We start from the raw sequence: 288,358 nt of genomic DNA, 5'->3' as shown, positions 1-288,358 counted from the left end.
TTAGGAAACGACACTGTGCTCTGTGTTTAGGTAGAACATGGACACAAGTCCCATAAACTTAGATCTGAAACTTGACGCTTTAACATACTAGTCCAATCAATGACCTTACTTAGATTCTCTGAACTTCAGTTATACCATAGGTGACATGGGAATAACAAAATATACCATTGGGAGAATAAAATATGATAGCTAACAATGACAAAAATAATTCCTACATATAACAAAATAATACAAATAAAAATTGTGCCTCATCTCTCAGATGTGCCTATTATGTGCTAGACAGTTTTCCTCTAAGCTCCTATGAACTGTTTTGTTTTGTTCATTCCTATATCTCCTGCACCTAGGACAGTGTTGAACACACAGTAACTACTTGATAAACATTTGTCAAATAAATGAACCCATTATTATGGGTTCAATCTTACCTAACCTTCAAAGCAGCTCTCTGAGCTAAATGTTACCAGTAACCCTATTTTGTGCTTTCCTGGTGGCTCAGTAGTAAAGAATCCACCTCCAGTGCAGAAGACATAAGAGACGTGGGTTTGATACCTGGATCAGGAAGATCCCCTGGAGAAGGCAATAGCAACCCACTCCAGTATTCTTGCCTGGAGAATCCTATGGACAGAAGAGCCTAGCGGGCTATAGTCCATGGGGTTGGAAACGACTTAGCGCCTGAGCACACAGGCAACCACCATATTTTACACATGAGAAAACTGAGGCTTAATAAGATTAAGTTACTTGCTCAACCAGGAGGTGAAGGAACAGTGGTCCAACCCCAGACACGTTCCTTGTGCCACCTACCAACTAGCTGTTTCAAGTTTTTGCCATTTATTGATTGTTAATAAATATAGCTCTAGATTGGTATCCTTATGTGTCATGATATTTGCTGGAAAGAGACTGTGTTCACCTGGCTGTGATATCTGATCTCAGTCCTGTCGTGACTCCATCCTGTGGATGCATGTGCATGGGAGGCTAGGAGCACTGGGTCAGGGTAGCATTCCTTTTGTCCAGCATCTGGTTGCCTCGCTGCCTGCTTTGTGAAAGACCATGCTTTATCCAGAGTCTTTGGTTGTCTTTTCCTCCCACTGAATAGTCACTGGAAAAAGCGAGAACTCTAAAACTGCTGGACTGAAAATGAAATATGCAATGGCTTCAGGCTACATTTTCCCTTTGCTGGGAAGCACCACCATGATAATTGTTTCTACAAAAGGAAACTATAACTCTGGCAAAAAAAAAAAAAAAAAAAAATTCAAACCCTCTGTTTGCTTGAACCTATCATAAACCATTCCTGGTAATTATAGAAGCTGATTGTGAGACAGTTTAGTTTAACTTAATTGGCAATTTTTTTAAGCTGCAACACAATAAAAATAGTGAAGAACAAGTCAGGTTCTAGAGACGGAACATTTAGCTTTGGTGAAATGTCAAAGATCTGCACAGGCTGCCAAAGGTGTGGGAATATAACTCTCTGCTGTCAGCTCTGTTATTTAAATCTTTGTTCCTCGGGTTTTACATTCCATTTGCTGAGTGCAGAGACTAATGTGGGCTTTTATCCTGTTGTGGCTAAACAGGTCTTCAAATGGCTATGGGAAGAAGTGTGCCCTGTAAACCAATTTAGAAACTTGAGACTCCTGTGTCTGGAAGAGATGGCTTCAGTTCAGTTCAGTTCAGTCGCTCAGTTGGCGTCCGACTCTTTGCGACCCCACGAATCGCAGCACGCCAGGCCTCGCTGTCCATCACCAACTCCCAAAGTTCACTCAGACTCATGTCCATTGAGTCCGTGATGCCATCCAGCCATCTCATCCTCTGTTGTCCCCTTTTCCTCTTGCCCCCAATCCCTCCCAGCATCAGAGTCTTTTCCAATGAGTCAACTCTTCGCATGAGATGGGCAAAGTACTGGAGTTTCAGCTTTAGCATCATTCCTTCCAAAGAAATTCCAGGGTTGATCTCCTTCAGAATGGACTGGTTGGATCTCCTTGCAGTCCAAGGGACTCTCAAGAGTCTTCTCCAACACCACAGTTCAAAAACATCAATTCTTCGGCACTCAGCTTTCTTCCCAGTCCAACTCTCACATCCATACATGACCACGGGAAAAACCATAACCTTGACTAGATGGACCTTTGTTGGCAAAGTAATGTCTCTGCTTTTCAACATGCTATCTAGGTTGGTCATAACTTTTCTTCCAAGGAGTAAGCTTATGCAACACCAACTAGAAATGTCCCATTAAAATTTAAGTATAGTGGCCTTTTCTGAGGGTTCATTTTGCTTGAATAAAAGAATGGTTAAGTCTTTACCTCTTTTTCCATCACTAGGGATAGTCTCATCTTTGTCTCCCTTCCCTTGGTCTTCTCCTCCAGCATCATGTTCACCATATCATCTCATTTTGTTGTCATCACCATCATCACCATCATCAGGCTCTTAATATAATAGTGATAACAGCTACCCACTAGCTATGATCACTTCCACAGGCCGAATGCAAGGCCAAGTCCTTTCTCTAGATCCTCTTGTTTAGTCTTCACAACAACAATTTAAAAAGCCATCCATTAGAAAGTGATAGAGCTTAGATTCACACTCATGCCTGTCTGGTACTCTGGTATGTGGTTTTTATCCAAAATGTTATTCTGTTGATTTTAGAATTTTGTGTAAAACTAGGCTCCCATCCCTGGAAGCTCAGCCCAGTTCTATAAGAAAGGCAGGAAATAGAGCAAAACCCCAGGGCCACCATCCAGGGAGGCTTGAAATTGGTTTTATTACCAAAAGAGCTGTTGCACTTGATTTGTCAGCAGATTGGGAAAGCTCAGCAATGGCCACAGGACTGGAAAAAGTCAGTTTTTTTTCCAATCCCAAAGAAGGGAAGTGCCAAAGAGTGTACAAGCTATCATACAATTGTGCTCATTTCACATGCAGGTAAGGTTCTGTTCAAAATCCTTCAAGTCAGGCTTCAGCAGGACCTGAACCGAGAACTTGCAGATATAAAAGCTGGATACAGAAAAGGCAGAGGAACCAGAGATCAAATTGTCAACATTCACTGGATCATTGAGAAAGCAAGGGAATTCCAGTAAAACACCTACTTTTGCTTCATTGAAAGGCTATACGAAAGCCTTTGTGTAGATCACAACAAACCATGGATAATTCTTAAAGAGATGGGAATAATAAACTGCCTTTCCTGTCTCCTGAGAAACCTGTATGTCACTTAAGAAGCAACAGTTTGAGTCTTTTATGGAATAACTGACTGACTCAAAATTGGAAAAGGAATACAACAAGGCTGTATATTGTCACCCTATTTATTTAACTTCTGTACAGAGTACATCATGTGAAATGCCAGTCTGGATGAATCAAAAACTGGACTCAAGATTTCCAGGAGAAATAGCAACTTCAGATATGCAAATGATACCATGCTAATGGCAGAAAGTGAAGAGGAGCTAAAGAGCCTTTTGATGAAGGGGAAAGAAAAGAATGAAAAAGCTGTCTTAAAACCCAACATTCAAAAAACTAAGATCGTGGCATCTGGTTCCATCACTTCTTGGCAAATAGAAGGGGAAAAAGTGGAAACAGTGATAGATTTTATTTTCTTGGGCTCAAATATCACTGAGAACAGTGACTGCAGCCATGAAATTAAGAGACATTTGCTCCTTGGAAGGAAAGCTATGACAAACTTAGACAATGTATTAAAAAGCAGAGATATCACTTTGCTGACTAAGTTCCATATAGTCAAAGTTACGTTTTTTCCAGTAGTCATGTACAGATGTGAGAACTGGACCATAAAGATGGTTGAGCACCGAAGAATTGACGCTTTTGAACTGTGGTTCTGGAGAAGACTCTTGAGAGTCCCTTGGACTGCAGGGAGATCAATGCAATCAATCCTAAAGGAAATCAATCCTGAATAGTCATTGGAAGGACTGATGCTGAAGCTGAAGCTCCAATATTTTGGCCACCTGATGCAAAGAGCTGGCTCATTAGAAATTAACCTGATGCTGGGAAATATTGAGGGCAGGAGAAGAAGGGGGCAACAGATGAGATGATTGGACGGTATCATCAACTCAATGGACTTGAGTCTGAGCAAACTGGGAGATAGTGAAGGACAGGGAAGCCTGGTGTGCAGTCCATGAGGTTGCAAAGAGTTGAACAGGACTTAATGACTGAATGGCAAAAACCAACAGAACTGGATCTATCATGTCAGAGATGAACCCTGGGGGCCTGTGTCCCTTCCAGGTGGCAGTCTTCCCTGAGAAATAACCTGCCCCAACAGCTCTTCCTCCAGGGTTTGGGGAGTTCATCTCTTTTCCTGACCCAGCCTGCAAAGTCCCCACTAGGCTTGGAGCTCTTCTCTGAATGTCACCTTCTATGTGTGGCTAAAGAAACTCCTCTCTCCTCTTATCAGTCCCCTTCCTCTAGGGACTGAATGACTGATCCTTGACCGTGGAGTGCACAGTGAGGCTAGGTCCTAAGATGCTTTTGTAACTTTCTTTTAAATGAAAATCTTAGTGATGGTGATGATTGTAGTGATTTACTTAGTACTATTTGCCAGTACTATTCTAAGTGCTTTTACATGTACTAACGGTCCTCACAGTACCCTAGGAGGTAAGTTTATTGTTTTCCCCATTTTCCAGATGAAGAAATAAGGTAGAGAACAGTTTATGGCTTACCTAAGCCAGGACACCAAAAGTCTATAAGATTAGTTGCGCTGCTATGCTGTGATGTCAAAATAGTGCTATAAATGATTTACGGAACCAAACTTTTAAATTGCTTCAGAGAAACACAGCAGCTTCCAGGGAAACTGATTTATGAAAAAATATTTTGGCTTCCAACTTTTTAACCTATAGATTAAAAACAAAAAGAATTACTTATACAGCTAAAGTCCAGTTTGATTCCGTCTGTATTACCTTCCCTTCCTCTCTCTTTTCTCCTTCTTGCTCTTCATAGATTCATTGGTAGTGTGTATCTTCTCATTCATGTTTACACGTTTACCACACAGTGTGTGAGCCCATGGGCTTCCCAGGTAAAGTGAAAATCACTCAGTCATGTCCGACTCTTTGCGACCCCATGGACTATACAGTCCATGGAATTCTCCAGGCCAGAATACTGGAGTGGGTAGCTTTTCCCTTTTCCAGGGGATCGTCCCAACTCAGGGATCGAAGCCAGGTCTCCCGCATTGCAGGCGGATTCTTTACCAGCTGAAGCACAAGGGAAGCCCAAGAATACTGGAGAGGGTAGCCTATCCCTTCTCCAGCGGTTCTTCCTGACCTAGGAATCAAACTGGGGTCTCCTGCATTGCAGGTGAATTCTTTACCAACTGAGATATCAGGGAAGCCCTGATATGTTTATCACATTTAAAAGAATTCAGTGCTTTTTTGACTTAGAAAATGCCACTTTAAATGCAGATACAGGCTTAGATTCACTATTTTAGACATAAATCTATTCTCATTCCATTAGACTATTATGTACGAGTAAAATTTCTTTTCTGTGTAAGAGTAAGTAGAGTCACATTTCTTATATCCTCAGAATTGAAAGTACAAGTAAATTTGGATGTGTAGTTGTGGAGCGATGAAACATTACCTGCTCTAGAAAGCCTGGGTTCTGAGAATAACAGGGATAATCCTGAGTAATACTGTTTGATTTCATGACTCCCTAACCTTGTTTTTACCCATCCTCTGAAAATGTGTTGAATAGTGTATTTTTTATTTAAGTTAATGAAATGTTTCTTTTGAGGAAAGTTATGTCTTCCTTTGTAATAATCAGAGACAGTGCTGAAAATCAGTGTCTTACAATACAGGGGTTTCAAATTCAAATGGACACTGAGGTAATTAAAAAACAAGTGAAGTGGAGTTTCATTTTCTTTAAAACACATTGGGATAGCTTTTAGTTTTACAAAGAAAGATAATTTTTCATTAAATATGTGGCCCATTGCTTATTATTTTTGATGAGGACCCTCTTCTTTTAGCAGAGAAATAGTATAATGATAAATGGCATATATTGTGTGGCCTTAGGTCATGGAGACAGTAGGGGACGATGAGGACTACGGTGGGGTTCAATTTTCACCATGTGGGAATCGAACCGAAGGTTCCCGGATCTTGTGAATTTGCAAGAGAAACCATGAGCCTGTTTTGTTTTTTTTTTAATGTTGAAATATCTTACATTTTATTTATTTAAACAATTTTTAAAATTAGTTTTTATTGGAGTGCAGTTGCTTTATAATATTGTGTTAGTTTCTACTGTACAATAAAGTGAATCAGCTGTACATTTATAACCCCTCCCTTTTGGATTTCCTTCCCATTTAGGTCACCACAGAGCACTGAGTAGAGTTCCCTGTGCTAAACAGTAGGTTCCCATTAGCTGTCTGTTTTATGCATAGCATCAGCATATGTATGGCAATCCCAATCTCCTAATTCATCCCACCCCCCTTTCCCCCTTAGTGTTCTTACATTTGTTCTCTACATCGTGTCTCTATTTCTGCCTTGCAAATAAGGTCATCTATATCATTTTTCTAGATTCTACCATATGCATTAAGATGTGATACTTGTTTTTCTGACTTACTTCACTCTGTATGACAGTACCCAAGTCCATCCGCATCTCTGCCAGTGACCCGGTTTTGTCTCTTTTTGTGGCTGAGTAATATTCCATTGTAAATATGTACCACATCTTGTTAATCCATTCCTCTGTTGATGGACGGAAAGCCCTACCTTTTAAAATAGGTCTTGTAAGAAATAATTTACAGAACAAAACAAGTGAGACATGAATGCCAACCGGATCCAGGAGGATCACAAGTAGTTTGCAAATTGCTGCTTAGAAAAAAAAAAACAACACAGAAAGTTAAGGGAAAGCAGTTTCAGTGAGATGTCTGATATGAAGACTAGCTCTTTCCTGGAATGAATTGTTATCCCTAAAGGTAATGTGAGTTGCTCAGTGAGTGTGTAGACAGTAGGGTATCAGAAATCTATTTGGTTGAATGAGACATAATAAAAAAGTACATAACATTTTTGTGATGGAATGTTGAGAGTTGAAGGCCTGTGCTTGGAACAAGTGGGGAAGAAAGCAGCCTGGAAGCCACCATACCAGGTGGCAAAGGGCACCTTGGTTCCATCACTGCGGACTGAATGGGGCTCCCAGATAAAACATCAGGGCACAAGATGGGACGATATAGTCTAGCTGAAGCGTACCAAGTCTCTGTGAGGCAGAGACCAGTCAAGATTAACTCCTTTTAAAGGTGATTTTTCTAATATCAGCAAGTGTTAAACAAGGCATTTTTGTTTAGGATAGTTCATGTAAAGGTTGGCTTTAAAAAAATCAGTGTTTCCGAAGGCTTTTTTGCCTTCCACCATCTCCCTAGCAATTGCTATTCTCACCTTCCCTGTTGGTGATGCATCCCACTTTTCCATTCTCCCTAAAGAAGTATATGAGAAGACTCCTTAAACTCGTGATGGTCTCATCTTTCTGGGTCCTGGCCCACAAAGCTCGTTTTGGCCAATCACCTTTATGTACTTGTCGACTGAAAAGGCGCAAACACCCTGTACTCATAGTTAGTCAGTTCATAGTACTACATGAATTTATTTGAGTTTTTCTTTTAGCAAGGACTTTCCCCCTGTGAGAAAAAGAAAAAGAAATTTGTATTCACACTGCTTTGTCGAGTTTTAAAATGTGTTTTAGGGGGATACAATTCAAACACTAAAATAATCCATTTCATGCATATTAATTGATTTTTACATGAAAACAATTCCCATTTGCATGAGAGCTTTGGCAAGTTTTGAGTCTGGGGAAGATATTATAAACAGTAGTAGGGAAAAATAAAACCAAACATTGCACTAAGCTGGCAAGAGCTTAGGGAAACAAGTGCACTTATACTAGTCTTCCTTGGTGTCAGTGGCAATAAGTCCGTGGGTCCTCCTGGCTCCTGGCTGGCTCCTATCACTCTCTATCCAGAGTCTCAAGTTTGTGGTTCCTTGGATTTGAATCCTGAGCATTTTCTGCTCTCCAGTGACTGTCTTCCTTTAAATGAATTCATTCTATCCTGTGGATTTAAAAACTTTGTGTTACTGTCTCTCAAATTTGCTTCTTCAGGCCAGATCATTCCCTTGGTTTCCACCTCATTGACATTCCCCTTTGATATCCCAGTGACACAGAACACTCATCTCCAAATGATTTAGATAAAAAAAACATTTATTGGCTCACATATCACATTGAAACAAAAGTAGGTGGCCACAGTCGGATTAATCCAGAAGCTGCGGATTTTGTCTGCACTTCTCTTGTCTCGCCTCTCCCCAACCAGGCTGGTTTTGTCTTTCAGCTGGCAGTGAGCTAGCTCCAGCAGTTTTAGACCTTGGGTCCTAACTTTGCAATGCCCAAAAGAAGAGTGAAGGATGCTTCCTGGATCCACTCATAAGAATGAGAAAGCTTCTCTCTCCAAAATTCCCAGAAAGGCCTTTTTTGAGTTTTCTTGTTTCAAACTGGGATATGCCCATTCCTATACCTGTCCTTCCAGGACAGTTCCTATGGAAAGATTGGTTTAGCCAACAGGGTTCACAAAGGGCCTGATTTGTGAATCCTTGACGTTTCTAGGGATTTCATACAGAGGACAAGCCCAGAGAGTAAATCTTATGGGCACCCATTTGCAGGTATAAATAGGTAGAACATTCAGATGCTGTCTGTTAGTTATATTACTTGTTAAGTGGAGTGTGTGCAGACATGTCTCCAGACTGTGAGTCTGGAGACCTTGCCATTTTTTTCACTACTATACCCCCATTGTTTAGCCCAGTGGTTCTCCAATTTAGCAGACATCAGAATGACCAAGATGATTTATTGAAACAAAGACTGCTGAGCCACTTCCAGAGTCTTTGACTCAGTAGGCCTGCCATGAACCTGAGAATTTGTAGTTCTAGCAAGTTTCCAGATGATCCTTCTTAAATTAGCCAAGATCTGAAGATCACACTAAAAAAAACACTGACCCAGTATATGTGAAGAAAGGAATTTATGCAATCAATTAGTCGACAAATACTTAGAGGGTGTGCTGGGGTCAAGTGCAGTACCCAAGTCAGATACCATCCTGGCCCTCAGGAAGGAACATTCAAGTGAGGGAGAAAAAAAGTAGAAAACAGTCAGTGTACTCAAAGTGGGAAACTAAAGAAAGAGGAAGAGAGACTACACAGGTGTGAATAGGGATCTTAAAACCACAAGGATGTGAGGCACCCAGGAAACAGCAAAAGCTGGAAGCCCTTGTACCGCTGGGACTGACAGGTCAGGGAGGGGAGCTGTCACAGAAACAGCGGCCGCTCTAGACCTGGGAGAAGGGCAGCCTGACAGGAGCTGTAGTCTCAGGTAGAGGACCCCAGAGATGGCTACACTGGAGCCCTGCAGGAATGGATTGATGGGGCAGAGAGTCTCCCCCTTTTTCCTCCCTATCCTTCAGTCTCCTCAGTAACTCCCATGTAAGATTTCCAGATGAAATATAGGACACCTAGCTAAATTTGAATTACAGATAAAAGATGAATTTCTTTTTAGTATAAATGCAATGGTGGGAGGTGTTTCTATTATTATTCTTTGTTATCTGAAATTCTAATTGGGTGTGCTGTGTTGTTATTTTTGTTATTAAATCCGGCTACCCTATCTCCATGGGAAAACTTAACTAGAAGTCAGAAAGCAGGGGTAGTGAGAGTTTCAGTCCATAACATTTTCAGGGCATGGAGTCAGGAATTGACAGGGGATCTGGAGTTAAAGGAGAGATTCTGAAAAATCGGAAAATGCTCACATGTTTGCATGATCTTGCAGAGAGAGAGAGAACTGATAATGTCGGAGAGATGGAACACATCTGTGAGAAGGCTTAGAGAGGACCATGGACTTGTTATCCATAGTGACAAGACTAAAGGCAGTATATGTGGGCACAGAATCTTGACCATGGCGTACAAGCTCTACAGGATCACCCCCATCCCTCCTATCATTTCCTCCTCATCTTATACTACTTTCCCCCTACCATTCCTGCTCCAAAACCATTGGCCTCCTTACCATTTTTTGATATAGTTTGATAAGCAGGAATGTTTAAAAAAAATTACTCTGGATGCTCACTTGGAGTTACCTGGACAACAAATTAATTGGAACTCTCCTGGACTTCCCTGATGGCTCAGCTGTTAAAGAACTGGCCTGCAACAGAGGAGATGCAGGAGACATGGGTTCAATCCCTGGCTGGAGAAGAGCCCCTGGAGAAGGAAACAGCAACCCACACCAGTATTCTTGCCTGAAAAAGCCCATGGACAGAGGAGCCTGGCAGGCTACAGTCCAACAGGTTACAAAGAGTCAGACACAGCTGAGCACGCAAGTTCCTGGGCAGGAGATTCTGTCTCAACACTTGTTTCCCATGGACTAATGGCTTCCTTCCCCTGGCAGGAGGGGGTAAACTTTCTCCTGGAATCCAAGATGCCCAGATATTTTCAATAAACACCAGGCACTTCAAATTCCAACTGTCTCACTCCAAGCACTATTTCTTATCGCACTAAGAAGGTCACTCTCAAAGGTTAGAGAAATGGGATCAGAGGGAATCATATGAGGATAGGTTTTGGAGAATGGGTTGATAGGGCTTACTGATGGATTAGATTTGGTAGTTAAAGGAGAGAGGAGCCCAGGGTAACACTCACTGTGAATGGTGGGGATGGACTTGCCAGTTACTGGACTGGGAAAGGCTTCTGGAAAAGCAGGTTGGGATGGGTTAGGAGGAAAATCAAGAGTTTGGGCATGTGTTTGAATATCTGTTATACATCTAAGTGCAATTGTCACCTGAGCACTTAAGTATACTAGGTTCAATTTTTAGGGAAAGGTCATGGTGGAGATATAAATTTGGGGGTTTTATGTTGTTTTCAAAACCAAGAGGCTGTTTTAATTCATATAGGGAAATACATATTAGTAGTGAAAACAAGGAAGAGTCAGAAAGAGGTCCTATGACTCTCCAGCATTTGGAGGTCAATCAGAAGAGAAAAAGAAACAAATGGATTGAGAAGGAATAGTCAGTGAAGAAGGAAAATACAAACAGAGCATGTAAAATCTTGAATATATAGAGAAAAAAGTGAGAATGCAGCATTAGTTATTATTAATTTCAGAGGGAAAATGGCAATATGTGCATCTTAAAGATAATCACACTTTTTATTAAGTAATTCAACTTATAAAAATAGTCTATAAAATTCTAAAAACTATGAAACAAGATTTATACACTAGAGATTTTCACTGAAGCATTATTTTATAATAGCCAAAAATTATGTAGAACATAACTGTCCAAAAATAAGACATTAGTTAAATAGATTGTGATACAGCCATACAATTGAAACGTATGCATTCATTAAATTATGTCTATGAAGAGATTTTAATGAGCTGAAAAAATGCTTATAAGATGATACAATGTTGAATGAAAAAATAGCATACAAAATTTTATGTATAATATCATCTCTATTATTTAATCATACATGTTGCTGTTCGTTCACTAAGTCGTGTCCGACTCTTGTGACCGCATAGACTGCAGCACGCCCGGCTTCCCTGTCCTTCACTATCTCCTGGAATTTGCTCACACTCCTGTCCATTGAGTCAAGGATGCCATCCAACCATCTTATCTCCTGTTGCCCCCTTCTCGTCCTGCCCTTAATCTCTCCTAGCATAAGGGTCTTTTCCAATGAGTCAGCTTTTTGCATCAGCTGGCCAAAGTATTGGAGTTTCACCTTCAGCACCAGTCCCTCCCATGAATATTCAGGACTGATTTCCTTTAGGATTCAGTGATTTGATTTCCTTGCTGTCCAAGGGATGCTCAAGAGTCTCCTCCAGTACCATAGTTCAAAAGCATCAGTTCTTCAGCACTCAGCCTTCTTTATGGTCCAACTCTCAAATCCATATATGACTACTGGAAAAACCATAACTTTGATTATATTCACCTTTGTCAGCAAAATGATGTCCCTGCTTTTGTTTGTCATAGATTTTCTTCCAAGGGGCAAGCATCTTTTAATTTCATGGCTGCAGTCATCATCTGCAGTGATTTTGGAGCCCAAGAAAGTAAAATCTGTCACTGTTTCCACTTTTCCCCATCTATTTGCCGTGAAGTAACCATTCATAGAAGACTCTTAAGAGTCCCTTGGGCTGCAAGGAGATCGAACCAGTCCATTCTAAAGGAGATCAATCCTGGGTGTTCATTGGAAGGAATGATGCTAAAGCTGAAACTCCAATACTTTGGCCACCTCATGCAAAGAGTTGACTAATTAGAAAAGACCCTAATGTTGGGAGGGATTGGGGGCAGGAGGAGAAGGGGATGACAGAGGATGAGATGGCTGGATGGCATCACCAACTTGACAGACATGAGTTTGAGTAAACTCCGGGAGTTGGTGATGGACAGGGAGGCCTGGTGTACTGTGATTCATGGGGTCTCAAAGAGTCGGACACAACTGAGCGACTGAACTGAACTGAACTGAACCATTCATGCTCATTGAAAAGTGCAGGAAAGAAATGTTAACATGTTAATATAACCTGTAGATTATAGTATTATGAATAGTCATATTTTTCTTGGTTTTTAAAATTTTCCCCTTATCATTATGTATTTCCTCTATAAGCAGAAAACACTGGAAAAAAATCTTTTTTCAATTGAATTGAAATCTGTCTCAGTCTTATGAAATAAACTAGTTCTTATTGTTCAAGGTGAGCAAATCTAACTTCTTTTATCTGTGACAGCCTTCAAGTATTTGAAGAGAGATGCCAGCTAAGAGTTTCAGCTTTACCTGTGATTCCACATCCCTCTGCCTTTCAGATTCCCAAGGAAAAAAATCACCTGTATCTCTTTCATAGTTCTTAATAGACAGGCTTCTGCACTATGCATCATTTGTTCTGTGATTAGCCTTTCTAAACTTCAGTTTTCTCACGTGCAAAATGGGAATAAATTGTTGGGAGGGCTGCATTTAGTGGAATACTGTACATAAATGACTTTTATAATCTAAATACCATACAATTTTGAAAGAGTAGTTGCTCATGAGAGGATTACCAGTGAGAATTGAAAAACGAGGGAAAAGAGGTGACCTGAACATGCCCAGCTCTGTCTCTAATTACACCAATAGTCCTGGTCAGCCACAAAGACTCTCCTTCATCAAAGGAATTATGACAGCTTCCTGTACTATCTACCAGAGTAGTTAGGAAGAAGTGAGGTGAGAAATATAAGCACCACTGACATGTGAAAAAGCACAGTGTATATTCAGAAATGTATTATTTCTACACTGGGATATTCTTCCTCGCCCCGAATCCCCCATGCCCTCACGTGATGGCACCCACTGGGGACCTGTGATGCTGTCAGGGTTTGATGTCATATCAAAGCAGACTTGATCCTTCTCCAATGAGCCCTAACTCCCTAACCCAGTCTCCAAATCAACATATTACCAACATCAAGATCTTAGTGTGTGTTAGTCACTCAGTCATGTTTGACTCTTTGCAACCCCATAGACTGTAGCCTACCAGGCTCCACTGTCCATGGAATTCTCCAGGCAAGAATGTTGGAGTGGGTAGCCATTTCCTTCTCCAGGGGATCTTCCCGACCCAGGGATCGAACCCAGGTCTCCAGCATTGCAGGCAGAATCTTTACCATTCAAGCCAGCAGGGAAGCCCTAAGATCTTAGTCATGAGGCTAATTCCTGGGTGCTCTTTAAGATTCTAGTTAGCTTCCAACTCATCCTTGAAGTTAGACAGACATGAGTTCATATAATTACTTTCACATTTACTTGCCAAATGACTCTAAACATATTATTAAATTTTCTGAGACTTAATTTCTTCATATACAAAGTAAGCCTCAAAATTGACACTTGCTATGGTTCTGTGGATTAAGTGATTAACACATTTAAAGTTCCTAACATAGAATCTTTTACACAGGAGGAAATTAATAAATCGTAGTTTTCTTCTTTCTTCTTCCTCCCTTTTCCTTCTTCTTCCTATTTTCCACAGGAATCTCTCTATTTCTGATAATTGCTCTTGCTATTATCTTCTGCCTGAAATGCTTTCCCCTAATTCTCTGAAAGTTCAAGTTCTATTCATTCTAAATGACACTCAGGCCATGAAATTTCACTTGAAACACCTCCCTGAAGTGTTTCTTCTTCAATTGAACACTTTTAGTACTTATTTATTCCTCCCTTTTGGAACTCATTAATTTCTAATTTACCATTTGGATTTGGATTTATTATTTTTTTTTACTGCCTAAAATTCTATTTCTTGAGAGCAGAAGTGACCTATAGTACAGTGAATCTGTAAGGGCTTGTAATCTACCATTGTATCTTCACTTTAAGTATGAAGAAACTAAGGCTCAGTGATGTCAACTAGTACTCCAGTGTCTTATGTTGTAGTTGGAGGCAGAGCCAGGACTGGGATTGGATTTTCTGATTACTTTTACTACTGGTTCATGCTGCTGGAAGTGAATGAATTGCTGCCGGCCTTTTTCCTTTGAACTCTGCCCAAGGCTCTCCTTATAACAGAAACCATTAGGGCAGCAATTTGGGACTTGAAATAAGAGCTCCAAGAGTGTTGAATACATATTGGTGCTGAGTTGTGAAGTCTTCCTTAGGTCATGTCATTACTGTAGATCACTAAACTATTGGTTGTATCCCTACCCCTACCCTCTCCTTTGTCAGTTTCTTACTTTCACCTTAAGTGATGATTCAGCCATTTGGGAAGAAGGAATAATAGAGATAAAAATTGTCCCCCACTCCCATTTCAAGACTTAAGGACAAAACAGTTATCCAATTTGGTTAAGTGAATGGTAAGCTGACTACTTTTGGTAGGAAGCTAGGTTTTTGATCAAATGTCTTTTCCTGAGTTTTCTATTAAATATTTTCCTCTTGGTTCCATTTTCCTCAACTGATGACTTGCAGTGTTTTCTCTATTTCCATAAAAGGGATTTTCCCCAAATCTGAAGCCAAAAATCTCTTCTGCGTAATGTTGGTCTATCAGACATCTTATTGATTGTTTGCAGGTTAGGGCCCAAGTACCATAGCAATTTTATTTTCAATCTGAGTTTTCTGTCTTCCTTAGAAGGGTTCTCTAATTAATTGGCATGTAAATGAGGCATCAGAGCTATGGGTTCATCAAGGACTTCACATAGTTCTCAAAGACTTTCTCATCTCATTTTTGAGGCAATTTGCATACTTTCACTCATAGTTCTCCCTACATTTTTCTTTGAAGAAAGCTCTTATGCCTGTGGTTGCTTTGTGTATACAACTCCCTTGACCTAACACTTGTGCTTTACTTTCCCCTGAGCAATGACATTGCCTTAGGCAAAAATGACACATTTCCATCACTGATGAGCTTCCTAAAAGACTCAGAGTGTCTCGGGTACTGGCTTAAATGTATCTAGATCTGGGCTTGTACATCCTGTTATCTTTAGAGATTCCATGCACAAATTAAAGGAAAAATGCATTCCTCCATGCGAAAAGAAATAGTAACCCTTCATAAATAAAGTTTCTTTCTTTTTGCTTTGCTAATTAAATTTAGGTGAGTTTGGTGAATGAGGGGTGTTTTTTTCTTCTTCACCCTTACTACTCCAATGGCCTGAAACAATGATGTCTTCATGAACGGTAAGCTGCTCTGCCTCTTGATCTGCATTCTGAAATCATTCCATTGTTTCAGAAGAAGGGAAATGCTAGCCTGTTTCTGAAACTGAGTTTGGTACTTACTGGTCATCACATCTCATAAAGCAAAAAGCAGGTCTCTTTGAATGCTCAAATGTCCATCATGTCCTTCATTCATTTTTATTAAAAAAGAAAATATACATTGAATGACATTACATGTCAGACATTCTGCTGGATTCTAATAAAAGACAGACTGCCTCTAAGAGCCTGGTGGCTTAGCATCAGCACTCCGGTATACAGAAGAGGATGAAGTAAGCTAAGAATTAGGAAAGGTGGATTATGGTTCTGGGTTAGTCATTTGTGACCCTGGACATGTCACAAATGAGGAAATGGGGTTCAAATTGTAATTCCCTGTTTCATCAATTTAAGATGCCATTGGATGTAAGATGAACCTTGTATTATGTACCACTAAGATAAAATAAAAATTGTTCTTAATAAGCTGATTAAATACTCTTATCCAACTGGACTTTTTATTTGATATACTAAAGTAGCTCATATATTTTTTTCTTTTTGGTATACTATGCAGAAAAATTCAAGCAAAATAAAACTTCAGAGTTGGAGTCTTCTGAGTCCGTTTTCACTCTGTTGTTGGTGTTCATGCTTTTCCATCTGCATCATCAAGAACATTGGTGATGTGCATTTCTTTGAAAGAGCGTGCCACTTTTGGTTGTGGTCTTTTCTTCATAATTTACTGATATCCATTCTGCAAGTTTTGACATTGAAAGGTTTTTGGCCTTACCAGGATGTGTCAGCTGGTGTTTTTCAGGCAACTACTAGAACTTGCAGTCTTCCATCAAATGGTTTTGTTCTCTACCCCTTCAAGTCAGGCTGCTTCCCCTCTCCTGCCCCCCCCCCCCACCCCGGGATCTGGTGTCATTCAAGCCAATAGAACAACTTAATTCAGTCCAAAAGCAAAGGAAAGCCTGTTCTTTTATTTTTTAATTTAATTATTTTTGACTGTGCTGGGTCTTCATTGCTGTGTGCACTTTTCTCTAGTTTCAGCGAGCGGGGGCTACTCTCTAGCTGTGATGTGCAGGCTTCTCGTTGCCGTGGCTTCTCTTGTTGCAGAGCACGGGCTGTTAGAGCCATCAGGCTTCACTAATCGCAGCGCCCAGGCTCTAGAGCACAGGCTCATTAGTTGTGGCCCACAGACTTAGTTCCCCTGCATGGCATGCGGGGTCCTTCCAGACCAGGGATCTAATCCACGCTTCCCGCATTGGCGGATGTCTTTTTCACCACTGAGCCACCAGGGAAGCCTGGAAAGCTATTCTGTGATCAGAGGATGGAGAGGATGTGCTCAGGCTCTAGAGCACAACGCTCCCACACTCCTGACAGGCTATGGGAGGGGTGCATTAAGGGTCTTTGTCAGCAGAGGAGATGGTGGAGGTCTCACAGTGGGGAGGCGGGGCGGGGCAAGGCGCAGCTGTGATGCTCAGGCTCAGATTGCAGTGCCAGGAGTATCTTTGCACATGGCCTTGCCACCACCATCTTGAGTTGAGTGTCCTGCTCAGTGCTTATGCACAGGGTCCCAGAGCTGAAGTATCGGTGCGGCAGTTCTATGCTGAGAATTCTAATCTGACATTGCAAGGCCTCTGCACATGGCACCCTATGAGCAAGTGGAACTACACCAAGCACAAAGGAAAGGAGGAAAATTGTCAGACTTTATTGCCCAGATTCTGGTTTTATTTCTTGGGAACTATTATGAGCTTTGCTGGTCACACCAGGCTTCCCTGGTGGCTCAGACAGTTAAGAATCTGCCTGCAGTGCTGGAGACCCAGGTTCGATCCCTGGGTCAGGAAGATCCCCTGGATAAGGGAATGACTACCCACTCCAGTACCCTTGCCTGGAGAATCCCATGGACAGAGGAGCCTGGCCGGCTACAGTCCATGTGGTCACAAAGAGTCAGACACGACTAAGTGACTAACATTTGCCAGTCACAAATCCTTCTCTCATGTCCTGCTCCTCATTCAAGAGAGGTGCTGAGGGGTGATGGTCCATCTGTAATTACTTCCTGCTGAGTTTTGGGCATCATCATAACCTCAGCTGGCAAGGAGCAGAGCTTCTCCTCAGCTGCCTTTAGATGTATATGGTTCAGGCCTCAGCCCTAACTGTTTGCATCCCTGAGTAACCACAATCAGCCTAACCTTTAGGAGACAAAGGATGCCAGACAGTTTAAGGTACATAGCCCAAATATTAGCAAGAGAACAATGGTCACGTGTCAAATTTTCCTAACAATGAAGGTATCTAGGTCTTTTGTCTATAGGCAAAAGCATGCTCTTATGTCAAGGCTCAACACCAACACTGTGACCTGAATATCCCTGGTCATACATCGGTTTTTCAGAAGAGAAGCTTCAGATCAGATAGATGTTCACATGAGTAGTCAAGTCGGGTGTTGCCCCAGGTTGTCTCTCCAGAGTTTGAGGCTTGGGGCCCTTATCACTAGAGTGTTTTGTGTCCATGGAGTGATTCTTCGCAACTTCAGGACAGGATGGATGGTTAGGATCACCAAGTGGGGTCCATTCCACTTCAAAAGGAGCCATTTTTCAGGCTGCTGGTTTTCCAGGTTTTTAGGTTCACCCAGTCTCTTGGTTGGAAGTGGCAAAGGGCCAGGTGGGTGAGTGTGGGCAGCACCTGGTTACCATATTCCATGAGAGCATTCACGGTTTCTCCTATCTGAAAGGCATACTCAAGTAATTCTAGTCCAAGGGAGATAAACTGTATCTTCTCTCAGGCCTGGAGAATGGGTCTATCATACCTGAGTTCAAATGCACATAACTTTACCTTATCCCTTGAGGCTGATCATATAGGGAGCAGGGCAATCAGAAGCAACTTAATCCAATGTTCTTCAGTTTCCTGACACAGCTTGACTAAGGCCCGTTTCAAGGTCTGATGGGATCTCTCTACTTTTCCCCAAAAGCTTTGGGAAAAGCCACAGCCTGCGTGGCTTATAAACGATGGAAATTTATTTGTGACAGTTTTGGAAGCTAGAAGTCCTAGGCACACAAGAGCCAGAGCAGTATCATGGCCAATTCCCTTCCCTAGTCTACTCTGCAGAGTTGGTACCAATCTTTGAACTGTCAAATAAGACATTACTAAAATAGTGGCTTTCAAACTTCCAAACATTTTTTTACTTATTCACAGTAAGAAATATGTTTTGCATTAGTTTTAACTGAATATTTCATAAAACTCTACTCACCCTTCCTGTCAGTCTCATTATATTTTACTCTTTTCTACCATATTTCATTAGAAAAAAGCAGTGTGACCTACCAACATGATTTCATTATCCACAATGAGTCATGACTCACAGTGGGAAATTCACTAGTGTATTCTGCTTTCACTCAGAGGAAAGAGAGTGGGTGATATTAGGAATAAAGTTGAAAAAGGGTATCTCTGGTCTTCAGTGAGGTTGGGATTACCTATCCTCAGTGTAGACACTTGACTGACCTATAGACAAGAGCCCACGGATAGTAGAGCGACGCTACTCTCCTCTCTCTTAAGGACATGGAAGAGTCATTCTGCGGGGAAAAAGAAATGAGGAGAAGGAGCAGCGGCAACAGCCACAACTTACACACAGATTACATCAGTGATTTGGCATAAAAACAAACTATTTGTTTGCACAACAATCGTGACAAAGTATTTTTACAACAGAACAAAAAATTAAAGTAAAAATATTTACCACATTTTCTTTCACATGGGCTTTATATGAAGAAGATTTTGAGAGGATTTAAGAAAGGACCAGATTGCTTGCCTTAACAAAAAAGATGGTCACTGTCTAAGTCCATTTGGGCTGCTATAACAAAATACCACAGCCTGCGTGGCTTATAAACAATGGAAATTTGTTTTTGACAGTTTTGGAAGCTAGAAGTCCAAGATCAAGGTGCCAGCGTGGTTGGGTGAGGGTCTCTGCAAGGTTGCAGACTTCCTGTTGTGTACTCACCACTGAAAGGAATAAGGGAGTTCTGTGGGGTCTCTTTTATATGGTTACTAATCCCATTCACGAGGACTCCACGCTCATGACCTAATATCCTCCCAAAGGCCCCACCCCCTAATACCATTATATTAGGCAGTAGGATTCCAACATGTGCATATGGGGGATGCTAACATTCAGACCACAGCAGACAGAGAAGAAAATAAACAGAAAGGAGACCAAAGGACTGACGAGAGGAAGGAGAGGAGAAAGAGTTGACAGTGGAAGTTTAAGAAAGCAAGCAGGCTGGGAAACTTGCCATGCAGTTAAGAAGGATTTTTCATAAAATTTGGATGTATCAAATATAAGCCCTCCCTTCACATACTACCCAATTCTAAGAATACCTTTAGAAGGATTGGTTTAGTCGCTCAGTCGTGTCCGACTCTTGGACTCATGGACTGTAGCCTGCCAGGCTCCTCTGTCTGTGGGATTTTCCAGGCAAGAATACTGGAATGGACTGCCATTTCCTTCTTGAGGTGATCTTCACGACCCAGGAATTGAACCCGGGTCTCCCACATTGCAGGCAGATTCTTCACCTACTGAGCAATGAGGGAAGCCCTTAGAGCAGGGTTATATTACCCTTTCAAGCTTTTGTGGACATCATGTATGTGTGTGTGTGTCAGAGTATGTATATTTTGTGTGTGATGAGATGAGCCTGAAGGCCACAGGGGGCCAGTTTAATTTGGATTATAGCAGTAAACTGAAACAACAGTGAAAACTGATAAATTGAATCTTTACTGACTGAGCAGTTGAGGAAGAATGAGCTTTATTTGCACTTGTAAGTATTTGCTTGCAAGACAGTAGATGTTTCCCTATGAACATTTTCTCAGCAAGATCCCAGTGGGCCTGGTGAACCAGGTGGTCCTTGTATGTTTAAAATTTTCCCATGGCTTTGGAACTTTCTGAAGTCAGTTGGCTTCTGAGATCTATCAGTGGTCTACAGAGTCTGATCTTACCTAGTTCAAAGTCTTAAAGAGAAACATGACTTTTTTCATTTTCATGAAATTGAAAGAAACCTGTAGAATATTTCCACATAGCAGGATACTCCCCACTCTATAAAAGTAAGTTCTCACAAGACCTCAATTGACTAAGAAAACTTAGCATTAGAAGGGAGGCTGAAGCAGCATTTCAATGACTTGTGGGGGAAAATTCCACAACACACCATGAAGTTGAACCAACCTATGTTTCCTAACACAGAAAAACTGGGTATAGTCAAATGTTAAGATTGTTGAGAACTCTCACATCATGGAAGTTCAAGTTATCAAAAGAAAAATATTTACTGAACTTCCCTTGAACTTGAGGGTCTGATAAAACTTATAACCCTTGCATTCTAAGGAGCCCCTTAACTTTCCTTGGCAGAAAAACTATACCAAATGAAGTGGCATAATAACAGTGTAATTATAGTGTTCCTATAACAGTGTAATAACAGTGTTCCTAGAGCAGTCTCCTTAGAAGTAAGGTTTTATGAGTCATGAAGAAGAACTGAGAAGATGATGACCCACCTCCACCTCCCCAGAGACAATAGATGAATTCCCACCATGCTCTTGGATGTTCCAGTGCTCTCAATGGAATCTGAGTAGTGGGTTCATAGCCTTCTCTTTAAGATGCCCCGGTAAACACCTACGAAAATAATTTCCTTCTTTCGCTATATTATACGAATTAGTGAAATTGAATGTGTGTGCAAAATTAGAGCCTTAGCACCTGAAGTAATATATGCTGGTAGTTAAAGAAAACGGACAATAGGCAAATCAGAGCTTAGAGCAGAAACTAGAGCATTATTCTTCTCCTGTCCACTGGTAATCATTGGGAATTATATTTCTTTTATTGTAGATGTCATAACTTTCTTAATCTTTCAATGGGATGTTTCTATAACCTCGTTCTCTATGTAAAGACTACACTCATTATACGTTGCTCTTCTATCTCTAAAACCACTCTGCCACTACTTTCAAGAGTTCAGATCTCGCCTGTGTCCTATTTCTAGTCTCAGTTTCATCTTTGTAAAATGAAGGACTCAGCCAGCTCCAGTTCTACCCCCCCTGATTTTCAAGTCCCCACCGCTGCCATGCTCCTGTGGCGTGCTGGGATCAGCTCCCACTTGTCCCCACTGGCAGCTCTTTCCAGCTCTGCATTTGGTAACATTAGATTGGTAGCTTGGAATCAGTCATAGCAGGAGCATTTACATCATAGAAATTGACAAATACAATGTCAGAGTGCTTTTATTCCTGGAAAGCCAATTGTTAAACATTTATCAGTATACCACTACATGTCTCTCGAACTCAGTCCTAATGTTCAGCCTGATGGATACAGCTATTTGAATTTATCATGGTCATCTCAAACTCTGCTGGCCAAAACTAAAACATGAGTCCCAGATGTGTTTCCCCTCCCCTTCTCTTTCCCTTGTCTCTTTTGAGAAAGGAACTACATATTTTTCAGTCAGCTATGTATAAAATCTTAGTATTATCTTTATTTTATCTCTTTACACACACTGAGGGTACGCAGTCTTAATGGTTGTTCCTTTGAAGTTGCTCGTAAAACCACCATTTTTCCCCATTTCCTTTGCCAAACTTCGTCATGTCATACCTGAATTTATGCAAGAAACTCCCAGCTTTCTTTTTTTACTTCTGTCTCTCCCAAGCTTGTAAATAGCATAAAAAAAAATTCTTAAATCCTATCTTCACCCCCAACAAAATTGTCATGGCTCTAAATTTCTGATCATATTTCATGTCTAACACCCTCTGCCTGGTTTATAAAACTCCTGTCAGTCTGGCACTATGTCAGCCTCTCACTTATTTTTTTTCCTACTCTATCCCATCCCTCTGTTACAATGACTCTTCCTGTCATGTCACATAAGCCTCATTTCCCAAGCTGTTCTCTCAAGGACTCAGGACACCCTTGCCTGCAGCTGTAGGAGAGAAGTCAAGGCTGTAACAGCTGCTGGTGCAGCAGCAGATGAACCTCCCTGACTTCACCTTACATTGGACTGCTCTGAGTCTGCTCATGTTCCACTCCCATGGGCTTCTCTCTTTCTCCATCCAGCTTAACTCCACAGGCTGTCATTGCCTTGTTATTCTGACTTCTTTGGGAATGTTAACATGACTCGGAACTGCTTTCAGTGATTTTGTTGGCCCTGCTGAGACGAGAACCCTAGAAGATGCTGGCTAGGCTCTGCATATGCTCTGTTCATATTCTAAGAATCCCACAGCTGAAAGTCCTGGGCCCTAAACCATGTGCATGGAGAGAACAGGCAAGATTATTTATTCCTACTGCCCTCTCTCTTCATTCATATTTGATAAAGTTTAATGAGCATATAGGAGAAGGCAACGGCACCCCACTCCAGCACTCTTGCCTGGAAAACCCCATGGATGGAGGAGCCTGGTAGGCTACAGTCCATGGGGTCGCTAAGAGTCAGACACGACTGAGTGACTTCACTTTCACTTTTCACTTTCATGCATTGGAGAAGGAAATGGCAACCCACTCCAGTGTTCTTGCCTGGAGAATCCCAGGGACGGGGGAGCCTGGTGGGCTGCCATCTGTGGGGTCGCACAGAGTCGGACACAACTAAAGCGACTTAGCAGCAGCAGCAGCAATGAGCATATACGTGTTAGGCACCATGATGGATAAGAGAGATACAAAGCTGAAAAGGTATAATCACAGTTGTCCAGGACAGGAGTTGGCAAATTATGACCTGTGGAGCAAATCCAGTTCACTGTCTGCTTTTGTACAACCTGTGAGCTGAGGATTGTTTTCATGTATTTCAAGAGTTGGAAAAAAAATCAAAAGAAGAATATATAAAATTTAGATTTCAGTGTTGATAAGTAAAGTTTTATTGGAACACAGCCATTCCCATTTTTAAGGTACTGTCTATGGCTGCTTTTCCACTACAACAGCAGAGCTGAGTGGTTATGGCAGAGACTTAATGGCCCACAAAGCTTGAAATATTTACTATCTTGCCCTTAAAGAAAAGTTTGCTGACTTCTGTTCCAAGATTTCTACAGTGAGTGAGACACATATGCAGACAGCTAATTACAATATACTTAGGTGACTAATTTGGTGGCAGTAAAGACAAGAGGCATTAGTTGGAGGGGATAAAGTTCACTAGAAAATGTGTCTAATAGGTATGCAATAGCATGGTAGGTAAAGAGGTGTTCAACATCCAGGAAATATGGGGGATGAAATGATTATATGTGTTTTAAAAAACTAATTTCAGAGTAAGTGATGGATAATGGAGGTGTGAGAATGAAATCTTCAGAAAGATGAATGATGCATTATAGGGATGCCTTATGGGAATAAAACAATTCTCAATTAATGTAGAAGTTGATTTAACCTTTCCAACATCCTAAACCACAGGTCATGTCAGAAAATAAGAACACTCTTCTTAGTTCACTTTAGCCTTCCATTTTCAAAAGTTTATCAGGTTAAAATAAAAGGGCATTAATTCATTTTAGATAAGTTATCAAAACCAGTAGATGTGCTCATTTCTCAGAATTCTAACCTATCACCATCCTTCATGCTCTTAATTTCTGACCTTGCTTCCTATTTCAGAGAAAATAGAAACAATCAAAAGAGAATCTTCACCTCTCCTCTCCTACTCACCTATCTCCATCAGGGCCTGTCTTATCTACCTCTCCCGCTGCTTCTGCTCATGCTTTCCACTCAAGCTAACCACTCTGTTTGTGGCCTGACTCCATGCCTCTATCCCTGCTCCAGTGGTCATCCCACTACCCTCTGTAATATCTTTATCCTCACCTCCCACTCGCTCCTGGATCATCGTCTTTGGCGTATAAATGTGCTCCGAGTTCTACCACATCCAAAAGGAGTCTCTCTTGAACTCACATCCCTTTTGAGCTACCCTATGGGCATCGATCTGCTGACTTTTTCAACAAAACATCTTCAAAGAGTTGTCTCTACTCACTCTCTCCAATTTCTCACCTCTTGTTGTTTTTTTTTTTCTTGAATTTATATAAATCAGACTTCTGCCAACATCACTCCACCACACTGCTCATGTCAACCTCACCAGTAATTTCCTCACTGCTAAATCCAATGGTCTGCTCTCCATTCTTACTGTACTTGTTCTAGTAATAGCTTTTGACACGACTACTCTCTCTTCCTGGAGATGCTTTCTTCACTGTACCTCTAGGACATACCACTCTCTTGCCTTTCCTCCTACCTCATTGGCCAGTTCTAATTTCCTTGCTGGTTCTTTCACATCCCCTCATTCTTTTCATAATGCAGCACTTAATCTTGGAACTTCTTTTTTCTCTGTCTACACTCTGGCTCTAACTGATGTATTCTGGCATGGTGCCTATAAATACCAATCATATGTTTATGAATCTCAAATGTACATATCAATTATAGATCTCTTCTCTTTTAGACTTTATAAAACCAATTTTCCGTTTAACTTCTCTACTTAGATGTCTAAGTGTCCAAAACCAAACCTTTAACCCCAAACCCTTAAACTGCAATTGGCTCTCCTGAGAGCTTTACACATCCTAGTAAGTTATGACTCCCTCCTTCCATTTACTCAAGACATAAACCTGGGCATCTGTAACTGTCTCTTTTTATATTCTATATTCCTCATTCAACAAGCCTGTAACCCAACACTGAAAAAATACTTCTGGAGGATATGAAATATATTTAACAAAATAGATTTATACCATGTTCATGAGTGGTAGGACTCAATATCCACTTTTAAACAATTATCCTAGGGAAAGTTTCAGTGGGTCTATGAGAAGATGTATGTAAGAATGTCCATTGAAGCATTGACTATAACAGTAAAATATCTAAGAAATACCCAAATGATTGACAGAACAAACAAATTATGATTTAACCATGCAATGAAATCATTGTATATCTATATGGATAACTTTCAAAGCCATATTGAAGTAGCAGAATTACATCTTTTTATAAATTAAAGCATATTTATATACATACATATAAATATCATATATATGTGATACTTATATGTGTATATATATATTTATGTATATATGTATGTGTACATGCTAAGTCACTTCAGTTCAGTTCAGTCGCTCAGTCGTGTCCGACTCCCTTCGACCCCATGAACCGCAGCACGCCAGGCCTCCCTGTCCATCACCATCTCCCGGAGTTCACTCAGACTCACGTCTATCGAGTCAGTGATGCCATCCAGCCATCTCATCCTCGGTCGTCCCCTTCTCCTCCTGCCCCCAATCCCTCCCAGCATCAGAGTCTTTTCCATTGAGTCAACTCTTCGCATGAGGTGGCCAAAGTACTGGAGCTTCAGCTTTAGCATCAGTCCTTCCAAAGAAATCCCAGGGCTGATCTCCTTCAGAATGGACTGGTTGGATCTCCTTGCAGTCCAAGGGACTCTCAAGAGTCTTCTCCAACACTACACTTCAAAAGCATCGATTCTTCGGTGCTCAGCCTTCTTCACAGTCCAACTCTCACATCCATACATGACTACTCGTGTCCAAATCTTTGCGATCCTGTGGACTGAATCCTGCCAAGCTCCTCTGTCCATGGGATTCTCCAGGCAAGAATACTGGAGTGGGTTGCCATTTCCTTCTCCAGTATATATGTATACATGTATACATATGCATATATGTATACATATGCATATATGTGTACACACATATATATATCATATGTGAATGATAAATACCAAATTCAAGATAGTGGCTATTTTTGAGAAGGATAGAAAATAGATTTGAGGATGAGTATCCAAGAGGTTTCACCTGTACTGAAATATTTTCTCTCTTTTAAAAAGTTATGAGGCAAGCACGGCAATTATTACAATTATTAAAACTCATTCTATGTTCACAAATTCACATTATTTCTAATTTTTAATATATTTGAAATATTTTTAAGTAAAAAAAATGATTTAGCTCTTTACTTAAAGTTGTTCATAGTCAACAGTTTAGAGGTGGAGGGTGACATACCTGCAACAAATTTGTATTTGGAAACTTCCGGATGACTAGAACAGAGAATCTGTGAATGTAGCTTTAAAATGCAGACATTTATCATAAAGTCACACAAAGGAAACATTTTTTGGAATCAAAGTGCAGAAAATCAAAATACAGCTGGAACTCCTGGAAACTGGAACTGAGGACTGGAAAGTGGACAGGAGCCTGGGCTACTTTCTATAGAGGCAGCAGGATTGCACTCGTGTGCGCGCTCTGATTTTCTCTGGGCGTGTGCTTTAGTCTCTGCTCTCTACTTCCTCTTGATTCCTGTGATTCATCTGTAAGACGTGACACAAAATTGCCCTTCTATCACTGCCAGTCTCATTTGTAATTCTGTTCAGATTTAAAAAGAGCATAAAAATTCATACAGATCATCATTTCAAAACAGGCAACACAGGTCTTCCCTCCTTGGCTGATATCATCAACTCCATGGACATGAGTCTGAACAAACTCTGGGAGATAGTGAAGGACAGGGAAGCCTGGTGTGCTGCAGTCCATGGTGTTGCAAAGAGTCGGACGCGACTGAACAACAGCAAGTCCGTGTAGAGGTCACTTCCCATGCTTAATCTCTTGCTCAATCTTAGTGTCCATTCCAATGCAAACAGCAGCCCAGGACTGTCTTCTTGCTGAGCCCTTACCTGTGAGATCTGATACTGCTGCTGCTACTACTGCTCAGTCCCTTCTTGAGTAAAGGCTTTGGGAAGTATCCCTTAGTACTCTTAACACGACTACTACCTCCACCACTAATCCCATTTGCTTCACAGAGCAACCCTAATGAGATAATACTGTCATCCCCATCTTACAGATGAGGAAGAAGCTAAGTAATTTACTCAGGGTCATACTGTAAATGGTAAAGCTAGGATTCAAAGGCAGTCTGAGCATAGCTGGCAAAGTGAGTGACATTTCTTGCTCTTATTTCAGCCAGAGGAAAGCCCTGGGTTTCTCAACCACATATTTCAACTCCCAGGGTGGGAATGGGGGCTCCCCATCAGTCCAGAGTTGTTGGGGTGGGAAGTTGTGTGGGGGAGCTGTTCAGTGTGGGGGGGTAGTTGTCAATACCAAGAGTTAAAATGTTGAATATATATACATGCTATTTAGTCCCTTCACTTTATCTGATCTTTTAAACTTGATGTCATGTATATCTTCTACAATTACATCTCTAATAATAAAACTTTTGAAATATTTTTTCTAATTTTTCTTTAAATAGTACTGCCTACACAGAGCAGGAAAAAGATTCAAGTGAATAAAAAAGACATAGATTTCTCCTGACTTCTATCCTTAGTCCCCTGGTTTTCTTCCTATTAGGCAACCACTTTGCCATTTGCTTATATATCCTTCTAGAGAACAAAGAAACTATTGTAAATTGGTTGCGCACGCCCCAGCCATTATGTCTTTTATCTTCGTCCCATGGGGGTGGGGTGCTCAAGGCATTAGAATCTGCCAGGGTATAGAATAAAGATGCTTTCCGAACTCACACCTTACTCTTGCTCCCGCTGTTCTGTCCTCTCTCTGCTTTTCCACAGTCATGAGTTCCTTCATGGATGACCAGATTACATGTACCCTGCTCTGGGACCACCTCCCTTCCCACCTGCCTGCTGCTCTGACACTCCAGGAAGAACCCATTGCCTCCCTGGAGAGCAGTCTGAGCACACTGCATGCACCAGTACTCTAGCCTGCTTCCAACAGAGCCATTGTTGGAATGCTCGCCCTCCTCCGTCCCTGCTCCTTGTAAATCTCTTGATGGCAGAAACCCTTCATTACAACCCTCTGTGACTTTACATAGAAGAGTGCTTATCACATAGTAGGGGCTCTGAGCATTTCTGATAAATAGAAGAAGACACAGGCAAGACCTTCCCACTGGTGAGTTGAATCTAATTGAGACGTGATTGAATCCCAGGAGCAAATCCTGGTTGGGCTCCTTCTCAAGAAACTGAATTCCTCACTGCCGCTCTCCAGAGGGGTCTGCTCATCGGGGCTCAGTGTGTGGTCTAGAGTCATGTGCACTGACATATTGCAACGCCGTATTTTAATGATGCCTTAGGTAGGAGGCAGCACTGTCACATATGAAATGGCTAGAGAAAGAGACGGCTCTTCCTATTCCCATTTTGAAAGTTATCAGATATGTTGGAGGAAGATGCAAATATCAAATTCCTTTCAGACACACAGACATGGGCAGAGACACATACGCACACGGAAACGCTCTGTCTTAGCTAAATATAACCCTTTGTAGCGACAGTATCTCAATAATTTTCAAGTGAAAAGATAAGGAAGGGGAGCCAAGTCTTTCATAATGAATGCAAGCCTATAGCTTTTAAGCAGGGCTAACATATGGGCCACTGATGTGAATGTGAATGCAAATTAGATATTTTTGATTGCTTGAAATAAAGTCAGCAGAATCAAAGCCTCACACAGCAAATGGTGCAGCTTTAACTGCGTCGGTGCCAGGTTGAACACAAGAGCTCTTAACACATCCTCAGGAAAAAGGATTTTCAGACTGACATTTTGGATTGAGGCCTATCTAGGTAGGACAAAGATAGGGCCTGCCCCTTCCCTTTATTGCCATTCTGGTTCTTTTCTAACAGAGTCTTTCATTTTTATTGCACAGAAATAAAGATCTACTTTGACCTCTGACCTTTACAGTTTATTATTAGTTATCCAAAATCTTGAGATAGTAAGGAGCCTTTAGAGAAATTTTTTTTTTTTTTTGGCCGCACTATGCAGCATGTAGGATCTTAAGTTACCCAGCCAGACGTTGAACCGACACCCCCCTGCAGTGGAAGCACAGAGTCTTAACCACTGAACTGCCAGGGAGGTCCCAGAGATCATTTTCACTTTGGACAGATAAAGTCACAGTCACCACGGAAGGCCCTGTCCTAGGTACTGGAGATTCAGAAGAAGAATATAGTCACTCAGCTCAAGAAGACTGCTGAATTTTGGAGACATGAGATCCAAAACCTCCCTCTGGGGTAGTATGTTATGCTTGCTTTGTCAAGGTGAGCCTAGAATGCTATAGGAGCACAGGTGTGGGACATCTCCTCTAGCTGTGTGTGTGAGAGAGAGAGAGAGAGAGAGAGTGGTTCATGGAAGGCTTGCTGGAGGAGTGATCCATGATCTAAGCCTTAAAGGGTAGAGCAGCCAGGCAGGCAGAGGAAAAGGGACAAGCCTACACAGAAGTACAGAGGTAAGAGTGAGGCTAATGCAGTGAGGCGCAGAGCTCTTTTGAGGCAGAGCAGGAGAGGGCAGTGGGTGAGCACACAGTGTAAGCAGAGACACCCCTGCTCCCAGCATACCCAGACACCTGATGTGGTTCCAAGAGATGAAAGTACAAGAACAAAGCCAAGAGAAAGCCTTTAATAATGAGAGGCTTTGCCCCCTCAAAAGAATGAAGTGCCTGCCAACTAGGCTGGGCCATTCAGAGGATTCTTGCCCAGACTCAGGCAAGTTAAACATGAGAATCAGAGCTTGTCAAGTGGCCCCTGGACCCCTGTCATTTATTCTCAGGCTTGAATCCCAGCCTCCTTAGCTTACCATTTGTAGGGATTTCCACTGTCAAGTCAGCTCAATGTTTCTGTCTCTTCTAATAATACAGGATTTCCCCCACCATTCCCCTACTCTTTAGCACAGAGTTCCTCCACCTCACTGCTATTGACATTTTGGACTGATACTTCCTTGCTGTGGAGGCCCCTCCTTCATGTTGTAGAATGCTTATCAGCACACTGACCTTGACAGACGAGATGCCAGTGGCACCCTCCACATACACCAGGTGTCAAAAATCTATTCAGAATTGTCAGATGTCCCCTGGAGGTTGGGGTAGGGGCAAAATCATTCCTATTGGAGAACCCTTGTGGGAGAAAATATAAAATATGTTTTATATATAAAATGTGTCAGTTCCTGACACACAGCTGCTAAAACCTTATGATTTCCCAAGTGATAAGAACATGAAGTGAAGTGAAGTAAATTGAAGTCGCTCAGCTGTGTCCGACTCTTTGTGACCCCATGGACTATAGCCTACCAGGCTCCTCCCTCCATGAGATTCTCCAGGCAAGAGTACTGGAGTGGGTTGCCATTTCCTTCTCCAGGGGATCCTCCCGACCCAGGAATTGAACCTGGGTCTCCAGCATTCCAGGCAGATGCGTAACCTCTGAGCCACCAGGGAAGCCCGATAAGAACATGAGGAGTCTTCTAATGTCTCTTGTTATAATGTTTGCCTTTGACCTCAGCCCTGACATGAACTCTTAAAAACATTTGTAAGTTCCTAAATGATAAGAGTCCTAGGAGTGTCTTTTTATTCTACTGAGGCTCTGGATGGGCTCCTGGATGGGGACTGGTCACCAGGAAGACCAAGCCATGGTTAGATTACAATTCTCAGGCCCACTCCTCAACCTCCAGAGAGGTATGAGGGGCTGGAATTGGAATTAGTCATTTATCATGCCTCATAAGGCATACAAATCCTCAAATAAAGGAATTCTGAGAATTTCCAGGTGGGTTGAACACATCCACATCAGTGGGTGATACACCCAAACTCAACAGGACAGAGCTCCTGTGCTTGGGACCATCCCAGACCTCATATCATATCTTTAATAAACTCGTAAAAGTAAGTAAGTACTTTCCTGAATTCCATGAGCCACTCTAGTTAATTGAATTCGAGGAGGCAGTTGATAGAAGCTCTGATGTATAGCCAGTCAATCAAAGGTTTAGATAACCTGAGCTGTGACTGGCATCTGAAGTGAAGTAGGGTAAGGCAGTCTTGTGGGGCTGAGCCCTTTCCTGTGAGATCTGATACTGCTGCTGCTACTACTGCTAAGTCACTTCAGTCGTGTCCGACTCTATGCGACCCCATAGACGGCAGCCCACCAGGCTCCTCCGTCCCTGGGATTCTCTAGTTGCCTGTATATAGTGTGCACATGTGCTAAGTCACTTTAGTCATGTCCAATACTCTGCGACCCTGTGGACAGTGGCCCACCAGGCTTCTCTGTCCATGGGGATTCTCCAGGCAAGAATATTGGAGTGGGTTGCCATGCCCTCCTCCAGGGGATCTTCCTGACCCAGGGATTGAAACTGTACCTCTTATGTCTTCCACTTGGCAGGTGAGTTCTTTGCCATCAACACCACCTGGGAAGCCCTGTATGTAGTATAAATTGAGTTAAATTGTAGGACACCCAGCTGGTGTCTGAGACCTGCTTGTTGTTATCCTGTTGAAACTGTCCATGTAGTGGGTACCAGAGAGTCAGAAGTGGAGTGTTCCGTGTGATGGTGAAGAAGACTCAGGGAGGAAATCACAGTAGGGAAAAACTTTCCCTACATAGAAAGGAAAAGACTCTGTTGCCCCTGCTCTAACCCAAACACACCAATACACTTCTGATAAATACTCATTTCCCTGCTCCAAGGTTGCAGCGTGACCTTGATGGGTACTACTAAGTCTCACATGACCCCTCTTCCTGCCCAAAGTGTGACCTGACTGAGGACAAGGCCAGGCAAAGAAACACCCCAGTGCAAGCTGGGATTTGTGTTGGGTATTAACCATATTGTTTAGAGACTTGTTAGGGACTGAATCTCAATATATTCCTCTGGGGAATTAGACTATGGCCTTGAATAAAGAGACCCATGCCTCCTGAGGCACAGGAAGCTAAGGCAGTCTTGTGGGACTGAGACCTTACCTGTGAGATCTGATAGTAGTTGCCTGTATATAGTGTGCGCATGTGTTAAGTCACTGTAGTCGTGTCCAATACTCTGTGACCCTATGGACTGTGGCCCACCAGGCTCCTCTATCCATGGGGATTCTCCAGGCAAGAATATTGGAGTGGGTTGCCATGCTCTCCTCCAGGGGATCTTCCCAACCCAGGGAAGCTCTTGAATCCCAAGTCCTGACAGATTCAGGACTTGAATCTCCTGAATCTCAAGTCCTGAGCTCCTGAATCTCCTAAGCTCCTGAATCTCAAGTCCTGTGTATCTTTTTCCTTCCAATGTCTAGGAAAGCCTAGTCTTCAGATGAGCCTAGTCTCTAGACAACCATGGATGATAAGAACAAGGCTTTGTCTTGATGTCTGTGCTGTGCTGTGCTTAGTCAGTCGTGTCTGACTCTTCGCGACCCCCTGGACTGTAGCCTTCCAGGCTCCTCTGTCTATGGAAGTCTCCAGGCAAGAATACTGGAGTGAGTTGCCATTTCCTTCTCCAGGGGATCTTCCCAACCTGCAGACTGAACCCAGGTCTCTCGCATTGCAGGTGGATTTTTTTACCAGCTGAGCCACCAGCCAAGGTAATTATGATGATCTGCTCTAGACCTCTATCAAGCCTATCTTAGTTCATGAACTGTGAATAAGCACAACAAAGTATCCATAAATCAGCCTTTCACTATCATTGATGTCATCATCATCATTACCATCAATATTTTTAATTTTATTATAATGATCAGTTTTTTCATAATATCCCTTTCTTGCTTCAAGGCAATTATTATTAATATAAGTTTAGTGAGGTCTTTGCCTTGAGATTGTAGGAGAAGTTGTAGCTTTCTATCTCGTTAACCTGAATATTCTAAGTCCATATTCCCTCAAGTGATGGTGGCAATGACATGACATTGTTGCTGCTATTTCTCTGCCAACTTATTGTATCACATGCTGTAGGTATGTTAAAAGCCCAGGCTCCTCACATATGGATCACTTCATAACCTTTCAGTTCAGTTCAGTCACTCAGTCATGTCCGACTCTTTGTGACCCCACGACTGCAGCACGCCAGGCCTCCCTGTCCATCACCAACTCCGAGTTTACCCAAACTTATGTCCATTGAGTTGGTGATGCCATCCCACCATTTCATCCTCTGTTGTCCCCTTCTCCTCCCACCTTCAATCTTTCCCAGCATCAGGGTCTTTTCCAGTGAGTCAATTCTTTGCATCAGGTGGCCGAAGTATTGGAGTTTCAGCTTCAACATCAGTCCTTCCAATGAATATTCAGGACTGATTTCCTTTAGGATGGACTGGTTGGATCTCCTTGCAGTCCAAAGGTCTCTCAAACAAAACAAAAAAAGTCTCTCCAATACCACAGTTCAAAAGCATCAATTCTTCAGCACTCAGCTTTCTTTATAGTCCAACTCTCACATCCATACATGACTATTGGAAAAACCATAGCTTTGACTAGACAAACATTTGTTGACAAAGTAATGTCTCTGCTTTTTAATATGCTGTCTAGGTTGGTCATAACTTTCCAAGGAGTAAGCGTCTTTTAATTTCATGGCTGCAATCCCCATCTGCAGTGATTTTGGAGCCCCTAAAAATAAAGTCAGACACTGTTTCCACAACTATTTGCCATGAAGCGATGGGACAAGATGCCATGATCTTCGTTTTCTGAATGTTGAGCTTTAAGCCAACTTTTTCACTCTCCTCTTTCACTTTCATCAAGAGGCTCTTTAGTTCTTCGCATTCTGCCATAAGGGTGGTGTCATCTGCATATCTGAGATTATTGATATTTCTGCCGGCAATCTTGATTCCAGCTTGCGCTTCATCCAGCCCAGCGTTTTTCATGAGGTACTCTGTTTATAAGTTATGACCTTTGGTGAATTCCTGTTCCTTGTGCTCACTGAGCACCATTTGTTGTCCTTGATTGTACTTCTGTGCTCTGTTCCTTCCCCAATTTTTTTTCCTTGTGGGAAAAGAATCCATTTGCAGGGAAGAGTGACCTCCTATTTGGAATCTGAGTTAGAAAATGATTCCCTGTTATTTGGCACTATGAAAATTTCAAGTAACATCTCCTTGGAAACAGTGGCAACTGACAACCCAGTTAATCACTTATTGCTAAGTATCAAGTAATGGAATTATTTTGGTTTATTTATTCTTGATTTTGAACTCAGTACTGTGTTCTAGAGAGTTGAAGAAACTTGCTAGAAATCTGACATCTGAAAAAGCAGAATGATATCCTACTTTTCTACAAGGTTGCTCTTTGAATTGTAGAACATTCTAAGCAATAGGATGAAAAGTGCCTAAGTTAAGGGTTTATTATATGTACTAAGTGGCTGTTAGTATCATGGTAGCTCCAGTGGAAACTGATATGGAAGGTTTAAATGATGTGTTAGAAGAGCACTCAGCTAAGACTCAGAAAACAGATTTTGTGATACAGGTGTTTCTATTTATTCGTTGAGTCATTTTAACTCCTCTCCTCCTCTCATTCATATTGACTTGAACCTTGACTATTCAAGTGAGATTATTTATATAAGAATTCCCGAAATGTATAGGGTATGATCCATATACAGTGTAAAATATTTATGTATTTATCTAAAAGGAAGGCAGCACACGTGCAGTTCTCAACTTACTTTCTTAGCTTCCTGGATAATACAGAAAATTAGAAGTTAACTTTAACTCATGTGGACAGGTAGGTGAAGTAGAAAACAAGCTCATGGGGAGATGGAAAGGAATCATTCTTGAGCAGATGAATAATGATAGAGGAAGGCAGTTGGCAGTGGGCTGTGTTATGTTCCCAGGCCTTACTGATTCTGGCATAGTCACCTTGAGGATTTCTAAAAATTTTAGAGCAAACACTTAAATATATGACAAAAATGCAAAGGTATTTGAGGAATGGGATAGTATAACTTCAAAGTTAACTTAGCAGATTTTTAAAAAGTGGAGTCTATTCACTTACAATTAACATGCTAAAGTTTTGAAATATCCACAGAGTCAGACATGACTGAGGTGACTTAGCAGCAGCAGCAGCAGCAGCAGTAGAAATATAAAACTTATATATGAGGAAACCAACCCAGAATTTGCTCAAGGATTAGAGTGAAGTTGCTGAGATGCTCTTTAATGCTGGGGTTTGGGGTCATTTTGAATTGCTAAGTGATAGAACCAACGCCAAGTGACATATGGAATAAACTAGTCCAATCAGTTCATGACCAACATGGTAAATCTGACTTCCAAGATGATAACCAACTGCTCCAAGGTCACACCCTTAAATCTGTGCTGTCCTATCTGGTCAACATTAGCCATACACTGATATTGGAAACTTGAAATGTGACTAGAGAAACTTAAAAAAAATGAGTATTACATTTTATTTTATTTGCATTTCCCCTCACTTCATGGCAAATAAATGGGGAAATAATGGAACCGGTGACAGACTTGATTTCCCTGGGCTCCAAAATCACTGCAAATGGTGACTGCAGCCATGAAATTAAAAGATGCTTGCTCCTTTGAAGAAAAGCTATGACCAAACTAGACAACATATTAAAAAGCAGAGACATTACTTTGCCAACAAAGGTCTGTCTAGTCAAAGCTATGGTTTTCCTAGTAGTGCTGTGTGGATGTGAGAGTTGGACCGTAAAGAAAGCTGAGTGCTGAAGAATTGATGCTTTTGAACTGTGGTGTTGGAGAAGACTCTTGAGTCCCTTGGACTGCAAGAAGATCAGTCAGTCCTAAAGGAGATCAACCCTGAATAATCATTGGAATGACTGATGCTAAAGCTGAAGCTCCAATACTTTGGTCACCTGATATGAAGATCCTACTCATTTAGAAAAGATCCTGATGCTAGGAAAGATTGAAGGCATGAGGAGAAGGGGATGACAGAGGATGAGATGGTTGGATGGCATCACCATCTCAATGTACATGAGTTTGAGCAAACTCCAGTAGATGGTAAAGGACAGGGAAGCCTGGCATGCTGCAGTCCATGGAGTTGTGAAGAGTCAGACACAACTGAGCAACTGAACAACAATAATATTTGGTTCAGTTATTGGAAAAGTTTAATTTAATTAGGATGCTGACAGAATGCTCAATTAATTAGGATGCTGACAGAATGCTCAAAATAGTCCTGCAAGCACGTGTATACCTGTGGCAGATTCATGTTGATGTATGGCAAAACCAATACAATATTGTAAAGTAATTAACCTCCAATTAAAATAAATAAATTTATATTAAAAAATAAATAAATGAGTAACTTTAGACAATATCTCAAAGCTGTATGAAGAAATGGAGATAGCAATAAAACATGGGCAAATTATAGAATCTAGTATTATTTTAACAATGGTTTGAAACTCCACTTTTTGTTTCTTATGTGATATAAGAAATCAGTGCATTTAAAATAATTATTAGTTTATGTTTTAGGACACACAATCTATAAAGTTGTAATTTTGGATCAAAAAACACTGTAAAGAAGCAGTGTTTTATATGTTATCAAAGTTAAGTTGACATAAATTCAAATTAGAGAGTTATAACTTTAGGATATTAAATGTAGTACTCATGGTAACAACAAAGAAAATAGATATAAAATATACAAAAAAGGAGATGAAAAAGAAATGTTTATTTTACTCCGAAGAAATGTTTATTTTACTTCAACCATACACAAAAAAGATGATATGAAGGGATTGAGGGACAGAAAAGCTATGAGGCATATAGAAAACAAACAGCAAAATGACAGAAATCTCTCATCAGTAATTATTTCAAATGTAAGTGGATTAAACTGTCCAATCAAAAAATAATGATCCAACTAAATTCTATCTAGAAGAGTACAAGAAACAAAAATAGATTGAATGTGAGCACATGGAAAAAAATTTTATAAGCAAATAGTAATTAAAAGAGAGCAACGTGGCTATACTGATATCAGATAAAGTAGATGTTAAATAAAAAAGGTTGCAAGAGGCAAAGAAGAGATTGTATATTAATAAGAGGGTCAATACAGTTAAAAGATATGCCAATTCCAACAATTTGTGTACCTAATAAAAGACCATCAAAATACAGAAAGCAAAAATTTACAGAATTAAAGGGAAAAATACAGGCCTACAGTAATAGTTGTAGACTTTAATATTCATTCTCAAAAATGCTAGAATAACCAGATAGAAGATAAGTAAGGAAATGGTGGATATATATAATAAACCAACTAGATCTACTAATAGATATATATGGAACATTCTGCCCAGTGCCATAATACACTTAACTCCTCTTGGTCTTATCTGGTTCATGCCTGTGGCTTTTGATGCTAAATGTTATCATGTGGGGTTCTTACAATCTAACTTCATGGCCACATAGAGTTTTAACTCTGACCATGGTAAGCCTATTCTCCCTCTCATTCCTGTTGGGATGGGACAGATTCCTATATTTTGTCTATGGATGTTGTTGGGTCACCTGCCTTGGGGCAAAGCATGAAGTTGCAGTCATCTTCCCACTCCCCTTGCTTGAGAAATTCAGTGTGATAGGGAGAAAAGACAGCCAGTATCATCATCCAAAACAGAGATGAGCTGAGCAGAACTGACACTGAATTTACGTTAGCCACTGCATGCAGTATCACCACCACTGTGCCAGATTTCTTCTCTTGCACTAATTCTGAAGTATTTTTGGTTAATTTTAGGCTCCAAGCCAAAGAGGTAAGGGTGGAGAGGATGAGCAGTTTTGCTATGGGACTGCTCTGTTAGAACGAGGCAAATTCAACAGCCCCTCTGTGATGGTATTCTATTGATAGCCTGATTCTCTGCCTCCCAGAGATATAGGTTGGTAAGCTAATTCATCTCTGAATTCTGCCAGACTAGCAGCAGGACAAATTGTCAAAGTCTTCAGAGTATCCCTTCAGAGGTTTTGTTGGTCCATCTTATCCACTGGTGGTGTGAGTAAAGCGGGCTGTGTGCATGCTCAGTTGCTTCAGCTGCGCTTGATTCTTTGCAACCCAGTGGACTGTAGTCTGCCATGCTCCTCCTACCACGTGGTTCTGCAGGCAAGAATACGGGAGTGGCTTGTCATGCCCTCCTCCACGGGATCTTCCCAACCGTAGTGTCAAACGCTCATTTCCTGCATTGCAGGTAGATTCTTTACCCACTGAGCTACCTGGGAAGCCCCAAAGTGGGCTACTTTTCCATTAAGCAGTAAGAACTGCAAGCTGTATCTATATCCTTTGTCCCAGATATTCCTGTTTCAGAATTTGTGCTTTAAGAAATAACTGGACAAGAGTATGAAAGGGCAACTGGGTAACTATAAGGATGCTGATGGCAGAACTGGTCATAAGAGTAAAGGGTCACAAAAGCGAGGGAGGAAGGGAAGGATGAAAGAAGGAAAGAGAGAGAGAAAAAAAAAAAAACTTTAATTCTGTCTCATAGTACAGAATTGGTTAAATAAACCATGATCCATCTATAAATAAAACACTCTAATACTTTTAAAAAACATTCAATGTAGTTACTAGCCTGGAAAATGTTCTCCTTATATTATTAAGTTAGAAAAAGCAGGTTACCAAACAGTTTCCTTTTAAGGATATGCACTAAATGTTAACAGTGGTTATTTGTGGGTAGTGTAATTTCAGGTGACTTTTAAAATTTATTTTTGTTTATATGCTTTTTTTGAAGTCATCTACAAAAACATGCGTTACTTCTGTAGTTAAAAATTACAGTGAAGGATAAAAGTACCTAGTGGAGTAACTGAAGCCCCCAGCCATTCTGAGCTCATTGCCTTTTGTGAGAAGTAACAAGCACCCCTGGGACCTAAACAGTGGTCTCTCCTGGAGTCAGTATAAGCAGAGAAATCTGGATGAGAACCTCATACTTGCCAGACATCACCTCATGTAAATTCTTGGCTTTGGCGATCCTGAAACCACAGCAGAAGCCCCACTTGGGGGCCAGCTCCGCGCAATGAGTTTTCAAGAGCCCAGAGGTGAGCCACCTTCCATTTCACTGAAGCTTCAGAGGACAATTAAGGAAATTCAGTGGTTCCTCAGCTCTTCAGATCTGTTTCTGATCTCAGGAAGAGAGGCTGCAATTATCTCTCAGTCCGCTAACGTCCAGTCCCCAGCCACCCTGACAGACGATGCCTCGCAGGAGCAGCTGGGTGCACTTTCTGGTGCCTCATCCCAAATGGGATCAGGATCTTTGTGGGTGGTGCCTAGGAATCTGTGTTTTAAACAAGCCACTCAAATGCTGCTTTGCACACTGAAAGCTGGAAGGCAGTTACGTTGCCCACAAGCCCGCCCTTTTTGTTACCTTAGAAACTCATGCCAATAGAGCTCATTTCTCCTTTCTCTCTACGCAAGGTGGTGGAGTGCGTGGGAATTCAGAGAAGCTGAATCTCACAACAACTTTCTGAATTTCTTCATTCATTGTCTGACACTGGTGGTAAATGAAAAAGTCAGGGCTACCACTCAGGATGATGCAAACAGGGGGGATGCTGGCATCTAAGTAGGTAGTTATTGGACACTGTGATGGGAGAGTGCTTAGAGGTCAGAAGCACAGAAAACAAGATGTGACAAGATGTAGAATATTCAGAACTGGTAGGAAATCTGTGCTTAGAGCAGCAGAGGCAGGGAAACAAGAGGCTGTAGAGTTAGTCAATGACAGATACATTGAGCCCATTGAACAGCTGAGACGACAGAGGAATTTGGGGAAAAAGTTATTTGCTTTGGTAATATAGGGAATTTGGGTTAGAAATAACTCTTTTCTCCCCAGGTTAAAATGCTAGCTGGGGTTCCTACCACCTTTTTAGATTGCTATGTGTGGTCCTGTAACTCTAGAAAAAAAGAGAAATTGTACCGCATTAGATCCTAATTATTTTGATATCATGGGAATCTAATGGTATATACATATATGTATACACACACACACACTTGAAAAATTGCAAGTGGTTTACTGACCCCTTTCTGAAGCACTTCTGCAGTTTATAAGATAAAAACTCCTAACCTCCAGTAAAAGACAGAAAGAGGCGGGAAGGGTTAGAGTGCACTGAGCTGAAATCTAAGAAAACATTGTCAAGAACGTTTTCCTCATCACTGGGAGAAAATGCCTTGCTGAAGGGCAGGAGGAAAACAGCAAGATGAGTAGGCCGTGTGACGCACTGCCAGCAAAACATCCCAAGTGATGACAGCTGACGTGCTCACAGTATTTTAGGATCTCTCCACCACTTGCACATTTGTTCCTTAGATACACTGACAAAGGCCCACAGAACAGATTATTGACTCTCTTCCCATCGAGGCTTTGCTCCTGAGGCATAACAGTGTCAAAGTCGTGGTCCTGGGAAACACAAGCTATTGGTGCAATGAACACTACACAGTGTATACTAATAAAATTATTCAGTGCCTTTCCCGCAGGATTCTGGAACCTTCTTCTTTGCTTCTTGGTAGCACAGCTTCTCTGCAGTGCCTCTCTCTTAGACATTGCCTCGATGCCACCATCAGTGTTTGCCCATCCAGGCCTCTGCGGTTAGGGCCTTGTTCTGTTAAATATGATAAACTTACTCTCAATAATTAGATGGCTGTTCATAGTGTCATGAGTGCCCCTGCTGAAATGACAGCTGAATTGAAGCTTCACTTTCAACGCCTCAACGAGGAATGCAAGAATACAAAGGATGAAGATAATTTGGCTCCATGGCCCTAAAATCACTGAGCTTATTTCTGATAGTGCCTTTCTTGACATCTAATCTGAAGTCAAGTTTAAAAGTACTTCAGTTCAGTTCAGTTGCTCAGTCATGTCCAACTCTGCAACCTCATAGACTGCAGCCTGCCGGGCCTCCCTGTCCATCACCAACTCCTGGAGCCTACTCAAACTCATGTCTGTTGAGTTGGTGATGCCATCCAACCATCTCATCCTCTGTTGTCCCCTTCTCCTCCTGTCTTCAATCTTTCCCAGCATCAGAGTCTTTTCCAGTGAGTCAGTTCTTCGTATCAGGTGGCCAAATTATTGGAGTTTCAGCTTCAACATCAGTCCTTCCAATGAATATTCAGAACTATTCCCTTTAGGATGGACTGGTTGGATCTCCTTGCAGTCCAAGGGCCTCTTATGAGCCTTCTCCAAAACCACAGATCAAATGCATCAATTCTTCAGCACGCAACTTTCTTTATGAGAGAAAAGCTCTCACATCCATACATGACTACTGGAAAAACCAAAGCTTTGACTAGACAGACTTTTGTTGGCAAAGTAATGCCTCTGCTTTTCAATATGCTGTCTAGGGTGGCATAGCTTTTCTTCCAAGGAGCAAGTGTCTTTTAATTTCATGGCTGCAGTCACCATCTGCAGGGATTTTGGACCCCCAAAAATAAAGTCTATCACTGTTTCCCCGTCTATTTGCCATGAAGTAATAGCCCTAGCTGCCATGATCTTAGTTTTCTGAATGTTGAGCTTTAAGCCAACTTTTTCACTCTCCTCTTTCACTTTCATCAAGAGGCTCTTGAGTTCTTCTTCGCTTTCTGTCATAAGTGTGGTGTCATCTGCGTATCTGAGTTTATTGATATTTCTCCCAGAAATCTTGACTCCAGCTTGTGCTTCATCCAGACAAACATTTTACATGATGTACTCTGCATATAAGTTAAATAAGCAGGGTGACAATATACAGCCTTGACATACTCATTCCCAATTTGGCACCAGTTGGTTGTTCCATATCCAGTTCTGACTGATGCTTCTTAACCTGCATACAGATTTCTCAGGAGACATGTCAGGTGGTCTGGTACTCCCATCTCTTGAAGAATTTTCCACAGTTTGCTGTAATCCACACAATCAAAGGCTTTGGCATAGTCAATAAAACAGAAATGGATGTTTTTCTGGAACTCCCTTTTTTTTTTTTGATGATCCAACGGATGTTGGCAATTTGATCTCTGGTTCCTCTGCCTTTTCTAAATCCAGCTTGAACATCTGGAAGTTCACAGTTCACGTACTGTTGAAGCCTGGCTTGGAGAATTTTGATTATTACTTTACTAGCATGTGAGATGAAGGCAATTGTGTGGTAGTTTGAGCATTCTTTGGCATCGCCTTTCTTTGGGATTGGAATGAAAACTGACCCTTTCCAGTCCTGTGGCCACTGCTGAGTTTTCCAAATTTGCTGGCATATTGAGTGCAGCACTTTCACAGCATCAACTTTGAGGATTTGAATTAGCTCGACTGGAATTCCATCACCTCTACTAGCTTTGTAAGTGGTGGAGGGCATTCCTAAGGACCACTTAGGAATGGTCATGGTGGAGGGCATTCCTAAGGACCACTTGACTTTGCATTCCAGGATGTCTGGCTCTAGGTGAGTAATCACACCATTGTAATTATCTGGGTCATGAAGATCTTTTCTATATTGTTCTTCTGTGTGTTCTTGCCAACTCTTCTTCATATCTTCTGCTTCTGTTAGGTCCATACCATTTCTGTCCTTTATTGTGCCCTTCTTTGCACGAAATGTTCCCTTGGTGTCTCTAATTTTCTTGAGGAGATGTCTAGTCTTTCCCATTCTATTGTTTTCCTCTATTTCTTTGCATTGATCACTGAGGAAAGTTTCTTATCTCTCCTTGCTATTCTTTGGAACTCTGCATTCAGATGGGAATATCTTTTCTTTTCTCCTTTGCCTTTTACTTCTCTTCTTTTATCAGCTGTTTGTAAGGCCTCATCAGACAACCATTTTGCTTTTTTGCATTTCTTTTTCTTGGAAATGGTCTTGATCACTGCCCCCTGTACAATGTCATGAACCTCCGTCCATAGTTCTTCAGGCACTCTGTCTGTTAGATCTAATCCCTTGAATCTATTTGTCACTTCCACTGTATAGTCCTAAGGGATTTGATTTAGGTCATACCTAAATGGTCTAGTGATTTTCCCTACTTTCTTCCATCTAAGCCTGAATTTGGCAATAAGGAGTTCATGATCTGAGCCACAGTCAGCTCCAAGTCTTGTTCTTGCTGACTGTATAGAGTTTCTCCATCTTTGGCTGCAAAGAATATAATCAGTCTGATTTCTGTATTGACCATCTGGTGATGTCCATGTGTAGGGTCTTCTCTTGCGTTGTTCAAGAGATTGTTTGCTATGACCAGTGACAAAATGCTTAGCCCAGCTCTAAGAATGTTTGCACTGTAGAACTTGTCCTTTTAAAATGTTCCACAGATGGGATCTCAGTTGGCAAGTTTCCTCATCTCGGTGATAGGAGTCCTGGAAGAGACCTTTAGAGAATCTATTTATAACCTTCCATTTCATATCTTACAAGGTATAGATCATTATTATTTCTGCTTAACAGATGAAGCAAGAGAGTCATCTATAGTGGAAAGAGTAGGGTTTGGTACCATAGGCTTCTGGATTCAGTGGATCTGAACCTCAACATCCTTAACTGTAAAATGGGGATACAAATCTATGCTAGCCTACATTATCATAAAAATTAATCAACTACTTTACTGAGAGTGCCTAACATCAAGTGAGGCAGAGAGTAGGTGCTCAAAAAACTGTTTTTCCTTTTAACCAACTGGACCAAAGTCACTCTTGTGGAAAATGGCAGAGCCAGGTGTTCTGATGGCAAATCCAGTTATCAGTCCATGCATGCTTTCTTGCCCTGCCTACTTCTTCTGTCTCTCAAAGCCATTGTGGAAAGGGCTTCACATTCCCATCTGGAGACTTGGAGATTCACCTTCATGACAAAGATTTCTGCAGAATTAATTCACAGCATTGCTAAGGTGGGGTGGCGGAGGATGTGAGTGGTTTTTTTTTATAGTGTTACAATAATTTATCATCTTCTCTCCAGCAGCCGTACTCTGGCTGGCAGCTCTAAAAACCCTACAGTCCACGAGAGAGCAGTGAACAGAAATATTTTCAAGAGCAGATGGGACGTACCTTCAAAACGCAGGATTGTCCCACTGAAACTGGGACATCTGGCAACCCTAAAAAAGCCCAAACTAGATGAAATAAAAATTATGAGATGGAGAAGCAGAAAAATATGTCTTTGCATTGATTAGCAGGGAATGTAATTAATCTCCTTCAACTCCCTTTTCAGTCCTGTGGTGTAAAACAAGAAGAAATCGCAGTCTTACTGTGTTCCCCTGTGACAATTCTTACGTGATATTTCAAAGTAGTACGAGTTTTAAAACTTCATAGTAATGCCTCCCCTTCTATTGTTCAGAACTGTTCAGGGGGTGATAAAATTCATGCCCGAACTTCCTCAATACTTTTCTTATTAGCCTGGCCAACATGGGATGAGGGGGAGGGTGGAGAATTGGCTGACTAGTATCAGGCCAACTTTTAGTTTATTAGGAAATTACACAAACAAATCTTTCTCTGTTAGGAGGCTTTATTCTGGGTTTTTCTCTTTGTGGGATAGAGGCAAGAAGGAGAGAGCTGACCAGCCCCATGGAAAGCGGGAAGATTTGCAGCTGTCCTTCTCAACTGTACCTCCTTCCTCATTATTAGTTTTGGCTTTTAGCATCTACGCTATTTTGGCCACATACTTCTTACCAAGCCTGTTTTCCGTTTAAACTCAGCAGCACTGGGCTGGACACCAGTGTTACTGTGTGACTACGCACCTTTGTCTCCTTTTCTTGCCCTGCTTTGTTGTTGTTCAGTCGTGTCTGACTTTGTGATCCCATGAACTGCAGCATGCCAGGCTTCCCTGTCCTTCACTATCTCCTGGAGCTTGCCGAAACTCTTGTCCACTGACTTGGTGATGCTATCCAGTCGTCTCATCCTCTGTCAACCCCTTCTCCTCCTGCCTTCAATCTTTCTCAGCATCAGGCTTGGGTCCGGCCCAATGCCTGAAACACTATAGGTACTGAAAAATAAAATCATAGCCCATGGTCTCTTACTTTTAAACATTCTTATCATCTTCACCACCTTTTGCCTTGTGATTTAGTTTACCCAGTCAATTATCCAGTCATATCTAGATATTGCAGAATGCCCTGTGAAAGTCAGTAAAGCTTAGTGGTAAAGACCAAGGACTCTGGTCCCAAGTTAAAACTTAGTTTTGCCACATGCTTACTGTATGATATTTGCCTAGTCAGTTAATATCATTGCCTCAGTCTCTACATCTATAAATAGAACTAATGATAGCATTTATCTCACAGGTTATTTGAATATACATACATGTGTGTGCACATGTTCACATGCACAAATTTACTGCTGGTAACACAGTAAGCACTGTGTAATGACAGGCATTATCAGTATTTATTGCTATTTTATTAATACAGTTTCTGGAGAAGGAAATGGCAATCCACTTCAGTATTCTTGCCTGGAGAATCCCATGGACAGAGAAGCCTGGCAGGCTACAGTTCATGGGGTCACAAAGAGTGGACCCAACTGAGCAGCTAACACTTATTAATATAATTATTATAACATTATTATGTATCAATTTCTAGGCACTAGGGACACAGAGAGGAACTAAAAAGCCTCTTGATGAAAGTGAAAGAGGAAACTGAAAAAGTTGGCTTAAAGCTCAACATTCAGAAAACAAAGATCATGGCATCTGGCCCCATCACTTCATGGGAAATAGATGGGGAAACAGTGGAAACAGTGTCAGACTTTATCTTTTTGGGCTCCAAAATCACTGCAGATGGTGACTGCAGCCATGAAATTAAAAGACGCTTACTCTTTGGAAGAAAAGTTATGACCAACCTAGATAGCATATTGAAAAGCAGAGACATTACTTTGCCAACAAAGGTCTATTTAGTCAAGGCTATGGTTTTTCCAGTGGTCATGTGTGGATACGAGCGTTGGACTGTGAAGAAAGCTGAGTGCCAAAAAATTGATGCTTTTGAAGTGTGGTGTTGGAGAAGACTCTTGAGAGTCCCTTGGACTGCAAGGAGATCCAACCTGTCCATTCTGAAGGAGATCAGCCCTGGGATTTCTTTGGAAGGACTGATGCTAAAGCTGAAACTCCAGTACTGTGGCCACCTCATGCGAAGAGTTGACTCATTGGAAAAGACTCTGATGCTGGGAGGGATTGGGGGCAGGAGGAGAAGGGGACGACAGAGGATGAGATGGCTGGATGGCATCACCAACTCAATGGATGTGAGTTTGAGTGAACTCTGGGAGATGGTGATGGACAGGGAGGCTTGGCGTGCTGTGATTCATGGGGTCTCAAAGAGTCAGACACGACTGAGAGACTGAAGTGAACTGAACTGAGGGACACAAAGAGCTCCTTAAGGAGTTCACAGTCTAGAGAGAAAATAGGGATGTAAAGATAAGTCTTTCTAAGTGTTTTGAGAGCCCAGCTTTCTCTAGCCAGGAGAAGCTGAAAAGGCATTTTACATGTATGATTCTTGCTGCTCGGTCTTGATAGAGGGATGGGGTTCTGTAGGTTGATGAGAGGGAAGGGCATTTGAGGGACGGTTTTCAGATTTAAATAGTCTCAACATGGCAAGAAATGTTTGGAAACTGGGGAGGTATAGTGTACCCAGAGTGCAGGCCACTTCCAGGGAAGGAGTGTTAGGGAAGGTGGGAAAAGGGGAAAGAAAGAGCTGAGTCATGCTTGGAAGTTCAGTCCTTTTCTTACAAGCTTTTGGAAATTGGAGAGTAATCCACTTAAATGTCTACTCTAAGAAGATCACAGTGGTGCAAGGTGCAGAGAGTTCCAGAGCGAGGGGTAATAATTGTGGGGGAGAATCAGTCAACAGTCCATTGTGAGTGTGAACTCAGATCTTTGTAAGGAATCTAAGACAGAGAGGGTGTGGGGAGAGAGATTAAGAGGCCAGAAATGCAAGACTTGACAGGACATGGGGACAGATTTGTTGTAGGAAGAAAAGGTGAGGGAAAGATTGAGGATGATTGATTCTTGGTTCTTAGCCTGAGCGTCAGGATCAATGGTGACTATAGGAGTTAGACTGAAAGTAGAGGAGGAATTTGCAGTGCCTCTGGCGTAAGTGTAGAGACAACAGGGAAGGAGCTGAAGGGACAAGTCTGGGGCTCAGAAGAGAGACCTAAACTGGGGTAAGGGTCTAGGGGATTCCCTAAGACTGTAGATAATGCTTGAATCTGTAAGAGTAGCTGAGAATACCCAGGGAAGGGTGTCTGCCATAGTTGGATGAGAGTCAGAGATCTCCTGCAGGGATTCAAACCTGAGCAATTATGGTAAAGTTGGGAGGTATCCGTGACGAGGTGTATTTTACTTGTTTGCTATCTGCCTTGTCCACAAGAATGTCAGTTTCTTGAGAGTAACGTCTTTGTGTTCTGCAACAGAGGCATTGGCATACATGCCACTAGTATTGTGTGGTGTAAATATAAACTGGGGTGTTTGGGGGGAATATTACCAGCAAAAAGGGGATGAGTGTACATGATCCTCCATGGTTTTATTATTCCAGAGAAGGTACCCAGGTAAGGAACACCATTAAAATAGTTCTGGTAGAGAGAAAGCTTCCTCTGCCCTGACGTTATACATATTTATAACGGTGGAGAGAGGGCGACCAGATGACAGCAGAAAATGCCTGGTAAAGTGTCCTTATTAGAAAAGTGGAGCCTCAGAGCCCCATGACTGTCTGCTTTGGCCCCTGTCCCAGTGAATTAACCCTCCTTGCTGGACCACTGAAGGAGCAGAGGTGAGCCTCCAGGGCCAAGCTACGCTCTCTCCTCTCTCGGGCATCCCAACACCTACAGCAGTGCTGAGCACCTAGAAAGTGGTCAGAAACAGTCACGAAATAAATGATGCACTCGAGGAATTTGAGCAAACTCCTGTAGATGATGAAGGCAGGGAAGCCTGGTGTGCCACAGTCCGTGGGGTTGCAGAGAGTCAGACATGACTTATAGCAACTGAACAACAGAAGTGTCTAACAGTGCTAGGTACACAGCAGGTGCTCAAGGAATGAGTGTTCTTCTATCCTCCAGATGTTTACAGGTGCATGCGTGCACGCTCAGTCACTCAGTCGAGTCTGACTCTTTGCAACCTCGTGGACTGTAGCCTGCTAAGCTCTTCTGTCCATGGGATTTTCCAGGCAAGAATACTGGAGTGGGTTACCATTTCCTCCTCCAGGAGATGTTCCCCACCCAGAGATTGAACCTGTGTGTCTTCTGCATCTCCTGCATTGCAGGCAGATGCTTACAGGACTGTGCGAATTTCTAACTTACTTCTGCATGCCCTCTTCTCTGTTCATACATTCCTTGTGGGGCTTGCTTCTCCTTAGAAGCCTCAAATATCCTGGGGTATTTCCTCTTTTTTTCTTCTGTCTCATTTACTGGACCTGTACCCCCATTCTTTTATCATTTTCATTTTTTCTGGATGTAACACTTTAAAATGATCTATTAATAATAAAATAGGGACCGTGGCTGCTATTTTTCTGTAAGGAAACTGAGGTTCTCAGGTTAATGCCTTGCCCAGGGTTAGAGAGATGACAAGTTTGTAGTGTGGAAATGTCCAAAGTTTTTGCCCAAAGCTCTGCAGTTGCCTTGTAAAAGAAATATGTGATACTCCTCACAGCTGTTCTTCAGCAGATCTTTGGGAGAAGATGATGAAATGATCATCACATTGCTCCTCCAGAAAAGCCAATCAATATAAGCTACCTAGAGTGGATGATGGAAATGAGAGGAAAGAGTTCTCTTAGTCAAGAGAGCTGGGTCTCAGGGTCAGCTCTAATGCTTGGCATATGTGTGAGCTTAGGCAAATCTCTGTACCCCTCTGGGCCTCAGTTTTCACTTCTGCAAAATGGGAGTAATAATTCCTGCCATTTATACTTTATAGAATTGTTGAAAGAATCACCAATTGCATAATGAATATGCAAAGCAAATGCAAATGCAAACATAGAGTCATAATGTGAGTGAAAAAGTGTGGAGGATTTTAAAGTCGTCCACAGTATCAGGGGGTCTCTCTTTTTCATTATAAAAATGGCCAGTAATGAAGAGAATACTCTTTAGGGTCCCTAGAGACTGAATCACAGTATCAATTATATATTAATTTAGATGCTAAATTATTTTCTCCTAAAAAGCATTGTGCATGTTTGAACTGTGCTTTATAAACTTTCTTTTAATCAGCCAGACTAAATTTCTTATAGTTCATTCTGGCAGAAATAATTCATTGTCACTGCCATCACTTCAATAAACAGTGTTCTAAGGGTTTAAAGCACCCCCAAGGGTAGAACTGATATTTGCCAAGGGATCTTTTGGTCCATGAATCTCACCACTTTGCTCCTCATGTAGTTATATGAATGGGGAGAAGGCCCTGGCTCTTGGATCTGGGACATCTGAACTGACTCCTGCCAAGTGGCAGGGACAATTTTAGTGCTGCTAAGAATCTGACTGCTGTTTCCGCCTACTCCCGCCTTCCTCCTTCCTCCTGTCCTTGAGACGCAGATGCTGCCTGCCTTCTGCTCTCTCCTTTACCAGTTTTCTTGTATTTCCATTTCTCCTTGCACCCGTTTTCCTCTCTCCAGATTCTCACTTATCACCCTGTTTTCCTCCTTATCCCTCCCCATCCCCCATGTGCATGCGTGCTAAGTCGCTTCAGTCATATCCAACTCTTTGTGACCCCAGGGACTGTAGCCCCCCAGGCTCCTCTCTCCATGGGATTCTCCAGGCAAGAATACTGGAGTGAGTTGCCATGTCCTCCTCCAGGGGATCTTCCCAACCCAGGGATCAAACCCATGTCTCCTATGTCTCCTGCAATAGTAGGCAGGTTCTTTACCACTATTGCCACCTGGGAAGCCCCCCTGCCATCCCCCATGCATAGTTCTATATTGCTTGGTTTTTCTAACAGATCTTTATTGTGTCTTTCCTTATTCCAGTGAGCATGTTCGGACACAGCCTGGAGGTGACAGGGGTGATTTTGTTCTTCCGCTGAAGCCTCAAAATGCCAATGATGACATTCTCTCCAAATGTGACCAGCATCTTTACTTTCTTTTTCTTATTTTCCCTGGATTGCTGTACTCTTCCATTAACTGGATACCTGTCTCCAGTTCTGTCCACTCCTATCTACCAAATCACCCCACTGCATTCAGAGTGAACCTTTCAAATATTAAATCTGACTGTGTCACTTCTAGAATCCCCTATAACTCCAGATAAAATCTACATACCAAGGTCATGTATCATTTATCATCTTCATTCAAGGTCATGCATCCCCTGTCTCCTCCTTACTGCTGGGAACTTACTCATTTCCAGCTACACAAGTGGCACATACTTAATGTTAATCTCTGTTGGCATTGTTAGTGAATGAATGAATGAGTGAATGAATGAATGGTAGAAGCTCAGCATAGGAGGTAGTATACTGCAGTAGAAAGCCTAGACCTGTGTTCAGGTCTCAGTCATTTGTTCATATAGATTAATCACTATAAATTAATCTATGATAGTAAATAATAGCAAACATTATGCCTTCCTCAGGGTCTTGGCTAGGGGGAGGTGAATAAGGAATTCCCTTTGGATGCAAAATTTAAGGGGCCACCAAAAAATTCAAGAATCAAGAAAATATTATTTTCATATAATATTTAAAAAAATCAAAATTAATGCAAGAAATCCATGATGGATGCAATTTCAAAGTTTAATAAAAACGGTGTCTCGTCTGCACTTACACTACTCACCTCACTCTCTTCATCTTCCCCTTCTTACAGGATTTCCGTGAGGACTCAGTGCAGGGTGTTAACAACCACCTCGTCTAGTGGCTGGCTGGTCTTTCAGTCTGACTTCAGTTTTCTCTAAAACAGTGATGCCCTGAGTGTGGTTCGCAGACCACTGTTGATCAATAAACAGTTATTAGTCTATAAGGAGATAAGTGCAGAATTGAAAGTGTTTATTTACTTGGATAGTAATTGGACAAAGTGATTTTATGTTCAATCTACTTACAAATTTGGGCATTTATTTCACATATCTTCTGGGTTTTTAGTTTTCTTTGTTAGCAATTCATTTTTATTGTAGTTAACAAAAGTTTTGGTGAACAATGTTTTAGAAATAATTTTACAAAACTGGTCCTAGTTAATTTAAAAAACACTGACCTTAAGTCTGAGGCAGCTCAAAAAGTCTGTGTTTTTCCAGAAGTGGCTTATTTGTTTCTAACAAGACATACCACACTGGATGGATGTGGTCTAGGAAATGCTAACTCCAGGGGCCCCAGTATCATTGTAGTCTGTGCAAATGGCGCCCCCTGGTGTTCTGAGTATTGCAGCTTTGTGTGGGTCCCACTCCTACCAGAATTACTCCTTGTATCCCTTTCCTACCTTTCAAATTGTATTGCATTTCCCCTTCTTATTCCTTGCTTACTGCTGCACTCATCTGGACAGTGTATCCATCCATCTATTCATTCATTCAATAAATACTTATGAGCCCTTACTATGAACGTGAAAATGTTAGTCACTCAGCTGTGTCCAGCTCTTTGTGACCCTATGGATTGTAGCCTGCCAGGCTCCTCTGTTCATGGGAATCTCCAGGCAAGAATGCTGGAGTGGGGTGGGTCACATTTACAGATGCTGCGAATATAGTGATGAAAGAACCAGATGTGTTACTGCTTTACTAGCTTACCGCCTAGAACACAGACCAGATGAACAATGACACAAATGAATGTATCAGTTAAAGCTGGTGATGTACCATAGAGACCAGATGAACAATGACACAAATGAATGTATCAGTTAAAGCTGGTGATGTACCATAGAGACTAAACAAAGTCCTTTGATGAATTAAAGAGCAAGGCTTAGTTAAACAAGGTGTTGAGTGAAGCCCTTTCTGAGGATGGGACCTTGAATTAGGACAAGGTCTTAACCATGCAAATGGCAAGGAAGAAACATTTATAGGAAGAAGGAATGCAGTGCATTAAACACAGAGGAGGGAAAGAGCCCACTGTGCTCCAGGACCTGAAAGAAAAGCAGTGTGATTAGAGAAAGGGACAGGAGGTGGGGTTGGGAGTGGCACGCCACATCGCGTAGCCTCTGCGGGCCACGTGAGCGGTTCGCTCTCCACTCTGAGTGCAGTGGAAGTCTGTCCCCAGGATTACAGCTTGTGCCCATGTATTGTGATTAACACAAATTGATTCAACCTGGTTTGTTTTTTGTTGTTTAGTCACTCACTCATGTCTGACTGTGACCCCGGGGACTATAGCCTGCCAGGCTCTTCTGTCACTGGGATTTCCCAGGCAGGAATACTGGAGTGGGTTGCCATTTCCTCCTCCAGGGGATCTTCCTGACCCAGGAATGGAACCCACACTGCCTGCACTGCGGGCAGATTCTTTTACTGTTGAGCCACTGGGGAACCCTCGATAAGCCTCCATTAGCTGCTGTAGGGAACATTCTTTTTCACTGGTGCAGGGCCCTTCCACCACCACCCTCTGTGACTGCTCCTTCCTATACTGTTGCTTATTCTTGTGCAGATTCTGACCTTGGGGAAGCAGGCATAATCTGCTTGGACTCAGGGACTGGTCAAGGGAAGAACGCGTGGCAAAAGCCAACCTCATCAGGTTACCTCTCTGAGGTTTATTCTTTATAGAAAGTGAAGTCGCTCAGTCATGTCCAACTCTGCGACCCCATGGACTGTAGCCTACCAGGCTTCTCAGTCCATGGGATTTTCCAGGTAAGAATACTGGAGTGGGTTGCCATTTCCTTCTCCAGGGGATCTTCCCGACCCAGGGATCGAACCCAGGTCTCCCGCATTGTAGGCAGACACTTTACCGTCTGAGCTACCAGGGAAGCCACCTAGCTATATAGAACCAACAGGAAAGAGTGTGTGTCTCTTTTGTTGAACTCCAACTGCCTGTGACTACATTCTTCACCTCAAGGTGAAAACTTGTGTGCATTGAAGTGAATGGGGTCAAAAAAGGAAGAGTGGTGAACTTCCCCGGTGGTCCAGTGCAATGGGTATGAGTTCCATCCTTGGTTGGAGAACTGAAATCCCATGATGCAGTCAAAAACAAAAACAACAGGCAGGCCGATATAAAGGATGGAAGAACAGAAACTTCAGTATCTGCCACAGGTCCCAGTCTCTGACCTTTTATGCTGCCCAGGTTCCTCAATACCCTAGAAACCTCCTAATAAATCCTTTTTACTTATTGTTTTGCCTAAGCTTGTTTGAGTACAGTTTCTATGACCTTTAACTAAAAAGATATTACAACTGCAGCCTCCTCGACTCTTCACAACCTCCAGGGTGCATCCGTTGCCACACTCCCACCTTGCCTAGGACTTCATCTCCCTTCACGCAGTTTAAACACAGTGAGGGAAAGTCCGCGTTTCCCAAGGTGGGTTTGTCAGGAAATTTCTACCATTGGAAAATGGAATTTGACCTTTTCTCAGTTTCTGGAGATGTCATTTATCATAGCAGCAGTTAGAGAATAGCACGATCGCAAATGAATATTCTCCATAGCTTCTCTGAGTCTCCAGTTTGGACATATACGTACTGTATCCTCTTGGATATGCATGCATGCACACACAGATGCACACGCAGACACACAAAGGCATACATGCTGGAGTGCATTCTTATGGATGTTCAGGGTATTTTCAGTTGTTGCTTTTATGATCAAATAAAAGGAATATAATTTTCCTCAACATTCTATAAATGAAAGGCCTTTTCTTGGGCTCTGGGTCAGTTTTGAGTTCTTCAGAACCATCTGGAGCACGATTTTCTCTCTTCTTAACAATTTCTTTGTGCTGTTTTTCTTTAAGCTCAACTGTAGTAAGGGGAAAAAAAAAAAACCTCTAAAACCAAGCCAAAAATCGGTGTGAATTCTGACAGCAGGCTCCAAAATGCCAAGTGGGAGAGAAAGAAATGGAAACACTGACTTTTTCCAAAGCCATATAACAATTCATCCTTCAGCAGATATCCATGTGGTCCTAATGTGTCTAAGCTTTCAAAGGCTGGCCTGGGCCAGCAGGCGCAGTTTGTCTTGGTGGCTGCTTGTTGTCACATGCCCATCGATCCATCTCCTTGTCCCGCACTGAATCTGGTGACCTTTAGGATATGCTGCAAATCCAGATGTTCAATCTGGCTTAGAAACCCCCAGAGGACTAACTACTGGTATGTCACAGAGGTGCAGGTAGATATTTTAAACTGCAGAGGATAAGTTAACGAGGAAGGTGGGCATGTAGAAGTCTTACAATGAATGATCTGCTGCTGGAAATTGGATTTTTCTGTGGCTTGCTCCACTTTTAAGAAGAAATTCTACTGTTAATCTTAGGTTCATACTATATTGCTCACACAGGTGGTGTCATGACTATGAATGTACCCATTTTGAGAAAATTCTCAACTCCAAGACACATTAAGTGTACATTTGTTCTTTGAATTTAAAAATAATTCTATTAATATATTTTTCTGTAGAATGATTCTGATAAACATCCATCTCTCTCACTTCCTTTAAGATATTTGTGACTACTTATACACATTTAGGTAAAAGTCATATTTTGAGTAACATGGAAGATGTATGCTCTCTGAAACAAAAGTATTAACTAGTAAGGCTTAATCACATGGCATTCCCCTTAAAAAGATTTGATGATTATCTTCACCATTTTATGTCTTGGGAGGGTTTTGCACTTCATGGGACTCTTTGGCTGAATTAAAGATTCTAGTTGGCTATTTGTTGAATGTGATGGATTTTGTGAAGGGCTTTTGAAACTGGTCCCTGGGAAATATCCTTGAATTCTCTTTTCCATCTGCCTGCTAGGTGACAATGATGGGATTGGAGAACCCTAGACTTGGAGCCAGAAACATCATTTGAGATTAGCCTCTGGTGATGACCATTCACATTGCCCTTTGGCAAGTCATTTACTTCTTGGAGCTTCCCGTTCTTGATTTGTAAAATGGGAGTAATACCTGCCCAGACTCTCTATGTTGTCATGGGATTTAGATGAAATTACACATGTGAGAGCAGTTCCTTATCACACAAGCATTAATTATTGTATCATTTTCATCTATAAAATAATGATGTTCCCTCTGCTTGGAATGCTCTGCCCCTGCATCTTCACAAGATGTATTGTATCAGATTCCAGCCAAAAGCAGAATTCATCCCAAATGTTTTGGCTGAGAGACTATTCTGTGGGTTGGACTGAAGGGATAGATAGGAAAGGTGGGAAACTTAGACAGGATCCTTAGACTGTAAACAGTAAACAGTTTACAGCAAACAGACTGTAAATAGTATCCTTAGACAGTAAACTTAGACTGAGGATTCAGAGGAACTGGGGCTGGGGTGGAAGGACCTGTGTTACTGGAGCCCAGCTGGAGTTTGAACCAGGGAGGGGCTACTCCATAAAGCTGCCTTGTAGAGGACCAGCCTCCACCTGTCTGATAAGGCTCAGGCTCTGAGCAAGGCAAGATTCACTTACTTGCCCTCCTTCTGCCCTCCAGTGTCTCACTCTCAAAGAGTCTTGGAGGTAATGTCACTCATGAACACTCCCTTGTTGGTTTTGTTCACTGCTCTACCGCTAGAGCCTGGAGCATAATAAATCTTTGTTTAACCTGTTGAATGAATAACGATGGTAGAGTAATTGAGGAGGAGGTAATATGATTAAAGACGCCATCAAAAGAATACCCGGGCTGTAACTCTATCGGCAGAAATATCTTTACTCCTGACCTCTGGCTGAATTTCTAGTCAAACTTTCTCCTTATAAAGAATTCAGGATGCCCACTCCTGCCAGAGGCTGGGGAATGTTCATGAGTGACATTACCTCAAAGACTCTTCGTTCCCTCATTGCTCTTTACACATTGCAACAGAAATAGGTTTCACAGGACAAAGTGGCGGGAAGAACCAAGGGCACTCACTTTCACTCACACCTGGAAGTGGTGACTGTACCATTTCCTCTGCACGTTCCTTATCATTAGAGCAAAAAGGGATTCACATTAATGCACAGAAACCCCTGCCAGAGTCCTGGATGCTTCATGGCAATGAGAACAATGCTAGAAATCCCTTACACTTACATAAACTGCTTTGGAGATGAAGAAGTACTTTCAGAGTCCTCATCTTTTAATCCTGACACTAATGCCTAAGAGAGGTGCTACTTTCTTCTTTTTTTTTTTTTTTAATAGTTCTACTGTTACTTTTATTTATTTTTTTACTAATTTTTTTTTTTAAATAAATTTATAGCAAAAGAGTCACAGATGTGTAGAACAGTCTTTTGGACTCTGTGGGAGAGGGAGAGGGTGGGATGATTTGGGAGATGGCATTGAAACATGTATAATATCATATACTTTCTTGTTTCTTAAATAAGAAAGTTGAAGCTCAAAGACTTTAGCTGAGTTGAGGCCATCTGGAGCTTGGTCTCAATCTCAGTCCCCTTGGAAACTGTTTCCCCTGTCAATATCACTGAAAAGGAAAAAGAGCTCTACAGGCAATACCCGTCACTGACAAGGGAAATCCATGAGTGGCAAACCTGCAGTAGTCTGTAGCAGTTTGTATGGGTTCATTCCGATTGCTACCTGGTGGCTCAGAGATTAAAGCGTCTGCCTGCAATGCAGGAGACCCGGGTTCGATCCCTGGGTCGGGAAGATCCCCTGGAGAAGGAAATGGCAACCCACTCCAGTACTCTTGCTTGGAGAATCCCATGGAGTGAGGAGCCTGATAGGCTACAGTCCATGGGGTCGCAAAGAGTCGGACACCACTGAGCGACTTCACTTCACTTATTGCAGATTAGTAGCAGTAGAAGTAGTATGGGTTCATTCATCACAGGATTTCTATCTCCCCCTTAGTGAGCACACTGGAAAGTGAAGGTAAGGGAGAGGATCCTATGCTAAAGATCTTGGGTTATTCTTTCTTTTGTATTTGGAAGGGACAGACTCAAGTCCTGGATTACTCAAGTAATTGATTAGGGAGCTCAAGCAAGTAACAAAGCAAGTAATGTGGGTTTTGGACTCAGACTTAAGTGTAAGACCTTACCCTGGAACACATTTGTCTTTTGATTTTAGATTAAGTCACTTCACTCTGAGTCACAGTTTTCTAGTTTCCTAAATGATGGCTTATTTAACATGTCTTCTAGAGTCATTTGAGAATTAACTTGCCCCAAACCACACTGTTAGCAAAGGGTGAAACCAGAATTTGAGCCCAGTCATTAATGCTAGAGTTTTCTCTGTGAGATAATAACACTGAAAATGAGACTGGAAATTCTTCAGTCCTCCTAAATTTCATTTGCCCACTGAGCCGACCCCCACTCATTGCTAGAAAAAATGAGTGACGGGGCCAAAAGGCCTTGATATAGTGAGTTTTTGACGTCCCGTAGGTGCTGAGTCTGAGTAGAGAAAGCAGAAGATAGATGCTGAAACAGAGCATCGACCCACATTTGTCTTGATACAAAATTTATCTTGAGTAATCCAGGATTTGAGTCTGTCCCTTCCAAATACAAAAGAAAGAATAATCCAAGATCTTTAGCATAGGATCCTTTCCCTTACCTTCACTTTCCAGTGTGCTCACTCAGGGGGAAAAAGAAATCCTGTGGCTCCTTTTGATACAGGCCATGGGGATCCAGATGAAGCCAAGGATGAACAGCTGTCCTTCTGCTCAACAGCAATAAACAGCCACCCACTTCCCAAGGGAAGTGGCCCTCACCGCTGATGTGAGCATAAACTGCCCAGTCTACCAGGGCTGCAACCCATATGCCAACAGGGAGTCCTTGCTGCTCAGGAGGGCAAGTGGACTTTGCAGTTAATCAAGCAGCCGAGGGGACATTGTAGTTAATCATGTCAGATATTGTGGCATCAGCTCTATTTGAAACAGAAGGAGGGCAGGGGTCACTAGCAGCACCAGGCAAGAGGAATGGCAGGTAGTGGAATATTTCAGCTATGAGTTACTGTTTCAAAAACAAAGGGGGAAAATGCTGGCTATGATTTTAATGTGGGTCAAGGTTAATGGAAATATTCATGGAAGTTATTCTTGTGAAGTAAAATCAGCAGAATTGGAGACCTGGATTCACTCTCAGAGAGGGGATTTACTGCCGGAGACACTGAAATCGAAATCGGCTTCCTTGGAAAATAGAGAGCTCCCCACTTCCGTTTACATGCCTAGCAGAATCCAGGTGACTATTAGGTGAAGATTTGGAGTGGTTTTAATCACTGAATGGAAAGGAGTGGATTAAAGTGGCTTGGATGATTTAATGTTATTTAAACTGTGTATGGGCTTCCCAGGTCATGCTAGTGGGAAACAGCCCACTTGCCAATGCTCCTAGACATAGAAGACATGGGTCTGACCCCTGGGTCAGGAAGATCCCCTGGAGGAGGGCATGGCAACCCACTCCAGTATTCTTGCCTAGAGAATCTCAATGACAGAGGAGCCTGGTGGGCTATGCTCCATAGGGTTGCACAGAGACAGACATGACTGAAGCGACTTAGCATGCATGCACACAAATTGTGCATGGGCTTCTCAGTGAACATAACCATATAATGATAGCAAAAATTGTATCCCCAGTGCCCGGTGCAGAGAAATTGCTCAAGTAATGAGTGCTTAATAATAATTATTATTATATATATTCATACTTTTTTCAATCAAGTGCCTGCAACGTACTAGGTGTTATGCTAAGAGATTCACACGTCATTCAGTTCTGTCCCCAACCAGTGAGTTGTAGATCAAAAGATTCAAAACCTGTCCCCTTAATGTTGATGCTTGCACACAGTATCTCTCAGTAACTGTTCTCTTTAGGGGCCTAGTTGGTTAGTAAATGTTAATCCAACAAGCTGACTCACACGGTATTACTAAGTGCTATTGTTGTCTTCCTAAGGGCCTCCATGGGCTTCCCACGTAGCGCTAGTGGTAAAGAACCTGCCTGCCAATGCAGGAGACATTGGTTCAATCCCTAGGTTAGGAAGATCCCTTGGAGAAGGGCATGGCAACCCACTGCAGTATTCTTGCCTGGAGAATCCAATGGACAGAGAAGCCTGGTGGGCTACAGTCCATAAGGTTGCAAAGAGCTGGACATGACTGAGCAACTTAACATGCAGGCACAAACAAGAGCAGTGCCTTCAATGCTTTAACACAGATGTTCATATATGAAGTGTTTGAACACCTTGGAAACCTCACAGAGGTATGAGGGAGCATGAGAGGGTCGCTAGCTACTCACATGGCTAGCTGCTTGGAGATCTGTCCATTTTGAGTAGGGTCTAACCAGGTTCATTGCGTGTGTGAAAGTCACTTAGTCATGTCTGACTCTTTGCAATCCCATGGACTGTAGCCCACCAGGCTCCTCTGTCCATGGAATTCTCCAGGAAAGAATACTGGAGTGGGTAGTCATTCCCTTCTCGAGGAGATTTTCCTGACCCAGGGATCAAACCGAGATAACCTGCGTTGCAGGCAGATTCTTTACCACATGAGCCACCAGGTTCATTATCATACTTGAAAATGTTTTATAAGCAGCGGATCTTCAGGAAAAAGGAGACAGGCACTCTGCTATGCATTTGAGTAGAATTATTATTAAATACTCTAATGCCATGAAACACATATTATTATTTAAATTCCTGTGGAAAATGAAACCAAAGCTCAGAATGATTAGCCCACTTAACAGAGGCCACATAGCAAGTAGTAGAATCTGGTTTTAAATACAGGTCTTTATATTTCCAGAGCCCCCAAAACTGAAAGGTCTGGGACTAAGTAATTTAGTCCATTACTTCTAAAACTTGCTCTGGGTAAAAAATCTGATTCCCATGAGATATTCCTGAGGGTATCGTGAGATATTCAATAAGGTGGGAAATACTGCTTATTTCACCCTGAATTTGGAGATTCTTGGTGCACACTAGCTCAGTAGAGATCCTGAGAATTGTTACGATAAGGATTCTGTGTTTAATCTATGTTTCCAGAAGGTATTTGACCACCAAGTCTCTTCCCACCACCATTAGTCATTGTTGTTGCTATTCAGGAGATTGTTCTTTGTTCCCATGTAATATATGTTAACATACCACCGACCTTGGATTGTTAGCTCGTAAAACCACGGTTTACTCTGCTTTGATAGGAAATCAAAGTAGTAGCAACTGTTGATACTCAATGTGTGTGTGTGTGCACGTGCGTGCACATAAGCACCTGAGAGAGAGAGAAGTATGCGAGCCTGAGTCCTATCACCATGTCTAACTGGGAAGAAGGGAATAGGTAATATAGACAAATTCTGATACTGCGGTTCAGTTCAGTTCAGTTCATTTCAGTGGCTCAGTCGTGTCTGACTCTTTGCGACCCCGTGAATCACAGCACGCCAGGCCTCCCTGTCCATCACCAACTCCCAGAGTTCACTCAAAAGATACTTCACTTGCTTTTTATTACAAGTAGGCTCAATCATGGCCCCAACTTTCCTTCTTAACCATTATCATATTAATATTGCAGACGGGAATTTAATGGAAAATAATTTTGGGATTAGCATGTTTTCCTGGGAGTGGTAGGAATTGGAAGGTGTTGTGGGGTGGAGTGGCTTCCCAGGTGGTGCTAGTGGTAAAGAACCCTGGGTTGGGAAGATCCCCTGGAGGAAGGCATGGCAAGCCACTCCAATATTCTTGCCTCCAAAATCCCATGGACAGAGGAGCCTGGGGGGCTACAGTCCATGGGGATGCAAAGAGGAGGACAGAGTGAAGCAACTTAGCATGCATGCACACATGTTGGGTGGAGTAGGAAAGCAAAGCAAAGGTGAATTCACTTCCTGGTGTGGACAGATGATGCTATAGTCTTGGATATGCCAGAATGTACCAGCTTCTCTTAGGAAAGCTGGCAAGTAGAATGCTTATATAAGTAGCTGGAATTACCAAGGCCAGGAAAGAAGAACCACAATTCCCCTTCTAGTGGGCCATGACCATCTGTGCCCTCTAGAATGCCCTCACATTTTAGATTGAGAAGTGAAGTCAACAAATGGGATCTGAACAAAAAAAGGGGGGAGCTATCCCTTCACCTTGTCTGAAAATAAACATGAGAATGACTAGATCTCACCTTTCTTTAAGGATGGACATTACTAGTAAAACAGAATGGTTTTTAAAAAAAAAAAAAGCTCAGAATGGTGACTATGAGAAAAAATAACCTCCAAACAGGGCACTTGGAACATCACTGGAGAGAACAAGAAAAGGATTTCTACAAATCATCCACTCATGATCCCAAATATGTTTGGCACAGAACAAAAAGGCATGGTCTCTTGTGAAACATGAACAGACACAGTCATAAAGAGAGAGCAGATTGAGATTAAAAGGTAGGTATGTGGAATTAAAATGGACTTAAGTGAGATAATAAAGGATTTCAAGGAATCTTAACATATAATAGCAGCATTAAAGTTTGCATTGAAAGAAAGTAGAACTGATATGTGAAAAAATTATCAGTGATGTGAATGACACATTTGTAATTTTTTTCAAGAATACAGAGGCAATGTGCAAAAAAGAGAATAATAATGATTATAAACCCTAAGGACAAACATGGATGGCCAATTTGCAAATAAGTATCATTTCTGAATGAAAGCCTAGAAAAAGTAGAAAAGACATAAAATTATAATAATAGAACATTTTCTGCAGACTCTACATGAATTCAAAGAAATAATTCATATATCTAGACATTTGGATAAAGACAAACAACTAGGATAAAGATAAAAATCAATTATGATCCATAAGGAAAACAAATTTCCTGCAAAGAAATGAACATTAGTTTAGCTCAGTTTCTCATTTATAACCTAAAATGTCAGTACACAATAAAGCATTGTTTTTTTCTCTCTCAATGAACAGTTTTTAGCCCTAAGAATTTCAGACTCGGACAACTGTGAGAAGGCAAATAGGAGCATATTTTCTGATAAACAGAAACTCAATGACATACCTACTTTACCTGATAAAAGGATTTATAGATCCATTCCAATTAGCCAGGAAGTAAAGCAAAATGCAGAGCTCAAGAAAAAGGTCACAATATAAAAGGAGTGACTGAATGCTGCTGGCCTATTTACACTGTTCTTTGTCAGAACAAATGCATAAATGCTATACATATTATACACATTTAAATGAGATACTATAGAAACTCCAAGCAATCTAAAAAGACTAAAGTACCACTAAAGTTTACATTGGAAAAAAGTAGAACTGACATATAAAAAAATTATCTACTGTAGATATACAATTTAATATTTTATATATACATAAAAATAAGCAAGGTTATAGATGATGTGAATAATATCATTAATAAGATGACTTTATATGTATATATATAGCCTCACATTTACATTCATAAAAAACAGCGAATCTAAAATTTCAGTGCCCATAAAACATGTATGCAAATCAATATCTATGAGCTAATTCATATGAACAGTATCAAAAATTCCAAACAAGCAATAGTACAGACCTCAAAGTCCTGATCTCTGGCCTAATGCAATAATACTAGAATTTAATAACAAAATATGGATTTATGAAAGCATCAGCAAATTAACAACATTTCCAAATAAACCAGGTTGAATTTTTGGATTCTGGCTTCCATCTAAAGTGCTAAATTTGGAAAACTGAGCAGTGGCCGCAGAACTGGAAAAGGTCAGTTTTCATTCCAATCACAAAGGGCAATGCCAAAGAATGCTCAAACTACTTCACAATTGCACTATCTCACACACAAGCAAAGTAATGCTGAAAATTCTTCAAGCCAGGCTTCAACAGTACATGAACTGAACTTCCAGATGTTCAAGCTGGATTTTGAAAAGGCAGAGGAACCAGAGATCAAATTGCCAACATCCATTGGATCATTGAAAAAGTGAGAGTTCCAGAAAAACATCTACTTCTGCTTAATTGACTATGCCAAAGCCTTTGATTGTGTGGATCACAACAAACTGTAGAAAATTCTTCAAGAGATGAGAATACCAGACCACCTCACATGCTTCCTGAGAAATATGTATGCAGGTCAAGAAGCAACAGTCAGAACTGGACATGGAACAACAGACTGGTTCCAAATTGGGAATGAGTATGTCAAGGCTGTATATTGTCACCCTGCTTATTTAACTTATATGCAGAGTACATCACGTGAAATGCCGGGCTGGATGAAGCACAAGCTGGAATCAAAATTGCTGGGAGAATAATCAATAACCTTGGATATGCAGATGACACCACACTATGTCAGAAAGCGAAAGAGAACTAAAGAACCTCTTGATGAAAGTGAAAGAGGAGAGTGAGAAAGATGGCTTAAAACTCAACATTCAGAAAACTAAGGTCATGGCAGCTAGTCCCATCACTTCATGGCAAATCAGTGAGGAAACTGTGAGAAACTTTATTCTGGGGGGCTCCAAAATCACTGCAGATGGTGACTGCAGCCATGTAATTAAAAGATGCTTGCTCCTTGGAAGAAAAGCTATGACCAACCTTGACAGCATATTAAAAAGCAGACACATTACTTTGCCAACAGAGGTCTGTCTAGTCAAAGCTATGGTTTTTCCTGTAGTCATGTACGGATGTAAAATTTGGACTATAAAGAAAGCTGAGCGCTGAAGAATTGATGCTTTTGAACTGTGGTTTTGGAGAAGACTCTTGAGAGTCCCTTGGACTGCAAGATCAAACCAGTCAATCCTAAGGAAAATCAGTCCTTAATATTCATTGGAAGGACTGATGTTGAAGCTGAAACTCCAATACTTTGGCCACCCGATGCGAAGAACTGACTCATTGGAAAAGACCCTGATGCTGGGAAAGATTGAAGGCAGCAGAAGGGGCCAACAGAGGATGAGATGGTTGGATGGCATCACCAACTCAATGGATATGAGTCTGAGCAAGCTCCGGGAGTTGTTGATGGACAGGGAGGCCTGTTGTGCTGCAGTCCATGGGGTCACAAAGAGTCGGACATGACTAAGTGACTCAACTGAACTGAACTGAACTGAAAGTGCTATATGTTGGAAATCTTTGGAAGATATATGTTGTTGTTTGTTTCAGTCTGAGATTTGGATAGGTGTTAAATAAGATGTCACATTAACAGCTTAAAGAAAGGTCAGTTATTTAAAGTAGATTGGACTTTTTTCTTAATAGCTTTTATTACCAAGTGGTACCTCACCCTTAAGATCAAATTGCTTTTGTAGGAAATGTAAACTATTTTACAAAGCGGAGAGGGAATTTGACTCCAAACAAGCCTAAGTTGTCCTATAAAGGCTGAGATGTGCTCAGTCACCTGCCCCCACCTCTTACGAACACTCCTTTCCTGCCCTTTGAGGGTGAGCCATCAAAAATAAAAGAAATACATACCATCAAGCTCTTTTGTTCCTCTTCCTTGGCCTGCCTTTAGCAAGCTTATCTGAATTATCTCTTCTTTGTTGAAGTTGAAAAACCAGTCCCATGAAGACTGTAGAATCTTCCCAGAAGTTCAGGCCTTGATTCCTGGCTCTTCTCCAAGCCCTGCACAGTGGAGATGCCTGTCATGTGGGTCACTGACAGTACCACTGAGGACCCTTTGGCTGTGCTCAGACCCAGTGGGTTGGGGTTGATTTTGCTTTCTTTCATAGCTCAGATGTTCATCAGCTTTGTGCTGTGGTCTTAGTGTGTTGCTCCATAGCTCAGAAGCCTAAAGGGAAAAATTCCACGGAGTTTTTCAAAACAGAAAGATGTATTTGACTTTTTTTTTTTTTTGCTATAGCTTTAAACATTTTTTTTATTTATTTTAATTGTAGGCTAATTACTTTACAATATTGTAGTGGTTTTTGCCATACATTGACATGAATCAGCCACGGTGTACATGTGTTCCCCATCCTGGACGCCCCCTCCCACCTCCCTCCCCATCCCATCCCCCTGGGTCATCCCAGTGCACCAGCCCTGAGCACCCTGTCTCATGCATTGAACCTGGACTGGCGGTCTGTTTCACGTATGATAATATACATGTTTCAGTGCTATTCTCTCAGATCATCCCACCTCGCCTTCTCCCAGAGTCCAATAGACTGTTCTACGCATCTATGTCTCTTTTGCTGTCTCGCATATAGGGTTACTGTTACCATCTAATAAAGATGTATTTGACTCTTAAGCTGCACTCGAGCACAATGCTACATCCCTACTCTAGAAAGTTTTAGAGATTTGGCTTTGTTGAACCATAGTGCTCAGTGATTCATATAGTGAAAAAGAATATCTTAAATTGGGTTTGAGTTATAGTGTAGGTCCTATTTCTGGGCCCCTATGCTGGGACTTGGTTAGGTAGGTGCTGGGCCTCCTAAAACAGGAAGTGGAAACCACAATTTTTGCCCATGACTGGCTCTAGTTGCTCATATTTTGAACTTATCTTCTAACAGAGACTAAGGAAGATAGCAGACATCTAGTAGATATTTACTGAAAATGTTGGATCCCGAGAACAAGGTGAATTGTGACAATGCTTACTAGATTTTTCTAGAATCTTCTTTGTTTTAAATATTCCGTATCATTATGCATAAAGGTATAATTTTGTTTTAATTATTGATTGAAGAAATGTGGCTCCTTTGGTCTGGGCTTCAGATAGTTAAAGGAAGATAATCTGTAGACCTGTGTGAAGCAACACATTTTAAACACTTAGCATATCAAGGTGCGTTTCAGCTCTGGAGTGATACAGATCTAGGTTTGCACTCCACCTTCACCATGTACAATTTGTTTGGTCATGGGAAACAATGATATAAAACTAAGTTATGTATTGTGGTAGGGAGAGTTAATGTTCCTACGGCCACAGTCATAGAAAAAATATGGAGCGTGGAGAGGGAGAGTAATATGAGGTCATAGCTCCTGGGACTGAAGGTCAGAAAACTTCATTTCCTAATATTGCACACATTCATAGTGCCTCCAACTCTGCCTCCAGCTCTATTCCCTGAAAAGGGTCAGGTTGCCAACAGCTGTGTTCCTAAAACAACCAGAAGGGAGAAGAAAATCCAGAAATCCCTGTATACCTTTTAGCAAGGAGGTTTACTGCCACTCCTGCTCTGTCAATAGACCCAGGAGGATATTTGCAGAGTAGTTTGCATTTCTTAAGTCATAAAGAAATATTTTACTCAGCTCCGCCGTTCTGTGCAAAGGTTGTGAATTCATTCCAGTTTGGTAGGAGCAGGAAAGAAGAGAAAGAAAGCCTGTTGCATATGGGAAAACCTTTCACAAGTAAAATTCTATGATAATGAAAGCCTTAGAACAACCTCTTTATTTAATTGGGTTAACATTTTTTCCTTTCTCTGGTAGAAGCACAATACATTCTATCACAGGCAGAGCTTTTCCATATCTCACTGTGATAGAATAACAGCTTCATAGCTGAATTCCACCTGTACCATTCTCTCACCACAACGTTTGGCCAGTGGCCTAAAATACTTGGCTGCAGAAGTGGGAAATTAGACTGTGAGTAACTGGTGTGATTAACTCACCTCTAAACTCAGGGTAAATGAAAATCCCTTTGGTGAGAGTAAGGGGTAGAGGTTGTAATAGTTACAGCACTTGTTTTCAGCCCTGTGGAAGAAATTAGCAAATTGACTTAAGTCCAGTGATAAGGGATTCATCAGTAATTGAAAAATAAAGGACCAGATCCACTTATGCAGTCAGATCATGTTCAGAATTTAGAGAAACCCTAAGCTGGTCAGATGGCAAAGAATCTGTGTGCAAGGCAGGAGACCTGGGTTCAGTCCCTGAGTTGGGAAGATCCCCTGGAGAAGGGAATGGCTACCCACTCTAGTATTCTTCCATGGTGAATCCCATGGACAGAGGAGCCTAGCCAGTTACAGTCCATGCAGTGGCAAAGAGCTGGACACGATTGAGAGAGTAACACATGCTGGGAACAACAGGAGTCTGATATGGCTGGAGAATGAAGTGGCATCTCTGTTTGAATGACTTACTTACTTATATCTATATGCCTTATAAGCTGGTCTGTAGCACACCATAGGTCTTTTTTCCACAGTAAACTCCTTCTTAGACAAGTGCTAAGCTATCAATACAACACATTTGGATTATTTTAAAGCAAATAAATATTTATTAACTATTTTGTATGTCAAAGCCATTCTAGAGTCAAGTAGGTATAATATTAATATCCACAGGTAAGAATGTAGCTTCAGAGGCTCTCCTGTCTGATGGGGATTCCCTTATCCTCTCCTACCATTTAAACTCCTAAGGACATAAGGAAGGATATAGGCTTCAGCTCCTTCCTACAGGTTCATATCACCAACTGAGATGCCCACTACATCCAAGGGAATGTGGACTCAGAGGGAAAAAACAGAAAGATAGCTAAGGAGCAAACCACATTGAAAGGGAGAGAACAACTTGAAGAGCCTATACTGGATAAAGGAAGAGTAATCAACCAGAGAAAAACTTTAAATGACTTCATATGGCAAGGCACCACCTTCATCAAATTATTAAAGTTAACATTACCAGTAGTGGGACTAATTGACTTCATAGGACTTGATTTAATGCACTGAGTAGAACATAGAATCACTTTAGTGTTATTTTTGCAAAATGCATAGCCTGAGTCTAATCATGGGGAAACATTAGACAAACCCAGATTGAGGAATATTCTGCAAGATAATGCTTCAAAATGTTGCTGACATTATATTCAAAATATTTAGGAGTGTTCCAGAATAAAAGAGAATTAAAAAAACAATATAACTGAATGCAGCTCATGATCCTTCTTTTGTTACCTCTGTCTTTTTTTATAGAAGACACTATGAGGAACAAAATGGGTGTGTTCTGAATAAGGTCTATGAAAGACACTATGGGGAACAAAATGGGTGAGTTCTGAATAAGGTCTATAAATTCAATAATAATATCTTATCAATGTTAATTTCCTGATTTTGTACCCTGCGTATTAGTATCTAGGAGCTTCCTAGACACTAGTGGCACAGTGGTAAAGAGCCCACCTGCCAGCATAGGAGATGTGAGAGATGCAGGTTCGATCCATGGGCAGGGAAGATCCTCTGGAGTAGGAAATGGAAACCTGCTCCAGTATTCTTGTCTGGAAAACCCCATGGACAGAGGAGCCTAGCAAGCTATAGTCCATGGGTTTGCAAGGAGTTGACTGAGTGACTGAGCACACACACACACATAGTAGTATTTAGTAGACTGCTCTTGCTTTTAGACATTAGACACTGAAATCTTTAGGGATAAAGAGGTATCATTTCTATAATTCACTCTTGAATGATTCAGACCTATATATCTGTATCTGCAGATAGATCATCTCTACCTGTAGATAGACAGAAATACACACACACACACACACACACACACACACATACAGGGGCTTCCCAAGTAGATCAGCTGGTAAAGAATCCACCTGTGATGCAGGAGACCCTGGTTCGATTCCTGGGTTGGGAAGACCCCCTAGAGAAGGGATAAGCTACCCACTCCAGTATTTTTGCCTGGAGAATCCCCATGGACAGAGGAGCCTGGCGGGCTATAGTCCATGAGGTCTCCAAGAGTTGGACACGACTGAGCAATGAACCACAGCACAGCATACACACACACACACGCACACACACACACACAGACACACACATAGGGAGAGAGACAGAGGGAGAGCACAGCAAGTATGGTAAAATGTTAAGAATAAGGAATTGGAGAGTGAATGACATGTATACATCGTTTGTGCTATTTTTGTAAGTTTTCTCTAAGAATGAAATTATATCAAAATTAAAAGTTTAAAAATATGACTCCTACACAAATTTCCTGTCCCTTTCCTTGCTTATATTTCTCTTCTAAACTTATTGTCCTCTGACATTTGTTTGACCATTTGCTTGTCTATCTCCCTCCACTGTAATATAAATTCAATGAGACATGTTTTATCCAAGCTGTATTACCAGCATGGAGAATAATACCTAATTATTATTTACACTTATAATAATAATGTGTCAATGCAACAAGTAAATGGATAATAACTACTCAATGAATAGTCTCAAGAGAGGATATTTACTTTCAGCCTTTTTGTATAATATCTACAACCTGGAACAAGAATTCATAAAGAACTTTTGAAGGTACAATTGTTAAATATATTTCAGTTACTTTATAGTGATATCTAAGAACCTGAAAGAAAAAAAGAAAGTCCTGAAAGCCTCTGAGCAGAAAAAGATCACCTATAGAAGAATGATAATCAGAGAGACATCAGATTTCTCAATAGCAATCCTGGATGCAAGTATATAATGGGATACAATTTCAGAAGATTGAAGGGAAAAAACATTGAATCTAAAATTTTATATCCAGCTAAATTTTCACTTAAATTTGAACATTAAAAAAGATAGTCTCAGAAATATAAGGGATATCAGAACTAATAGCTATACAGAGAACCCATAAAAGAGAAATTTACATTATTTATAATCGTATAAGGAGAAATCATAAAAATGGAAGTACTAGCCATCAATCAGTTTCAAACCATCAACCAACTTCATACAAACTAAAAAGAAATCTGCAATGACTTAAAAGAAATATTATGATTTTAAATATATAACCAATAAATAAGATAAAACAAATTTTCTAATATAGAAGGTGGATATAAAGCAAAGAAGTTAACACTTAAAAATGAGGAAGGAGGAAATAATAAAGATTTGAGCAGAAATAATGGAATAGAGAACAAAAGAGCAATACAGAAGATAATAAAATCAAAACCTGTATCTTTGCAAAGATTTATAAACTTAAGCCATGACTAATCAAGAAAATTTAAAATGTTTATAAAATATCTTGAAAAGTTAAGATATAACTATGGACAAAATAGAAAGCTTGTAAAGTTTAAAATAATATCATGAACAGCTACAGGCAACAATTTGAAAAACTTGAGCCAAATGTATGAATTTCTATAAATATACTAAATATCAAAATTGGCACAAGAAGAAATAAAAAACATGAATAAATCATATCATCAAAATAACAATCTAAAGTCTTCTGTTTACTTTCACCAACAGAAAGCCCCAGGCCCAGATGGCTCTAAACGAGAGTTCTATTCATTTAAAAAAAAAAATTTAAAAGAGGGAAAGTTGGGTAACTTTTTTCTTGAGGCTAGTATATTTGTAATTTTAAATCTAGATAGAATAAGAAATGGAAATTGTACAGACATCTCACTTAAAAACATATTAAAGAAGTCAAATTAGATATTAGCTGATGCTTCTCAGGTGGCTTAGTGGTAAAGAGTCCTCCTGCCAATGGAGGAGGCGTGGGTTTGAACCCTGGGTGGGGAGGATCCCCAGAAGAAGGAAATGGTAACCCACTCTAGTATTCTTGCCTGGAAAATTCTATGGACAAAGGAGCTTGGTGGGCTATGATCCTTAGGATTGCAAAAATGTCTGAAAAAACTTAGTGATTAAAAACAACAATGGAATACTTAGTGTCTTTAAAAGATGACACATTACTTCAATGAGGATTTATCTCAGGAAAGTGGTACATAAAAGGAACACCTAAAAATGAGTAGAAGACTAAGACTAGAAGAGAGTCTCCTTACCTTGATGAAGTGTGCATATTAAAGATATCCAGAAAACATCACTTGAATCAGAAACATATAAAATTGATCCTTTTAACGGCACCCCACTCCAGTACTCTTGCCTGGAAAATCCCATGGATGGAGGACACTGGTGGGCTGCAGTCCATGGGGTCGCAAGGAGTCGGACACGACTGAGCGACATTGCTTTCACCTTTCACTTTCATGCATTGGAGAAGGAAATGGCAACCCACTCCAGTGTTCTTGCCTGGAGAATCCCAGGGATGGGGGAGCCTGGTGGGCTGCTGTCTACTGGGGTCGCACAGAGTTGGACACGACTGAAGCGACTTAGCAGCAGCAGCAGCAATGAAGGGAATAAGACAAGGGTATGCCCTCTTTTACTACTTCTGTATTGTTTAAAATACTGTTAGATATTCTATCCAATATAATAATAATAATAATAATAATAATAAAGTACAAGAGAGAGAAGAAAGAAAAGGTATGAAGATAGAAATTAAGGGGGCAACATAGGTATTGCTGTGAATTATGTGATCATCTGCATAGAAGGCTTAACAGAATTTTAAAAATGCAGTAACAAATAAGAGAGTTCAGCAAAACTGTCAAACACAAACTTATCATTCTTCTATCCTTGTATTAGTCAGAGTTTTTCAGAGAAATAGAACCCACAGGGTGTGTACATGTGTATATGTGACTGTACCTGCGATATCTCTCAACAGATAGATATATACAAAGACATACACATGATACAGAGACAGAGATAGACATACACACATACAGAGATGAAGACAGAGACAGAAAAGGATTTGATATATGGAATAAATGGCACCACAAACAGGAGTAAGGAGAAGTGAATTGACTGAGGATTGTTTACTGGATAGTATTCAAAAAACTGATTCATAATACACATAAAACAAGTTTAGGTCCACACTTTATACCATATCTAAAGTGAACTCCAAAGATATAAATGACCTATATGTAAAAGGTAAAGCTATAGAATGAATGGGAGAAAACATGCTAATTTTAAAAGTCATTAGGTTGGAAGTACTTCTTAAAAAATAACCCCAAATCACAAACCATAGGGCAGATGTTGGATTTGACAACATCAAAATTAAAGACCTCTGTTTAGTGAACTGCTCTATAGATTATGTTAACATATGGGTGGCAGATTAGGGGAACATATTTGCAACTTCAAAAACCAACAAGGGATTAATCTAGAAAATACAAGGGACTCTAATGAATCAACCAGAAAAAAAGTGAACATGATAGAAAATAGGCAATGGTTATGACTATACAATTCAAGGAAAAAACATGAAAGGATAATAATTATATGAAGAGATTCTCAACGCTGTTAGTGGAAGTGTGGTAAGAGAAGCAAAAATTTAAAAATTCAGACACACTGCTTTATACTCATCTTGGTGAAAATCAGATAACATCCAGAGTTAGCAAGTGCTTGGGTAATGAGCTCTCTCCTGAACCACTGGTGAAAATACAGACAATAAAGCACCCTTCTCGAGGGCAATGTGTCAGAACTAGGTGAAATTAGGAATGCATAAACTCACTATGGTAGGCAATGGCCTGACTGATCTGTGGAAATGAATAGGTACAGCAATGCCATAAGGAAAAAGCAAACAAAAAAGCAACTAGATTATTCAGTTCTTCTGTGGCATAAAATTCCCTTTGTCATTCTAAGGTGGGCCATTGATGTTACTGTTTCCCACCAAGCCTACATTGCCACCCAAAACATTGAAGAAGGTAGCCCAAGATTCTGCTCTGGCGTGACCTTCACTCTTTGAAGCTAAGATCTCTAAACTCTGGAGGTGTCCCCTTGAGTCAAAAAGAGACCCCTGGGAGCTATGATCATTGAAAACACCATAAATCCTTGATCTTAAATATATCATTTACATAAAAGCAAAGTAAAATATAAGCTTAGCTATGTCTGAGTCATCATTCTCACCAATCCTGACTCTGGACCAACCTTGGGGACTTTGACTAGATGACCTTGATCTTACAATCTCACTGCTAGGTATGTAGCCCTGATAAACTCATATACAGCGTTATGCAATACTAGTCATGGAAGTGGAGAAGGAAATGGCAATCCACTCCAGTGTTCTTGCTTGCAGTATCCCAGGGACAGAGGAGCCTGGTGGGCTGCCGTCTATGGGGTCGCACAGAGTCAGACACGACTGAAGCAACTTAGCAGCAGCAGCAGCAGCAGCAGTCATGAAAGACGTGAACAAGAATGCACATTATTTAATCGTAGGTGATTGGGGAGCACTAGAGCTCAGTTGAGGTTTTATCAATGGTAGAATGAATAAGCAAAATAAGTTGAATTGAGTCTTGTATGATGAGTAAGAACTATATAGGCAAAGAAGTAGGGGAAATTTATGACAAAAGAGGAAGTAGGATCTGCACAGGCATGATGTATGGAAAAAACTTTTGAGCACTTCAAACAAGGTGGCTGCGAAAATTCAGAAAAGAAATGTTCAAGCACAAACAGTTAGTATTGGTGGAGACAGAGAAGAAAGGAAAAATCTGAAAGCAAATTAGGAAGAATTGAAAAGGCTTGATTGTGCTTGAGAATGAAGATGACGATATATGCCTATATGCCTTAAATAACTCCCATGTTTCTGACTTGGACTCTGAGTAAATGGTTATATCATTTATTGAGATCAGAAATACAAAGGATTATTTTCTGGGGTTGGAGAAGGCAATGGCACCCCACTCCAGTACTCTTGCCTGGAAAATCCCATGGATGGAGGAGCCTGGAAGGCTGCAGTCCATGGGGTCACTGAGGGTCGGACACGACTGAGCGACTTCACTTTCGCTCTTCACTTTTATGCACTGGAGAAGGAAATGACAACCTACTCCAGTGTTCTTGCCTGGAGAATCCCAGGGACAGGGGAGCCTGGTGGGCTGCCATCTGTGGGATCACACAGTGTTGGACACGACTGAAGTGACTTAGCAGCAGCAGCATTTTCTGGGGTTAACAAGTGCAAGGCTATGAACAAAGATAAGTTATTGGCTCAATTGCACAGCATCTTCATGTTCACTGGATAAGAAAGTCACGTAGACAAATGATATTATAATCATGTACACAAGATGCATTAAATGCATTCAAAAGAGATATGAAACTCTAAGATGCTAGAGAGAGAGGGAGTCCAAGTAGAGGCAGGAGACAGAACCTAGGAAAGCCAGGTGAGTACAAGAGAGGTCAAAGCCAAGGTGGAAGGAAACAAGCCAGTTTTATGAGGTCATGTCCTGGTCAGGACATTGGAGGTGGCTAAGGGAACATGGACATTCTGCCATCCAAAATCACTTGAGAACTTTGGAAAATGGTCAGGAGTTCCTGGAGACCATGCAAACAGTACACATTATTAACTGTGGACAGCTCCCTTCTAAGGAAATGTCCTCAATCAATGATACTGCAAAAGGGTACTCAGACTTGGAGACAGAAGCCAGCATTGTGGTTCAGGTCATGTGACGTTAGACAAAGCAAGTCACTTTTCTGAGTGTTAGCTTCTTATATATTAAACGTCAGTCAATCAGTTCAGTTCAGTTGCTCAGTTGTGTCCAACTCTTTGCGATCCCATGGACTGCAGCACGCCAGGCCTCCCTGTCCATCACCAACTCCCAGAGTTTACTCAAACTCATGTCCATTGAGTTGGTGATACCATCCAGCCATCTCATTCTCTGTCATCCCCTTTTCCTCCCGCCTTCAATCTTTCCCATCATCAGGGTCTTTTTCAATGAGTCAGTTCTTTGCATCAGATTGCCAAAGTATGGCATTTCAGCTTCAGCATCAGTCCTTCCAATGAATATTAAGGACTGATTTCCTTTAGGATGGACTGGTTGGATCTCCTTGCAGTCCAAGGGACTAAACGTAGAAAGAGAAAAAAAAAAAAGGCAATAAAAAACAATAACTTTCCTGCCCTGGGTAAGGGCAAGTCTACAGAAACAAAGTAAAAATAATGTATGTGAAAACACTTAATGAATCTGTAAGGCTAACACTAATGGAGCATATTATAATCATTAATGTGAATTCACCAAGGAAGAAATGTTGACAATAGAATGTGCTTGCTAGTTCAAGGGTTTGCCAGTCTGTGGGAACAGGGAAATATCAAGGACTGAGGTCTGACCTAGGGGTAAGATTACCAATTCATTCCACCTTTCTTTCAGGGTTCTTATGACAATTAACTTGCCAAGTTTCAACCACAAGACCATATGTTTGTTAGATCACGTGGGGAAATGCGGTTTATCCTGATTGTTTGTTTGTGTTAACATTATTAGTACAATGCTTCATTTATTATGCTGATCCAAATTCAATCTGTCAGGAGGTTTCTCAGGACACAAAAGTATAAAAATACGTAAGTGCAAGTGATTTTTAGGCTAGGAGAACTAAACACCTCTTCCCCAGCAGATCCTGTGGGTAATCACCTTGTACCTTACACAGAGCTGTACTCATGCTGATCATAGTCCCAACCCTTTCTAAAGCCTTGAAGATCCTTCCAAAGTGTCAGAGGAATATTCCCATGTGCTAATGACAGCTTTAATATTTAACAAACTTTAATAATTCTAATTATTTGAAAGTTGGTATTTCAGTGCTCTAATTCAAGCTAAGTCATTTACCCAACCAAACCACTCATTTTCTGAGAATACAGAGTAACTAAATATATGTTGAACTCTTCCCTTCAATGTTCCCCTCTCACAATTACAAATGATAAGCTGAGTTCAGACACTAAAGTGTAGAATCGTTATAAGTAGCCAGATTCACAACTGTTTTCTAAGTCATAAGTCAGCCCACCAGGTGAAAATTCCTTTTTCTTCAGCCTTATCTTGCCCCTTCGCTACCCCACACTCTGCATTTCAGCCATATAGACAACTTGCAGTTCCCCAAATGTAGCACCCAATTCAATAATTTTGTGCCTTTGTTTATGCATTCTCCAAGCCTAGCTCAATCTTTATTCATCAGGAAAGCTCCTAATCCTGCTTCAAAACTCATGGCAGGTGTTATGTCCTCGGTAAAATGAAGCCTTCTCAAGTCCCCGTTAGATGGTACATCTCCTCTACCCCTCTGCCCTCAGGATTCCTCCATGGGAACCACTGGCTGTGGCCCTCCAAAGGTAGCAAGCGCCACTGGAGAGGGAAGAGAGATTTATCTTCACATTTCCTTTTCCCAGCCCATGGTCTGGCACAAAAGTAGGTCTCCAAAAATCTTGTGCGGCCAAGGAATGCAGGAAGTCTCCTCTAGTCTGGTTCATTTGTCTGAAGGAGTTTCACTGTCTAAGTTCCCTGTTTCAAATTCTTCCTGATATAAAAGATCAGGAAAACAAGTCCCCCCCGCCCCACCCGCACTTAGGACAAATGGGCATGGATTATGAAAATGTTATGCAAGATGAGGCAAATGCTACTGACTTTCCTGCAGGAACTATCCACCTATTCAACTTTCAGACAGTTCCGCAGTCAAGCTTTTGTTACTGGTAGATGGGGCTGGTGGACAGGACTGTGACAATCGGTTTCTTTAGGGGATAAACTTTTCTTGTTCCCTCAGCTCTACTCCAACTGGAAGAGGTAAGAGTGTTTATCAGAATATTTCCTTTGTGCCATAGCAACCTGAATGCTCTCCCTGGTCTCTGAGATGAGAGACACAGGAATCAGCTTGCTTTCTCTCTCTTCCTATTTGTAAGAATCTTTTGACTGAAACTAAGCTAACAGGCTTGAGTTGAATGAAGGTGAAATTGAGGGGACTGCAGTTGTTAGAAACAAATAGAATGACTTTAAATGTCATTGTTGGTGAGGAGGTTGAAGAGTTCACTGAGGAACAGACAGAAAAAGGAGAATTAATTCTCTATGAAAAAAGTGAAAGTGAAAGTTGTTCAGTCGTGTCTGACTTTGTATGTATGTATAGTCCATGGAATGCTCCAGGCCAGAATATTGGAGTGGGTAGCCTTGCCCTTCCCCAGGGAATCTTCCCAACCCAGGGATCAAACCCAGGACTCCCACATTGCAGGCAGATTCCTTACAAGCTGAGCCACCAGTTAAGCCCAAGAATACTGGAGTGGGTAGCCTATCCCTTCTCCAGTGGATCGTCCCAACCCAGGAATCAAACCGGGGTCTCCTGCATTGCAGGTGGATTCTTTACCAAGCCATGGATGGAAGCAAATAAAAATGAGAATCTGGAGTTGCAGCTGAGAACTGACCAAAAAAAAAATGTGGTCATGAGCACTAGCTAATTCCAGAAAAGGAAAGGTGTGTGGGGGGCGGGGGCGGGGCAGGGTGGCTGGGGAGAGAGAGTGAGAGAAAGAGAGAGAAACTCCAGGAGGTAAGAACTGCTTATAAGTACGATGCTCCATTTCTGATTTCCAGATGGTGATATTTTTGTATAAGGATGTCATTCAGAAGGATATTCAGAATGCTATAATCAGAATGATATTTTAGTACCTCAACTTTAAGTTGCTAATTAATGAGACATACTAAATATTAATGAAATTATTTTAATAAGACAATAGAACATATTTACATGTCAGTTCAGTTCAGTCACTCAGTCGTGTACGACTCTGAGACCCCATGAATGGCAGCATGCCAGGCCTCCCTGTCCATCACCATCTCCCGGAGTTCACTCAGACTCATGTCCATTGAGTCAGTGATGCCATCTCATCACTGAGATGAGTCCATCTCATCCTCTGTCGTCCCCTTCTCCTCCTGCCCCCAATCCCTCCCAGCATCAGAGTCTTTTCCAATGAGTCAACTCTTCGCATGAGGTGGCCAAAGTACTGGAGCTTCAGCTTTAGCATCAGTCCTTCCAAAGAAATCCCAGGGCTGGTCTCTTTCAGAATGGACTGGTTGGATCTCCTTGCAGTCCAAGGGACTCTCAAGAGTCTTCTCCAACACCACAGTTCAAAAGCATCAATTCTTCGGCTCTCAGCCTTCTTCACAGTCCAACTCTCACATCCAGACATGACCAATGGAAAAACCATAGCCTTGACTACAAGGACCTTAGTCGGCAAAGTAATGTCTCTGCTTTTGAATATGCTATCTAGGTTGGTCATAACTTTCCTTCCAAGGAGTAAGCGTCTTTTAATTTCATGGCTGCAGTCACCATCTGCAGTGATTTTGGAGCCCCCAAAAATAAAGTCTGACACTGTTTCCACTGTTTCCCCATCTATTTCCCATGAAGTGATGGGTCCAGATGCCATGATCTTTGTTTTCTGAATGTTGAGCTTTAAGCCAACTTTTTCACTCTCCTCTTTCACTTTCATCAAGAGGCTTTTGATTTCCTCTTCACTTTCTGCCATAAGGGTGGTGTCATCTGCATATCTGAGGTTATTGATATTTCTCCCGGCAATCTTGATTCCAGCTTGTGCTTCTTCCAGCCCAGAGTTTCTCATGATGTACTCTGCATAGAAGTTAAATAAGCAGGGTGACAATATACAGCCTTGACATACTCCTTTTCCTGTTTGAAACCAGTCTGTTGTTCCATGTCCAGTTCTAACTGTTGCTTCCTGACCTGCATACAGATTTCTCAAGAGGCAGGTCAGGTGGTCTGGTATTCCCATCTCTTTCAGAATTTTCCACAGTTTATTGTGATCCACACAGTCAAAGGCTTTGGCGTGGTCAATAAAGCAGAAATAGATGTTTTTCTGGAACTCTCTTGCTTTTTCCATGATCCAGCGGATGTTGGCAATTTCATCTCTGGTTCCTCTGCCTTTTCTAAAACCAGCTTGAACATCTGGGAGTTCACGGTTCACGTATTGCTGAAGCCTGGCTTGGAGAATTTTGAGCATTATTTTACTAGCGTGTGAGATGATCGCAATTGTGCAGTAGTTTGAGCATTCTTTGGCATTGCCTTTCTTTGGGATTGGAATGAAAACTGCCCTTTTCCAGTCCTGTGGCCACTGCTGAGTTTTCCAAATTTGCTGGCATATTGAGTGCAGCACTTTGAGAGCATCATCTTTCAGGATTTGAAACAGCTCAACTGGAATTCCATCACCTCCACTAGCTGTGGTCATAATGATGCTTTCTAAGGCCCACTTGACTTCACATTCCAGGATGTCTGGCTCTAGATGAGTGATCACACCATCATGATTATCTGGGTCATGAAGCTCTTTTTTGTACAGTTCTTCTGTGTATTCTTGCCACCTCTTCTTAATATCTTCCGCTTCTGTTAGGTCCATACCATTTCTGTCCTTTATTGAGCCCATCTTTGCATGAAATGTTCCCTTGGTATCTCTAATTTTCTTGAAGAGATCTCTAGTCTTTCCCATTCTGTTGTTTTCCTCTATTTCTCTGCAGTGATCACTGAGGAAGGCTTTCTTATTTCTCCTTCCTATTCTTTGGAACTCTGCATTCAGATGCTTATATCTTTCTTTTTCTCCTTTGCTTTTTGCTTCTCTTCTTTTCACAGCTATTTGTAAGGCCTCCCCAGACAGCCATTTTGCTTTTTTGCATTTCTTTTCCATGGGGATGGTCTTGATCCCTGTCTCCTGTACAATGTCATGAATCTCATTCCATAGTTCATCAGGCACTCTATCTATCAGATCTAGGCCCTTAAATCTATTTCTCACTTCCACTGTATAATCGTAAGGGATTTGATTTAGGTCATACCTGAATGGTCTAGCGGTTTTCCCTACTTTCTTCAATTTCAGTCTGAATTTGGCAATAAGGAATTCATGATCCAAGCCATAGTCAGCTCCTGGTCCTGTTTTTGTTAACTGTATAGAGCTTCTCCATTTTTGGCTGCAAAGAATATAATCAATCTGATTTCGGTGTTGACCATCTGGTGATGTCCATGTGTAGAGTCTTCTCTCGTGTTGTTGGAAGAGGGTGTTTGCTATGACCAGTGCATTGTCTTGGCAAAACTCTATTAGTCTTTGCCTTGCTTCATTCCGCATTCCAAGGCCAAATTGTATATATATTTATATATCAGCATATGCATACAATTACTTTAAATATATATATACATATATATATATACACACACACACACATACACATGTACATGTGCCTTCTGTTTGCCCCCCTCTCCGATTGTTGGATAGAGGTGTCCACTCTGTTGGATAATGAGAAAAGCATATACATGGCAGACAGAAAAATGGTCCTCATCCCAAAGTTGTCAATGTGTTATCTTACAGATCAAGAGACTTTGTAGATATGAATAAATTAGGGATCTTGAGGTGGGGAGATTATCTGGGATTATCTGGGTGGGCCCAACATGTAAACTCCCTTATCCGAGAAAGGGCAGAGTGTCAGAGTCAGGATAGGAGAGGTGATGACATGAATAGAATGTCAGTATCAGGGAGAGATTGGAAAATGCTGTGCTGAAGCCGGAGGAAGGAGCCAGGACAGGAAGAATGTGGGTAACCTTTACAAACTGGAAAAGGCAGGAAATGGATTCTTCTCAAGAGCCCTCAGAAAGGAACACAGACTTGTTAATCCTTTAATTTAGCCCAACGAGGCCCGTTTTGGATTTCTGACCTCTAGAATTTTAAGATATTATAATTTGCACTGTCTTAAGCGACTAAACTTGTAGTGATTTGTTGCAGCTCGATAGAAAACTAAAACAAAAGGTAACAGGCTCTTCCCGATGAACCTGATGTTTCACGGGATCTGTGTCAGTGGGAAACAGGAGTAGGAAAACCGGAGAATGATGCTGAGTAAGAGATGGCAGAACCACTGATGCTGGAAGGGTCTCAGGGTTTGACTTCAAGATGTGCAAGTGACTTGTCCTTTTTCATCATTCTTCCTTAATCTCAGGTCCAAGGAAGCAACAATTTAATCAGAATGACACACATATAGCAATATCCTTGCTTCATCACATAGAGTATTTTCTGCATATTACAGAAATTTTTTAAAGAATAATTTCAGTATGGCCTTAATGAAATAATTATCCTTGTATTTAATCCTTCCATAGTTTAACCACTCTAATTTGTTCAAACCTTTGTCAATTTTCAAGGACAAATTTAACTACAAATAGTAAATTATTTAAAGCCTACAGTGAAAAGGCTTTCTGAACCAATTCCCACTGAGCAGACATTTCCTGAATCTCAATCTTCCATCATCTTCGAGAAGATGCAAAAGAAGTGTTGGGCAAGTAACATAATTTCCCTGGAGTTCTTATTTTGTGAAATTATGCCTAATTCATTGAGATGGGTAGAGGATGTTGAATCTTAGATCTGGAAGGAACCCCAGAGATGGAAGTAGCCCAGATTCCTCATTTTGCATATGAGAAAACTGAATCAGTTACTTCAGTTACTTCCCCAAGATTTCCCATTGCATTGCCCTCTGCCTGTGCCCCTAAATGAACAATATACCAGGCTTTGTACTAGACAGTAGCAATACAGAAGTGACAAAATTTTTTGTCCTTAAGAATTGTATAATCTAGGCAGGAAGACAGACAAATAAAATAAATACATACTATTTTATAAATACAATGATAGAAATAAGCATCAAGAATTGGCTAGGTTGAAGGAAGGGCACATAGACCAGATAGGCATCATTCGTCATGGATATTCATTGATTTTTAAAATAAAAGCTTTTATTGGCTTGCTTTTATTTTACAAAAACAATTGGTCCTTGGTCGGTTGTTTTTAAAATACTATCAATAAAATGAAGAAAGTAAAAATTGTCCATAATCATATCATCCAGAGAGAACTACTTTTTTTTTTTTAATTGGAGAATAATTGCTTTAAAATGCTATAGAGGTCTCTGCTGTACCTCAACACGAATCAGTCATAATTATATATATGTCCCCTTCCTCTTGAGTCTCCCTTTCCCTGCCATTCCACCTCTCTGTGTTGTCACAGAGTACCAAGCTGGGCTTCCTATGTTATACAGCAGCTCCCCGCTAGCAGAGATAACTACTCTTAGCATTGTCTTATACATCCTAAAATATATAGTAATGTTAGATCTACATAGATATATCCACACAACTATGCAATATGTACGTATTTCTGGTTTGTCTCTCTCAATATATGTATAATTTTAATGGATATATATGCATCCTTCTGCCATTTGTCACTTATTTCAAAATCACTGAATATGAGGGTTAAAATAAATATACTGAGTACCATCTTGTCCAACTGCCAAATAAATAATTTTTATAAATTTTTAAATAATTTAAGATACACAGAAAAATGCAAAGGTAGTACTAAGAATTCATCATATCCTCTTTGCTCTATTATTAATATCTTACATTAATAAAGTAATTTATTACAATTAATAAATCAATATAAATTCATCATTATTAATTACAGTCCCTACCTTTGTTTCCTTAGTTTTACCTGATATTCTTTCTCTGTGCCATTATCCAATCCAAAATACCACATTACATTTAGTTTTCATATCTTCTGTGTCTCCTCTTAACTGTTAGGATTTCTGACTTTCTTGTTTTTGACGACGTTGACATTTTTGAAGAATATTATCAAATATTTTGTAGAATGTCAACTCCGTTGAAATTTGTCTCGTGTTTTTCTTATAACCAGGCTGGAGTTATGGGTGTGAGGGAGGAAGGTCACAGAGTTAAAGTAGCCTTCTCATCACATCGCATCAAGGGTGCAAGCAGTTAATATCAACATGCTGCTGCTACTGCTAAGTCGCTTCAGTCATGTCCTACTCTGTGCGACCCCATAGACAGCAGCCCACCAGGCTCCCCCGTCCCTGGGATTCTCCAGGCAAGAACACTGGAGTGGGTTGCCATTTCCTTCTCCAATGTATAAAAGTGAAAATTGAAAGTGAAGTCACTCAGTTGTGTCTCTTAGTGACCCCATGGACTGCAGCCCAACAGGCTCCTCTGTCCATGGGATTTTCAGGCAAGAGTACTGGAGTGGGGTGCCATTGCCTTCTCCAAATATCAACATGATACGACTGCTAATGTCCTTTTGATGACATGACTTGATCACCTGGTTCATGTATTGCTTTTCAGGTTTCTTTTCTGTAAAGTTACTCCCTCTCACCTTACTATACTTTATTATTTGGAAGAAAGTCACTATTAACCCCATATCCAAGTAGTAAAATTTAGATAGTGCAGTAGCTAAATAAATTATTTGGAGTTCTGCTTGGGAGATTTGTCTACTCTCCAAGAATTATTTATTTAAGTAATCACTCTTTTGTATCAGTATGGATTCATGGACATTTATTTTAGATTTGGGATTATTATTCAATATTATGTGCTTTTATTGATTAATAAGAGCTTTTCCAGCTGGCTTTTGTATCTCTTTGACATATTACATCATTGTGTGTGTGTGTGTGTGTGTGTGTGTTTAGCACTCCCTTACTTGAAGATGTTACGAGTTTATCATTTATAGTCCAGCCATCTCAAGCTGCATTGGTTCCTTTCACAGAAGAATATTAGAAACCAAGTTCTGGGTACTATGCGTATGCAAGTTTATTACTATTGGGTGTTTTGTTTCTAGACCCTCTCATCTGACAGAGAGAGGAAATATATATATATATATGTATGCTAACTCATCCATATAAACATAGCTGTAAATATTTCCATATGTAACCATCTGTATGTATGTTAAGCTAATCGTGAGTTAATACTGATGTCCTCAACTCTAATCCATTACCACCTGGATTGTTCTAGCCTCTTCCCCTTGTTTATTTGTAAATTTCCACTCCAACTGTGAGAAACCTGGCTCCCACATTGTTTGTTTCTTTTCCCTTTTATTTTCACTTAGCCAAGCTAAGGAGTCATTCCTTTTATTGATCTTTTCAAATAACCAGTTTTTTGGTTTCATGGATTTTTTTCTACTGTTTTCTTATTTTTAAGTTTCATTGATTTTTTGCTCTTATTTTTATTATTGTACTTTCTTCTGCTTGCTTTAAGCTTATATTGCATAGGTTATAGGTTTTAGAACTTTATTATTTTCTAAAATATGCATTAATACTATAAATTTCCTTTTAAGCACTCCTTTTGATACATCTTACAAATTTTGATAATTGTGATAGGTTTTATTTTCATTTAGTTTAAAATATTTTTAAACTTATCTTAAGATTTCTCATTTAACTCAAGTGTTATTTAATCTCCAAATATTTTGAGATTTGATAGTTATTTTTCTGTTACTGATGTCTAGTTTGATTCTACTGCAACATGAAAACATAGCTTTGTGATTTTTAGTTTTATAAACTTATTAAGGTACATTTTATGGCCCAGAATGCAATCAACTTTGTTGAATGTTCTTTGTGAGCTTGAGAAGAATGTTTATTCTCCTATAGTTGAATGAAATTTTTTATGCATTTCAACAGGATCAAGTTGGCTAATAGTTGGTTAATAGTATAAGTATCTTCACTGATTCTCTACCTGTTTTGTATCAGTTACTGAAAGAAGGGTGGTGAAGTGTCTAGTTACAATAGTGGGTATGCCTGTTTCTCCTTTCAGTTATATTAGTGTTCATCTCAAGTGTGTCTACACTCTTGTGTTAAGTGTATAAGCTGCCCAGTCCAAGAACATACTCCTCACTGCTTAACAGGCCAATAAATTAAGAGATAAGTTGTTGGGGCAAAGGATTAATGATTTTATTAGAGAAAGCAGCAGGCAGAGAAGGTGGTAGACTATTGAACCATCCCACCTGGGTTAGAAGTCAGGCTTCTTTTATACTAAAGGTGTGGCTGGTTATCTCAGACCTCTTGGTGCCCGCCAGACTCTGGAGGAGATGTGATAATTGTTCTTGCAGTTGTCGGCATACATCTGATCATAACATTCCTGTAAACCTTCAAAAAGACGAGTGTTATTTTCTGGTTTGCAGCTTATCGTCTTTATATGTTTATGAAAAGAGTTACGCAATGCAGTAGACCTGGGTTCGATTCCTGGTTGAGAAGATCCGCTGGAGGAGGGCATGGCAACCCACTCCAGTATTCTTGCCTGGAGAATCCCCATGGACAGAGGAGCCTGGCAGGCTACAGTCCATGGGGTCGCAAAGATTCTTACATGACTGAGCGACTAAGCATATGCTGCTGCTGCTAAGTCGCTTCAGTCGTGTCCGACTCTGTGCGACCCCAGAGACGGCAGCCCACCAGGCTCCCTGTCCCTGGGATTCTCCAGGCAAAACACTGGAGTGGGTTGCCATTGCCTTCTCCAATGCATGAAAGTGAAAAGTGAAAGTGAAGTCGCTCAGTCATGTCCCACCCTCAGCGACCCCATGGACTGCAGCCTTCCAGGCTCCTCCGTCTATAGGATTTTCCAGACAAGAGTACTGGAGTGGGCTGCCATTGCCTTCTCTGGACTAAGCACATACATGCCTTTAAATGTCAAGGCTGGAAGGCAGAGTTTTGAGAAAGTGTTGCTATAGGCAACATTAGTTTACTGTTTGATGAAATAAAGGTGCAGAGCCAGTATGACTAAGCACAGGCAACAGAGCACAAAGGTTAGAACTAAAGGAATAGATCAATATGGAGTCAGATTTGTTTTCTGTTACACATACACATTTAGAATTGCTGTGTCTTCTGGAGAATTTGGCTTCCCCAGTGGCTCAGTGGTAAAGCATCCACCTGCAATGCAGGAGATGCAGGTTCAATCCCTGGGTCGGGAAGATCCCCTGGAAGAAGGCAACCCACTCCAGTATTATTGCCTGGAAAATCCCATGGACAGAGGAGTCCGGTGGGCTACAGTCTATGGGGGTCACAAAGAGTCGGACACAACTGAGAACACACACGACCGACAACAACGAACTGGAGAATTTATACCTTTGTCATCACATAATGCCAAATTTAATCCCTGCTAATCTTCCTTTTCTAAAGTCAGCTTTGTTTGTAATGAATGTAACTAATCCAGTTTTCTTTTGATTATTGTGGTGTATGTTTCTCCATCCCCTTTACTTTTAATCTATTTGAGTGTTTGTATTTAAAAAGGATTTTTAATAAACATCAAATTTGGAGATTTTTTAACCTTTTTTTTGAACCCACTCTGACTGCTGGAGACGGAATGAAACACCAACACTGCAGAGTGGTTTCAATCTTTATATTTTAACACTTGCTTCTTACAGCTACTTTATTTTATATCCCTTGCACAACAAGCTACAGGGCAAGCTGCCAAGCACTATGATTCAGAGACTATACAGTGCGCAGGCGCAGGGCGAGATAACCTTTACCTTGACTTCTTTACTGCAGCTAAGACTTTGTTTTGGGGAACTTCCTTATCAACTTAGAATCTGTTTTGTCCTAGGGTCTGTTCCTTTTGAGGAATCAGAGAAACATCCTTGTGTGCAAGAAATGTTCTTTTCCCACGGGAACAAACAGGATTCTTAGCTGAACATCTCGTTTGCAAGAATGTTCAGCTCAGGTTGAGAGTCTCGTTTGCAAGCACTTCTCAACCTTCCTTAAACCTAGTTCCCTACACTGGGCAGAACATCTCGTTTGCAAGAATGTTCAGCCCTGGTTGAGAGTCTCGTTTGCAAGCATTTCTCAACCTTCTTTATACCTTGTTCCCTACATCTCCCCCTTTCTTTTCTTGTAGATGCTGAATAAGTGCTTGAATACGCAAAGCTTTTTTTTTCAATTGTTTTTCTTTTTGTTAGCGCCGGTAGACTATAAAAGCAATAAAACATAAAGCAAGAATTAACAAAGTATATACAAAGGATGTTGTTAACAATGTAGATACATGCCCTAAAGGATTAAGGTTATCTAATCCTTTTTGAAGACTCTTCAGTATATCAGAACCAAGAATATCAGGCAGCGTCTTACTAAAAGTTGACAATATAGTTTGTTTTGATTTTATAATTTCAGCAGTTAAATTTTGGTGTCCCACTAAAGACCTTTTCACCTTTTCCCAACCTTCACTCATATTAAAAAGAACAGGGGTTACACATAGGTGAGATGAGTTTCAATCACATTTTAACACACTCTTTGTAGCTAACACAGTCACTTGATCTCCTAACCAGGAAACAGTGTGTTGTAAATTCAATACATCAGTAGCCAATTGAGAGTCCAAATCATGCTGTTGTTGCCACAATAAATGAGCATCTTTATGCCATTTTCTGACAAAATCAGCAGTCTGTATGCCTTGATGCAAAGCAAGACCTGTTACAGTTGCTGTTGCTGTTACTGAAGCCACGGCGAGAATTGATGCGATGACAATGCCAAGCATTTTTCGAGATCGCTGGAGAAGAGTTTGTACAGCATTCACAAGATGAGTGACAGCAAAAGAGTCCGACCAAGGTCGAGTAAGATTAGCAGGCAACCAAAGTTCAGTCCGTGCTTTCACAATGACCAAAGAGTAATTACTGGAATGGACCATCTTGTTTTTAACATTTTTCCACCAGGAATGATTTATACATTGAGTCAAGTTACAATCAGAACATGATATAACTCCCAAAATTTTATTCCAAATCCTGGAATTATTCACAGAAATAAAAGCATACCCTCGCCCCAAGAAGTGAAGTACTGCTGGAATCCATTCCTTTATCTCATCCTTATACCATACCTGGGAATGTTCAAAGCTTTTTGTCTGCTTTTCTGAATTGCCAAAATGCTGTTCTGCTGGAGTAATCTTACTTTTTCCCCAGACATTCAAGAAGTTAAGAGTTAATAGTGTTTTATTTAATACATCCCTTGGTGATATCACACCTTTTTCCCCCTTTCTTATATTTTTAATGTATTCTCGAAGAGTCTGATTAGCTCTTTTATTTATAGCTTGTCTTTGACTATTATAAGGAATACCAAAAGTGTGCTTAATATGATATTGTTCTAAAAATTGAGATAATTTAGAGGATTGATATGCGGGAGCATTATCAGTTTTTAATTTTATAGGTATGCCCATAATAGCAAAACAAAATAGTAAATGAGTAATAACAGAATCTGCCTTTTTTGAACTTAAAGCTGTAGCCCATTGAAAATGAGAATAAGTATCTATAGTATGATGAACATATTTCTGTTTACCGAATGAAGAAATAAAAACAACATCCATTTGCCAGATTTGGTTAGATTGCAGTCTTTTGGGATTTACTCCAGGAGGGGCAAAGGGCAAAATAAATGGTGCACATATGGAACAAGAACGAACAATGCGTTGAGCTTGTTTTCGTGTTAACGAAGAAGTTTTTTGTACCCCTTTAGAATTAGTATGATGTAAGCAATGTTTTTGTGTTGCAGAGTGTAAAGGATAAAGTAAGGCATCTATATTTGCATTTCCTTGAGATAATGGTCCGGGGAGAGAAGAATGAGCTCGAATATGAGTAAAAAAGACAGGGTTAGTTCACCTAATTAATAATTGTTGAACCTAAAAAAATAATTTATCAATATTAGTTTTTAAAGTTACCGGTAGAGTGGCTTTAGGAAGATAAATACATGAAAAGACTGCATATTTAGAATCAGAAACAATATTAATAGGAATATCAAAAAAATCCTGTAATGCCAAACAAATGGCCCAAAGTTTAGCAGGCTGCACAGAAGAAGAGGAATGTGGAACAACTTTAGAAGTAGTATCAGTCCAATAGCCAGCAGTATTTTTATTGGCATCTGTAAAAATAGTTTTTTTTTCAACTGGAATATTAGATATAGGAGATTTACAAACCATTGATGTATGTCGAAGAAAATCTATCATTTTAGATTGAGGATATTGATTAGAAAAAGTCCCTGAATAAGATGCAAGAGCTATCTGCCAATTTTCATTAAACTGTAAGCAATTAGAAATTTGGGTGGAAGTAAGTTGAGTAATAATTGTTTGAGGGTCACTTCCAATTAACTGAGTAATACGGCCTCGACCTTTCAAAATAAGGAAAGCAATTTTATCCATATAAGCAGTAAGCTTTTTTGTATAGTTATTGGGTAAAAATACCCAGTCAACCCTGCAGATTGAGCAATAACTCTAGTAGGAGAATAGGGAGTATGGAACACTATGAAATATATAGGTTGATCTTGTTGTAGATAAGTAAGAAACCCTTTATTTAACCGTTGTTCTACAAAGTGTAATTCCTCTTTTGCTTGAGAAGTAAGAGATTGAGGACTGTTAAGAGCAGTATCACCCTCCAAAGTAGAAAATAAATGACGCAATTGATGTGTAGGAATCTCTAACATGGGACCTAACCAGTTAATATCACCCAAAAGCTTTTGAAAATCATTAAGAGTTTTCAAATTATCTCGTCTAATTTGGACTTTTTGAGGTTTTATTTTTTGTTGTTCCAAAATAGCACCTAAATATGAAATAGGAAATTTAGTTTGAATTTTTTTAGGAGCAATTTGAAGATTAAAATCACTTAAAGCTTTTTTTACATGAATAAAAAATTTATCTCGTTCCTCTTTACTAGGAGCTGCCAATAGAAGATCATCCATATAATGATAGAGAAGACAATTAGGAAATTGTTGTCTCACAGTAATAAGAGCACGATCAACAAACTTCTGACAAAGTGTAGGGCTATTAATCATTCCTTGAGGCAACGTTGTCTATTGATAACGTTTTACGGGCTGCCCATGATTATACACTGGAATAGTAAAAGCAAATTTATTTCTATCTTTTATTTGCAAATGAATATTAAAAAAAACAATCTTTCAAATCTAAAACCATCAAAGACCAATCCTGTGGAATCAAAGCAGGAGAAGGGAGACCTAATTGCAAAGCTCCCATAGGTTTTATACATTTGTTAACTTTTCTCAAATCAGTCAACATTTTCCATTTACCAGATTTTTTCTTAATGACAAAAACAGGAGAATTCCAAGGAGACGTAGAAGGTTCAGTATGGCCAGATTGAAGCTGTTCTTTTACTAATTGTTTTAAAGCCTCGAGCTTTACTTTTGGAAGCAGCCATTGCTCAACCCATTTAGGGATATCAGTTAACCATTTCAATGGGAGAGCTCCAGGAATTTGAGCAGTGGCTACAAGTTTTCCGAGGAGATGGTAAGCAGTTGTTTCTAAAGAAAATAAAAGATCTCTTCCCCAGATATTAATAGGTATATTAACAATGTAAAAAGAAATAAATACTTTCTTTCCATTAGACAATTGGCATGACAAAGGTTGAGCGCTTCTCCACACATCTGCTATTGATCCTAAGCCTGTTAAAACAAGAGGAATTTTTTTTTTTTCCAGTCATTAGGCCACTGCTGGAGAGAAAAAACTGAAACATCTGCTCCTGTATCTACTAATCCTTCAAACTGTTTACCTTTAATAATCAGTGACATTAAAGGACGAGAGTCATTAATAAGCATTTTCCAAAATATATTTTTTTCGGTACTTTTAAAACCATTGACTCTCTCTCCCTACCTCAGCCTTGTCGGCAGCTACCAGAAATAGGGATGCATAAGGTGGTGCAGAAGGGTTAACAGCCTTAGAAGTTTGTTTTTTATTTAATAAAACCTTTTAAAAGGCAGTAGTCATTGCTTTTATAGAATCTGAATCGTCTCCAGAACTCACATCTCTATTTGACTCAGTGGATGAATTTTTACTATCATCCGGAGGTTTGGGCGGAGGCCGAGGTGAAGCCCCCTCCTCAAGATAACATGAGGCTGCCTCACTATTAGTAGCCATTAATTTTAAAGCCTGTGTTATAGTGCTACATAGAGTCCACAGCCTTAAAGGAATCACATTTCCTTTTTGATGTTGCCTTCTTAACTCTTTTTGCACCACTTTTCATTTCTTTAAATTTAGCTGTACTTCTGTTTGATATTGAAACCAATAGCAATGCTGCTCTATAAGACAGAATAACTCACTCAAGCGGCGAGTAGACGTTTTAATTTCTATAGAATGCAGGAGCCCCTTAACCAGCTCCATATATTGTGACTTTAAAGACGGGGAATTTCCCATAGTTTTTTTTTTTTTTTTTCTCGAAAGTCCCCCTTTTAGCCTTTTGCTCTGGGGTGTTCACCCTTTCAGATTTTTATTCCTTTCTCTTTTTTTTTATTTCCCGAAAGTCCCCCTTTGAGCCTTTTGCCCCGGGGTGCTTACCCTTTCGGTTCCGTCGAGCCCCACGTTGGGCGCCAGATGCTGGCGACGGAATGAAACACCAACACTGCAGAGTGGTTTAAATCTTTATATTTTAACACTTGCTTCTTACAGAAGCACAACAACCTACAGGGCACATCCCTTGCACAACAACCTACAGGGCAAGCTGCCAAGCACTATGATTCAGAGACTATACAGTGCGCAGGCGCAGGGCGAGATAACCTTTACCTTGACTTCTTTACTGCAGCTAAGACTTTGTTTTGGGGAACTTCCTTATCAACTTAGAATCCGTTTTGTCCTAGGGTCTGTTCCTTTTGAGGAATCAGAGAAACATCCTTGTGTGCAAGAAATGTTCTTTTCCCACGGGAACAAACAGGATTCTTAGCTGAACATCTCGTTTGCAAGAATGTTCAGCTCAGGTTGAGAGTCTCGTTTGCAAGCACTTCTCAACCTTCCTTAAATCTAGTTCCCTACACTGGGCAGAACATCTCGTTTGCAAGAATGTTCAGCCCTGGTTGAGAGTCTCATCTGCAAGCATTTCTCAACCTTCTTTATACCTTGTTCCCTACACTGACAATCTCTGTCTTTTAATTACTGTATTTCAAGCAATTACATTTAAAGTGGTTATTGATATAATTGGAATAATGTCTCCATGTTATGCCTACTGTGTTTGCAATTGTTTTCTATTGTATTTGTGATTTGTTTCTTTTTTCCCCCTCTGTTTTTTTTTTGTTGTTGTTGTTCTGGTATTACTGTCAACTTCTATGACTCTGTTCTCTTTTCTCTCTTAGCACGCCCTGCATACTTATTTGATAACATACTGTGTGGTTTCCATAGTGTTTCTACTACTCATTTTTAACTAATCTAAGTTAAATGTATTCTTCATTTTTGTTATAACATTTGTTATTTCTAGACTTTCTTTATATTTTTCTTAGTTTCCCTTTCTCTGCTTATATTACCCATCTTTTCTTGCATGGTGTATACTTTTTCCATTAAACCTTTAACATTAATCTTAGTTATGTTACATTTTTCATCTGATAATGCCAACATCTGTGTCATAGTTGAGTTTGGATCTGATAATTGTTTCACCTCTTTATACAGTATTTTCTCTTGCTTTGTAAATTTTTGTTGTTGAAAGTCACACATGTTGAATAAGGTAATAAGAACCAAAGCAAATGGCCTTTATTATAAGAATTTATGCTAATCTGACCAGAGATTGGTTTATATTAAATGTCAGCCATGGCTATGGATGCCAGAGGCTTTCAAATTCCTCTAGTGTCCTGGTTTTTATCTCCCATCTTCATCTTAACTTTGGTTTTCCCCAAGTACTCCTCAGAAAGAGAGAGAAAGAGAAGAGAGGGAAAAAGAGATTATAGATCTTTCAGCTGTAATCCACTACTATTATATCAGAACTCTGCTGGTGTGTGAGTAGAATGTGGGAAAGAGAATGCATTCTGCATGCAATCTTTTGATTAGATCTCAGTGTTTTAGTGGGCCTCTAAAACACTGAGGCTGAGACTCAGTGGTTGGGGTTGAGACTTTCACAAATGTTTCTCCAGTCATATAGCTTCTTCCCTCCTGCCCTATTGTCATGCCTGGAAGAAGCATTCCCAATCTATTTCCTTGAAGTACTGACCCCAATTGACCATGCTTTTTCTTAAATGAGACAAGAAATCTAAAGTGGTCTGTAATAGGAGGAATGTTCTTCCACAACTGGGGTAAGGTTCTGGCAAAACATTTTCTCTTGGAGAACAGCTCTTTGTTATGGAGAAGTATCTGGTCATATTAATATTTCACAATGATTACTTTTGCCCTATGTCTCCTTCTCTTTCTTACATCTTCATTATGAGGACCTATTGGGTTTCCTGAAAGTAAAGCTCTCAAAAATGGGAGAGATTCTCCTGGACTTCATTCTTGAAAGATCTTAGATGCTGCCCAAGTGTGCCATATTCACTCTGTTCATAGTGTGGAATAGTAGAGCTTTTTACTTACTAACTCTATGAGGTTTTCTGACATAAATGGTAGCTGTAATTGTGTTGGTTCTTCTTGAACCACTGAGGAGCCCTTTGGATTAAAATGGCTTGGAGCCATTAGCATAGGCAATACTGAGTAGTTTCTGGGTTAACAGATCCATGAAAGGGAAATTACAATGGACAGTCTAGGAAGTACATGTTAGTAATATAGTAACTATTCAGTAATGCCAAAATTGTTAAGTACCCACAACAGTGTATAGACAAGATGAGTACACTCACTGTTTTCAGTGAGATGTTGCGGGATATTAGATATTCTGTTTCCTAATCAAAGGGCTTCCCATGTGGTGCTAATAGTAAAGAGCCCACCTGCCAATGCAAGAGACGTAAGAGATGCAGGTTTGATCCCTGGGTCAGGAAGATCCCCTGGAGGAGGGGAAGGCAGCCCACTCCAGTATTCTTGCCTGGAGAATCCTACAGACAGAGAAGCCTGGTGGACCCCAATACATAGGATCGCCTAGAGTTGGACACGACTGAAGCAACTTTGCATGAACACACTTCCAGTCCAAAGTGTGGTAGTGAAAGGGGAAAAGTCAGTGCCCACTACTACTGTCAAGGAATCCTGTTCAGTTCATCAGACATTTACTGAGCAGTTATTTCCTATGAACAAAGTAACTGGGAATACTGTCCAGCTACCTAAACTGTCCTAGATAACTTACCCCGAATATCATTCATTTGCATTCTGAGAACATTTTATACCTCAGTTACAGCAATGAGCAGTTCACAATCTATGCTACTGTTTTGAGTCATGGCTAGTGGTGTCATTTCAGGATTAAAGATTAGAGAACTGCCTCCTTTTTGTTACTTTTCTATATAGTCAGATTTAACATAATCATTGTTAAAAAGCAATTTCAGTTCCTTATTGACTTTTAGCTACTCTGTAAAGTGTGTAATCTAAGTTGTAAGAATGTATATTTTCCCCCATGGGGATCAGTAAAGAGAGGTAGTAAAGAAAGTTTTTTGTTGCCAGTACTAATGCAGCCCATAAACTTTTAAAATATATCTTGAATTGCTCTGCTTCTAAAAAACTTTATTCACCTATCCTCTGTTATCTTAGGTTATTTTACATGGTATTATAATTTTTGTTTATGACTCTATTTCCATCCTAAAATAGAGTCCCTTAATTCAAGGAGAATATCTCATTTTTATATCTATAGTACCTAGAAGAATGCCAGCCCAGAGATCCTGTGCAATAAATACTCATTGAGATGAAATTAAAATGAGTAAGATTCTAGTTCAATTTGAAATTCAGCCTAGATTTCATGATTGAGCTCTAGACCTATGTATCCAAATTGCCTGCACAGTTATTACTATTACAATCATCATTATAAATACAAGCTCAGTGCATCTAATGACAATCGTATTCAGTTTATAGGCCATTTTTAAGGCATTATTGCTGTGAACCCTACTACATTTCTGTAAGGGGAGCATCTGTAAAATACGTATCTATATTTTACTGATGAGAATATTCAGATTCAGAAATTAAGACCTGCCCAGTGTCTCATAGGTAGTAAATACCGGAGCCAGAGCTGAACTAAGCACCTGTGACTCTAAGTCCTAAGCAATTTATGTCTTTCCTTTGTCCTACAGAGTCTTTTCAGTCTCAATGCTCTTGAAGTTTGGGACTGAACAGTTCTTTGTAATGGAGGGAGTGCTCTGTGTATTACAACACGCACAACACTATCCTTGGCCTCTGCCCATGAGACAATAGTAGCATCCTTCATCCCACTGTGACAACTACAGATGTCTTCAGACATTGTCAAAGGTCCCATTGGGGGCAAAGTCAGTTCCATTCGAGAATCAGAAGTCTAATAGCAGGCACATGATGATAGGTGCTCCGTGACAAGCATAAGCAAAATGAAAATAATATCGGGGAGTCCCATTTCTGGTGGAGACAGCATTTGATTTGGATCTTTACTAGAAAGACTGAATTGACCAGGGTTTGTTGTGATAAGAATGAATACCAATATTTGTGCACATGCAAGGTGTGACAAACCTAACTCAAAGGGTTAAATTACAGTATAAGCATAATTAGAGATCTCAGTAAGTAAAGTGCCATCTTAACGTCCATCTACTGGAAATTGAGAGTTATTTGGAACATGGAGCTATTTGGGGTCAGTTAATCTCATGATATGCATTTAGCATCTCAATTTATCATATTATCTACTAAAGATTATAGGAAAGAATTACCTCTCATTTATTTTTGTAGCTTATTAACCTATAAATCATCCTAATCATCATTTAATTGAAGGGTACATGGAGCTTGTATTTTCTAGTACGTTTCTGTCTCACTGGGAATATTCAGAAAACATTGAGCCTGAGTGTCTTTGCATCAGTGTAAATGGAAGGGAAGCCTACCTTTAGCTCTCATCTGTGTTTAGCTAGGGTTCTTGGACCTGCTGAGAAACTCTTGCAACACACATGATAACCAGTTCTCTGACTTAAATTGCTGGACACAGAATAACTGGGCTAAATCTACTTCCTTTTTATTTAAAATAATTGGAAAACCAAGAAAGATTCTGACAGCTCTGGAAAAAAAAAATGCTCTCTTTTTCTGAACTAACCATTTGGAAAGTATATAGGAGCAATTTTTTTTGAGTGCTTAGAATATATTGTTAATCATATGGATTTGGAAGTCAGATAGGTCTAACTTTGCCTGACTCCTGGCTCTATTCATTATGACTTGTGTGACTGGGGACAAGTTGTTTAATATCTGTGAACATCAGTTTACTCATCTATGAAGTATAAATAATAATAACTTACACCAAGTAAGAAAATGTACAACTTTTAGTGTGGGATTTGGCACAAGTCAATGATAAAGGAGAGCTATCATTATCATCATCTTATTTTTGTCACCATGGTTATGTACAGAATTCCTATATGGGAAGGACTCAGCTGAAATGAGAATGGGTATACCTTTGAATTCGTGCTGACATAATCCTTTTTAGAGGATCAGAAACACTCAATTAGTCCTAGTAAAGAATGTGGGTCTGATGAGATTCTAGGGAGGCTGAAGCTCTATCTCCCTCTCCCAGGGTGTGTCTCTGATCATTAAAAACCATCACCACCATCATCACTAACATGTTCTCTGTAAGAGACATTTTCACAGGATATAAGTGGAAAAAGTAAAAGTGGGAACATTCCCAAAGAGCTGAAAACATACTAGAAAACACAAGCTCCACGTACAGTTCAACAATCAATATATCTTTTAATGTTTAGTAATAGAGGGTGAGTATTTGTGAGTAGAAGAGCAGTGTCAAGAAGCACCAATCAGGAGAAAAGATGCCCTAAACAGGAACGATGATTCTGAAATGCTGCCCTTTCGGACTCACTACATCAGAGTTGCTTTGGAGAATTTAAAAGGGCAGATTTTCTCATCCCATCCCAGACCTACTGACTAAAATCTCTGGCACTAGAGACTTCCATGCACATTCAGGTTTGAGAACCCTTGAATCAAAAGTCTCAAATCTCTGTACTGTCTCCCTTTAATATTCAATAGTTCAAACCCATTAGACATTTCAGCAATACAACTGACTCTAAGCTAGACTTATCAAGCAGCCTGATGATTATAGTTTGGCTTCTCACGTAGATCAAAGGTTTCAGTTCTCCAGCGCTTACAAGCCCACTTCCGATTTTTACACTCTTCTCGGTTTGGACCTCCTCTCACTCTGCACTCCTTCCTGTAGTGAACTAACCTGTCACTTTGGCTTCAGTTAGAAGCTTTTTTGTGACTGAAGACGCACGTGAACGCAGACTGCATTACTGAACACTAGACTCATGTAGTTCAAACTGCATACTGATACTTTTCTTTGGTGTTTCCACAGGAACCCCAAACTCTACATTTGCAAAACAAAACACACTAGATCCGTTTATAAACGTAAACGTCCTTCTGTAATCCCTGCTCACTACGTGAAATGATACTGACCAGCTGACCAAGTTGGAAATCTGAGAAAAATCTTTGACCACTGTCTTTCCTCACTTTGTAGAACAGTTAATAAGACCTGCTGATTTTTTTTGTTTTTGTTTTTGTTTTTTTCCTCCCACATGGTTCTAAAGTAACTCATGTCTTTATCTCTAACTCTGGGCCATGGCTGTGGTCATTAATATTTCTCACCTGGTCCCCAGCGTCATGTCTTCATTCATGTTCCTTCCATTCATTCCATTCTCCATATTAAAACAAGAGGAACTTTTTATAATATAAATCTGATCGTGTCACTTCTCCACTACTCTCAGAATTAAGTGCAAACCTCTTAATAGAGTGCAAAATCCTTTATGATTTGGTTACTCCTTTTCTCATCTGTAATCACTTGACATTGACTCTATATGTTATTCAGTTGTTGTTGTCGTTCAGTCGCTAAGTTATGTCCAATTCTTTATGACCCCATGGACTGCAATAGCCATACTTAGACTCTTGCAACTCTTCAATGATACTATTTTCTCTCTTGCCCCCAGACCATTGCATATGCTGTTCCCTTTCGCTGGGGATCACCCTCCATCTCCCCTTCCCGTGCAGAGTATAGGGGCTTGCATTTGTTTACTGACACCCTTAAGAGGACTACTCCAGACAAATGGGACTATAAATGAATTCATTTAATTGGAGAGACATTAAACCTGTATCTCTTCTTTTAGCCTATTTTCCTAGGATGACATATCAATGGTAGGAGAATTTAGGTAAGAAATTCCTGACACCTTCATTCTAATGTCTAATATATCAAAAAATCATTTTGTGATATTGTCAAATGACATAGTTTTCTGGGTCTCACTTCCCCTGTCCCTGCCATTGTGTTACAGGATTTCCAAAGAGATCAAAGTTATGAGAACGTTATATTTATTGAAAATACAGAAAATTCATGACATTAACTTTGTCAATCTCATTTTTTCCCCTACCCTCATCTCCCTACTAATTGGAACACCCCCTTTTGCTTCACTTCTTGTGAATACTGACTTGTATTCTCCCCTAGAATCAAGCTTAGACTCTACATTTTCCAGGATGGTTTTTTCCAAACCCTCAATGATAAGCTGAGGGTTCTAACTATGAGATCCCATAAAACCCTATGCTTTTACCCCTCTAAACTTAGTAACTCAATTGTCATTTTGATTTACTTTATTGCCTACTTCCTTAGACAGTGAGCTAATTCAGCTTTAACTATTTCTTTTTTCTAAGGAAGATATTATTCGCATGCTGGGAAACAGAACTGGAAGGAAAGTGTTTATTTGGAAAACTGTTCTTAGAGTAGCAGTGCACTGGCTATCAATTTCCCACTGTTTCACATATTTTGATATAGTCTATGATATCTTCTCTTGTGTTGTTGGAAGAGGGTGTTTGCTATGACCAGTGCATTCTCTTGGCAAAACTCTATTAGCCTTTGCCCTGCTTCATTCCGTACTCCAAGACCAAATTTGCCTGTTACTCCAGGTGTTTCTTGACTTCCTAGTTTTGCATTCCAGTCCCCTATAATGAAAAGGACATCTTTTTGGGGTGTGAGTTCTAAAAGGTCTTGTAGGTCTTCATAGAACTGTTCAATTTCAGCTTCTTCAGCATTCCTTGTTGGGGCATAGGCTTGGATTACCATAATATTGGATGGTTTGCCTTGGAAACGAACAGAGATCATTCTGTTGTTTTTGAGATTGCATCCAAGTACTGCATTTCAGACTCTTTTGTTGACCATGATGGCTATTCCATTTCTTCTAAGGGATTCCTGCCCACAGTAGTAGATATAATGGTCATCTGAGTTAAATTCACCCATTCCAGTCCATTTTAGTTTGCTGATTCCTAGAATGTTGACGTTCACTCTTGCCATCTCCCGTTGACCACTTCCAAATTGCAAAGAAATAGAGGAAAACAACAGAATGGGAAAGACTAGAGATCTTTTCAAGAAAATTAGAGATCCCATGGGAAAATGTGGGCTCAAAAAAGGACAGAACTGGTATGGACCTAACAGAAGCAGAAGATGTTAAGAAGAGAAGAATACACAGAAGAACTGTACAAAAAAGATCTTCATGACCCAGATAATCATGATGGTGTGATCACTCACCTAGAGCCAGATATCCTGGAATGTGAAGTCAAAAGGACCTTAGAAAGCATCACTACAAACAAAGCTAGTGGAGGTGATGGAATTCCAGTTGAGCTATTTCAAATCCTGAAAGATGATGCTGTCAAAGTGCTGCACTCAATATGCCAGCAAATTTGGAAAACTCAGCAGTGGTCACAGGACTGGAAAAAGTCAGTTTTCATTCCAATCCCAAAGAAAGGCAATGCCAAAGAATGCTCAAACCACCACACAATTGCACTCATCTCACACGCTAGTAAAGTAATGCTCAAAATTCTCCAAGCCAGGCTTCAGCAATACATGAACCGTGAACTCCCAGATGTTCAAGCTGGTTTTAGAAAAGGCAGAGGAACCAGAGATCAAATTGCCAACATCTGCTGGATCATTGAAAAGGCAAGAGAGTTCCAGAGAAACATCTATTTCTGCTTTATTGACTATGTCAAAGCCTTTGACTGTGTGGATCACAACAAACTGTGGAAAATTCTGAAAGAGATGGGAATACCAGACCACCTGACCTGCTTCTTGAGAAACCTATATGCAGATCAGGAAGCAACAGTTAGAACTGGACATGGAACAACAGACTGGTTCCAAATAGGAAAAGGAGTACATCAAGGCTGTATGTTGTCACCCTGCTTATTTAACTTGTATGCAGAGTACATCATGAGAAGCACTGGGTGGAAGAAGCACAAGCTGGAATCAAGATTGCCAGGAGAAATATCAATAACCTTAGATATGCAGATGACACCACCCTTATGGCAGAAAGTGAAGAGGAACTCAAAAGCCTCTTGATAAAAGTGAAAGTGGAGAGTGAAAAAGTTGGCTTAAAGCTCAACATTTAGAAAATGAAGATCATGGCATCTGGTTCCATCACTTCATGGGAAATAGGTGAGGAAACAGTGGAAACAGTGTCAGACTTTATTTTGGGGAGTTCCAAAATCACTGCAGATTGTGTTTGTAGCCATGAAATTAAAAGACGCTTACTCCTTAGAAGGAAAGTTATGAGCAAACTAGATAGTATATTCAAAAGCAGAGACATTACTTTGCCAACAAAGGTCCGTCTAGTCAAGGCTATGCTTTTTCCATTGGTCATGTCTGGATGTGAGAGTTGGACTGTGAAGAAAGCTGAGTGCCGAAGAATCAATGCTTTTGAACTGTGGTGTTGGAGAAGACTGTTGTGCGTCCCTTGGACTGCAAGGAGATCCAACCAGTCCATTCTAAAGGAGATCAGTCCTGGGTGTTCATTGGAAGAACTGATGTTAAAGCTGAAACTCCAATACTTTGGTCACCTCATGCGAAGAGTTGACTCATTGGAAAAGACCCTGATGCTGGAAGGGACTTGGGGCAGGAGGAGAAGGGGACGACAGAGGATGAGATGGCTGGATGGCATCACCGACTCGATGGACATGAGTTTGAATGAACTCTGGGAGTTGGTGATGTGTCAACAGGGAGGTCTGACGTGCTGCGATCGTGGGGTCACAAAGAGTCAGACATGACTGAGCGAGTGAACTGAACTGATGATATCTTATTTAAATATCAGTAACCTCCGATATGCAGATGACACCACCCTTATGGCAGAAAGAGAAGGGTTACTAAAGAGCCCCTTGATGAAAGTGAAAGAGGAGAGTGAAAAAGCTGGCTTAAAACTCAACATTCAAAAAACTATGATCATGGCATCCGGTCCCATCACTTCATGACAAATAGCTGGGGAAATAATTGGAAACAGTGACAGACTTCATTTTCTTGGGCTCCAAAATTCATGCAAAAGATGCTTTAAAAAATTCAGTGATGCACACATAATTTTTCTGAATTAACTGTGCCTCTGAAAAGGAACTGATTTTCCCAGGACCATTTTAGTAGCAGCTTGGTTAAGATACAGTCCTAGCCTCCTAATTTCTAATGCAGATTTCAACGCATTGTGTACTTCAACCTCCCAATAAGTTATCTACATAAACAATCCATATCTAACTAATGGCTAACTAAAATATGAGTAATTGACTATTTCTTTGTGGATGCAATTACATGTCTACTTTTATTTAAAAATCACTTATATTAAAATGAGAACTTAAAATATGGACTTCATTTTCCAAGTGTAGTTCTGGATATGATAGTTCAGTTACAGTATGCCTTGCAAGTTAGCCTTTGTCAAAGACTATGTTTCTGGTCTTCTTAGGGTTAAACGGGTTGTGGATGCCCACAGGAGAAAAAGGAGGCTGTGGTATTATCTCAGGTCTCTAGAGACTCCTGAGCTTCTGAGAGTAAATATCTCAGATGCTGGTGGTAGAGAGGTGAGAGAATCTGAAGAGACAAGGGTTTCTCCTAGGGTAGGTTTCAGACCAGTTTATAGGGGTGTTCAGATTCTACTCACTGATACTAGGAGCTCTGCAGAGGACCCTCACTAGCTGTCATAGAGGGACAGGGAAGACTCGATGAGGCCCTGTCACCTTATTCTGTAACCTCAGCACTTTCCTTACCATATTGGGGCTCCTGTTTGTTTGAAATTAAATGTAATTAGAAATGCACATGGTCTTTTCCATCACTTAAAACTCTGCTAATGCAGCTTTTCAAAATGAAGAATATTTGCTAGCAGGCATGACTCAAGGATAGAATCATTTTTAGGGAATGCTTTTAGCATTATGTCCTTCACAAGAATGCATGTTGAATGTGACTGTGAAATTTAATTTTTTAAAATGAGGCTGGTCATGTGCTTATTTACCTTTCAATAATGAAATTGTCTGATCTTTCAACTAAAGTACTTCATAGATACTGAAATACCATGGAGGATAAGACAGACTGTTAGCCCTTAGAATTTGGTCCTCTTTATGGGTTTGGGAGGATGTGTGTATATTTATGTTCTGTTTGCTCTGAAAATTTCCAGTAGAAGTTCTTGAGAATTGAACCTCTCCACCCAGAATATCAAGTTCCACTGTCCTCATTTCCAATGATGGTTTGCAATGCAAATCATCAGGTTGTTAACACTCAGTACCATAACCATGGTAACCAAATGAAGACAAGTTTGCTTTACTTCCTCAGTGAAGTGCTTTCCAGTCCTATATTCAGACTTGATGTCACTGCCAGCAGGTCAGAGGACATTAAAGGGACAGCAAGAGGAGTCATAGAAATAAAAACGCAGCAGGAACCATTGTATCTATTCCCCACACACTCTTTTGAGTCCAGGACATCTTACTAATAACTTCTTTTACTCACTAGTACTTCCTTGCTGCTCTCTTTCCTTAGAGGGGAGAGTAAAGAGAATCACTATGTATCTTTATCCCCACCTTGATCATGGATCTTGGCAAGCAGACTGTCCTGGCTTTCTATGACTATTTTTAAATAGGCACAAATAGAAACCTAGCTCACAGTCCTGTGGTCACAAAGACTAGTTAGTGTTAGAAGCTATGATGCTCAAGGAGCCAGGAAAGCATCCAAAACCTCTCCAAACACTTTTTGAGAATGACTACAGCAAGTTAACTCCAAGGACCACTTCTCTGCTGAGACTCCTTTCTTCTGGTATAGTAACTTTCATAATTTATTTGTTTCCAGCCTGTGGGGGAGGGGATATTAGTTCTCTGTTCTCATTTTCTCTGAGTAGGAATTAAAGGGCAGCTGTGGCATGTTCTGAAACTTTTTTTTTTTTTTTTTTTACCTGCAGCTGTGTGACTGGGTAATTCCTGGGAAGAAAGACTATTAGCAATAAGGTAAGCAATCTAATTGTCATGGTTTCTGGCCTGGATGATTTCTGCATCCCAGTGACTTCCTGGGTGGCTGCCATTAACACACAAAAGTCTAAAACACAGGGGATGGGAATGCTCTAGGCTCAAAATGGTTACCTTATTCTCCTGTGTCATGAATATTGTTTCAAGCAATGTTCATAAGATGAGATACAGAAATTATATTTCCTTCCTTTTGTATCTGTAGTCTGCATCTTGGATCTTTTGTCATTTTTACTGATTCTTTTCTGCCCTACTATGGTGAAGGAAATTTAATACATTAGGATAAAGCCAAAACCCTTTGGCTTTTATCTAATCAGTGAATTCAGTGAACAGGAAAACTGAGCCTAATGTGCTCGGGCCATGCAACCTTTTTTTGGTATGGGTGGAAACTGCTATAGAAGTGAAAACTTCTTTTGCAAGAGTAGAGAAAGTTGATTCAGGGATAGGCTTGCCAAACACCCTGTTACGCTTGAATTTTAAATAAATAGCAATTTGTTTTGGTATGAATATGTCGTAAATAATGCAGGATCCATTCTTAGGCTAAACATTATTTATTTTTAATCTGAAACTTAATTGTGACAAAACACCTTGTATATTTAGTTGCTAAGCCAGACTATTTGATTTAGGGATGAAAACTGAAGACTTATAAGGACAAGAAAAGAGTATTCATTTTTCTTACTACAAACCTTTTGCTCTAAAGTTTCATTGAAAGATCACCTAATTATCATTTTCTTGCTATGTATACTATATTAGGAAATGATTTACTATTGGGATTCAAACCTTAATAGGAAGAAGGAATAGTCAAAAACAGTCATAATGAAGCAGGTCTTCTCACTATAATGAATTCTATCTGAGAATCTAATATGGTAACTCATTCTCCTTTTAGTTTTCATTTTTCTTGAATATTAGTAAGATTTATTCCCTTTATATTTTTAGTCATTCATAGAGTTTCTGTTTCTGAACTGCCTGATTATTATACTGCTTCTACTTCCATGTATATATCTTTTGATTTCTAATTGCATGCCATACGTTAATGTTATGAAAACTCTTTATGTCACATATACTGCAAGTATTTTTGCATTTTGTAAACATTTTGACATGTCTACTATGTTTGATAGAGTAAACTTTAGATTTTTATCTGGTCAAACCCATCATGATTTCCCTTCATTGCCTTTGGTTTCATTTCTCTCTAGACTTTTACCACCTTAAGATTAGGAAAATGTTCACCAATAGTTTATTCTAGGACTCTTATTATTTCAGTTTTCACATTAAATCCTTAATGCTATTGAGATTTATTTTGATGACTTGTTTAGGACTGTATTTTTCTTTTGTTCATTGCTTTTTAATTAATATTTAATTTAGAAACAATTGGATATTGACATACAATTGTAGAAAATAATACAAAGGCTTCCTGCATTAATGCAGAATCTTTTTAACAATGAATACATAACTTATTTCTGCATGTGCACATTTTATCCAGGAAGATTTTGTCTTCCAAACATAGTCAATGGGTACAAAGTTGTAATATCACGATCATTTCTTAAGTCCATTTATAATGAATAGGATCTGCTCCCTTTGCTCCATTCCCTGAGATTCTATGGTTATGATCATGGTAGGGGAGGAAGAATGATGATGATCTCTATGATATCAGAAGAGTAAAGAATACTGCTAGAATTTGCCTCGGTAAATAGTCTAGAAGGAAAGGGAATTTAGACACAGGAGCTGGCTTAAATCTTGATGTTTTCACTACCAGCTCATTTATGTAATTAAGATCTTTACCATCATGATACTTTTCTAATGAAATATGAAATATGCAATAGGATGCAACTTTTATTGTATAACAATGTATTTTTAAATTTGAGATGTATGCACCTGAGGATCTTAAAGCAAACTGTGGGACTTGTCATTTTGCAAAGGTATTAAGAAAGGCAGGGCTTCCCTGATGGCTCATGGTTAAGTATCTGCCCGCCAATGCAGGAGACATGGGTTTAATCCCTGGTCCAGGAAGATCCCACATACCGTGGAGCAACTAAGCCCATGTGCCACAACTATTGAGCCTGTGTCAATAGCCCACAACTACAGAGCTCATGTGCTGCAACTGCTGAAGCCCACATGCCCAAGAGCCCATACTCCACAAGAAAAGCCACCACAATAAGTCTGTGCACAGCCACTAGAGAGTAGCCTCCACTCACCACAACTAGAGAAAGCCCACGCAGCATTGAAGACACATCACAGCCAGAAATAGATAAAATTGTATACATATAAAAACAAGGTAGATGGAAGGAAAGTGTGATAGAGCCCAACTAAAACTACTCTTCAGAGAAATAAACATCTGCATTGGTCAGAGATCTCCAGAGAAATGAAATAGAAGAGAGACAGAGAGATGGACAGACAGACAGATAGACAGATACAGACGCAGATACCTGTAGAGACAGAAATATCTGTGTCTGCATCTATCCATCTATCTACCAAGACATTTGTTATAAGGAATTGGCTCACACAATAATGGAACCTAAGAAGTGCCATGATCTGTTGTCTGCCAGTTGGAGAGCCAGGAAAACCGTGGTGAGATTCCAACCAGAGTCAGAAGCTTGTGATGCAAGAGTGCCAATGGTGTCAATCCCAGCTCCCGAGCAGGAGTAGACTCATGTCCCAACTCAATCAATCGGGCAGAGAGAAAGAATTTTTTCTTTGCCTTTTCTATTCAGGCCCTCCACAGATTGACTGATACTCATCCACAGTGGGGAGAACAATCTGCGTTTCTCAATCTCCTGAATCCAATGCTAATAGTCTCTTTTGGAAACACCCTCACAGACACACCTAGAAATAATAATTAGCCGAATATTTGGGCATCTTGTGTCCCAGTGAAGACAACACATAAACTTAATCATCACAGCATCGGATAAGACAACACAAAATTTCAGTAAGTTAACACTGAAGAACATCTGTTTAATTGTTGCAAAGGCACAAGGTAATTGCCCTTTGGTAAAATTTATGTTATTATTGTTTACATGTATTTTAAACCACTTGTCTGCAATGCTTGCCTACCCATTATCCCATCTTCAAGAGCCAGAAGTAATATTTTCGCTTCAAAAAAGCCTTTTCTTATGCCCCTAAATGAACATTTTCCTCTTTTAATTTTTGTGAACAGCTGTATTGTACTTCTTTTAAAGTGCATTTTCTGCTTCATGATATTTAGTTAATAAATACTATATTTCTTATAGTATAAGTTCCTCAAAATCTCTTTGTACACAGTAGATAGCAAAATATTAAATTGAATTAGTAGATGTCATTATTGAATTTAACTTACAGTTCATTTATATCATGTGCCTTTATGAGCAACTGCTAGTGTATAGCACCTTGCCTGAAATGATGGAGGCTACAAAGATGAGTAAGTCACAATTCCCATGATTTTGAGCAAAGACAGAGTCCAGGGTCAGAAGTAGTAATTCATTCAGTAAGTTGTTATTGCTCATTACCTATTATCCATGCTCTAGACTAAATATCATGGATACAAAAATGAGTAAGTCATGGTCTTTATTTCCCAGAAGTCCATTTATCTGAGTGGGAAAGGCAGCAATGTAAATAAACTGCTTAAAAGAAGTATGAAGAGTGCTACAGTAAGGAGTTACACAGGTTGGTGTGAGTTTCAGAAGCAGGCTGGGTTGGGAGTGGAGAGTAATATGAGAAAAAGTTCTGCACAATAAGTTCTGTTTGAACTCAATGAGATGGTACCCATTAAAGAGAAGGGGCAGAACTGTAGAAGGATGTGCACCCAGTGGGACCAGAGACAAGGGCACCTTTGAGAACAGCAAGTAATTCTGTGCAACCAGAATATAATGCACATGAAGGAACCTAGATTGCAATGGTGTTGTAATGGAAGCCCTGAGGCAGAGCATAGGTGCCCTAGCTGCTTTCATTCTCCCTCCCTAGGATGAGGCAAAGCAAATGTTGAGAAGACAAGAATAGAAGTGATGAAAAAAGAGGGAATCACTGAGAAATGAAGACCCCTTTGAAGCTGAAAAGGGATTGGCACAGACAGAGCTAGCTGTAGGTGAATGATTTGATCCAACTTTACCAGCCTCAAAGTCATTTCAGGTTTCTGGGAAGCTGTGTATATGATTCTTGATATGATAATCTTTTTATTATTTTCCCCAACAAAAGAGGAAAACTCCAAGTCCAAGAGAACTGACTTTGGGTTCCAACTTGGGCACAACTGCCTTGTCTTTGAATCCAGCTTGCTCCTAAATGGCAGGAGTGAACACCCTTCGCATATTTCATGGTGGGAGGAAACCACCCACAGAACAAGTCATCCACAGACTGCTTGTTCCTCCCAACAGAGTGTTGACAGAACACTCTATTCCCCAGGCTCTGCCTCTACTTCACTGAATCATTTGAAATCTTTACAAGTGTTTGTGGGACTTTAATACTTGGATAGGGAGGAAGAGCAGAAGGGCATTCCTGGCTTGGGTTTGTTGTTTGAGTTTTTGAGTGGTCTTCCAAACTTATGAGTAATAGGAACAATGTTGTATTCTTCTCACTTTTATAGTTTTGATGAATATAGCTTTAAAATATTTTTAAAATGTGAGCTCCATTGGTCAAATATCAGTCTATGCAGAGGCTAGAAACTGAGTAATCAACTTAGGAAATTATCTCATCTCATCCAATTCTCTCATATTATGCAAGAAGAAGTTACATTCCAAGAAAACTTGAAACTGCATGTCCAATAGCATACACAAATTAACTATCTGCTGATTAATTATAATTTTTATTTTCCTGGTGACGAATTAATATCTTTCATCTGCTTATTAGCTGTTGGAAGGCTCATAAGAGAACATTAAAAAAGGGATCTACTCAGATAATTTTGGTCAAAATGGCAGAAAGGGGCATCAAGTGATGACAGAAAACTCTGCTTCAAAATGGTGATGTTATATGTATGTATGTGTGTATATGTGTATTTTGAAGTAGGAAATGGCAATTCACTCCAGTATTCTTGCCTGGACAACCCATGGACAGAGGAGCCTGGTGGGCTACAGTCCATAGGGTCACAAAAGAGTCAGACAAGACTGATCATGCATGCATGTGCACATATATATGTGCATGAATATACATATAAAACTTTATCACTTTTAAAATTCAGATCCATAATGCACTATTATCTGATTATGTATGCCTATTTCTGATAAGTTAACTGCTAAACCATTCTTAATGATTTCATAACCAGATTTTCTTTGATATTGTCAGTGCCTTGTTGGCAGTCATTCATTCATTCATTCAACAAACATACACTGAGTATCTTTTTCACATAATTTTGATTTGAGAGATAAGATCTCTGTCCTGAAGAAAAACTCAAGGTGGTTAAACTGATGTGTAAGCAGACTTATAAAACAATGTAAAAACTTTAACAGTATTTACACTATGGAATTAACAAGTAGCTATTAAGGCCACACTCTTATAGGGAGAGCATATAGATGGAGAGGATAAGAGGAAGATGAGGATTGAGGTAAAGCCCACTCAAAATTTAGAGGCTGGAAAGGAGAAAACCAGCGAAAGAGTTTGAGAAAAGCTTTGAGTGAGATAGGTAATTTGGGAAATTGTGGTTCTAAAAAACAAATGAAAAGATTGCTTCCGTTAAGAGGAAGGGGTCAACTGTACCAAGTGCTGCTGAAAATTCCAAAAGGATAAGAACCGATAGTTGACCATTCTCAAGCTGATTTGAGTGCATTATAAAGAGAATGGGAGATGTGGATGGGGATCATTACCTGCGCTCCAAGCAAAACTACAAGTTTTGTTTCACATCAGGTTGATAGCTGTGAAGGTCTGAGATATAAGGACTCCTTTGCCTGTCTGTCTGACTTTCTTAATTTTAGTGGCTTGATGTGGGATGTGAAAGGAACAGAGAAATCAAGGAAGACTCACAAGGTCTTGGCCTGAGCAACTACTTGAATAGTGGTACTATTTACTGAGATGAGCGCTGTAATAGAGGCAGATTATGTGGGAGGGTCGTGTAGGAGTCAAAGAAAGAATGAAGAATTCGGTGTGGTACATAGTAAGTTAAAGACGCCTATAAGTTTGAGTGGCAGTTTGAGTGGCGATGTCAAGTAACTGGGATACCCCATTCTGAGTCTCAAGAGTCTTATTCTGAACCTATGGACCTGAAATCTGCATTTGGGAATCACCACCAGTTTTCCCTCACAGCTCAGTGGTAAAGAATATGCCTGCCAATGCAGAAGACTCAGTTTCGATCCCTGAGTCGGGAAGATCTCATGAAGTAAAAAATGGCAACCCACTCCAGTATGCTTGCCTGGGAAATCCCATGCACAGAGGAGCCTGGCAGTCTGCAGCCCATGGGGTCACAAAAGAGTCGGACACCTCTTAGCAACTAAACAACAAAGCTGATTGAGCAGCAAACTAGAGTAAAGAGAGAAAGGGTCAATGGAGAGTTATTTTAAGATGGGAGCATTATAGCATGTTGTAGGAGTTGAATAAAGGTGAGCGGGGATGCTTGAAATTGGAATTTTGATGTTTTTTTACAGTGATGAAGTACGAGAATCAAGTAGAGGAAAGTATTTTTGAAAATGGGTATATTTTTTTAAAATTGAAGTATAGTTTATAATGTTGTGTTAGTTTCAGCTGTACAGAAAAGTAATTCAGTTACACATGCATATACATCTATTTTTTTCAGATTTCTTTCCATTATAAATTATTACAAAACAGTGAGTATAGTTCCCTATGCTATACAGTAGGTTTTTGTTGGTTATGTATCTTATATATAGTAGAGTATATATTTAATCCCAAACTCCTAATTTACCCCTCCCCTTCTTTCCTCTTTGGTAACCATCAGTTCAGTTCAGTTCAGTTCAGTCGCTCAGTCATGTCCGACTCTCTGCGACCCCATGAATCGCAGCACGCCAGGCCTCCCTGTCCATCACCAACTCCCAGAGTTCACTCAGACTTACGTCTATCGAGTCAGTGATGCCATCCAGCCATCTCATCCTCTGTTGTCCCCCTCTCCTCCTGCCCTCAATCCCTCCCAGCATCAGAGTCTTTTCCAATGAGTCAACTCTTCGCATGAGGTGGCCAAATTACTGGAGTTTCAGCTTTAGCATCATTCCTTCCAAAGAAATCCCAGGGCTGATCTCCTTCAGAATGGACTGGTTGGATCTCCTTGCAGTCCAAGGGACTCTCAAGAGTCTTCTCCAACACCACAGTTCAAAAGCATCAATTCTTTGGCGCTCAGCCTTCTTCACAGTCCAACTCTTACATCCATACATGACTACTGGAAAAACCATAGCCTTGACTAGATGGACCTTAGTCGGAAAAGTAATAGTTTGTTTTATATATCTATGGGTCTGTTTCTGTTTTGTATAGCAACTCATTTGTGTCTTTTTTTAGATTTTACATATAAGCATTATCATATCATATTATTTGTCTTTGTCTGCCTTCCTTCACCTAGTATGATAATCTCTAGGTCCATCCAGGTTGCTGCAAATGACATGATTTCATTTTTATGGCTGAGCAGTATTCCATTGTATGTATACACCACATCTTCTTTATCCATTCATCTGTTGAGAAACATTTAGGTTGCTTCCATGTCTTGGCTATTGTACCTAGAGCTGCAGTGAACATTGGGGTGCATGTATCTTTTTGAATTATGGTTTTCTCCAGACATAAAAAGTGGGCTGATTATTGAACTGAGTGTTCAGATATTGATGAGTCATCTAGATTGAAATGAAATCTTCCAGGAAGATGACTGAAACACCATCTTAAAATCTCAGTAAATGAGGGCAAATGTCCTAGATGTTCTCTTGTATTGTCTGAGAGCATGCTCTTCAAAGGACAGAGGAATGATGATTACCTTTTTGAGAGCATAAGGAGCTCTGGGGGCTTCCTTTTCAAACTTCTTATGAATGGCATTACAGCTGGAGAAGGGGCAAGTCTTCCTGGAGCCCATGGCTCTATGTAGATTTCTCTTAAATCCTGCTACTAGGGAAAGCATTACATATGGAGAATGGAGGCGAGCAAGGCAAGCTTGAGATCCTATGAATGCTTGAACAGAGGCTGTGGTAACAAGTATCCATAGAGAGACAGAGATCATGAGATCCCTTGTGGAACCAGAGTACCTTGTGGCTGTTCTCTCATTATGAAGTCTTCTTCTTGACCTCAGGGCTTATTCAGAAGTGGTGGCCAAGGCTAGAGCAACAGCCTGTAATTATAACCTTGAAATTAAATTCATAGTTAAAGGAATTTCTGAACTCTGATATGAGCCTCTAACTAATCTCAGGGAAGTCTTCATACTCATGGTCATATAATTATGTTATCCTCATACTCGTCAAATACATCTTCTTCTCAACTATACAAACTAAGTAGTCTCAAGATGACATGCCTTATCTACAAACTAAGGGTGTCAAATTTATATCCTATGAGAAAAACTATTGCATTGATTGGTGATTCATCTTCTTGACACTTCTTGCCAAAACAATGAGAGGCAACTTAGAAAAGAGAAGAAAAAAGAAAAAAAAAAAAAACTGACCAATATGGAAAATGATTATTCTGTATACATTCTTCATTAAATTTTCCCAACAACCCTATAAAGTTATTATTTCACACTCATTACAAAGATGAGGAAATAGATTATTGGAGGAATTTGAAAATTTCCCCAAGGAAATGTCAGAAAAGTAGCAGAGCTGATTAAAATCTGGAGTTATCTGACCTGAAGCACTTGCTCTTTTAACTGCATAGAACGTGAACTGAGAATGCTGGCGACACCAAGTGCATGTTCCTTTCCCAAATAACCAAGCAACAGGTAATACTTAAAAGATTATTTACTCTGGGTAAAGTGCTGTGCTGGGATCTCTGAGGAATAGAGAGATTATAAAACAAAAAGAAAGTGCAGTCCTTATTCCCCAGTATGAACAACCAGTTTGACAAGGCAAGATATTTCCATAGAGGTGCACAAGTTAAGTAACTTCAGAGAATAAGAATGTAATCATTACTGCTGCTCTGAGGATCAGATTATCTTATTTCACTGTGTGCTGAAGGCTTCACAGTGAAAACAGCCTGTATGGTTACATTTGCTCAAGTGAAAGAAAATGTGATGTAAAACTACTGTATTAGTAACAAAGCCAATTTTTTCTCATTTTAACCATTAAAAAGTTTTTGAAACCCTGACAACATTTCAGCACTTTTTTTTGTCTCTTCAATTTTGTTTTTTGTTTTGTTTTATTTTGTTTTATTTTGCTTTGTTCTTGCAAAATAGACTTCTTGATACATATATAGCATCCTCTTGTTTGCATGTTGTTTTGTTGTTGTTGTTGTTAAATTTGATAATATTAGGAATTTCCTGTGTTATATACATACAGATTAATGACATAGTAATCAGAATATAAAGCTTCCCTGTGGTTCAGCAGTAAAGAATCTTCCTGCCAATGCAGGAGACACAGGTTTGATCATTGGGTCAGGAAGACGACCTGGAGAAGGAAATAATAGCCCACTCCAGTATTCTTGGGGCTTCCCATGTAGCTCAGTTGGTGAAGAATCTGCCTGCAATGCAGGAGACCCGGATTCAATCCCTGTGTTGGAAAGAACCCCTAGAGAAGGAAATGGCAACCCACCCCAGTATTCTTGCCTGGAGAATCCCACGGACAGAGGAGCCTGGCAGGCTACAGTCCATAGGGTCACAAGAGTCGGACATGTCTTAATGACTAAACCAATATTCTTACCTGGGAAATCCCATGGAGAGAGGAGCCTGGCAAGTTGCCCACCAAGGGGTCACAGAAGAGTGAGAGGACCTAGAAACTAAACAACAACAGTGTTCAGAACACAAGGGATCTGAAAAGAGAGAGGGATCTCTCAAGCACAAAAGACAAAACAATTTGGAATGAGAATTCACTTTGGGTAAGTCAGAATTGGAAAGACCTAGGTTCCAAGTGGTCCTGGGGACACAGGCTTAACTAGGGGAGTCAGCAGAGGCCAATGCCATAACTTCTACCCTGTCAGTCCACTGGACTATTTGAGCCTGTAACTTAATCTGTGGGGCTTCCTGGGTGGCTCAGCAGTAAAGAATTTGCCTGCAATGCAGAATGCACAGATTCCATCCTTGGGTAGGGAAGACCCCCTGGAAGAGGAAGTGGCAACCTATTCCAGTATTCTTGCCTGGGAAATCCCATGGACAGAGGAGCCTGGCAGGTTACAGTCCATAGGGTGGCAAAGGGCTGGACACAACTGAAGCAAATAAGCACATCGTGCCTGATCTGTGTCCTTTTGCAAGAGACTGTCCTGGGGGTCAAGCCAGCGGATGATGCCAAAGGAAGGTCATTCAAGCATCAGAGAATACATTTCCAGAAGCAGATTTGTTTACTAACTGGGAAGGCATCCACTAAAACAGAGGGAACAAAAGAATTTTTCTTTACAAACCGGTCCCTGACCCTCGCTTTTAGCAAGAGTTCCCACTTTCCTTGGCAAGCTTTTTCCTACTCTAAGGCCAAGTACAATTGAGCTGGCAGGGAACATATCCTCACTGGCTGTGCAAGGCTGGTGGCTGAGGTCACACATGTCATTGTAGAAAGGAAATTGGGGGACGTATGTATAAAGCAGCACCTTGATCTAAAGTTTTGATGATTTTTACAGTATTAGGTTTGAAAGAGTAGTCGATAGGTGAAAATTCTACCTTATAGGACAGAAGCAGCAATTTGAGGTCAGAGCTGCTAACCACCTCCTGTTCCCACTACAAAGCAAAATCTTTTTGCTACACAGAAACTGACTTTCTGCTAGGTCAATGAAGGAGCAAAATTACTTGGGGAATCTTACTGTTTTGTCATACATTATTCTTTTCTTCAAACCCTGATCATTTACTGAGTCTATTTCATGAATGTTGTTGACCATAATTTGGGGGGTTTCCTCCTTGTGGGATTTTGCAGTGTCGAAGTTGATGCTTTTATTATAATTGACACATACAAAATGCAATTGCCAGAGAGAACTCTTTTACTCAAAAGTTAAATAACTAAAATTAAATGTAGTTTCTAAACTTTATTTTGTCATATTGTGAGTTCTAGTGTATGAAATAATTCTATAAAGTTTAGAAATATAATCACCTCTGTATAACTTCTGTCTTATGTTATCATTGAAATTTTTATAAACATTTATTTGCTCCCAGAAGACATTTCTAAAGTTAACCTTCCAAAATTAGCTGGCTAAAAGGCCCACCATTAATATAGATATTAACTGTCCAACCTTTGCCTTTATTTTTAATTAATTGAGATTTCTTAATAATTGCCTTTTAAACATAAAGTTAGCAGTCATCCCAAATAATAATTTGCAACAATTTATTATTGCAACAGTTCAGCTCAGTCGCTCAGTCGTGTCTGACTCTTTGCGACCCCATGAATCGCAGCACGCCAGGCCTCCCTGTCTATAACCAACTCCCGCAGTTTACTCAGACTCATGTCCATTGAGTCAGTGATGCCATCCAGCCATCTCATCCTCTGTCGTCCCCTTCTCCTCCTGCCCCCAATCCCTCCCAGCATCAGAGTCTTTTCCAAGGAGTCAACTCTTTGCACGAGGTGGCCAAAGTACTGGAGTTTCAGCTTTAGCATCATTCCTTCCAAAGAAATCCCAGGGCTGATCTCCTTCAGAATGGACTGGTTGGATCTCCTTGCAGTCCAAGGGACTCTCAGGAGTCTTCTCCAACACCACAGTTCAAAAGCATCAATTCTTTGGCACTCAATTTTCTTCACAGTCCAACTCTCACATCCACACATGACCACTGGAAAAACCACAGGCTTGACTAAATAGACCTTTGTTGGCAAAGTAATGTCTCTGCTTTTGAATATGCTATCTAGGTTGCTCATAACTTTTCTTCCAAGGAGTAAGCGTCTTTTAATTTCATGGCTGCAGTCACCATCTGCAGTGATTTTGGAGCCCCCAAAAATAAAGTCTGACACTGTTTCCACTGTTTCCCCATCTATTTCCCATGAAGTGATGGGACCGGATGCCATGATCTTCATTTTCTGAATGTTGAGCTTTAAACCAACTTCTTCACTCTCCACTTTCACTTTCATCAAGAGGCTTTTTTGTTCCTCTTCACTTTCTGTCATAAGGGTAGTGTCATCTGCATATCTGAGGTTCTTGATATTTCTCCCGGCAATCTTGATTCCAGCTTGTGTTTCTTCCAGCCCAGAGTTTCTCATGATGTACTCTGCATATAAGTTAAATAATTGTATATTTATACAACTGAACAACATAATTTTAGTATATAAAGCATGTAAGAAGACTCTTCTTGCCAATTGCTCATAGAATGCTAACCTGTAATTAAATAAAAATATTCAAATGTTTATAATAATCTGAACAACTTGATTTGTTAAAACACTGGTTAGGAATGATTGTCTCCATGTCATAGTATCAGTAATTGTGCAGAAGTTTAGGGATTTAAGACACGATGCTGAAGTAGGTATTTGACTATTCAGTCATTTCTTTAAACTTGAAGAATAAACTAACACAATTTCAGGTAGATGCCTGGAAAGAATGTAGTCAAGTTTAATGGTTTTGTACTCTAGCTTTGTTACTTTAACTTTTTTAACGTTTTGTTTTGTCTTAGGGCATAGCCAATTAGTAATGTTGTGAACATTTCAGGTGGACAGTGCAGGGGTTCAGCCATACATGTACATGTATCCATTCTCCCCTAAATTCCCCTCCTTTCAGGCTGCCACATAACGTTGAGCAGAGGTCCATATGCTATACAGGAGATCTCTGTTGGTTATCCATTTTAAATAGCGCAGTGTGTACATGTCCATCTCAAACTCCCTAACTATCCCTTTCCCCATCCTTCCTCATCCCCAGCAACCATAAGTTCATCCTCTAAGTCTATGCATCCTTTTCTGTTTTGTAAGGAATTTCATTTGTATCATTTATTTTTTGATTCCACATATAAGGGATGTCATGCTATGTTTCTCCTTCTCTGTCTGACTTTCTTCACTCAGTATGAAACGGAGTGAAGGTCCATTCATGTTGCTGCTAATGGCATTGTTTCATTCTTTTTAAGGGCTGAGTAATAGTCCACTGTATACACATACCATATCTTCTTTATCCATTCCTCTGTCAATGGACATTTTGGCTGCTTTTATGCCTTGACTATTGTAAACAGTGCTGCAATGAATATTAGGGTGCAAATATACTTTTGGATTATGTTTTTTTGCAGAAATATGCCCAGGAGTGGGATTACAGGGTCATGCTGCTGCTGCTAAGTCACTTCAGTAGTGTCCAACTCTGTGCGACCCCATAGATGGCAGCCTACCAGGCTCCCCTGTCCCTGGGATTCTCCAGACAAGAACACTGGAGTGGGGTGCCATTGCCTTCTCCAACAGCATCATATGGTAGTTCTATTTTTAGTTTTTTAAGGAACTTCCATACTGTTCTCCATAGTGGCTGTACCAATTTACATTCCAATCAAAAAGTATAAAAGGATTCCCTTCTCTTCACACCCTCTCTAGCATTTATTTTTTGTGGAATTTTTTTTTTTATGATAGCCATTCTGGCTGGTGTGAGGCTATATCTCAATTGTAGTTTTGATTTGCATTCCTCTAATAATTGACAATGCCAAACGTCTTTTCATGTGCCCATTTACCATCTGTATGTCTTATTTGGAGAAATGTCTATTTAGATCTTCTGCCTACTTTTTTGAGTGTGTTGTTTGTTTTGATGCTGTTACAAACAGCCTCATGAGCTGTTTGTAAATTTTGGAGACTAATCCCTTATCAGTCAGGGCTTCCCAGGCAGCGCTAGTGGTAAAGAACCTGCCTGCAAATGCAGGAGACATAAGCAACATGGGTCCTATCCCTGGGTGGGGAAGATTCCCTGGAGAAGGAAATGGCAACCCACTCCAGTATTCTTGCCTGGAGAATCCCATGGACAGGAGCCTGGCAGGCTACAGTTCATAGAGTCACAAAAAGTCAGACACAACTGAAGCGACTTAGCACAGCACAGCACAGCACAGCACCCTTATTGGTCACATCATTTGCAAATATTTTCTCCAAACCTGTGGGCTGTGTTTTTGTTTTGTTTATTGTTTCCTTTGCTGTGCAAAAGCTTTTGAGTTTAAGTAGGTCCTATTTGTTTATTTTTGTTTTTATTTCCATTATTCTGGGACACAGATTGAAAAAGATACGGCTGTGGTTTATGTCAGAAAGTGTTCTACTTATGTTTTTATCCAAGAGTTCTATAGTCTCCAGTCTCACATTTAGGGCTTTACTCCATTTTGAGCTTATTTTTGTGTATGGAGTTAAAGAATGATCTAATTTCATGTTTTTTACATGCAGCTGTCCAGTTTCCCCAGCACCATTTGTGGAAGAGACTGTCTTTCCAACAGCGTGTAGTCTTGCCTGCTTTGTCATATATTAATTGACCAGAGGTGCATGGGCTTATTTCTGGGTGTTCTATCTTGTTCCCTTAATCTATGTTTCTATTTTTGTGCCAGAACTATACTGTTTTGATGACAGTAAGTTTGTAGAAAAGTCTGAAGTCAGAGAGCCTGATTCCTCCAGTTCTGTTTTTCTTTCTTGAGATTGTGTTGGCTATTAAGGGTCTTTTGTGTCTCTCTACAAATTTTGAGATTTTTTTTTTGTTTCTAGTTCTGTGAAAAATGCCATTGGTAATTTGATAGGGATTGTATTGAATCTGTAGATTGCCTCGGGTAGGATAGTCATTTTGACAATATTGATTCTTCTAATCCACAAACATGGTATATCTTTCCATCTGTTTATGTCTTCTTTGATTTATTTTAGCAGCATCTTATATTTTTCAGAGTACAGGTCTTTTGCCACCTTAGGTAGGTTTATTCTTAGGTATTTTATTCTTTTTGAGGTAATGGTAAATGGAATTATTCTTGAATTTCACTTTCTGATCTTTTGTTGTTAGTATATAGAAATACAACAGGTTTCTGTGTATTAATTATATAACCTGCAACTTTACCAAATTCATTGATGAGTTCTAGCAGTTTTCTGGTAGCATTTTTAGGATCTTCCATATGTGATATCTTATAATCTACAAACAGTGACAGTTTAACTTCTTCTTTTCCAATTTGGATTCCTTTTACTTCTTTTTCTTCTCTGATTGCTGCACTTGCTATTTTAATTTTGTACATATTTATTTAGCACCTACTATCTGCTGATAATTCAAATACAGACAACCAGCTAGTAAAGGAGGCCCTTGTTCTCAATGTGCTGATAGTCTGGGGATTTTAAACAATTTACACAACTGCCCTAGGCTTCTGTCTCCTTTCTTATGATAGGAGATATTAGTAAAGGTCACAATGATGTTAATAAAGGCCAAATGAGATGATGGGGGCAGGCTATATTTCTTGTGGCATGTGCATGCTGCTGCTGCTGCTGCTGCTAAGTCGCTTCAGTCGTGTCCGACTCTGTGTGACCCCATAGACGGCAGCCCACCAGGCTCCCCCGTCCCTGGGATTCTCCAGGCAAGAACACTGGAGTGGGTTGCCATTTCCTTCTCCGATGCATGAAAGTGAAAAGTGAAAGTGAAGTCGCTCAGTCCTGTCCGACTCCTAGCTACCCCATGGACTGCAGCCCACCAGGCTCCTCTGTCCATGGAATTTTCCAGGCAAGAGTACTGGAGTGGGGTGCCATTGCCTTCTCCCATCATGTGCATAATATGTTTATTAATATCCCAGTTGTCTCACCATCCTTTCGGGCAGATGAGCATGAATCTGCATGCTCAGTTGTGTCTGACTCTTTGCAGCCCTATGGACTGCAGCCCTCCAGGCTCCTCTGTCCATGGGATTCTCCAGACAAAAATAATGGAGCGGGTTGCCATGTCCTCCTCCACAGGATCTTCATGACCTAGGGGTCGAACCTGTGTCTCCTGCATTGCAGGCAGATTCTTAACCACTTCAGCCATCAGGGAAGCCTCATACACAGTTTAATAGTCGTGGGAGCATGTTTGGAGTACAGAACCTGGGTTTAAATCCTGTTTGTTGTGTGACTTTGGGTATGCAATTAACCCCTCTGCTCTTAAATTTACTACAAAATTGTGACAATTAGATTACTTCTTTCATTGACAAATTAAATAACAGATTATAGGATTCAGCATAGTATCCAGCACATAATAAAGATCCTGCTGAGGTTGAAGGTTATTAAAATTCAGTACAATTTACCCCCAGTTAAAAATAAGGGAATGCAGAGAAATTATACAATTTGTACAAGCCCACACAGTAAGTTGCAGAGATGAGATTCATCCAGGTTGATCTATTGCCAACGCCCTTCTCATTTTTTACATTTTGGGTCTCTAAACAACATTATAAATGTAACTATTGGGCAGATTTGTAGGATACTTATTATGTTAATCAATGCTTTTAAATTTTCTCCTTGGGGGCACTCTCCAGTCCAGTTTCTTTGCTTCTCATCCACTACCAAGACCACTAGATTGAATCTTCCAGAGTGTGGATGTGGCCGGATAAAGGGTGAGGCCCTTAGTCCCTGGCCTCCAGCTGTGTCTCCATTCAAAAAAAACAGTTCTCACACTGAGGCAGGGAACTTGCTTGGATATGAGCCAGGCTCCCAGAAATTGTGAAGCTGGACCCATTCATTGGATTGTGAGCCCTCTGGTCCTCTCCATCTTACTGAACCAAGCCTGGAAGCTGAACTCGTTGTGTCTCATTTGTTTGTGTGTGTGTATTTTTAATTAGCATGCTGAATTACTCTCTTATGATGGAAGAGAAGTCACAACGAGGCCGGGAAAAGAGCAGAAGAGACATCCTGAAGTCCACCAAGAGGACATGGGCTCCCCTGGATGAGCAGCTGCCCCCTGGCTCTGAGGAGGAGAGCCGCAGTCTCACCAACCCCCTGCTGGGTGAGAACAGGCCATCAGGGTTATTTGAAACCAACCAATTATGAGTGGTGAGGGATGGGGAGCTTCGGGCTGGGGGCAAATGATTTTGGAACAAGGACTTGAATGTTAAGATGCCAGTGTTGCTGGTATGATAACCAAAAACTTTTATGAAATGGGCACATCTGACTTCACCTACAGACACTTAAAATACAAACCTTGTTAATGGAAACAGACCAACTAAAGAATGAACTTGGCTTCCTTTCCACTCCAATGTCCCCTCATTCTAAGTCCCCTAGGACCCCAAAACTGTGGCGTTCATGCCAGAGATATGAGACTTCTTGCAGGACATCAAACATCTTATTGAAAGGCTCTTATTTGCAGAGCCTTGTACAAGGTGTTGCTACTAATTTTAATTGTTTAAAGAGTAATAAGTAAGAAAATATTTGTCCTTTCACTATGATTTCTTATTTGCTTGTTTATAATGTAACTGTTTGATGGCTTTTCTTCCTTGCCACCACCAGTTTATTCTATCCCTTCACAGTAACTCAGTTGAAGACTAAGCATCTCCCATGTCCCCTTGGCCTTTTTGGTTCACCAGACACCTTGTGAGGGAGTTATTCAGGTATCTTACTGCTTCTTAGGATAAAGTCAGAGAAAATAAGCCCAGAGTAACCTGTAACCAACTGGAAAGGAAACAAATATTTACAGGAAAACTGCTTTTATAGCCTTTCCTTTTTGCCTCTTGACTAGTTGGTTGAGCCAGTGACAAAGATCCACCTTAAAAGACTGATGCTTTTATAACACAGGGTGCCTTTGGCAATTCTGGAACTGTAGTGCAATTTGCCCCTGGAATGAATGCAAATTTACTTTCTAACCTGGCAGAGAACTCCTTGCAAATAAACATCACTGGCTAGCTGCCTTAGGTAAATGTGATTCAGTAAGGAGAGGCTCCACGTGATTTATATTCAACAAGAGAAAGGCAAAAATCTCCCATGCTTTTTCAGCCTTTGTATCACACCAGGTAATTTAAAAATTATTCTAACATCTCTTGCTCTTTTTTTCTTTCCACATTTTCTTTCTCTTTAAGATATAGTCTTTTGGCAAGTTTATACTTTATTCTCAGGAAAAGCCAATTATGGAAAACAGGAAGTTTTGCCTTGGGGGAAAAATGACTCTGCTTATAGAAACATGTGATGAAATACTAGGAAATGGACCTATTGGGTAGTGGCTAACTAATGGGTGATATCTCTTCACCCAGTTATATTTTGACTGACTGGTCTGTTTCTCATTTGTAGAAGATTCGAAACAAGAAATTATTCAGCAGTGGCTGGACTCTGGATTCTTGTAAGTGTTTCTTTATTCCCTTGCACATCCTTCTTGCAAAGATCCATGAAAACATGTGGGTAACCCTTCCGGGACAAGGTGTGACATGTAGGAATTTTCATTTTAACTGGGTGTTTGAAGGACTAATCTTTTATTGCAAAAGTTATATATCCACTTAAAAGTACAAAATAGAATAATACTATTTCAGTTCCTAGCTGTTCACTGATTTCCTAAAGTCCTCTTGTCATAAAGCTTAGCTCTTCATTTATTCTGGTCTGTTTAATTAAAAAGTAATTTAGCATAATTTTGTTGTTTGACTCACAATACTTTTGTTTCTTTATAGTGTCTCTGTAAATGAAAACTTTCAGCCAGTCGTCGACCACATTGGTAAGACAAGCGAACCCAGAAGCAGTTATGCTTTGTGGACCTGAGTAGGAGATGTATTAAAATGTTTGTTTGACTAAATCTTTTTAAAATGAGAATTACCAGAGGTTCCTAAAAATGAAACAGATCTTGGAAACCATTCAGCTCAATAACTTTGTGTAATAGGTAAGCCAAGTTCAGAAAGGATAGGTGTTATCAAGCAGCAGATTGGGAACTGGAAACCAGAACTCTTACCCATGTCGTTAGCTCAGACTCGTAACAGAAAACTCACTGCGTCTGTAAAGACATTTTGCAAGGATGTGATTATGGAAATGAAACTGTTTAATATTTCCTTACACTGTATTGTGTTTTTATTTCTAAATCTAGTTTCTACCCTTCAGTCTTAAACTTATATCTTCTCTTCCTAATGATGCATTTGTTCTCAAAAAGAATGAATGACTGAATTCTATAGCAAACAGTGTACATATCAAGTATGTATTTCCGAGGCAGAAAATGTGGCACACTTGTTACATTGAGATTTGATAAGAACACTATAAGAAGAAAAAGAAATTTATCTACAGGTCTCACAGTTTTCATCTTCACTAAATCAAATATGGTATTTCCTAAAATGTAAGACTCCTCAATTGTAAAATGCACCCACAAGTACCACTCAGATAAGAAAACAAAACAACCATCCATATCGATTATAACTAGGCATTATAATAGACCACACTGACTACCAGACACATCTTGATTTCATAGTTGTTAAAATGTGAAAAAAGTGTGTTTTTAAAATTGATGAAATGCCCTAAATAATGTATGTAAAAATAACATAAAACAAGAATTTAATGACTAGAGGGAAAAGTATTAGTCTAATTGTTACTTACTTGGCTGGTTTTAATTATTTCACTTTCTTCACTGCCATTTAAATTAAGATTGACCATTTGCTACAAGCCAGTTTAAATTCAAGAATTTTTACTTTAAAATATAGGTATATCATTAAAATTTCCTCCTTCACCAAGCTTATTTTTTTTAAATATGAAAGTTTCATGATGCCAAAATCTCTAAAGATGCTTGCCAATAAGTTGAATTTAAGAACCTTTGTTATTGATAGTTCATTCTCAAGAAAAGACAAGAAGTTAAGAAATATAGCCAGCATTTCAGATCCCTCCAATATTTCATCTTTCCCAGTTTATAGTGGGAGGTCTGGCAACCAGTTCTGGGGTTGTCAGTAAGTGTATTAGAAACTTCACTTCCCAGGAATTAAGACAAATCATGGACCTTCCTCCTCTGAATCAAGTCAACGAAATAAAGGCATGAGGTGAAGACCTGGAGGAAAGAAGGAGTAACAAAATGACTCTGAGATCAGACACACATGGTTTCTATTTCCCAGGGTCTTTATCTTTAGTAAGGTTTTTAATAATAATGGAATAGCTTCTTACAAGTTTAATTGAGCCTTCACTTTTACAAGGCCCTTCCTCAGGTATCATATTTTAAGCTCAGTAACCTAGCAAGGCTGGTGTTCATCTATGTTTCACAGGTGAAGAATCTGAGTGGTCAGGTGCCACAATTTTTAGTCACAGCTGGTTAGCGATGGGCAGAGGAGCCTGCAGGCAGGCATCCTCTCAGCCCCTCTGTGTTTTTACCACAATGAGCTCAAGGCATCCCAAGTCTGAAGCCAAACACTGCACTAAGATGTGGAAACGACAACAGTAGTAGCAGAAACTGGGGACCTGAAGGTCATGAGGGGTGTTGCAGAGAGAAAACTACGGTGAAACAAAAAGCAGCTGAAGTAGAGAGAGGAAAGGAGTCTCTGCTGGAGCGAAAATCATAAAAAAACTCCCACAATCCCACTATGATGTAGAGTGGTGCGTTCATTCTTAAGGCAGCCATAATTAATTACCACAGACTTGGTGGCTACGTCAAGGCTGTATACTGTCACCCTGCTTATTTAACTTATATGCAGAGTACATCATGAGAAATACTGGGCTAGAAGAAGCACAAGCTGGAATTAAGATTGCCAGGAGAAATATCAATAACCTCAGATATGCAGATGACACCACCCTTAAGGCAGAAACTGAAGAGGAACTAAAGAGCCTCTTGATGAAAGTGAAAGAGAGTGAAAAAGTTGGCTTAAAGCTCAACATTCAGGAAACTAAGATCATGGCATCTGGTCCCATCACTTCATGGGAAATAGATGGGGAAACAGTGGAAACAGTGTCAGACTTTATTTTGGGGGGCTCCCAAATCACTGTAGATGGTTATTGCAGCCATGAAATTAAAAGACATTTATTCCTTGGAAGGAAAGTTATGACCAATCTAGACAGCATATTAAAAAGCAGAGACATTACTTTGCCAACAAAGGTCCGTCTAGTCAAGGCTATGGTTTTTCCAGTAGTCATGTATGGATGTGAGAATTGGACTGTGAAGAAATCTGAGTGCCAAAGAATTGATGCTTTTGAACTGTGGTGTTGGACAAGACTCTTGAGAGTCCTTTGGACTGCAAGGAAATCCAACCAGTCTATCCCAAAGGAGATCAGTCCTGGGTGTTCATTGGAAGGACTGATGCTGAAGCTGAAACCAATACTTTGACCACCTCATGCGAAGAGTTGACTCATTGGAAAAGACCTTGATGCTGGGAGGGATTGGGGGCAGGAGGAGAAGGGGACAATAGAGGATAAGATGGCTGGATGGCATCACCAACTCGATGGACATGAGTTTGGGTAAATTCCGGGAGATGGTGATGGACAGGGAGGCCTGGCGTGCTGCAATTCATGGGGTCACAAAGAGTCGGACACAACTGAGCGACTGAACTGAATTGAACTGAACTGGTGGCTTAAAAACAGAAATTCATTCTCTCACAGTTGTGAAGGCTGAACGTCTGAAATCAAGTGTCAGCAAGGTTATTCTCTCTGAAGGCTCTAGGGAAGAGGCCTGCCTGGTCTCTTTCTCATGGCTCCCATCAACCCTGGCATCCCTTTCATCCTTGCGTCCTCCGCCTCTGTCTTCACGTGGCTGACTTTCCCCAGTGAGTCTTCTCCTCTTCTCTTAAGGACACCAGTCACTGGATTTAGGGTTTAAGTCTCACCTTTACCCAGTATGATCTCACCTTTACTAATTATATCTGCAGAGACCCTGTTTCCAGATAAAGGATATATTTTGAAGTGAAATTTCAAATTCTGAAGTGAAATTTCAAATACTGAAGCGAAATCTGGGTGGATACTACTCAACCAACTACAAGTAGAAATCATTCTATTTGCTTCTCTTAGTGATAATTCTGAGGCTTTCTTCATTAAAGTAGCAACAGCATCCAAGTGCCTGCTCATCATTCACATGACCCTGTAACTCCCATGGAAAGCATTCTAGTGGGCGTCAGATAAAATGAAGAGGTGGAATAAGGTTTCAGGGGCCCTGTTGCTGATTTCCTCCTCTGTTTTGAGATAGCCAAGGTCAGATCTTGGCTTCTTGTGGTGATTCTTTGGAATGATGCTCTGTGGTTCCCTACATTCTAATTTTTATTCAGCTGGAATCTGGTTGGTCCATCTTGTTCACCACCGTTATGCTAAGTAAAGCCCCCTAACACTTGGCAGTTCAGTATCTTCAGTAAAACTCAGAGGAGAAAGAAATTAATACATGTCAAGGGCACACAGGCTAGGTACTCTATATGCATATTATCTCATTTACCAGAACCATCTTCTGAGGTGGATATCATCACTATTAACTTTTGCAAAGAGGTAAATGAAGCTCAGGAAGGTTAAGTAACTTGGCCGAAGTAACCAGTCAGGAGGAAAGTGAGTTGAGATTTGAACATGGGTCTGTCTGACTCTGTAGCCACGTGCCCTCTCTAGACTATAGTATAAATTACTGTCCATGTTATGCATGGATGTCCCTGGGAGTATCCTGGGAGGAAAGCTCTGCATCAGCATCCCTACTGGAAAAGTCAAAGCATGAGCAGAGTGGGTCAGCACCCTGGCAACCACTTCCCCTTCCAGCTCTTCTGACTCTTGTACCAGCTTTCAGGGCCACAGCTCAGTTCTCTTGAATTAAATTTTTTAAAGTGGGACCATGCTAATTTTTAAACATCAATCAAGTATCTGTAAAAATACAAAATGGCCACATCTGGATCTTAAAATTAAAAGAAAAAAAGGATGAATCAAAGAATTTTCTGACAAGTCATAAGTTATTCTACCTTAACTCTAGAAATTTTAAATTATAAGAAACTAAGCTCTCAGAAAATTGACATGACTAAGAAACTAATGCTTAATAGTTGGAAAATTCTGTTTTTTTTCCTGAGGCTCACTAGGTTTCTGATCTCTATACATTTCAGTCTCAAAAGTTATAATAACGCTGATTATTATGAGTAATAATTATCATATATCAAGTGCTTATTGCATATTTGAAAACTATTATGACATATTCCTCAAACCAGGTGATTGATTAATTTCATTAAATACTGAAGAAACAGAGACTCAGTAAAGTTGAGAGATTTTCCCAAAACCACATAAAGCCAAAGAGGTGGAAACGCGATTTGAACTCAAGTCTGTTTGATTTCGAAGTTCTGCTCTTCTTACCAGAAACCAGTATACCACATACTAGTGTAAATCTATGGCCGTTAATTTTCTCCCTAGACTTTCCTTATTTCTGTGAGCCAAGTGTGGATAGCAAAAAGGGATACTTCCTAAATAAAGCAATAAAACCTTATTTCATTTATACTTGAGGTGCATAAAAGTTTTTAAATTATTAACTAGAAGAAGTATAGAGGAAGATATAAAAAGTTATTCTGAAATTAATCTATAAATAACTCCTATAACTCAAATTTGCCTCAGGTTTCTCCAAGCCTGTGGGTAAACATTACATTACAATGAGATTAGTCTACCAGTTCTGAGCGATTACTGCCTCTATCTTGGTCCACAGGGCCTATTGTAAAGTATCTCCTGTAAATACTAGTATTTCTGGGAGCCAACAGAAGGTGCCTCACATATTTTTATGAAAGAGTTGACTATCACTGACACTGCTTCTACTCTAACAGAATTTCCTGGGTGTCAACAAATGGACAGTTCATGTCTCATCACTTCCTGAGTGTCCGTTCTTCTTGTGTTCCTCTGGTGCTCCAATTCTTAGAGAATTTATGGAGACGCTCTTTTCTATTATACTGCATGTGTGGATCTAGGTAGCATTACTAATGTGCTGGGTCACACAAAACTCGTGATGGGAATCAACTTTCAGCTTCTTCCTGCAACCCATATCTTTCTTTGAGTTTTAGACTTACTCTGGAGACTAGAGAACAAATATGCTATCAACTCCATTTCCATGCCCATAAGTACACAAAACTTCTGACAGATTCCCTTTTATTCCATTCTCCAGTTATTTAACAAATATGCATAGACTGCCTCCTACAAACTGAATACTCCATTAAGACTGGAGATACTGAAGAAAAAAGATGCAGTGGAGATAGACACAATAAACAAATAAATATATAATATGCCAGGAGTATAGACAGTGAGGTAAATGTCTCAGATAAAGTACCTTCAGCAGCTACCTGAATGAAGTGAAGGGTTGTGGCATTTGCTTATTTGTAAGATGAACTGATCCAGGCACATGAGACAGAATGTGCAAAGGCCCTGGGATGGGAATGGTCTCTCTGTATTCTAAGAATAGCAAGCCTAAATAGTTGCAGGTAAGTGAGCAAGGAATACAGCAAAGAGCTATGAGTTAAAGAACTATTCAGAGGTCACATAATTTAGGGCTATATCCCTGTAAAAATCTTTCTTTTACTCAGAGGGAAAATGTTATACAAAAACATTTGTATAATGTTTTATACAAAGTAATGGCATAGCCTTGGTTCTTTTTAACAGGACAGCTGTAGTGGCTACTTGGAAAATAAATTCTGTTGGAGAAAATGTCGAACCAGGGAGCCCTGTTAGGAGGCTAAGGAAATAACTTATGGAAAAGAAGATGAGGGCATAGACCAGGGCAATAGCAAATGCTGCAGAGAGTAGTGTTAGATTATGGATATATTTGGAATATAGGTAGGAGAGGATATGCTTGTGGATGTAGAATATAAAAGAGAGAAAGAAAAGCCAAGGATAATCGCAGTGCATTTTGCCCAAGCATTTGGGCAGGGTGCATGGTCATTTACTGAAATGGGAAGAACATAGAAGAATCAGGCTTGAGGTAAGAGATGCAATTTTAGGCATGCTATCATTCAAATACCTAATAGAAACCTAAAGAGATACTAATAAATAGGGGTTAGTTAGTGTTAGTCGCTCAGTCGTGTCCAACTCTGCGACCACATGGACTGCAGCCCACCAGGCTCCTCTGTCCATGAGATTTTCCAGGCAAGGATACTGGAGTGGGTTGTGATTTCCTTCTCCAGGAGATCTTCCCAACCCAGGGATCGAATCCAGGTCTCCTGCACTGTAAGCAGATCCTTTACCGACTGAGCTACAAGGGAAGCCCAAAATAGGGATATATTAGTACAAATTGGAAATACAAATCTCGAGTTCAGGGGGAAAGTCCAGGAATTAATAGATAACTGTTTGGGTCTAGATGGTATATAGATGATGATAACCCAGAAGTTCAAATAAGCTCACCAAGCAAGTGCATAGAGACAGAGAAGAAGCCTGAGAGATACAGAAAAACCAGCAAGGGAGGAAGAGGAGGAGAAGGTCATGAAGTAAAACGAGGACAAAGAGAAAAGTGTCTGGAAGATGAATAGAGTTAAGGTGTCAAGGAGGGAATGATCAACACTGTCAGCTGTCACTAACGGGGTATATATAATGAGGAATGAGAATTGTTTGGCGATTAGGTCACTGGTGACCTTGAAAAGAGCTATTTCAGAGGAATAGTTGGGGAGAAAGGCTGGTTACATGACCTTCAAGTGAGAAATGGGAGTAGAGGAAGTGGAGACAGAAAAGTATTTGGAGGAGTGATGAGGCCAAAGGGAGCAATGACTAAAACGATAGCTGGACGAGAGGCGGAGACAGAGAAGATGTTCTTTTTCTGGGGATGAGAGCTGCTACAGCCAGGTGTATCGGCTGACGGGGATGATCCAGTGACCAAGATGTACTGAGGTGATTGTGGCACTTTCCCTGGCTTCCCAGAGCCATCAGCAGAGCCTGGATCTCCCTCCAGGGCCTTGTCTCTTGAGACTTTGAAGTCTCTTTCATTGAAACACTGCTTACCCAGGTTCACTTACTGATAGAAATCATTTGGGCTGCTCCTTTTCTGAAAATTACCTAAAGGCCCTTCCTCCTTCTTTCCATGTGAATATTAAGAATTACCAAAAGTTGGACATCTGCCCATACTACTTACATCCCGAGTCTTCGCAAGGGATGGTTTTGTACTTTCTGCTCTGTCTTCTGACAAACATTAGGGCATATTAGCGGAGTGGTCCCACAGTCTCCTTTTTATGTATCTTCAGGGAACCTCTGATCAGGACACATGGATAACTCACAGGAAAGAGCCTCATGGGCATCCTTCAGTTTCTTTCTCTTTTTCCTTTCTAAGAACCACCATCAATGGGTGCAGACTAACTCCTCTTGGTCACCAACTTCACAAGCAAACAAGTCAGATTCTTGGCTTGGGCTCCATAAGGATCCACAGACCTTCCTTTAACCACAGACACAGTAGGACATTCAGAGCCTCTTTGGGGTCACTGGTAGTGCTACAGGGGATCATGGTCATGGATATTAAGGGTCCTCTTCTTAGGCTGCTGACTCACCCTTACTCCCAGATTCCACTGTAAAACTGTATAAGAAAGCTTGGAGGGAGGAGCTGATGTGTGGCAAACCCAGGGCCACACAGAGAACAAATCCGGCATCAGCTCTGTCTGCCTGTGGAGCACGCCATCCTGATGCTACCAGGGCAGACACGTACACCAAAAGCATGAGCTGACATGCAGTTTTATATGTCACATTCTTGTTAAATAACACATCCACGCATAACTGCAAGTGAAAAATCTAGAGCCAACTTCAACAGCACGAGACAGGTTCTGTCAAAGTTCTGCTCAGTGCCGTAGATTACACGATAGGTGCTTAATTCATTTGTCATTTTTACTATTTAGACATTTCTTCACTGTTTCTCAGAGAGCTCCCTGAAGAGTAAACCTATCCCTTTCCAGAGGAATTTTTTTATAATAAGAACTTGCTAAATCAAGTTCTAAATTTGTGATCTATATTATAGGAATAGGTTAAAGTAAATCCAGTGTAACATGATAGATGTTCCTTTGAAAACATTGTTAGAAAATGTGTTAGAGATGAACATATTGAAAAATGATGCTTTTCAAATGAAAGCATTCAAAGCAGAGAATTGTGCAAGGTGAAGGGTGCAAAGATGTAGAATATATGACTCCTGCTCTCAAGTATGTTACTCTGACTTTTCAGGGCCATTACAGTATGAATATAACCTATACCAATTTTCTAAAAAACTGTCTAGTCTTATCTCCTCTCATTACATCCCTAGTCCATTCTCTTTCTTCATCCAGTTCTTCCTGTCTTAAAGTCTTTCCTGTTCCGTTTACCTCTCGTTCTTTTGAGATCTTACCCAAGTCCCATGTCCTCTGTAAGGCCCTTCCTGACATCTGCCCTAAGAGACTGAAATTGCCTTCTGAACACCAGTCACATCCATCGTGGGTTCTATGCTTATGAGGCTTGGTCTGTACCACCTCAAATTAGTAAGATATGATCGGTCTTATTAACAAAATTGTAAACATCACCGAGGCAAGAATCATCTCTAACACAGCTGATTTCTCTAAACCTAGTCAACAAAAAGATATCTTAGTAAAAACTGGTCCATAAGAAAGATGATTCATTCACATTGGGAAATCTCCAAAGAAAAGGTGAGACTTGAGCTCGTCAGTCAAAGAGGGGTATATTTTTGAAAAATGAGACAAAGCATGATAATGTCATTTCCTGGAAACAATAGGAGCTTGAACAAAGGCACAGAATGAGACGCAAACTGAATGTGTGCAGGAGAGCCTGCAGAAGATGGAACAACTAGAGAGAAGGTCCCACGCTAGGAGCAAAGGGGGACGTTTTTCTGTCAGATAAGGTGTGATCAGTTTATAGATGCCTTAAAATCCAGAAAGAGAGTATCACCCTTTCTTAGCACAGATGTGGCAAAGAAGTATCATCTCAGGTTCCAGGGAAAGGACGGGTAGTGCAGCGGGGGTCTGTGTTGAGTAGAACTGTGAAGCCATATCTTTGTTCACCTGAATAGAGGGTCATGAGTAATAACTAATAACTCCACTGGTGTTGCATTGGGGAACGGAAGCAGGTGTTTCACATTTGCCGTCTCTATTGTAATGAGTTATGAATGGTTTCTGGGAAGAGAAATGGCAGATTCCAGTGTTCATCCTGGCAATGGGAAGAGGGTGCATGCTTTGGGAAGAAGCTGACCTCAGGCTTGAGGTGATGAGGGCTTGGGCTGGGTGTCAGCAGAGGAATAGAGAAGAAGAGTAAAATAAACAACTATCTGATTGAAGAGAAGCAAAGCATCACAACTAGCTTTAAAGTTCTGAGCATGACGGTCAGGGAGAATGCCAGAGTCTCTTCTTTGTAAGAATATAGTTTAATAAATTTCCAGCTGAGGCAAACAAACCCTTTTAACTGCCTCTACTATCTTGGTCATGCAGGAGTTAAATACACAGAAAGCTGCAGAATGTTATTATTTTAGAGCCCTGTGAAAATGTAAGTTGATTAGTCTATTGGACGATATTCCAAAGAACCAAATGTCTTCCATGAATCAGTCAGAAATGCTTAGGAAAACCAAAATAAAAAATGCTTTCCAAGCCAATAAAGGTGCTAATTAGTGCCTTCTGCATATCTTGCTACATCTTCTCCAGTAATACATTTTGCAGGGTTAAGTGCAGTGTCTGCTGCTTCAGATGGCAGAAGTCCACCTGACAGTAGGGAAGATGGCTGGAGACTCAAGTATCTGAAAGGGAATCAGAACTGGCATTTTAACCCAGGCAACGGGATGTATTCAGTAGAGCAGGGAAATTTTTTTTCTCACTTTAATTTTCCTTCAGATCAGCCCTTAGGAATCTTGAAAATAGGACCTTAATTGTTTCTTTGTTGCCTCCGTGACTTTAGAGAGTAAAATCTGGTTTTAAAAACCTAACAAGAGTACTATCTTGGAAGGACAAAGACATGGGGAAAATACAGAACCAAACACCCAGAGAAGAAGCCAGTGTGGAACTGAGGAGGTCTAGCCGTAAAAAGGGCTTCCCAGGTGGCGCTAGTGGTAAAGAACTCGCCTGCCAATGCAGGAGACATAAGAGACGGACGTTCAGTCCCTGGGTCAGGAAGATCCTCTGGAGGAAGGCATGGCAACCCACTCCAGTATTCTTGCCCCCAGTATTCATAGAGAATCCCATGGACAGAGAAGCCTGGTGGGCTACAGTCCATAAGGTTGCAAAGCACTGGACACAACTGAAGGGACTTAGCATTTCCTCTGGAGGAGGAAATGGCAACCCACTCCAGTATTCTTCCCTGGAGAATCCCCTGGACAGAGGGGCCTGGTGGGCTACAGTCCATGGGATCATAAGAGTCGGACAGAACTCAGCAACTAAACCACCAGCAGCAGCAGGCTTATGTGGTGAACACAGGCCCATCTGTTCTTCTACCTGCAGAAGCTTGAGGAACAGTTTGTTTGTAACAGGAGCAGTTTGTTTGTCCCATGATGACATTCCCTGGGTGTCATGCTCTGATTAGAGGTCCCAGACTCCAGTGCTTCCAGAAGCCAGTCAGGTGAGTGCTAACGAACCAGGCAGACTAGGAGAGACTGCAGAGAACTGCAGAGCGTGTCACCTAACAGAGGCTGCCCTGAAGAGAGCTGCACTGGGGCTGCTGGAACTTCTGGGTCTTAATGAAAGTCTAGGAATCCCAGTGCTGCTGAGAACTAGACTACCAGCTTCTGGCTAATTATTGAAAACAGGCAAAAATGCAAGGGACTGACCCTAACCAGCTTGTCTTCAGGCTCCAGGAAATTTACTTTATAAATCAATGAAGTGGAAAACAAAAACAAAACTAAAACCGAAAAGCCCTCAAACAGGCATAGAATAATAGTCTCACACTATCCTGTGTGTTTCAACTGTCTGGGTCCAAACACTGGGAAGGCCAGTTGCTGCTTCCACAGTCGCCACAGGAAATAAACACATAACAACACTAAAAATGCCTCTTGGTCTCCTAGGACACTGGGAGCCCCGATGCAACATGGAAATAAACCGGTGAAGCTAATTAATTTCTGATCATTGTATTATAATTTTAAAAATCAGGCTTATCTAGTGGGTTTAAATCTGAGCTTGGCAGCAGAGAAGTCTACGCCTCTGAATATATTGGATAGAGATTGATGTTTGTGTCATTTTAAACTAGATCAAGACAGAAGAGGATGATGAGTCTAACAAAAGATGTAAAAGCTGTATCTGAACATTAGTGAGAGTGGGGTTCGGGTAAGGAGAGTCAAACATCTCACCCAGCCCCTAATCATCAGCAGTGTCTGGGCCTTAAAGGGAACCATAAAGTGGAAGGAGAGAAAGCCTTTCCCCTGCTGATGCTATAACTGTGTGAGGCTTTCATGTGTGTGTCATCAAACCATAAGACTCCCCCATTGTGAACTAGCAGGTCCACTTTGCACATTCCCTAGAAAATATGTTGTCATCTGGGGCCCCTTATCCCCTGTGGGGCTGCCCTGGGTTTCCTGGCAACCAGATCAGTCCTGAAGCTGGACAGCAGAGCTGCGGTGTGTGATCCATGGAACGTGACCACTAAATCTGTGTGGACACTAGAATCCCATGAGGAAGCCCTGGGTGCAGGGACGTGGTAGTTTCTGGATGACTTGGGTTTTCTACGGGGCTACGGCTTTTGAAAACGCAACAAGGCTGTGCTAACTCTTTTCATCAATACCTGAAAACGGGTCATTTCCTCTCTGACAGTTTGAGCAATTTTCCGTGACCACAATGTCAGACCCCTGGTCTGGATGTACACGTTCATTCACAAGTTCCAGGAAATCCAGCTCAATAGCCAACAACCGGACAAGACTGATGTAATGGCAAGAGTGGTGGCACTGGCAGAATGTGAAGCCAGATATTCTAGAACTCTAGAATATTTTATGTGAGAAATGCTGCTCAGAAACTCCAGAATTCTCTGGATAAGCTAACGAGGCACAAACGGAGCCTGACTTTGTAAGATATATGCAAAGCAATAGCTGAGAAGGGGGGAGAGAAATAGAACAAAGATAATTGTTTAAAATGATAAATATTTATTTTAACCTTTCATTTTGGACAAACTATTATTTAATTCATCAAGTCATTACAACATGACTGCCAAAAATTATACCGTGCTTGCATCTATAACATGATTAATAAAGCGGCAAATAGGCTTTCTCTCCATGTGACAACTTCAATCAACTGGCATTGGTTTTATGATTTGAGAAGCTCTGAGGCTGAATTCAGCAAGCAAGAGTCCAGCAGTGGATTAGCACTGCCTTCCCGGTGGCTCTATCAGGACTTCCCTGATAGCTCAGTTGGTAAAGAATCTGCCTGCAATGCAGGAGACCCTGGTTCGATCCCTGGGTCAGGAAGATCCACTGGAGAAGGGATATGCTACCCATTCCAATATTCTTGGGATTCCCTTGTGGCTCTGCTGGTAAAGAATCCGCCTGCAATGTGGGAGACCTGGGTTCAGTCCTTGGGTTGGGGAGATCCTTTGGAGAAGGGAAAGGCTACCCACTCCAATATTTCAGCCTGGAGAATTCCATGGACTGTATAGAAAAGAGTCGCAGAGTCAGACATGACTTTCACTTCACTTCACTTCCAGGTGGCGCTAGTGGTAAAGAACTCTCCTGCCTATCCAGGAGACACAAGAGACAAGGATTTAATCCCTGGGCCTGGAAGATCTCCTGGAGGAGGGCATGGCAGCCCACTCCAGTATTCCTGCCTGCAGAATCCCATGGGCAGAGGAGCCTGGGGTGCTACAGTCCATGGGATCACAAAGACTCAGACAGAACTGAAGTGGCTTAGCATGCACACACACTGAAGTGAGAGATGTGAACAGATGATGTTTTTCAAACTGTGGATCTTGGCGGTGACTCACAGGGTGAAAGGAGCTAAATGGTAATCCACTTTGTCCAGAACAACACTCCTTTTATATAATTAAATTACTGGAAATTTGTAAAAGAATTCCTCTGCTAAAACCCATATTTTTAAAACTATAAATATAACAGACAAAAAAGACAAATTTGGATTCTATGTTCATTTCTAATTTGGTTCATAAGTTTGAGTCACATAAAAAATGTCACATAGTTATTATTATAATGGTTGTTCACCTTGAAAGCGCAGACATCTGCTACAGGGTTATCTCACGAAACAGGTTCTGAGTACTGCATCGGCCCCTGAATAGGCCTCTCTGGCATCCGATATGTAGCTCTTCTATCTGTCCTCAGCATCACTAACCAGGCAAATGGACTTTCAGCATCACCTTTCTTACATGTACTTGTTTGCTGAAAAACTCTTTGTGGTTTTCCGTGTCCTGACACATACATATAAACTCTCCTTTCTGACTTTCAGGTAAGCTCCAAGACAGTCTGTTGACAGTGCAGTGTCTTGAAACAATAGCAACAAACAAATATAAATTGTTGTATCCTACTGACCATGGGAAATTCACTTAATCTGAGCCTCAGTTTGCTTCTCTGTTAAGTGGACATGAATGATACTTGTTTCATGGATAAATTTTGTGCATGTAATCTGCTTGGCACATTGCTTCACACAAAGATAATGTTAAATAAATAGTAACTTATTATTGTTATAATGAGCTTCCCAGGTGGCTCAGTGGTAAAGAATCCACCTGCCAATGCAAGAGATGCAGGAGACAAGGGTTCTATCCCTTGGAGTAGGAAGTGGCAACCCACTCCAGTATTCTTGCCTGCAAAATTCCATGGGCAGAGAAGCCTGGTAGGCTGCAGTCCTTGGGGTCACAAAAAGAGTCAGACACGACTAAGCATGCACCCACTTATTGCTATAATATATAATAAAGGTAATGATAAATTCCTGGATCTGCTGTTTTTCACTGTGTGATCATGGGCTCATTACTCAACTTTCTGTGAGTCTCAATTTCCTTATGTGAAAGATAAGAATAGGTGCTAAATCATAAGACTGTTGTAAGGATTAGGTGGTACAGATTATTGGAAGATAATCCAGGTGTGCTGGGTCCTTCATGTATTGTCTGTCCTTGCTGCTCAGTCTTATGTACCAGGAGAGAATATCCCAAGGTGTCCTGTGATCTAATCAGCTTAGCCCTATCACTATGTTGGGCTTTGCTATAGACCCTCTTCTTTCATGACAACACTTCTTCCATTTATCAAATTATTCCCATTCTTAAAAATCCCAGACATGTACTTCTTCTTCCATGAAACCTTTGCTGACTACTTCATTCACCACTGACTTCCCTCTTCACTGAACAAGTACCCCATTTCCTCAAGGGCTTGTCATACAATTTAGCCATTAATTAGATTCTGTCTTGTTTGCTTCAGAGGTACCTTGTATCTGATGTTGATAACAATCTTGGATATGGAAATCAATCCCATGTTAGTTCAGCTGAGGGTGAGAAAAGTATTCCATGAGAAAACAAGGAAATTAAGCTCGTCTCCTCTTTTCTGTTGCAGTTCCTTCTCCTGAAAAAGGAATGGTTCAAATGACTGTGAAAGACTACATGAGGTAGGTGGCGGGATGGCTGTTTCACTCCAGGGTTTTACTGACACATCTTTCATAAGTGAAATGGAAGTGAGGAGGTCTCTTAGTAACGCCATGGGTCTTGGCATCTTGGCCCTGGTTCAGCCAGAGTACCTAGACTATTTTCACCAGCCTTGAGAAAAATAGAGGTTCTTTAATTGTCCTAAAGGCGTGAACAGATTAAATCAGTAGATGCTGACTTAGGGGGAAATTTAAGGAAAATGTATTCCTAAATGGTATTCTACCAAAATTCAGCTATTCATGAGAACTTGTTCATAAAATAGTTACATTCATATTTTCATTGTCATTGATTATCATGCTATTAACTAGACAATATTACATATAATTTCCAGTGCTAGGTAGAAAGCAGTTTGAGTTTCCTAATATGAGGATAGACTAGGTCTCAAAATGGTCCCAACAGCAGCAGCAATATCACCTGTGAACTTAATAGAATTACAAGTCACTTCAGCACACTGCATCAGAAAATTTGGACCTAAGGGTCAGAAATCAATGTTTTTTGTAAGGCTTTCAAATATTCTGAAGCGCACTCTAGTTTAAGAACCACTGGAGTAGACCATGTGCATTGGAGAACTGGGAACTCTGCCTCCTCCGCTCTAGTCACTCTTGCATTTTCCAGATCATTCAAACTAGTAGGAAACCAAATGTTCAATTCTGTATTCTTCCAACTCGTATCAATTCACACCTAAAGTGCTACTTGGGCATCCATCAACCTAAACCTAATCTTAACCATGTCAATTCTATCCATTATAATTTCCCTCTTAGAAGATTATATGTTTTTGCTACTCACTGAACCATATAGAAATAAGGACCACAAAAATTCTTCAGGCAACTCCTTTTGTGGAAGAGGAAAATGAGAGTCAAGGCCAAGGACGCACCCAGGCTCTTCCAGCTTCCTTAGGACTGTGACTATATGTGGCTTCCCCTGGATCCAAGTCCAGGCCAGTGACTGGGGAGCTCTGCTGAACATTACAAAGTAAGGTATGAATCTCAAACACGGAGTGAAACAAAAATCACGGCAGGCTTAGGGCACACCGAGAGGAGGCAGGAAGTGAAAGGTATCTTCTGCCTGTCTTCCAAGAAAAGTGAAAGTGTTAGTCACTCAGTCGTGTCCATTTCTTTATACCCCATGGACTGCAGCTCACCAGGCTCCTCTCTCCATGGGATTCTCCAGGCAAGAATACTGGGGTAAGAAGACATTCCCTTCTCCAGGGGATCTTCCCCATCCAAGGATCAAACCACATCTCCTGCATTGCAGGGGGATTATATACTGTCTGAGCCCATGCATTGGAGAAGGAAATGGCAGCCCACTTCAGTGTTCTTGCCTGGAGAATCCCAGGTACAGAGGAGCTTGGTGGGCTGCCATCTATGGGGTCGCACAGAGTCAGACACAACTGAAGCGACTTAGCAGCAGCAGCAGAGCCACCAGGGAAGCCCCTCCAAGGCTCCCAGAAAGCTCAATCATCTATTAAAACAGAATCTTTATTTTTCAGAAATGTGCACTTTTTCAGCCTTAGGGCAGAGAAGCAGTTGAACAAAGATAGGTAGTGCCCAGCTATTCTTACCAAACATGGACAGGACTAAGGCAAATTCAGGAGCCCATGTAAGATAATTTGGTCTCCTTGGGATAATTGATATCAACATTGTATTCTTCAATAAATTATATTTTTGCCAACTTTTATTATATTTGATGAAACTAGATGAATTATAGTGTATTGAAGCTATATAAAAGTGAACTATAACAGTTCTATTCTGTTTGGAAACACTTCCAAGTGAGTTGTACTGCCTATTAGGATAGAGAGACACGCATTTTCGCTTTTACCATAGTAAAGGGAAGCCCAGGTGGCTCAGTGGTAAAGGAGCCACATGCCAGTGAAGGAGACACAGGTTCAATCCCTGGGTCAGGAAGATCCCTTGGAGGAGGAAAAGGCAACCCACTCCAGTATTCTTGCCTGGAGAATCCCATGGATAGGGGAGTCTTGAGGGCTACAGTCTATGGGGTCTCAAAAGAGTCAGGAACAACTCAGCAAACTGAGCACACACACAGAATAAAGGAGTTTGCTAGTGTTGCACATGGATGACAGCACCTGGGGAGTGTTAACTATGCAATATGAAATCCTCCCCCATCATCGAAGATGCTTCAGAGACCTCTGAAAGAGGTGCTTACTATACCTCTTTCATCCCATAATCTTAACTTCTTCCTGAAAGTTAGTGCCTTGCAAAGCTGTATTCCTGAAAGGTTCCCCAATGATTTGCCATCTGTCAAAAGTGAGACATTCTGTCACCTTTGTAATGAGCACTAGCGGGCACCTAACACCTAAATTCTCACACCTTCTGTAACACAACGCTCTTGAAGAGAGGAGCAATTCCTCCGCTGCGTGCAGTCTCTTCTTCGAAGATGCTGCCATTATGAGATGATGAGAAATGAAGAGGAAATGCAAGTGTTTGCTCTGGAAGGGAAAGAGTCACAGTGATCTCCCAGGGAACTCTCTAAATCAACACAACTCATCAGTGGTATTTCCCCCAACTGCAGATCCCTGCATCAGTTTTCAGAAACTCCCACTCTCTCCAGAGGGACCAGTTTCAACTCTTGCCATTCTGCTGCCAGTATACCACAAAGGTATGTGATTTCCAGGCACTTTTTATCCAGAGAAATCGTTCTGTGTGACAGTGGGTTTCATGAAATTACAAACAGGCACTTGAGAAATACTTGTTGAATGAATCGGTGAGAGAATGAATAAAGGATTTCCAAACTCCAGCCTGCAAGAACAATGTGAAAGTCAGTGAAGTTGGACTAAATATCTGTCATTGGGGAAATGGCCAGATAAACTATTGGCTCACCCATTTTATGGAATTCTATATAGTGATAAAAGGAATAGACAGAGACAACTTTACTAACTTAGAATGATCTTTAAGTAATATTTTAAGAAGAAAAAATCAAGATGCAGAAAGATATATAGACTATGTTACTGTTTATAAAGCCAACAAGTGAAAACTATAAAGCATGTATGTAACTACATTAAAAAAATGCCTAGGAGGATACACATAAATTCAGTAGGAAGGGAGTCAGGATTGGTAGGGGTAATAAACAAGGGAAGAGAGACCCTTCTGTAAGATATTACAATTTATAACAAAGTGAGTGTATTTTATGTTTTTCTTACATGGGTAAATATACATTAAAAGAGTTAATGATGTAGAAAACATTTTTTAATGACAAACCAATCAATACCTATATTCCTGTCCATGAGAATGTGAGCCACTAGAAAACAAGGTTATGTTATTTTTGCTCTTTTTTGTCCCCTGGGTGCCTAGCTGAGAGCCTAGAACACGACAGACATTCAATAAATATTTGTGTAAGTGAGTAAGATAAAAATTTGTATATAAAGTCAATAAATAAAAAATTAAATCTTTAATTCAAAATTTAGATTTTTTTGCAGGAGTTTTTTCTCCCTCAAATTTTTTTCTATATCATGATATCAAGTGTTTGGCACCCCCAGTTCACCAGTTCTTTCCAATGACTAAAAGATCCAGCCTGAGCCATTTAAGCCCCACAATAGCAGTTCTTGGCTTATCTTTTCATCCTTGGTAGAATCAGGAGGCAAAGCACAAGATCTCTATGTCACATAAAAAAGTGTGAACTTGATGTTGGAACGTGATGCTGGGTGGCCTGCCAACTGAGACTAGAGGTGGCTATTGTTGAATGTGTGGATGGCTAAATAAATGAATTATAGTTAATCCAATTTAAATGCTCGCATCATGAAAGTAAAATTATCCAAGCTATCTCAAATAAGCTCCCTAGACTTGCATGTAAAGGTAAACAGAAACTTTTAAAGATGATCCTAGGGAAACCTGATTAAAAGTTCTGGTTCCCATGGAGTCCATGAGTTTTAAAGAATCATTTGCATAGTCACTAAAAAGTTCAATGATTAGAAAGTGAGGTGATATATATAAATATAATTTCCAGATAACTGAAGGGTATCATTTTAAGTGCCAACACTGAATAGAACAACTTGAAAAAATACTTCTTTTCAGACAAGTCCAAAAAAATACAGAACATATTTTAACCCCACCTAGGGACTTAAACTCATTATTTGTGATCAGTCTTGCAGTGCCCATTTAGTGATATCCTCAACAAATTTGTATGACTAAGGATGCCCCAGACTGATACTCTTTTTAATTATTATATTTTAATATTTAATAATTAAATATTCTTTTAAAATATCTCTCTTTTAAAATATTCTACTGTTTTCAGGATTTTTTTCCTTCTGTTTCATATTGACATCATCTACCATTTTTTGTGGGTATCACTCCACTGATTCTGGTTTTTGTCCCACAATCTCCTTGCTCCATCTAATTTAACATTTCCATGTTGTGAAATGGAAAACCTGTTAAGTAAATTCATTGTAAAGTACAGACAAGCAGTCCCTGAGTGGGGGTAATGGACTATCCTTTGAGGAAGTATATATGAGCTCTAGTAAATACACCATCTGTTTTTGTCTATTCAGATTCCTCTTTTACTTAATATCTGGAAGACTGAGTGAGTGAAGTGACTAGGAAAAAAATGACTTTTGGTTAAATGAACTGTTACTGGATAAAGATATTCATATTTTCACTGCAGCATTCCGGAATGGCTGGAATTTTGGGAAAAAGATCCAGTGGAGATTCTCTTGGATCTGGGGTTTGGTGCTGATGAGCCAGACATCTGCACTCGAATCCCAGCCAGATTCCTGGGTTGTGGCTCAGCAGCCAGAGGAATCAACATCCCTGTTTTTCTTGAAGCTCAAAAGCAGCGAATGGACACTGAGAACCCTAACTTGTACAGTAAGTGAGGACCACTTGGCATCAGAATCTCAGCAGTGGCTATGAGAAGTCAGATGAACCACAGTACTAAGAGGGAGGGATGGGCCAGGAGATCTATGCAGTAGCAATCAACCCCCAGAGCTCAGTGGCTTCAGACAGAAACAGGCTTATGTCTTGATAACTCTCCGTGTTCACTGGATTGCTATATACATGAGGGGGAATATGGGCTTCCCTGATGGCTCAGATGGTAAAGAATCTGCCTGCAATGTGGGAGCCTCAGTTTCAGTCCCTGGGTCAGGAAGATCCTCTGGAGAAGGAAATGGCTACCCACTCCAGTATTCTTGCCTGGAGAATCCTATGGACAGACGAGCCTGGCTGGCTACAGTCCATGAGGAGGAAGAGAGATCTGTTCCATGATGTTTTCCTTATCCATGGACTTGACTCCACTGTCTGGAACATACTGGCTGGTGATAACAGGGAAAAGGTGGTGATAACAGGGAAAAGGTGGAAATAGAGAACCATTTGTTGTTGTTCAGTTGTTAAGTTGCATCCAACTCTTTGCGACCCTATCGACTGCAGCACACCTGGCACCAGGCCTTAAAGCCTCCTGCTCAGTACTTACACATATCAAGTGTGTTCAGATTTCATTGTCCAGAATAAATCATGTGGCCACACTTAACTCCAAAAGGGAGACATTGTGCAATCCTACTACATGCAGAGAAGATAATACTATACTGGTAAATAGCACTAATGCAAACTGTAGCCACATACCCAGAGGTCAGAGAAACCAGAATCTGGCAAAGCTTATCATGGGTCACTAAGTGAAACCTTAATTTTCTCATCTATAAGGCTTAGAACACTCTTATTCCACCATGAGCTGTGATTGGTAGTTATAAATATGTCATATCTTCAGATTTGTAGATTAACTAGACTTCCCTGGTGACTCAGACAGTAAAGAATCTGCCTGCAATTCAGGAGACCCGGGTTCAATCCCGTTGCTGAGACGATCCCCTGGAGAAAGGGATGGCTACCCACTCCAGTATTCTTGCCTAGAGAATTTCATGGACAGAGGAGCCTGGAGGGCTACAGTCCATGGAATCTCAAAGAGTAAGACATGACTGAGTGACTGATGCATGCTTAAATCTTATAGTTATCATGCACGCTACAATTTTTTTCCAACTGGTGGTCAGTGAAATATTACTGTCTAGGACACAACTGAGGTTATTCTTGGGGTTTGTGTACTGTGCTCAAACAATTTGGGAGAAAGATGGCTTGCTGTTAAACAAGTTTATTTACTGCAAGATTTGTTTAATATGCTGAGTTTCACTCTCAGTTTCCTGGAGGGAGTGCAGTGCAGTGTTTTCAAAATCATTTCGTGTAGAACCTCTCTTAGAGGAGCCTTGAAGAATATCTCCTCCATGGAATAGTTCACAGAATTCTGGACTGGGAACATGCCAAGTTTCTCTTAATGAAATAAACTCTTCTAAATAAATTCACTGAAAGAAAAGTCAAGAGAAATGAAGTGTTTCTCTCAAATAGATATGTGGAACAGAGGTTTTGCTTAAATTTTTCATCTGTTTCTGTTTCCTCTGTTTTCATATGGGTGAAATGGGTGTCAGAAATCTCAGCAATAACATTTTTTAAAAAGAGTATGCAAAACTGCAGGTGTTGCAAACTAATGGTTCTTTACCTTTAGAAGAAATTAATACCATTCTTTGTTGTCTCCTTCTCCAAGCTGCACAGAGATGCAAAATTCTTGATCTATTCTTTATTTGGGGAGAAGAGCAACACTTACCGATATTTGAGGACTGTTTGAGCTGATCCATGAAGTAAATATTTCACAGATGAAATTGACACATGGATTATAGGGAAACTAGAAGTTGGCCCCTGATCCTGTAACTGCTGGCCCCCTCTTATTTCCACCACTTAGCCCTGTGCTAACAGTGCATGGTAACTATTCTCACTCAGCACTTACTAATACACTTTCAACTCAAGAAAGCTGAGAAGGTCAAATGCAAAATAAGCAATAATAAAATTAGTTGGTTGTCCCAAAGACAGAATGGAAAAGTATGTCTCATTTGAAGTCAGTACAAAAAGTTCAAACTTGAAGGGATGAGAACTGGTTCATTGTTCAGTGTACCCCAAAGCAAAACAAACAAACAAACAAAAATCCTCCGACACTTCACGCTGTTATGTTCTCTGAATTACCTGAACCAATTAAAATTGACAGGCTTTGTCTAAGTATTAAAATCTTCTATAGAATGGATGCTAACACAATCATAAAAAGTGGAATGATGATTCAATCATGTTCTTAAGCTTACTACTAAATTTAAGTGGGAAGTGTAATCAGAATGTTTCTGAAAACATCTGGAACCCAAGAGTTTCTCTAGGTCTCAACAGAATATCATCATCCTCCATAAGAAGCCCATCATATTGGACTAGAAGGATGAATAGTCAGTATCTCTATTTTCAGGTGAAGGACACAAATAAGCACAATGATTTCCTAATGGAGAAGTCTGTACCATTGCTATGATGGTGCAAACAGAACAGAGAACAGTTTCTACACCAATGGGGCCTTTGACCACTGCTGAGCTATGCAACCCTGCATGTACCACTGGTGTTGAGAAAAGGTTCTGTAATTCAAAAAAAAAAAAAAAAAGTGTTCCATTTCCATTACTGTGGTTTTATTATCTGGAGATACAAAAATATTTTTTACAATTTTTTTCTAAAGAGCCCCAAAATAGCCCTTGTTACATTAGATCTCTCTCATACTAATTAAGCCAGTTCTTGCATATTGCCTGGATGAGTGAGGACAGTTCATCCAGAAAAACTGATAAGTTGAGGAGCTGGCTTGCTTGGGAAGGTAAATAGATTTTCACCTTAATGACTATCTTCTTTTAGAAGACTAAAGACAAATATTCCCTTTCTGAGCTGAGCACATTTGCAATTTTAGCTGATATCTATTTAGCATTGTGCTTTTCACAACAGATGTGAGAGACACATAAGACTGGTACTGTTACTTCATTCTCCAGATAAGAAACTGGCTGATTATATGTGCCAGGCACAGGGCTAAACACCATGAATCTATTAATTCATTTACTTTGTGGTCATACTTCCAGTGATTGGTTGATCTGGAATTTGGATCCAGGCCTTCTGACTCCATATGTCATGATGCTTCCACACTCTCAGGTGAAGGGTGTAGAATTCAGTGCTCCCCAATCTTTTTGACACCAGGAACCAGTTTTGTGGAAGACAGTTTTCCCTCATACCAAGGCAGGGGAGGGGGATGGTTTCAGGATGATTCAAGCACATTATATTTATTGTGCACTTTATTTCTATTATTAATACCTCAGATCATCAGACATTAGATCCCAGAAGTTGGGGACCCCCGATGTAGCTGGAGATGATGGAGGTAATGATGATGATAGTGACTGTCTCAAGCTATAGAAGAATCTTCACGCTTACTTCATACGAAGGAAATGAGTTTACTCTTTGCCATTTACTTAAACACATGAGATTAACCTCAAGATTCAACCTTGTCTGTAGTTTTTACAGTTTAACACATAGGTATTATTTGCATCTATATAGTTATGCATATTCAACTATATATAAAAGGTATATTCGCTTTCCCTATAACACAGTGACACTTTGTTATATAGGGGAATCTTGTCCACAGTAACCAGTGATATATATACTAAGGGAAAACTTGAGTTTCAGAAATGTAAACTCCTTCCCATCTTGAAAATCAAGTGTGTTCAATCTCTTCAGTTTTTACTACATTAATGCAGTTTCACTGAAACTAAAATTTGTGTGTTTCTTTAATTATTTAGGTCGTTTCCGACAGCTAGAAATACTGGATCACGTGGCCAGCGCTTTCTCGTCTTTGCTGAACAATGTTAACATCCTGCAGAGCAAAGCTGAAGAGGAAGGTGAAGGGAAAGGTGTGCAAAGAACCTCAGTGAGTGAAGCCAAAGAACATCGAAGAAGAATAGGTGAACTTTTTAGGAAAGGTTCAAAGCAGAACATTAGAAAGGATTATAACCCGGGAGCATCAGAGTCACTGGAGACAATAGACAAATTTTCTATCGCCTCTACAGACCCAAGGGAGCGTGGAGCACAGGTATCAGCTGTGACAAAGGAATATGCCCGAAGTCATTTGTCTCCTTCGGCAGAGCATTGTTCTCCTCTAGCCTGTGACAGCTTAACACCTCATCATCCTCCCCAAGCTCTTCCGAGCAAACAGGGGCCTCAGTCATCCATGCTGACCAAGCAGGTTCCTCCTTCCTGTGTGGCTGAGGGGTCAGTCAAGGACAGAACTCGAAAGGAGGATTCAATTCAGACTAATAAACTCAAGAGCTTGTCCCGTCTTTCAGGCAAAGCACCAGACTCCTTCGAAATGGAAGAGGTCAGTGTGTTCACGTCTGAGTGAAGTAACTCTCTCCATGGCTTCTTTCACCTTCCAGCTCTCATGTAACCCTTTCATCTTTCAGCCCCTCAGCAGTACATGCTATCATTCCAAACTTCTATCTGGTCTAAGATGTTTAAGGTCATTCTTGTTGCTTCGGTCAGAACTCAACCAGCGTGAAACCAGCCTTTGCTTTCTCCTATTTCTTTTCCTTTTCTTGCTCACAATTGAATTCACAGGTTATTTTTGGCTTTACTTTTCCTCAGTGTCTTATTATGTGTCTCAGTATGCTTTTATCTGCTCTCTAACTTTCCATGTTTCACCTTCTTTGAAGGTCAGTTCAACTACTTCCCACTCAGTGAAGCTTGCCTACCAATCCTCGTCTGCATTCTTACAGCCTTGGCAGGGAGAGATTGTTACAGTAAATATTCTGTGTGTGTGTGTGTGTGTGTGTGTGTGTGTGTGTGGGTGTTGATGACATCTCCCCTGTTGGACTAAACTCTCCTTCAGGACCAGGTTTTATTCTCAAGAGAGTATGTCTTAAAAATACTTCCTCTGCAATGCCTATTGTAGAGCCTTGGACAAAAGAAGTAGGGACTTGGGTTTAATAGTATTTTGTTTGCTTGCTTTGGGATTTAATACTGACATAGCTTGACTCCCATTTCATACATATTCTTTGCCCCTTCATCCCATATTCATTCACACGTGCGAATTTTCATCATTTAGATGGCCTACCCAAATGTACTTCTAAGTCTTTTTACAGATATATACACATTTTTCACTCACTTCTCTGCTCTTTAATAATTACAAAGAAAGTAGAGAAGAGCAAGTCTTTCCCCCCTTTCCATGTAAATTGTTTGGAAGTGGGGTAGAATGTTTATATGGCAGTCCTAATGTCAGCCAGCTTTCTACAAGCCCTCTGAGTGTGAGACACTCTACATGTGAGCCCACTGCACATGATGCTCCGGGGCACAGACTCTGCCCTCAAGGCAGCCGCAGTGCCAGGCAGGGATCGACACAGAAACCAACAACACGGTGGGGGTGGAGACAGCTCTGTTGCCAAAGCAACAAGTTTGAACCAGCCATGGGGCAGAGACAACCAAGGAAACTGTAGGATGTTGAAACTTGAGAATAACTTTAAAAGAAGACTGGGTTACGTGAATGAATATGCCTATTGGTAAGTCTCCCCATCCCACAAAGAGATAGAAATTGCCTCAGTTTATAACTGTTAATGATTCTAGTATCTATCTATATTTTTGTATGCATACATCTTATGTCAAAAATTATTTTAAGAACCTTAAAATATTAATCTCATTTTAAAACAGTAGCAGAGAGACTTCCCTGGTGGCCCAGTGGTTAAGACATCACCTTCCAATGCGGGAAATATGGGTTTGATCCCTGGTTGGGAAGCTAAGATCCCATATGGCTCATGGCCACAAAACCAAAACATAAAACAGAAGTAATATGGTAACAAATTCAATAAAGATTTTTAAAATGGCCTGTATCAAAACATCTTTAAAAAAAAACCCCATAGCATAAAAATGAATACAAATTATAAATGGAGAAAAAAACAGCTTTGGTAAAATACCCTAATTTGAGTATAAACTAAGATCACTCTAAAAAAGAGTATATTGTTTTATTTCATCTTGCAAAACTTGTTTAATTACCAAGCTAATAGTTAAATTACTATAAAGAAAATCAAGACAGTCTGCAAGTCGTTGGTCAGTCTGCTGCCTACTTCGTAGGATCTAAACGGGAAATTTCACCAAACTCCAGCCTCTTGACAAGCCCCATTACCCTCTACTGTCCCCCTCCTAAGTTTCTTCTGCTTCGGACTAGGTTGACTTAGAAAGAAACAAAATTCATTGTATATTATCTAGTGTGAGAGCACAGGCAGAAATGAATACCATCGTAGTCAACGTAAAGAATTAAGAAAAGAATGTTAGTCCCTGCATGCCATACTTTCAAATATTCATTTATGACAATTACTCAAGGAAAAGATATATATATACAGATAGAGAAGTAGATACAGTATATATAGGTATGGGAAGGGAGAACACACTAGGACACTAACAAAAGCCTAAATTAAAAAAAAACATATTTTTTGGTAGATAGTGGGAACTTGGTAAACATTTGTAGATGAGTAAAATTAATATTAGAAGTATTTAATAATATTAATTTAGTCTATGAGTGGCTTCTGTATAAAGACAATATCCTGTTGAACTTTGAAGCCAACTTTGTTTTTGATATTTCTTTAATATTTACCCAGATTTGTGTAAAAGGGTGTATGTATATGTAGAGAGATCCTTCAAAATGATATTTAAAAACTCACTATTTGAATTTTGTTTTCTTAAAAAATATATTTAAAATACTACATCTTCATCACACAGGCTGCCAAAAAAATATTTGTTTCACTCAACACCAATATATCATTAAATGAAGCTTGAGTAGATTGTAGCTTAAACAGGAGCTAATGCCAGATTTAATAGTCATTTTTAATGGCAAATTAAAAAATCTAATTATGAAAAATGTGTGCAAAATTGGCAGATTTTCATGGCATTTAAAACATGAGCCAATGTACTTAAATATCTACCTTCAGAATTTCAACTCTGATTAGCCAAATTGCCTCCAGATCAATCTTTGGTGTTTTCATTAAAGTACTACTAGAGACTGAATATGGCAATATTTGGCTCACTTCTCAAAATTATGATTCCAACAAAGTTGTATGTAGATAATTTTAATGCAAAAATCAACATATTTTTGTGTTTAATTTTACCTAAACTAAGTCTGTTCCTTTCTTTCTTAATTCCCAAATATATGAAGAGAATTTAATACTTATGAAACTTCTGTAATTGTAGACTCTCTTAGGGTGCTTCTTTGTATCTGCAATATAACATCTTTAACCTTCCCTCTTGCTTATATACAAGGATACTTCTCTCTGGAACTCATGTGAGAATGTTACCCATATTATTAAATAATGCCAGTCAGCATCTTGTTTAGATGGGAAATGTTTCCAAAGCAATCATCATTTCTTTGTTTTATTTTTTAAATTTATTAGTAAGTTTGGCCCAGGTAGAATGACCCAGGAATATACCTGGTTTCCACCTGAAGTTATTGGGACTTTTTTTGTTGTTGTTCTTTTATTTAATAGATGAATAGATAATTTACATTGCATTAAGTGGATTTTCTCCAGGGTAATGCTCACAGTAAAACATTTTCTTATTATACTACAAAATGTACATGGTATACACTGGTTTGAGTTACAAAACCAATAAAAATAGTGTTAAGACATATGTCTACTCGATTACAAGTGTAAAGTAACTTCTCTGAAAAAAGGATATGAAAGATTAAGTTCAGTTGCTCAGTTGTGTCCAACTCTTTGCAACCCCATGAATGGCAGCACACCAGGCCTCCCTGTCCGTCACCAACTCTCAGAGTTCACTCAGACTCGCCTCCATCGAGTCAGTGATGCCATCCAGCCATCTCATCCTCTGTCGTCCCCTTCTCCTCCTGCCCCCAATCCCTCCCCGCATTAGAGTCTTTTCCAATGAGTCAACTCTTCACATGAGGTGGCCAAAGTACTGGAGTTTCAGCTTTAGCATCATTCCTTCCAAAGAAATCCCAGGGCTGATCTCCTTCAGAATGGACTGGTTGGATCTCCTTGCAGTCCAAGGGACTTTCAAGAGTCTTCTCCAACACCACAGTTCAAAAGCATCAATTCTTCGGCTCTCAGCCTTCTTCACAGTCCAGCTCTCACATTCATACATGACCACAGGAAAAACCGTAGCCTTGACTAGACGGACCTTAGTCAGCAAAGTAATGTCTCTGCTTTTGAATATACTATCTAGGTTGCTCATAACTTTTCTTCCAAGGAGTAAGCGTCTTTTAATTTCATGGCTGCAGTCACCATCTGCAGTGATTTTGGAGCCCCCCAAAATAGTCTGGCACTGTTTCCACTGTTTCTCCATCTATTTCCCATGGAGTGATGGGACCGGATGCCATGATCTTCGTTTTCTGAATGTTGAGCTTTAAGCCAACTTTTTCACTCTCCTCTTTTACTTTCATCAAGAGGCTTTTTAGTTCCTCTTCACTTTCTGCCATAAGGGTGGTGTCATCTGCATATCTGAGATAGAAAAGAAATGCAAAAAAGCAAAATGGCTGTCTGGGGAAGCCTTACAAATAGCTGTGAAAAGAAGAGAAGTGAAAAGCCAAGGAGAAAAGGAAAGATATAAGCATCTGAATGCAGAGTTCCAAAGAATAGTAAGAAGAGATAAGAAAGCCTTCTTCAGCGAACAGTGCAAAGAAATAGAGGAAAGCAACAGAATGGGAAAGACTAGAGATCTCTTCAAGAAAATTCGAGATACCAAGGGAACATTTCATGCAAAGATGGGCTCGATAAAGGACAGAAATGGTATGGACCTAACAGAAGCAGAAGATATTAAGAAGCAGCAGCAAGAATACACGGAAGAACTGTACAAAAAGGATCTTCATGACCCGGATAATCACGATCGTGTGATCACTCATCTAGAGCCAGACATCCTGGAATGTGAAGTCAAGTGGGCCTTAGAAAGCATCACTACGAACACAGCTAGTGGAGGTGATGGAATTCCAGTTGAGCTATTTCAAATCCTGAAAGATGATGCTCTGAAAGTGCTGCCCTCAATAGGCCAGCAAATTTGGAAAACTCAGCAGTGGCTACAGGACTGGAAAAGGGCAGTTTTCATTCCAATCCCAAAGAAAGGCAATGCCAAAGAATGCTCAAACTACCACACAATTGCACTCATCTCACGTGCTAGTAAAGTAATGCTCAAAATTCTCCAAGCCAGGCTTCAGCAATACGTGAACCGTGAACTCCCTGATGTTCAAGCTGGTTTTAGAAAAGGCAGAGGAACCAGAGATCAAATTGCCAACATCTGCTGGATCATGGAAAAAGCAAGAGAGTTCCAGAAAAACATCTATTTCTGCTTATTGACTATGCCAAAGTCTTTCACTGTGAGGATCACAACAAACTGTGGAAAATTCTGAAAGAGACGGGGAATACCAGACCACCTAACCTGCCTCTTGAGAAATCTGTATGCAGGCCAGGAAGCAGCAGTTAGAACTGGACATGGAACAACAGACTCGTTCCAAATAGGAAAAGGAGTACATCAAGGCTGTATGTTGTAACCCTGCTTATTTAACTTATAAGCAGAGTACATCATGAGAAATGCTGGACTGGAAGAAACACAAGCTGGAATCAAGATTGCCAGGAGAAATATCAATAACCTCAGATATGAAAGATTAAAACAGAAGGAATAAATATTTCTTCTTGCATTGCTGAGCCATTTTCTCATGTCCTGTTTATTCATGGGTTAAAGGTAATTTTTGGCCATGTGTAGCACAATGTTTAAAATGTTCATATCATTTGATTCAGCCCTCGATATTCATAAATCAATCCCATATAAATAATATGAAATGTAGAAATAGATTTTAGCTGCTAAGTCATGTTGTACTGTTTTGCGACCCCATGTACTGTCGCCCGCCAGTCTCCTCTATCCATGGATTTTTCCAGACAAGAATATTGGAGTGTGTTGCTATTTCCTTCTCCAAGGGATCTTCCAGACCCAGGGATTGAACCCGTGGCTTTTGTGTCTCTGCATCAGCAGGTGGATTAGATTTAGGTACAAGGATACTCATCTCAGCAGCATTTCTGTTTGCAAAATTCAGAAAACATTCCATCATTAAGAGAAACATTAAGTAAATCAATGTATCTCAAAATATAGCCTATGGTGTACTCATTAAAGGTGGTATTTTCAAAGAAATGTTATAATATGAGGGGAAAAGGTCCTTCCAAATTTTGAATGAAAAAATTTGAGTACATTACTCTATCCAGAATAAATGTAGAAAGCCTGCAAAGACACACTCCAAAATATTAACACTAACCACTTTTTTACCTTCTTTGACTTTTTATATTTATCAAGTTTCAGTAGTGAACTGTTATTATTTTTTAAGAAATAATTATTATTTAGTTTTAGCAATGATTTATTCTCATTAAAGGGTAGTATTCATTAATTTCTTTTTTTATAAATTTATTTATTTTAATTGGAGGTTAATTACTTTACAATATTGTATTGGTTTTGCCATATATCAACATGAATCCACCACAGGTATACAAGAATTTTTAAAATAAATTCAACCTTGTTAATTTGGAAATCAGATTTTCTTTTAGCTTTCTAAGATTTACATAGCAACTGAGTTATGAATTTCCTAAATTGCTCTCTACAAATTTACCAAATTGTAAATAAGTCTCTTAGAGAGCTAAAATTAAATATGGGAAATAACTTGCTTTCTCCAAATATAGTTAATGCTCTTTAGGAGCAAAAAAATAAAACCTTCCTAGCCTGGTGGGCTGCCGTCTATGGGGTCGCACAGAGTCAGACACGACTGAAGTGACTTAGCAGCAGCAGCAGCAGGTTAATAGTAATAATATTATGTAAGTTTAGCTCAAATGTCACTTTTTCACATCTTTAGGCAGGGTCTCTATTCCTCCCACCCAGACATAATCTTTCTCTTCCCCCCTCTTTTTTTCTTTTGAATAAAGCTTTAAAATTTTATTGACATAAGAGACTTGATTGAATGGAGTAATGGATTCTGTAGCTATCAATGTGAAAACATTGTAAACATGCAAGTGCTTCCCAAATTGATTTGAACATTTATCCCAATTCCAATTATTTATTTCTTTGATAACCTTTGGCCAAGCATGAGGCCAGGGATGGAACCCACACCTCCTATAGTGGAAGTGCTGCATCTTAACCACTGGACCACCTGGGAGGCCCCTCTTTCCCTCATCTTATCTCCCTTAGTTCTTTGAATCTTTGATATGAGTGCCTTGTACATGTCACTTGCCTGCAGCAGCCTGCTAGCTTTTTGAAGTCAGATATTATGTTTAATCCTCTTAGTAGGAGCCAGTCGATATTCATTATATGTTGATTAAACAAATTAAGTGAATTTATTATGAAAGCATTTCTAATAAGGTTGATACATTTTGGTGTCACAGGTCCAGAGCTTTGAAGAAGAGACCAGCAATCCTGTTGACATGACTTCAGGAACCATAGGTAAGACTTCATCAAGGTGTACAACTTCAACTTTCAGAAAGAAAATGTAATGAACTAGTACTCAATTTTCTTAATATGTAGAGCTTAAATCATGTTTAGGAAATGCAATATGTACCATTACTACTACTTGCACCTACTACTATTAAACACTTACTAGCAATGCATATGTATGTGTACATTTCAAAATAATTACTACAGAAATGTTCAATATTCCTGGGGCTGATATAGTTTGTGTTCTGTCTAGCAAAAACACTATATGACCTGAATAGGCTAGTGGAACGGATTTCACACAGAACTGGGACTGAGTGAATACGTTCTTACTCCTACTGACAGTTGCCTGCTGTTGCACAAGTCATACCAATTTAGTGGACCTTAGTTTTTCCATCTGTGATAAAGAGAGAAGTGTAGATAATTTTAAGTTCTCTGCTGGCACTTATAATCTAAATTAAGTGATTCTACAACCGTCATATTACACTCTCAATGAAAACAAGTTGCCTAGATGTAACTTTCCAAGTCATCTCTTGGGTTGATGTTATATCATCCCAGACAACAGAGAAGGAAGTCTTTCTCTACTGCTGAGTCTTACGCTGCCATTCAGCCATCACTATGATTCAGCATTTCCATGATCCTATAACAGAACTAAAAGTAGACAGGGTTTAGTGAAGCAAAATAAAACAGATGAAGCTTGTGCATTTCCTGGAAGAAAATATGCAAATTTTAAATTTAATTTAGTATGGTGTCAAACACATCTTTTTCATTACAAAGTGTATGTATGGGCCTCATTTTGCTAAATGCTGTTTAGAAATTATGCATTAGTAATTACAGGGTCCTGCTGATTACATAAATTGTTATCCTGCTCTTCGAAGTAATTACCACCTAACCTACATTGAGGTTTATAAGACAGAAATAAGCATCTGTTTTCCATCTAATTGAATGATTCTCAGTGAAGCTGGAGGTCCCCTTGCTGATAAGAACTGCCTTCCTTGACATTCAATTAAGAGGTCTGCTGATACCATGTGAGTCACCTCAGTCATTCTGAAAAATGCTGAAAGTTAGGCAAAAGCGCTAATCTACATTTAATCTCAGATTCAGAGAGCAAATTAAGATGGGTGAAAGTTAACCTAATGGAGAAAATATTAATTCTAGTAAAGCAAATGTGATTTTATTACTTTCAGAACCAATGTTGTTAACCCAAGAAAAATAGGGGTGAGAAGAAATAAGTAAAATTAGCTTGATTAATGGGGAAAGAGGAAACTATTACTTTGATATATACATATATATATATATGGATTCAGTTCAGTTCAGTCGCTCAGTCTTGTCCGACTCTTTGAGACCCCATGAATTGCAGCACGCCAGACCTCCCTGTCCATCACCAACTCCCGGAGTTTACCCAAACTCATGTCTATCGAGTCGGTGATGCCATCCAGCCATCTCCTCTGTCGTCCCCTTCTCCTCCTGCTCCCAATCCCTCCCAGCATCAGGGTCTTTTCCAATGAGTCAACTCTTCGCATGAGGTGGCCAAAGTATTGAATGGATTATATGTACATAAATTGTATATGCACATATAATATATATATATATGCACATATGAAATAATGAATATTGACACAAAGTTCAAAAGATTACTTTACACAAAAGATGAAGGCACATGGGCTGTTTGACCAATAGGATGTAGAAGAAGTGATGCTGTGCCTCTTCCAAGCATAGCCTTTAATCCATCTGATTGCCTCCTGGTTCTTGAGATATCTGCTCTTGGAACATTTCTTCTGAGAACCTGGTCCTCATACTGTGTGAAAAGTGCAACACATAGGTATGCCACATGTGTGACCACTTTGAATGAGTACCCCATACACCGTCCTTGTTACCCAGTCCAGTCAGACTTTCAAATGGCTCCAGCCCAGATGCTATCTGACTGCAGCTGAGACAATCCAAGCAACAAATGCATAGCTGAGCTGAATCAGTCCATGGAACTGTGCAAGTAATAATAAATTGTAGTTTTAAGCCACATGTGTGAAAGTGAAAGTGTTTGTCCCTCAGTTGTGGCCAAGTCTTTGTGACCCCTTGGATTGTAGCTCACCAGGCTCCTCTGTCCATGGAATTCCCCAGGCAAGAATTCTGGAGCGGGTTGCCATTTCCTTCTCCAGGGAGTCTTCCTGACCCAGAGACTGAACCTGGGACTCCCACATTGCAGGCAGATTCTTTACTGTCTGAGCCAACAGGGAAGCAACAATAAATTGTAGTTTTAAGCCACACAGATACACACAAATAGATGAAGGCATGTAATGAACTCTTCAAATACCTTTAACACTTAAAGACATTTTATACTTCATCTACCCATGTACAATGCTCTGAACATTAGCAGAAAAAGTGTATTTAAGCATTTCCCTAAATAAATGAGAAAAATTTGTTATGAAAGTTTAGGACCCAAGGCCACAAATGCACCATCCTCCCTTTATCACGGAAAAATTATCACTGGAATGATGAAGAATATAAATATAAGAAGGAAACAAATAACAGTGTAATTAGAAAACTGAGAACGAAATCATTCATATTCTAGAATCCTTGAAGAGTTTGTTTGAGATATATTGTGACTGAAGTTGCAGACAAATCTATATTAAGAGCTCACCTAGGTTTTAAAGAGTTAAGTGTACATGTTATGGTCATAATTTTCAAAAGAATCTAAGTTAACTCTCAAATTAGGCAAGGTATACCTTTCCTGTCGCTTTTTAATATCAGCAAACACAGAAAAATTACCACAATATCTAGTAGTTCACAATTACAGGCTATTTCAAGAAATGCCCACAAATGAAAGAATGACTACAAAGAATCGTTAAGAATCCTCAGAAATGAATATCCTCAGTGAGATGTATGAAGACACTGCTTCTATGTAAGAGAACAACCTCTAGTAAGTGACCATTCGTTTCACGTAAAATACACAGTGTTTGATTCTGTTTTTGGTAATGACTAAGTAACCCCTGATGGCCAACCCTCCCACAGGTAACTCTAAATTCTCAACAAAGCAACCTGAAGTCACTAGAGAGTGACCAGAAGCAGGCAGACTGCGCAGAAGGCTTCAACACTTGGGATAAAACAATGCCAGAGTGAATTTCCTGTTTTGTTGTTTTGGGTTTTTTGTTTTTTTTTTAAGTCATTTAGCCTAAAGCAAGAGCTTATTTACACCAGTCTAAAAATTTTTATAGAAATTATCAGTCTTGCTAAAGCAAGAGCTTATTTACACCAGTCTAAAAATTTTTATAGAAATTATCAGTCTTGCTAGCAAGAGCTAGCAAGAGCTTATTTACACCAGTCTAAAAATTTTTATAGAAATTATCAGTCTTGCTAGCTAGAAAACCCCACTCCAGTACTCTTGCCTGGAAAATCCCATGGATGGAGGAGCCTGGTAGGCTGCAGTCCATGGGGTCTCGAAGAGTCGGACGCGACTGAGCGACTTCCCTTTCACTTTTCACTTTCATGCACTGGAGAAGGAAATGGCAACCCACTCCAGTGTTCTTTCCTGGAGAATCCCAGGGACGGGGGAGCCTGGTGGGCTGCCATCTATGGGGTCACACAGAGTCGGACACGACTGAAGCGACTTAGCAGCAGCAGCAGCAGCAGCTAGAAAAATCAGAAGACAGAGTTTAGGGCAGTAACAAAAACTGGAAAGTGAGGGGAGAAATCTCAGAAAAGAAGAGTCTAGAGGACAATCTTCAGAGTCCGACTAGGAAATCTACTCACATAGTTAGTCAAACTAAACAGGCATGAGGAAGACTCTAAGAATCTCAGCTAAAGCTAAAAGGCTGAAATGATTTTCCAGCTGGACTTTGATTCTAGCCAGTTTTCCTGACTGCTAAAACATCATATCATTTACAATTTCTGGGTACAATTTTAAAAGTTACTGGAAAATAGAAGAAAAAAATAAGAAAATATAACTTATGCTCAAGAAATAGGCAATTAATGGAGACAAACTATGAGAAAACCAAGATGTTGGAATCAGCAGAAAAAGTATCTTAAAGAGCTTATTCTAATCACGCTGAAGGACACAAAGAAAAAATGTGCTCACAATTAATGAAACAAGAGAAAATCTAAAAAGCAAAATAGAAATTATAATAAAAATGAAATGGAAATCCTATAAGTGAAAATCTATAATTTCTGAAATACAAAACTTACTGGATGGGCTAAACAGCTGATGAGCTTTACTTTAAATGAGAAAATAAAGACTTGGGAACTTGATACCAATAGAAAGTATCCAATAAACTGAAGAACAGGAGAAAAAAGACATTAAAATTACAGGAAAAAAATTACCTGAGTCTTAGGAGCCTGTGGGACAACATCAAAAGTTCAAATATACATGAAATTGCAGTCAGAGAAGGAGAGAATGGAGAGAACTGGGCAGGAATAAAATCTGAAGAAGTAATTACGGAAAATTTCCCAAATTCACTCAAAGATTCACATTTACAGACTCAAGAAGCTCACCAATTCCCACGTATGAAAAGTACACAGAAAACTATACTTAGTGTCAAAATTATAAGGAGAAAATATTCAAACAGGGACATAAAAATTACATGGTGTATATAAGGGAATAAAATTTGAGTGACTGAAAACTTTTCATTAGAAATGATGGAGACCAGCAGGCAGTAACTGTCAACCAGATTCTGTACACAGCAAAAATGTCCTTCAGGAAGGAAAATAAAGATAAAGGAAATTTTTGAAAAAAGAAAGCTAACCTTATCACCATACCTGTACTGTAAACAATGCTAAAGGAAGCTCTTCAGACTAATGATAGACAGTGAACTGTGATGTTTATACCAAACACCAACATAATACCTATGACAATTTTAGCTTGGAGGATGGGGAGGCTGATAAATGGAACAATACAGCTCAGAGTTTTTACATCTTATTTGAAATGGTACGATATTAAATTTAAGTACACTGTGTTAATTTGAGGTTATAAAGCGACCATTTAAAAATATAGTTAAAGCAAAATGCTAATAGAAAAATTAAAATATAATTCAAAAAATACAATGAAGACAGTAGGTGACAGATTGAATACTACAGAAAAATAGCTGAATAAAAAGTAGGAGACATGTGTGAAAAATTGTTTAAGAGTAAAGTGGAAAAATGGAATGGATATAATAAATAAAATGTCAAGGAAGACAGATCCAAGGAGTGTATTATATAGACCTAACAGGTGGTTAGAACTGGACTCGTCCCGTCTTAGTTTTGACTGAGGTTCTAAAAAAGATAGATATCAGATACAAAGTCAGTATGTGACAAATTTGTATATGCAACTTTTCTAAGGAAATTGTAGGACCCAATTACACAGCTTGTGAACCCACATGTATTTTAAGAGGGGCAAAGTCAGAGAGAGAGAAAAGACTGATGAAGATATTTCACTGGGAAACAGTAAGGTCCTGCTCTGTGCCCCTCCATCATTTGGAGGAGGACTGGAGATGCTACTCTGAATGCCAAGCAGCAAGAGACCCCTGAAGGAGACCACTCACAGAGCACTTCCATTAAATTTAAGGAGGACAGTCACAGTGTGACAGATACTGTCCTGGGTATTTCATGTGCATTACATCTTTTAATTCTCAAAATAACAACTGAGTTGGGCATTATTACTACTTCTAATTATTAGATGAAGAAACTGTAAGACAGAGATATCAAGTATCTTTCCATAGCCCCGTAGTAAAAAGGGGTTCCAGGTTTCAAATTCAGGTCAGCTAGTACCGGAATCTGTACTCTTAAATACTGTACCATACAACTTTGAAATGACTCCTCTGTGGTTGGAAGACACATGGTTGGTGCGTGAGAATAATAACAACAGACTGTAAAACGGATTGTGACTCGGGGCTGAAAGCTGCTCAACAACCAGTCAAGAAGACAAGAGAAGAGTTGACCAGAATATTTTCTCAATTTCAAGATGAACAATTTTTCATTAAAATCAAGATATATTTTACAATTGATGGCAGGTCATAATTTAATTGGCAGATGGCTCTTTTTCTTTTTCAGTAGTATATAAAAAATAGAAGTCTTAAAATTAATAGTATATAATGCCATTTGGTGGCAATGGGCGTAGAGAAAAATAAATGCCACCTGACCAAACTACAGACTGCAGTGAATCATGTTTACACAGCCATAGCAGTATAAACGCTGTGGATGGGTTTTCAGCTTTGAGAATCAACAAATAGGCAAACACGGAGGCTTAATTCTGGCACATAACAAGTTGGAAATATCAAACTGAACATTTTGAAGGTAGAATTACATCTGTTGGGAAGCGGTCAATGAAAAGTCTGAAGACAAGGTGGAGGAAAGAACATGGACTTTCCTCCAAAAAGAAAACAGATGGCACCTAACCTAGGTGACTGAGAAGTGGTTTCTATAAACATATGAGCAAGCTTAAAACCAGCAATGAATGGTGCCAAATTCTAGGTTTAGAAATTTTAGGGAGAAATGACCACTATCAGGACTACAAGGGCAGGGGAAAGAGTAGTGACTAACACCTAGACGAAGAGTTACACAGAAAGCTGTGGCTTTTTTTAGAGGGAGGCAACCAAACGAAGGGTGACCCAGGAGGGAGGCAGGAGGGAAAAAAAACACTCCAAACTCCTTCCTTTGCCGTTCTCCCATCTCCAGGGCCAAACTCAAAATGATAGCAGATATCAAGGAAGCTCATTGATTCAGTCCATACGGGACACACAGAGTAGGGTGGAAAAGGAAAGATACTAGACCTGGGGAAGCAGATAGAAAACATTAAGCACAGTGCACTAATGTCTTTACCTGAAGTCGGAATCTGGCAAGATACGGAATAAAGCTGGTAGACTGAGCAAGGAAAGTTTAGATAGGTGAGAGGCAGACAGATAGTTCTACACACACACGTGTAAGGACAAAGGGGGTGGAGTAGCAGTGTAAATTAGCTAAACCTTATCGTTTATAGTGGAATCAGAAGGACTTGGATTCATATTCTACCTATTTCCCTGCTTAAAATGGCTATCCTAAAGCAAGTCAATCAAACTCCGTGCTTCAATTTCCTTAAAAGCAAACTAATAGCAATATAATTTACAGAGGTGTCGTGAAGATCAAATGAGTTAATCCATGTGAGGGAACTGGAATATGTTAAGCACTCAATAATATGTTATTGAAAATGAGTCAAAAATAGAGATGAAGTATACTATTTAGAAAGAAACTGTATAACGAGAAGAATCACACATAGAAAGTGTTAAAAGCAATTAAACTTTGGGGAATTTCATTATATGGTTTTGGGTACTATCTGATTTTTTAAAATGTGAAAGTCATGTATGCGTGCTTAGGTGCTCAGTTGTGTCTGACTCTTTGTGACCCCATGGATTGCAGCCCACTAGGTTCCTCCGGTCCATGGGGATTCTCCAGGCAAGAATACTGGAGTGAGTTGCCATGCCTTCCTCCAGGGGATCTTCCCAACACAGGGATCAAACGCAGATCTCTCACATTGCAGGCGGACTCTTTACCATCTGAGCCACGAGGGAAGCCCAAGAATCCTGGAATGGGTAGCCTATCCCTTCTCCAGGGGCTCTTCCTAACCGAGGAATCAAACTGGGGTCTCCTGCATTACAGGCGCATTCTTTATCAGCTGAGCTACCAGGGAAGCCAATGTGTAAGTCGTACTTTGATTTAAATAAGCCAAGTACACAAATGAAATGAGAACACCTAAATAACACAGTGAAATGTGTGAAGTACAAAGATAAGCTAGGGAAGGGTTTATCCACAAATTCTCAGACAGAAAAATACAGATTACTTACACAGTAAAAAATTTCTAGGACATTAGCACCCTAAATAATAGATAGTAATAAACTAACATACATTTAATTTAGAAGCTGAAAAATGTGAACCTATTTTTTATACCCATTCATATGTTTTCTATATGCAAGAGCAACATAAAGTCATTTTCAAAGGAGGGCTTCCCTTCTAGGACAATGTTCTAACTGATTAAGATGTTACTCAAAATAATATACTCTAGAATAATTCACATACAGTATGGAAAAAATGAACTCAAGTTAAAACCAACTAAACATACCAAGTTAATTATTGATAAATTTTTGGAAAGACAAAAATTACAAAGTAACTTGGGATAAAAATAAAATCTACCATAATGTTTAGCTTAAATTCTATTTTGATCACAACAAACTATAGGGAAAGGTTGAAAATAGGATAAAAGAGAAATAAAGACAAATGCTATCAAGATTTATAATATTAAAATCTAATAAAGTATACTTCAAGGTAAGACAGAATTAAAAAGAGGATTTTAAAAATTAACCAAAATGATAAACCTCATTCAAGATTTAACAGTAATGATTCATGACATATCAAATAATTGACATGTATAAAGACTGATTTTATAAATTTGTGAAAAGCCCCTACAAATAAATTAGAATGACAATAAAATCATAGATTAATAAGGGAAGGAAATAAATAGGACGTTCAGGGCAGAAATATACAAACTCCATAAAAATGGTAAGATCAATGTCTCCTATAACTAAAGAAATACAAATTTAGTCAATAATAATAATGTGCTTTTTACCTATCATATTATCAAATATTAATATTTAAAGATTTGTTGGGTTTCCCAGATAGCTCATTTGTAAAGAATCTGCCTGCCAATGCAGGAGATATGAGTATGATCCCTGTGCCAGGAAGATCCCCTGGAGAAGGAAATGGCAACCCACTCCAGTATTCTTGCCTGGAGAATCCCATAAACATGGGCTACAGTGCATGGAGTTGCAGAAGAGTTGGATATGACTTAGCAACTAAACAAAACAACAACAAATATTTATCAATGCCTAATGATAGTAATGGCACCCCACTCCAGCACTCTTGCCTAGAAGGTCCTATGGACAGAGGAGCCTGGTGGGCCTCAGTCCAGGGGGTCGCTGGGAGTCAGACACGACTGAGTGACTTCACTTTCACTTTTCACTTTCATGCATTGGAGAAGGAAACGGCAACCCACTCCAGTATTCTTGCCTGGAGAATCCCAGGGACGGGGGAGCCTCATGGGCTGCCGTCTATGGGGTCGCACAGAGTCGGACACGACTGAGGCGACTTAGCAGCAGCAGCAATGATAGTAAAAATTTAAAACAAACACTCAATGTTGGTTGAAAGTTAAGTTGTCCTTACTTAGAGTATAATCTGTTCATGTTGCACAGTTTTAAATGTATGTAACTTTCATGTGACTATTATAGTTCTGAAGCTTGACCTACCAATAGACTCAAATGTACACACAAGGATTTTTACTATAAAACTGTTTATAAGAACAAACAACTAGAGGCAGCCTAAATACTGAGAATACGTTTGCATTAAATAATTATTGTACATCCTTATGTTAAAATCTGTGCAGATAGTGTTTTATTTAATGAGGCATGTGTTTATGTGTTGATACAGAGAGGTCTCTGAGATATACAGTTGTTAAAGGAGGGGGGAAGATATGTGCAAAGGAGTCTATATAAATACTTCTTTGCATTAAGACCATGTCTATTTCTATTGAGGGAGCAGAGCATGTGCGGGATGCTTCTGGAAGAATGCGTGAGGGACTGCCAATGGCAGTACCTTACCAGAAGGAAAACTAACATGTTTTAAATTAATTGGCATCTTTTATTATGTTACCATGTGCATATGTTATTTTCATAACACTACTTAGCAAAAGAACTCTGCAACACTATAGGAAATTGACACAATAAAAATGGGAGATTTTGTTTTATCAAAAATTATATATATTAAGGTGTACAGCATGATAATTTGATGCACATGTACATGTGAAATAATTCCCATAGTCAAGCTAATTAACATATCATCTCTTCACATAATTAACTCTGTGTGTGTGTGTGTACTAAATGAACCTGAAATCTCTCTTAGCAAATTTCTAATATTCAATATAGTATTATTGATGATACTCATCAGACTGTACCTTAGATCTCTAGACTTACTCCTCCAGCATAACTGCAGTTTTGTACGTTTTGACCAACATTTCCACTCTAATTGAGAGATTTTAATATTCTCATCTTTTAAGGTCAAGCATGAAATAAAATATGAAAAAGATATTAACATTATAATTTATAATAAGCACTTAATAGCAAAATATTTAATTAAATATTCTTTGTCAATGTTCTTGGAATATTTATTAAGCTATCTAAGAAATAGTTATGTATTTGTTAGATATCTACAGGGGCTTCTCTTGTAGCTCAGTCGGTAAAGAATCTGCCTGAAACACAGGAGACCTGGGTTTGATTCTTGGGTCGAGAAGGTCCCCTGGAGAAAGAAATGGCAACCCACTCCAGCATTCTTGCCTGGAGAATTCCATGAACAGAGGAGCCTGGCAGACTACAGTCCATGGAGTCGCAGGGGTCAGACATGACCTAGCGACTAAACCACCACCAGCATTTATAAATCACATGGCAAGAGTATTTCATTGATATCATATATACACACATACTCACAAATAATGTATAGACCACTGCCATAGACATAAATGCAGTAATGTCTGATTCAATAATAAAAGTATAAGTGACACTCTTCTCCTCCAAACAAACAAAACTCCAGATCTAAGACTTGGGGACTAAGTCTTCCATCTTAAAGAAAAGTACAGAAAATGAAACGTTAAAACTATAAATTCACATAATTTGAATAATAATGGAGAACATTTCATATAAAATTGGAGAATTGGAACAAAAGCACTGATCTGAGGCTAATTCATAGTACTAATTGCTTTCACAATCAAACAAGAAAAACTAAAAGTAAGCATTTGTCTCAAGATATAATCATACAAGCAATAAGGTAAACATAATTAGAGATTAATGGACAGGTAGAAATGAGTAATGTGAGAAGCAAAGAACAAATGATTTGATAAGTGAAATCCAAGCACTAGTTTTAATTTTGGGGGGGAAAAAGAAATAAGCAACACTGTCAAAAAAAATAAAGGAGAATAATGCATACAAACAAAATTAAATAATCAAAGTAAAATTAGAGGAAAGACACATGATCACTCATATAAAAAATAAACTGTGTAATATGCAAACCCTTTTCTAAATTATGAAGATACACAAGTACTATTAGTGAGACTAAAACCACAGATAATTAACAAGGATGATATTTTAGGAAAAAATATATTTATATCATTAAGTTTTATACTAGTATTATTTACCAATACATATGAATACATACATATATATACATGTGCATACATATATATACATATATATATATATATATATATATATATATATATACATGTGTTGCTGCTGCTGCTGCTGCTAAGTTGCTTCAGTCCTGTCCGACTCTGTGCGACCCCAGAGATGGCAGTCCACCAGGCTCGCCTGTCCCTGGGATTCTCCAGGCAAGAACACTGGAGTGGGTTGCCATTTCTGTCTCCAATGAGTGAAAGTGAAAAGTGAAAGTGAAGTCGCTCAGTCGTGTCTGACTCCTAGCGACCCCATGGACTTCAGCCTTCCAGGCTCCTCCGTCCATGGGATTTTCCAGGCAAGAGTACTGGAGGGTGCCATTGCCTTCTCCAATATACATGTGTGTATATATATATATATATATATATATATATATATATATATAATTGGGCTTCCCTGGTGGCTCAGACAGTAAAGAATCTGCCTGCAATGCAGGAGACCTAGGTTCAATCTCTGGGTCAGAAAGATCCCCTGGAGAAGGGAATGGCTACCCACTCTAGTATTCTTGCCTGGAAAATTCCATGGACAGAGGAGCCTGGTGGGCTATAGTCCATGCGGACGCAAAGAGATGGACATGACAGAGCAATTAACACTTACACTTTTCGTATATAAAATCAACAAAATAACCTAGCTACATAAACAATACATAGAGAGAAACAAAAAAATTAAGTTAATCAAAAAGTATCTCTTAGAATGGCCATGAACTGCAATGCTATAAAAAAAAAATATGTGATTTTCTGCAATTCAGATAAACATTTATAAATCTTTCCAGTTCCTTACAGATGTTTTAAAAACCTGATATCAAAATATGACTAAAATAATTCACAAAACTGATAAATTTCACCTGTGAATACATATGCAAAATATTTTAATAACATAGTGATGACTTAAGTTCAATAAAATATAAAAGAATACCAATCCTTGAACAACTTTTATTCTGAAATTTCTGTAGTGTTTCACAGCAATTGAAAAACTAACATAGCTTATCATTGACTACTATAATAAATTATGAAAATAAATGTTACAACTTGATAAAAAATGTGTATGTTTACAAAATAGTTCATTCTATCAACATAAATTTCAGATTGATGAAATTTAAGATAGACAATTAAATGCAAAAAAGAAAAGCAAATTATGAAAGGGCTAGAGGGACTTCTGTGGTGGGCCAGTGGTTAGGGCTCTGAGCTTCCATTGCAAGAGACACAACTCTGACCTCTGGTTGGAGAACTAAGATTCCATATGCCTCATAACACTGCCAATAAATATATAAATCCATTTTTAAAAAATAAAAGGGTTACAAATAAATGTAGATGAATATTTACATCATTTGAAACAGAGAATGATTTCAAAAGCTTTACTTAATGGGGTATTGGGATTAACATATGTACACTGTGTTCAGTTGCTTCAGTCATGTCCAGCTCTTTGTGACCCCACGGACTGCAGCTTGTCAGGCCCCTCTGTCCATGGGATTTTCCAGGCAAGAATATTGGAGTAGGTTGCCATGCCCTCCTTCAGCGGATTTTCCTGACCCAGTAATTGAACTTGCATCTCCTGAGTTGCAGAAGGGTTCTTTACCACTGAGTCACAGGGGAAGCCCATATATACACCACTCTGTATAAAACAGATAACTAATGAGAATCTATTGCTTAACACAGGGAACTCTGCTTGATGTATGAAGACCTAAATGGAAAGGAAATCTAAAAAAGGGTGGATATATGTATACATATAGCTAATTCATTTTTCTGTACAGCAGAAACTAACATAACAATGTAAAGCAACTATATACCAATAAAAATTTTAAATTAATTAATTAATTAGACATTTTTTAAGTTTTACTTAAAATACAAGGACAATTAAATTAATAATTTTTTCTACCCAAAATGAAAACCTATATGTGAAAAACAACCATAAAGAATAAAAAGGTAAATGACAAGCTTGGAGGATATTTTCATCATAAAGAAAAAAGATTGTGATTTTTTACTATATAAATATTATTACATATCAAACATCCAACAATAATAGTAATATCTTTCCATAAATTTAAAAATGGACCATCATCAGTATCAGTAATGTCACTTAGAGCATATTCCATTAAAAGTTCCAAAAGCAAATAATAATCTCAAAATATGCAGGGAAGAAAATAACAAAATATAAAAGTAATTATTAAATGTTAAAGAAATAAAAACTCTTTGCAAGGGAAGGAGAGTTTCTTAACCTAAGGTTATCTGTGAAATCTCGATAACAAATATCAATCCTAACAAAGAAACCTTAGAAAAAATTTCACTAAACCAGGAACAAAATCTGTTAACATTGCTTTTATTCAACATTGAACTAAAAGTCAAAGCAGAATGACAACACTATGAAGTAAGTAGTGTATAAACTTAAAAACTCTTCACATTTGCAGGCGAGATGACTGTCTATATAGAAATCTCAAGGGAATAGATACATGTATTATTAGAATAATAAGATTTATCAAGCTTATTGAATTCTAGAGCAAAATGCAAAAATCAGTATTATTCCCATGCACCAGCAATAACCAAAGGAGAACATTAAAGGAAAAAAAAAAGAATTTCTTTCATAATTTTGACAAAAACAATAAACCTATAAAAGTGCCTTGGAATATATCTAAATGAAGACTCAGAATATTTATTAAAAATTATACTGTATTACCATATTTCATAATGACATAAATAAAAACAGAGTTATGTTCATGAATGGGAAAATTCAATGTCATAAATTAACTCTTTACCAATTAATTTAGAAATGCAATACAGCTTCAATAAAATTTCTGATAGGGTTTTTGTAGGCAGAACTTGCAAAATTGTCCTAAAGTTCATATGTACCAGTAAAGGGCAAAGAAAAGCTAAGATAATTATGAGGATCATGGAGGATGAATTTGCCCTACTAGAAATCAATAGATTTATTACATAGGGCTTCCCTGATAGCTCAGTTGGTAAAGAATCTGCCTGCAATGCAGGAGACCCCGGTTCGATTCCTGGATCGGGAAATCCCCTGGAGAAGGGATAGGCTACCCACTCCAGTATTCTTGGGCTTTTCTTGTGGCTCAACTGGTGAAGAATCCATCCACAATGCTGGAGACCTGGGTTTGATCCCTGGGTTGGGAAGATCCCTTGGAGAAGGGAAAGGCTACCCACTCCAATATTCTGGCCTGAAGAATTCCATGGACTGTATAGTCCGTGGGGCCACAAAGGGTCCTATACGACTGAACGATTTTCACTTTCACAATTGTAATTGTCTCTGTGCCATTGCTAAAATAAAATGAATGACCAACAAAACAGATCAGAAACAGATCAGACCCCTATATACATGGAAATGATAAGTCAGACAGAGCATTTCAAAATCAGTGGAGAAAGGATGAACTGAATTGGCCATTCATATGGAAAATATAGAAAATTAAACCCTTGGCTTGCCTGGGCTTGCCTCCTGCTGCTGCTGCTGCTAAGTCACTTCAGTCATGTCCAACTCTGTGCGATCCCATAAATGGCAGCCCACCAGGCTCTGCCGTCCCTGGGATTCTCCAGGCAAGAACACTGGAGTGGGTTGCCATTTCCTTCTCCAATGCATGAAAGTGAAAAGTGAAAGTGAAGTCGCTCAGTCGTGTCCAACCCTCAGCGACCCCACGGACTGCAGCCTTCCAGGCTCCTCCATCCATGGGATTTTCCAGGCAGAAGTACTGGAGTGGGGTGCCATTGCCTACTCCAGGCTTGCCTCATACACAAAGATGAATCCCAAGTGGAATAAAGGTCTAAATGTGAAAGACAAAACTGGTACTTACAGAAGAACTTACAGAAGAAAATACAGAGGGTTACATTTATGACCTCACAATAAGAAACAATTTCCTCAACAGGACACTCAAAAAGTATATACTATATCACCCTATAAATAGAAATATTGATAACTGCTCCCTTATAATTACTATTGGTCCACCAAAGATAGCATAACCAAAGTTCAAGGACCAGTCATGAAGTAGAAGATATTTGCAACTTATATACAACAAAATATTCATTCCCAGATTTAATAATGTCTAAAAGTCAATAAGAAAAAGGCAAATGACTAAACAAAAATGGACAAAGCATATAAATATATATTCACAGAAAAGTTGGCCAATAAAGAAAAAATGCTTCATCCCATTATAATCAGGAGTAGATAAATTTAAATAAGATATGTTTTTAGATCCAAAATACTGGCAAAATTTTTAGATTTTGATACTACCAAATGTTGGTAAGCCTGTAGAGAAAGGGGAGGACATACTGCTAGTGAGATTATGAATTGGTACAAACATTTTGCAAAGCAGTTTTCAAAGAAGTTTAGCGAAATCTAGTAAAGTTTAAGATACAGTCTCTGATTCATCCATTTCATTTTTAGTAGATGCCCTAGACTGATCTTCACATATATGCAGAAGAATGAAAGTATAAGAATATTTTTTTTGCAACACAAATAATAAGAAACTGAAAACAATGTGAAGGCAATCAAATCAATAACAAGAATGTTAAAAGCAATATAGTCATATAGTACAGTAATACACAGCAGCGATAATAAGTTATCCACATGCGAAAATATCACAAACGTAAGGTGGAGGCAAACAAATCACAATTGGGTGTATAAATACATAAAAAATATAGTGGCCTTAGTAACATTCTTTATGTACTAGTGCATTTAAAGTAAAAGCATAAAAATATGCAAGGAAAAATTTAACACCAAATTCAGGATCTTGGTTAACTGACAAGCAAGGAAGGGCTGAGGAAATGGAATCAGGATAAGATAAACCCAGGGCTTCCACTTTATCAGTGGTGTTTCCTTTAAAAGAAAAATCTGGATTATGAATAACTATGGCAAAATGTTTCACTTTAATAGACCTGAAGCATGGTTACAAGGAATAGACATTTGCTGTTATTTTTTTAAACCCTCGTGTTTGAAATATTTCCCAATGTGAGAAAATTTAACAAAAACCAAAGGTGGGATTTCGTTGGTGGCACAGTGGACAAGAATCCGCCTGCCAATCAGGAGACACAGGTTCAGGCCCTGGGCTGGGAAGATTCCACATACCACAGAGCAACTAAGCCCACGCACTACAAGTACTGAGCCTCAGTGCTGCAACTACTGAAGCCCAAGAGCCTAGAGCCTGTGCTCTGCAGCAAGAGGAGCCACCACCATGAGAAGCCCACACATCGCCACGAAGAGTAGCCCCACTTGCCGCAACTACAAAAAGCCCAAGGAAAGCAGCAAAGACTCAGCACAGCCAAAAAAAAATTAATTAGTTAATTTAAAAAAAAACCTAAAGGTTTCCGTAGGAATTTTGTTAGACAAAATAATTTAAATGAAGCCATTTTCAACCTCAGTAGTGATTTAAGAAATAGAAATTTAAATTACACTAAAATAGACATGTATGGACATGAGAGTTGGACTATAGAGAAAGCTGAGCACAGAAAAATTAATGCTTTTGAACTGTGGTGTTGGAGAAGACTCTTGAGAGTCCCTTGGACTGCAAGGAGATCCAAGCAGTCCATCCTAAAGGAGAGAAGTCCTGGGTGTTCATTGGAAGGACTGATGTTGAAGCTGAAACTCCAATACTTTGGCCACCTAATGCAAAGAGCTGACTCATTGGAAAAGACTCTGATGCTGGGAAAAATTGAGGGCAGGAGGAGAAGGGGATGACAGAGGATGAGATGGTTGGATGGAATCACCAATTCAATGGACATTAGTCTGGGTAAACTGCAGGAGGTGGTGATGGACAGGGAGGCCTGGCGTGTTGCAGTTCATGGGGTCACAAAGAGTAGGACATGACTGAGCGACTGAACTGAATTGAAAATAGACAAATGAGTTACTAAACTGATGGAGGTATAAGAAATCATAATGATCTAATATTGGCAAGAATACTCATTGTTTTCTGAAGGCAATAAAACAATACATATCAGAAATAATGCAAATGGTTTACCTTCTAAGCTGTGTGTACCGTCTAGAATGTCATCCTAAAACAAGAAATGTGAAAAAATAGAACTAGTCTAGATATCCAACATAGAAAATAGTTTAAATAAATAATTCCGGGTGTCATGCAGTGATAAATTAGAATACAACTGGTATTTTATACCACAGTGGTTACAGACTTAGAGTTAGGAGACAAAAACAAATGTGGTAGTCACTCAGTTGTGTCCCATTCTTTGTGACCCCATGAACTGTAGCCCGCCAGGCCCATCTGTCCATGGCATTCACCAGACGAGAATATGGAGTGGCTAGCCATTCCCTTCACCAGGGGATCTTCCCACCCAGGTCTCCCATATTATAGGCAGATTGCATGTTCCTACAGGAAAGTGAAAGAGAAGAATGAAAAAGCTGGCTTAAAACTCAACATTCAGCAAACAAAGATGATGGTATCCAGTCCCATCACTTCATGCTAAATAGATGGGAAAACAATAGAAACGGTGACAGACTTTATTTTTTGGATCTCCAAAATCGCTGCAGATGATGACTGCAGCCATGAAATTAAAAGACGCTTGCTCCTTGGAAGAAAAGCTATGACCAACCTAGATAGCATATTAAAAAGCAGAGACATTACTTTGCTGACAAAGGTCTGTTTAGTCAAAGCTAAGGTTTTTCCAGTAGTCATATACGGATGTGAGATTTGGACCATAAAGAAAGCTGAGAGCCAATGAATCAGTGCTTTTGAACTGTGGTGTTGTTAGAGAAGACTCTTGAGAGAGTCCCTTGGACTGCAAGGAGATCCAACCAATCAATCCTAAAGGAGATCAGTCCTGAATATTCATTGGATGGACTGATGCTGGAGCTGAAACTCCAATAGTTTAGCCACCTGATGCGAAGAACCGACTGATTGGAAAAGACCCTGATACTGGGAAAGATTGAAGGCGGGAGGAGAAGGGGACAACGGAGGATGAGATGGTTAGATGGCATCACCGACTCAATGGACATGAGTTTGACTAGGCTCCGGGAGTTGGTGATGGACAGGGAAGCCTGATGTGCTGCAGTCCATGGCGTCACAAGAGTTGGACATGACTGAGTGACTGAATTGAACTGAACTGAACAGTAAAGTATCTCAATTTGCTTATATAAAATTATGTGTTTAAACCATAAAATGCACATAAAAATTACATATGAGATAAACTACAAGTGATAGTTTGGTGACTATCTCATGGTGATGAGTTTCAGATAATATTTGTTTTCTGTACCTTTTTTACCTTTTATATCATACAAATTTAAGTGCTTTAAGCAAGTTTCTAACCCTTAGCCCTCTGACAACAACAACAATAAAAAATCAATCTATTGATCCATCAAGAGACAGAGAGGGAGAGATCACAGTATCAACAGTGGCAGTCTCTAGATGATAGAATTACATGTGGCTTTTCCTTCTTTTGCTCATCCATATTTTCTCATTTGACTATGCAGAATGATTATTCAACAAAGATAATCCTAAATGTTAATGTTTACAACTTAAATATATTGGGGGACTTAGAGAAAACTAAATTATTAATGTTTGCTAGTAGAATTTTTGCTCCAAAGCAGATTTGGAAAAGGTAACTTTCATATCCTATATCCTGATTGGTCTTCTTTCTCATCAGTTACCACCAAACTAGAATCTGTCTATTCTCTCTCAGGTTTTCCCTTCCCTCTGGTCACCTCCTTTCCTTTTCTCTTTCTCTCCCTCTTCCCTTCCCCTTTTTCTCTCTCTTCCTCTTCCTGTGTTATTTCTAAGAGGCTAGAATTCTAATTTAGAAATAAGCAAAAATGGCTCATTTTCTTCATTAGGCAGACAAATTCCACAGTCCCTGCTATCTTCCTCTTTTTTTTTTCCTCTACCAATAACCACTTCCCCTTGTTGTTATTGCCCTTGATGAATGACACCTCCACACTGAAGAATGTGGACGAAACGGCAACCACTTGCTCTCTTGTGCTAAACTGTGTTCTTCTTAGGAACAGGAATTTTGTCCTATTTACCCAGTATTCCCAAGCCTAGCACAGTGCCTCACCTATTGTGGAATCCCACACATACATGTTGCCTCCCCACAATGGTCTTTACCATCCAGGCTTCTCTTGCTTGAGCCAAAAGAGTTTCCAGTTCTAATTCATGGAGACTTAATGTTGCAGCAGTGCATTATGGGCAGAGTATAATGACTTATAATTTAATACATCTTAAAATGAAATACATGGTACTTTTAATGATTTCACTTGTATGGGTTTCAGTATTTTATATGAATATATCCAATTTTTACATTCTTTTTAAATGTATAAATTGTTCTTTCAATCTTTTCAAGTTGCATTTAGTACTAAGTAATGTAGACAATTTAATTTGCTTTTGTACACATTGCAGCAACATGTTTCAGAGAGCTGGTTTACCTGAATATATGTGGAATCAGTTGCTGAACTTTATATTCCAGTTAATTGCAATTACTATTAAGAAGCAGTTCCTTGTTAATTAACAATTACATCAACACACAGATTTTCAGTGTCCCAACCCCACTCCAGTACTCTTGCCTGGAAAATCCTATGGATGGAGGAGTCTGGTGGGCTACAGTCCATGGGGTCACTAAGAGTCAGACACGACTTCACTTTCAATTTTCACTTTCATGCATTGGAGAAGGAATGGCAACCCACTCCAGTGTCCTTGCCTGGAGAATCCCAGGGATGGGGGAGCCTGGTGGGATGCTGTCTATGGGGTCGCACAAAGTCGGATACGACTGAAGCGACTTAGCAAGCAGTTTTAATTACATTCCAATTCCAAAGAAAGGCAATGCCAAAGAATGCTCAAACTACTGCACAATTGCACTCATCTCACATGCTAGTAAAGTAATGCTCAAAATTCTCCAAGCCAGGGTTCAGCAATACATGAACCGTGAACTTTCTGATGTTCAAGCTGGTTTTAGAAAAGGCAGAGGAACCAGAGATCAAATTGCCAACATCTGCTGGATCATGGAAAAAGCAAGAGTTCCAGAAAAACATCTATTTCTGCTTATTGACTATGCCAAAGCCTTTCACTGTGTGGATCACAATCAACTGTGGAAAATTCTGAAAGAGATGGGAATACCAGACCACCTGACCTACCTCTTGAGAAATCTGTATGCAGGTCAGGAAGCAGCAGTTAGAACTGGACATGGAACAACAGACTGGTTCCAAATAGGAAAAGGTATACTCAAGGCTGTATATTGTCACCCTGCTTATTTAACTTCTATGCAGATTATGAGAAACTCTGGACTGGAAGAAACACAAGCTGGAATCAAGATTGCTGGGAGAAATATCAATAACCTCAGATATGCAGATGACACCACCCTTATGGCAGAAAGTGAAGAGGAACTCAAAAGCCTCTTGATGAAAGTGAAAGTGGAGAGTGAAAAAGTTGGCCTAAAGCTCAACATTCAGAAAACAAAGATCATGGCATTCGGTCCCAACACTTCATGGGAAATAGATGGGGAAACAGTGGAAACAGTGTCAGACTTTATTTTTCTGGGCTCCCACATTACTGCAGATGGTGATTGCAGCCATGAAATTAAAAGACGCTTACTCCTTGGAAGAAAAGTTATGACCAACCTAGATAGTATATTCAAAAGCAGAGCCATTACTTTGCTGACCAAGTCTGTCTAGTCAAGGCTATGGTTTTTCCTGTGGTCATGTATGGATGAGAGAGTTGGACTGTGAAGAAGGCTGAGCACCAAAGAATTGATGCTTTTGAACTATGGTGTTGGAGAAGACTCTTGAGAGTCCCTTGGACTGCAAGGAGATCCAACCAGTCCATTCTGAAGGAGATCAGCCCTGGGATTTCTTTGGAAGGAATGATGCTGAAGCTGAAACTCCAGTACTTTGGCCACCTCATGTGAAGAGTTGACTCATTGGAAAAGACTCTGGTGCTGGGAGGGATCGGGGGCAGGAGGGGAAGGGGATGACAGAGGATGAGATGGCTGGATGGTGTCACGGACTCGGTGGACGTGGGTCTGAATGGACTCCGGGAGTTGGTGATGGACAGGGAGGCCTGGCGTGCTGCGATTCATGGGGTCGCAGAGTCGGACACTACTGAGCGACTGAACTGAACTGAACTGATTGCAATTATCACACTATTCTTTCCTCTTTTAAAAAAACGTTTATTTGCTTATTATATTTGGCTGTCCTGGGTCTTTGTCGCTGTGCGGGCTTTTCTCTGGTTGCGCTGCGTGGGCTTCTCACTGCAGCGGCTTCTCTTGGTGCAGAGTACAGGCTCCAGGGCACATGGGCTTCAGTACTTGCGGCTCCCGAGTCTAGAGCGCATGCTCAATAGTTGTGTCACATGAACTAGTTGCCCCAAGGCATGTGGATCTTCCTGGCCCAGAGATTAAACCCGCGTCTCCTGCATTGGCAGGTGGATTCTTTACCACTGAGCCACCAGGGAAGCCCCTATTCTTTCCTCTTTAGAAATAAGATGTCAAGAAATTAAGTACCTAGACTAAGCTTTTGGGAAGGACCAAAAGTCAAGCAGGATCTTTTTAATTCAGATCTACCCCTCCTTCCATACTAAATTCATTCAACAAATATTCAGTGAGTACTTATACATACAAGAACCTGCTCTTGGTACTGGGGATACAAATGGAACCCAAAGAGAACTTAGTCTCATAGAGCTTTCAAGATTTAGGAAGCCAATTAATTATTAAAATACAATTGTGCTAAGTGTCAAAAGCAAAAAACAAAAAATGAATTGAAAGCTACTCACGTCCCAGCAACAGCCAAGCACAGATCTGAGTGCGTTGATAAAGCATCATTTTAACTTCTTGGCAACATTTCAGGGCTGACTCTGTGTCAGGCACACTTCCAGGGACTTTCCATCAATTAATTCATGGACTCCTCCCTTGGAGGTGGATTCTATCATTATCATTCCCATTACACAGATGGGTTAACTGATACAGAGAGACTGTGTGGCTGCCCACGGCCACACATCTCAGAGCCCCTGACTGTCTCTTATTTCTGGTTGCCTTCTAAATTGCCTTTGACAGAACCCCTGCGATGATAAGCTCTTAGTTCTTGCCTTAAATCCTAGTTCAGAAAGTCTACTGAAACAGCGTTGCTCAAGATAAAACTTAGATCATGACACTTGGAAGATATTGATTTCTATGATAACCTCCTATATGAGAACCAACTTTGGCATCCATACTTTCATACCTGGAGTATTATCATTGGCTTCCCCAGTGCTGTGATTTGCTAACTTGAAGGTAAAAATGGACCCTGTTGGCCCTGAGAAGAGGGGCTGGAGTGCCCCTCTTTTGTTGTTTGCTTGGCTAGGTGGTGTTATCTTTTTGGTGGGGCTGGGGGGGAATCAGTGCGCAGGGAAGAGGATAGCCAGAATGGAGGGAACGGATTGCTGGCGACTGCCTGTTCACCAGACAGATTAGGATCAGGACACTGGTGCAGCACAAGTCTCAGTGGCTCTGTCCCTTGGCTCAGTCACCTGGCCTCAATTTGAGTCCAATTGCTTAATTTTCTGCACACCCCATGAAAGCCAATTCCCATGCTGCTCTGTGTCTTCTTTATATTTCTCCATAATGCTGTCTCTGGCTGTTTAACTGCGGCAGGCTTTATGATAAGGGTTACTGTTTGTTTTTTTCTTCGTTGGCAGTAGGCAAAGACTTAATTTTAAGAGGCACACTCAAACTCAAACAGCCCTGAACAACTTACACAGAAAGCAGGGTGTTTTCTAGGCTTGTTTTTGAAATATTACAATTTTTTTATTAGGCAATTTTATCATTGTTATAAATAAGTAATTGTACTGGGGAGAAGGGATAATCCTTATTTAATTAAATTCATCTATACTCCCAGGTTGGCAGCAACAAGACATATGTGAGACTAATACCCACAGCCTGCCTCTTTGCATGTGCAATTAAAAATTCACTCTACAGTAGCACTGCCAGCTTCGTGTTGCTTTTGGCATTTACAAATTCTTTTATTTTGTGACTTTTTTTTTTACCATACACATATGCTGGAGCAGATGTTGCTTATTTGTTGTTTATTCAAATCTGTAGGCTCTGGCAGCTAACTCCATTGTTCTGTAATGAAGCTTTATTCACTGTCCTGTATTAGGACCCAGCGCCTGCACGAGAGGCTGCGTTAGCTCCCAGTAGGACACCACAGTTATTGCCCTTGTAGTTGGCTGTTTATAGTCGGAAGCTTGCAATGGGGAGAAAAATCAACAACAACAAAGGGCTGGGTGGTTACGTTCGGGGTGAATGGAAAGGAACGGAACAGGCGGGAAGGTCACCCTACATTACTCTGCTCTGTAGTTCTGCCTGGTGGCCTCGGCCTGGCATACAGGCTCATCTGTTGTGGGGATTTGGGGTCTGAGCCTGGGAACAGTCCCTCCCTGCTCTTTTTCTTTCTTTTCGTCTCTCTAGCTGTTTAATTCGTTCACAAGCAGGGTGTCTAGGGCATCTTCCCACCCCCTACTCCACCCCCCTTCTTCCCAGTGCATACACAGACTCATTAGCAGCCACGCTTAGTCCAGCACAAAACTCTTCCTTCCATATATCACACCCTCATCACATCCTTCCTCATCCACGTACTGTTTCTGGCTGCCTGTGTCTTGGGGTAGCCACACTTCATAAAGTCGAGAATGTCAGGTCCACGTTGACCAAAATAAAGACCTGCTGATCCCTAGAGCTCCAATGCCAATTTGGAGACATTCGCCTTCTGGAAAACCCCTGTCTTGGCCAGGAGGCAATCAATCAGAGATGTAACCACCTCCATCTGGCACATTATGACATGGAACCTCACTATTAACACATTTGTGATTCATCTTGTCCCAACGAGTGGTGCCAGGGATCAAACCACATCCTCCCTCCCCGTGGCAGCTGGGAGCACTCTAGCTTCCCAGCATGCAGAGTTAACACATTGGCTCCTGTGATATCGCAAGTAACAATTCTTTTAATTATCACACCTTCCCTCCCCCTCCCCACCTACTCCACAGACATTTTGGCACCATGGGGATATTTTGCAGCCGGCAATCAGTACTTTTCTTAATTGACTGAGTATGTTCCAATAGCATGGAAGCTGTTATTATCCACTATCATATGAAAGGGGCAGTTGCTTGATGCTAAGTTCTGTAGCTATAACCCTACATTTGTTCGGGAGCTTTTACTTCCATAAGGATGCTCTAGTGTTCATTCATGCTTCTGTAAGCATGCTCTAGTGTTCGTTAAAAAAAAAATTCATTTCTCCTAATTATCCATACATTCATATGTCCTTAGGATTGAATTCAAGGTCTTTCCCATTCTGGCCTCAGTCTCAACTCCTTTCCCATAGCCCAGATTGCATATATTGGGGTTTCTCTGCATCCCCTAGCCTTCCCCACTTCCAATTTTCTTTTCCACCTGCGAAAGTCATCCACACTTCAAGGTCTTAGTTCTGTTATTGCCTCTTCTATCATCTCTTCCAAGAACCATATTCCCTGGAGTACTCCTTCTGTAGTGCTCCCATAAACTTTGATATGCCTTTACCATAGGCCTGAACATAGTTTGCCTTGAATTGTAATTAGTTGGTGCAAAACATAAGTCCCTAACTAAGCTTCTATTTATTTTGAGCATTCTTTGCCTACATCTCTGTAGCCATGTCTTGACTAGGGCTTGATATCACATCTGTGGAGTGGTTAGCATTGGAAATAAGTTTAAGGAATGGGGATAAACCTGTATTGAGTATTCTATGTGCTGAACATCACATACAGCACTTCACATTCTTAACTCACCCTTAAAACTACTATCGGAATAAGTGGATTTTACTCCCATTTTACAGATGAGGGAACTGAGTCTCAGAGAAGATAAGTAATTGGATCAAGATAACCTCACTATTGAATGGCTGACCTAGGATTCACAGATCTATCTGATTCAAAAACTTTTATTCCTGCCAAAACATTCCTCTATTTCCCTAGCAAAATCTTTAACATTATGTTAGCATAAAGATACAACCCTAATATTAAAATGTAGATAGATTTATAATTCATGAGAGCACCACTCTCCTTCTAAGGAAATATTAAAATCAAAGTATATTAATATGATTGACATGATCCACGCCAAAAAAGGGGGGGAGCAAACCAAAGTTTATGAATTAACCAGGGGTTGAGTTTATTTAAATCCAGGCTTATTAATAATAATAATTAGTAGTAGTATCATTATATAAAACGTCACAGAACTGTGCTAGATGAAAATAAACAAGAGTATGCTCTTTAATACCCCTTTTAAAACTTAATTTTTTGTTTATCAAAACAAATGATACATTTTGGGGTGTTTTCAGAGGATAGCTTGTGTCATATATGAAACCAGCAATCATTTATTTTAGACTGCTGCTGCTGCTACTAAGTCGCTTCAGTCATGTCCGACTCTGTGCGACCCCATAGATGGCAGCCCACCAGGCTCCGCTGTCCCTGGGATTCTCCAGGCAAGAACACTGGAGTGGGTTGCCATTTCCTTCTCCAATGCATGAAAGTGAAAAGTGAAAGTGAAGTCGCTCAGTCATGTCTGACTCTTAGCAACACCGTGGACTGCAGCCTACCAGGCTCCTCCGTCCATGGGACTTCCCAGGCAAGAGTACTGGAGTGGGGTGCCATTGCATGAGGTTGTTTTGAAAGAGAATTAGAAAATCAATCTTTCACAGGCCTTTTTTCTGAGCCTGGAAAGGTGATTATGGAAGGAATGGAGGGTGTAGCTAAGAGAAAATAAGAGAAGGGAAAGAGGATACATTTCAGATTTTTTTTTTAATCACATGATTTATGCCCTATTCTTGGGCTTCCCAGGTGACTCAGTGGGTAAAGAATCCACCTACAATGTAGGAGACATAAGAGATGTGGGTTTGATTCCCTGGGTCAGGAAGATCTCCTGGAGGAAGAAATGGCAACCCACTCCAGTATTCTTTCCTGGAGGATCCCATGGACACAGGAGCCTGGCAGGCTATAGTCTATAGGGTAGCAAAGAGATGGACGTGACTGAAGCAACTGGGCACACGCATATTCATGCCCTATTTGCCCCAGCTCAACCTCACCACCTTCCCCCACTCCTTCCAAGGTCCCTTTATTCACTGACCAAGTGCTAGTATAAAACCATACAAGGTGAATATTGCATTAGGAAACTAGGCCATTAATAAGGGAGTTTGTGTTTTGCCAGAAGCCCAAGGTGGTATGAAATCAATGTGAAGATCAATGGGTTGGGGGAGTGCATGGGGAAAAGCATAGCTTCCCACCTTCTTTTCAGGAATCTGTTGGGAGGAAGATCCCAGTTCCTGTCTTGTATAGCAAACATTTGCCTGTATGATAAGCACAAAGCTCCAGAAGTTTGAGGAAATGAAAAGGAAACCAGTGCTAGAAGAGGCTTTGAATATTAGGGTTTTTCCTCTCATATCTGATCTTTTTTCTAATTAATTTTTTTTTAATTGAAGGATGATTGCTTTACAGAATTTTGTTGTTTTCTGTCAGACCTCAACATGAATCAGCCATAGGTATACATATATCCCCTCCCTTTTGAAACTCCCTCCTATCTCCCTCCCCATCCCACTCTAGGTTGATACAGAGCCCCTGTTTGAGTTTCCTGAGCCATACAGCAAATTCCCATTGGCTAACTATTTATTTTGAGTGTTCACCCCACTTTGGAAAGAGAGTTGGCATTTTCCCCTCGTAGTCTTCCCTGGGAAAGTTGAAGCCAGAGGTGAGACTGGTTCTTCTCCCTAGGAAGAGAGGTTAGAGCGCGGCTCCAAGCCAGAGCAGCTGAGAATTTGATTAGTTTCTTCTGCTGCCAACTCTAGTCTGCTCTGATGCCCACACAGACTTCAACGATGATATCTGACATGGTCTATTTCCTTCAGCATGTGCAATTTGCCCACCTGCATGGCAATCACACAAGTTTAACCTTGGTTATTGTCTGATGCATTAACCGATAAGATTTAGTTACAGTTTATTTTTTAAAAGATAACATGCTACGAATTTATAAATATTCTACTTTCGTTAAATGACTTTCTTTTAAAAATGTAGAGTCTACAAATTCAAAGCTCTGTTTCAATAACTACTGTTCCTATTGTATTAATAGATAATATTTTTAGTGTAAATTCTTGCCTCCTGAACAATATGACTATTTCAAAAACCAACGTTTGCTCTTTGCTAACTGTGAAGTGAACAAATTATGATTTCCTAGCTGTCCAAAAGCCCTGACATGCATACCCTGGTAATCTAGTGGGGGACCTGACACTTATTTGAAACTCAAAAAGCATTTATTTAATGGGTGAGTGAGACAACAAAGATTTCTCAAGAGGGCTGTATGTCTGCCTATGATGAAAAGACAAAATCAAGCCTCTTTGTAAATGTCTTCATAGTGCAATGACATGAGAAATGACAGACAGAGAAACTCATGATGGCCAAGCTCTAAAGGCTTAAATAAAACCAAGGCCACTTAAATAAAATTTTGCAAACATAAGGCAGTGCAGTACCAAGGATTTCTGTTGACTTGACTTGATAATGATAAAAAGCTTTGAATTTAGAAGAATAAAAAAATGTTATGCCCATCAGACTATTATTTTCAAATATTAATATCAAATAATGTATCAGCTGGGGATTTCATCTGAAAAATTATAAGTTTACATGGAGATATCAAATGAAAGAATGAACCAAAATATTTTTGACAAAGTACATCTTTTTCTGTTTATTTTCCTTCGTACATATTACAACTCTTCCTACACTTTCCAATATCTTAATATATTTTTTCACAAAATAAAATTTTACATCAGATAAACTAACAAATCTAATAAGTTCAGTTTACTCTTGGCAGCTACCCTGATGGTAATTTCTGTCCTTGGTTTCCTCTGGATAGAATGATTTCTAAGCTTGCTATGAAACTGTCATCCTCAGGGATTTTCCGTTACCTTTTTTTTAACCTCTACATCTATTTTGGGTTAGATTATCCTTTTCCTGGAGCTCATTTCTTTCTTTGGGTACCCCCTTTTCTCAGAGAACCTCCTCTAGTGATTTCATTAGATAAAAAAGATGTTTAATCAGAAAACAAAGCTCTGTTCTCAGTGTGTCTTTCTAATCAACTGGATGGTGCCCCTTAATGCCTGATGCCCAGTGGTCACCTTAGGATGTCTTAGTGTTACCACCTCTTGATGCTTTTTTCACTTGCCCTTGAAGGACCCCCACTAGTTTTTCTCATAGGGCAGGTATGCTAGTGACGCTGTTGTTCAGTCACTCAGTTTTGTCTGACTCTTTGCAACTCTGTGGACTGCAGCACACCAGGCTTCCCTGTCCTTCACCATCTCCCGAGTTTGCTCAAACTCATGTCCATTGAGTCAGTGATGCCATCCAACCATCTCATCCTCTGTCCGTCCCCTTCACTTCCTGCCTTCAGTCTTTCCCAGCATCAGGGTCTTTTCCAATGAGTCAACTCTTCGTATCAAGGGGCCAAATTATTGGTTTCAGCTTTAGCATCAGTGATTATTCAGGGTTGATTTCCTTTAGGGTTGACTGATTTGATCTTCTTGCTGTCTAAGGGACTCTCAGGAGTCTTCTCTAGCACAACAGTTCAAAAATATCAGTTCTTCAGCATGCAGCCTTCTTTATGGTCCAGCTCTCAAATCCATACATGACTACTGGAAAAACTATAGCTTTGACTATGCAGACTTTTGTTGGCAAAGTAATGTCTCTGCTTTTTAATATGCTGTTTAGGTTTGTCATAGCTTTCCTTCCATGGAGCAACCGTCTTTTAATTTCATTGTCACAGTCACGGTCCACAGTGATTTTGGAGCCCAAGAAAAATAAAATCTGTCACTGCTTCTACTTTTTCCTCTTCTATTTGCCATGAAGTGATGGGATCAGATACTGTGATCTTAGTTTTTTTAATATTGAGTTTTAAGCCATATGTATGGCCTTCCAGATCCATAGGAATATATTGGAGGTTTTCAACATCTTCTGTGGATATTAGTCAGCTTCATGTTTGCCCCAAGTGGAATCACCATCTCAGGTAACTGCAATGTTAAACAATTATCGTTGGTTGTTTTTGACAGATACCCTGTTAATGTGACTTTTCCTCACTTAAGGATCTGTGAGTAAGATCAAATAAAAACAACTTTACTGAATGGGGCTCTACCAGAGAGCTGCCAGCCAGGTCAACTAGTGACAATTCTCTAGGAAGGGGGCTTTTTTGGGAATTTCACCCTTTTTATGCTTCCTCTAGTAACTACTAAGGCTTCTGGTTTTCACAGCTCGTTTGTTGCTGGTTTTCAAGGCTAATACAGACCTGGGGAAAATGATGAGATTAGGGTAAGTGAAAATGCCACAAAATTCATTATTCTTATTTATATCCAGGTTTTTTTCCCCTTGAGTAAATGCTCCTTAAGCTGTTACATAATTTCTAGAGTTCTGAAAAAGTTAATTTTGAAAAATTTTGCCAGTGTTCTTGTGCTTTTACATAGAAATGGGGTTTGAGAGGCTATTTTTCCATCACTCCAGAAGTACTTCTCTTTATGTCTTTGCAATAAAACAAGTCTCTTTACTATAGTTTTCGCAAGATATTTGTAAAGAAAAAAATTGTATGGATTCGTTCTACCATTTTAGTCCATAGTCTACGTTTGTTGAATTATTCTGTGACAGTGGATTGAAACATTTCTACCAGTAGAATATCAGGTAGTAAGATACACCAGAAGGAAAGATATTCTTGGTTAAGGCCATCCTTCTTTTAAATCCCCATATGATCAGCAGTCTGTTTTGTTTCAGTCTAAACCCAGATTCAGTGGTTATGTTTATATTTATGTTGTATCTGCAACAGCATTCTGGACCTTCCTGAATTTGAGATAACTTTTCAACAATGCAGATATCATTTTGAACTCTTCATTGCTTTTAGTGCAGTATAATGACATTAAGTTACATTTGGGTTATTCTTTGCATTGATAAGAGCTTCAGATTTGTCTAGTTCATAAGTTTTTCCTTACTGTTACCAGTACAATAGCTTAAGCAGTCAGGCTTATACACATTTTTTCAGATGCTAAATTATTTTGGCTCAGAGGATTTAAGTGACTTGCTCTAAACCAACCAACTAGTAGGCACCAAGGTTAGAAGTTGAATTCAGGTCATCTAGAGTCCCTTGGACTGCAAGGAGATCCAACCAGTCCGTTCTGAAGGAGATAGCCCTGGGTGTTCTTTGGAAGGAGTGATGCTAAACCTGAAACTCCAGCACTTTGGCCACTTCATGCGAACAGTTGACTCATTGGAAAAAACTCTGATGCTGGGAGGGATTTGGGGGCAGGAGGAGAAGGGGACGACAGAGGATGAGATGGCTGGATGGCATCACTGACTCGATGGGCGTGAGTCTGAGTGAACTCCGGGAGTTGGTGATGGACAGGGAGGCCTGGCGTGCTGCGATTCATGGGGTCGCAAAGAGTTGGACATGACTGAGCGACTGAACTGAACTGAATTAATGTTATAATTTAGAAACCTCTTCACTATACCATCCAATGTCCTCGACTCCAGGTATCATGACCTTTCAGATTGTTATTTAGTCCAAACCATCCAGTGCTTAAAATACCTATGTAATCTCCAATATTTTCTTAAGCACCTAAAATAAGGAGGATGGATAAGTCATTTCATCAATATTTCCAATAAAATTATGCTTTATAAAGGAAGATTAGAGCTAGCAATCTTTGTTTTTCATGGAGAGCATGGTGTGGAAGAAAAGAGAGATTCAACTTTAGCTCACTAGCTTATTTAAAAAAAAAAAAACCTGCATGCAGGTTTGCAGATTTATACTTGTTCTAGTAATTTAACACATATTTATTCAACACCTATTATGTGTCCAGAGCTATAAATAATACAAAGTCTCCACAAAAGGAAGAGATGACATACAATTAATAGGTGCATACATCTCATCTTATAAATAAAACAGTTTTCTGTTTTGTCAAATATTGTATGCCCAGATCCTTAGGACATACCCAGATCCTGATACATAATGAGTGTTCAATAAACATTTTTTTAAAGGTTATAAAAAAATAAAATGGAGTAATAGAGTATAGCGTGTTCTGGCACATGACATTAGGCGGTTGGGAAAGGTTCTTTGGAGACAGGGGATTGGACATGTTTGTTATCTGATTTTAGAACAACCATTGCTCATTTAAAAAAAAAAAAAAACCTATTTCAGAAACAAACACTGAGAAAACTCTTGACTCAGAAATTCCATTTATCCTTTCTCCTGCATTGCAGGTGGATTCTTTATCGCTGAACCACCAGGGAAGCCCCTTCAGATCACAAGGAACCCTGGCATGTCATTTCTTATTCCCCAGAGTAGAATGCCAGGACCTCACTTCAGGTCCACTGCTAATGTTTTGTATCACCATCAGCCAAGGGACTAAACAGATATTTCTTCTTAAATATAAGCTGTAGGCTTGAGAGTGCTCCTTAGTTTAGGTTAATTTTTATTCATTTCCTTAAGAAGCATTAGAGTGACTTCCAGAAAGTATATATTGTTTAGCAAAACTCTAGAAATTACCATAATCCAGAATTTAGCTCTTAGAAAATAAAGTGATACAGATTCATATGTTGCCACTATGTTCTCTTTTGTTCTTTGGACATGGGTACAAGACTGATTGGTGGAATAACAAAGATTTAATATGTGTGCTTTCATAGGAAAAGCATGAACATAAGGTCAGATCACATTGTATGTGTGATCTATGGAAAGTTATTTGAGGTCCGCACACCCCAGTGTTTCCATTTTTTGATGGACTGATGAGATCTAACCAAGTTGGGCAGTTGTAAGGGTCGGAAACAATATGTATAGAACATCACGAACAGTTGCTGCCAAGTCACTTCAGTCGTGTCTGACTCTGTGCGACCCCATAGACGGCAGCCCACCAGGCTCCCCCATCCCTGGGATTCTCCAGGCAAGAACACTGGAGTGGGTTGCCATTTCCTTCTCCAATGCATGAAAGTGAAAAGTGGAAGTGAAGTCGCTCAGTTGTGTCCGACTCTTAGCGACCCCATGGACTGTAGCCCACCAGCCTCCTCCATCCGTGGGATTTTCCAGGCAAGAGGACTGGAGTGGAGTGCCATTGCCTTCTCTGTCATGAACAGTAGTGGCACACAATAAATAGTGGCTATTAGTACTGTTATTACTATGGATTCATCTTGAAAGTCATTTGTAAATACTCTTCTGTCATTTCTATGGACAAAAATATGTAGCCATGCTAAGTGACTATCAAGAGACAGTCCTTAGCACTCTCTTAGGCAAAATGAGACATTAACTGATTAAAACAAATGGAAGTGTTCCCTTTGATTTTTATAAGCAAAGTATGTGTAATTACATAGACTTTCATTTTCAGATATGATCCAGATTATTACTAGTAATATGCTAAGTTACTAATTAAGGAATAATACAAGCAGTGCATTAGAGTTTACTGAGAATTCTAATTCAATTTTCTATAAAGAGGCCTAGCTGCTACACAGTGCTTTGACAATATTATAAGATACCTACTGTACATACAAACATGGAAATTATTATAATTCTTACAATTTTCAAAAATTACGGTTTGTTATCAATGTATGTTAGTTGAGATGGTAAAGAATCTGCTTAAAGCAATAGACCCAGGTTCAGTCCCTGGGTCAGAAAGATCCCCTGGAGAAGGGCATAGCAACCTACTTCAGCATTATTGCCTGGAGAATTCAAAGATAGAAGAGCCTGGTGGGCTAGTCCATGGGGTTGCAAGGAGTAGTACACAACTGAGTGACTAACATTATCAATATATTATTAATAGTCACAGTATCTTGAACTGATCAGGATTTTCAGTTGTGACTCTTTCTTGATTTTTGTAATGTAAATTATTGTCAATTTACTTTTTTCATTTATACTATTTATGATTAGCCCTTAATATCCTGCTGCTGCTGCTGCTAAGTCGCTTCAGTCGTGTCCGACCCTGTGTGGCCCCATAGACGGCAGCCCACCAGGCTCCCCCATCCCTGGGATTCTCCAGGCAAGAACACTGGAGTGAATTGTCATTTCCTTCTCCAATGTATGAAAGTGAAAAGTGAAAGTGAAGTCACTCAGTCGTGTCTGACTCCTCATGACCCCATGGACTGCAGCCTACCGGGTGCCTCCATCCATGGGATTTTCCAGGCAAGAGTACTGGAGTGGGTTGCCATTGCCTTCTCCAACTTAACACCCTAGTGATGAATATTTATAAATTTGGCCTATTGCCTTCAATAATTAGATTTTTAACATTAGGCGCTAGCATTTGTTCATGAATCATTCCTACCATTTATCTTAGATTAGGTTCCCCAAGAACAGTCTTTGTAAAAGGTTTGTGTTAGACTGATTTATTAGGAAGTATTCTTTGGAGAAGGAAATGGCAACCCACTCCAGTATTCTTGCCTAGAGAATCCCATGGACAGAGGAGCCTGGTGGGCCACAGTCCACGGGGTCGCAAAGAGTCAGACACAACTGAGCAACTTCACTTCACTTATTCCCTGAAAAAACAGTAGAGGGATGTGAAGTAGGACTGGGAACAGAAGAAGGTAATTCACTTTTTAACACACTCTTTCACACACTGATAAAGATCTAATTTTTTCATCATCTCTGATTCCACAGGCACTATCTGTTATTTTAGCTTTGAAAAGAGCTATGACCTTAAATCACAAAGTAGATTCCCTAGATAGCTGGGAGAGTAGTTTTCATGTTTTTTCTTCTGATTTCCTCTGTGCCCAAAGCAAGAAACAGCATGAGAATCAGTACATGTGAATGAGACAAAAACCACAAGTCCAAAAAGGTTTCTCAAATGCATATGTTGGCAGTGTAAAAACATTAGCTTGTCTTTTAAACAACTGTCAGACTCTCAAACCTTTCCTGCCTACCTTTTGCCTTTCCAAATCTGAGTACTTCATTAATAAAAAAGAATGATTTTAATCTTGGTAGTTTGCATATATAGTGTGTCTGTCCTGGTCACATTCCAATCTAGATAATTATATCTTCTCTTCCTTAAACCCCCTGTTGCTTATATTCCAAGTGGCATTCTTCTTTCCTTTTTAACCGAGAGCTTCCAGGTATCACCCTGAGATGGTAAACAGCTGGAGGGAGCTACCCCAGAGATAGCTGCACATCAGTGGCAGTTGTGCTCATCCCAGTATAATTTATCTATCAACTTGTTCAATTTTTAAATTCCTTGGCCTGCTTCAGGGAGAAAAGCCTAGAGAAGGGAAAGTCTTATTGTTACTCCTATAACCTCAGTAGATTTGAAGCACTGCTCTAATTAAAATGGAGACAACACCAGCAATTAAAAAGTGATAGGCCTGTGCAGAGAGGATGATTAATATGGAGTTTTTCAATATCAAGTCTTTCTTTGATAACCTATAATAAAATTAGCCTTAAGTTTTAGATGTCAAGGTATCATACCTCAATGCATCATTAAGCATTTCTAAGTTACACAAGAGGGGTGTTGAGCTATAGCCAAATATCTTTAGTAATTTACTTAAAATCTATATCAACATAAAATCAAAACTATCTTGACTTTTGTGAATAACACTGCACTGTAAATGGAAAGAACAGAGTTCAGACAAATTATTTCAGAGGAAACATATTCTGATTGGTCTCCTCCATTAACAGTCACTCTTTAGACAAGTCCCTTACCTTTCACATCATTCAATGTGCCGTTTCTAAAGAAAAAATATCACTATATTCTCTTGTAATTTTCTGGTTTATGTTTTTGCCCCATTCCTGCTCTCACAATACTTTAGAGACAGTGCTTCACCTAAAATAAATTCAGTAAATTTGACTGACAAAGTGAACATTAAGTATTTGAATTTCAGATCAGAATATTTGACTTCAGAAGAAAGGCACTTAAACATACTTCTAACACAAGTCACTGCAGGAAAAGAAAATAAATTCCCTCTTTTATTTGTATGATAACAAGGGAAGGGCTTCCCAGGTATCTCAGTGGTAAAGAATCCACCTGCTAGTGCAGGAGACACTAGAAACTTGGGTTCAATCTCTGGATCAGGAAGATCCCCTGGAGGAGGAAATGGCAACCCACTCCAGTATTCTTGCCTGGAAACCCCATGGACAGAGGAGCCTAGCAGCCCATGGGGTCACAAAGAGTTAGATACAGCTTAGCAACTGAGCACATACATGTGCCAGGGGAATGGCAGGGAAAACAATTTCAGAAGCGTCATTATTCATTGATATTAGAGAAATTGTGCAGGCTCTTCAGACATTCCCTGGGATACTAAGGAAGGCTAGAGAAGACAGAAGCCAACTGGTTCACAAATGCTTAGGATTCACGTGCCTTTTTGGTACCCATTAGTGTTATGAGAGCAAAGACTTTGATGTCTGAATCCAGATCAAAGGTATAACCATGTCTCAAACCTAAGAACTTTTCAACTTTGTGTGTATCTCTCCAGTCACCACCCAGCTTGCCCCTCTTCCCAACATAAACAATATCCCATAACAAATAATTAGGGTTGTCTATAGGAAAATGGAAAGAGGGCAAGTTTATATTATTCTTTGGGAGATCCTGCTCATGTCCTTTGCTTTTAATAAACAACACTGCTAAAGGGATGTGGGTTTTGCTAACTCTTGGTACCCAGGTTTCACAAATATTTGTTTCTTTGTTGATCCGTAGCCTAATTCCAAGACAAAATGCCTCTGCAGAGTCCTTCCTTTTCCTTGGAGAAGGTAGAGATGATGTCAGAAAAGGCTTTGAGCCAAGAAAGTAAAATGCAGTCAAAAAGGCCAAGGCAGGTTTCAGGAACTTCCCTTCCTTAATTTGGTTACAATGTAGAACTCCATAATTAAAGTCGAGTATAAAGACTTGCCAACAATTATTTCTAATCTGTGAATGAGGAAACCAAGACTCATAAAAGTCAAGTAACTTGGCCAAGTTCACCCAGGTGGCAAGTGTTGGCTAACCCTAACCCAGATCTCTGTGACTCCAAATGGAGTGCCCTGCCCAAATTCTGTGTGACAAATAACTTACTGGATGTAATTGATTGCAAAATGAGTTTTTCTGATGCAGATTGAATTTTATTAGAAGCCAAAGCAGATAAAATGTTTTATCACATGTGTCATGATGGAGTGTTTGATGCAAAGCATTTCAATATTCATGCTGTTAGACCTGATTACTCACTATCTTGTAGTATGTCTGAGAGAGGAAATCCTCTCTACTCTTCTCCCTGTTCACTTTCATCTTCTTATAATTTCTAAAATATATACCCTCATTATCTTTAATATGGATATATTATTAACCATAAATATCTTTAAAAATAGATTTAGACCGGCCTCCTCTTCTTTGTCTATAAATACATGCAGGTTATCTTCTTCATGTCTTGGTAGGCTTTAGTGGAACATATTGAGCCAATATGCATACTCAGATATTTAGGGGTGGGCATAAGTTTATAGTGATTTCAGGCAACCGAATTGTTGTCGCTTACTGACTATATTTCTAGGCCACCCCTCATACTTTACATATGAGGAGAGAAAGGCCCACAAGGTTAGTGACTCATTTCGAAGTCAGTGATGATTAGTGACAAATCCAGACCCAAGACTCTTCTAAATCAATTCTGAGTATTTTATGTTTAACCATGTGTAGCATGTTCCCCAATTATTCTTTTTTTAAATGATATCTGTAAAGGTACATTTAAGCAGGTAATAGAATTTGATGGCAGGAAAAATGTCTGATTCTTTTCAATCCCCAAAATTTACCTTATGTTCCCAGTACAGAGCAAACATTCATGTTGCTGGGAAAACCAATGATCAAGTAGTTTTTTAAACAAAGCAAACTCTTCTTCAACCAGTTAAAAATTTGACTAAGCTTTCCTTAGAATTTTTTTTTTTGATATTTTCTTTATAAAGTTATTTTTATAAATGTTTAATTGAAAATAAAATGGTTTCACCTTAAATTCAAACATGACATATATTTCAGATTAAGTTACACTGGATGTATTAAGAAGGTTTTTAATTACATATACTTGGTGATGATAAAAAATCTTGAGTAAACTTTGTTAAGACTTCTTTATAGCAAAATCTGTAATTTTTCCAATGTTAAAAGGAACCCAAGTTTATTCTAAAATCAAAGAACAAACAGAAGTTCAAGTGGGTTGCAAACTTGGCAAAAACATGTACTACCAAGAAAAATAGAATTCAGCCTCAAAATCTGTTACTGCTGTATGTATCTTCTGGTTTTTCTTTTGTGAAAACAAAGGCCAGGAAAAAAAGACTCATAACATCACACAAAGCAATGGAAGTCACTTTGTGTAACAAAAGACATTAAAATTGCTTGCTTGAAATTAAGCCAGTTGTATAATTCCTTTTGAAAAGTCAATTCGAAATAGGCCATCTTGTGACCAGGCTTCCCAGATGGTGCAGTGGTAAAGAATCTGCCAGCCAATACAGGGTTCGATCCCTAGCTGGGGAAGATCCCAAGGAGGAGGAAATGGTAACCCACTCTAGTATTCTTGTCTAGAAAATCCAGTGACAGAGGAGCCTGGCATGGGGTTGCATGGAGTTGCAAAGAGCTGGACACTGAGCGTGCACACACACAGCTTATGACCACAATCATGCTTTAGGTTTGGGTGAAAGTGAAAGTGAAGTCGCTCAGTCGTGTCTGACTCTTTGTGACCCGTGGACTGTAGCCCACCAAGCTCCTCCGTCCATGGGATTCTCCAAGCAAGAATACTGGAGTGGGTTGCCATTTCCTTCTCCAGGGGATTTTCCTGACCCAGGGATCGAACCCAGGTCTCCCACATTGCAGAAGGGAAGCAAAACCTCCCATAGAGACACAGAACTTCAGATTCAAGTACTAACATTAAAGATTTCAAGGGAGGAAAGGAAGCCAGGTTGAAAGAAGAAGGGGGAGGAGGCAGGAGAGGGGAGGCGAAAGGGGTGGCCTTACAGACGTCTCCTGCCACCTACAGATACCCAGGCATTATGGGACATTTCCCTGGGCCTCCAGAGAAGGGAGGACTGGAACTCGGCCCTACCAGAAATCAGAACCAGAATTCGAGTTCTCTGCCAAGAGGAGATGAGCAGTCTCCAATCCTCAGCTTAGGCTGAGGGCCCTTCAACCAGATTTCTCATCCAGGACTGGGGGGCTAGAAAAACAGGGAAGGATAGGAAGGGTTAAGGAGAGGAAAGAGAGAGGGAAGGGGAGAGAGGTCAATAAAGTCTCTTGTTCCTTACTGGTCGGGGCACTCTGGCCAGTCGTCCGCATCAGGAGGAGACCAGGGACAAAAGGGTCCCAGTTGCGGCCGCTGGATCTGGTCCATTGGCAGGCAAGCTGGCCCCTGAGTACCCCGAGTGGTCAGGATGTCAGTCTCAGCGAAGAAGAGTCTCCACCAGTCACTATTTGTTGCAGGAAGGCGGACCCCTTCCAGGGCCCGAAACCGAGCTCTTGTCTAACACTCGGAAATGAATTGTCCGAGGAGACACATCTGCTGACAAAGCAAGAGATTTTATTGGGAAAGGGCACGTGGGTGGAGAGTAGTAGGGTAAGGAAAGCCTGTAACCTTATTCTGAGCAATATGATTAATGACATTCCAATTATCTGGTGCTACTAGGTAGAAATAAGATTTTCTAATATACTTGTGTTTGCATTTTACTATTTACAGATCCGTGATTATCTTTCTTCTTTGTTATTATGCCTTCCTTTGCTATCATGAATATCACAAAGATACCTATAACAGCTTCATTTGATTTTTTCCCCTTGTAATAGGTATTCACAATTTCTCTTCTGAATAGTTTTTAGATTTGAATCCAAATAGTTTACTCAGGTCAGTGAAATTATGCTTTAAGGGAGAAGACAGTGTTGCTGAAACCCCAGATAAAGGGACTTAGTTTCAAAAGTGTCCAAAGACTCTTGTGAGAAGGACATTTTTACTCTTAAAGGTCCATCTAGTCAAGGCTATGGTTTTTCCAGTAGTCATGTATGGATGTGAGAGTTGGACTGTGAAGAATGCTGAGCACCAAAGAACTGATGCTTTTGAACTGTGGTGTTGGAGAAGACTCTTGAGAGTCCCTTGGACTGCAAGGAGATCCAACTAGTCCATTCTAAAGGAGATCAGTCCTGGGTGTTCTTTGGAAGGACTGATGCTAAAGCTGAAACTCCAGTACTTTGGCCACCTCATGCGAACAGTTGACTCACTGGAAAAGACTCTGATGCTGGGAGGGATTGGGGGCAGGAGCAGAAGGGGACGACAGAGGATGAGATGGCTGGATGGCATCACTGACTCGATGGACGTGAGTCTGAGTGAACTCCGGGAGTTGGTGATGGACAGGGAGACCTGGCGTGCTGCAATTCATGGGGTCGCAAAGAGTTGGACACAACTGAGCGACTGAACTGAACTGAAGGGCTACTGACATCATCAGAGTTCATTCTCAGAACATTAGACTGTGAACTTCTGCAGAGGAGAGACACAATGTTATTTACATGGTATCCCCTAAATCTAGAACATTGCCTACCTCACAGTAAGCACTCAATAGATATTTCTGGAATGAATAAATAAATACAGCAAGCTATTTACTTTTTCCTAGACAGTGGCTAGTCATCAGCTTTAAGATTACTTTATTTCATTGGTTAGGAGGCATGCCTTGTGAATTATGTGTTCCTAAAACATATGTTGAAAAAGATGTTCTAGTGTATTTTTATTGTTATTAAATTAAAAGACACTTTAGTAATTTTTCTTACCATCTATTTTACCCATAATCTCTGCCTTGTCCACTAAACAAGTCTCACAGGCTGGACTGTGTCTTTCAACTCTCTTCATTCCACCAGTGCCTGGCACAGGGTAGCAAATTAGTAACATAGTTGTTAAATAAATGAATGGGAATATATAAAATAATTTTATCAGACTTTAAAATGACTTAGAAGTAATAAAAAATAATATTGATAGTGCAAAAATAAGAAAGTGATATGAAATACATTCTTTAGACAAACATCAAAATGAACAGGACAGAGAGGTGAAAGAGATTAAATATGACAGATATGGAGGTTAGTGTCCAGTCCTCTGTCGATCTTTTCTCCATACTTGGGTGGGTTCAGGTCCCTAAAAACCCAAATCCCCTTTCTATTAAAAGGAAACTAATTAGGATTAAAATAAAAAGATACAATGTTACATATTTTATACTAGATTTGCAAGATATTTTTAGTTGTCTGGTTGATTGTACAGGATGTTACACTCAGACAAAAAGGCAATAGCATATTCAAAAGAGTTTAACTGAAGAGATCTTTGAAAAAAAGCTATTTGCTGAGGTGAACTGAATTCAGGGCACCTGTAAGATATGGGGAAGCACCGCTAGGCTAGCAAGAGCAGAAAGCCATGACCACTCCTAGGTCTGAAAATACAGTGGGAAAGAATCATGTTGCTGGAGCCTGGTAAAAGTGGAAGCCTTGGAAGGAAAACATCTTCCCTGGAGATTTCATCATAAAGCAGTGCAGCTATTTTCAAATGGGTCCCTGCAGGAGGTGGTGGTAGACAGGTACTCAGTATTCTTTCTCCCACCCTTCAGTCTCTACTGGTGCCTCCCACTTAGCACAAGTGAAAACCTGGAGTGCGTGCATGGGCGCTCAGTAACTTCAGTTGTGTCCAACTCTCTGCAACCCCATGGACTGTAGCCTACCAGGCTGCTCTGTCCATGGGATTCTCCAGGCAAGAATACTGGAGTGGGTTACTATGCCCTGCTCCAGGGGATCTTCCCAACCCAGGAATCAAACCTGCAACCCCTGCATTGCAGTAAGATACTTTAACCACTGAATCACCCTGGAAGCCCCAACCTGGAGTTTAGAAAGGGCAAAAAACTGGAGTAGTGACAATACAAGCCAGGGAGGGCAAATGGAGGGTAGCCAACACAACAACTGGATTCCCTAAGAGTTTCCCCTTTGTCCCCAGCACAGCTGCAAGTTTTCCATCTGTCCCCTAGAATGCAGTTAGACAAAAATTGAAACCCTGATTCTTGACGAAAATTTTAGTTCTCCAGCTTGGTAAACCCAAACTTTTTTTTCCTTTCTCATCCTGGATTATTACTTTTTCAAAAATTATATTTTTAACAAAGAGTTTTTCCTTATAAGTGTAAGAAAATTAGACCTAATTTGGATTGTTGTTCAGTTGCTAAATTGTGTCCAACTCTTTGAGACCCCATGGACCATAGCCCACCAGGCTCCTCTGTCCATGGAATTCTCCAGGCAAGAATACTGGAGTGGGTAGCCATTCTCTTCTCCAGCAGATCTTTCCAGCCCAGGGATCAAACCTGGGTCTCCTGCATTTACCATCTGAGCTAGGGAAGCCCAAAACACACTATGTGCCTTTGAATTATGGGAATGGGTTGCCATTTCCTTCCCCAGGGGATCTTCCCTAACCAGGAATCAAACCCAGGTCCCCCCCCCCCCCCCCCGCCCCCGCCCCCACTCATTGCAGGCAGATTCTTTACTATCTGAACCACCAGGGAAACCTTTATGAATTACATGAAGGCAAAAAGCAGTCTAAGAAATTATAGTCCAAGCAAAAGAATAGTCATTGAAAATTAATCATATTAATGATACTAACAAATATTGAGTGCCAGGCACTAGGCTAAGTATTTTACGCTATCTCCTTAAATCCCCAATTATGTCTCTGAGAAAGCTATATATGATGCAGGTCAAAAGCAGGTCAGCTTAAATGTGAAATTATGTTCTTTATTAATACAACAATAGAATAGCAAACAGATTGTAACTTATGTTACAATTCTCATTGATTAGTATTAGACTTTAATAATGTTGAACTGATAAATATTCTGAGGCTGAATCCCAGCTCATCAGAAAAGAACAGCATGGAATATTAGTGATGCTACTTTTTAAATAAAAGAGAGAAAGAAGATTTGTATCAAGTACATCATGTGTGTATTACATCAATCACAATTATAAAATTAGATAACATAAAATTATAAACAATAAGACCAAGTGCATATTTTATGAAATAGCTATAGATATAATAAATGAATCCAAGAAGGAAAAGATTGAAAGGTCATTAAAAAATTAACCACACTTAAAATAAAGAATCACAGAAAAGTTTAAAGAAAAATGAATGGGCAAAAATAGGCCAAAAGTACACTAATACAAACCAAAAGAAAATGAAAATTCCAACATTATTATTATTAGAGTAGAATTCAAGTAGAAAAAAGTGTATTCTAAAACTAATGAAATAAGGCCAAAGCTATGACGAGAAGCAGAAACTTAATCTTTCTTTAGAGACTTCAGAATGAAAATAAATGATTTATTTGACTGATGACACTAGAAAATAAGTAAGAAAAAGAAAGTATTTCCATTAATTCAAGAAGTAGGAAGTTTAAAATGTCGGTAGCTATTGTAGACATTAAAAGGTGTCAAAGAATTTCATCTTTTAAGATGCTCCATGATTAGTGGTTTTATGGCTGAGCACTTTTAAAAAAAAAAAGAGAAACCTATCTGGTTATTCTTTACACGAGTGACACAATTATAATACCAAAATCTGAAAAAGAAATTCATGTGCTTATGAACACACACATGAACAAACACATTCACACACACAAATTATAAAGAATTTTTGATAAAGAAAAATTCACAGTACATTATGTGAAAAGAAGCAAAATATATACTGTATATGTTACGATTATTACTTTATAAAACATATATATGTTTGAACTATGGTGTTAGAGGAGACTCTTGAGAGTCCCTTCAACTGCAAGGAGATCCAACTAGTCCATCCTAAAGGAAATCAGTCCTGAATATTCATTGGAAGGACTGATGCTGAAGCTGAAACTCCAATACTTTGGCAACCTGATGCAAAGAACTGACTCATTGGAAAAGATCCTGATGCTGTGAAAGATCGAAGGCTGGAGGAGAGAGGGATGACAGAGGATGAGATGGTTGGATGGCATCACCAAATCAATGGACATGAGTTTGAGCAAGTTCCAGGAGTTGGTGATGGACAGGGAAGCCTGCCGTGCTACAGTCCATGGGATCGCAAAGAGTCAGACACGACTGAGTAACTGAACTGAACTGATACATGTGCACAAACAAAATGTAATGGATTGAAATAGATATACATTACTTTCCTGAATGGTTAGATTAGATATAATTTTTATTTTCTTTTGTATGCTTTTTCACTTTCCAAATTTTTTTACCATTATGTATTACTTTTATAATGTTTCTATAATGGTATTAATCCAAAAAGATTATAGAGAAACAGCTCTTTTTATTGACAGCTCTTTTAATGATAAAGGAAGGTTAGTCTGAGTAAAGAACAAAGGAGAAATTGCTCAACGTGGAGCAGCAAACAACAACAACAACAAAAATCAGAAAAAAAAGGGGCGGGGGGAGAGAGGGAGAGGGAGCGGAGAAGGGGGAAAAGGCAAAAGGAAAACGAAGGATTCCCAGGTGGCAAGAAAGAGATTAAAACAAAAATATCAGCAGGGTGCTAATGGAAATTACCAAATCCTTGGGTATTGGGTTGGCCAAAGTGTGGGGTTTTCCCTAATACTGTATGGAAAACCGCTAACAAATGTTTTGGCCAACCCCATATAAATCTTCATATGATAAAACTCCTCTGCCTCCAGCCTTCTGGCATAGAAGGAAGAATTAAATCACTTCAAGTATATTTGCCACAATCACAAATATTCTCAACCTTTGTTCATTCTATACTCCAGTCAATATAAATATAAGCTCTGTGAAAGTGTTAGTCACTCAGTCATGTCCAATTCTTTGTGACCCCATGTACTGTAGCCCACCAGGCTCCTCTATCAGTGGGATTTTCCTGTCAAGAATACTGGAGTGGGTTGCCATTTCCTTCTCCAAGGGATCTTCCCAATTCAGGGATCGAACCTGGGTCTCTTGTATTGCTGGAAGATTCTTTACCATCTGAGCTGTACTTTTGTTGATGTGTCTTTGGAGTTTCTAGAGCAGTGTAGGATCCTGCAAGATCCAGTGAACATTCATGAAATAGAAGAATGGAGCCTGCAATTGACTCAGGCCCTGTCTCATGGCTTGTTCTCATCAGAATGTTAACACAGACTTGGCCCACAGCAAGAGTGTGTTTCAAACCTGTAGATATCACAGAGCTTTCAGAATGAAGGTCAAAATCATCCTTGATAGGATGGAACCGTGGTCCCAGATTAGCTAGGTCAAATTTTGTAAGAATACAAAATAGGGACTAATCTCAGTACAACTCAATGTTGCAAACACAGCCTCTGACTAGACTAACCTTAGGCTGTGTGTGTAGAAATGAAATATCGAGAGGAGGGAAAGGCAGTCCCGCTCCGCTCTGTACTGGTCAGACCATGTCTCAATCACTGAGTCTAGTTCTGGGTGCCCAGTTTTATAGCAAATATTTTTAAGTAAGTTCTTGTTAAGAAGTACAAAGCACAAATGGCCTGGAGACCCTGCCCTCTGAGGGCTGATTTAAGGGGGTCTGAAGAGATTAAAAGTGAGGAGAAAAGTCTGTACATGAGAGCTGCCTTGAGGAAAATGGGTCAAACACTTACAGTATAACTCCACAGAGTGAACTATGACTAACAAATGGAAAGTGCTAAAGTAAAGTTGGCTCAATATAAAGAGGTATTTTCTATAAGGTATGAGACACTCTGACTATACAGGAGTAGGTCTCTGTCACCACAAGTGGGCAAGCACCAGCTAGATGACCATCTATAAGGAATATTCTGGAAGGGACTCTTGCACTGAGTCTTGCAATGGTAGGTGGCACTGTGAAGACTTCCAACCTGGGGGACCGACTGGCCCATAGAGAGGTTTTGCTTGTTCTACAAGTGAATTTTTATAAATGCCTTTGGGAGACAAACACTCTGGAGTCCAAACCATCCACACTGCTCGCTATTGTCTTGAATCTTGCTGTTTCACATACTTTTGTGAACTGCTCAGCTTCCACGGGCATTTGAGTTTGCATCATCTGAAAGGCACAGTCCAGTTTGAAGATAATTTGCCTCTGAGATGCAACTTCACCATGGAGCTGTCACGGGATTTTCTACCATTTTGCAATGGAAGAGAAAAGAACTTGACAAAGAGATAGGTAAAGTAGAATAGATCCGTGAAGATGGGAACCCCAAGCAGCCTAAGGTTGAACCATTTCTTTTGCCCTGCACAACAAAGTGTACATCATACCTTGAAAGTGAACGTGAAAGTGAAAGTCACTCAGTTGTGTCCAACTCTTTGCGACCCCATGGACTGAATTCTCCAGGCCAGAATACTGAAGTGGGTAGCCTTTCCCTTCTCCAGGGGATCATACCAACCCAGGAATCAAACCCAGGTCTCCCCGTACTGCAGGCAGATTCTTTACTAGCTGAGCCACCTTAAAGACTTCTTTCTCTCCCATCCCTTATTTATGTTTCAATTCCATAGTCTTCTTTCTTCCTGAGCCTCTAGGATTCAGAGTTTTTATCACTAACTCAGCTCAGAAAAGCAGCCTCTTCTTGTTGACTTGAAATTCCCACGTGGCACTAGTGGTAAAGAACTCCTCTAGCAGAGCAGGAGATATAAGAGACACAGGTTCCATCCTTGGATCGGGACGATCTCCTGGAAGAAGGCATGGCAACCCACTCCAGTATTCTTGCCTGGAGAATCCCATGGACAGAGGAGCCCAGAGGGCTACAGTCCATAGTGTTGCAAAGAGTTGGATACGACTTAGCAAGCACTCATGTTGACTTATCTGCTTAAGCCATTCAGACACTCTTGTCAAACCCTGACTCTTCTGTGCTGTGGTTGATGTAATGCTGCCACCTGGTGATTATTTGGACAAAGTGCCTGAGGCATCAGTCTCTCGGGCAGAAATGTTTCACACTCCTGAGTTGGTGAAGCAATCTTGCCCGGGCAGATTCTACCTAATTGGAAGGGTAAAATCTTAATTCTGCGAGGACAGCTCTGTGCTGGAAAAGATAATTTCTAATAAATATTAATAATGGAGCTCATTAATGATATTTAATAATGACATTAGTAATGATTTAGCCAACTCATTGGAAAAGACCCTGATGCTGGGAAAGATTGAAGGCAAAAGGAGAAGGGGGCAACAGAGGATGAAATCATTAGATAGCATCACCGACTCAGTGGACAGGAATTTGAGCAAACTCCAGGAGATAGTAGAGGACAGGGAAGGCTGGTGTGCTGCAGTCCATGGGGTCGAAGTGTCGGACGCAACTTAGTGACTGAACAACAGCAATGATTGAGTTGTGATAGAGAATATAATATCAAGATATGTCCTGCAGTAAAACTGTGCATATAATTACATCATCTTTTCCATGTCCATAAATTCTTCATGTATATATTACTGGAGAGTATCCTCTTTGCAACCCCAGAAGCAACATTATCAACAAATTTTTTTCCCCATGAGGAAACAGAGAGAGTAAGTGGCATACCCAAGACCACACTGCTAGTAAGTAAAGAGAGTCAGAATCTTAACACAGTCGATCTGAATCCAGGTTTTCTAGAGGACTCAGTTATGGGGGCAAATTAGATCTTTGTACATTGTAAAGAATTCAAGCCCCTTCCCACCCTCACCCCCAGCACTATGGGACTGGCCGAGTGGGAGAATCAGCAGTCTAAGGGCACAACAAGCCCATTATGGGGTTGGTGGTGGTTTGAAATAGGATCCACCCAGTAGGAGAGGATTTGAATAATAACGGGGAAAGGACTGGTAGGGGTAAGGGATAAGCAATAAGTAAGTCAAGGCCCCAGTCTAGTGGAGTAAGGAAGAGCTATGACTCCCTGGGCTTATTAAATGCATAGGGAAAATCCTATTGGAGATGATGAGGCTTCTAAAGTTCCACCTGTCTTGGCCTCAGTAGTTTCAGGAACTGGGTTGAGCTGACGTGCTAATTCCATTACTCTCTGGCAAGAATATATAGTCTTCTAAGTCATGCCCTCCCTCATATTACATACTGGGTGTAAGGGTTGGGGGAGTGCTAAATGATACACATTTGTCTTTGTCTGTTTGCTTAATCATCCATTATAGCCATCCTGGACTAGGCAATTTCTCATTCTCTGTATCAAGTAATTCCTACCACTCTAAGAATATTCAGAAATCACAAACCCAGTTTTGAGATGTTTATCATCAAGTTGTCAAAAAAGGGTGGGTTATAGCCAGGTAGATTTTTAGTCTCCTGAAGAAACTAAACTGTTAGTAAATTGAATCACATTTTCTTGTTGACTTGCTCAAAATGATTCAGATTCATGTATTTGACTTCTAAAATACAAGATAAATAAAGCTCTACTCTAGATAGAGGGGGCTTTCCTAGTGGCTCAGAGAGTAAACAATTTGCCTGCAATACAAGAGACGCAGGTTGGATCCCTGGGCTGGGAAGATCCCCTGGAGAAGGGAATGTCAGCCCACTCCAGTATTCTTAACTGGAGAATTCCATGGACAGAGGAGCCTGGTGGGCTATGATCCAAGGGGTCGAAAAGAGTTGGATGTGACTGAGCAACAAATACACACATCGGCGAGAATTATGCCTAATTCCACCATCAAAGAGAAGTTCTAATTCACTTAAATCAGTTTCAGAGGTTATTTTTGCTTATTATGGGTGTTTGTGCTTTACACAAGTACAGTTAACTAAACCTAATAGTTATATAAATATATCCCTTTTAAAGAAAATTAGTCTCTACTCTTTAGGGACCCTTCATGTTTGCAGGCTTTTGGACCAGATTGTCTTGAACCTACCAGCATGTAGATGGATGGGCTCTAACCTATAATTCTGTTCTAGTGCTCTAATATATCGTTTCATCCAAGAGTTATGAGAAAGGGGAAGAATGGCAACCATTTTATATGGAGCTTATATTCTAGAATAGCAATTGCTTAGGCATTATCTGGAAAGTTTAAAAAATAATGATGTACCAGGAGTCCTTCACAGATTGCGGCACAAATCTTGAGCCAAAACAAATATAGCAAAAGGGAAAAGTTGCAGAGTCTGTTTTGGCCATTCTTCAGCAAGTTTCAACTATCCTGTTGAATATCTTTGGGTCTCCTAATGTTTATATAGCATGGTGGAAGGGAGATGTAACATTCAGTCCTTTGCAATATATATACACAAATAAATAAATTGGGGTGTTCTTGTCTCGTCAATGTGGCATTTAAGGCTGCATTTCCTTCTGGGTTTTCTTCCCCGTAGTAAATTTCCATCTCACAATCAGATTGCTATTTAGTTTTAAGAGATGTTAGTTCCTCTTTCTTTGTTTCATGCTTTAGTCTTTGTAACAGGAAACCAGTGACACAGTTTTACATGGACCCTCTGATCATTGAGGGAAAAATTCTTGAAATTCCCTCATGCCTTTATACTTCACACAGTGGACATCTCTTGAGGCTCTATGGTGTGTCAGGCACAGAGAGGATCTGACCTCAGTCTGGGTGCCTGTCTGTTTTCCCTTCACTCACCGGAGGTCTCTTTATCCCTTTCTGCAGGAGCCATGGTGAACAGAGCAAACAGCTGCCAGTCTGACAGCAGCGGGTTCCTGGAGGAGCCGCCGGAGCCACCAGCCCTGCAGGTAGAGGGCCCCTGGAGGGTTGAAGTAGTGATAGAAGGACTGATAAGATTAACGTGTGTTACCACAGTTGGAAAGAGCAACCAATGCTTAGAAGACATGAGACAGGCACCCAAGGGACAGGGGAGAGTGGAGTCACCATGGGCAAGTGCAGAAAGCTCAGTGCTCCTTTCCTTTTTATTTTCTTTTGATTTTTCTGAAGCAAGTAACTGAGCCCCATTGAAAGGTCCCAGGTAAAGTGCTTCCCAGGTGGCCCAGCGGTCAGCCTGCCATTACATTTGATCCCTGGGTCGGGAAGATCCCCTGGAGAAGGGAATGGCAACCCACTCCAGTATTCTTGCCTGGAGAATCCCATGGGCAGAGGGGCCTGGTGGGCTGCAGTCCTTGGGATCGCAAAGAGTCAGACACGACTGAGCAATTAAACAGCAACAAAGTAGTAAACTCACATAAACCTGATTTTGTAATCTTTGTCTCATGATTCCTAAGTCAATGAAAATGGGGAAAAAATGTAAAATGAAGCATTTCTTAAACCTAGTACCCCTCCCTCATTTCTGACCCATTTGCCTTTATTCCCGTTTCTCCCACAGATGCCCCGCTTGTCAAGCAGCCCGAGTCCTGCTGAGAACGGATATGAAACGCCAAGGGCTCAGAGCCACAGCTTGGAGTCCTGTCAGCAAGAGTCAGATGAGTCTGATTCCAAGAGTATAGTGAGCACATCTTTTTCAAGTCAAGACTGGAGTGTCTTGGAAGAGAAAGCCTCAGCCTCTATGGTGGAGAAAGAGTCTAAGTCAGAGGGCATGGGGTCGACCCCAGAGCTGTGGACCCAAGATCTGGCCCTTGATAAGAGCATCCCTGGGGGAGAACTCCCAAGGAGAGGTGGCCAGCTGCGGCAACTCCCACCCATGCCCCAAACTGAATATGAGGCCACTGCAGGCACAGTTACCTTCCAAGATGGTAGCTCTGTGGATGTTAGGATGACACACATAGCAGGTGCAAAGGACGGGCTTCTGTGGCCTGAGCGAGCTGGGGAAGTATATGTGCACAACCACCCCTGTGAGCCTGTGAGACCACCCGGAACTGATCCTGCTCCAGACAAGTCCCCTCATGATGACTCAGAGGCCCCAAGAGGAACAGAAGGCACTAAACTCTGTCCTTCCATCAACAATGCCTTACTGATGCAAAAAAGTGTCTCGCAGCATGTCCCCAAGCCCAGGGCAGCCACGTCCTATACAAGGGATCTTGTTCAAACTTCTGGAATGTCCATTCTCCATCTAGATAAGGTGGCTGGAGATAGTCCCCGAGGGAGACCAGTGTGTAGAGCTTTGGGTCAAATACCACCTAGGGAAGAATCTGAGATGGGAGACCTTCCTCCAGATACTAACTTACATGCTGCTAGCCCCATGTCGGTGACAATCCAGCTGTCCTCCAAACTGGCATCACCTGCTCAGAATGCTGTGGTCTTGGGAACAGATTCTAGAGGAGCGATTTTAGAATGCACTGTGTGTGACCCTGTTACTGCAGCAGAACCAGGACTGGGGTCAGAAGCAAGACAGTTCAATGATGTTTCTGTTCAGACTGACGCATGGGAGCCTCCGCCCTGGCACTGCTGTTCAGCTCCAGGTAAAAAGGCCCCGCCCCTCACCAAATCTGTCTCTTTAGACACAGGCTTCCCCAGGAACTACCCAGGGGCCATCTGCCAAGCTGCGCCCGCCCACTGCTGTATCTACTGCCATCACCACCTCCACTGCCCCACAGAGAGGCGAAGCCCCAGCTCTGTGTCTCCAACTTGTTGGCACTGCTTATGCTTACAAAACCATCTGGAAGCCCAGTTCATGAAGACTTTGAAAGTCCTTCAGGACACCACAGTGAGAGAGCTGTATTCTGTAAGTATTTGCCTCCACAAAGTGGGGAAGCAGACGCAGCAATAATACATACCTCAGGGAGGATGCTCAGCCTCCCTTTCTGAATGTGAGCCCTCAGGATATACCTTTCCATTGCAAATCATGAGTGATAGCTGTAGAGTGCTTTATCATTTATAATATACTCTCGCAAATGTCTTTTTTTTTTAACGTAGCCATTGACTTAGTTCTTAAATGCTCTGATTTAACACCTATAGAAATGTATTTGATATTGTCTTAAGCAGCAGGCACTGTCAATAGTGTTTATTTATTTACTTATTTTTATTTATTTATTTTTGGCCATGTGGCTTGTGGGATTTTAGTTCTCGACCAAGGATAGAACCCAAGTCCCTTGCAGTGGAAGCATGGAGCTCTAACCATTGGACAACCAGGAAATTCCCACAGATTTCTTCTTATTTGATATTTCCAATCACCTTATGAAGGAAGGAAAGCAAATTTTATTATTAACCCCCATTTTACCCTGGAATATAAAACAGTATGTTCATAGGTAAGGTTCTAGGCATTCATGCATCTATATCTCCTCTTCAGTTCAGTTTAACTGAAACTTCTCTTATATTCACTTACCTGTATAATTGTGAGGAAGACATGTCAACTCTCTGAGGGAGATCATTTATGTCACTGACACAGGATTGTTTTAGGATTACATGAGAGCAAACTTGTCAGGCACTCAGCACAGTCAGACACTCAGTGCAGGGCACATAGAAAGCCCTTATTTTTTTTATTGTTCAGGTCTTGAATTATAGACCTTCTCATGTCAAATATAGGAATTTTGGTCTACTTTTGCTAAGTTTGTTTAAAAGTTGACATTGAGATTACTGAGAACTGAAGGACCCTCCGCCCCGTTCAGTCCCCGATAAATCAACAAGCATTTAGCAAGTCCTTCCAATGACTTTAGCAGTTCTCAAGGTCAGAAATAATCTGGGCTGTCAAGGTTAGCCACTAACTTAAAAAATTACGAGTATGACACATGAAAGTGTTTTCCCACAGGTGGGAAAAAAGATAGCACATATAATGTAGGACTACAGCCGTTCAGAGGAGAATGGAAGGCAATTGCAGTTAACTGAGTTCCTGCTATTTGGTGCCTTCCGTGTTACCTTCCCATTCTTTCAATTCCACAAATACTTACTGAGTGCTATGCTAAGCATTTTATTTATGCCATGTCAGATAACCCTCATTTTCATCCATACCATAAATTTCTATTGATTCCCTAGTATGTGTCAAGTCTTCTCTCTATTACAGATGAGAAAGTAAGAATTGAGAGAGCTTAAGTAATTTTTCAACTTCCCGCAACTACTGAGTACTAAGTCCAGATTCAAATTAAGACTTAGCTGACACCAAATTCTTGGACAATACATTCCAAAGTCCAACTTCAAGATACGTCCATCTATGTAAGTGAAATAGTAACCTAAGAAAGTGATTGTTTGAAAGATACAGCAAATATTACATGGTCCTTCAACATAGAAAAATCTGTATAAATGTAATATAAACATAGAAAGTGATTATATAAAAGATAAAATAATTTGCTACATTTTTTTTTCAGATTGTAAAACTCTCAGGTATTTGTAATATTTTGAAATGAGTCATTAGTGAGGGCTGAACTAGTAAAAGAAGGTGTCAAAATCAGTTCTAGGTATAATGTTATTCTGAAGCTCAGTGAGAGCAAAGAACTAAGGCTAGTGTGTAGCTGGGGTCCTTTGGAATAAAGAGACCAAGGCTCAAGTTCTGAAGGATAGTAGGATTCATTGTCACTGTCATCATCAGTGTTAATGAGAGACTGTAAATGCTGTATAGCAGTGATTTTCAATTGGAAATAATTTGCCTCCAGCCCTGGTGTCATTTGGCAATAATGGGAAGCATATTTGGTTGTCATAACTGGGGTAGGTGCTACTTGAATTTCGTGGGTGGTGGTCAGGGATGGTGCTAAACATCCTACAGTACATAAGTTGGTGCCTTAAAACAGAGAACCATCTGACCTAAAATGTCAACAATGTCAAAGTTTAAAAACTTAGCTCTAAAGGAATAAACTGGACCATATAGGTCATGAAGGAAAATGTTAGAGATGAAAGATGGCTGGAGAAGGTGATATTTTAAGAGGCTATAAGGGAAAAATATTAAATCCTACAGTTAGATACTCCAGTTTCCATGGTAAAAACCAGATTGTTGGTCTAATATATATTATATTGAAAAAATATTTTTTCTAACTTACATTTTTAAGATGTTTTACAGGAATATATAAATTAAGTCATATTTGGCTTTATATTTTGTTTCCAATAATAAAGCATGAAAATCAAATCTGTGTTTAAGACTTCAGAACAAAGGCACAGATAGAACGTGCTCTTGTGGGTTACCTAAAATAATGGTTTGTTGATATGATTAAATCTTAGAAAGATGCGAATTGTTCACAATAATCTGTTAATTCAATAAATTTTTTTCAGACAAGAAAATTAGACATATACAGAATAATAATTTTGGATATTAGAAGATTCATCTATAATGTTTATGATTTAGATTTAAAGAAAAAAGTCATATGAATTTTTAAAAGTAATATGAGCCAATTTTTAAAAGTAATATGAGCCATTGGAAGAACTGATGCTGAAGCAGAAGCTCCAATACTTTGGCCACCTAATGCAAAGAGCTGACTCACTGGCAAAGACCCTGTTGCTGGGAAAAATTAAGAGCAAGAGGCGAAGGGAGCAACATAGGATGAGATAGTTGGATGGTATCACCGACTCACTGGATGTGAGTTTGAGCAAATTCCAGGAGATGGTGAAGGACAGGGACACCTGGCGTGCTGCAGTCCATGGGGTTGAAAAGAGTTGGACATGACTGAGCAACTGAAAAACAATGAGCCAATCAAACATGAAGGGTCAATATTGTTACTCTTACTGTTGAAGTTAAAGTTTGTTTTAAGGCCCAGCTTGGGTCAGAGACTGGGGCTTCCCTGGTGGCTCAGATGGTAAGGAATCTGCCTATAATTCAGGAAACTCAGGTTTGAACCCTGGGTCAGGAATATTTCCTGGAGAAGGGAATGGCAACCCACTTGCCACTCTAATATTCTTGCCTAAAGAATTCCACGGCCATGGGGTTGCAGTCAGACGTAACTAACACTTTCACTTTTGGGGGATCAGAGAGTAGGTACTGCATTGTATTTGAATTAAAACCTAGTCTTCGTGTTGGATAAAAAAAAGTTCAAAACAGTCTCCTTTTTTTCCCCCTTTTTGCCTAAAGAAAGGTTGGTGTTGGTTGTTCTGTTCTGTCTGACTGTCTGTCCTTCGAATTCCCCAGGCAAGAATACTGGAGTGGGTAGCCATTCTCTTCTCCAGGGGATCTTCCCTACCCAGGGATCAAACCCAGGGCCCCCATATGACTGGCACATTCTTTACCATCTGAGCCACCTAAGGGTTCCTTTTTGTCTGAAACTATTTTTTGTCTGTCAGAGAAAGCAATGGCACCCCACTCCAGTACTCTTGCCTGGAAAATCCCATGGATGGAGGAGCCTGGTGGGCTGCAGTCCATGGGGTCGTGAGGAGTTGGACACGACTGAGCGACTTCACTTTCACTTTTCACTTTCATGCATTGGAGAAGGAAATGGCAACCCACTCCAGTGTTCTTGCCTGGAGAATCCCAGGGACGGGAGAGCCTGGTGGGCTGCCATCTATGGGGTCGCACAGAGTTGGACACAACTGACGTGACTTAACATAGCATTTTTTGTCTGTTGTAGAGTGGAAATGCAGTTTCAGTGTTCCCAAATGACCAGGAGATGGCAGCATTTCAGAATCTTCCACATCACTCCCTTCACAGGGCGCACTCACGCCATCAATTATTCCTAAATCCCAGCCCCCATGCCTTACAATCACAAAGGTGATTTGATATCTAGGTGAAGCATAAAATTCTTTTATAATGTTCAGCCTAATTGATCACCATAGTTCCATTGCCCTGGCCTCACTGTTTCTAGAACTCAGTCACCTTGTAAGAATTCACTACCTGATCGGCTCACTCCTAAGGGACAAATAACTTCATGCGACCAGCTACACTGTAGCTGACAAATCGACTGGGCTTGGTGGCTGCAAAAGAACATTCAAATAGGGAAACCAAGGCAACAGCCTTGTCATATAGAGCGTAAGGTTTAAACAGTGATTCACATCAGGAACGATGGGGGGCAGAATTGGAAGGGCAGACAGTTCAATTCTAGACTCCAGCCCATGGAGGATGGGATGCCTAGTCTATGCCTGCCTCACTGTGAATGAGCTTGTGAACTGGTGGTGCTGATTCTGCAGATTTCAACCACCAGACACTGTGGTTAAGCAGCTGTCATCTAGTCGCTAAGTTGTGTCCAGATTTTTTGCAACCTCACGGACTGTAGCCCTCCAGGCTCCTCTGTCTGTGGGATTTCCCAGGCGCGAATACTAGAGTGGGTTGCCATTTCCTTCTCCAGGAGATGTTCCCAACCCAGGAATCAAACCTTCATATCCTGCATTGACAAGAAGATTCTTTACCCATGGGCCACTAGGAAAGCCCGTGGCTAAGCAGAGCTAAGACTAGTAAAAACTATTCTAAGCAGACTCTCTAATGAAGCATGTATCATTTAATAGATGTGTTCAATATCACTGAGATTCAGAGTGAGGCAGGACTCGGCACCAAAGTAAAACAAGATTATACAAGACTCAACTTTTCTAAGCACAAGCCTGCATTATGCTGGCCCTACCTCTCTGATCCTGTCTACATCCTTTCACCCTATATTACCTAGGTTTCCAGACTGACTTTTTGTCCCTGGAACATAATGTCTCCAAGGGTCACCCAATAGTCACCGCTCTCTTGTCCCAGCCACGTATGTCTCTATTTGCCTGAAAAAGCCGAAGTATAGGCTTTTCTCTCTTCAGCACATTAGCAGCAGGGCTGCATTGCACAACAGAAAGCCCAGGTGGGAAGGCAGATGCCACTGCGGTGAACCTTACAGTGACTCAGAAAGCCCTCGCTTCCCAGCTCTCTCTAATTGTTCGCAGTGCACAGTCCATGAGATGGAAACAATGAAGACAGTGTGCCAGAGTTTCCGGGAGCATTTAGAAGAAATTGAGCAGCACCTCAGAGGACAACAGGCACTCCTTTCCAGGGACATGACAGAGGAGGAAAGGTAATTATCTAAGAGAGCCATAAAAGTAAGTACCAGCCCACATACCTGGAGCAAGGAAAGGTAATCAGGGCAGGACAGATGTGCAGCAGGGAGCAAGGCTAATGAGAAATTGGCCAATTTTTCCTTGCTTTCCTGTTCCAGGTCTTACTTTCTCAGTGGGAGTCTGTGAGAGCCATTTACTGGATAGCAACACTTACTTTTCAAGGCCAGGGCTCCTTGAGGTCAGAAAACAGGCAGCCGCTGGGAAGAGGCCGCTAGCCAGCAGGGTATCTTTAATCATCATGAATGGAGCTCTCACAAATGCAATATTGGCAGTTGTTAGAATTTTGAAAATCTGCACTGTTTTCACATAGATGAAAAGTATATGTCCCAAAAGTAGATTAGGCATTGCCGGGGGCTGGGGATAGGAATAGGGATTAACTTATAGCGGGGCATGAGGCTTCTTACTGGTGAAATGGAAGTGTTCCAAAATTGAATGATGGTGATAGTTACACACTTGGCAGATTTACTAGAAATCATTGAATTATTTTCTTAAAATAGGTAAACTTTATGGTACATAGACCAGGCGTCACTAGCGGTAAAGAACCCACCTGCCGATGTAAGAGACGTAGGAGATGCAGAATTGGTCCCTGGTCTGGAAGATCCCCTGGGGGAGGGCATGGCAACCCGCTCCAGTATTTTTGCCTGGAAAATCCCATGGACAAAGGAGCCTGGAGGGCTACAGTCCATAGGGTCACAAAGAGTCAGACACGACTGAAGCAACTTAGCACACACATATATGGTACGTTAATTATTCTGCAAAGCGTTGTTTAAAAAAGAAAGAAAATTTGCCCTAATATAAACCCATGCCTGCGACTAAGACCAATACAGATGGTGACTCTCTCTTTTAAGATGCGTCAAAGGTGTGACCTACATTTTGAGAGGGATGGAAAACTACTTGGAGGTGACTGTGAAATCTGGTTATTTTCTCTTGTTTACCCACAGGGAGGAGGCTGAGCAATTGCAGACGTTACGGGAAGCCCTACGGCAGGAGGTGGAGGAGCTAGAGTTTCAACTGGGAGACCGGGCTCAGCAAATCCGAGAAGGGATGCTATCGGTACAGGCCAAGGGGTGTGGGGTTTACTAGATCCCACCCACTGTAGCAGGGGTAAATCAAATGATAAACCTGATTGTGCAGCCATTCCAGACTCTAAGATTAGATGCCAACACCTTGATTTTAAGTACAAAGAAATGGAAGCCCAGAGAAGCACGTTGCCTTGCTCAGGGCCACACAGCTGGCTGGTGGTGATTCAGGACCAGAACTCAGGTCAGCTAACCTCCATGCCAATCTTGTCTTCTGCCCTGTAAGCAATATATAAGTATTAGTGGCCCATTTCCCAGATGAGAATAGGAAACCCGCTTTTGACCTCATGTGGGCTAAGTCATCGCCGAAATCACACCGAACCCACCCTAGAGAATTCACCAAACGTCAATGCCTTTCCCACCAGTCTGAGTTAGCTACTTCATGTAAATATGGGAAGTGGTCCACACATTTTGTTCTTGTTTTCTTTTTAGCAGCTTGAGCTTCTCACAGGGGAACCACCTGAAAACGACACAAATCTACATCAATATAACTGGACAGGAGAAAAGAGTGACCGGACTCCAGCTGCTAAGATCCACTCTGCCATGCATCCTGGCGCTGCCTTTGCTCCTGGTGATGGCCAGCAGCCTCCCTGCTCAGGGACCCATTTAGCTGCCTTTACTCAACCCTTCTTGAGCAGCAGTACCAGGATGTCTCCTCCATCGAGGGCAGAATTAGATCCAGGCCCTCCATCAAATTGTCCTGTTGGAGAAGAGGATACAGATGTCTTCCTCTAGGTCAGAGCAGGTTTGACGACCTTCCTACAAAATGTAAAAGCACATGCTAGCCAGCGCAAGCATATCTAAATTTTCCCTAAGGAGAAATACCTATCAACCCTTCATCAGCCGCTGTTTTTTGAATATTCTACTCTACGGTTAAACCTGGGAGGAATATGTTAATATTCATTTGATATAGGATAAGTGAGCACCTACTATGTGCCTGGCATAGAGTGCAGTAGCCAAAATAACTAGATATACCTCAAGGTGCATGTGGTGTCCAGTCTTTGCCCTGCTGAAACTTAGGGTATGCTGGGGGAGACAGAATGTAAACATATACATAGGTAGGAATCTGAAAACTGTGAACGTGCTTTGAAGGAACTATATTAACAGGGTTTCGTGAAAGAGTGTACCAGGGAGTCTGAGTTAACCTCAGCGTATCAGGAGGGTCTGCTTGAAGATCCAGGTCTCAGAGGTACCAGACTGTCCTAAAGCCTTGAGTCAGTCAGCGAGCCAGACTTACAGAGGAGGCTCCCACCAGGTGCCAGGGTCTCCTCTTGTGCTGCAGACAGAGCTGTGAGCAAGAAACAGTTTCTACTCACAAAGAATTGGAGGAGGAGTGAGAAGCAGCAACCACAGCAACAAACAGGTAAATAAGATAGTGTCAGGTCTGTGCCGTGGCGAAGACTCTGTGAGGATACTGGAGAAGATGATGTGAAATGAATAATGTGCCTTGTATACCAGAGCGGTCGGCCTGGCTAAGGGGAAGCTATATGGGCGAGGCCTGAATGGTGAGGATGAGGAAGCCATGTGACATCCTGGGGGAAGAACGTTTAAAGCAGAAGGAATGGAAAGTTTAAAGGCTCCGAGACACAAACCGCCTTCACTGTTGAGTGAAGGAGTGACAGGGGAGTGGAGGGAGGGGAAGTCTGAGAGGTGGCCTTCAGGATGACTGTAGGCTGGCGTCTGAGAGCCCGAGTTTTTTCCAAGTGTGATGGAAGGCCACGGTGGGTTTTAAGAAGGATTGTCATATGATCTGCCTTACATTTACCGTTCACCCTAACAGCCTTGTGGAGAAGGCACCATTGGAGACTCACCACTGGGCAGGGTTCCCAGTTAGAATAGAGCTCCCAGTTAGAAGGCAGCTGGTGTCGCCCCCAAAGGGGAGAAGCAAAGCTGTCACGTTGCTTCCATCCAGCTGGAGAGGCTGGTGAGCCCCCACCCCCCGCCACCCCAGGGAAAGGCCGGGAGAGCAGAGGGACTGCGTGCCCTGGCAGTCTCTAATGCAGCCGGACCATCCAAGGAGGGGAAATGCATGAAGAATGGAGCCGCCAGCGAAAGCTTCACGGAAAATAGCCCCTTGAGGGAAGTTCATAATTAATGTAAAATGGGCAAGTGCAAGGACTCCAAGAAGTTATTTCATTGGAAAATATCTATTACTAGACCCTAACTCCGGAGAAGGCAATGGCACCCCACTCCAGTCCTCTTGCCTGGAAAATCCCATGGACGGAGGAGCCTGGTAGGCTGCAGTCCATGGGGTCGCTAAGAGTCGACTGAGCGACTTAACTTTCACTCTTCGCTTTCATGCATTGGAGAAGGAAATGGCAACCCACTCCAGTGTTCTTGCCTGGAGAATCCCAGGGACGGGGGAGCCTGGTGCGCTGCCGTCTATGGGGTCGCACAGAGTTGGACACGACTGAAGCGACTTAGCAGCAGCAGCAGCAGACCCTAACTCATAGCCCGTTTCCATTCTTCATCCCCCTTGTGTTTTGAAAACCCTTTGGCTTCAGTGAAGCCCTTCTACCCTTCTGGCCACCCTGCAGTTTCCTCTGTTGACTATACTTCCTCAGAGTGTGGACATCCCCTTCCATCCTCAATTGTCTTCTTTGTCTTTCTCCATACTTCGTCTTTCTCAATATACACACTCACTCTAGAGACCCAGTCCCCAGCTCCCTCCAGAATTCCTCTCCAGCTTTGTCTACTCTCTACAAGATGGTTTCATCTGGAAGAACTGTCTCCTTGTCTCACTCAGTATCAATCTTTTTGTTTCTGTGTGAAACACAGCACCCCATGCCAAGAGCTTATATGACAATCTCTTATTCTCAAAAGCAGCCCACAGCAAAACTGCTCATTAGACATAGAAAAATACTTTTTCTGAGAATCTATATCAAAGCTAAAAAAGTTCTGTTTGGAAGTTTGGAATATTGACAAAGCTCAGACGTGTTTTTGAACTGAGTTGCTTCCACATGAAACAGGTGGAAATGATATTTAATGGTTGTGAGTTTATACAATCAAATTGAATAAAAGGGACCAACCCTGTAAGTTGCCATATAAAAATAGAAGTCTCTTACCTGTGATGAGACAGACTTCCCCTCTTTGAAGCCTCTCAGTGCTAAGGGAAGCATGCCCCATGTGAATGAGGAGGAGGCTAAGATATGGAGAGAATGATCTATACAGGTACACACCGAGTCCCGCACTGTATTACTAATGAGAAGCACCTGCACACTGGGATTAAGGGTTCAAGCTGTAAATTTAAATCAAGAAGCTCAAATCCAGCTCCACTATCTATGTTGGATAAATTGCTTACCCCTAGTGCCTTCATCTGTACATTATTAGAGTTAATGCACGTTTAGTCCTATAGAACAAGCCTGCAACATTGTTCCCATATGATTCCATACAGAGTACAGCTCAGTATGATTACTATGCTGCTGCTGATGAGAATAAGAGTAGAGGCAGTTTTTTAATATCTTCTTACGTGCACAGTACTGGGCTAAGCACTTTATATGCATTATCACCTATCTTATCACCTAGAGGCAAGAATTAATACACACACACACACACACACACACACACACACTCAAAAAAACTATGAATTGTCTCAGTTCTGACAACTAGTAAGGTGTTGAGCTGACTCTCTGATTCCCTGTTTTGCCGGTGGTTCACCATTATGGCTCTACCAAGCCATAGGGCTTGTGTGGAGCCTACAGGTGCGTCCACATCAACCAAGTAGCCCTGCTTCTGTCTGTGATATTTATTTAGCTTTAGCAGAGATTTTCCTTTAAAAACAAAATTTCATTCTATATAAAAGTTTGAAAACACAGCACTATGTTAATGGCATATGACTCTTGTAGCCAAACACAGGTTCTGAGTTGCTTTCTTAAAAAGTGATGACTTCCTCCACAAAGACTCGTTGGGAACCTACCATCCTAGCAACTCTTAGCTTACTCTGACTTGTCCCATTGCCAAGAATAATGGCAAGAGTTCCTGGTAGTCTCTGAATGATTTTCTGGGAAATCTCATTGTTCTGTCTTCAAGTTCCAAGATCCTTCATTCTCTTTTTTATGAAGTTAAATCTATCCAAGTTGACTTTATTCAGGGAAATCCAGGCCACATATTTGAAATCAGAAATCATTGCAGTAAATATTTGTACAAAGTTAAAACACAGAAAATCTTTTAATTATAAAACACAACTCAGGGTTGGAATGATTTCATTTCAATGAAAAAGAAGAAAAAAATAAAAACCACACTGCCTGATCATTTTCAAATTTAGAAGTTGGCAAGGGAACAATTTAACTTCTTTTATATGGCAGGACAGGGGTCCTTTCCTATATTAATTTTCTTCCATCTAGACTCCATTTCAATATTCGAAGCCAAAGATTTGAATAGAGAAAACTGAGTTAGAAACAATAATTGGAAAACCAGGTCACATATTTCCCTTTGTTTTGTTATGCATGAGTGAAGACCCAAGTTGCACAATGAAGACAAAAGATAAAACATTGAAGGTTGCTCTGAACCTCAGCACATGCATATGCTATGGAGACTTGTATAAGGAAACCTTCCTTTCAGTCCACAGAAAAGCATGCTCACAAAATTCCATTAGATTTTGCTTAACAGATATTCTTTTATATGTGCATTTTTGTCTGCAAGGCCAAGAGTTACCTTATCTTCAGAAATAATTTTGCTAAAATGGAAAAAATAATATCAGAAGGCTTTCTAATGACTTGAAAACCTAGTCTACCTATTTCTTTGTTGAGGAATGATTTCTGATGTATAGTCAAGTCAGTTCAGTTCAGTCACTCAGTCGTGTCCGACTCTTTGTGACTGCGTGAATCGCAGCATGCCAGGCCTCCCTGTCCATCACCAACTCCCGGAGTTCACTCAGACTCACGTCAAGTCAGTGATGCCATCCAGCCATCTCATCCTCTGTCATCCCCTTCTCCTCCTGCCCCCAATCCCTCCCAGCATCAGAGTCTTTTCCAATGAGTCAGCTCTTCGCATGAGGTGTCCAAAGTACTGGAGTTTCAGCTTCAGCATCATTCCCTCCAAAGAAGATGCACAAGCTGGAATCAAGATTGCTGGGAGAAATATCAATAACCTCAGATATGCAGATGACACCACCCTTATAGCAGAAAGAGGAACTAAAAAGCCTCTTGATGAAAGTGAAAGTGGAGAGTGAAAAAGTTGGCTTAAAGCTTGACATTCAGAAAACCAAGATCATGGCATCTGGTCCCATCGCTTCATGGGAAATAGATGGGGAAACAGTGGAAACAGTGTCAGACTTTATTTTTGGGGGCTCCAAAATCACTGCAGATGGTGACTGCAGCCATGAAATTAAGACGCTTACTCCTTGGAAGAAAAGTTATGATCAACCTAGATAGCAGATTGAAAAGCAGAGACATTACTTTGCCGAATAAGGTCCATCTAGTCAAGGCTATGGTTTTTCCAGTGGTCATGTATGGGTGTGAGAGTTGGACTGTGAAGAAAGCTGAGCGCCGAAGAATTGATGCTTTTGAGCTGCGGTGTTGGAGAAGACTCTTGAGAGTCCCTTGGACTGCAAGGAGATCCAACCAGTCCATTCTGATGTATAATACAGGTCATAAAATAGGATATTAGTACAGAGATTAAAGGATAAAAGTTTTCTGTGTGGGAGGAGAGAAGTTTTGAAATGTTTTGTTGTAAATTGATGTGTTGCATTTCTAATTTCAGATCTTAATGCAAACAGCAAAGAACACTCACAATTTGCAAAGATTATAGGTTATCTGAAATGATGTCAAATTGTCTTGCAAATGAGAGAAGGTGAACAGAACCCAAAATATTGGTGGCATTTTTCTTTAACCCAAACTCAGGCTCTACTAGTCTAATTTTCCAACGTTAATAGACCAGTAGTTTAGTATGAGATGCTCCCTTTCTAAGTCAACCGAATTTTGTAAAGACAGAAACTTGCACATCAAGAATGATTTCTTATCATTAGATTCAATTTGAAGACTTTTCCCTTTTGAGTGCTTTAAGAGCTCAGTGCTCTCCTATGCTGGTAACCCTCTAGCCCTCAGGCCAGTCCTTCTCTATTCATTCACCAGGAGAATGAAAGTAAAAGAAATGTATTTACTTCCTAAATACACCCACAATTTCTTCATTATCCTTCCCATTATCATTCAATAATTGCTTATTTGCTAATGACAATGTACCAGAGCCACAAGACATCTCTATTTTTCCTTTTTAAAGCAAATATTTCAGGGTATTTAAAAGAATATAATTTCTAACACTTTAAATATAATAAGCATAGTAAGTCTTTACCCATAGGAAAAAAAGTTAAATGTTTCTTTTGGACTGTCTATATTCTTCTATGGAGACGGGTGGGCATTTGTCAAATATATTTCCCTGTTGCATTTTTTATAAATAAAATAAAATTTACTTTTTTATTATCTATTGACACAGTTTTCTTGAACCGTTGAAAACTGTTAAATCTCATGAACTTCCCATTGCTTTAATGAGTACATAACCCTGATGCATTACAGAGGAAAGTTCCCTGCCCTGTTCAACTCTCATTCTTGCCCAGTTTTTCATTTATCTATTCTTTACAGTCTCAACCTCCGGCAATCCCTTTACCGCTTCTTCCATCCATAGTGGAGCCTCCAAGTGGTAGCGTAGGATATTTGTCTGACACTTGGTCACTTTATGTGTATGCCCTTATATTTTCTTAACACTCTACTGTCTGTTTAATCTGAATGACTGTAGAGCAATGGATCATACATTTGCCTTCTGAAAACTCTTAATTAAAATAAGCATGCTCTTTGAAATTTAGAAAGGTAATGGTTTTCCTTTCTTGTGGTTGAGTGGTCTGCCTTCTGAAAAACTGTAGCTTTCAAGAATATTTCATGCTTCCTTTTGTAAAACAGTCAAGTCATTTAAAATTACAGCAAGAACTTCTAACCCAATCTTACTCACTCTTGTATCTTTCACATCTGATAACAGTGTCTTGCTCATAGTCACTTCTTTACATTATTGAAATAAATTAAGGAGAACTGCTTTGCTTTGTGTAAAACAAGGTTTAGGGATCTCTCTTCATTTATGCTCAAGGTGAGACTTACTTATACATGTATCTATGTAAAGTCATAGACCACTACAACATGTGACACTCTCTTTATAAGGACACACATTGTAGACTGAATTGTGTCCCCCAGAATTCATCATCTTAGAGCCCGAACCCCCAAAGTGACTGTATTTGGAGATGGGGGTGTTAAGGATGTAATTAAGGTTAAATGTAGTGGTCCCATAAGGGTGGGACCCAATCCATGTGCTCATGGACAAGGCCATGTGAAAACGCAGAGAAAAAGGAAGCCATTTACAAGTCAGGAAGAGAGTCCTCACCAGAAACCAACCCTGACAACACTGGGAGCTTGGACTTCTAGTCTTCAGAACTCAGAAAAAAATAAATGAAATGTCTGTTGTTTAAGCCACCCAATATTTTCTTATGGCAGCCCAAGCAGACTAGTACAGATTTTGGTGCCAGGAAGTGGGGTGCTGCTGTAACAAATAAAATGTGGGAGTGACACTGGAACTGGGTGGTGAGTAGAGGCTGGAAGAGTTTTGAGGTACACGTTCTCTTCAAAGCAAGCTTTCTTGTTTTTGCAGTAAGGATAGACTGAGACTTTCCCAAATCTTTACGTCTGATTCCCTTTTGCTTAACAGTCCTGTCGATTTATCTCCTTCCTCTTGTGTTTTATTACAAGCAGTTAGGAGAAAGCAGGATGAACCTTCAATACTTGGCTTAGAATCCTCAGCTAAATATCCAATTTCATTGCTCAGATGTTCTACTTTGCACAAAACACAAGAACTCAATTTAGTCAAGTTCTTTGCCATTTTATAATGAGGGTCAAATTTTCTCTAGTTTCTAATAGCATACTCCTCATTTCTGTCTGAGGCCTGAGACCCCACCAGAATTGTTTTAATGTTCATACTTCTACCAGCAGTCTGCTAATGATGATGAGATATATATATGTATATACATGTAAATGTGTGGTCAGTCACTTCAGTCATGTCCGACTCTATGACCCCATGGACCATGGCCCGCCAGGCTCTTCTGTCCATGGGATTCTTCAGGCAAGAATACTGAAGTGGGTTGCCATTTCCTTCTCCATTGATAAAGTATGAAGTGAGTGAAGTGAAGTCACTCAGTCGTGTCTGACTCTGCGACCCCATGGACTGTAGCCCACCAGGCTCCCCTGTCCATGGGGTTTTCCAGGCAAGAGCACTGTAGTGGGGTGCCATTGCCTTCTCCAGATATATATGTATGAAATATATATATATATATATGCATATTCTCTAAGACAATAGAAGCTTTCTCTCCAGCTCTCCTCTTTTCTTCCCAAGCCCTCACCAGAATTGCCTTTAACATGTTTCTACCAACGGTCCCTTCAAGGAAATATAAGCTTTTTCTACCATGCTCCTAAAAAGAACTATGCTGCTCAAAGTCATGCTCCCTTTCTCAGGGCAACCTGCATCTAATGACTGGTTGATATGAAGGAATGGAAGCCAAGAGCCCTCACCTCAACTTAGGACAACTCTCAAGAATCACTCTGGCTTCCAAACTCACCTTGGAGTTGCTTGAGACTTTTGTTGGAACTACAGCCCAAGTCTTTCCTTTGTCCAATCCTGCTTTCTTATCTCACAGATGTTAATTACAGGAGTGTGGTAAGTCCCTTCAGTTGTGTCCGACTCTTTGCAACTCTATGGACCATAGCCAGCTGGCTTCTCTGTCCATGGGATTCTCCAGGAAAGAATACTGGAGTGGGTTGCCATGCCCTCCTCCAGGAGATCTTCCCAACCCAGGGATCAAACCTGTGTCTCTTACATCTCCTACATTGGCGGGTGGGTTGTTTACCACTAGTGCTACCAGGAAACCCAATTACAAGAGTACTCTTCATAAATTCTAAATCTCCATTTCAAAGCCTGCTTCCTTGGAAACCTAATCTGTGATGCCATTTTAGTTTGAGTTTTCTTAGAATTAGGTCCTGAAACAAGGATACAAATTCAAATCGTTTGTTTGAGAAGTCATCCCTAAAAACATTACTAAGGCAAGTGGGGAAGTAGGAGAGGCAGTGAGTGAAAATCAATAATGCATGCATTGTCAAGCAAGTTCACTAAGAGTGGGCAAACAGAACTTAATTCCACTGGTGAAATCTGAGACCTCAGTGCTTCAGAGTTATCCTGTTCAAGGGATATGGGAGCTGGGGTATTTATTCCTCAACTTTCATCAGTCATTGGTTGAAAAATGCCCCTCGAGCATTAATTCCCCAGTATTATCAGATAGCTCTGTATAGAGGAAGAATTGGAGAAGGCAATGGCACCCCACTCCAGTACTCTTGCCTGGAAAATCCCATGGGCAGAGAAGCTTGGTGGGCTGCAGTCCATGGGGTCGCTAAGAGTCGGACACGACTGAGCGACTTCATTTTCACTTTTCACTTTCATGCATTGGAGAGGGAAATGGCAACCCACTCCAGTGTTCTTGCCTGGAGAATCCCAGGGACGGGGGAGCCTGGTGGGCTGCCGTCTATGGGGTCGCACAGAGTCGGACACGACTGAAGCGACTTAGCAGCTTAGCAGCAGCAGAGGAAGAATTAGATTCATCGATCAATGTTCTCTATGAACTGGAAGTTGGAAATTTTATCAGAGTGAAAAATAAGTGTTGAGAGGTGTATACACTATATAACTAAAAAATTAAACATTACCCATATATACCAATAAACCATTGCACACTGTATTCATGTTTCTCCCTGTTGTAGTCGACTGCACAGATTTCTGAACCCTTTGGTATATACCTTTGAATATTCAAATAAAACATAACCTCCTTTCAACAGTATGCCTGGTTCTTTCTTTTTACTTGAATAGAGATGACTACCTCCTCCTTGGTGTCACCAGAGTCCCTTCTATGGACTTCATCCTTAATTCCAATGTGACAACTTCAGAGTAAGTTTCTTGATGGGAGAGCTGAGTCTTGATCTTCCTGAAATCACTTGTACTGAGCACCGTATCTTAAACATAGTAGGAAGTTTGGTGAAAAAAAAAAAAAATTGAAATACAAGACTAGTCTCAAAACTAAATTCCTGAGTGCTATTTCCATTGGTTGTGAAAATATGCTTTGACAGTATTTTTCTTCCAACATTTAAAAAATGTTATTCCACTGGTGTCCTGTTGTTGCTTTTGCTTTTTGCCTGCATGGTTTCTGATGAGAAAATCTGCTGTCATTTGAGTCACAGATTCTTTCTTTAATGTATTGGTTTTCTACAGCCTTTTCAAGATTTTCTTGCTTTGTTTTGGTTTTTACTCTTTGATTATGATGAGTAAGAGCATGTTTTCTTTGAGTGTATTCTATTTGAAGTTTGCTGAATTTCGTGCATCTGCAAATACATGTCCTTTACCAAATTTGGAAAATTTTCAGACATGATTTCTTTAAATATGTTTGTGCACAAATTTCTTTCTCCTCTTCTTCCAGGACTATAATCATAGTGTATAAGAACTTATGATATTGTCCCACAGGTCTTTGAGAGTCTGTTCATTTTTTATCAAACTTTTTTTTTCTTCTGTGCTCTCCAGATTGGATAATTTTTATTGATTGACCTTCAAGTTCATTGGCCCTTTTTTTTTTTTCTCACCTCCATTCGGTTTTTGAGGTCCTCTAGTAGACATTCTAGTTCTGTTACTGTATCTATCAATTCAAAAGTTTCCACTTGGCTCTTTGGCATGCCTTCTGTTTCTCTGCTGAAAACGTCTATCTTCATTCATTTTGAGAATGTTCACCCTTAATGCATGAATAATCATTATAAGGTGTGCTTTTAAATATTGGGCAATTCCTACATCTAGGTCATTTTAGAGTTTGCATTTGTTGATTACTTTTTCCCTTGCAGGTTATTTACATCTTCCTGGTTCTTTGTATGTTGAGTAACTTTGGATTGTATCCTGGACAATTTATTATGTTTTGAGACGGACTGTGGGATCTGTTAAAATTTTCTGAGGAGTGTTAATTTCTTTTGTTTTGTGTTTTCTTTAGTAGCTGGTTAACCTAGTTAGGCTCAGACCACAGTCCTCACCTAGCCTCAGGCTGTGGCTCTATTGTCAATTTAGTTTTCATAGTTGTTCTTTACTATCTGGCCTACCTGTTCACGCATCATCCAGGACTCCATCAAGGACTGGATGGTGGTCTACACTGTAATTCAATCTCAAAGGCTTTTCCATGTTGTTTATGATCAAGTTCTACACATGCATGACTCATGATGAGCCCAATACTTTATACTCCGATTTAAAGGATTCCTTTCTCCAGCTAACTTCTCTTTGTAAATCCCCCCACATTCTCTGACTCCTATTGACACCTTTGCATGGCTCTGCCTAGAAAACCATGGTTTTAGCATTCATGTACTGTAATGAACTTACTGAAACTGGATTTGTGTGTGTGCTCGGTTGCTAAGTCATATCCCACTCTTTGTGACCCCCATGGACTATATCCCGCCAGTCTCCTCTGTCCATGGGATTTCCCAGGCAAGCATACTGAGTGGGCTGCCATTTCCTCCTCCAGGGAATCTTCCCAACCCAGGGCTGGAACGAGCATCTCCTGCATTACCACTGAGTCACCTGGAAAGCCTGAAACTGAATCTACCTCAGGGCAAAGTAACAAGAGAAAGGAGCTTGCAGAACCCCTGCTGCTGCAGCTGCTGCCCACGATCCCACTTCCACCATTGCTGCAATTGGCACTGTCATAGGAATGCCACTTTATTACTGAAGTGGGGCCAGGAGAAGCAAAAGATCTTTCTTCCCCAGGGTCCCCATTCCCAGCCCTCTGTCCCACGAGAGAGGACTTCTCGTGCAGCTTTTTCTGTTAACACTCGTAGAGTCTCAAGATTCAGGGGGTCCTAGAATCTATGCCTGGAAATATGGGAAGAGAGAAGAAGCAGGAAGTCATCTTCATAAGTGTTTCTCTTTAAGGCTTTTGTTCTCCTCCTTAGTTAACTTGCCATTATATACTTTTCAGAGTCCTCAGATAGTTGATTTGTGTATTCTGTCCAGGACTTCTAGTTGTAATCAGTGGGAGAGGGTACATGCATTTACCCCACGTTATCCAGAACTGAAAGTTTTCAACCTAATTGTTTTTGATATTATCTTATTATAGTAAAAAATGCTAATATTTGCTTACCATGTGCAAAATACTGTGCTAAGCCTTTTACGTACATGATTTACATATGGAAAATCAACAAATATTTATGATAAACATCACTATCCCCATTTTGAAGATGAGGAGAGACTTAACAGCGGTTAAGTGAATCCCTCAGTGTCACGCAACTGGAAAACCTGGTATGATCCTTGACTGGTCTGACTGCAGAGTCACTCTGAATCATTCTGCAACATAGTCATGAGTGGGGACAGAGCCGCAGATGCTCTGATTACATGTGAGGGCCAGGAAGTGGTCTTCTCTGAGACCTATGTTTTCCTAGCTTTCAGCATTGATTAGGTCAAGTTGAAAGATGTACTTATGCACAAGGCAGGTTGAGATTTAATATTGCTTTGTGTTGGTTATTGGGCAGGTGTTTGTTTAAAGGAAGTGGAAACAGGTGTGTGGGCCCTGATTCAATTACATGATGGAGAGGAACACGCTGATCCATGGCCCTTTTCAAGGAGAGATGCTGATTGTGCTAATTAATCATTTGTCTGTCAGAACAAAATAGAACATAATAGAAAATGATGTTCCAGCTACCATAGGTATGGAATACAGACTCACGTGTCTATCTCTCCAGCAACCAGATGCAACTGTTGATGATGACAGCAATTAAGATGCAGTACCTGAGTCCTCCTGTATTACCATGTCTGAGATGATTTGAAGGAAAGGTGTTTAATAAACTCTTGCCAATAACATGGAACATCATCCAATAGGAATTGTCTCTCAAAGGAAATTTTCTCTTCAAAGAGATTAATTGAGTCCTTTTAGATCATGATGACATCCAAAGGATATGGTTGAATGGGATATTTTTCCATTCTGTGTCTTGAAACACTCAATTTACCTTACCTAACCAAGACTTGTATGCTCATAATGGAGCATAATAATATTTAATTCTCATCTTGAAATTATCCACTTACCACCCAATGACCAGAGTAGTCTTTTAAAAACATAAATCAGATGGATTGCTTCATTGTGTAATAATTTCCAGTGGCTTTTCATATATTTTTAGTTATATTCCTAACTCCTTACCAAGATCTACAAAACTCTGCACAACCCAGCCCTACATACCTCTATGACCTCATTTCATACTACTCTCTGTCTCTATCACTGTGATCCAACTTCATGAATCTTTTTGCTAATTCTTGAACACACCAAGGATCATTCTCATTTCAAGGGTATTTCCCTTGCTGTTCCCTCTTTGCATTTGCTAGTTCGCTTTCCCCAGATATTCATATGGCTGGCACCTTCTCCTTTAAATCTCTGTTCAAATGCAAGCTCTTCAGAAAGTCTCCTCATGACAACTCTATCCAAAAGAGCTTCTTCCTATACTCATCTCTGCATATTCTCTATCCACTTACCTTTGTTTTCTTCTTGACATTTTGTTATCTGGATTTTTATTACTTTATTTGTTTATTTATTTAGTGGCTATTTCTCTTATTAGAATGTAGCTTTGTGAGGAAGAGACTTGTCTGGCATCCTTCCATCTCCTATCTCCAGGCCTAACACACTTTCTGGCAAGTTATCAGTTCATAAAATAATTTTATGAGTGAACAGACAAGAGAATTAATTAGATAATTAGCTAAATCAATATACCAACACTAATAAACATTAGATAAACAAAGATGAGATGTAATCTAATCCATCAAGAAATTTTTGATTTGGGGAGGAAAACACATACAACTAATCACCTGTCTATGTTATTTATTTATATACTTTTGAAAAATTCCCTATGAACATCAGGGTTTCTGGGCCTGGGTTTATCATTTGTACCAGACAGCAGGAAAACTGAGGAAAAAATATCAGGACAACATGGCAAGTCTTTAATAAAATTAATGCACTTCCTCTTATTTCAGGGCTATATCTCCTTTTAAATTAGAGGAATTGCCTCTTGGTATGTGTTAGGTAAAAGATGACCAGGTACACCAAAAATCTCTAACAGGCTTTAATGGCGAAGCGCTCCTGGGCGAGGTTCCCAGACCCGAACGGGGCAGGTCGAGGAAATCTGCGCGCCTGGACTGCATTGGAAGTTTGTTTATATATGCAGGTTGCGAGGGATGGCTGGGCTAGCGGATGGGGGTTTGGATAGGCTGCTGGTTTGCAGCGTTGTGAGCTGATAGGTCTCTCTACGTGGCTGGGGCGGGGCAGCTTTAGCTGGCAGAGTGTGCTGTCATCGGTCCCTGGCATCTGGGAGGATCCTCTGTTAGGGACTTTCTTGCCGTTGGGAGGGAGAGGAGGGGCAGCCCATCATGGCCCCCGGGGTCCGACCTTACAGTATGGACAAGCACAAATCTAACTCCAAATTATATCATCCACCTCAAAGATTCTCCTCCACTCCAGGCCTCTGCTTGCTTCACCAGCACATGGAATTCATTACCTTATTGTAAAGCTACTTCCTCCCAAGCGCCTGCTTTGAATCAGAATTTAGTATGGACAGTTTTCCTTTACTTTTGAACCCCATGCTTATATGAGATTTTCAGATTATGGTAAATCATCTAGGTCAGTGATTCTCATATCTGAAGTCCTATTAAAATAATCTAGAATTTTCAAAAAGTTGCCTTTGCCTACAGAAAGGGGTAAGTTGGGACTATTGGGGTGAAGGAAATGTTCTACACCTCATAGTGATAGACTATGACCAAATGTATTTGTGAAAATTCATAGAATTGCATACCATACAAGGGTGAATTTACTGTATATAAATTATATCTTAACAAGCTTCCACTAAAAAGCAATCAGTGTTCTTCAAAAGGGCTTCCCAGGAGGCACTAGTGGTAAAGAACCCACCTGCAGTGCAGGAGACATAATGAGATGCGGGTTCAATCCTTGAGTCTGAAAGATCCCCTGGAGGAGGGTCTGGCAACCCACTCCAGTATTCTTGCCTGGAGAATCCCATGGACAGAGGAGAGACTGGCAGGCTATAGTCCATAGGGTCACAAAGAGTCGGACACGACTAAAGCAACTTAGCACACATGCCTGCAGTGTCTTTCCAAAGAACCAAATCAGGTCTGTATACCAAACTTGATTTTCTCCTAGTGCAATCAAATATATCCATACAAACTAGTCTTAAGTTAGTGTGTGAACTATGTAATTTTCCAAATGATTATTAAAAAAAGACATAATCCATTCAAATACATAATGAAAACTTGTTGAACTCATTAAAGGGGGAACTAGTAAGATGCCAGAGTTTGTTTAAACAGTAACATGAGAAATGTTTTGTTTATGTAATGAGTGTATGACAGATGCTTGATAAAAATTTCTACTGTAAATAAATGTCTTACAGAGCAATAAATCCTATTTGGGGGGTGGTGATTTTCCATATTGGATAAATATTATTTGCAATTGTTATTGAAAAAATAATTTGTATCTTACCATATTTTGACAAACACATCTAACTGTAGGGAGTCCTTAAATACCAGTGGCCCTAATTAAAGTCCAACAAGTGTTCTGCTCAAGATTCAGATGATCTTCATATGGGTTGAGTGAGCAGCACCCTAGCATGACAAAGAAGGTCCTAAAACTACAAACAAGGCTCACCCTATCCAAGTGTTTTGAGCTTCCCAGGTGACACAGTGGTAAAGAATCCACCTGCCAATACAGAAGAGGTAAGGGTTCGATCCCTGGGTCAAGAAGATCCCCTGGAGTAGGAAATGGCAACTCAGTCTAGTATTCTTGCCTGGAAAATGCCAGGGACACAGAAGCCAGGCAGGCTACAGTCTATGGGGTCACAAAAGAGTCAGACGTGACTGATCCCACATGCACTTATCCAAGGGTTTATTTTTTCCCCTAACCTTTAGGTTTTTGTCCCCAGGTGGTAGGCAAGGTTCTCATCTGAGCCGGCTCTCATTTGTCTGAATCCTCCACAGAGGTAAGTTATTTGTCAGAGTTTTCACTTCACCTACTCACTCACTGTGGGACAGCTGATTTGTTTACATCACATAAAAGGGCTTCTTGGGTGGGAGTATGTGCCATTTAGAATAGACAGTGAACAGGTCAACAAATGAGCAGAAACAATGAAATTTCAAATAATAAGTATTGCTATGTAATCAATAAATCAAACAATGTGAAAATTAAGTACTGACATATGATGTAACAAGGATAAACCTCAAAAGCATCACACTAAGTGTTAGGTAGGTAGAACAGGCAAAAGGAGTCCAAAATGGCGGTGGCTACAAGACAAGGAAGGGAAAAGCCCGCAAAAATAGAACAAAAGAAGGTCCGAGGACCAGAGTGAGGAGCTCAGGTAAAACAAACAACCCTCCTGGCTGGCCCAATTTACACAGGACAAGCCCAGGGAGAGATAAACATATAAATAGAGGAGCCAAAGCCAGCTCTCTCTCTCTCTCTCTCTTCAGCGCACTGGGGCATTCTTCTCCTCGTGTCTTTAGGTCGACGTGCCCTCACGCCTCGAAGATGGATTTTCCTGCTATCTTCTAAATAAAATAGAGCTGTAACACTGAGCTGTAACACTGATTTGTCCAAGAGCTAGAACATGGTCCATTCGAGACCTGAGAGCTATAACATGGTCTATCCAAGACCTGAGAGCTGCGACACGCCGAGGGGGCTTTCATGTCCGGCACTCCAAATCTCTGTTGTGACGAGACAAAGAACCGAGGAGCATACACTCGTGTGGCACCAAGTGTCAGTCACTCAGTTGTGTCCGACTCTTTGTGACCCCATGGACTGTAGCCCATGAGGCTCCTCTGTCCATGGAATTCTCCAGGCAAGAATACTGGAGTGGGTTGCTATTTCCTTCTCCAGGGGATCTTTCTGACCCAGGGACTGAACCCAGGTCTCCCTCATTGCAAGCAGACTCTTTACCAACTGAGCCACCAGGGAAGACCCTAAGTGAAAGAAGCACAAAAGACTATATATTTTATTCTGTATTTTATTCTCGTGCATATAAATTGTCCAGAATTATTGAATCTATAGACACAGAAAGTAGATTAGTGGTTGTCTAAAGCTGGAGAATGAGGTATGGAAATGAAAGTGGCTGCTAATGGGTATAAGACTTCTTTGGGGGGTGATGAAAATATTCTGAAATTAGATTATGTATGCATGCATGCTCAGTCACTCAGTTGTGTCTGACTCTTTGTGTGCCCATGGACTGTAGCCCACCAGGCACCTCTGTCCACTTTCCAGGCAAGAATATTGGAGTGGGTTGCCATTTCCTACTCCAGGGGATCTTCCCCACCCAGGGATTGAAACCCACATCTCCTGCATTGCAGGGGGATTCTTTACCCCTGTGCCACCTGGAAAGCCCCCAGATTATGGTGAACAATTCTATAAATATATTCAATGCCATTAAATTTTTCACTTTAAATGTACATAAATTATATCTCAGTGAAGTGGTAAAAAATAGCAAAGCAAAATCAATAAAAACAAAGCAATCATAAAACACTTGAGGCAGTGTTTCCAAGGAGGTAACAGCAAGAACACCACCTGAGCTGGGGATGAATTCGCCCTATATAAAGAACAGAGAGTACGGCTGGAGCAGTCGAAGAGGGAGAAGTAAGTAGGGAACAGGTCAGAAGGGTCTCAAGCCATGGTAGGATCTTTTTGGGTTTAATTTCGAGTGAATGAAAAGCCATCGAAGGATTTGAAATAGGATAGTGACCAAATGCAATGCATACTAAGAAGATTAGTCTGACTCTCTTGTGGGTTATTGACTCATGGGGAATGAAAGGAAGCAGAGAGAGCTGCCAGGACCTATTATAGTAGTTTGGGCAACACTCCGAAAAGTCATAGATTCCTTCCTTTTCCTTCCTTTCAGTTCCCTTTCCTTCCTTTCTTTTCTCTGCTCTTTATCATAAACAAACAGCAAGGTGACTTTATATTTAGCAGAACAATTCTCATGAGTTGCCCCAGAAAAGGACTACTTAGCCAGAATATTTGACCCACTGTTAACCTTTAGTACTTCAAAAAATTATACATCACTCCACAAGAGAACAATCTATTTATAATGAAAAGTGTAAACTCTTATATAATTAATTCTCATTAAGAAGGTAGTATCCCAATTTAGTATCAAAACCTACCTTTCACTCCAAATAGCACTGTCAAAGTAAAACATAGGTCACTTAATTTGTCCATGACAACTCTTTCCACACCAGTTTTCTAGCTCACAGCAGCTAAATGATTTTCCTGCATCACAAACTGCAGTCTTCAGTGCTATATTTGGCAAAGGAACAATAAGGCATCTGTAGAAAAACAGTGTTTGCGTTTGACTCCTCTTCTTGCCTAAGGGGTTATTTCTATGGTGCAAGCTCAAGTGGGTGGCAAAGAATAGGCAGGCTTTGTAAGACCATTACTCACATAATGAGATCTGAGGTCTGCTATTCAACACAATTTTCAATGGGCACTTTCCCCAGGGCTAAATTGCAGCCTACAGATGTTTTGATTAGCAAATATAATTTAAAAATAAAAGCGTACAAAACGCCTCCAGCCCCCATCCTTTCAAATTCGTTCATTTTTCTCCTAGAAGAGGTTTGCTCAGCAGTGTACTGTGCTCAATCTTGGAATGTGTCACTCTCCTCTGGGACTCCTCCAGCCCTCCTCCCATCTCGTGACAGGTCCCAGGGTATCTCTTCACTTGACCCAGTTATTTCTATGTCAGGAGCCAATCCACCTTGAAAGTATGAGTGATCTGATACCTTGTGTTTCAGCCAGCTCCAGGCATTCATATACCACATGCCCACTTCTCCATAAAACTGAGCTACACCCATGCACTGGTGATCTTATCAGTCATTTCAGAGCTTGTTTATCAGTTCTAAACCTGCCCCTGCTTCGGTGCAGTTTTCTTCCAGCTTTTCTTCTTTGTGATACTGCGCATCCTCCTGTGAAATTTGTTTTGCTCCTGATCTCTCTAACTGGCAACTCTTGTCTCCTAATAGCATAGATTCTAGGAAAGTCAAATTATGCTTTAAAGTAGACTGGCAGGTAACTTTAGAACTTTAGGTTCAAGCCCTGCCTGTAACTGCTATGGGATTATCCAACCACCTGTGTTACAAAGTCTCATTGTCCCTCACTGGTCACTTATTGCCCTGTTCCATGGTGATAGCCTCACATGTCTTCTGGGTCCCTAATGGTCAGCTAACTGCTGTGCATTCCCCACTCCACACCTCTACCCTCATCTCCAGACTGGGGTACACTGGAAGGTCTGACTCTCCTCAACATCACACCCAGGCTGTGGGGAACCCTGGAACCCTGTCTCAGACCCTCTCTCCACCAAGATCCACCATGCCAGCACTTCTGATGTGCCCACACCATATAGCCATATGGTAGACACAGAGGTGCTCAACCAGAAGATCACATAGGAAGCGTGGTATAAATCCCCTGAGCTCTGGGATTCCCATACGTCTGTCAGGGAATCCCAGAGATCTCACAGGGCTCTAGTAGCACAGCAGAAACAAGACACAAAACCCACTGAATCTGAAATTATTTTTCCCCTTTTATCTCTTTCCTAGGTTCTCCTACTCCTGACTCTGCAAGGGCTTTCGTGCTTGTGTGGTGAGAATGTTTCTTTTATCATAACTTACATTATTTCATGGTCCAAAGATTGGTTCTTGATTTGTGGAGGAAAAAAAAAAAACAGTTTTGGAATTTTCTAGAAAATTATCTTTTTTCTTTTCTAAAGCCCTGTTTTTATGATTTTTATCTTGATAGGGAGGTTACAGTGCTCAAAGCTGAGCTATGACTTCTACATTCTAAACACTCTCAGTTCTCCCCTCTCCTGGGGCAAGAATCCTCAAAGTCAGGACCAAGTGTTTATGTCAAAAAAGAAAAAAAAAAATGTGTGGCAAGGGGGCAGGAGGTAAACTTTACCAAGAATACATTAAATGAGCTTTCAAAAAATTACACAAATGCACACATGAACATCATTTCGTGACTGCATCAGTCATTATTATTGTTTTCCAATACTGGTAATTTCCCATGTTGACACATAGATAGCTTCTCATGTTTCCTTCTTATTAACAATGAAAAGATATCTTTGAACATAGGCCAGACAGTTTTGGTAGATTAAATTAATAAAAGTGGGATATTTGGACCAAAATGTGAACATTTTTAAAGCTTTAGATACATATTGCCAAACTATCCCCATTTCAAAATAAACTCACCAGCAATGACCTTTATTACATACTCTTCATAAATCATTATCATTCAAATCCACCAATCTGATAAATGAGTTTGGTTTGCATTATCTGAATATTAGTGAGATCAAACATATTTACATACATTTCTGACTCGTTTTTTCCTTTATTCTCTTTTTTCATTTCAATTGTTTATTCATAGTCTTAGCATGTTTCAGAATGTGGAAATAAGTGAAGATCACTCAAATGAGAACAAGCAGAGACTATTCACTTCAGAGCTTCCTGTAATGATGGAGTCGACCAGCAGCACTGCCTTTGGCAGTGGCTCTAGGGCAAGCAGGGGAGTGGGAAAGCTTTGTAGTGAAATGAGCGGAGGCCTTCCAGAACACTGTGATTGAAAGTTGTTGGCGTGGGGAAGCTGGAAATGAGCTAACCGGAAAGGAACTCGTTTGGATGATTGGTTTGGGGAGCATAGTTAATTTTTCTGGTTGGTCCTAAGTTGGAACTGGGGTAAAAATTAAGGAAGATGGCAGTAATTATCAACTTAGGGCCATTTGGGGCTGATTATTGCAGGAACTGTGAGTCAGAATTCCTTTTTTTTTTTTTAACATATGTTGTTGGTTTGTATATTCAGTCTTTGGGGTGGGGAAAATATCTGTTTCTCTTTGATATGTAAGAGTTCTTTATAGGATAAGGAGATTCGATCTTTGACATAAATGTTACACATAAATCATGAGTTTTGAATTTGTTTAAATGTGTTTATATTAATTTTTGAATTTTATATAAACTATTACTTTTCATAACCTCTGTTTTAGTTAGCTAGGAAGATTCTTCACATTCAGATATTATGCAATATTCACTGACATGTTCTTTTAATATTTGTACTATCTTTTTAAACTTTTAATGTATTTGGAATTTATATTGGCATAAGATGGGTGGTAGAAAACTAGTTTTTCTCCAAATTGATATGTAGATGCCTCAATGTCACTTATTAATAAATTCATTTGGTGCCCATCAATAGATTTCCCACCAATAGTTTTGGTTTTGATTAAATTATAGTATCAGCCTGTAAGTTTTTAACTAAATTCTAAGCTTATGAACTGCCTCACAGAGCTTTAAATGGCAAGAGTCTAATATGGGGGAAGGGCAGGGAATAAACACCATTGTGGGCAATTTAAAAGAAAATCCAGAACTAATCGTTGTAGGAGTGTGCATCTCATTCACAAGAGCTGTGTTCACAGTTTTTTGTTTTTCCTTTAAACATAAAATGAAATGTACCAATCTTAAATATATCATTCAACAGCTTTCGACAAATGGGTACACCTGTGCAACTCAAGATACCATCAAAATAACGAACATCGCATCACTTCGGAAGTTCCCTCATGTTCTTCACCAGTCAGCTCTGCCTCGCCCTACAGAGGCCAACCCTGCTCTGATTTTCCCCATCATTCATCTGTTTTCCCTGTTATCCTCTACAACATACTTTGAAATACATCAAAAATTAAAAGATAGAAGAATGAGTAGATGGATAGCTATACAATAAGCAAATATAGTAAAGTGTGAATGATTAAAACTGGGTTGTTATACATTTATTCCCTGTAAAATACTTGCAACATTTTATGGTTGGATATTTACATAATAAAATGTTAGGGGAAAAAAAGCGAAAATTCAAGGTCTGAAACACTTCTGCAGAAGATCAAGATCAAGGAATACTGATAAATATCCAGAAAAATATAAAGAAATATTAATCAATACAATGTGGTGTTACAGAGATTTAAAAACTAACCAACAACAGAATAGAGAACCGCAAACAAGCTCATAAGTAGGCAGAAACTTTACTCATGGAAACAGCATCTTGGATTGGTGGAGGAAGAGCAAACTTTTCAAGAAATAGTACTTGGACAATCAGTTATCCACGTGGAAAAATAAAGCAAGATTCTTTCCTGACAGCATAATACCAAATGGATGAAGGACTTAAATGGGAACACAAAGCTGTAATAGTTTTAGAGGAGGTGTTAGATGCAGTTGACCGATGCTCAGAAACCATTCCTACTTTCTTCTGATGTATATCCCTGCACTGCAGAAATCTTTAAAAAAAAAAAAAAAAAAAGACATTTCTTAAACTCCCAGTAGCTAAGACCCAGGATACAAATTAGGTCTCATCAAATAGGTGTGCTCACATGAGATTTAGAAGGTGGCAATGAGGCCAAGGCCACCCACCTGCTGCTTTAGGCTCTTTTCTGCTCAAGCAAGACCATGGCAAAGGGAGCAGGCCTCCTGCCCACCTAGTGGAGGGCCACTTGCAATGGCAGCAGTAGCTGGGTTCTGTCCCAGCCTTCAGTCACCAGTTTCAGAGCTGTTGAGATGTGGCTGATTTGGTGGCCATGACAGTTACGTGATTATGACTTCTTCCTATTGCATCATGGATTTCATTTTGATCCTGGATCTAGATTTTACTAGAACTCCCTCTTTTGAACACTTCTCTGTTAAAATACTTGAATTATTATTGCCCATATTCAACCCTAGCTGACACATAATACAATATTAGAAAATACCATATTGCCTTTTTTTGTGTCTGTGTGTGGCAAAGTATTTCTTAAAGATGTACTAAACAAGCCATAAATCAAAGTATTGGGTTGGCCAAAAAGTTCATTTGGATTCTTCCATAAGATGCTATGCAAAGACCTAAACAAACTTTTTGACTAATCCAGTAATTCATGTTTAATTTCTGTTCAACAGAAGACACCATAAGTAAAGGAAAAAATTCACAACAGAGTTAATAGTATTTGCTACACATATTCTTCGTACAGATTATAATCAAAAATAGATTTTTTTAACTAATATGAATCAATAATAGAAAGGAAGAGGGTTAAAAATGCAGAAACAAGAGGAAAGTCTAATTAATATCATGTACAGATTTGAGAGTTGGACCATAAAGCAGGCTGAGCACCCAAGAATTGATGCTTTCAAATTGTGGTGCTGGAGAAGACTCTTGAGAGTCCCTTGGACAGCAAGGAGATCAAACCAGTCAATCATAAAGGAAATCAATTCTGAATATTCACTGGAAGGACTAATGCTGAAGCTGAAGCACCAATACTTTGGCCATTTGATGTGAAGAGTCAACTCAATGGAAAAGATGCTGGGGAAGATTGAGGGTAGGAGAAAAAGCGGGTGACAGAGGATGAGATGGCTGAATGACATCACCAACTCAATGGAGATGAGTTTGAGCAAACTGGGAGATAGTCAAGGACAGGGAAGCCTGGCAGGCTGCAGTTCATGGGGTTGCAAATAGCCAGACACAAATTAGTGACTGAACGACAACAACAACAAAACACATAAACTATGTTTAACCTCACTGGAAATCAACAAAATCCATATTAAAACCACAAGATAAAATCTCATCAGATTGGTAAACATTTAAAAAGTGAATAATACAAAATTATATTGTTCAGTCAGTAACTCGTGTCCAACTCTTTGCAACCCCATAGACTACAGCATGCCGTGCTCCCCATCCTCCACTGTCTCCTCTAGTTTGCTCAGATTCATGTCCACTGAGTCAGATTCTATCTAACCATCTCATCCTCTACTGCCCCCTTCTCCTTTTGCCTTCAATCTTTCCTAGCAAGGGTCTTTTCCAATGAGTCAGCTCTTCATGTAAAGTAGCCAAAGTATTGAAGCTTTAGCTTCAGCATATTAGGATATGGAAAAAACAGAATTCTAAAATGCCCCTTAATAAGAATATATTTTGCTAGCCACTTTGGAAAAGAGTCTGGATTACCTACAATAATTCAACATGGGCACACTCTTGTCCCAGCATCCCATCCAGTTATCACATGCTTTAGTTCTCAATTGCAAAATGATTTTTTGTGTCACCCTAGTTTTACATGGCTTCCCAGGTGGTGCGTGATAAAGAACGTGCCTGCCAATGCAGGAGATGCAAGAGATGTGGGTTTGATCCTTGGGTCAGGAAGATCTCCTGGAGTAGGAAATGGCAACCCACTTCACTATTCTTGCCTGGAGAATTCCATGGACAGAGGAGCCTGATGAGCTACAGTCCATGGGGTCACAAAGAGTCAGACATGACTTGGTGAGTAAACAACAACAACAACAACTTTTGCACAACTCTCTATATAAATTTGGGCACAAACTAAAATGAATAATTTTGCAGAAAAATGTAGATGCAAAATTAATCACAGCAGAAACAGAAAATCTAAACAGGACAACTACTGTAGAAGATAAAGAGAAAATAGTTTTATGGATTCCCAACAAAATAAGCACCAGGACCAGGAAGTTTCAGGGAACTCTACCAAACTTTCTACAGATAAAATGATACTAGTATAATTTAAACTACTCCAGAGCACAGTGAAAAGAAGGAAAAAAGCTTCCAAATTCAGTTTGTAAAAAGAGTAGAGTGTGCACGCTGAGTCATGTCTGACTCTTTACGACCCCATGAGCTGTATGTAGCCTGCCAGGCTCCTCTGTCCATGGGATTTTCCTGCCAAGCATATTGGAGTGGGTTGCCATTTTTTTCCTTCAGGGGATCTTCCTGACTCAGGGATCATACCCATGTTTCTTGAGCTTCCTGCATTGGTAGACAGATTCTTTACCACTGAGCCATCTAGGAAGTGTACACTGACACCAAAATTTGAAAGATTAACACCAAAAAGAAAACTAGAAAACTATACAACCATTCTCACTTATGAACATCAATGCAAAAATCTTAACCTATTAGCAAATAGAATTTGATGGCACAATGAAAAATCAAATATACTGAATGCCCCCCGGGAATATGCTGCTGCTGCTAAGTTGCTTCAGTCGTGTCCGACTCTGTGCGACCCCATAGATGGCAGCCCACTAGGCTCCCCCATCCCTGGGATTCTCCAGGCAAGAATACTGGAGTGGGTTGCCATTTCCTTCTCCAATGCATGAAAGGAAAAGTGAAAGTGAAGTCGCTCAGTCGTGTCCGACTCTTCGCGACCCCATGGACTTCAGCCTACCAGGCTCCTTCATCCATGGGATTTTCCAGGCAAGAGTACTGGAGTAGGTTGCCATTGCCCAGGAATATAACACTTGTTAATTATTAGAAAGGCTTTAAAATTAAGCCAGCATACTAATGAAAATAAGGAGAACGTGTATATTTTTACCTCCCTAGATGCATTTGAGATATTTGATAAAATTCAGAACCCATCATATTAAAAATACTCAATAATAAAAGAATTAATGATACTTTCTTAATAATGTAGCCCAAGTTAGTATAGTACTGTGTGTGTGTGTGTGTGTGTGTGTGTGTGCACGCTCAGTTGTGTCTGACTTTTTGCAACCTCATGGACTGTAGCCCATCAGTCTCCTCTGTCCGTGGAATAGAGGCAAGAACACTGGAATGGGTTGCCATTTCATACTCCAGTGCATCTTCCCGACTTAGGAATAGAACTCCATGTTCCTTTCATCTCTTGCATTGACAGGCAGATTCTTTACCACTGTGCCACCTGGAAAGCCACACACATATTTGGAAAACTTCCAGACTTTTCTTCTAGTCAGGAACAAGAATGCCCACTATCTCCTCAACTATTGAGCATTGTTATCATACTGTATCAGCCAATGCTATTCATAAAGAGAAAACAGAGACATGTCAACTGAAAGGAAAGAGGTAGAATTATCTCTACTTACAGATGAAAAAATCATATATCTGAGAAATTCAAAGAATCATGGGAAAACTGCTGAAAACCATAAGAATTTAATAAAATAGCAGATTTAAAAATCAATATGTAAAAATTGTAGCTCTCATATTTATTTAAAAAAAACTAGCTAGAAACATAATGAGAGAAAATTCCCCATTTATAATAGCAAAAATAAGATAAAGTCACAAACCTAGGCACAAACTTAATAAGGAATATTCAAAAGCTATATGAGAAAAACTATAAAACAGTCCTGAAGGACAAAAAATAAGTAAATTTGAAACAAAGATAGCCAGAAGATCCCTAAAAAGCAAAAGCAATGAGAGTAGGGAATAGTCTTATTTTATATAATAAATCCTCCATAGTTAAATCAGTGTGATACTAGCAATTGAATAGCTGGAACAGACCAATGGAACAGAACAGAAATTGCAGAAATAGAGCCAAATGCAAATAGAAATTTAGAATATGATAAAAGTGACATCTTAAGGGTAACGAGAGGGAGTGAACTTTTAAATAGGTGAATAACTAGATAATCACGTGGAAAAGATGAAATTGAATCCATTTCTTTCATGATATACCTGTTTCTAAGTGAATTGTATGTTTAAATGTTAGAAAATAAAACCACAAAAATACCAGAAAACATGGACAAATTCCTCTGTAATGTAGAAGTAGAAAAATCTTTTCTATGATATAAATTCCAGATGCAATTGGGGAAAATAATATACTTAATTATACAATTTTTTTTAATTTCTGCACATCAAAATGAGAAGGAACTGTCTAAATGAATAGCAAGCTTCAGGAAAGTGTGTGCAACTTCTGTCATAGACAAAGACATAACTCTAACACAGAAGAGCTACCGAGAAAGGGGTCAGAAGTATGAATGAGTTATTCACAAAAAAGAAACGCAGTTGGCTCTTTACTGTATGAAATAATGTTCAACCTCACCTAAATGAAAGAAATCAGAAGTATATTGAGATATCATTTTGGCAAAACCTGTATGTTTGACAACTATTCTGTTATTGGCTATGAGAAAACATTCTCTCAACACTAACAGTGTGAAAAGTGCACAATGGCATACATTTTCACTCTTTATGCCACTTCTAGGAATCTGTTCCCAAATAAGATGTAGAATATTTACATCAATTTCAGAAAGTTCCCTTGTGCCTATTTTAGTTAACTATCTATGCAAGCAGCTACTCTTCTGATTTCTTTCACCATAAATTGCATTTTTCTATTCTTGAATTTCATATAATCGTGCAATAAGTGTCTGGATTTTTTCATTCAACAAAATGTTTTGAGATTCATTTACACTGTTGTTGATATGGTTGTTTACTCCTTTTCATTGTAGTATAGCATTCCACTATGTAGCATGCTACAATTTTTTTCATCCATTTTCCTACTGATGGACATTAAAGCTGTTTCTAGTTTGAAATTTTTTTCTGTTAGAAAATTCTTGTTTCAGTTTTGTTTTCTAAGTAAATATTTAGAAATGGGATTGTACAAAGGCTAGATAGTCATGGAGCTTTACCTCTTACTGGTTGTTCTCATACATGATTTTCAAAGTTCTACTGACCCTCCAAATACATATTTTTGTCTAAGTTGATCCATGAGGTTTTTATTTGACAAAATTAAACTTGATTTTATCATTTATGGGGATGGGAGAATAAAAAATAAAGCAAAGGACAAGGGAAGAGGATGAGTATTTATCAGGGAACTGCTATGAGCCAAGACACTGTATCAGATACTTTTATGCTGTCATCTCTCTTAGTACTTATCCCAACTGTATAATATGGGTATTACTATCCCTGTTTATAGGTGGGAAAATGAGGTCTCAAGATTAAACTGCCTGTGGTCACCCAGAGGGTCACTAGCTATGATACAGATTTAGCCCCAGTTCTCTATGATTTGAAACCATGAGCTTTCTTTTCCAGTATATTATATGCTTGGGACAAGAATATGTGGGGAATATGGAGGAAATCATTTAGACAGTAATGTTAACCTAGTGGGAGAGGTGAGATAGGATCAGATCAAGTCAGCCTTGATCTGAGATGAAGAAGTTCACAATTGACCTTAAAGGCAATTGGTATCATTTCAACTTCCTGGATAATGATGAGAATGCAAGAAAAACTCCTTTGGAAGCACTGGCAGAGACAAGGGCTGGTTGACTTAGCCTCCCCATAGTGTGTATTACCAATCCAAACCCAAATGAACATGCAATCTAGTAATAACTATGCCTTGCTTTGCAAGTGCAACTTTGAGGCAGAACCTCTAACCTCCCCTTCCAACCACAGTGCACCCTGGGGCTGCTCCTCTATCAGCATTCTAGAGCCGCCAGGCCAGGGTGTCATGGACAGACAGAAAGCAGGGCCAGAGTTCTGCATAGATAGAGGCCCTTGCCAGAAACTGAGGCGCTGACCTTCTCACTGGCAAAAGGCAAGAGAGTTTCCCACTGGGCTTTATGTGTGTGGTTATATGAGGCATGTAATTTCCTTGAAATCAAGTGCAGAAGTTATAGCCGCTTTTTTCAATACATGCTGGGTTTAAAATTTGCTTTCACATATTCCTAAATGGTGTGTCATTTTTCATGACACTGAAACTAAAGAGGCCAAGTCCTAAAACTTTAAAAGATTTTTTTCCATATCCTGAAAACCTTACTCAACACTTTCATAGGCTCACAGAAAGTTAATGAACTTACTTATTAATATTTTTGTAGCACAATTCAAATGTGATAACCCCTCATTTAACTACTTCTTTCTGAGCAACAAAAGCTTTAAACCACATTGCACATACCTTAAAATTCCATGTGCCCTTCGGGAAAAAATACGTGCTTGCTCCCTCTGTGTTTAGAAGCCCCATAAACAATGCGTCGTGTTGCACTGCTATTACCATCTGGCAGCTGACATCAATTCCCTCGCTGGTTTCCTCCAACCAGGCAGCCTCATATGAATGCTTGCAGTAACGTTTGAAAGGTTTTGGTGACGCAGTGGGAATTAGGCTCAGTTCCCTCATTGTGTTGCCTCTAGTGGAAATTTCTCACAATCTGAACAAGGCTCAGATTTGGAAAACTCTAATAGCTTAGCTAGAAGGAAGCAAGCATGGAAAAGGTCTATGAATTCATTCTCCACAGGCATATCCATAACCAGTGACCAGTGAGCATTTGGGTGCCCTTCACACCCAAGATAATCACGATGGTGTGATCACTCACCTACAGCCAGACATCCTGGAATGTGAGGTCAAGTGGGCCTTAGAAAGCATCGCTACAAACAAAGCTAGTGGAGGTGATGGAATTCCAGTAGAGCTATTTCAAATCCTGAAAGATGATGCTCTGAAAGTGCTGCCCTCAATAGGCCAGCCAATTTGGAAAACTCAGCAGTGGCTGCAGGACTGGAAAAGGGCACTTTTCATTCCAATCCCAAAGAAAGACAATGCCAAGGAATGCTCAAACTACCGCACAATTGCCCTCATCTCACACGCTAGTAAAGTAATGCTCAAAATTCTCCAAGCCAGGCTTCAGCAATATGTGAACCGTGAACTTCCTGATGTTCAAGCTGGTTTTAGAAAAGGCAGAGGAACCAGAGATCAAATTGCCAACATCCGCTGGATCATGGAAAAAGCAAGAGTTCCAGAAAAACATCTATTTCTGCTTTATTGACTATGCCAAAGCCTTTGACTGTGTGGATCACAATTAACTGTGGAAAATTCTGAAAGAGATGGGAATACCAGACCACCTGACCTGCCTCTTGAGAAATCTACATGCAGGTCAGGAAGCAATAGTTAGAACTGGACATGGAACAATAGACTGGTTCCAAACAGGAAAAGGAGTACATCAAGGCTGTATATTGTCACCCTGCTTATTCAACTTCTATGCAGAGTACATCATGAGAAACGCTGGGCTGGAAGAAGCACAAGCTGGAATCAAGATTGCTGAGAGAAATATCAACAACCTCAGATATGCAGATGACACCACCCTTATGGCAGAAAGTGAAGAGGAACTCAAAAGCCTCTTGATGAAAGTGAAAGAGGAGAGCAAAAAAGTTGGCTTAAAGCTCAACATTCAGAAAACGAAGATCATGGCATCTGGTCCCATTGCTTCATGGGAAATAGATGGAGAAACAGTGGAAACAATGTCAGACTTTATCTTCTGGGCTCCAAAATCACTGTAGATGGTGACTGCAGCCATGAAATTAAAAGACGCTTACTCCTTGGAAGGAAAGTTAAGACCAACCTAGATAGCATATTGAAAAGCAGAGACATTACTTTGTCAACAAAGGTCCATCTAGTCAAGGCTATGGTTTTTCCAGTAGTCATGTATGGATGTGAGAGTTGGACTGTGAAGAAAGCTGAGCATCGAAGAACTGATGCTTTTGAACTATGGTGTTGGAGAAGACTCTTGAGAGTCCCTTGGACTGCAAGGAGATCCAACCAGTGCATCCTAAAGGAGACCAGTCCTGGGTGTTCATTGGAAGGACTGATGCTGAAGCTGAAACTCCAATACTTTGGCCACCTGATGTGAAGAGTTGACTCATGGGAAAAGACCCTGATGCTGGGAGGGATTGGGGGCAGGAGGAGAAGCGGACGACAGAGGATGAGATGGTTGGGTGGCATCACTGACTCGATGGACGCGAGGTTGAGTGAACTCCGAGAGTTGGTGATGGACAGGGAGGCCTGGCGTGCTGCGATTCATGGAGTCGCAAAGAGTCGGACACGACTGAGTGGCTGAACTGAACTGACTGAATGACTTAGAGTTGCCTTAGTCAGCATATTTTCAGCATATATCTCATCTTTAGTATAGTGACTTAATCGAGCATCAGAGAAGGTGTGAAAGAAGTAATATTTGAACAAAGCTTTGGATTAGTAACTGAAGAAAAGCTGCCTGGCTCTCTTGCTATTCTACCGAGTGGTGATCACCATTTTATATAATAGCCAGATGTCCAGCTTTGAGAGCATGTTACTCATAAAGAATAAAACACTTGGTTTTCAAGAGGAAGCAAAGTATGGGTCCTATCTGTCTGCTTCGTTGATGCAAGAGAATGAAGCGCGGGAAGACCACAAATGGAGAGACAACTGGGGAGAGTGTCACATGCATTACAGGCAAGATAGAGAAAAGAACATTGACTGGGGAAGAGAGATGTGGGTTCAAGCCACTCCCTTGCTCCTTAGCAGCTATTCAGCATTGACAAGTGACCTAGATCTCTGATAATCAAGTTTTAAGTCTGTAATATAAAATAACACATACCTAGTGGGTTGTGATGAGAATTCATTGGAATCTAGTTAGATTGAAACGAGAACTTAATAAAAGGCCATAGGGCAGGGTGATGGTGTCTGTTTGGATCAGAAGAATGCTCAAGAACAATTAATGTGATTGTGATTCTCTGGGTCAAAATGGCACTTAAGGTCACTGGGACTGTGTCCTCTTTGGTCAAAATGATGCTCAGAACCTCCTGGTTCTAGATCTCAACTGGATAAGACAAACCAGTATAGGCCAGGGCCTGGAGACTAGAGAGAAATGCACATAAGTGGTACAAAACTTAGAACAGAATCAGATGCAGAAATGAGAGAAAATCAATGTAAAGATGACAGTGAGATAAAAGATGGGGTGTGCATGAAAAACATGGGTGTATCACAGATCAAATATCCAGTCAGGCTTTGGAAAGCTGCAATGTCGGGTCCTGACAGATGACAGGCCCATCCTAAGAGATATTCAAGCAGGTCAGCTGACATCAGAAAGTAGGGACGCCACTGTCATGTAAAGGCAAGCCACCCACATTCCTGGGGAGATGTCATCACTGAGGCCAAAACAGCATAATAATTCAAAGTTTCATTTAAAATTTGACAGTTCTTAAAATGATGTAACATGGTCCCTCCTGAAAGAGTGTCAATTTTGTTCTTTTTCAAAAGGGTAGGTAAATAGTTGCTGTAGTCTTACAACCTCCAAAATTCGACTGTTCTTGGCTATCTGCCTGAACCATATTTCAGGCAAAGGACTTTGAAATTGCAGTGACACTGTATTTTATTCACTATTGTATCTGTTGCACCTAACATTGTGTCAGAAGGAAGGTTCAAAGGAAACTTGAAAACACCTAGTATTAAATGAAAACAAAAATACAACACATCAAACTCTGTAGTATGTTCTTAAAGCAATTCTGAGAGGGGAACTTATATCATTAATACATTTAAAATGAAGAGAGAAATGAAGAAAATCAATAGCTTAATTTCCTATTCCAAGAAACCAATTAAAGAAAGACAAAATAAACCCAAATCAGGTAGAAAAAGAAAATAACACAGATAAAAGTAGAAATCAATGAAATTGAAATAAGAGAAAAACAGAAAAAAAAAGTCAATGAAACAAATAGCTTATTCTTTGGGGAAAAAAATCAGCAAAATTGATATACCATTAGCAAGACCGACAAAAGAGAGAGATCACCAAATCACCAATATCAAGCATGAAACAAGCAATATTACTATGTATCCTGCTGCTGCTGCTGCTGCTAAGTCGCTTCAGTCGTGTTCGACCCTGTGCGACCCCATAGACGGCAGCCCACCAGGCTCCCCCGTCCCTGGGATTCTCCAGGCAAGAACACTAGAGTGAGTTGCCATTTCCTTCCTCAGTGCATGAAAGTGAAAAGTGAAAGTGAAGTCACTCAGTCGTGTCTGACTTTTCATGACCCCATGGACTGCAGCCCACCAGGCTCCTCCATCCGTGGGATTTTCCAGGCAAGAGTACACCCACTTAAAAGATAACAAGGTAATAACTTTATGCTCAGAATTCAGTAATTTAGAAGAAATGAACCACCAATCCTTGAAAACCAACTACCAAAATTTAACCCACAGGAAACAAGTCGTCTGTATAGACCTAGAACTTGTAAATAAATTGCAACTGTAATTTGAAAGCTCTCGAAAGAAATGTCTAGTCCTAGATGATTTCAATGGGAAATCTTTAAATAAGACTCATGAAATTTAAAATTTTGCTCTGTTAAACTCATGTAAAGAAGATAAAAAATAAACTACATACTACGAGAATATCTTTTCAAATCACATATCCAACAAAAGATTAATAACTGGGATATATAAATAATTCTCTAAACAGTAAACATTGGACAATTAGACAATAAGCAAAAGGCACATATAGACATTTCACTGAAGAGGATAAACAGCAAACTAAATACATGAAAAAATGTTCAACATCATTAGCCATAGTTCAGTTCAGTTTAGTTCAATCACTCAGTCGTGTCCAACTCTTTGCGACCCCATGAATCGCAGCACACCAGGCCTCCCTGTCCATCACCAACTCCCGGAGTTCACTCAGCCTCGCGTCCATCGAGTCAGTGATGCCACCCAACCATCTCATCCTCTGTCGTCCCCTTCTCCTCCTGCCCCCAATCCCTCCCAGCATCAGGGTCTTTTCCCATGAGTCAACTCTTCACATCAGGTGGCCAAAGTATTGGAGTTTCAGCTTCAGCATCAGTCCTTCCAATGAACACCCAGGACTGGTCTCCTTTAGGATGCACTGGTTGGATCTCCTTGCAGTGCAAGGGACTCTCAAGAGTCTTCTCCAACACCACAGTTCAAAAGCATCAATTCTTCGATGCTCAGCCTTCTTCACAGTCCAACTCTCACATCCATACATGACTACTGGAAAAACCATAGCTTTGACTAGACGGACCATTGCTGGCAAAGTAATGTCTCTGCTTTTCAATATGCTATCTAGGTTGGTCTTAACTTTCCTTCCAAGGAGTAAGCGTCTTTTAATTTCATGGCTGCAGTCACCATCTACAGTGATTTTGGAGCCCAGAAGATAAAGTCTGACATTGTTTCCCCACTATTTCCCATGAAGTGATGAGACCGGATGCCATGATCTTCGTTTTCTGAATGTTGAGCTTTAAGTCAACTTTTTCACTCTCCTCTTTCACTTTCATCAAGAGGCTTTTGAGTTCCTCTTCACTTTCTGCCATAAGGGTGGTGTCATCTGCATATCTGAGGTTGTTGATATTTCTCTCAGCAATCTTGATTCCAGCTTGTGCTTCTTCCAGCCCAGCGTTTCTCATGATGTACTCTGCATAGAAGTTGAATAAGCAGGGTGACAATATACAGCCTTGATGTACTCCTTTTCCTGTTTGGAACCAGTCTATTGTTCCATGTCCAGTTCTAACTATTGCTTCTTGACCTGCATGTAGATTTCTCAAGAGGCAGGTCAGGTGGTCTGGTATTCCCATCTCTTTCAGAATTTTCCACAGTTAATTGTGATCCACACACTCAAAGGCTTTTTCATAGTCAATAAAGCAGAAATAGATGTTTTTCTGGAACTCTCTTGTTTTTTCCATGATCCAGCGGATATTGGCAATTTGATCTCTGGTTCCTCTGCTTTTTCTAAAACCAGCTTGAACATCAGGAAGTTCACGGTTCACATATTGCTGAAGCCTGGCTTGGAGAATTTTGAGCATTACTTTACTAGCGTGTGAGATGAGGGCAATTGTGCGGTAGTTTGAGCATTCCTTGGCATTGTCTTTCTTTGGGATTGGAATGAAAAGTGCCCTTTTCCAGTCCTGCAGCCACTGCTGAGTTTTCCAAATTTGCTGGCATATTGAGTGCAGCACTTTCAGAGCATCATCTTTCAGGATTTGAAACAGCTCTATTGGAATTCCATCACCTCCACTAGCTTTGTTCGTAGCGATGCTTTCTAAGGCTCACTTGACTTCACATTCCAGGATGTCTGGCTCTAGGTGAGTGATCACACCATCGTGATTATCTGGGTTGTGAAGATCTTTTTTGTACAGTTCTTCTGTGTATTCTTGCCACCTCTTCTTAATATCTTCTGCTTCTGTTAGGTCCATACCATTTCTGTCCTTTATCGAGCCCATCTTTGCATGAAATGTTCCCTTGGTATCTCGAATTTTCTTGAAGAGATCTCTAGTCTTTCCCATTCTGTTCTTTTCCTCTGTTTCTTTGCATTGATCGCTGAAGAAGGATTTCTTATCTCTTCTTGCTATTCTTTGGAACTCTGCATTCAGATGCTTATATCTTTCCTTTTCTCCTTTGCTTTTTGCTTCTCGTCTTTTCACAGCTATTTGTAAGGCTTCCTCAGACAGCCAATATCACTGCACACCTATTATAATGGCTAAAATAAAAACTAGTGTCAATGTCAAATGCTGGTGAAGATGCAGAGAAACCAAATCACTCAGACATTGCTAGTGGTAATGTAAACAGATATAACCACTCTAGAAAATGCCTGGTGACTTTTTAGAAAATTAAACAATGCATTACCTTGTTCCCATGTGTTCACTGAATTGTGTTCTCACATACTGAAATCTGTTTTGAGAGGTGATTGGAATAAAAGGTGTTGCACATTTTTGAAAAATCAGATATTCAATTGCTATACAGAACAATAATTTCACCCCTTTGCTTTAATCCCAGAGAAATGAAAACTTAGGTTCACACAAAAGCCTGTACATAAATGTACATAGCAGTTTTATTTGTAATAAATGGTAACTGAATTAGCCCAAATAGCCTTCAACAGGTGAATGGTTAAGCAAGCTGGGGTATATGCATACCATAGAATACTTCTCATCAATAGAAAAATAACATGAACTATTGTTAACATGAATAATCTCCAGAGAATTATGCCAAGAGGAAAAAACCCAGTACCAAATGTTATATACTATAGGATTCCATTTATATAACATTTAGGAAATGACAAAATCACAGAAATGGGGAACAGATTAGTGGCTACCAGAGGGCCAGACATAACATAATGATAGAACAGAGACCACAGGAGTGGGAAGTAGGGAGAAGGGTATGGTTATAAAAGAGCAAGAGGGATCTTCCTGGCAGTGGATATATTCAGTACCTCAACACAGGTGATAAAATTGTATAAAACTTAATACATACCCACAGCTGGAGAAATCAGAATAAGGTAGGTAAATTGTATGGATATCAATATCTGATTGTGATATTGTGATATAGTCTTAGAAATTGTCACCCCTGGGGGAAACTGAGCACAATATAGAAAGGATCTATCTTTCTGTATTATTTCTTATAATTTCATGTGAAGCTATAATTATCTCAAGTGGATTAATAATATTACCTCTAATTTCAATAAGTACTTACTAAGTATTTGGCAATTTCTAGAAAGTTAAATATATTCTATATTTTTATTTCAGATGAGAATAAATTATATCAGTATTTTCTTATAGATTATCTCAAATAGTCCTCCATTTAAAGAGTTAAAGTTGTATTCAAAGCTTCCCATAGACACTATTTACCAGAAGATATTGATCTAAAACCGTAATTCTCCTCTCTGAGGGTTAAAGAGATAACCAAAGTGATCCAGCCAGATCTCTGGGATTAAACACCAGCCTGCAAATAGTCAGTGCCCTTTCTCTTTCCCTTTCTTTCTCTCAATTGAAAAGCTGGAGCCCCAACACCCATCAACACAGAACTGCCTTAGATTGATTTTGGAAGGCAAATATTTCAAGTGCACCTTTTATTGGTTATTGACTGAAATAAATTGTCTGAAAAGGTCCATCACTGTGACCACTCTTATTCATAAAGATTGAATATTTGTGATTAAAATAAAAATACATTCATTTAAAGCTATTTACCATTAGGCATTCATCAGGAGTGAAGCCAGAAGCCAATTCAGCCACACATCAGAGGGCTCCTGGATCTACAAATCATGTCACAGATACACTGGCTCCTTGTACTCACACTGGGAAGACTGTAGGCCAAGGGTCCATGACTTCAACCCTGCACATATGTGGCTGTTGTTTCGAACTCTCCGAGGTATAGATTTACATTACCATCTGCCATCTCAGTTGCTGTTTACATCTGCCTTAAAGGGGGGGTTGGGCATAATCAATTAAAGTATGCATAGAAAGCCCTGGGGAAAAAAAAAAAAAAAAACATCACCACCAACAACCTGAACTTGGGAGAAATACATGTCTATCCAAAGGGGAAATAAAGAATTCATACTCTCTTCTCTCTTTGAAAATATTCCCTTTGAACTTGGGAAATTAAGGGACAAAAGACCGTTTTAAAATTCCTAACATTGTTCAGCTTCACTGAAGGCCCCCAGAAATCATCTCAACTTATGCTTTATAGCTAATCTAATGATATATATGATGGTAAAAATTAAAACTTTTGCTCTACGATAGACTCTGCTAAAAATTGAAAAGATAAGCTATAGATGGAGAAAACATTTGCAAAAATATATTTCCGATACAGAAGGATTCGTTTTAAAAACGTATAAAGAATTTGCAAAGCTCAACAGTAAAAAAAAAAAAAAAAATCAAACAACCTAATTAGAAATTGGGTGAAAGACAAATTTCACCAAAGAAAATTTAAGATAGCAAACAAGCATATGAAAAGAGGTTCAACATCATTACTCATTAGGGGAATGCAAATAAAATGATGATGAGATAATGTTACACATTACACACCTATAAGAATTACTTTTAAAAAATCAAGTGCCAAATGCTGACAGGCATGTGGAGGTAATGGATCACTCATAAATGGCTGGTGGAAACATGAAATGCTGCAGCCACTCTGGAAAACAGTTTGTCCATTTCTCATAAAATGAAACATGCAATTGCCATATGAGCTAGGAATTGTACTCTTGGGCTTTGTTTCAGATAAATGAACACTTACCAAAGCCTGTACATCTATGTTCATAAGAGATTTATTTTTAATAGGCCAGCATTCCCCTGGAGAAGGGAATGGCAACCCACTCAGTGTTCCCTAGGAACAATGCTAAGTTAAAAATAAATAAATAAAAAACTCAAAAATTTGCATACAGTGTGGTTCTAGCTGCATAACATTTTTGAAATGACAGAATAATAGAAAGTAGGTTAATGGTTGCCAGGGATAAGGAGTAGGATAAGGGCAGGAAGAGTGAGGAAGAGAGGGGAGGGATGGCTAACATGAAGCAGCCTTGGGATGATGAAATTGTTCTGTATCTCAGCTGTACCCATAACAGTATACTGGTTGAGACATTGTACTATAGATTTGCAAGGTAGTAACACTGAAGGAAATTGATAAAAGGTCACAGATATTTCTGTATTATTTCTTATGACTGCATGTGAACTTACAATTAACTCCAAAGAAGAGTTTAATTTTAAATAAGAATTGAAAAGATAGGAAGAAAGTATAATTTTTCCACTTAGATTTGGAGATGAAGATACTGCTAACCCACTGGCCAACAAGGCTATTGGTAAGTGGATAAAGCAGGCAGTTCAGAACCAAGAATTGCTTTTAGGGACTTTCCCCAGCATCCAGGGGGATCTCCTTTCCTACCCAGGAGCATTACTCTTTGGCAGCCTTCTTCTCTCTCCTAGAGCTTCCAGTAAGGGCCAAGATGAGCAGGATCAAACAGGGAGGCCTACTGTCTACTGATTCATTACCATGGCATGTGAAGAAATTCTCACTCTAGGAGCCAACCTCAGAATGAATTTATCATGGTTCTCGCTCTGTGACTGGGATGCTGGCAAATATCAAAGAGGCATTGACTAGCTCAATACTGGTAGCTAACAGGTAGATGAGGCCAACAAGGGGCTTCTCAGGACCCCATGCCACATGCATCCACAGGAAGGAAAGAAAACAATATGCGTGCAAAGCAACCAGACCTCTTCTGTGAGAACCCATTTTTCAGGCCACATTGGTGGATAGCCTCCTGAGTGCCCTCAGGGATCGCAAGACCTTCCAGGCTGTGCTGACCCCTATCTGACCTCCCAGACTGAACCCCTGATCTTTCTGTTCCTCCGACCAGCACAGGACCTTCCTACAGTGAGCTAATGGAAAACATGGACTCTTCCTTTCCATCTGACAGTACGTCACCCCCCAACACACACTGGCTTAAATGCCCTTTGACCCTAAGCCTTCCCTGGAGTGAGTGTGGATTCCTAACACTAGAACATATGGTTCAGTTCCTTTGAAGGAGCAGGTTTGCCCTGCCCTCCACACCCCACCTGTACAGTGAGGGCTGCATTCTTCATTATGTTCTGTTTCTTTCTGAAACACTCTCTTTGGTGAACAGGACTGCAAACTGGTTTAGAGCATGGACTCTAGCATTCAATGCCTAGTTCAAACCCTAGCCTCATCATGTACTAGCAGTGAGAACATGGGCCCTGGGTTTCGCTTCAGTAGGATGGGCATGATGACAGCAACTTATCTTGCAAGGTTGTTATGAGGGTTAAAGAGTTGATATGCGTAGAGTGCCTGGCAGCGGGAAGCCTTAGGTAAAGCAATTGCTACTATTCTTCTGAAGATGCAACAGCAGGTAGTGAGAGTACTCTGAATTTAAATTCAAATGGATCCCAGCGTCCAGTCCATGGATTTGGGGGCAAGTCACTTAAACTGTGCCTAAACTTCCATGTGTGTAAAGCCAGGTCAAAACATTCTTATGCATAAGGTTGTTATTGTTGTTGTTGCCTCAGTGGTAAAGAACCTGCCTGGCAGTACAAAAGACATGGGTTCGATCCCTGGGTCAGGAAGATCCCCTGAAGGAGGAAATGGCAACCCACTCTAGTATTCTTGCCTGGGTAATCCCATGGACAGAGGAACCTTGCAGGCTACAGTCCGTGGGGTCGCAAAGAGCTGCACATGACTGAGCATGCATACGCAGGGTTGTTATGGGGATTAAAGGACCTAGCTGGTTTGTCTGGACTTCTTGCACACCAGGTCCTCAAAGCACTGTTCTGTGCATTGTTTTCGTAATGGACAATTACTACAATTGGGAGCAGTGGCTGTGAGATGAGTCCTCTTTCCCTCTCCATCCCCCTTACCCTGGCGCCTGAGAAACAGAGCATCCCCATGGCAACAGCGGCAGCTGGTCCCTTGATAAGAGGAGCTGGAGACGGGCAGCAGCAGCCACTGCCACTGAGGAGCCGGCCCAGCTTCAGAGAGGAAGCGCTTCCTTCCCATCCCTTGCCTTCTCATCTCAGCACCTGCACTGCCTGGTAAGTGCTTCAGGTCTTTACTCTGAGAACATTTGCGGTGAGAAAAGCAAGTTTCCAGTAAGTTACTGATTCGTGGTTGCTAAGACAAAGAAGGCTGCAGCTGGTGGTACAGGGGATGTGAGGAATAAGGGTGCTTTCTGGAGCAAGACTAAGCCGGCGCTAGATGGGGACCTGCGAAAGTTACCACTTTCAAATCATTTTTACAAGAGGAGTGAAGTCCTGAGTGCTGTAAAAACCAGAGCCCTCACAAATTAAATTGTGAAGTTTCACAATGAACACAGGTATATCTGTGTATTCACACAGCAGTGTGGAGAGGCTTATCTTTGAAAGCTGAGAGTGTCCTAATCAAAAAACCTTTCTATGTCCTACTTTGAGTAACAGTCATTCCTCGAGGAATACTGCAAATTTAGGTCTTCTAAAGGAACAAATTTGATTTTAAAATGTGATATTTTTGACCTGAATTCAGCCCTCAGGTTAAAAATAGGTTTGACAAGATAAGAATTTTTATATAACCAGAGGGTATGTTAATCAGATATCACATTGGGCTGTGGCCATAACCTTCTAACTTTTCATTCCGTCTAGTAAATCCAAGCCTGACTAATATAGGGAAATTCTTTAGAATATCACATGACTTAGCTAAGTGTCAGCTTGCTCCTGAGAATCAGTGTTAGCATGTTCCCAAGGCCTGGAAAAGGGTGTTCTGCAGTTCGTTTTTATCTTTCTCTCTCTTTTTTTTTTTTTGCTTTGAAAAATAAAAGTGTATTTTTTAATTAATTAATTTTTATTGGAGTATTGTTGGTTTACAATGTCGTGTTAGTTTCTATTGTATAGAGAAATGAGTCAGCAATACATATACATGTATCCCCTCGCTTTTGGACTTCCTTCCCATTCAGGTCGCCACAGTGCACTAAGTAGAGTTTCCTGTGCCGTATAGTATGTTCTACTTGGGATTGTTCTTATCTCATCATAGTTTCAGAAAAGGCCAGAAATGGGACAAGGAAATGGTTCCAGTGGTTCGATTTCGATGTACATGTTGTAATTACAAGAAGCAGACGAAAAGAGCAAAAAAAGCAACTCACATTCTTGAAATGGTAGCATATATACTGGGGGCTTGACACACATTGTATTATTAATACTTTCAATAGCCCTGGAGAAGAGCCACTACCCTGCCCATTTCACAGATGTGGAAACTAAGTTTCCAAGAGGACATATAACTTTCCCAAGTTCACCCAGCTACAGAGTGAGACCAAGCATTTGTTTCTACCTCATATTACCTGCCAGCACCAAATGCTTACAGTCAATGAGGGATTTTCTGTCTATGAATTAAACCACATATTCTAACACCCACCTGAGAATCCACTCATTGTTAAGGTCAAAATGCCCAGAGCCTTTTCTGACCTCATACTCAACCGATCTTTTTTAGCTAAAGAAATAGCATTACTGTCCTCCTGAAATAGGAATCAGCTCTGAGCTAGCAGGCTCCCCAGGTGGCTCAGAAGTAACTAATTCACCTGCCAATGCAGGAGATGTGTGTTTGATCCCTGGGTGGGGAAGATCCCCTGGAGAAGGAAACAGCAACCCACTCCAGTATTCTTGTCTGGAGAATCCCATGGACAGAGGAATCTGGCAGACTACAGCCCATGAGGTCACAAGAGTCAGACATAACTGAGCGACTGTCCACACACACCTGAGCTAGTGGAGTTAGGGTCCCTCCAGGCATCCTTGCCTTCCACAGGCTGCTCTGGCATGCCTGTCCTGCAACCATGCACTTCCTTCCCTGCAACTCAGTTCCCTAGACCTTTCTGTTTCTGTTCTCAAAAGAGAAAGACATCGTTGTCATTAATAACCCCTAGGTATGGACATCAGTTAATGTAGCTCCTCTCAAATGCATTTGTATTTACAAGTGTGTCTCTGAGAAGAGCAATGTGAGAATTAGCCAGGGGAATTACAACAGTTTAGTGGTCAGAGTCCTGAAAACCTCCTTAAACCCCTGAAATGCCATCACCTGGTCTCTTGCACAAGCGTCACCAATCCAACCACATTCTCTCAAACAGCAAGGGAAAAGCCAGACAGACCCATGCTTTCTTCTCTAATGGGAAAATTCAAAAACCAAAAATTTTTTTGTTGTTAAAGTCAACATAAATTCATTCTGTAGCAAAATCTGACATAAAAAATAAATGATTTTATAGTTTAGCGTGAATGCTCGCATTTTTGCTGCAGAAGTAATGCCTGTGGTTGTGCCACTTCCTGTGACCCCTCTGGACAGGCTACGTAATCATAGTTTCCTGATTTCCCCCACACAGGTAGCTCCAGGCTTTTCAGAAGAAGGTGGGAGGGCTGATATTGACAATCACAGTGGCAGTTAGAGTTGTCACTGTGTGAGTATTAAAATTCAGAGACCACACTGAACCAATAAGTGGAAAAGAATGCTAAAGAATTGCAAATCGTTGACTAGAAAACAGTTTATAAAATGCCCTTAAGGCATCTCTTCAAGTCCCTAGCGCACCATGTGCTTAGGTATGAAAGAAAGAGCTGATGCTTCAGAAAGTTCCCAAATAACAGGGAGCTGCTGAGGGAGATGATGAAAGCTTCCCTGGACAGCGTAACAAAGGCAACTTCATTTGTTGTGCTTGGTGTGGGGACTGAATTCAAGAAAGGAATGCATGGGCACGGTCAGGAATAGGAAGTAGAAATATTCCATTTCCTAGTTGAAGAATGAGGCCAGCTCCTGATTTACAGCAGCTCAATTATCTGGAGCACCCCTTCTCACTGAGGGCAGAAAAGCAGAGGGAGTAAGGAGATGGAGAACATCCTCTATTATGTGCTAAACAGGCGCATACGATGACAATCCCCAGAAAGGCGATGCTTAGCCCCAAATCTCTCTTCTGTGGACTTGTTCCTCTCTTTGTGTGAATGTTTTCTGCCAAAAAGATTGTAGTGACATCATCCATAATAAAAGTAAGCTTCTAATTCCGTGGGCAAAACACATCCCTGCCCAGCACGGGGTAGTTTTGTGATGTAAAATCCCAAATGTGAAAAATCATCTCTCAGACTCCTGCAAACAGAGGCTTACCATCATTCTTTCACTCACACTGATTTAAAATAGTGATGTTTCCCCCCATAGATACTAGGTGCTGTCTTGAGGAACAAACGTGTCAGTTTTACGACTAATCACCAGGGAGCCTTGCCTTGTCCAGGGACTTCTGAACTTCACACAGTTCACCCCGCAAGGGAAGCCTCCTCTTTCTCAAGTCCTATACTGTGAGAGCCAGTTTTCTCAGATGAGGGCTGGCCATCCCATGATTCAACATCCAGATGAAAATGAGTCAATGACTTTTCAAATTTTTTCAGTTCCTTAGCAGGTCTTCCTTAACCAGAAATCTAGGAAGGTATAGACAATGTTATATAACAGTGACTGCCATCAATTCAATGCCTACAATGTTCAAAGCACAGAGCTACTGGATAATCATCACAGTAACTCTACAGGATTGTTACTATTAAGTCTATTCTACAGATAAGAAAACTGAGGCTAAGAATGGGAGACAGAGAGGAACATACGTCCCCAGGTACCAGTGTGTGGGTGCCCCAGTAAGATGCTGACTTTGGCAAATTCTACCACAGAAGCTGCAGCCTGTAGGGAGAAAGGGCAGAAATGATTATATTGCACTTGGGCTTCATCTATCCTCATGACATCATGATGATTTAGTCACTTCCTCAAAGTCGTATAGCTTTTAGTTAAAAGACTGAGATTTAACCTAGATCTATTTGGCTTGAAAGCTCGGATTCAAATTAAATGACCAGTTATTGAGCACATAGGAGCAGCCATATGATCCAAGTGAAAAGAGCAGCTTACCATAGTTTGGAGAAGAGTGGGTACTCCCGCCAGAGAGGACCTAGAGTAGAAGGTAAGAGGTCTGTGTTGAAGTGATGATTCTGACTCTAAGTATGTAATTAATTGTGAGTGATTTTAAGCTCTTTGAGCCTCCATTTCTTTTTCTAGAAAATGAATATTTTAACTAGATCCTGCATGGGGTGACCTTCAGCCCAAAGTCTATGAAAGAGCCCATGAATTTCTGCCCAAAGAGATGAAAGATTGATTTGAGTAGGAGCACAGTCCATATCTGATGACTTTGCCTCCAGACCTCAGCCCTGAGTCCCCTCATCCCGAATGATGGTCCCATAGCTTTCTTCATGAAAGCAGATAGGAACCAGCCACCCAAGTTAGCAGTGTTCTTCCTTATGGTTCCAGGGAATTGGCAGTCTCCATACAAACACTAAAAACAATGGCCTGAATTGATTTCTGCTGAAGTCACTCAGAGCAGTCAGTCTTCTCAGAATGACACTAAAAGCTGGCTCAAGTAATCTGTTAATGGCTCCATCTGTTCCACAATGATCTCAGCTTGTAGGGGGAGAAGCCCTCTAGCCTTCCCAGAGAACATTGGCTTCTTCCTCAGAAGACAACTGAGTTGAACTAATTCTATGAGCTTGAAATGTTAACTCAATTGGTGTGTGTGTTCTTCAGCATACCAGTAATCCAAGAATCTCAAGAAAAGAGGACTAACTGGGTCATTTAAATAGCATTCCTCTTCAACCATTATTGCTATGGTAGAACATGAGTAATAAATCATCCCAAAGAAATAGAAGATAGGCAGACTCTAATGAGGATTTCCTATAAATCTCATCTAATGCATTCCTCATTCAGACCTGACATATGTCCGTTCTGAATTCCTACTCCTTGTGAACAGTGGCTACAACTAATAGCTCTGTAAAGTTCAATGGATTTGCGGTTTAGGAAAGATGGGCAATGGCAGGGGGGTGGGGCAAGAGGAAACAGATTTGCTCTAATGTCAGAAATCTCTAGGGAGAAAATAATAAAGATCTATTTCGAGACCTGGATATTTTCCTACCAGAATTGTAACATGAATAGGGAAGAAGTCTCAGTACTTCATAGTTACAAGCATGTAATGGTAGAAAATCAGAAACCTTGTTCAATGTGGATTCAAAGGAACCACTATTTCAGGAGTCTTGGGTCACTAGTGGAAGTTTGCAGAAATAGAGATATATCCAAGTGTGGCTATTTAATAAATGTGGGACTGAATAAATTAATTAAATTTTCTGATCCTCAGTTTTCTTACCTGTGAAAAGTAAAAGTGAATTCGCTCAGTCATGCCTGACTCTTTGCAACCCCATGGATAGTAGCCTGCACCAAGCTCCTCTGTCCATGCGATTTTCAAGGCAAGAGTACTGGAGTGGGTTGCCATTTCCTTCTCCAGGGAATCTTCCCAACCCAGGGATCGAACCCAGGTCTCTAACATTGTAGACAGATGCTTTACCATCTGAGCCACCAGGGAAGTTTCCATACCTGTGAAGTAGGCACAATCCTACTTTGCAGAACTCAACAACAACAACAACAAAATTCAGGCAAGATTTAATAAGATTTCCTATAACTCCCAGCTAACTCATTTCTAATTCACTTTATAAGGGTTCTTTCTAAACCCCCACAGTACTTCTGAAAGATGGCAAATATTGAACATTTGATACATGACAATTACTGACAAATCAATATCTCTGTGTGTGTATGTGTGTGTGAGTGTGATTCATCTCTTTTGGCTTAAATATGGAGTTTAGAACTTCTAGTAGCTAAGTAGAAAAAGCAGACTTCAAAATAGAATTGAATTGAGAGCATAGCAGTAAATGTTCAATAAGTATACTTATTTAATAAGTGAGTGAATAAGCGGAAGACATACTAACGGCCTTGTTTCTATACTTCTGTGGTGCTGGGGAAGAACTCCACACACCTGCTTTCCTTTGATGATGTCTGCGGAGCAAATGCAGCCTCTGGAGCTCTCAGAAGACAGACTGGACAAGCTAGACCCTTGCTGCAGCCACTTAGGTAAATGCCACAGTGTGAATGTCAGTGGCGAAAGTCAGAAAGCGGGCGTCTCTGCCATTCAGTTTGCAAGCAAGTCAGAGGGAGGTTCCCGGAAACCTGATAGTTTGAGATTTCTGCTGACAGCCAACACCAGATGGACAGGCAAATAGCCCATGGCTCTGTGGGGTCTGTCCTGTAAATATTAGCTGAAGCACTGGAGAGAAGCTCATTAGAATTTAAAAAAGAGAGAAGAGGCATTGTCCTCTTTCTCAGGTCTGACAGAGTCCCAGGCAGAGCATTTTTGAGGCCATAAATGGAGAGTGGCAGTCTAGCTTGTTTCCAGTATTTCCTGACACACTTACACCCCATGTGCAGTGCCAATAAAATATTTCAAATATCTCTCTTTGCCTATCAAGACAGAATTTTAAATAGCCTTTTTCTGCTTTATTGTCAATCTGTTTCCTTCCCAGAACTGACTTTCTGCATAACCTTTGTAATGAAAATACCAGAAACATTTCTGCCTCTCCCATTTCTAAAAATGAGACACTCAGACTTTTGATGGATGGGCCTTTTGCATATTCATAGCCTTTGTTTATGCCTCGCCTGGTTATGACTCCGTGCCCCCCACCACCTCTCCCTTCTCCCCATTTACTCTCAAGATATGTTGTACTCAGGATTTCTCCAAATATCAGGGAAATGCATTTGAAGTAAAAGTTAAAATTGAAGAAAATGTCTTGCTCTCTGTACGGTGCCCTGAGTGGCACCTTGGGGTTGAATGGTCACCCATGACTGGTCCATAGCCAGCCTGTACCTCCAGAGACCCCACAGCTGGGCAGTACCCATTCTGAGCCATTTTCATTCATTCAGCAAAGGTCTACAGTATGTATAATGTGGGGGAGATTAATTGTGCTCTGTGGTAATAAAGTTTTGAAATTACATTTTCAGCCAGGCATTGAAATACATAGTCCCTAGAGCCTGGCTTTAACCCTGTTGCCATAACCTACCAAGAGTGGAATCTTTAGCCTTTTAGCTGGCCTTCTAAACCTGTTTCCTCATTATAAATTATGGCTAAAAATACCTTTCCTTGTGGGCATGATATGAGAACTAAGTGAGATAATGTATTCAGAATGGTGAGAGTATTTAACAGCTAGTAAAACACAGGCATTGTTGAATAGGAGAAGGTATTGGTCTATCCCACACATGAAAATGAGGTGAAATCACCAAGTTGATAAGTAGCACTCGTAAAGTCCCCCTTTCATCTCCTTTCCTGTGTGCATAGAAACTTAAAATCATACAGGCCAATGCCTTACACATAGTACAATTTAAATAAGTGTTTATTAAATTGAAATGATTGGATGAAATTATTAAAATCTCCTAGGTAGAAGGAAATATTTATTACTATTGGCTGAAGAATGATGTTTTTCATTTTTGGCTATGTATTATGACCTTTTGATGATGCAGGCATAATGATGTATGGTTACTAAATATGTCTGGTGATACGTTCCTCACACATATTTGGGTATGCTCAGTCACTCCGTTGTGTCCGAGTCTTTGCAACCCTATGGATGGACTGCAGCCCGCCAGGCTCCTCTGTTCATGGGATTTCCCAGGCAAGAATACTGGAGTGGGTTGCCATTTCCTTCTCCAGGGGATCTTCCCAACCCAGGGATCGAACCCTTGTTGCCTGTGGTATCTGCATTGTACATGGATTCTTTACTGCTGAGCCACCTTGGGTTTCCTAAGACAAAGAATCATCCAGATATAATGTCCAATAGACCATAAGTAACTTGGAAACAAAGTATGTTTTACTTCTAGTTTTAGTCCTAGCTCAATGTCTGGCATATATAGTACGAGCTTAATCAACATTCGTTGAATAAACAAATGAATGAATGACACAGGCTATGTCTAGACCCATAAAACTAAAGTGAAAATGTTTGGCACATTTAATCCTCCATGTTTTAAAGAAGCTCACCTGAATGTTTTCATTAAAAAAAGAAAGAGAAAGCAAGAAAGGACAGATAAGAGGAAGGGAGGGAGGGAAGAGGGATTGAAAAGATTCAATTAGTCCCTAAATTTCCCCAAATTCATTCATAATTATAGATCTAGCCAGGCAATATCCAGGTGATAGTGAGTTTCCAGAGAAAACAGACAGTTTCATTGTTCTGCAGCTTCTTAAAATCCTGATAGAAGAGCTCTTTATACAAAATATATTTGAGTTCATTCATTCAAGCATACATTCAACAGATATCTATCCAGTTACTAAGGAGATAAAACACAAGACACCTGTCATCAAAGAGGGCAGAGAAAACATATGCATAAATAATAACTAGATTATCCTTTAAAGGTGTTACATGAGTAAAAATGCTGTGGATATTTATAAAATGAGAAAGGACATGCAGGACTAGAATTAGTGAGGTAAGATAAAGATGGGGTGGGATGAGAGGGTTGGGCTTTCCTCTGAGCCTTTGGGAAAATATTGGGGGTTAGCAATGGCCAGAGTGAACATTTTTTAAGTATTTGAAATATATCAAATGTATCAAATGATTTACCATCATCAACAAATTTAATTCTCTCTGTCTTTGTCTCTCTCACACACAAGCGTGCACACATTGACTTAATATTATCCCCATCTTATAAGTTGAGAGAATATTAAAGTTCCTAAGTATTAAGATTCCCCATCCACAAAAAAAATAAAGTCTTGCCAAGTTCTCAGAACTAACAAGAAACAGAGTCAAAATTTTAACTCATATCAGTCTAACTCCACCTAATCATTGTTTCAACATGCATTTATTGATGGGAAAAACAATTAAGAATGAAATTATCAAAAGGATATATAACCTTTAATCTCCGAGAAGGCTCTATCCAGCTCAGGAGATAGACCATTAGGGAATGAAGTGCTAAAACAATGACAGAGGAGCTCAAAGCACAGCCACAGAAACCAAAGCACAGAGGAGGAAGACAGAGCAGAAAAAATACCTTAATGGGCAAGGGGGGTATCAGATGGAATTAATTGTATACAACGACATCTGATGGACCTGATGCCAAATCCAGACTTCAAAGGCTCTGGTGAGGTAATGCAGGGAATTGGGGAGTGTAAGGAGATGAATAAGAAGATAAGAGGGCCTGGGTTGGGATAAGTAAATAGGAGAATTGTAAAGCCAGAGGGCAGTGTAAAGACCAGTGCTGAAGTGTAAGCCTTAATCATTGGTGTGACTTGACCAGCCCTAGAAATGAAAGCTGTGAGGAATAGACAGAACCTTGCTGTAAGACCAAAGCAAGAATAAGGCTCCCTACCAGCCCTTGGGCCCTCCAAAGAGAGCAAGGCCTGAGTAAAGAAAATCTAGGAGGAGCATTCTGGCACAGAGAATCTGTTTCCCAATCTGAAATGTAACTTAAACCCACTCTGTGGTTTGCTTCAGTGTATTTTAAAGTTCCTCTTTGCCCTGATTATCCATCCCATTTGAGTTCCCTCCATTTGGAGTTTTACAAAATTCTAGTTTTCCCTTTTTGGAGAAGGCAATGGCACCCCACTCCAGTACTCTTGCCTGGAAAATCCCATGGACGGAGGAGCCTGGTTGGCTGCAGTCCATGGGGTTGTAAAGAGTAGGACACAACTGAGCGACTTCACTTTCACTTTTCACTTTCATGCATTGGGGAAGGAAATGGCAACCCACTCCAGTGTTCTTGCCTGGAGAATCCCAGGGACGGGGGAGCCTGGTGGGCTGCCGTCTATGGGGTTGCACAGAGTCGGACACGACTGAAGCGACTTAGCAGCAGCAGCAGCAGTTTTCCCTTTTATTGCATATATCCATGCCTGCAAAGTCCTCCATAGAAAAGGCCAAAATCAATAAATGCTTTTCTTTTTCAGACCAAAAGATTCCTCCCTCCCATCAGATTTAACTGTAAACCAACTAGTCTGTGACTGAACCCTTGCTCATGTCATATTCTTTTTTTTTCTTTGTATCTTGTCAAAATCAGATGATCTTTCAGATCAGTTTATTAAGGATTGTGATCTCAAAAAGAAGCCTATAAAGGGGAAAAATGTACAAGTCACCCTGAATGTTGAGTCAGATCAGAAGAAACCAAGGAGAAAAGACACACCGGCCCTGCATGTTCCGCCTTTCATACCAGGTAATGGACAATGAGGTCAGTTTGCATGTCTGTAAAAGGGGACTACTGGCTTCTAGATTACTTTTTTTTTCCCTTTAATAGTTTGATATTTTTCAATCATTGGTACAGTCTCTGTATTTGTCTTAGTTACTCTAAGGAGGTCACTATAGCACAGAAATTCTAAAATATGAGTGGATAACACAATACAAGTGTACTTTAATCAATGGAAGCTGGGAGGAGTGGAGAGGCAGGCTTTGCTCCAAACAGTCATTCAGGGACTCAAGACAATGGACACCATCAGCACTTGGCTTCTAAAGTCACCGTAGGCACGGGCATCCAGCAGACCCAGAGCAGACAGAGTGGAGGGTCGGCAGGCACATGCACTTCCTTCAGTCACTTCCTCACCTGACTGCAAGGGAGGCTGAGAAATGCAGCCCAGGTCTGAGCCAGGAGCAGAACAAAACAGTCTTAGGAACAGCTAACGTGTCTCTGTAACAACCATGCATGTGACTTGTGACACCCTCTTGTTTCCAAAAGTTTTGTTTTATTTCCTCTACCCCTTCCTTCCAGGATATTTATTTAATGTCCTCTCTATTCACAACCTACTCTTAGGGAGACAGAAGAAATAGAAATTTTCCTTTCTGGAAAGAAACTTTCCGTTTTATAAAACGGAGATAAGAGAAACATAAACAGCTGAAATATGCAGTAAGAGAGAACATCATAAAGGAGGCCTTAGATAAGGACCCTGGGAGCTCAGTTTGGCCTATGAACTGTAGACTGGTTTTCTAGAGGAGGCTGTTTTTAGAGAGTTTGTGCATAATGGAGAGAACGTTCATGTGTAGAAGAGGGGAGAGGAGGCAGGTGGTGGAAGCAGAGAACTAGTTAAGCCAGTGAAGAACATAGTAGCACGTAGCTTATGGAACAGCAAATGCCCCATCATTCTAGCAAGGGTAGGCTTCAGCAGCAGACAAAACTCAGCTCAATTCCTCCAGCACATCTTTGCCTCACTTTCCTCAGCAAAGTAACAGTGGTAGTATTAAAAAACCTCACGTTTCTGTGAGGCTAAAATGAAATCAGTCATGTAAAAACCCTTTGTATAAAGCATGTTATCTAGTGTAGCCTCCATAGATATAATTCTTATGATAAAGAACCTGCTTTTATTAAGATATTTGAAAAGTTGATTATTAAGATGATGTTTGCACATCACCAGATGCATGTGCAAATATGGACACACTGTCCTAGTGTTCTGAGACATATGTGTTTGACCCTGTTTCTCCCTCTGTTCTCCTAACTATGCAGATGTCCTTTCAGAACATTTAATTACAAGATACGATGTCCAAGACATACAACCAAAGGGCAAAATGAGTCCAGTTCTTCAAAACACTGACCTGGAACAGAAAAAGCCAAGGAGAAAAGACACACCTGCCCTGCACGTGTCCCCTTTTGCAGCAGGTAAAAGAGCTGGTGCAGGGCCTTTGCAAGGGGTGATGGGAACAGGTCAAGAGCCTTACCATCTGGAGTGCCACAGGCTCAGCCTTTGTCCTGGCCCAGCAGTCTGTGTCTTGCAGGAATGTTCACGGGAGGAATATTTACTGCTGCCTCTCAGGTTTGCCTTCCTTGGCAGTTTACCTGGGGCTGGCAGAGCATAACTCATGCTTCAGCAGAACTGATCAGATCCACTGAGTCAATAAAATAGAAATGTCAGTGGGTCCTTGAAAAGAATTTAAATACCCTCCTCCCCAGTCACCCAGGGATCTTGCATCCTATGACTGAGAGTTGGTTCTCCCAAAACACCTGGATATATTGACCAAATCCTCAAAATAAGAGAGAGGGAGGGAGAGAGAGAGAGCTGCAGAAATAATGATAGCTCTTTCTATGTGAGTCAAATCAAACCAAAAAATCTTGCTGAACTATGGGCACAGTCCCTCACTATAGGGCAGCCAGTGTGTGAGGTATAGTCTTGTCCCTGAGAATTTTAGGTACAAGTTGGGAAATTGGGGAATGAGACAAGTAAGTCATGGTCAGAGTATAAGATGGGAGTGTGTGTGTTTGTTTTATATAGATAGTCTGGGGTAGGAGAATGGCAGAGGAGAAAATGCACTAAGATTTATTGAAAGCCTACTAAATGTTAGGTACTGGATTTGGTATGTCTCATGGATTTTCAAAAAATCAACTGAATAACACAATGAAGTAGATACCATCTCACTTTACAGATATAGAGATTGAGAGAGGATTTAAGTAACTTAGCTACTCTAAAATCTTTTGTTGATGAAATTGATGGATGGATAGCTGATTAGCTAATTGATGATGGGATGATTAGAAGGACTGATGAATGGATCAAATTATGCTCATGATCAAACACTGTTATGTGACAGAGCTGGGGCTCCAATCCAGGTCTGTCTCTTCTGTGAGCAGTTTTTCATTGTATCACGCTATGGTTTGGACCTATAGCAATCCAGAAGGGACACTTTTGGGAGACGATGAGATCTAGTCATTATTATAAGACTGTATTTTCGCATGATTTCATCTAATAACAAAATTGAAAGATGGTTCAGAAGACATCATGAAAAGGCAATCAGGGGAGCAGATGGTTGCTGATTTCTGGGAAAAGCCAGACAAAGAGGCATGAAGCATGAGGAGGCACTTGTCTGGAGAAATGGACTGAGGACCCATTCATAGGCTGTGAATCTGCCTTAGACATGCTTCTCATAGGTTTCATGCATCCCTACCTGCCCCTTGATCCTCAAATCTATCACGTGTTTCCTCCAAGCTCTGCCTTTGTCCACCTTACGGAGAAGCCAATGGCACCCCACTCCAGGACTCTTGCCTGGAAAGTCCCATGGACGGAGGAGCCTGGTGGGCTGCCATCCATGGGGTCACTGAGGGTCGGACACGCCTGAAGCGACTTAGCAGCAGCAGCAGCCACTTCTTACAACAGCCAGCTCTAGGTCTCTACCAACAGACACCTCCAAGTCCAGAATGAATCTTTTTAATTCTAAACCTTTTTTTTTTTAATTCGAGCTGGATGTGCAAATACCAAGACTCTGTCCTCTCTTTTAGTATTGTCCTTATCTTTCATTGCTGTTACTGTAGCTGTTATTTAATGTACTTACATCTAAGACATTTTTGATGAACTCATTAGAAATGGCCTGGGATTGCCTTGTGTTGCTGGTATTGACCTTAATAACTGGTCCAGTCCCTCCTATGTAGCCCCCACTCCATAAGTATCTGTTGATTTGGTATTCTATTTGGCAATCATGATTCAGTGTTTCACGTTCTCCATTAAGAGACTATTTTCTGCTCATTCATGTATTTACTTTTACTAAAGTCCTTCTAGGGGAAGACTTGGAAGAGGAACAAAACTGTTTATGGGCAGAGAGTTACTTTAGTGTACAGCGCTGAACATGGGCTTTGGAGTCAGAAAGCTGTAGGCTTGATCTCTGGTTCTGCTTCATTCTAGCTTAATGACTTTGGGCAACTAACATAAACTAGAAGAGCCTCCTTTATTTTATCCATCTCTCAAAGAAAAACCATAAAACCCATCTTCCCACATTGCTAACAGACTTAAAGTGTATAAAGTACTTAGCACACTTCCTGGCTTATTGAAAGACTTCAGTAAACATTAGTTTGTCTCCATCCTCTTTTCAACATTATATTCTTTGAAATGCTAAACCATTTCTAAAGGTGAGAATGTTTTTAGCCACAGTGTTTTACCTCTCCATGGAAAGCTGCTGATTCAAGGAACTTCCTAAAATGTTGAGCTCTATTTCTCTGGCAATGGAGGCTCCCTACATCCCTAAATCGATCTTCTAAGAGAACAAGATTCCTGCACAAATAAAAAATGTTTATCAAACTGTGCAGAGTACACAAGAGTGTTGGGGGAGGGGTTGCTGTATAGTCACAGACTATACACATTATTGAATTCCTTGAATCAGCAAATCTCTGTCTTGCAAGTATTTGCAATTATCATGTTCTATGATTCCAGCTTTTATTAGCATATTAGCTGAAGTACTTTATTTTTGAAGAGCCTTTTAGTATCTAAAGATTTGGCAGTAATCGAAATGTTAGTTAAGCTGATAAGGATAGAGCCTTCAGCAGATGTTTAGAGAGACTCACATTGGTTTTAATAAGGATGTTGAGAGGAATTCACAGAAAAATGCTCTCCAGAGACATCTCCTCTCATTAGCCCTTGGCAAGGGAAGGCTGGACAAGGATTCACTCTCTCCTTTAAATTTCCAGCTAACTACCTTCATTCCCCGAGGTTAACAAGCTTTTGTGACAGATTCCAATCACCAGACAACTCCTCTGAGCAGTAAGGAGTCATCTTGGGCTTCCTCTCCAGTTTTGCTCTCAGTGTGATCCAAGGTTGCCAGGGCCAAAGAGCTGCAGGGCAGGGAGCATTGGGTTAGGACTGGTCAGATCTGAGTAGCCAAGATCCGCTTAAGAATCTTTAGTTGAGATCTGTGGCAAAAGAAACCGGAGAAAGTAATGAACAATTTGGCTGAAAGTCTTGAAGAGAAGCCTCCTAGGTAATTGACCCATGAACTGTGAACACTTGGAGATCAAAGCTCAATATTGTACTTGTAGAAAGGAGACTGACGTGTCCTTTGAAAGTGATGTCTCTTCTGTCCTGCCAAGAAGAGGGCACTTTCTCTGATGTGGTTGACCAGGAATGGTGGTGTCTTAGGTCTGACTGCCGTAGATCCACACACATCTGTGATGCAGGTGACCCCCTTTGGATGGTGCTCTGGCTGGGATCATGACTGAAGACAGCTTACTGCAGAACTAATTGACACTTTAGAGGTCTTGGACTGACAGCTTCAGCCTTAAAACACATCAGGTTCTGAGAAGGAGCCAAGTTCCCTAAACTTGCCTACAGAAAGAGTGGAAGGGAAAGCGTTAACATTTTCTAAATCCCTACTATATTCCAAGTCTTGTGCTGCTGCTGCTGCTGCTAAGTCGCTTCAGTCGTGTCCAACTCTGCGCCCCCATAGACGGCAGCCCACCAGGCTCCCCCATCCCTGGGATTCTCCAGACAAGAACACTGGAGTGGGTTGCCAGTTCCTTCTCCAATGCGTAAAAGTGAAAAGTGAAAGTGAAGTCGCTCAGTCGTGTCCCACTCTTCGCGACCCCATGGACTGCAGCCGACCAGGCTCCTCCATCCATGGGATTTTCCAGGCAAGAGTACTGGAGTGGGGTGCCATTGCCTTCTCTGAGTCTTATGCTAGATATTAGAATATCCTCTGAGACTCTCATAGTTTTGTAGGACATACAGATGTCTTGCCCAACAATTCCTACAATGTGAAAAATATTTTAACAGAGGTTCATGTAAAGTGTGAAAGTGTTAGTCACTCAGTCATGTCTGACTCTTCGTGACCCCATGGACTGTGGCCCACCAGCCTCCTCTGTCCATGGAATTCTCCAGGCAAGGATACTGGAGTGGGTTGCCATTTCCTACTCTGGGGGATATTTCTGACCCAGGGAACGAGCCCAGGTTTCCTGCACTGCAGGCAGATTCTGTACCATCTGATCCACCAAGGAAGTCCTCATGTAAGGTGTGGTTGAAGCCAAAAAGAATGTTGGACTAGATCTTTCCTGATGGGATCACCTCCTGTGATGGATACAAAGTATGTTTCCTCCAGTTTTACAGATGAATAAACTGAGAGTCACACAGGTTGAGTGACCTGCTCCAAACTGAATGAATGGCCATTGAAAGCAAAGTTTTCCAGCTCTAAAGCACATTGCTTTGATAACACACCTTTGTTTCTACAGGAAAATGTGAGGATCATGACGAGTTAAGCCAGTTAAACCAGACTAGTGTTTATCAAAATCCATTCATCTTTAAATGACCAAAGGCAATAAAATGAAGAATCAAGAGTAAGAACATAGAGATGACATATAAATGCTACTGATTTAAACCTCATTCTAAGCAATGAGATCCAAGAAATCAAGAGTGTGACAAGTTACCACATTTTTTTTTTCATTATAAGACATTATAAGTGAATGCTTAACTACACTAATATAAATGTTAGTTCACTTTCCATTTGAAACTATCTCCTGTGTCCCTGTGGAAAGCCTAGACTACTTTGGGAAGGGCTGACCTCTTCCCTTCCCTGAAATCTCAGTACTTTTTTCCCCCTGCCCAGATGCTTGTATAACTTGGTGTCAAGGATACTAAAAATAACCAGAAAGTTGAATTTAGAACATGTAGAGGAACCAGAGGTCAAAATGCCAACATCCAGTGGATCATCAAAAAAGTAACAGAGTTCCAGAAAAACATCTATTTCTGTTTTATTGATTATGCCAAAGCCTTTGACTGTGTGGATCACAATAAACTGTGGAAAATTCTGAAAGAGATGGGAATACCAGACCACCTGACCTGCCTCCTGAGAAATCTATATGCAGGTCAGGAAGCAACAGTTAGAACTGGACATGGAACAACTGACTGGTTCCAAATAGGAAAAGGAGTACGTCAAGGCTTATTCTGTCACCCTGCTTATTTAACTTATATGCAGAGTACATCATGAGAAACGCTGGACTGCATGAAGCACAAGCTGGAATCAAGATTGCCGGGAGAAATATCAATAACCTCAGGTATGCAGATGATACCGCCTTTATGGCAGAAAGTGAAGAAGAACTAAAGAGCCTCTTGATGAAAGTGAAAGAGGAGAGTGAAAAAGTTGGCTTAAAGCTCAATATTCAGAAAACAAAGATTATGGCATCTGGTCCCATCACTTCTTGGGAAATAGATGGGGAAACAAAGGAAATAGTGAGAGACTTTTATTTTAGGGGGCTCCAAAATCACTGCAGATGGTGACTGTAGCCATGAAATTAAAAGACTCTTGCTCCTTGGAAGAAAAGCTATGACCAACTTAGATAGCATACTAAAAAGCAGAGACATTACTTTGCCCACAAAGTTCCATCTAGTCAAAGCTATGGTTTTTCTAGTAGTCATGTATGGATGTGAGAGTTGGACCATAAAGAAAGCCGAGCACCAAAGAATTGATGCTTTTGAACTGTCGTGTTGGAGAAGACTCTTGAGGGTCCCTTGCACTGCAAGGAGATCCAACCAGTCCATCCTAAAGGAAATCAGTCCTGGGTGTTCATTGGAAGGACTGATGTCGAAGCTGAAGCTCCAATACTTTGGCCACCTGATGTGAAGAGCTGACTCATTTGAAAAGTCCCTGATGCTGGGAAAGATTGAAGGCAGGAGGAGAAGGGGATGACAGAGGATGAGATAGTTGGATGGCATCACCAACTCAATGGACATGAGTTTGAGCAGGCTCTGGGAGTTGGTGATGGACAGGGAAGCCTAGCGTGCTACAGTTTATGAGGTTGCAAAGAGTCAGACATGACTGAGTGACTGAAATGACTGTCCACTTTGAATTCACCCAAAATTGAATTAATGTGAAGAAATATCAAGGAAGGAAGGACTGGATACTTGGGAACTCAGCATGGCTAACTCTGTGTTCTCTTACCAAGATAGCCTACATTCCAAGTAAAAATTCAAACTTCTGTGTGGCTGGTATATGAGAAAATATCTCCCACAGTGTTTCATAAGTGATTTATGCAAAAGCCTTAGTTTCAACCAGATTCCTGAAATTGTTTTTCTCCTCCAATAAATATCAGCTAATTGGTAAAGAACCCATATGAACAAACTAGCGACTGAATCAAATAAATACTCATTAAGATCAAAGCATAGTTTTCATTAATTTGCTACTGTTGAATGGAGTTCAGTGTTGTAAAAAGGCCTCTTGTGGTGCACAGCTTCCCTCCCTTAAGTTTCGATCTTTATGAAATGCTTCATGAACGGAAAGGTCTCTAATTACGGAAAGGGTGGGGGATTATGCAAGGCAGTGGTGGGAAAACAAAGCTGATAGATTGAGTGAGATGATAGAAAGCATGGACGACTGGCCTTGGATCACAGCTCCCTTTCCTTTTATTAAAATGACCCCATTTCATAACTCACAGGATGAGCAGAACCACCCAGACCTTGAATGGCCTGTTCTGTGTTGACCCGTCCAGAAAATGGTGCTCAGGCTTCTGAATTCCGCAGATCAGTAAACTTTTAAAGCAAGATATTGTGGGGTCTAAAAGGGGGATCACAACTTTGAGCTTTGCATAGTGAGGCTGCTGACAATACAGCCATCAGATATCCCTAAAATTTCATAAAAGAAAGAATACTTTAATCCCTTAAAGAAGAGAAAGAATTGTTTTAAAATAAGGACAATTTTTTAAACTAGAGCCATAGAGCTGTATGAAAAAATTCACTGCATTTTTCTTATTTTCTCATTTTGCTCTAAACCACATGAACTTTTTCAATCTACTAGCACTGGCATTCGGAAATGGCACGTTCAGAGTCTCAGTTCAGTATTTTCCCCAGATGTTAGTAAAATACGTGTAGTTTGACTTCATGAGATTTACCAGTTCTTTTATAAGGGAAAATAAACTAGCAAATGGTACAAGCAAAGGAAACACCAAGTTGCTCACAGGTGTAGCACTGTGCTAAGCATTATTTCATACTTCTTATTTAATTGTCAACATAACCCTTACTATAAGCATTAATGCCCTCATTTTACATACAAAAAAATTTCAATCTGAAAGTGTAATCTGGCCCAGTACAAATTAAGTGAGTGGTAGAATGAGAAATCCAAAGCGGTTAGACTCCCAAATTTGTTCGTTTTCCATCCTAATTGCTGCAAGCATAATTGCAGAATGTAGAGAAGGGGGTGAAGGTTGCCTGTGGCTCCCAGGCTGAGCATCTCTTCTAATCAGAGCAGTATTCTCATTGAGCCACAGCTCCTCTGGGAAAGCCAAATAAGGCCACTCCGCGCCCTCTCTCCCTCTCTCTCTCTCTCTCTCTCTCTCTCTCTCTCTCTGTTGGCATCTTTAGCAGTTAGCTTTGCAGCCACGGAAACTTTTCGGGGTTGCCATGCTCCTGTGAACTGTCTATGCTGTAAAGTCATCTAATATTTTAATTAGAGGTGCTTAATTGCAGATCTGTGCTTTGTTTTTCAGGTGTGACACTGCTCAGGGACGAGAGACCCAAAGTGATTGTGGAAGATGATGAAAAAGATGGTGACAAGATGTCTATTTAAAGACATTTCCCCTGAGGCCACTTGTAAATAGGTTAGATTGGCTCCCTATGGCAATCTAGCAAAAAATGGGCTTGTATTAGCTCTCGTTTTGTCACAGTCCAGGCATCTTTAACATCCAGGCACCTCTTCCCCAGGAGGCACACTGTATCAGATCGCCAGTCACCTCTTTGTCTCTACTTTCTTAAATCTAGTTTCAATCCCACTGCTTGAACTTTCATTTTTCTGATGAAAAGTGGAAAGAAAGCAGACCGTCTTAGACTTGGTAGATAATAGGGAAAGCTTTAGTGCTCAGCCTCTGCATCAGTTCATGGAGCAAAGAACATGGATAACACGGGAACTCTATAGTTTTTGGTTTGTGCTGCCATGTGGACTTGACTTCACATCATTCAACACCAGTTCAAGTGGGGGTTCCCTCGTGCCAATTAGGGAAGAGAATGTTTGGGTTCTAACCCACTGATTGCTTTGGAGAACATAGTCTTTTATCTCTTTTATCCTCTCTCAAGAGTCCAAGTGTCTCTGGTTACATACCTAACTATGAGCCTTGTAACTGATACCCCTTAGGGTGTAAGTAATATGTGAGCTGGGAGAGTCAACCTAGGCAACCATGCCTTGGCTGAAAACACCACACACAGAGAGTGTTCGTCTATCTGGAGAGCTTAGCAATATACTCTAGTTATTTTTTAAAAACTTAACCATGTTGACCTGAAATTTTGTGTGTTGTGTCACAAATGAACCTTTACTAATGATGGATAGAATACCAATATTCATGATGAATTTACTTTTTAAAAAGTTAAATAAGATCAATGGGAGGCCATTCCTATACTTCTGGCAGTCTCACTTGTTTAGACCCCAGTAAGCTTTCATGGGTGAGAGGGGAAGGTATGGTCTTGGCTAGTAAGCAGGAGTCTATGCATAACCCTGGTGGCAGCCTGCAGTCTGTGGATGTGGTGGAAAGGCTTTCTGTCCAAGGGCCTCATCCTCTGGGTGATGGACATGGGGAAAGATGAAAGCTATTATGCAAAGGTATTTGGGTGGATATTCAAAGAAATGCTGGCTGAAAGCAATCATTTGGAAGCTTTGTTTACACTCTGATTCTATCAGTTTGTTAATCCTTTCTGTCTTTCTATCCTTCTCACAAACATGGAAAAGATGCAGGACCCTGCTAGTAATAAAGATGCTTCTGGTAACAGGATGCATCTCTGTGCACATTTCTCCTAAACTATCCTATTTTTTTTCACAGGAAGAAGAGGTTGCAAGAGAGACTTGAGAATTGTCATGTTTGTTTTTAACTCACAGAGATTTTTAAATGTTTCAACCAACCATTAATATTTAATAATCCAATCAGGAGAGTTTACATAAAATCCTAGATTTCCAGATTCTCTTGAAAAAAACACCTCAAGATCTGGCCGCCTGAGCCTGATTTAGAAGCAAAGTGACTGTCAGTGGGTACTAAGCACCAGTCCTTTTAGGAGAAAATACATTCTCCAGCTCACCATCTGCCCCACCAGGTGTATTTCTCCCTCTGACTTCACCCTCCAGCCTCCACTTTTGAGTCTGGAAGCCCTGGTGGTGATCCTTACTTCGTGTCCCTAAGGATCTCTCCCTCTTTGATCCAGTACTCACTCCGCACTCACAGCTTTGGGAGGAGCGGAATAAAACTGTGGCCAGGATGACAGCTGAAGCATAAGTGGTGAAACAAGCCACCATATCTCTCAAAAGCAACATGCAATTACAGGTATTAGATAAACAGGGTTACATTAGCACCAAGGGATTCTTAGAAAGAAAACACAGATGAATATCATCCTATCAGCTTCTCTGTACACGCCTGGCATACCTGAAGCCATGCCCACAGGGTGTGCTCAGTAAACTCGCAGGTGCTCAGAAAAGCCCTCCTCCTTTCTGACTTCCTGGAATGGGGTGGAAAGTAGACTGGCAGTTGTAGAGACAAAGGTCTTGAGTTCTTGCCCTGAATGTGCAACATTGAGCAAGACCTTAGAATTCTCTGAGTCTGTTTCTTTATCATGAAAATGAAGGAATAATCCTCACTTTACCCTCACAGTCTGAGAATTACATAAGGTATTAATAACAACATATGGCAAAGGGTATAGTAAGCTCTATTCATCTGTAACAGGATACTTTTAAGATGTATTCAGAATATGGACTGTGCCTTTTCTATTGACAAATCCCCATTGCCTGGTTATTAAGTCACTGGACTTAATTGTGAAATTTAATCACAGCCTCTGAAGAAGTACTGCAAGAGGGAATCCTGTCCCCTTAACTGAAAGATTAGTCCTTCTCTTTCCAGGAAGATGGTCTTTGTAATACTCCCAGCCTCAAAGAAGCACTCACAGAAATGGTGAGGGACAATGCTAGTCAGAACATCTCAGCAACCCTGGATGTCAGTGGGAAATTTGGATTGAAACCAAGTCTCCCTCACTTCCCTTGATGCATGTGGCCCTTTTCTGAGCAGATAAATTAGAAGTTTAATGATTACAGTTACATTTGGATTAAAGTAGTTTTCAATACATTTTGAATAACTTCCCTCCAGCTAAATAACTGTCATATTAAGAAAACAGGAGCATTACATGGTAGCCTATTCAGAAAGAAGGCCCAGATTAAAGGCAATCCCAACAGAACTGGTAAATCAGCTGGCCTTTTGTTCACTCTGAAGGCACCTATCCCAAGCCCAGGCTGCCTGGGAGGAGGAGTGACTAGACAGGAAACCTCAGCTGTCTTTCACAAAACCCACACAGCACTGGTGTCTTCATCTAGATCCAGATCCTCTTTAAAAGCTGCTTTCTGAGTTCACACGGTTCAGTTCAGTCACTCAGTCGTGCCCGACTCTTTGCAACCCCATGGATTGCAGCATGCCAGGCTACCCTGTCCATCACCAACTCCTGAGCTTGCTCTAACTCATGTCCATCGAGTCTGTGATGAGTTCACATAGATGCTTACTCCTTGGAAGAAAAGTTGTGACCAACCTAGATAGCATATTCAAAAGCAGAGACATTACTTTACCGACTAAGGTCCGTCTAGTCAACGCTATGGTTTTACCTGTGGTCATGTATGGATGTGAGTGTTGGTCTGTGAAGAGAGCTGAGTGCCGAAGAATTGATGCGTTTGAACTGTGGTGTTGGAGAAGACTCTTGAGAGTCCCTTGGACTGCAAGGCGATCCAACCAATCCATTCTTAAGGAGATCAACCGGGGGATTTCTTTGGAAGGAATGATGCTAAAGCTGAAGGTCTAGTACTTTGGACACCTCATGCGAAGAGTTGACTCATTGGAAGAGACTCTGATGCTGGGAGAGATTGGGGGCAGGAGGAGAAGGGGATGACAGAGGATGAGATGGCTGGATGGCATCATGGACTCGATGGACGTGAGTCTGAGTGAACCCTGGGAGATGGTGCTGGAGAGGGAGGCCTGGCGTGCTGTGATTCATGGGGTCACAAAGAGCTGGACAAGACTGAGAGACTGAACTGAATGCTTAATTATCACCTGGAAAGGCAGAGGCGGATGCTGACAAGATGTGGATAGGACCATAAAGGACTCCAGCAGTTTCCTTTTAAACACCCTTAAATGAATTTTCCCTCCCTAGCCTGTGTTGTCCGTACTGTTTTCTTAAAACAAGGATAGACTGAGATGGCATGTGGCCGTGAGAGTAGGTTGATGGAGCAATTACTTTCCCTAGCTACAGGATGGAGGTGTAGACTCTCTGTCATCTAGTGTGAATGAAGCTCCCGTGAAACTTGTAGCTTCTAAGTGCGAGTTACTCAGCAAACTCCCGAAGGCAGTGAATGAATGCACAGAAAACAGATGGACTGAAAATCTCCTCCTCCTGAACACAGGCTTGCCTTTGAATTGGTTTGAAATATCACCTCTATAGCAGTTCAGAACATAGTAAGGACCATAATCCCTGACCCCAAAACTCAAGGCAGGAGACTCTCCACAGATATCTGTATTCATAGGGGAAATAATGTAGTATTTGAAATGAGTTCTGCCATTGAAGAATCCAAGATATCAACTTGCCTTTCTTAATAAGAGAAGGATAGGTATTTCCTAACTTGCAGTAGCATGTCCTTCTTCCAAGTTCTTTCAGGAGACTTGTTGAGAAGAAGCAAAAAATGGAAGATAATTGGGCTCAACCAATCCAATATCACTCTTCCAATCTGGTGCCAAATGTGAGCTTTGAGAGTTGAATGAAAAACAGTGAACCATAAATCTTCATGTCCTTGCAATTAAGTGTTAGAACTTCAGAAAAACAGTATTTATCCATCAAATCATATATAAACTATATGTAAAATGTATTATTTAGTCATTACTTAAATAATGTCCTTCATGAAAAGAAGAGTGTTCTCTGTGCCCTTGTATGTGTTCAATCATTTTCCCCTATCATCCCATTTGATCCTCAAAGCAATTATAAGAAAACTAAATAACCAAGGAAATTGACATAGAGGAGGAGCCAGCATGGGAATTCAGGCTTCTGTACTCATGTGTGCTGTGGTCCTGGCAGTTGGATATGGAAGAATGACTGCTGTGTACAACCTTCTGCAGCTCCTAGCTGCCAGGCACCCAGGGTAGCTCCTACAGGCTTGTCATGGGTCCTGGGATCACCTTAGAAGGAAAGTGTCTGAAATGCTCTCTGGTGTAAGTAGAGTCAAGATTGTGCCCTTCCTGAGGTTCTATAACCAGAGTTTTTATACCAAACTGATCTTCAATTATCAGCCTGGGGCTGCTGAACCGCAGTAATGATGTACACAAAGTCAGATTAGGAGACAGTAGTTGGAAAGGTGTGTGAAACCAGGTTATGAGGTGGGGAGGATGTGGAGTGGGGGAGAGGCTGAGCCCAGTGGTAGATGTAGGTTCTGGAATCTTAAATATCTGAGTCCTCTCTTCTGCGATTTCTCTAACATCTTACCAGAAAGGCTTCCTTCTGGCAGCCTGGCATTCCCTTCCCCCTGAACATTTTGCAGCTCCCAGCTACCCCCAGCACTCAAGAGGATACATGCTAGTGAGAGTCTTGAAAGTTAAAACTGATTGCTGGAATTAAAAGATGAACATTAATAACACAAGAATACCTATTTCAGGAAGTTCAAAAAGGAAGACTTCCCGCAGTTCTCATGCTGACAAGGTTGTCCTTCAATGCTGAGTGACTGGCACAACTCTTCCTCCCCTGGTCAGCACTATTATAGTTTCTTGATGCCAGAGTCTCACATGTGCCAGGAAACACAGACTTTTCCTTGATCCGTTTCCTCCATCCTCTCCCTAGTCACATGTTGCTCTCCCTCCCTATCCCACTGCATGAGCATGCGGCTCTGTGCTCTGTTTGACAGACAGTAGTTGGAACAAGAATGAATCTCACATTCACTGAAACAAACCATCACACATAGGAAGGGCTTGAGGCATACCAGCCAACACCCATTGCTCTAAGGCATCTGCTCAGAAAGAAAACAAGTACCATGGCCTATCCTGCTTTCCCTAAGCCCCATAACCCCATAGAAAAGTGGCATGCTTCCCAACTGACAAAGAATTAATCTCAAAAATATACAAGCAACTCCTGCAGCCCAATTCCAGAAAAATAAGTGACCCAATAAAAAAATAGACCAAAGAACTAAACAGACATTTCTCCAAAGAAGACATACAGATGACTAACAAACACATGAAAAGATGGTCAACATCAGTCATTATCAGAGAAATGCAAATCAAAACCACAATGAGTTACCATCTCACGCCAGTCAGAATGGCTGGTATCAAAAAGTCTACAAACAATAAATGCTGAAGAGGGTGCGGAGAAAAAGGAACCCTCCTACACTGTTGGTGGGAATGCAAACTAGTTCAGCCACTATGGAGAACAGTGTGGAGATTCCTTAAAAAACTGGAAATAGAACTGCCATATGACCCAGCAATCCCACTGCTGGGGATACACACTGAGGAAACCAGAATTGAAAGAGAACACATGTACCGCAATGTTCATCACAGCACTGTTTATATTAGCCAGGATATGGAAGCAACCTAGATGTCCATCAGCAGACGAATGGATAAGAAAGCTGTGGTACACATACACAATGGAATATTACTCAGCCATCAAAAAGAATGCATTTGAATCTGTTCTAATGAGGCGGATGAAACTGGAGCCTGTTATACAGAGTGAAGTAAGTCAGAAAGAAAAACACGAATACAGTGTACTAACGCATATATGTGGAATTTAGAAAGATGGTAACGATGACCCTATATGTGAGACAGCAAAAGAGACACAGATGTATAGAACAGACTTTTGGACTTTGTGGGAGAAGGTGAAGGTGGGATGATCTAAGAGAATAGCATTGAAACATATATTATCATATGTGAAACAGATCGCCAGTCCAGGTTTGAGGCATGAGACAGGGTACTCAGGGCTGGTGCACTGGGATGACCCTGAGGGATGGGATCGGGAGGGAGGTGGGAGGGAGGTTCAGGATGGGGAACACATGTACACCCATGGCTGATTCATGTCAATGTATGGCAAAAAACACCAGAATATTGTCAAGTACTTAGCCTCCAATTAAGATAAATAAATAAAAACAAATAAAATTTTTTTAAAAAGATAAGTGTCATGCTTCTATTATCCAGTGTTTGGGGGATGATTTTTTTTTCTTTTTTAAATTTTGTGTATTTAGTTTCTTGGTTGTGCTGGATCTTTGTTGCTTTGCGCGGGCTTTCTCCAGTTGAAGCAAGTGGGGGCTACTCTTCGTTGTGGGGTATGGGCTTCTCATTGCTGTGGCTTCTCTGCTTGCAGGAATGAGACTTTAGAGTGTGCAGGCTTCAGTAGTTGCAGCACCTGGGCTCAGCAGTTGTGGCCACGGGCTTAGTTGCTCCACACCATGTGGAATCTTCCCAGACCAGGGATCGAATCTGTGTAACCTGCATTTCAAGGCAGATTTTTATCCATTGTGCCAACTAGGGGGATGCTTTTGTTGAAGGGAAATCATATTGAGAAGGCCAGTATATAGAACACGTAGAATGTGAGGCACTAAGTGGGAGTAGTGTATTAGAGGGAAGCCCCACGTTTCTTCCCTCCTTCCTTTCTCTTCCCCATCACTTCCCTTGGTGGTCTTTAAGGAACTCATAGGAATTTGCCAAGCAGGGTCAGAAGCCCTGTAACTAGATAATTAGGGAGGCCAAGCATTCCTTCAGCTGCCTCCAGTGTGAAAGCCCTCTATTCACACTCAGCCCCAGGCCTCCCACATGGAGTGGGATGAGGGTTTTCATTGTGCTGGTAATGTATGGGTTTTAATATACAAGTTTGCAAGCTCCGTCTTTGATATACCCCATGCATTTCTGAATAGGAACAATGTCCCTGGCGACTCCTCAGTCTGAGCAGCGGCCAAATCTGCAGTCGCTCTCCTATAGAGCAAAGCAAAAAGCCAGCAATAAAAAAACTAAATAGCAAATCAACAGGGTGTCGTTCTTGAACAAATGCACATTCATAATTTGTAACTGTGTAGTTATAAATCCCCTCCTAGAGCTTTGCTCTAACGACCCAAAGCAGAGAGGAAGTTTTAATTTTTTTTCCCTCCATTTGGGTATTTGGTGACAGAGCAATGTTCATTTGCCAACAGTACAAATATTTATCCTTTTTACTACTTTAAAGCATTGCTTCAGATGTAGTGGAATTACAGAGAATCGATGCTTAACTTTACCAAACCCTGCCTCTCCAGAAAAAAAAAAAAAAATTCTATCAGGCACAGGTACTAATTTTAGAGAGAAAAGAGTATTCTTGGTCTATCCCAAGAGGTTTAAAGAATCCTACAAGAATGCTTGTATGTGCACATGAGTGTATGCATATAAATCTCAACCCAAAATATTTAACCAAAAAGTCAAGCACACAGTAGCTTGTAGTGAGCCAGTCTGGGGACCAGTGGGCACACCTGGGAAAGAAGGACTAGCGGGGGCGGCAGGTCTGTCTATACCTGTTGTTTCCTGTACCTTGTCTTGGCCAGGCCTGATCACAGAGCTCTGTTTTTCCTCCACATCAGATTTTTGGCTGCCACAAAGTGGTGATGGAGTGAGAATTTATACAGGATAATGGGGTGGGAGGGCAGGAGAAAAAGAGATGCAACATAGAGGCTTTTCTCTAGCTTATTCTCATCCACAGCATCCTGGTCTCTCTAGCTGCTCCCATCCATTCCCAACCTCCAAATACATAGACACAGATCTAGGCACCAACCCGGTACCTATCACCTGTCTCTCGCAGGGGTTCTCACCATGTTTGCATTGCTTTCTCAGATTCTTCTACCTTTTTCTTCATTCTGTGGCCTCTTTAGCATCAGGTTTAGAGGAAGAGGCCAGGGTTCCTACTGAATCACCATTTTACTGCTTTTTACTTTTCCAAGTGTAACTGGTTTAGTGAACCACCTGAACCCAAGGGCTACAGAGAGAAATGACTTATAATTTCTCCTGCCTCTGCTATCCGATGCGGTCAACCTTATCTATGTCCCACTTCTCTGTGTCAAAAGGGACTGGATTGCTTCCATTTCCTGGCACGATAATATACTATAGTTATGCAAAATGTTACCTATTGGGGGAAACTGGGTAAAGAGTATGTGAGATCTCTCCCGTATCACTTCTTACAACTTCACGTGAATTCACAGTGATCTCAAAATAAAAGTTTAATAAGACTGAAGATCATCAAGGTCAATATTTTCCCTTTATCTGTTTTTACTGAGTGTATAATATATCAAACTTCCTGTTGCAGGGCAAAATTTTTCTTATAGAAGCAACCTCTGATTTATGTGAGAGAGAAAAAGAGAAATCCTGAAAAGTGAGGGGGGAAAACAAATTATGTTTATTCCCACTTCATTAATTTGATGATAGTACCCACATGGTGAATGTTTCACATGGCTTTCACAAAGTTAAAAATAAGACTCTTTGTATTATATTTTATATTATGCTTTTAGAATCAGCAATTGAGAAACAAATAGAAAGCAGCCCCTGATATTGGTGCTGAGATGCCCGGGAGTTACCTGTGGGTGTGCCCCTTCACCACGATGACTGGTAAGCCTGATTTGTCCATCTACAAGTGTGTTTCTGTTGGTCTTTTGCTGGAAGGCATTGATAAGCTATATTATGAGCATTCAGTTATTCTATCACACATGCCTTTCACCTCTCCTTTTAAATAGCTGCACATATTCCATTCAATGAATGCATCGTGATTCATTTGACCCTAATAATGGACCTTAGCTATTTTTCAGTTTCTCCATAATATACATAATACTGTGATGTGCACTTTGTTACAAAAATATTTCTGGTCATTTCCTCAGGTAAGAGGCATAGAAGTAGAATTTCTGAGACAAATAGCATGCATGTGTTTTAAGGTCTTTGATGCATTTTTATCTGTCTCTTGATTTTACGGAGAAGGAAACTGAGGGACAGAGACAGAAAGTGACTTGTCCAAATGCAAACAGATTCAAGACCTATGTTTCTTGTAAGTGAAGGCTGTAAAAACACTTTTTTGAGATTACAACTAGAGATGTGTATATAACCAATTGCTTCCCACATGGTGAAGTAGTAAAGAAGCCCCTGGCCAATGCAGGAGGCTCAAGAGACATGGGTTCAATCCCTGGGTTGGGAAGATCCCTTAGAGAAGGAAATGATGACCACTCCAGTATTCTTGCCTGGAAAATTCCATGGACAGAAGAGCCTGGTAGGCTGTAGTCCATGGGGTCACAAAGAGTCAGACACAACTGAGCACAGCTCAGCACACACACACTGAGCACATACAATCAATCAGTTTAACATTTCAGGTCCTGTCCACTTTGCCTGGTTCATAACCGCTGAAATTGTAGAGACCATCACAGGGGTGAAGTCCTCAGTCGGGCTGATGTTCTCTGGAATGGTCTTGTACTCAGGCTCTCAGGCCACAGTGGACAAGAATTTTTGGCACTAATCCTACAGCCAGTGGCCCAGGAGAGCCTGGAGCTGCCACCTGTCCTCTGGGAAAGGAAATGAGCCAGCACTTCTCTGTTGGGTGAAGATCTCCTAAGACACGTGGGGCCACCAATCTGTTTCTCCCATTTGCTAATAAGGGTCATCCTAGGCCAACCAAATAGAGAGACACGGCATTGCTTTTGTCTGGTTCTGGTTTTTACAGTGTTATTTTGGCAGTTATTTCACAATCCTTGTCAATTTTCTGTTCTGGTGCTTGGTAATTTGCCGGGAGCCAGTGTGAGGAACTCCGCCCATGGCAAAGGTCATGAGGAAGGAGGCTTGGCATACGCAAAGGCGTGATCAAGCCTCAGGAAACCCCCTGTTCCCGAGCATCTACCCCAAAACCAGAGTCTGTTTTATGCTTTCACCTAAGCCTCTGACTTTACGGGGGGCTCTCCCCCATAACCGTTTCTCTCGGAGAAGGAGTAAACATGCAGCTCCAAGGCAATAAAAATTCCTGGGCGTGACAGGAGTATTTCAGCTTACGAACTCCTCTGAAGGTTATCTAGCCCACCTGTATAGGTTCGTCCGGCCACATGTGATTATTTACAGCCTCCGAATCTGAGAGGCACGAGATGTTTTAGACTTACTAAAGGCAAATTCTTTTGGGGAGTTAGAAATTATTAGTATAGTGGGTTGGTTAGGAATTATGTTGGTGAAGGGTTTTTCATTTGTTGTGTCAATAATTGCTGCTAATTCCCTGCTCTGGGTGGGACAAGGATGTCTCAGGTCAAACCTCTCTGCTGACAGACTAGCTTGTGTGACAGGATTATCCATACTCCTGCCACATGATTGTTTACTACCTCTTAACCATAAACAGCACAGAGAGTTTTGGAGTATTTTGAGAGTCTTAATTAGCATAGGGCTGTTTCTTCTTCTTGAGTCAATGATTGCCGCCAGGCCTCCATATCCTTAGGCACCTGGGAATATATTAGTCAATATATTTGGACTATAGAAAAGGAAATATAGTAGTTTTTGATGTTAGCAATACTAGACTTTTCGAGTTAATGGATTTTCTCTTTTGTAATAGATCACTGTGCTTTGTTATAAATCACTGTGTCCTTGTTATGTAAAAATGTAACTTTATCACTATCTTAAGACTAAATAGATCTTAAGGGGAACATTGGTGAAAGGATTTTCACTTGTTGGGCTGATGTTTGCTGCTAAATCTCCATATTCCCTGCCCTTATAACGAATATAACTAACATATAGGAGAAATAAGCATTAACCTTTAAGCATATAGGAGAAATAAGTATTAACCTTTAAGATTAATCATGTTAACCTTGGGTTAAATAAATTCCTTTCTTGATTGTAACTCACTACACCCTCACCCTATAGGAATGTAACTTTATTTGGAGGGTGGTGCCTGGTTTAAGAAAAAACACCCTTGGAAAAAATAAGTTTTTTGGTTATCAGAAAGAAAGGATCATAAAATCCCTAAGACCTTTTTATGTGAAGCACCTGATTTTGATAAAGGTCAGGACTGCTGACCCCCCCGTGACTCTGTATTCATCCCTATGTGTAACAAAAGGTATATAAGCAAACCTAAAAATAAAGAAAATGGATCAGTTTCTGGAAAGACTGATTCCCCCATGTCGCTTCCTTCTTGCTCCCGTTTCTCTGGCTGAATTCCCATTTGGATTCAGCCTCCTTTTCTCCACTACACTATCTCCTACTACACTATCCGTTTCTAATCTCTCTCTATATCTGTAATTAAATATGTATTTTTCCAAAGACGCCGACGCTGTCCCCACCTTCAAATTCCCTGGATCCACTGGGGCTGGACCCCGGCAGTAATTTTTATTAATTCAGATGTATGTGAACCATCCATTGTTTTCTGAGCTCTGGAGTTTGAGAGAGAGAATCAGACACAGTCTCAGGCTTCCCTGAGCTTACACCATCTGGGAGGGAACCACCCCCAAGTACCATACATAATACTGTATGATAATACTGCATACTATTGACCTACTAAGTTCAGTGCTAAATAAATGTCAGTCCCAGAGCCCAGAAGAGTTGGGGGCAGGGGGTGCTAAGTGCTGCCAGGAGCATCTTAGATTTCACAGAGAAGGTAAAATTTGGAAAAGAATTTTCCATGCTCTGAAAAAGAATGAAAAATAGAGAGTATTTCAATTTAACATTTGAAATACTAGGTGTCAGTATTGATTTCTTTAATTTATTTATTTGGCTGTGCCAGGTCTTAGCTGCAATGCTTTGAAATCTTCAGTCTTCATTGTAGCACGTGAACTCTTAGTTGCAGCATGGGATACCTAGCTCCCAGGCCAGAGATCAAACCCGGGCCCCTGCACTGGGAGTGTGGAGTTACCTTGAGTTCAGTGGACTTTATTTGTTCATTTAATACTTAGGTATCTAGATCTAAGGACACCTAAATGAAAACAAAGAGGAATGGAAGTAAAAGGCTATTCATCTCCTATGGGGATAAATCTTTCCCGTCCAGAGCCTGCGGTTTGGGCCTGTGATCAGGTGGACTTAGCTCAGTGTCAGGCACCACATCACTGCCTTGACATTTGACCTTAGACTTGAGTCTTTACTTCCTTGGGCGTCTTGCTTCTTCACTGGTAAAAAAAAAAAGATAAATGCAGAATTTGTTAGGCTTTGGTGAGGATTAAATGTAAAAAACGTGTGTGGGGACTTCCCTGGTGCTCCAGTGGCTGACTGTGATGGCTAAAATGCCACACTCCCAATGCAGAGGGCCCAGGTTTTATCCCTGATCAGGGAACTAGACATCCCGTGTGGTAACTAAGTTCGTGTGCTGCAAGGAAGATTGAAGTTTCCACAATGCTGCAACTAAGACCTGGCACAGCCAAAAAAGTAAATAAATAAAAACATATGTGAAGGAAAGACAAAAGTGAATTTTCTGTCTTCATTGCACTGTACAAGTAAGTTTCCAGGGGGCCTTTCTTAGAAATATGACACAGTGACAGGTCTTATCTGGGGTTACCTTGGTCTCAGCGGATTCTATTTGTTCAGTCTCAAAAGATTTGCTCTACCAGAAATGACAAACTTCATAAAAACTCAGCTCCTGATACAGCACAAGGCTGCCCAGAGTAGGCACTTGGTGAGGACCCAACCAGTGAGAGAAAGGAATATGATAAGTTTTGCAGTTTTGAAGATGTTCCCTGTTGCAGGATCCTTTTTAAACTGAACAATAGTAGTAAATTTAATCTCATAGATGCTGGCAGATTTTGAATCTAGAGCACTCAGTAGGTGACATCCCTGTTTCCATTGGAGAAGAACTGCTCACAGCAAGAGTGTTGAAGAAAGACAGGGCTACCATCCAGATGATTCCCACCCAGATTGTTGACAGGAGGCCAGGTCCATGTTATGCTCAGTCCAGTAAGGAAAAAAGGATCTGGCAAGTGAAAGTTGCTTGGGCTTGGATCTCAGGAGATCATCTCCATGTAATCCAGAATCCACCAGTTGCTGAGTTGTGTTCGACTCTTTGCAATCCCATGGACTATAGCCCGCCAGGCTCCTCTGTCCATGGGATTCTTTAGGCAAGAATACCCGAGTGGGTTGCCATTACCTGATCCAAGGGATCTTCCCAACCCAGGGACTGAACCTGTGTCTCCCGAGTCTCCTGCATTACAGGCGGATTACCACTGAGCCATGGGGCTTCCCCGATGATACATGAGACCTGTTTCTCTGATTGAGTCACCTTTGGGAAACAACATATTTTAAATTCTCCTCGGGACTTTCTGCATAGAGAGCATGCAAACATAACTTGAGAGTACAAATGCACATCTGGGGAGGGTGTGTGGTACAATGAGGAGCTTTGGAACCAGACTTGTGGGATATCACTAACCGCTCAGTCATTTACTAGCTTTGCCTATGTGGCAAGTTTCTCTAACTCTCTTAGCTTCAGTGTCTTTATCTGTAAAAACAGCTGGGCTATACCACCTTTCCAGGTTGATGTGACAAGTAGTTCAGATACTGCATTTAAAGCCTCTGGTTTCCCGAGACATTTACTCAATCTTAGTTCACCTCTCTTTCCCATCACTTTCCTTTTGGTGTCCGAGACCTTGTATACATCAGTTAGGTGGTTCACCAACAGATACTGTGCTGCACAAACGTGTGTGTGTGCACAAGTGCACATTCAACACACACACACACACACACATCATTCTTTCAGCTCAATCAAAACAATTCAGGATCACTGCTCTCTAATCCTAGCTCTGTTCCCTTCACTCTACTTCCTTCTCAGCCCCTTCACCAGGCAAAGAAACCCCACAAAGGATGGACAGAAAAAGAAAACGACACTGCAGAGGGAAGGAGGAAGCAACATTAATAAAGGAGACCCCCAAATCTCCTGGCAGGTCAGAAAATCTAACTAGACCAGAAAACGGAAGATTAGGGAGAATAAGATGAGAAAGCAACATGGAGGCAGACCACAGAGGGCCTTGCAGACCATGCGCAGGACGTGGACCTTCACCATCCCCTCGACCGTCAGCCAGGGCGTGGCACTACAGAACAAGGCAACACCGTGTGGTTTGTGTTTCACTGCATGCTGGGGGTGGACAGGGAGTCAGTGCCTAAGGGAGGCAGTTAAGGACATCAGGAGCCACAACACGCAAGCTAAGCTCACTGGAACCTGTAGGACCCCAAGGATGGAAAGGAGGCCTGAGGACCAATGGGTGGGTTCCTTTAGCTCTTCTCAGAAGCACCATCCAATCACTGGCTAGAAATCACCTCCTAGGGGCTTCCCTGGTGGCTCAGTGCTAAAGAATCTGCCTGCCAATACAGGAGACATGGGTTTGATTCCTGGGCTAGGAGGATCCCACGTGCCGTGGAGCAAATAATTCCGTGTGCCACACCTACTGAGCTTGTGCTCTAGAGCCTGGGAACCACAACTACTGAGCCACGTGCCACACTGCTGAAGCCCATGCACCCTAGCGCTTGTGTTCCACAGCAAGAGAAGCTACTACACTGAGAAAACCTCACACCACAAGTAGAGTAGTCCCTGCTCACCACAATTAGAGAAAAGTCCTTGCAGCCGCAAAGACCCACACAGCCAAAAATAAGTAAATAAATATTTTTAAATAAAGAAATCACCTCCTAGTACAACCAAGCACAACATTTTGGGGGAGATGGGGAGAGGGAATTACGTTTTTCAATAAGCAGGCAGAATGTTTCCAGGGGTACCTTTTTCACAATACTCCAGGCATCGGTCAACCTTCCAACAAGTTAACCTCTTTGCCACTAGGCTGATCTAACCCATGTTCTGGCTGAGGGAGAGGGTAGGTAGGGTGGGGGGTGGGGTGGGGGTAGAAGGACATTACTTTCCCTGAGTGACCATTTTGCATTGTTTATTTCACCAGAGCTCCAATCCTCCTCTGGATTAGATAAAGCAGTGTTACCCAGAAAGGACTCACCCCAGTGGAGGAGGAAATGTTGATGAAAAGGGTGCATCAACCCAAAGATTGATTACCTTGCAGTGAACACACCCATGCAGATGTTTCCACACCTACCCAGATGTTCCCATTCAGTATGTGGGGCCAGGAGACACAGACAGCGATTGCTGGAGGAGGAACACTGGTATTTTGTTTTCCTAAGACAGCTGCCTGGGAAAGCTCCTCCATCCTGAGTCTTTTCTCCCACTTTTATTCATCTCCTGGTGGTACCAGTTGAATTACAATAAACGGCCACTTTTAGGCTATTATGGATGGCCTTAGTCATTTTTAGACACCAGTTCTGATGCTTGACTTATGTGTCAACTTGGATAGGCTAACATGTTAAGTTTTTTGATCACACACCAGTCTAGATCCACTAGGAGGTAATTTTTAGATGCTACTCACATTTAAATGTGCAGACTTTGAGTAAAGCATTTGGGTGGGCCTCATCTAATCAGTGGATGGCACTGAAAACAAAGACAGAGGCTTCCCAAAGAAGAAATTTGGCTTCAAGACTGCAAAATAGAAACCCTGTCTGAATTCACAGGCTTCCAGCCTGCCCTGCAGATTTCAAATTTGCAAAACCCCACAGTTGCATGAGCTAATTCCTCGAAACATCTCTCTATGTGTTTCTGTGTTATTGGTTCCATTTCTCTGAATAATTCTGATGAATGCACCCATACACACAGAGTTCTTCATTTCCACAGAATGTGTCTGGTCTATTTTAGATTTAATAATCAATACAGCTAAAATCAGAGCAACCCTGGTGGCTGAAACGGTCAAGAGTCTGCTTGCAATGCAGGAGACCTGAGTTTGAGCCCTGGGTCCAGAAGATGCCCTGGAGAAGGGAATGGCAATCCACTCCAGTATTCTTGCCCAGAGAATTACATGGACAGAGGGCGGGCTACAATTCATAGGGTCGCAAACAGTCAGACATAACTGAGTGCCTAGCACAACAGCAACAGCTAAAATCAATAATGAAGAACTATAAACCTAAGGGGGCACCTTGAGGATTAACTGGCAGATGTTCTTGAATGTGATTCCCAAAAGAGAGTTAGTAGAGCCCTGAGGTCTCATCAATTAGGGGACAGGAGGACAACTGACTTCTGTGGGTGGACAAAGGGATTCATCTTGCTACTGAGGTGAAATCGGAAGATGGTTCAATTGTTTTAAGGAAGAGTATCAGGTTCTGAGCTTGGAATTTTCATTTCTAAAGGAAAGCCATTCCACACTTTGATTTGTTCCAAGGAAAGGATAAGAATGTTTGACATTCTGCTGATGTCCATTTTCTTCTGTTCCTTAAATTAAGGTGAAAGATTCTATCTCAAAGGACACATAAATATGAAATAAATATGATGCCTAATTTGTTACCTCTTGCATGGATAGAGCCTTAGAGTCCCCTTGACTTCTCCTAATGACTGCTCTCCGATTACCTGGCTCACATCTGCACCCTGTAATTAAAGTAGTGATGCTGGGCAGGGAGCTCTACTCCTGGTTATGGTTTTGGGAAGCTGCTGGCATTTACTGGACAGAGTGGACAGCAGTAGTCACTCTTCGGTGGAGGGGGCAGCGAGAGGACTATGGTGGGATGACGAGGATCCTAACTCACAAAACACACTCACACACGGCACCTGTTAAAATATTCATAATTACTCCATAGGCAGAGAGTAGCTGTTGTGGTTCCCGTTAAACAGATAAGGACACTGAGGGACAGGAATCAAGGGACTTGCCCAAATCTTCACAGGTAGTAAGCACTTGTCCTGGAATTGGAATCTAGTCCTTCTCCATTGCTGTTTCCCTTCCCACCCTTCTGGAATCCCATGGTACATTTGTCTCTCCTTTTAAAATTACAGGTGGGGACTTCCCCTGTGGTCCAGTGGTTAAGAATTCTCCTTCCAATGCAGGGGATGTGGGTTTGATCTCTGGTTGGAAAACTAAGATCTCACGTGCTGCAGGGCAACTGAGTTTGCACCACAACCAGAAGCCCACACACCACAACTACTGAGCCTGCGAGCTCTAGGGCCCATGTTCTGCGACTAGAGGAAGACTGAGCACCGCAACGAAGACCCAGTGCAGCCAAAAAGACAAAAAAATAAAACAACTGCTAAAACACTGGTCACTAAAATGCTTTTATCAAACTTGAAAATGTTTTGGATGTAAAAAAATTAATAAAATCTCCATCCACCCCACCCCACCCCCAACCCCCTGGAAACTGATCAAGACTTTCAAAAAGCATTTACTCTACAAGTCTTTATTGAACAACTGCTGTGAGGAAGGTGATATGAGGTTTGATGCTGAATAAGACTCAGCCCCTGCCTTCTAAGAGCTTAATCTTACAGGAGAGCTGAGACATGTGTACAGATCATAAGAACCACAGATATTCTATGTGCAACGTTAGAGGTCAGTTCATGTGGTCCCCTCTCTAGTCAGAAAAAGGCCTCAAGACCTTGGCAACCTTTCACAGTGATTTAGTGAAAGAGTCTCTAAGCACCTATCACAGACTAGCAATGTCAGATTGCTGCTCTTCTCTAACGCAGGCAGGGTGCCCAAAAGCCACAGTTCCCAAACTGTGGAGTGCCTTGGGATAGATTTCAAAGGGAAATCCAGCAATGCTTGATATCTGTCAGTCTCTGTGTGAAATATGAATTCCAGTAGTTCACAATTTCAACAGTGCACTGAATTTCTTTTAATGATGTCATATCTTTTGGAAGCTGGGTGTTGCTGTCCTAAGGAGCCAGTATCATAAAAGATCAATATGGAACAGGAAAAGAGGACCGTGGCATCCCTCATGATCTCAAGGTTTGATCTCAAGGTTTGATCTCAAGGTTTGAGAAGTTGTGCAGGGCAGGGGTAGGCATAGATCCCACTTGTAAGTAATGGTGCTTATTTAAGAATAAAATAAAAATATTATAGTTTTCTTCAATTATTATATACATAGTTGCTTAATGGCTACCAAGCTTTTAGAACATAATATTTAGTAAGGTGTTTTGATCTAACAAAAAATGGAATAAGAATTTCTTTTGACCTAAGTTTCTAAGAAAAAGCTGCTGAGATGGTAAGAAAGTTTGGGAAATTGTGCAGATTAAAGTCTTGCTAGTCAAAATGATACCAGCACCTTCCATATCCCCTAGGAGCTTATTAGAAATGCATACTTGATTCACTTTTGAAAAGCACTGTATTTAAGCATCATAAGGGAAGTACGGTATAAGCAAACAGCCCAGGTCTGCTCTCCTTTCATCAGGCCACACAGTATCCATCGATGCAGTCAGAATTCAGATCCTGATGCTTTCTAGTTATGGATCTTGGGTAACACTGTGAACTTTGAGCCACAATTTCCTTACTCGGCAAGTGAGAATGATGGCTGATCCCGACTTTCTGGGGTGATTAAATAAAGGTAAAATGAGACAGTGCTTACAAAAGAGAATGCCTGGCCCTCGTTTCTTTCTGCTTCCTGGGTCTGTGGCTCTAGGGCAGACGACTGTCTTCTTTTTCTGCACCTTTGAAAGGTCACAACTGTGGAAGGGAGAAGTGGAACTGCACAGTAGGTCATTGGATTGAGGACCACTCCTGCCACAATAGCCAAGCAAGTGTAAACACACACTCTCTTTCAGGTCTCCAGCCCAGAAGGCTGCCTGAAAATATGGGTAGTTTTGCCGTAGCAATTTCACTGTATCCTACAGAGGGTATACACTGCAGACAGGCCCATGGGCAGAGAACTTGTGGTGGGGTTTTTGTGTGTGTGGTAAATTACACATAACAGAGCAATTACCGTCTTAACCACGTTTAACTGTACAGTTCATAGTATGAAATATATTCATATTGTCCAAACATCTATCCCCGGATTTCTTTTCATCTTGTAAAATTGCAACTTTGTAACTAAACTCTAACTTCCCCTTCCCCTACTCTCTGGCCACTACTGCCTTCTATTCTCTGTCTCAGTGAATTCCAAGACTCCAAGTATTTCATAAAAGTGGAATCACATGCAGTTGTATTTTTGTGAGTGGCTTATTTCACTCAGCATAGTGCCTTCAAGCTTCATCCATGCTGCAGCATATATCAGAATGCTCATCCTTTATTTCAGTTTATACACATAAACTTTATTTTGGGGAGCTCTAAAATCACTGCAGATGGTGACTGCAGCTATGATATTAAAATCCTTACTCCTTGGAAGGAAAGTTATGACCAACCTAGATAGCATATTGAAAAGCAAAGACATTACTTTGCCAACAAAGGTCCATCTAGTCAAGGCTATGGTTTTTCCAGTAGTCATGTATGGATGTGAGAGTTGGACTGTGAAGAAAATTGAGTGCCAAAGAATTGATGCTTTTGAACTGTGGTGTTGGAGAAGACTCTTGAGAGTCCCTTGGACTGCAAGGAGATCCAACCAGTCCATCCTAAAGGAGATTAGTCCTGGGTGTTCTTTGGAAGGACTGATGCTGAAGCTGAAACTCCAATACTTTGGCCACCTGATGTGAAGAGTTGACTCATTGGAAAAGACCCTGATGCTGGGAGGGATTGGGGGCTGGAGGAGAAGGGGACAACAGAGGATAAGATGGCTGGATGGCATCACCGACTCGATGGACATGAGTTTGGGTGGACTCCAGGAGTTGGTGATGGACAGGGAGGCCTGGAGTACTGTGATTCATAGGGTCGCAAAGAGTCAGACACAACTGAACGACTGAACTGAACTGAACTGAACTGATACACATATACTACATTTTGTTTATCCATTCACCCATCTATAGGCACTTGGGTTGTTTCCACATTTTAGCTATTTGATTAGTGGTACTTCCCTGGTGGCTCAGAGGTTAAAGTGTCTGCCTCCAATGCGGGAGACCTGGGTTCGATACTTGGGTCGGGAAGACCCCCTGGAGAAGGAAATGGCACCCCACTCCAGTATTCTTGCCTGGAGAATCCCAAGGACGGAGGAGCCTGGTAGGCTACAGTCCACGGGGTCCCAAAGAGTTGGACACGACTGAGCGACTTCACTCACTCACTATGAGCATGGTGTACAAACATCTCTTCAAGACCCTACTTTTAATTCTTTTAGGTATATACCCAGAAGTGGAATTGCTGGATAGTATGGCAATTCTATTTTTAATATTTTGAGGAACAACCTTGCTGTTGGCCACCACGTTACATTCCTATCAACAGTACAAAAGGTGTGGAGTTTGTTTTTTAAATTCTTTGAGTTCTTTTCCGAGAGCAGCACAAATGAATGACCCAGTCTGATAGTTGAGGATGAGCCCTAAGACTGGGAGTTCCCCAAGGTGGGACAGCCTGTCTCACCTCCTGCTGGCTGGCTCCACTGCACACCTAGGACAGTGCCTGGGAAGGCTAATTTGCCAGCTTAAATGAATTGTCTCCAGCCAGCCGGAGGAGGCAATGGCACCCCACTGCAGTACTCTTGCCTGGAAAATCCCATGGACGGAGGAGCCTGATGGGCTATAGTCCATGGGGTCGCTGGGAGTCGGACACGATTTCATTTTCACTTTTCACTTTCATGCATTGGAGAAGGAAATGGTAACCCACGTCAGTGTTCTTGCCTGGAGAATCCCAGGGACGGGGGAGCCACAGAGTTGGACACGACTGAAGCGACT

General features: G+C 40.5%; 2 protein-coding genes across 2 annotated transcripts; both read left to right on the top strand.

Moving 5' to 3' along the window:
- The first annotated feature begins 101,692 nt into the window (after positions 1-101,692).
- On the top strand, positions 101,693-209,137 carry ITPRID1 (ITPR interacting domain containing 1). The gene is made up of 15 exons (XM_052639050.1): positions 101,693-101,786; positions 101,929-101,974; positions 118,686-118,849; positions 120,124-120,172; positions 120,495-120,538; positions 135,176-135,227; positions 137,794-137,880; positions 139,879-140,081; positions 143,891-144,465; positions 151,502-151,559; positions 200,151-200,233; positions 200,818-202,113; positions 207,153-207,280; positions 208,265-208,376; positions 208,835-209,137. Exons 3-15 carry the CDS (start codon positions 118,687-118,689, stop codon positions 209,135-209,137), a joined length of 3,153 nt encoding a protein of 1,050 aa, XP_052495010.1. The 5' UTR covers positions 101,693-101,786; positions 101,929-101,974; position 118,686.
- A 44,980-nt stretch (positions 209,138-254,117) lies between these two features.
- Positions 254,118-267,386, top strand: PPP1R17 (protein phosphatase 1 regulatory subunit 17). Its single transcript, XM_052639234.1, has 4 exons — positions 254,118-254,199; positions 258,157-258,309; positions 259,588-259,740; positions 267,307-267,386. Exons 1-4 carry the CDS (start codon positions 254,118-254,120, stop codon positions 267,384-267,386), a joined length of 468 nt encoding a protein of 155 aa, XP_052495194.1.
- The last annotated feature ends 20,972 nt before the right edge of the window (positions 267,387-288,358 follow it).

The sequence above is a fragment of the Budorcas taxicolor genome, chromosome 4, assembly GCF_023091745.1.
Source record: "Budorcas taxicolor isolate Tak-1 chromosome 4, Takin1.1, whole genome shotgun sequence".
NCBI lineage: Eukaryota > Metazoa > Chordata > Mammalia > Artiodactyla > Bovidae > Budorcas > Budorcas taxicolor.
Note: the sequence above shows the minus strand (reverse complement) of the source record. Positions and strands in the feature narration are given on the sequence as shown.

Bases quoted from the DNA above. Each gene is read 5' to 3' on its own strand.
- PPP1R17 (XM_052639234.1), top strand. From the start codon at position 254,118: ATGATGTCTGCGGAGCAAATGCAGCCTCTGGAGCTCTCAGAAGACAGA. The intron at 254,200-258,156 runs GTAAATGCCACA...TGTCAAAATCAG, and splicing joins CCCTTGCTGCAGCCACTTAG to ATGATCTTTCAGATCAGTTT. The intron at 258,310-259,587 runs GTAATGGACAAT...CTAACTATGCAG, and splicing joins TGTTCCGCCTTTCATACCAG to ATGTCCTTTCAGAACATTTA.
- ITPRID1 (XM_052639050.1), top strand. From the start codon at position 118,687: ATGCTGAATTACTCTCTTATGATGGAAGAGAAGTCACAACGAGGCCGG. The intron at 151,560-200,150 runs GTAAGACTTCAT...CCCTTTCTGCAG, and splicing joins CATGACTTCAGGAACCATAG to GAGCCATGGTGAACAGAGCA. The intron at 200,234-200,817 runs GTAGAGGGCCCC...TTTCTCCCACAG, and splicing joins CGGAGCCACCAGCCCTGCAG to ATGCCCCGCTTGTCAAGCAG.